Source organism: Haemorhous mexicanus, chromosome 1, assembly GCF_027477595.1.
Source record: "Haemorhous mexicanus isolate bHaeMex1 chromosome 1, bHaeMex1.pri, whole genome shotgun sequence".
NCBI classification, from domain to species: domain Eukaryota; kingdom Metazoa; phylum Chordata; class Aves; order Passeriformes; family Fringillidae; genus Haemorhous; species Haemorhous mexicanus.
In genome coordinates this window covers 56,219,590-56,507,947 of record NC_082341.1, presented here as the reverse complement: position 1 = coordinate 56,507,947, position 288,358 = coordinate 56,219,590, and the positions used below count along the sequence as shown (strand labels likewise).

The window sequence follows — 288,358 nt, the reverse complement described above, 5'->3', positions numbered from 1 at the left end:
TAACAGACATAGAAAATATACTTGAAAAGATTAAAAGAATTAAATAAATAGCTTTCTATAGAAATATTTTTTTTAAACCTTGTGGAATGTGGTGGAAAACTGAGGTGCAATCTGTTTATCATCATCAACTGAGTGCAGTTCAAAGGGCTTAAGTGCATTCTGAGGGATTTTTTTGAATTGGAAATTTGCAGGTCATCTTCCTCTCAGTGCTGCAGTCCCCTATGCTTTCCCCTTGCCAGCTGTCAAAGGAGTGACTCTCTTCTCCAAATCTCTGAGTGTGTTTGATTTTGGTCGCTGCTCTAATTTCTCAGCTGTTAGTTGAAGGCCATTTTGAGGTTTGGAGTACCTTCTCTGCCTCCCTTGTTGAGCCCACAAAAGTCCCTGATAAAACTGGGGGATTTGCCAAAGCATATGGGCTCTGAGGGAGTCTCAAAAAACCGTGGTTGCCCTTGCAGAAAGAGCAAGCTTGGAATCTCTGACCGGACAGAGATGCCTGGGAAGCAGAGTCATTTTGCTGGGGGGGGGAAAAAGAGCATACCAAGAATCTCTTTTTGCATGCATAGGATTTGCAGTTTGTCTTGCTCAGGTCAGTGGCTCCATCTCTGCAGTGTCCAAATGGTTCAGCCTCAACAATCCCTGGCACTACACCCTGCTGTTGTTGCACCCTCCCCTCATTTCTCTTAGCCCCTGCATTTGCTCATATCCCTGCAAGAATGTTGAACGTTTATTCGACCAGATGAAATTGAGAAAAACAAAAAGAAGGGTGCAGTGATGCTGCTCCGCAGTAGAACTTCTAATTTGTTAGGCATCCAAAGTCAGATAACTGTCTAAGAGTGCATTTGGGTTTAGGAGCTTTTTAAGCTAAATGGTGAAAGCAGATGGATTCGTGGAATTAGCCACCATCCTCTTTGCATTCAGTCAGGAGACTAAGACCCTGAATGAAGTTCAGGAGATGAACAATTGTCCCTGTCTGAGGATCATAATCCTTAATTAATTATCAGTAGTTAGTCTGTGTGAAGTTATGGCTGTCCCATCCAAAGATAGCTCTGCTGTGTCCCCCCTTGGAATGCATGTGATGGATTGTTCTAGTTTCTGCTTTCGGAGCTCTCGAAATGTGAAATTGTTATTATACCTCTCTGCCTGCTATATCATCTAGCCATGTCCTTGCCCAAGCAGCACAAGAACGTTCACATGGGGCTTTGTGTGTGCATCTCATGTGTCGTCTCCACACTTTTACTCAGGTACAAAAGACTCATGGTTACCCTTATAACTATTAGGAAGCAGGGGCCTTCTACTGATTGTCACTGTATTAGTGTGGAAGACTATTCTAAGCACTATTTGTGTATTGTGTCATAAAAAAAAAAAAAAAACCCAGCCACCCAAATATCATAGTAATAAGTGTTGCACCATTTCTTGCATAAAACCTGAGTTTGAGGCTCGTGGGCTGGCATTCACTTTGGACCATTCATAACTTAAATGCGTTAAGATATTTTCTGACTTAAAAACAAAATAAAGTGCATCTGCTCACACTTTCATAATATCTATCCAAATCATACTGAAATAATGTGTAAACTTTGTGTGCAGCCCATGGAGAGGGAGTGACATCATTTGAAATTAAGCCCAGATTTGGTCAGGACCTGGCCCCAGTTTACTAGGTTGGTTCAAGAACTCCAGAGACCTGGTTCAAATTGCAGCTGATGGACACTGCATACTATTATTCACATGTAAATTGTCACACAGAGAGGCATTTTTGCTCCTCCCTCCTTTCTTCTGGCTCTGTGTCACCATTTTTAGACCTCCTTTGCATGCTATTGGTGAAGACAAGAAAAATATTGTGCAGAAAACTGAAAGAGAAAATTTAATGGTGGAGTGTTATCTTAAGAACTGAGTAGGAAACTCAGGTGGTAAACTGGGAGAAACAAGATATGACATGTATGACACATGCCTCTGGAAATAAATGTCAGGAAGATACATGTTCTTCTTCTGGCTCTGCCAGCTCAGACCTTTTGTTTGGAAGTTATGTTGGTCTAAACTGTTCCCTTCTGTCATAGCTGATTCCAGCTGGTTCTTCCCACATTATCCTTCCTAACCTTACATGCACACATTTGTTTTTCAACACCAGCTGCGGCTCAGAGGGGCTGGAATAAACTCCTTTAAATCTTTTGCAGTATGGTTCATTGATGTAGTTCCTGATCCCAGCCCGTGCGTGCTTGAGTTTAGAAGTGTGACATTATGGAGCACGACCAGGAACTCCCTTAGCTGGCACCAAATCCTTGTGACAAGGGCTGTGGACTTCTCTGAATTGCCACCTGCCCATGAGCAGATTGTTTTATGTCCTGTCACTACCATGCTTCTCTCTAAAGCCAGAAGACCTCACTCATGATCATCCCTCTCTCAGAGATATTTGGGGCATTAAAAAGCTAATACTGCAAAAGGCCAAGGTTTCTCAAACTGATACTAGGGTGATAAAATTGAACTGAGAACCTAAAGATTTCAAAATAATACTCTGAATATTGGAAGTGTGGCATGTTTATCTATGGTTGTATCAAAATAGATTTATGCTCACTTACAAAACCCTCAATATGATTGAAAAACACACTGCATTTCCTGGTCATTTGAGCTTTCAGAGATGGCCTTTACTGCCATTATTTTCCCCCATTTCGTAATTTTTTAAAGTAAAACTTTAAAAAACTAAAAATAAAAAACTAAATACTTTTTAAAAAAGTATCCCACACAAGTTTTTAAACAAATAAATATAAGTCTTCTTAAAATGGGTCAGCATAATGTCTTTAAAATTTCAGAGAAATCTAAAGATTTTAGCGTGTCATGCAAAAGAGTGGAATTATTGTTAACATTTTTCATCCAACTCTGAAAAGCAGGCTTTGTTATCTGCTGTCTGCTGATGCTCAAAATATCCACCTTCAGAAGTGAACTTTCCCCTTTCCAATGAGAAGAGTGATCAGAATGTCCCCAGCACTCTCCTTGTTCCCATGCTCCTGCCTCTTACTGCATCCAAACCAAATAAGATGTTAATGAGGATTAAATCCAAGTCAAGTTAAAAACTCAGTGGTTTCTTCTTCAGTGTGGTAGGATTAATTTGCAAGACCATTGTCTCTTGTTCATTTTGTTACACTGTTTATGAGCTGACAGAGCTGTGCTTGTACTTTTGAGCAAAGACCAAGAATGGAAAACATAATCCTCAAGGTGCCTTAGAAATTTTCGATAGAAAGCCATTCCTGTTTTCCATACACACCTTGCTGTAAGAGTCAGGAAGTATTTGCTTTTGACAATGAAATAAAGATATTTTTCTTTCATATAATGGAAGAGTTAATTTGTTTTTTACTTAGGAAAAAAATCTATCTGACTTACCAGTCATCAGAACAAGACTTTTACAGTTGCAAGTGGAGGGGTATAGGTTGTTCACATCTTGCACTTCTGTCTGCCGCCTTTATCTTGATGAAAGACACTTTTCAGACAAAAAATATCACCCAAAGTTTGGTTTTCTGATATGTAAAGTAGGGAAAGAGTCCAGTGATGTCTTGTTGAGAGGAGTGGGCATGAATATAAATAGTGGATTTGCCATAAGTGTCTAATTTGTGTTTGTTAGTGTTATCGCATTTGCAGCATTTCTGTAATAAATATAAGCCTATCCTAAAGAACAGCAATTTTATCAAATGTAAAAATGGCAACCAAGCAACCACTTCTAAGCAGTTCTGGGGTCATCTTAATGCAGGGCAATAATTTGCACATTTGGAATGCAAAAACTGGAGCCTGAGAGAAAAGGAAGTGTTTGTAAAACGTCACGTTTTTGAAATGAGAGAGCACTTGCTAAGTGTTGCCTCTCTGAAATGCCTGTCCTTAGTCTTCACTCCACAATTCCTGGAGAAATAGGCAGAGCAGAGGAGCAGGAGATTAGCTACGGTGACCAGCAGAGGAGGAGCAGCTACATAGGGTGGGCTGGGGTCCCACAATGTGACATCACAACCCAAGTTACTGGGAATTTCACTGGTTAAGACAAAACAAAACAAAACAAAAACAAAAACAATAAAAAAAGAGAGAGAAAGAGAGAAAAGAGAGAGGGAGAAAATACCATACATGGACAGTCCATTGTGCTAATAAAGTTACTATAATATTTTTGTAACTAATATTTTATGGATTTTATCAAAAACCCCCTAATCTTTGTCATCTCCATGGTTCTAAGAATAATTTGGTGATTTAACTCCTTAGAAAGATGTTTCTTTCTCATCTGCTCATTTTCTCAGACTTACTTCATGAGAGAGGCTTGTCAAAATATTCCAAGAAGTGAAGCGATACCGGGAAAAGGACTGAGTTTTTTGAATGTAGTGATGTATTTCTCTGAAAATCCTTGAAGCAGATGAAATGATAGACAGAGATGTTTCACTGTAGCTTCAGCAAGAACCTTCAGAACTTGTCATTTCAGAGCAGCTGGAGCCTTGGCACAAGCTCCCATGTTATTTTTTTTCCTTTAACTCTTCAATGGAAAGAAATTTTTTCTCCCCCAAATTATTTCATTTTTAGCACTATAATGAAAATAAGCAAATTTACTGCACTCTTGGAAAAATATAAAGCCTTATGCAAACCTCTATTCATATTCATAAAACTAAACTAATTTGCTTCAACTAAGGAAGTAACCTTTAATCTGTTCTTCAACTACTAAATGAAGAATTATTGCCTATGTTTCAGATCAATTTAAGTGTGAAAGTAGCATGAATCTTTCCTCCCTCTCTCTCTTTTCTTTTTTTTTTTTTCCCTAATGCAACCGGTAGTCTCTATTCTCCAAGCCTTAAATTCACTTGTCTCCACAGAAGTTAACTTTCCATCTGAGAGGCATGGTCTGTATTCTGTTCCTGAATATTTTCCATGTCTTTTGGTCATCTCTTCTAAGTAAAAATAACATGAAATAGTTTTGTCATGCAACCTGCCTGAGCATAGATTAGTTTCAGGGGTTTCTTGCACAGATCATGTACTTCACTTTAATGCCAAAGGAAGGTCTGATCTTTGTTTCAGTATTTCACTTTTCTTACCTGCATGTTCCCTACTGCTGGCTGAGGATTCAGAAGAAAATTACAATTTGAAGGCGACAAGAATCCTGCCTGAAACAATCAGGACTGGGCTGCTGTTCCCCTAAGCCTGCATTATTTTGTGGGATAGAGTTTAGGCAACATACATTAATACAGCTGATGCACTGCAATTAAAGAGAAAAGGCATAAGACCATGCTCACCATTGCTCATTATTAATGATCATGTCTGTGTCAGTGGTTTTTTGCACCTCTGCCTATTAGCTTTTGAAGTTGAACATGCTTAATGGGCTTATTTGAGGGAGGAAAGATGATAATAAGATATTGGAGAAAGCAGATCCATGAAAAAATAATGATGATGGAAAACACAGTGAGTAGAAGGAAAGTAATTCATAAGAGAAAACTTTTTGTGCACCATTTTTTTTCCATTTCAAGGACAAAATGGACCATTGCAGTAAATCTGTCTGATTTTCTTCATAACATTAGCCACAAAACTTTCCCAAATTAAGCTTTGATCAAAACCATGTGTGGAGGAGAGGACAAAAAGGAGCCCTCCCATGAAAAATCATCTGTTCTTTCTAGGTGACATGTGCATGTGGTCCATCCTGTTGCTTGAATTTGATGCAATTCAGAGCCCTGGCAAGGCTGTTGCCACTCAGTCAGGATGGTGGCCACATGCTGAGGCAGTGAGACAGGAGCTGGTAAGGCAAGGGATAGTTTTGCGTTATTTAACTATCTGTTGGTTTTCATGTGTCTTTTAGCTTGAGCTTCCACTGTCTGTACTTTTATACCAGGACACTGGGCCAGACAGATCTTTCCTCAGAGGTAGTCTGAAAGATCTTATGTTCCAGGATTTAGAGGAATTCTTCCACATACATTTCAGAACATTTTCATTATTTTCCCATCAAGAAAGAGGTGAATTTTGCAAGTTTTATAAAGATAAGTTGACAGTTTTCTGGTTTTTCTTCCATGTTTTCATTTTCTTTCAGTGAATTAATCTGTACAATATCCTCTACTAAAAAAAACATGGTACTGAGACTCAGTGACTTTATTCTAAGTAACTGTATGAAACCTGCTGGTTCCAAAAGCTTGATAAATACTCATTCAAAGTAGATTTTACAAAGTTAGGAGCATACTGGCAACTTACTTTCAAAGATGAGGCTTTTCAGCACTCATGGATCATCTTCCTGAGTCTTTCTTTGTGCTTCCTTTGGTGTCCTGAAGGAGTAAAATTGAGAAGACAGGTTTCATTCCTGGGAAAGCACTGTGAACTGTTGAACTTACAGGGTATTTTAAGATAGCAATGTGCAAATAAATTTTAAGTGAGAAGGAAAATATGGGCTATCAGAGAAGTATACATTTTTTGTTTCAGGATTAAACTGTATCTTTGCTTAGACCCCAGCAACTCTGTTGAGCCCTTTTATTTAATCTATCTGAAAAAATCCAAAGGAATGCCATAAAAACTTAGCAGTAAGTCATTCCAATATAATAAGCCATTCTGAATTTAAGGAGAATTTGGCCAACCAGTTGAAGGCCTCCTGCGGGCACTCAGCATCCTGTCTAGTTCTGCGTCACCCATTTGAGTTTGAACAGTATTTCCCCTACCCTTGTTGCAGTTCTCTAAAAGTTCATTAAGCGCTTCCCTGGGAAGTGCACAAAAATTGTAGTCATGAACTTGAAGTATCCCTTAGTGGAGAGAAAATCCCCAGGGCAGTTGCAGACTCTGCAGCGACACTGACGGCGCACGTAGGACGAGAAGGCGCAGTGTGGAGGTGTGCACGGTGCCAGCAGATCATGCAAATTCAATGTTCAGTCCCTCTCATTTCACTTGTGTCAGTGATTTCCTCAGCCAGGCTTCAGTGGTTTTAAAAGTGCAAACCTGCTGCTTTCTTCATCACTGGCGGGGCCTCTGGGACCTGCACTCAGCATGCTCCAGGAGAGTCAGCAGCTGCTTAAATCAGGGAAGGCATGTGGCTGATTGAATCACCTGTCACATTGATTTATGGACCTCCAAGGTCATCTCTTTGTGGCTTGTAAGTGATTTTCTTTGGATGAAAAATATAAAAGCAGAAATTGTAGATGACCTCTTTATTAAGGGAAATGTAAAAAGGATGAATAAAGACAGATTTAACTTTTTTACATATAATTCCAGAGGAGGGGATAAAAACCTTTCTCTCATAATGACATCCCTAGCCTAAAAAAAAAAAAAAAAAAAAAAAAAAATATATATATATATATATATATATATATATAGGGAAAAAGAATGTCTTGGTCCCATGGACAACATCTTTACAAGTTACTGATCTATCTAGTGGTTTTTATTTGGTGGCTAAGTACATTGCCACTCCTCTTCAAACTGAACTTAGATACTTGCTCTGCAAGTTCCTGCCAGAGGCTAAAAAAAACCTGCTTACAATGCACTGTAGGTGTCTGAGCTTCTTGTTCTAGTTTAGCTGTTGCTGTTCACCCAGCTAGCATCCAGCTCTTTATTTCATGCTCATTTTCAGGGCATAACTTGTGGAGTAAAATGCTGCACAAGAAAAAGAAAGAGGAATGTGTTCTGTAAGAATACAGCAGGCATACCTGAAGTACTACTGCAAGAGTTCTCTTGCATTTTAATGAGGAATTATTTCTTTTTCTGGAAGAACTTATCTTTTTAAGATTTTAATTGAGAAAAAATAAAATATGAAAAGCAAAATAAAGTATTTTTTTAATTTACCATCATTACACTAAAATGAGTATGTCTGAAGAGTCAGAGAAGGTTGGTTGGTTTTTTTTTTTTTTCCTGGCATGCTAGAAGTCATGTGAAAGAGCAAAACTTAGCCTATTTGTTTTATTCTTTATAAAGACTTTTCCTCGTGCCTTTCATTCCTGTCACCTATCACTCCTGAGTAGGAATGTTGTTGATCACACAGATAACACTGAGAGCAAAGTTCCACGGAGACTCCCAAGCACAGAGTTTCACCCTTGGTCTCCAGGTATCACATGTGTCAGATATCGCTTCTATTTTCAAGAAATCAAGGAGCTCTTAAAGAGTGAAACTCCTGGTCACTGACTAATGTGGAAATCAGGGAAATGCCAAGGTTCTTACCCATCAGAAATTCTCAGAATAACCAGGCATTCCCCATAGGAGACTCAGAGCTAAAATAAGTTAAAGCTCAAACTATGCAGAAAATATTTGATAAATTCTAAGTGTAGTTTGCAGCACTACATAAATAAAGGCCATTTACTACATAAATAAAGTAATTTTTTTCTGATTTTTTTTACCTTGTTAATGAATCCAAGTATTTTCTTGGCACACACCAGGAAATTTTGTTCCACAGACCTGTGCAATTTCTGCCTTAGCAGCTGAGCTTAAGTTCAGTTCTGGCAAAGCCACTCAGGGGATCCACAGGGAAGAACTGCAGAATTACGGAATTTATAGAACTGCTTACAGCTCTGCAACTAAACTTTGACAGCTTAAATTAAAAGTAAAGGATGGGTTAATTGTATGGGTACACATCATTAATATAGATTTATTTCTTTATCATTTTGCAGATAAGACAAAGCTGATGATAAAAAAAGAAGTGTATCCCTTCAAAAGAGGTGATTGGGAAGCCTTAGCGATTGCTCTGGCTGGCAGCCCCTGGGAACACAAAGTCAGGCAAAGGGGATGAACTTATTTGAAATGCATAATAATTTGTACTTTTAGAGACAACTCAAATCAATATTTCCCTTTTTTATTTTCCAGAAATGTTCATCATAGCTTTTGCATTATTCTATGCCCTTTTGAAATTCTAGATTCCAGACAGAACAAGAAGCAGAAGTGCAGTAATGCTGTGAAAGAAATTATTATTCCAGCAATTCTGGCTTCTCAGGAAGGAAATAAGTAGTATTATATTTTCCGTATAAAAGAATAAACATATGCTTCCAGTTGCAGTGACCTTTCAGATTAAGCAAACAAGACAAGACCAAAAGCACTGTCTTTGTGAGAGAGTGGATGGTGTTGACCCAATTGCTTTTGTCTGAAACACTGGTAAATAATTTATGCTTGTGCAAAGTGGATGTACAGCATTACCAGATTGCAGGGGCACATTCACTTTCACTGCACAGGAGTTCAAAGGTCAGTATAAGGCACCAAACTGAGGAGGGGGAGGGAAAGTGAAAGGAGCAGAGAAAAAAGGACAGACATTTTTAATGGCAGTCAGTGTACCAAATAGTAGCTGTCTACTGGACTTCTGTGCACACAGGGATTCAGTAAAAACAACTTTGAGTCCCTTCCTACACTCCCTGTAGCAGTGATAATTTCATACCAGGCAATTGCCTTGGAAATTTCACAGCCCATTTGCCACCAACCCAAGAGAGTTTGAATAGACCCAGACATCCAAGCACTTATCTCAAGCAAGGTTGCACTTCAGACTTGCATTTTCAAGACTTGTTTCCTTTTATCATTTTCCATGCCATGTGCTGCAAGTGACTTCTAATAGGGAGAGAAGGCTCTCTCTCCTTACCTGCCCCTGGGAGGAGCCCTCAAGGTCCTGCTGCAGTGAGAGGGCCACCAGCTGGAGCTGCCAGCAGGAGCATGTGCCTCCCAAGAGGAGCCTTGCTCAGAGGCACACGCTGGTCCATTGTGGGCAGGTCCAGACCCACACATGCCAGGGATGTCTTGTTCATTGGCAACTGCTCTGCTAGACCTGATTCCTGGGATCCCAAAGCTGGAGAGACTATGATATCTTATCACAAGTGGAAATATCACGATTCAAGAAGATGAAATGTCAAAGGGATGAGACTATTACTTGTTATTCAGTAGATTGTCAGTTTTTGCCTGTTCTTTTCCAAAATGAGCTTGTCTTTAGAGGGGGAGAATCAGAAAAATTTTTCCTCTTTTCTTGAGCAAAAAATGTTTTCCTCAAAGTTTGCATCATTTCTTGAACAAAATCCAAACACCAAATGACTACAGTTTGCTTTTGTTAATAATAATAATAATAGTAATCATAGTAATAATAGTAATAGTAGTAGTAGTAATAGTAATAATAATAATAATAATAATAATAATAATAATAATAATGTCAAACATCATCTATTTATATTGAAATACATTTTCTGGCTGTTACAATTATTTTTGGCTTTTCTCCCAGAGGAGTTTTGCTTTAATGATGGTAGCCAATGGCTGTACAGCTGTCTGTGGTAACATCTGTAGAGTTGCAGGTCTCTTCATGGATTGACAGACATTTTACATTGATAAGAAGTTACTATTTTCTTCACCTTGCAGATGAAATGTAGACAGTATGAGAAGGGTCATTTTTTGTTGGTTTGTTTGGTGCTTTTTTCTTGGGATTGCTCAAGGAGTTGGTGCAGGGCTGAGATTGATGGTGATGCAAACCATGCCCAGGAGCTCAGCTCCTCCCAAATGTGTCTGTTGTTTTTCAGCCGTGGGTGAAATCAGAGATTTGCTGCCTCTCTGAGTAAAATACTGCAGAGACATCCTTCTGCAGCAGCCTGTGATAGGGAGAGAAAGGCATTTGCTTAAGACATTTAAGCTATCAGCCCAGAAATCTTGCTTACTGGTTACTACTTAGTAGTTCATGTGAGCCTGTAACAGATATAATCTGCCTGTGGTATTTGCCATTTTGAAGCATGGCTTTTAACCAGTGACCTTAGTGGAGAGCAGAACTCCATTCCTCTGTGTTGTGGAGTTTGAAGAGAGAGGGTGGCTCTGGTTTTTGTCCTGGGAAAGCAGGAATGCCTGCAGCAGCCCCAAGCGTCCAAAGCCCCTATGGATGACAAGTATTATGTAAATCAAAGGTGGTGAAGACGTGACAAGATAGGAAGTAATAAACTCTGGAAATAAGCTGGTCCACTTGAATACAAAGTTTGTGTTATGTTTACTGTAGGATTTATGCTGCAGTGTAAAAGACCAGGGCAAAAAATTCCTTGACAAGCAGCTCTCCAGAGAAGTGGTTTCAGTCTGTGTTTGCCAGAGCCCTCACAGACCATGAGGTGCTTCTGAGGACATGAATGACAGGTAAACAAGAAATCAAGTTGTTGTCAATAAAGCAAAATTTCACTCATCATAGGGCTAAAAAAAAATGTTAAGAGGCTGAGAATCAATTTAGTTGAAAATTGTTAACCCAGGGAATGCTGTGCTAATATAAGTGTGTAGGAGAATACCAGGTGGTGGGGAAGGTTGAGCTTTTTCAGGACTAGACCACGGCATTTTTTTCTCATTTAAAGTAAAAGTAAGGAGCCAGTAGCTCATAAAACCCAACTACAGAATCTTGCTCCTGGAATTGCTGAGCTGGAGATGAAACAGGTTGGTATGAAATGGAAAGGTTGCTGTTGTACCAGGATTTGGGACACCCAGATTTTGTTTCTAGCACCATGTAATGTCAGACAAGTCAACTTTGCTTTGATTTCTTCCCTATAAACCAGAAACATTATAAGGTGATACTGCAGAGCAGGGTCACCTCAAAGCACACTTCTTACATCCTCCAGCTCAGGAAACCAGTCAAGCATTTATCCCATGGACAGTGGGAGGAATTCATAGCTCTCTCTTATATATTCCTTGTTAGAATATTAACAGTGACTGACAACTCTTCATGATCCATGTTGTTACTCTAGAAGCTGACGTGGTTGCTGAGGCTAAGATAGTGAACCAAATCAGCTGTAGTAAATTAATGTTTTGTCAAAGCCACATCTGACACAGTGTTTACAACTTCACTTCCCATTACACGACCACTTTCCTGCTGCATTGTGGAGAGACAATGGCAGCCTTAAGAATGAGTACTTCCATAGTGGAGCTTTAATTTCTATTTCTGTAGTCACATAACTGTCACCGACATGTTCTATGAAAAATCCTTTCCTTAGGATTTTTTCCTCCTGAGAAGCTGAGAGGCCCCAGGAACAAAATGCAAACAATTCTTATCTGCTGCTGTGGAATGCAACAGGTGAATCTGTGATTGGTCTCATCTGGTTGTTTCTAATTAATAGCAATCACAGTCCATGTGTCCAGACTGTCTCGGTGGGAGACAAACCTTTGTTATTCATTCCTTTTCTATTCTTAGCTAAGCCTTCTGATGAAATCCTTTCTTCTATTCTTTTTGTATAGTTTTAATATATTATCTATCATAAAATAATAAACCAAGCCTTCTGAACATGGAGTCAACTTTCTCGTCACTTCCCTCATCCTAAGACCCCTGCGATCAATGCATCACATAACTTTGCTGGATTTGAAACAAAATAAAGCCCTGCTATGATGTTAGGTGTACTTGCTCCTGATCAGAAGGGGAATACTCATTCATGTCTGAGAAGAAGAATCTGAAGAAAACTCATTTAGCTCATGTAGTAATGTGCATTTGAACTACCATATATGGATTTCTTTTTAATTATTATTCCTTCTCTTTAATTATTTTTATTACATTTCTTTGTTTTTTCATGCAGTTCTGCCATTAAATGCTCAGACATCAAGCCATGGAATTTATACCACAGTGTATGCCAGCCACAATTCCTGGTGGAGCAGTAGACAGCTCATGAGTGAGTTTTCTACAGTAGCTGCAGAAACCATAGGTCTTTTCCCATGAAATGCAACTATTTGGAGTACCTAATTAGGGATGGGATAGGCAGACAGGAAGGCACTGTTCTGACCTCGCCAGTCAGATTAACTGAGCCAGAACCAATTTCTTAATAAATCATTAAATTTTTTTATGGTAAGAGAGAAGGAAAGCTGAGCTGCAAGTATCCCTGAATTGCTTGTTTTCTTCCAGGATGTCTTTGCAGTCGCAAGGAAGTCCATGTGAAATATGAGATTGTTGCTTTCTATGGATAAAAAAATAATCATCTGGATTTCAACAGATGTTTTATGCATGGGAAATAAAATACATATATGCAAGGGTTAAATAAGTCATTATTACCATGTAGACTGTAAGGAACTTATGTAGGAAGGAGAGTCAGGTATTGCTCAATGTAGTGCCAGAAAAATTTAGTGAATTGTGGAGTCAATTACAAATTCTTTGATGGCACTGGCAGCTGAAAAGTCTGACCTGAGAGATACAACGCAGCCTTTAAGCTGCAGCCAAAGATCTAATTAATAACAAATCTCATTGCTGCAACCACAATCTACCCTCCTGGACCATGCAGCCCTCTAGGAACTAACCTGGTATCATAAGAAGTCAATATGTGGTTTCTTCCACACTAATACGCATTTGTCTCAGTCACAGAGCCAACCACCAGACCAGCTAGGAACCTATGATTCTCCTAAGCACAGGGGGTAAAGCAGAAATCTTCTTGAGGCCCCTTCCTAACTGACTTTTCCATGATTTCCTCTGTGGATGTGGCTTCTGAAGTGAGAAGTAATTGCCCTGAATTCACCTTTAGAAGTCATGCACAGGACCGGAACTCGGAACCAGATATTGCGACGCATATCTTCAGCATGTGCCCATGCTTGCCAAAGATGGTGCTTTGGTCATCTGCAGGCTTGACTGCACATTTCTATCCCTGAAGTAGGAAGCTCATATCCTAATGTGGCACGTACTGTACATTTCCCCTAATTTAGGAAAAACAGAGGGTCACTTTGAGGAGATAGTAGACAGGAGTTGCTTTTTTTATGTCAGCGACTGACATAAAATGCTTCTACCATTATAGTTTCACCTACTGAAATTGACTTCTGTGATCTGGGATGAGGCATTTCTTGTAGTGTATTGACATTATATAGTTTTGATCCTGAAAAACTGACAATAATGGTGTAGAAAGCCTACTATTAATAAATCCAACTGCCTGCACTTAATAACCAAGTTCCAGAATAATTTGGCCAGCTTCAGAATGATGCCATGTTGAAAGGGGTCTCATCACTCCTAGTCTGATTTTAATACCATCACTTAATAGAGCTGCCCAGTTCAACCCTGGGTTTCCCATGGCAGTGTCAGATGTCTCATTCCATAAAGCCATTTATTCAGGGCACAGTAACACACAAACAACCCCAGCTGGTGCCTCTGAGGAGGATCCCAAGCAAAGGAACCTTGGGCTTTTCTCCCCTCATTATCTACCCACTTACAAGTCTCACTCTTCCTCCGGGGTCTCTCAATGTCCATTCAGTGGCTGCCACTGCTCTCTGTGCCCTTTGTTATTAGAAGGGCTGGCAGCTCACGGCCTCTTGTGTTTCTGGGCTCCCACCCCGAGCTCGGTCTGCATCTCACACTGCAGCTGGCAAACTGGGCTGCCTGCACCAGGTGTGTTCCTCAGCACCTGCTGTGCTGCAGGGCTCTAGACTTGGGCAGAGAGAGTGGGACTGGAGTAAAATCCAAATGTTACAGCATAAGATATTGCTCCTGGCAGCTTTTTTCCAGGCTGGATATCCTGGCAAGGGCTTCAGCCACTGATGTGTCAGACACATAACAACATGCCTTGCCCAAGGTAACCAAGAGCTGTTCAGTGACTGACTGAGAGGATGCTGCTGCTGCTTCAAGAGCATGGTTTCTGTTGCCACAGGGATTTCTATGTAGTGACCTGTGGGATTCACATTCTCTCAACCTGAGAGAAGCAGTGAGAGAAGCAAAGAATGATCAAAAGAATTCTCATCTTACTCGCTGTGCCTGTGTTTGTGCCAAAGTAGAATGCAATGTGGAGATTGTTTACCCAAAGTGATGGTGGGGTTTTGTTTCCTTGGCCTGTCAGGGCCAAGCGAGTGTGCAGACTGTCGGTCAGCAGACAGTCATGAGATTCTGTTTAGCTGAGCTGAGTGCTTGTGCAGCTTCAGTTTAGATGTAGTGTAATATAGTATAGAATAATACAGTATAATAAAGCAATTATTTAGCCTTCTGATATCAATGGAGCCCTCCTTGTCATTTATCTTGCACATCAGGTGCCCTGATTTCCAATAGTGACCCATCCCCTTGCAGGGATAAAAGCCTTGTGGTGTGCTCAGCACTCTGGGATCCTAACTCCTACTAGGCCCTCACAAGCTCTGGTGAATATTAATAATTAAAGACGCTTTTATGATACTTTTCCCCACACATTCATCATCCCCCTCCTTCTCTAGCTGCTGTAGGCAGAATCTCAGCCTCTCCACATCTAGTTTCCATATGACAGGACTCTGAAAGTTCAGAAGGCTTCTTCTAGTGAGAGTCAGGATGAGACTGGGCTAAATGTGCTGTTCTGTGCAGTCAGAGGTTTGTAGGGAGAGTTTTCCAAAGGAAGTGTCTGTTTTTAAGGGTCTGGAATACATTTCAGTTTCGAAACAGTAATTCCAGACTTACTGGTCATGTTGCAGTGCTGTCCGGGGCCTGCTGAAGTCTTTTCGTAACCAACTGATCTACTCTGAGAGGCTGGAATTTAACCCTGGAGACCTTTGTGATGATTTCTCCAACTGTGTTCCTGGGAGAGAGGAGTGACTGTGATATGGAGAGCCTATTACAATTCCTTTGGCAGCAAACGGAAAAGGATGGGTTTGGTTTCTACAGACCTCTGGCAAAGTACTGCCCTGGGCTATTGCCCAGAAAACTGGCTATTTTTGAATTATAAGTCATACTTTTGGAGCAGAGATTCATGATTACATAATGAGACCCTGGCTGTTTCTCTCTCACTGCCTCCCTTATCCCACGCACATGGCAATGTTGGTGTCAAGTCCAACGGTTCCATTGAGGAGGAAACAAGCTTGGGCTGCATGGAGGGAGCCCTCACCTAAGGAATGCCTGTTAACTCTGTGGTGTAAAGCTGCTCCTCTCTGCTCACTGCACCCTTGGTCAGGTGCTTCAGACCATCAGTCCCCATTGCTGTCATTGCCAGACACTTTTATTCACTGCCTGCACCCCTAAGTGGTTTCCTAGTTGCCTCTATTGTGAAGTGGGTGCCCCACAGATGATCTTTGGTCCATCTGGAAGACCAGAGTCTTACTACTTGTTCCTTGTTCAGGGGTTTCTGCGCCTCCAGGCTATAAACCTTGAAACCTTGCAGCAGCAGGAGTCCAGCATTTTCAGGAACAGCTGGCTTTTTCACACATTATTTTGCCAACTACAATTTGCTCAGTTTTATAGTGTGGTTCCAAGACCATTCAGACTCCACTGGTTTCTCCTCATACTCTCCCTCTGCCAGTGGTCCCACCCTTCTTGGTTGCCACTGCCCTGCAGGTTTCAGGAGCAGGATATCCTTGCTCACTCAACCTACTGCTATTTTTCAGGTGGCCTTCACCCAGATATTCCCTTTTTATTTCTTGGCTGCTGTTCCCTCCCCCGCACTTCATCTCTGTGTACTGGAGATTCTTCTGCATGCAGAGGAGCTCCTACAGGCTGGGTCCAAACTGTGTCAGTGAACACACTGAGGCAATTTTCCCATGTAATAAATGCACCTCACGTGATGCTTAAATCAGATTAGAATCATGCCCAAGGTGTGTTTTTAATAAACAGGAGAAGAAAATGCTGTCCCCTCCTACCACCTTACCCTCTGGTTATAAAGTATTTCTTTTAAGTTTGTCTTTCAAGACAGCTTTAAAATGGTCTTTTGGCCTGTTGATTCCCTTTCATCAAGGTGCAAGAAAACCACTCTGGTCCTTTCAATCCTGGTAAGCCCAGCTGTGCATATGCAGTAGTAAATAAGGAAATTTTGGTTGTTTTGGGCTTTTTTAAATTCAATCTGACTTTGACATCCTTCAGTTAAATTCAGCCATAATTCAAAGCAAGGTAGATTCTTGTTTAATTTCTTGGTTTAACTCTGCTGTGGGGATAATACACAATTTTCTATTAGTATTAACTGCTGGATGTCCCTGGAAGTGTAAAACAGGTGTCTAGTAGAGTAAATATGGCAAAAAGGGTCTAAAAGACCTCCAGCTGAGAACTTTTATCAGATATCTATCTGTTTTGCCTTATTTTCTTTCTTACGTGTTAATACTCATCTGATGTAAACTGCCTTAGTTCTATCTGGCTCGTGGCAAGGAGTAAAGGAAATATTCTCCTATATTTCTTACCTATGCAGAGGAGGAATTTCAAAGCCTCAGCCACGCTGGGCACCCCTGTGTGTCAGGTCCACCTGCAGGACTTGGAGGGGAAGGCAGAGAGTGGACCCCAGGGAGAGCTGGCGGAGGGGCAGCGGGAGCACCGGGTCACAGCCCCATACCCTCTGCCTCCCGGCCAAAAGCACCTCCCTCCCCATCTTCTGGGACATGAACACAGGCTTTATTCTGATCCCTCAGTCAGCACTGTGAAACAGCAGCCCAGCCTCACAGGGAATATGATGTGCAGTACCTAGGCAATTCTTTCTTGCTATATTCCCTATATTTTGCTATATTCCCTATATTTTGCTATATTCCCTATATTTTGCTTTCTTCTATATTGCCCTATATTCCCTATACTTCTAACTTCAAGGTGCAGCTGACAAAGCAGAGGATGACTTTACTGAGAGGAGGAACTTGCTGCAGGAGCAAAGCCCATGCTTGCTACAGCCTCAGCTTAAACCTGTTTGGTTTTGTGTGCCAGCCCAAGAAGGGCTGCTTTGGAAGGTGATGCTGGTGGCCCTAGACCAGAGGAAGATGAGACACTGCAGGAAGCACCACCATGCCATGAGGATATGGACTGCAGGCAGCAGGTGCTTCACCTTGCTGGCCTAGCCCTGACAGGCAAGGTAGGGCTGGGACTCTGACCTCTCTCCAGGGGAATTTTGTTGGTGCCAACAAATCCAGGCACCTGGGACGTGCATGTCAGGCCCCTAAGGACAGCCCAGCTGATTCCTGTAAAGAGCAGGAAGAGGGGGAGGTTTGGTGAGCCATCCCATCTCCTTTCTTTATCCACTCTCAGCACTTGTCTTGCAAAAGGTGCCACAGCGTTGTTGAGTATTTTATTTCTATATTATTATTTGTGTGTATCTCAAAATAAAGTGTGGGATTTGTGGAGTCTGATGCTCAGGGAAGGAGGATTTGGAAAAAAATATGAGCTTAAAAGAGACTTCCAATAGTGAAGTGCTGAGGATGACTGGGGTCACCCTGTGAAGATGCCCCATGGTGACATTGACCCCTCTGTGTACACACATCACCACACCTCTGGACAGTAGAGAGCTTCCACACCTCCTTTCCCTCCCTTTCCCGGGCTATTCTCTCACTCCCATGGCCCAGCCCTTGCTGCCAGAGGAGACCCTCTTTAGCCCCACGCTCCCAGCATTCTCGTGGGCTGTCCAGGCAGGCTGTCCTCTGCTAAGCTGGGGGAAGAAGGGAGCACCTTTGGAGCCCCTTTCATGTTGCCATGAAATAAAGGTGGGATACATGCAGTAGTGGGTTTAGGTGGGATACATGCAGTAGTGTAAGGCAGGCAAGGCAAACACTGAATGAGCTCAGGGGAAAGCCCACGCATGATGGGAAGGCAGAAGGAAAGGGAGGAGGGGTGAGTTTGGGACAGATGCTCAAGCTAAGAATTTCTTGGCTATTTTTATGTTTAATTCCTATACTTAAAAATGACTCAATTGTTCTTCCTCATATGATATAATGGGCCCCATGAGAAATTTCCTGGGTTAAAAAACCTTGTGCTTGCATAACATCACTTCTTCAATATGTGTTTCTCCCCAGTGAGCATCTGGGGGAGCAGAAAGGTTAAATGCCATAACTGCCAAAGGACTTGCCTTGATCCAGGAGCCCAAAGAAAACAAACTTTCTTGTGTAAAGTCCCACTGGAGCACTGTTCAATATGTCAGAGAAAAGCAGAGGCTGGGTCTGGTTTTACAGTGCTAGAAGCAGGGGTTGGCTCCTGTGGGGAGCAGGGCGTGCTTTGACACATGCCACACACTCTCATGCTGCAGGAGGAGGGCCTGATCCTTGGAAGTCTTTGAGGATTTCATGCACTGTGGGACTAGGTTGGGCTGTATGTGGCACAGTATCCTATGCCATGATCCTGGGTGCCACGAGAAGCCTTGTCTTGAGCTCCCTGTCTATATAAATGTATTTTCCCAAATATATTTTTCCGCTGAAACACCATCAATGAGAGCCTACCTGTCTGCACAGGGCAGTGACAACGATCTGTTTCTTTTGTCTGTGAACGGAAACAAAGCCTTTCCCTGTAGTAAATGAAATGGGAATTACAAAGTAACTGCAGGCCTAAGCAGGAATGTTTTGTTCAAGAGAAAAAAAAAAAAAAAAAAGGAAAAGAAAAAGCACTAAAAGGGAGAGTCAGGGCTGGCAAAATTGCAGTGTGGGAAGAACGGGAGAGAGAATTCAAAGAGCTTTTGGTTCATTAGCAGGCAAACATGCTGTGACAGCTCATTGTGAAACAAATTCTTTTCTCCATATGAAAATGCAGGTGTTTATTTAAAACAAAGGCTGAAATTACTTTCTGTGGCTGACTGCCTGGGTGTATGTGGTGTCCTCAGTAATCAGTGCTTTTACCTGTTCATTCAAGAGCAGGTAAATCTATTGCCATAAAAATAAATAAATAAATAGATGTTTGTGCAGTGTGTGGCATGATAGGGACTCTGGGCTTCTAGGAACTCCTGCAGCATAAATTATAACAGGAGGATGTATATCTTGCTGTGAGCAAGCCTGGTTGGTTTTAAATTGAGATTTTTTTTATGGGTGGGCCATAATTTTTTATACATCTAATTTTGAGAACATTCCATTCCCCAGCTTAAAGTGTGCATCTTTTCATTGCTTTTCACTGCAAAGAGTTGATGCATTTCCAGTATTCATTTACTCACAAAATGATGTGCATGATTTCTAGGAGTGGTGTTACTGAAATTCCATTATGAAGATACCCAGCTGCTGCTTCATAACCTGGAACCATGGAACATGCAACCCAGGCTCTAGTTATTGTATAAAAAACACGAAGATCAATTTCTGCAGCATTGCAGAAACTGAATGGAATGCTCAAGGCAGGATAAACATCAAGATTTGTTTTATGTGCCTGCACCTACAAATAGTACAGGTTGGTTGGTTTACAGCTCAAAACCAAAATTAATTGTAATCTGGGTTTTTTTGAAACTGGAAGTGTTTCTAGGGATCGTCTTGGTTTTATAGCACCAACCAAGAGAAGAGAAAATATTTAGATGGAGAATTCAGTTTTATTTTTTGGAGGGCACCAACATATTTTGCTCTGTTTTTTTTTTTCCATTTCTATTGATCTTGCAGGGATTTCTTTTAATTCACGTATTACTATTTTGTAATGGTTTACCTGTCAAATCTCTTTGAAGTTGCTAACCTTTGCTATAAAAATTAATTATGGAGTGTTCTTTTTGCAAAATATTTTCATCTTATTGCTCCATTTCAAAATGGAAAAGAGTCAAAATATCAGTATTTACTGGGAAGTAGAATTTTTCACTTTCTGACCTCTTATGTCCCAGGCCCATTATACAAAGCCCTTTGAAATATTTTGAAGTTCAGCTCAGGTTACTGGGGATTTATGCATGTATTTAATTACTTTGTTGCAGAGACATAAATAGAAATGAATAGCTTCACAGTGTGCCAAAAATGCTACTGTGGCCCCTTCTTGAGCCCATATATTATTATTGTAAGTATAATTTACAGAATTATTGCAAGTGTCCATTAATTATTTTCTTGGCATGGAGAGCAGCCCCATAAAGATTGGCACTTTCTCAAATGTTATTCAGTGCCATATACATATACATACATACATACATGGGCAGGTATTTTCAAATGTATAAATATGTACATATCTGTGAATGCATTTAACTGGTGAAGTTATTTTGAAGTTATTTTCTTGAATAGGCTTCCAATTGTTATAAGAAAACATGTTCATAAGTGTCTCTTTACTGCAGACTTAGGATCCACTGAATGAATATATTTACATACAGATGAAAATCGATAGTATGACCTTAACTACAGGATGCATACTCATAAATTGGTGGGTTTAATCCTTAGAACAATCTCTAACATAGGTTCAATAAAAATTCAAATGATGTTTCAGCATTAAAAAGAGTTGAGACCTGCCATGTGGAAAAGTGTGATGCCTGAAAAGCTACGATTCTACTTAATTGATTAGATTTCCCATTGCAAATATTGTAATAAAAATAATGTCTCAAAATCTAAAATATATAATTATGATAGTCACCAGAAGTATTTTAAAAATTGCATGCTGGAAATGAGGCAAAGTTTCAGTTTCGATTTATGAGAAGTTAATCTGTGAACAGGAAAAGTAAATGTTATGACCTAATTAACTTCACATAAATAAACGTAGCCCGTTTTGCGGAGGTCATTCAGCAAGAAAATGCATTTGTTATTACTTTGGTAGGAAAGGAGAATGTCCTGTTTACAAACATGTCTACTGAATTAGACATTTTCACACTGTTTGAGTTTGCTGCATTAATACTTAAGGATCCAAACTTAAAGCTGGCAATGGGATTTTCCTATGTTTTTGTTTGTTTTTTTTTAATGGACAGACTGTAGGGGATAACACACAAAACACTCCTCTGAGAAAAACATTAAGGGCACAGGGAGAAATTTATATGATTGCTACAACCAAAATTTTCAGTTCTACTGAGTCCTGACAGACTTCCATGGACCATAGACTGGCAGAAAGTCTCCTGATAAAATGCCTTCTGAACTTGTGCAGGGACATAGGTAAATAACCAAAACAAGGCAATACCTTAAATACATCTCTGTGTTACAGCTGCAGCTGCACTAGGTCACCATGTGGAGTTGTGTAAAACACTGAAAGTCATTTTAAGCCTTTGTTGCTTCAGTTTGGAGCCATGAAATAGAAATAATGACTATATCAAATGAACACCTCTATTGGTTTAATGGGGGCATAATTTACAGAATCTTTATTGTCCTGCTCTACATAATTAAAAAAAAAAAAAAAGAAAAATTGACGCTCTTCTTTTGGCTATCCCTGCTGAACCAGTGAGTAAAATCATGCCCAGTCTCCAGGAAAGTACTCACATATGTTCATTGAGGATAATGGGGCTTCTCTAAAGTTCAAAGTTATGGTAAAGATATACATGTACTTTCAAGTGTATTACTGTCTTCAGGCCATAGTAATAAAGGAAATAGAATGTCTTGATTACCACAACAAAATTAATTAAAATCTTGTGCATGAATCTGGGGGGGGTCAAGTGAGGTGGCCTAAATTTCCCCACCAATCCCTCAGCCTAATGTTTCTGGCTATTGCCTGACTGTTGGCCTTGAGGAGCAAATATCAAGATTATTGCTGGCCAGCTCCTGCAGGCATATTACCCAAGATGGGCCAAGCTACTTGTGCTAGAGTTTAGAAAGGTCGCCCCATTTTTTTCCTTCTTCACACTCTCTTTTGAATACTTCCAGGTTTTTTCTTTGTTATTTAGAATTTTCTTTTAAGGAAGACACAAGATTTTGGATTGAACCAGGAGGATTTGGTATCTCTTTCTTACATTGCTCATTTATGCTTTACAGCACTGAAATGTGAGATCTTAAGTGCTGACTACAGTAAATATGTCTAAGCTTCTGTGGTGACAGAAGAAAGTTACTTCTACATAGCACTAATGAGCCCAAAAAATGAACTTTATGCTCACTTTCTGCTTTCCTTGACTGATTTGATCAGGCAGAGTCCCCTCTGACTTGCATGAGAACCAGCTGATAGTTCATCCTGGTGTGCTGACAAAACTGCTTCCAGTTCTGGAGAAAATCAAGACATTTAATACTGAGTGCCACACACCACGCAGGGGCTTGCCAGATAATTTCTAATTTTAATTCAACTTGTCTAGATTCTGATGAGAATCCAACTTTTATTTAATTTTCTGCAATCAAGCTGGAAGCTCTGCTGGCTTCAAGAACATTACTCTCTCAGGGTGGTTGCAAGCAGCTTCCAGACATCCCCCTTTCCTAAGGCAGAGCAGTTGGATGAGTGAGCCTTGGAGCCAGGAGCACTCAGGTGTTAGGAGCACTCCAGTGCTAGCAGCTCTGGCAGCAGGATGGGGACGTGGCTGCAGACCAGGTGCACGTGGGAGGTGCTGTGAGGCCAAGGCATTCCAGGACCTGAAGACCACTGGCCTCAAGCAAACTCTCCCTAGACCCATGTACGACCCAAAGTCTTGGATTTGGTAAAAATTCAGTGAAAAGTGTTTGATTAGAAGCTGTGTTTTATTCAAGGGAACTTTTGTTTCCTTGTAAGCCATCCAACTTGCGCCACCAAAAAAAGTCTATTTATGTTTTGATTTATTACAAATTCTTGGAACACACATCAAAAGTCTTCATGGATGGAGCTACCATTTACTTTGAGGAGAATCTCTGTTGTATAACTGATTATATAACGAAATGTAATTACTGTTCCCAAAGTATACACAACAAAATCTCAGCATTTTTTGCCTATCAGTAGATCTTGGTTATTAGCGTTTATATATTAACTTTTATCCTTGCCAAGCACATTGTGACCAGGGCAGATGTTTTCAGACCTACCCCTATTTGAGGAATATATAATAGCATAATTCCAAGTCTGTGCTCCCATCAGCCAATATGGGAATTTTTTTTTCTTCTCTGATGTTTCTCTGCATGAGTCCAAACATATATGGGGTCTTTAATGCCTTTTCAGCTGGAAGGAACTATAAGAAACAGTATGCAGTAGCAGTAATGTCAAGACTGGAAAACATTTCAGTCTTTCTTCCCACCACATCACTTCTCTTCCCCATTATATGGAAAAGTTAGATGTGTGATACAGAATCTTTATGGTTCTGCTTTGAAAAATGTATTAGTAATGATAGCTCCATCTTTGTCAACAAGATTTACTCTCTGGCCTATTCAGTTCATGCTTGGACTGCTCTGATAATAAATATCCATTTCTCTCTTGTCTGTTCAGAAAGGGACTAGAGGTCTGGGCCACAAAAGGTGACCCTCTGGGTGATTGTGCATCACTTGGGGAAGGAACAATGTTCCAGAGCAGAATCATGTCATTCTCCCAAGCTTCTGCTTGGACTGACAGGCCCAGGTCTACCCAGTGCTTTTTCTCCTGTGTGCCAAGTATTTGCAGATACTGCCACTTTCAAACTGTAAATTCTGTCACAGGAGAGGCAGCTCATCATACTGGGGTAAGAACTGGGCTCCTGGACCACAGAAAGTGACTTGGCTTATATTTTTAAGGAATAATTTACAATTCAGCTTCCTAATTTGGTCTGAGCCTGCACTCTTGAAGGCCAGCTTTGGAAATGCAGGAGGTGTCTACCTGCATATTATTTCAATGGCCTAAAAGAAATATCTGACTAAATGTGTGGTGAGAGCTCAGCTTCTTTAAATGGCACCCTTTGAATTGGTCTGTGCAAACTTAGCCCAAAGTTTGTTTGAAGGTAACTGGTATGTCATGCAAGGCAAGTATGCTGGAATGCAATAATGCAGGCTGGAGCTGGGCAGGCATGTTCATATTTGGAAGGCTGCAAAAACCAGACAGAGAGCAGACACACTCAGATTTTATTATAAAGCTGATGAGCAAGGAGTGAACAATACCACATTGCTCACACAGCCACTCAGGGTTAATACTCAGTGATATTCATCACCCACTACTGTCACTCAGCAGGAAGATGCTGTCTTCAATAGAGGCAATGCCCCAAAGTCAATCTGAACTTCCCATAGCTCCCAGGTGTTTTATCAGCTTCCCCCAGTCCTCCCATTCTTCAATACAGCACACCACTAGATTTTCACTTTCACATCCTATGTACAAGTGAAAAGCAATGTCTAAGATAAATATACAGTCCATCTAAAGCATAACAACATAAGGTTGAAGAGCAACAATGTATTTTTCTAGCAATGCAGGTGTTAAAGGTCCAAGCCTAATCCAGGCCTCATGCAGAAGTGTAGGTGTTCAGACCACCCAAATCTAGCCACCCAATTTGGCTGGTTATGCTAGCCAGCTGGGCTCTCCAGGTTCCCCCTGGAGTCAATGGAAAAACAGGGGGAGAGAGACTCACTTCCAGGAGCAATTCAGTAAGCCAGTGTCAGGCTTCTGTTCTGAATTGCCTCTGGGAGAGCTTCTCTATTAAGGAAATTCAGGGAGGCAAGCCAGGTAACTAAACCAGCTAGGCTGGGTGCCTAAATTCAGTGCTTTAGCAATCCTTCTTGTGCTGTAGAAAACAGTGTCACATACGTTTACATCTGTAGACTGTATCCCATGAAGCTCTGAAAAAAGTCTCTTTACCCTGCTTGGCTCTAGATTTTGTGTATGCGCTCCCCTTTTTTGCAGAATCCTTTGTCCCTCTCTCTTTGGACCCTGAGTGACCCACAGGCCATCTGCTCAGGGGCTTGGAGATATCATTCTCACACAGATTAAGTGCTGTCTAGTAGTAAAGGAAATTAGTTTTTATTCTGTTCTTTGTCTTTATGTCTTCCTGCAGAATGATACTGATGTACTCCATAATAAAAATATTTATAGCTGTAATTGTCTGGCATCATGGGGCAGTTTGGAAACCTCCCCATCAGACAGGCATCTGCTGGAAAGACAGTGAGTTGGTAGAACTGACATGCACTGTTGAAACAGGTCAATTTTTTCGGTGTTTTAAAGGAAACCAGCCACAGCAAGTAGTTTCCTGGCTCATCAGCAGGTCAGCCAGCAGGCAGACAGGTCCTGAAAGACTTTGTCTGTTTTGTCGGAACCACCAGGATGCCAGCTTATCATTGTGACACTGAACATAGCAGCTCCTCAGGACTTATCACAAAGTGAAAAATGTTATTCTGGTCAGTTCTGAGCTACCTAAAGCTGGATGGTTTTGGTTTCTTCCTTTTCTCCCTTGTCCTTCTTCCCTACTACAAGGAAAACCAGTTCATCTGAGGATCTGTTGTTATGGCTTGTTTTGTTTTCCCTTCTCCTTGTTCTAGTGCCTCAGTTATTTCCGATCTGCATGTTTATTGTTTGGAAGCAAACATGCTTTCCTGCTCTTTCACCTGACACTTCCCTTCAGAAGGTGTATCTTTCTCGCACTTTGAGAATGTGATTTCAGCTCCAGCCTTGCCAACAGATGAGCTGCAGGCAGCTGCTGCTAATTCCACTGCTTCCAGTTTTGCAGTATGTACTCAGACACAGCAAGGAAGGAACAAATCAAGCATATCTTTTAGATGTATTTTCATACTCCAAAACTAAGCTTATCAGGCTGAATCAGGTAAGCAAAAAGGACATGACATAGACAGGGTGGTAGAGCAGCTGAAGTAGTTGGCTCTGGAACCAGAGAACCAAGGCACTGCAGGCACATCCCATTGGAAAGTGTCACTATTTCATCCAGTCTGGGGAATCAGAGCCAGCCTGGTCTGATAACGACATCCCTCTCCTGTCTGCTGCTTGCTGTGAAGTTGGTGTGCCTTGACCTCAGTAATATAATGCACTCATAGGGCTCAAGCAGGTTTTTGTCCTGGGCCAGTGTGACTCTGTTGACAACCAAGGCAAGCCATTATGTTTTGAGTTACAGCTTCCCATGTAGCCTTGAAAAAGGAAAGCTGTCCAGAATGCCTGTATTTTTCTTGAAATCTCTACAAAATGCATCACTTGGACTTTAAGAGCTCTCCAGAGATGAGAGCAGAAGAAGTGGTGCCATGCTGAGGGCCAAAATATACAAAAGCCCTTATTAGATATCATTTCAGTGGAACATAATCAGTTTTGCTTATCTGAAGGAAGGCAAACTATTTGCCTACCCTTCTGCCAGGGAGCCCGTCTCTCTGGCTGTTGTAAATTACAAGAAACAGCTTTATTAGGAGGATCCCAAGTTGGTTTTTTGGGGGGGGCAGGGAGGGTCACATGGTAATCACCCTGGCCCTCTTTGCCTCTCATCCTGGGTTTGCTCATCTCATAATGAAACAATGTAAACATGTGCAGGAAAAGTGTTGACAGCTGTGTATCTGTTATGCCTAGCTCAACCCATAATGGCCTTATTATCTGTGAACCATTATTTTTTGATTGTTTTCTCTCAACCAGGAATTCAAGGCAAGAAAATCCATTTTAATCTGAATGAAAAGACAGGCTACCCCAATTTAGTGGAGATCTCATCAGTTCAGCCAGGCAGGCAGTGTTAGAAAATTATACAGGGCAGGTGCCCATAATAGATCAGCTTAGGCTTCTCTGCCTTCAATGCATTTATAATGACGATGATGATGTGTATGTGCAGAGCACTTTTCAACCAGAAGTCTCCCACACTTTGCAAACCATATAAAACACATAATGTTACACATGTGCAACATTGAAATTCTCACATGTTTTAATAGCAACTTTGTTCTAGAAGCCTCAGAAACACCAGCGGATTGTTGTTTAAACAGGAGACCTTTCAAAAAAATTCCTCTCTGATGCAAGACAAAAATCATTGCAATCACATGCTTTCAGAGTTGTGAACCAAGTGTATTCCAGCCTCCACCCCAGAAAGCACTTCAGCACACACTAAACTTGGCAGACATGTACCACCCAGCTGAGTGCAATGCATTAGCTGAAGATAAGCATGTGCTTAAAGGCTCTCCCGACTGTCCCAAAGACACTGGGAAGCTGTTTCTTAAAGATTCAAACAATCAGTGAAGAGGGAGAGGAGGCCCGGATTGTGCTCATTGGGTCTCAAATTTAAACCTATTGGCTGCTGCTGTAATTAAAGAAAAATACAACAAATCTTGGCAAGCTAACCCAAGCTTGCTGTGCTGGCTGGAAATACACTCTCATCCTGAAAAGAAATATCCTGGATGCATTAAGGCTTTTGTGTGTCACCCTGCTTGTGTAATGTGAAATGGAGAGCATGCACAGAGGCAGGGCTGGCAGCAGGTAGCTTGGTTTGAAATTTCCTGCTGTTACCCTGCCTTTTCCCCATCATTTCTTTTTTGGCACAATCTGATACATTCCAGACCTGTATTGATGTTGAGCCCTGAAGGTAAATAGTCTCAGGTAGGAATGAATCAGCAGAAGGAAATTTTAGCAGCTCCATCATCCTCCACAGCTTTGCATATACTGCAAACAGGAATGGTCAGGTCTCCTAAAGAAGCAGTATTATCCCACCAGGCTCCTTGGGAGAGGGTGCTGCTTGTCCTCCTAGCACGGGCAGGAACACCTCTGCTCAGTGAAAATACAGCCTAATTTACCACAGATGTGGTAAGAAAGGAGATGTGCTCAGCCTTCTTCAGATGTCTGCACCCCATACCCATGGTGTGACTGCAGCTCATGCAGCACCCAGGGGTGCTCTGAGGTGTCTGAGGCAGCTGCAGTGGTGGAAGGCTGGTGCTGAAGGCACCTGCCTTCTCCCACTGCCAGCACCTATGTGCTTGCTGCCTCCACTGATGAACAAACCCAATTAGCTCAGGCATGCAGCACCACAGGCTCTGAAGGTCTGTGTTGAGTGGTGCAGTTGCTGAGGAGGTGCCAATGAAGTGAATTTAGTGCCTGGTTATTTGAGCAGTTACGTGTTTGCTCACTTCATGTAAACAGGAATAAGAGGATTTTAAGCCCATTTTTTGAAGGACAAACTAGCCAGCCCCCAGATCTTTCCACCTCTTGAAGTAGGAGTAAGAAATACGTCACTGAACTGAAGCTGCAAGAAGTTTTCAGTAAGCAGCATGCAGTCCTAGCCTGGGGCTTGGCTGGAACTTTGGCCTCATGCCTCCACTCCCACCACAGCTGTTGTGATCCTGGAGGATGCTCCTTGGCAAGGTGCTTCCATTGTTTGACACTCCTCATGCACAGGAAGACTAACTCAGCCAACTTAGCCCAGCTACTTTTAACGAGACATTCCCCTCTTTACTGTCCTGTATTCCCACGTGAAACCCAGCGTGGGGCCAGCCTCTCCCTTTGTCTAGTCTTCAGGTATGCCTCCCTCTGAAAAAGCACTTTGGTCACGTTGTTTTACATTTTTGAGCATAGGAATGGATGTAACTTCACAGCTGCACATTTTTCATAGGTTTGGACTTATGGCAAGTAGTTTTATTTGGACAGAAATACAAAAGTAATTGGAATTTGGCTGAAGATAGACACAGTCTAAAGCGACTTGGATTTTCTTATAGCACAAAGCTACCCAAGATAAATAGACCTTAAAAAAGTCCTCAAGGAACGCAGATATTTTCTCTCTCAAGGCTTCTTCAACAGTGAACTTCTAATTAAACAACAAAGGTGCACTGATCAGCTTGTGTCACCCACTAGACACAGCTGATAACTCAGACGCACCCAAACACCAAAACACACACAGATGCAGGAGGCTAAATTTGGAATAGACTGAGTGCAGTTTTCTAGAGTGCTTCACCAGTGCACGTCAAATAAACACTGTTGCCAGGATATGAGTCAAGCATCATTTTTAGCAGGCAAGCTGGACTGATCAAATGTCTGAAAAAAATCAAACTTGCACAGAACTATTTTATGGAACCACATAGGATTAAAACATTAAAGGAAATAACTGGCAAACAGTTGAATCATGAGCAGCATTTCCAACAAAAGCTGGCAATTTTCACAGCTGAACACATGGTGATATTAAAGGCATTGGTTTTGCAGGAATGTTTGTAGAAAAGTAAAAAGGAGGGGAAAATGGAAAAAAGCACCAGAGAGCCTGTACATGAATCTAGAACATAATGTCCAATTTTTCACGTACATGTGCAAAGTGTTAAATGATGTGTGAGAGCCCCTTAGGTGTTCATGATAGGCACGCACTCTCAGAAGCATGAGGCACCCAAATACCATTTAAAAACAGAGCTTGTGGCAGGACTGAGTGGCCTCCACCTTGCAGGTATGATGGCCAAGGAGGATGGGCATGTACCTTTACACTGGGAACTGGCCTTGCTTCCACCCCTTTTGGGATGGGGATCTGGTCTTCCTTCTACTCCTGCTTCACGTTTTTCAGAAACAAGAAATGGGGTAATAAAAGAGAGCTGTAATTCTCACTTAAAGTGTTTAACATTAACCCCCACAAACCAATAAATGTACATACAGAAGAACTCATAGTAGCCTGGAACTCGAGCCTTGAGGTCATCATCTATGCATTGGAAAAGTGAACCCTGAAGTTACCGACCAGCTGCAGAAATGCATGGATAAAAGTGCATATATGCTGATATATAGGAAATGTACACTGATTGGTCACAGAACTACTACTGAATTTGGTTTCGTATTAATTCTAACCTAACAAGATTACTTAAATTAAAAAAAAAAAAAGTATAAAAAACCCTAAGGATGCACGTCAGTACATTTCTCCAGGACATAGTTTAAATTTGTTGATCTACTTTTTTATTCCTGTTGCTGATCCCAGACAAACTCACAGTATTAAACTAATGTATTTTTTAAGTTCTGTTTGAAAGAATGTTCTGTAAAATGCTGGCTTTTCTTGGGGTTTATACCAGCACAAAACTTTATGACACCACGCTGATTTCATGAGTATCATTGTATTAAATTATGAGCATCACATCCTCACAGCCAGCAAAATATCCCAGAATATCTGAGAACTTGTTCTGGAGAGAATTCTTCAGAACTTAATGACTTGTACAGATATTCAAAATCTTTCATCATTATTTTTCCACTTCTCTTTCAAAAGCATTCACAGTTCTCTGGAAGAAGTATGTAGCAGGGTGGGAAAAAGATACAGTCAATCAAACCATGATGTACTCGACCCTTGTCTTCAGCTCAGGGAATTTTAATCCTGCTTGTTATATTATCTACAACTAGATCAACATCTGCAAGTGCCACATTGGTTCTGGAGAAGTAGATTTACTTGAGAAGTCAGGTGAGGCTTCAAACACTGTTGTACACATTGCAAAGGCATGGGGTAACCCTGCTGGTGCAGAATTTCCTCCTTGTGATTCCTGCACAGCACATAGCACTTGTTAAGAGGGCTTCAGAGCCTACAGATCCCTTCTAGTATTTGCAGCAGCCTGATGGCCTGTTGAACTGCTATGCCATCCAGAGAACTTGTGGTATGTTCATGGCATCCCTTCCCTGAGAGTTAGCACGCTTTGCTCTCAGAACACAGGAAGACTTCATAGTAATCTGTGGGCTTTATATTTAATATTAAACGTGGACGGTATCTTTTGAGTTATTTAAATCTTTTATTCATCACTTTGCAGTACATGCAAATTGCATTCTCTCTTGACTCCTGCTTTCTGGGGCAATACAAGAAAGTTTCCACAGAAGCTATGCAGCCCTGAGCCACCTGCCAGATTCCCATGTATTATAACATTTTCAGCCAGCTGCTGTGGTAGCTGTTCATGCCAAGGGCAAGAATTCCCCTGCTCCAGTTTTAGCTTTCACACAGTCCAGAGCCTGCTTTCACCCAGTGCCCAGCTGTGAGTGTGCAGCCTGAGTCAGTGAGAGCCAAAATGAGAGGTCAAACTTCACAGAGCCCCTAACCAGCTGGTGGAGCCCAGGTATTGTGTCCTGGCCCCAGAGTCAACGCAATGTCTCCTCCTCTTCCCCTCTCTCGTGCACTATCCCAGTCCTTTCCTGGGGGCATTCTAGGAGGAATAGCATATGTATAGACCCAGTGATCCCAGAGGAGACATTTGGCAGCAAATACTGAAGTGGCTGATTGCTGAGAGCTGGTGGTGTATCTCTGGCTGGGCCACTCTTAACCCCAGTTCTGCCAGGGACATGCTGCTGAACAACATGAGTCAGAATTTTTTACTATTTTAAGAGCTAATAGTGTTGCGGTTTATTTTGTTTTATTTTGGTGGAGGATTTTTGTTTGTTTGGGGTTTTGAATTATTTTTTATTATTTCTTTAATTTACCATTGGATACCAAATAGGCTTTTCTTAATGTTCCCTTCTGGTGCTTGGCGTTTTTGAATAGTGCAATTTTCCGGTGGACACCTCACTTCTTCAACAAAGTATTCAAAGTTATTTGGGAGTGCTCAGAAAAGAGGAGCCTCCTTCCAAGAGTCCATTTGTGTTGGGTGCCCAGTTCAAAACATATGCTGAGTATAGGGTTTTGATTCTTCAGAAATTCCTGACATTCTCCTCTGAAAGTCAGATGTCTCAGATGGGACATCCAAGATCATTAGCTGCTTTTCTGGAAAAAAAAATAATCTACAGTGGTCCAGGAATATATTTAATCATACTCTTGTCCTCAATGCAGGCAAAATACCATCACTGCCTAAGGAGCTTGTTTCTGCAGGCTGCTGATGCTAAAGAAGATCACAATCTGTGACTCTGTAGGCAATGTCAGAAAGCATTGTGAACGTGAACACAGAGGTTTCCTTCCCAAAGCCACTTTGTATCTGAGCAAAGTCATCTTTTGTGCTGAGCTAACAAAGTTTGGTGATTATTTTCATCTGGCTTCTGATCTCAGAAAAGGTACAATAGTCCAGAAAAAGGGAAATCCAAGTGGAATAGGTGGATGAACTGCTCTTTGGCAGGAAAAAACACTCGGGTGAAAATATGCTGTGAAGAAACTCTGAAATTCTGACCAGGAGGTTAGAAACCTTAACTCTTACTGGAGGAGTGGTGGGAAAAAAGGATATGCTCAGCCATGAAAAAGGCACAAATGGAGAAGAGGACTTCTGGGAATAAATTGTGTACTGCCACTTGTAGCTGGAGAGGCTCTGGTGTTGTAGAGCTGGACTCTCAGCAACACAGCTGGGACATATTGTATTCTGGAGAGTTTTACATACAATTTCTTTAGTATCTCTGAATTTTGCAGGGTGGAATGTCTGAATGTGTCGGATTCCTGTACATGAAGTTGGAAAGAAAATATAGCAAACCTTATAGTTACTGAAAGAAAAATTATTTCTGATTGCTGAATTAGAAGATTCATAGTAATAATGCTTCAGTCTTGGATACCATATGTGGAGATATTCACAGCTAGCCCCTGAAGAATTATAGATTTGATAATGAATTACAATCACATTCCTCAGACAGCCTTAACTTTTAAGTAGAGTCCCTTGCTGCTCTTCAATTGAAGAGAGCAGATAGCGAGATATCACCTACAATTTCACTTGCTTTCTAGGAGCTGTAGAACAAGGACAGGACTAGTTAGTACTCAGCAGCACCTGGCCAGTCTTACCTACCCCACAGAGTCAGGGGGAGTCACTGGGTAAAGTTGATCCAAGGGCAGGTCCAGATGTTCATTTATCTGTTGATTTTTTTCAAGGCCTGAATGGCCAAATGTTGGACAACTGCTGCCTGTTGAGGGCCTTCTCGGGTGGCAGAGATTGGGGTTTTGGCATAACAGGACAATTTTGTTATGACTGTGGTGAGCAACAGATTTGACAAGTGTGTGTAGTCACAGCAAAACTACACAAAAGGAAGAGATGCCTCTGAAGTAGAAGGGTTAAAGGCCCATGCCTTTTTAAAGTGGTTGGTGAAATGGGTAATTTCCCACTTGCTCTTTTGTATTGTTTTGGTGCTGATTGACTCAGAAGTTGACCTGGTGCTCTACTGCTTCGAAGAAATGTGGGGGAAATGGCTGTAACAGCTGACAGGTTTCACATAGTGTGCATGTTTCACAAACTCTAATTCTTGTTTTTCAGGCCTTTTCATTTCAGTAGATCTCCCTCAATCTCCCTCCAGATTGAGGTCTGTGCCGTTTCTGCAGTAGCTCTGGAGACATCCTTTCTGTGAAAGCAGAGCAGAGCTAAGGAAGGTTGAGCACATGGACTGTAAACACAAAATGGTGTCTTTTTCTTTCTTGGGGGTATGTTAATCCAAACAACCCATTAAAGACCTGAGCCAGTTCTCACATATTTAATTGGGTGTCTGATTTGGGGTTTGTTTGGGGTTTTTTGCTGTGCGAGTCTGAACAACTGGTCCTGCTCATTCTCACCTAATTTCCTGTTCATGCTGGTCCTGACTTTTTCCTAAGAATCATGTCTCCCTTCTGAGGTAAGTGGTATTTTGAAGGGAATTCTTCAGAAGGAAAAGGAGGAAAACAGTATGATCATTTATCTTGATATGCAAAAAGAAGCTCCAGTTCCTCTCTTGAGAAATTCTGCATGTTTGATTACTTTTTCCATGTAGTATTTCCTTGTGTCCTTCCCTTCATATCTCCCCCAACCCAGATATGTTTTATCAAATGAATGCCAAAGTATTGTGTTCTTCTTGTACAGCCAAAAAAGCAGTGCATGTGCTAATGATTGTATGCCACAAGAGCGAAACGTGAATAAAACAAAATAGAATATTATTTCTATTACATAGGAGCAAAAAACAGAATACCTTTGAAAAATATATTTTTCCATCAATTTCCGCATACTTTAAATCAAACCAAAAAGATTTGTCTCTGCTGATGTCATGGCTCATAGTCATAACAAACTCATGGCAAACTGGACTGGATTCTTTGGGGAAAGAATGTGTTTAGTCACAGAGTAACTGGAAGGTAAGACACCTGCTTTCATCCTGCCAACCTCCAAACACAGAGTGCTTGTGTAAAGCACAAAGCTTTGCAGATTAGTGCACTAATCTGCAAAGCTTCATTTTAAGATCTCAGATCCTGTGGTAGCCTTACTCACCTTGAGTAGGATTTTACTCCATCAAGAGTCTTGCTAGTTTTGACAGAGCTCTTGGGGTAAGGAACTAAAGGACACAAAGCTAAAATACAGATTCTTGACCTGTGTTTTGAATGTGCATGAAAGCACAAAATGAACCTCATGGAACAAATCATTAGCACAGGATGGTTTAAATTAGAGCAGGCTTCTGGAGGTTATCTAGTCCAAAAAACAAAAAAGTCTAGGCAGCATTTTCTTGTATAGTTTTAACTCTGGCTTTGTTCTAATTACTCAGTTCTGGGAAAAATTCAGGTACCCCATTATTTGGATATACCATACTAAAAGAAGGTGCCTCAAACCAATTAATTAGAACTTATTGCCACCTGTGTTTGATTATAATCTGAGGCTGGGAACACAAGAAAAGAAAAGCAGTTTCTATCTTGATGAACTACATCAAAATATGTGGACTGACTGCAACTCTCCTTCACCAGAAAGTAAGTTGAGAGCTTGAGGCCTCTAAGAAATTTCAGGTAAAATGATAGCATCGTAATTGCAAAAATTAGTAATTCTGGTATTTAGTCTTATATGTGATGACAAGTAATGCAGAAAGTCCATCTCATTTGGAAACAGACAGACCTTTCTGCGGGTCTTCTTTAACTTTCAGTGAGGATGAGAGATGCCTTCTGTTACACTCCTCAGCAGGTACGATTAGAAGGCTGTTCCTGGTTACAGTGGTGCAAACCAGGGCTGGCAGTAGAGTTGTGCACCTGAAAGGTGTTTGACCAGTATTTCTTCTCAGACCTTCTTGAAAACACCAAACTCTTAAAATGACAAGTGCAGCCCCACATCTCCAACTTCTGTTGGAGTACTGATTTTTCTTTCCTTGCCCACTGCCAGGATTTATTCCTCTGCAGCACTAACATTCCTGGGCAGGAAAGTTCATGTCTGCCCAGCCTGTGGTTATTCTGATTTGTATATTAAGTACTAGAGGGACTAACTGGTTTGATGGATGAGAGCTGTCAAAGTTAGACCATATGGGCTTCTTGGTCTCTGCCCATGTCTGTGAATACAAGCAAAAATACGCTGGAATTTTTCTCCCTTTGGAGTTTCTTTCAGGGATTCCATTACAGACTGCTACTCTGCAGAACCTATAATAAGGGACAGCCAATTAAAATAAATCCTTGGGATTTTAAGCTGGAAGCTATAGTGTGCCTGTACAAAGAGCTGTAAGTGAACTAGGCTTTCTTCTCGGGCTCAGTGACATGACAGCAGCTGAGGACACAGCTCTTGCAGCCTTCCTCCCACCCCAGACTCCTTCTGACACTCCAGCCTTAGTTCACTCACTTGCAATATCGTTGATCAGACCTTATTTTTTTATCATAGATCTGTCTGTCTCACATGGACAGTGCAAGACGGTCAAAGAGTATGCAAAGAAGTTTATAAGTAGCTGTCCAACTTACAATGCTGATTAACTAATTTGCATCTCTTTAAGGCAGAATGAGCCTTCCTGAAGTACAGCATTGGGCAGTCCTGCCTCAAGAGCTCAGCAGAGCTGTGGTGATAGCAAGCATGGAGCCACAACCTCAAAGATGAGGGGACAGTCTCTCTGGGTAGCACAGACCTTCTGCAAGAATTTAACTACAATTTCATACAAAATAATCCATGTTTCGTGGGCTTTCCTGCACATCCCCAGCAGTGGCTGTGCACCAGCCATTAAAAAGGTACTGCCTTGGTGTAACAAACACCACTCCACCAGATTCTATTTATGTGAGAACAGGCATCATGCTGGGACAGAAGAATTAATTGAGCTCTTTACAATTCCCTTTGATTTGCACCAGAAATATCCAGTATAATATCTCCGACCTGATTAGATTTTAAAGCTAATCTCCTCAAGCATTTGGTCTCTGCACTGTCCTCCCAAAAAACAAATGAAAGCTCAATACTTTTTGGGACTTTGCTTGTATCAGCTGCTTTATTATAAAGTCGCTTAACTATTACTTGACCAAGATAGTGCTGCTTACTGTACCCGAAAGATGGTGTTTTCACATAAAGGGAATGTAATTTGTGGTAACTCCATCCATCACTTTGTCACTTACCCAAAATATACTATTAAATAGCTATTAAAGCTTTGGGTTTCTGGAAGACTGATTTTCCACAGATCATTTCATCAAAAGGCTCAAATAACTAATTTCTTGTAAGGAGGAAGAGCCAAAGCTTCTGGTGAGTATATATGCACGTACAGAAAAATGAACTGTATGGGACTCTCATGCTTTCACAGGCAGAATCTTTTCTTTTACAAAGGGTTAAACATATAATTAAGTTCATATGTGTTTGCATGGTCTTAGCTGTTCCATTAAATAAAAAAGAAAAAGAAAATCTCAAGGAAATATTTTTCACTCAGCTCTAATAAATTTAAATTTTTTACTTTTCATCTCTTAAAGGTTTGCAAGCAGATGAACAATCAGGTTTTTTTGTCACAAGAAACTATGTACAGATTTTAGTAAAATATTTCAGAAACCTGTATATCTGAGGAGAAAAAAACCTCAACAAGCAAAAAAGCTATCTTCATTTAGAATTCACAGAAATTAATGAATTATCCATTAAGCATTCTTTACCGTTTTTCAAATTCATGTATTTAGGAGGACACCATTAGAGTTTCTTGCATAAGTGATAGAAAGATCTAAAATGCATTACTATCCATGTCACCAAGCAGAAATTCCTTCAGTACTTTTGCTACTTTATAAATGTACTTTACTGGTTAGAGTCCAAAGGAAACAAGTGGACCTTGTGATATTTGCTTTTCTAAAAGAAAGAAGAGAGTATTTCCTCTGTGCTTACATGTACATACCCCTGTCATGGATCTGTTCCCTTTCTCAGTGTTTGCTTACAGAGGACATGCTCTGTGCATGTAAACACACATGCAGGCAGCAGTGCACAAGAGGGGGAAGCAAACACAGGAGAAGGATGTTTCTGAGGTGCCAACTGTTTGAGCTACAGACTTTTGGGAACCTGGCAACCCAATGCAGCACCTGACTGACCTGTTTTTGCAATGCAAGCTCTGCCCCAGTGCTTGAATGTGAGATTAACATCTACTTTGCATAGATATCTTGATTATGATCACAAAAACAATGCAACATATTTATATGTGTGAGTATGTGCATAATAATGCAATTCAGAACACATACACTGCAATATTTGAGCACAGCTACTGCCACGTGACTGGGAGTGGATATACCTCTCACAGGAATGCACCAGGCATCACAACATATGTTTTCCAAGTGCTGCACTCAGCGACAAATAAATTAGGAAGGAACTGGTCATGGTCCTACTCTGGTGATCATTAAAGAAATGGTTCTCCCCATTTAGAACAGGAAGATTGACAATGTCTCCTACGATTTGAAGGTGTTGCACTTGACGTAGAGCATGAGGAATAAAGAAAAGAAGGAAAAATTGGGAAGTAATTCCTTTAAATTATTTTTAGAAAACATGAGGCTGAATTGCCAACTTTGATGTCTTTTCATAGGAGAGGAATCTCTGAAGGTGCAGGAAGTACACCTGCCCACTGAGAGGAGAGAGAGTCAGAACTGATGGAGGGTTGTACCACCTCCCTGCAACTTTGCATGTCTTCTATCCAAAGGGAAACTCTGGTACCTGTGCAAGGGCAAGGCCGCAGGTGCAGATGTGGGGAGACATCCACACTCTCAGTCAGTAGATCATTCAATGCCCTCCTGACTGCAAGCTGTCATTTTTTGTGTTCAGAGTGAATGAACTAATGTGAGCACTGCATTGTGCTCCTCCAGAGCATGTAGTCCATCTGAGGGCATTTCTTTCATGCCCTGATAAATAGCACGGGGATGTGATAAAATAGTTAAGGTTACCATCTGGGATAGTTTGGGAGCACAGTGCAGAGTGAAAGGGATCAAAGTAAGCGCATCCAAAAACATACCAGCTTGTGGGGAACACCCCTACCCCAAACTTTGGGGACAGCGGATTGCAGTAAAACAAAACAGAGCCACACTAAGGATCTACTGCTTGGTTTGCTCCTGGCACTTCTTATACTTGTTTCTTAGGAAATGTATCCATAGCTTTTACTTCAGGCCTTGTCTAAGCCTCTCTGTCATATACATTTCACAAGTGAGGGTAATATCACTGCCTGCACCTCAGGCTGGAGATAACCTCCTGCCAGGCAGATGTAAAAGCATTTGAGACACAGCATTGTCTGTTCTTTTTCTGACCCTCCATGAGTATGTGCTATGCTTGTGTGCAGGGTCTCCTTGCTCAGGCTACTCCTGGGTCTGGTGTTCTCATTTTTAGAACACTTTTGAGACAAGTTAAAGACTTGTTTTGAGAGCTTCCTCTTTACACATGGGAGAACAGCCTCCCTTAAAGCATCTCATGGTTGGCCAAAGCCGGGGTTGAACATCTCTCCTACACTCTCTTCAGATCTTACCACAAGTCAGGCAAATTTTAAAATAACGTCAAGATTACTTAAACACCTATTTTATAAGAGTCTTGACTTATTCAGCTTTGTACACTTACTAAGACCTGTCAATTCCAAATTCTTACCCTGCAAGGCATTCAAAGGCCAGTACTACTTAATCCTGAATGTTTCCAGGGATGGGATATCTACAGCCTCTCAGTCAACCTGTACAAGTATTTCACCAAACTCATCACAAGTTGGTTTTCCTTATATCTAGTCTGAATCTACGCAGTCTTTCAGTCTACAGACATGACATCTTGTCTTATCACAACAGGCCCTATTACTAAAGATCTGTCCCATCTTTCTTCTAAGCCTCCTTTACGTATTGAAAGGCCACAGTAAGGTCTTCATGGGGCCCTCACTTCACCAGGCTCCACAGCCCCAACTCTCTCAGCCTGGCTTTTTAGGAGAGGTGTTCCAGCCTTCTGATCATTTTTGTGGCCTCCTCTGGACTCATTCGAACAGGTCCATGTCTTTCCCATGCTGATGACCCTGGATGCAGCACTCCAGGTGGGGTCTCAAGAGAACAGAGCAGAAAGGAGGAATCATCTCCTTTGATCTGCTGGCCATGCTCCTGTTGCTGCAGGCCAGGACAAGGTTGGTTTTCTGGGCTACAAATGCACATTGTCAGTTGTTTACTTCCAAACTGGAGAGCTGTCAGCTGCACTGCTGATCCTGGCAAGTGAGGTGCCATTTATCCATTGTCTTCTCTCACTCTTTTCCCTCGAGTCACAAATCCTCTCTTTTCCCTAAAAGCTCCATATACCTTCCCTCCCTGATGTTCCAGCAGCCACTAGCAGCCAGCCTGAAGTCCTGATAGCCAGGATAGCTTTGGATATCAGGATAACAAGGATAGCCTTGTTGTAATCTCTTTGACTCAGGTGTGGTGCAGAGGTCCCCTGGCACAGGTGTCCCATTAAAGACACCTCCAGTCTGCCTAACCATCTGCTCCCTTTAAGGCCAGCCAGTTTCCCTGCTGCAATATTGTTTAGCTGCAGGATGTTCTGACTCCCTCCCTAATGTGTCTGATAACTGGCACAAGCCATCTGACACCCCAAACTACCAAGATCACTTGCTGCTAATCTGCCTCAGAAAAGCCTGAATTTGACTCCACTTACCCTAGCCCTACGCTGTACTCTAGCAAACCTGCTCTGGGGGATTTGATATTTTTTTCTTCATTAAAGTTCAAGGAAAAGAAAGAGGAAAGGTTGTTTTCTGAAAAGGCTGACAGTCAGTCTCACGGGCATAGTCCAAAAGTACTTTGTACACCAGCAGTTCTATTACTTACACATTTAATGAATGCACAAAGGTTACATGGTTTCAGATTTCCCAACCATAACCCTTTCTGGGAACAAAAAGTCAAATTTTAGTGTTTGGCAGGCCACTAAACCCCCACAGAAGTCAATGTATTTGGAAATGGGACCAGCATTTGACCTACCTCCTATGATTGCTTTTTATAAAGAAAATGACTTCTCAGGTATTATTTTCATGTGAATTTCTGTATTTAACTACACATCTGAAAAGCAGAAGAATACAAAAGTAACTTCAGGGGGAAAATACTCCTTCCATGTTTCTGCAAATCTGAAGAAACACTGGACATGTGCCCAGCAATAACTTCAGACTCTTTAAGCAAATTGGGTCCTTACAATGTTACTCAAGCTTCCCTAATGAATGATGATTTGCTTACGTATTACTTGGCAGTGAGCTAACAAAGCCTCATTAAACAAAATGCATATTAATATTGTCCTAAGTAATGGTTTTTACAGTGCACTGTCATTACACTGAATTAGCTCTGCAGAGAAAACTTGAGGAAATACATGTTCAACAAAGCAGAATATAATGTGTGCATCTTTGTGCAACACATGTATGGCAGACACCTGAAGGGAGAGTCTGCTGCTTCATTAACATGCCCTCACATAAGAATAGGAAAGTTCTTGAATCTCTAAGGCTCCTATATTGCCACTTATTTTCCATCAGCTGTAAATATCTGTGTAGATACTAGAGCTGTGAGTGTGTGTGTGTGTGTGTGTGTGTGTGTGTGTGTGTGTATGTGAGAGAGAGAGAGAGAGAAAGACAATAAAAGGGGGGGAAAGCGTCAATTTCCAAAGACCCCCAGCTTTAGAAGGGACAAATAACTGGTAGTGAGGTTTTGAGTGACTTTTGAGATCTATCATGTACCACCCTTCAGGACACGTATTTCCAGTTATTTCTGATCACCCTGTTTGGTAGCGTTCATGTTTTTTCATGCTTTGCCTTAAGGGAAAAGATTATTCAAATATTAGGTCATCTTGTACAACTGCTTTTCTTTCTCAAGAGTCCTCTTTTTCCAGAAAGGTACTCCAACTGAAATTGTAGCAGAGATTCCTAAAGGATGAGATACTGTTGATAAGACTACAGCCAAAGCCAGCATGACCTGACACTGTCACACCATGAAAAGAATGTAAGGTGAATTTCTTCTGCAGTTTTTCTACATGGCATATTTTTAGAGATTTCCTAACAGATAAAAGGGGAAAGTTTTTTTCTCTGCCTTTTCAGTGTTTAAATTCACACAAATATTTTTTTCACCATTAGCTATAGTGGCAACAAAGCTCCAACACAGAGGATAATTCTGGGGGGAAAAAAATTAAGTCCATTTAAATGTATGGTTTTGTCAAAGTTCTAGGTTAGAAAACCCCTTCATCATCGAGTGAACGTGACATTGCCAAAAGGTTAATTCCTGCTCTGGCTTTTAACCTCACAGCGACACCACTTCACCCTATGATAGCTTTAATGTTCCAACACTAAGAAGAATTTTGCGGTGATGCTTCAGGGTGTGGGAGATATTCAGTGGGTGTCATTCCTCACTCTGTGTTGATGTGGTATCAAAGTACAATATGTAAACTCATTTCCATGAAAATTTTCTTGCCCTTCTATTGACTTTGGAGATCGGATAACCACAACTACTGGGTATGTTGTGTTTGAGCACCCATGGTTTAGAAGGCAGTACTTCAATCAAATCTGGTTTATTTCTTTGCTGGTTACTCCAACCTGGTTGCACTATTTGTCATGGAATTAGCTGGTTCTGTGTGTTTTTCAGTTCCTGGGATTATTATCTATCTCCCTGGGGTGGGCATGAGCTCTGGACAGATCCTGACACTGAAATATCCATGCATTCTTCCCTCAGTTCTCCCATGCCTCACATCTCCACACTGCTTTCTACTGCAAAAAATGTGAGTTTGCAGGCTGGCTCATCTTCAAGCTGAAGAGCTGATCAATTAGCAGGCACTCTTTGCAATAAACATGCTTTGCTGACCTAGAAATCAAAAAGCATTTCATTTATCAGCCACAGATTTGCTTTTGTCCTGCAGGTGGTTCCCAGTGCTGGGTGGTGATCCATCACCTGTGAATCACTCTTTCCCAGCTGGTGCCACTGTCTGTGGCTCCACCCGTTGTGTTGGTAGTGGCTTTTCCTGGGTGCCGGTGCACACTGTGTTTACTCCCTCACTTCCTGTTAGTCTTGGATAAGAGATTTTGTGGAAGCTTCTTCTGAGGGCCTGGATGGACAGACAGACAAAAACAGAGAAGACACTGCATGAACAGCTAAAGTTGTTTTCCTGATACCTGACTACGGGGTAAAATTTTAAGTTCTTCTCAGTGCCCTTAGGGCACTATTAGACCTTAATAGCCCAGATCAGACTCACCTGGGCCTCTCCCACACCCTCTGCCAGTGGACCCAGAAGATCAATTCAGGCACAGCTCTGAGCCTATGGTTCTTGTCTGACCTATACTGTGGGTACGCTTGCATCCAGCGGTGTCTCTGTTCACCTGGTTGGACCTCTAGCTCTGCCTCCTGCTCCTTGGGACTGGACTCTGAAATGTCCTCTGGACCTGATCCTTTTGCTTGCCCTGTGAGGGATTGTTACTTAACCATATTATTCCTGTGAGGCGGCACCCTAGATGGTGCTAGCACTTCTTGCAGTGGGATCATGCTTGGACTCTGGCTTATCCTCTGTTGTGAAGCAACTTTTCTCTTGCTGATCTTTGATATGGTCAGAGGCTTTGGCAGAAACACTCATTTGAAATTTGGATAAGGCATTATTTTGTGTGCTGTTTGGTTATCTAATTTTTATGCCTTTTGTTCAGATAAACCACAAGTTATGCTTATCATAAAGCAATATTTAGTCTCCACTCATCCCCTGTACAATAGGTGCAAGCCTCTGGAAGTCAGAGCAGACACTGATGAAGATGATGGCTCACCAAGGTTGGAGGTGTTGCCAAGGTTAACTGAACAGCTGCCACTGGGCTTGTTCAGCTTAGAGAAGGCTGAGTGGTGGCCTCGGTGGAGCCCATGACTTTCTCAAGGGGATAATGGGAAAGGAGGTGCTGATCTTCTCTGGTGACCAGCAAGAGGACTGGAAGGAGGCTGCATCAGGAGAAGTTCAGATCGGACATTGGGAAAAGCTTCTTCATTGAGAAGATGGTTAGGTGCTGGAGCAGAGTCCCCAGGGAAGTGGTTGTGGCACCAAGCCTGACAGAGTTCAAATAGTGTCTAAAGGATTCTGTCATATGTTTTAGTGTTAGGTAGTCCTATGAGGAGCAGGGAATTGGGCTGAATGATCCCTATGGGTCCCTTCCTATTTGAGATATCTTATGATCTACAAAGCCCAAAACACTCCCTCCTGGCTTTATGAAGGCATTGCTATTTTAGGAACAAGGTATTCCCTGGAGGAAAATTAACAATATGGAAGGCTACATTTGCTGATCCAATCTAATCATGCTTTTAGAAAGACACAGCAATTTGCAGCCAGTTGGTTATGAGGAAGTAATGCTGCTTGATGAGTTGGCAGGACTTGCATGCTCTTTCCCCAGCTTTGTCTGGCTGCTGATGGATCAGCTGTGCTGCTAACAGACAACGTGGCCTCTGACTATGGGTGGAGCAGCCCAACAGCCCAAAAGAAGGTGTGCTGCTGCAAGCTGATTAGAGAATTGGAGAAATGTTTCACTGACTTATACACAGGGTCTCTGTAGCCTTCATAGTCAGTTCCCTGGACTGCAGAAAGAGCTGAGCCCCCCAGGTAAGCTACTTGGAGATCTAGGTTATTAATAGCTATCATCAGCTAAGGCAGACTGGGTCAAGGAGCTCTCCTGTCTCCTCCTCCACCTCTGAATTCACAACCACAGCTTGGAACGTGCTGCAATTGTCAGTCATGGCATTGATAGCAAATTACTGAGCACCTTAAATAAAGAGGAAAGAAAACAGCATGTACCACCAGAGGTTAATCTGGAAAACATGATGGCCCTTGTGCTTACAGAAGGGCTCCACGTCTTCAGGGGTACAGGGTACTTCTCTTGAATGTTCAGTAGACACTTTGGTGATGCAAAAATTGAGTTAGAGGTCCCCTGAATGAAGAACATGGCAGTGGCCATGCCTCAAGAGGAAACCTAAACCTTAACCCATACCTAGGTGGTACCCAAGTCATCCGAGAGCGGTGGAGGTGGTGGAGTCTGGTTTCCTACAGTTTTGTCTTGTAGTGTGTTATCTGCTATCTCATTATATGGAAAATCCCACTGTTTTCCCAGGACTAGAGGTCAGGACATTTCACTCTTTGGGGCCCATCTAGGCCAACCATGCTGTGGCCTTCTCAGTGAGGGAGTTGATGGAGGGTTTTTTCTCACTATCTGCCGGCCTACTTTCCTCGCTGGAGGAACTGAAGATATCTGAAGCTGCCATGTGTTAGTTACATTGGACTGGCAGGCCAGCAGGATCGAAGGTTGCTGGGACGAGACTGAGTCAAGTTATGCAGAAGTGCAGTAGGATTATATGAAAAATGGTATTTTCCTCAAATAGCAAGGGAGTCACTAAAGTTTGGACACCTGGTCGTTCAATGACATCTGAACGTGAACACATGGAGAGAAAATTATAAGCAGAACAACAAGAGATGAAAGAAAATCACCTCAAAATATGCACGGGTCACTAGGATCTTTTTGATGTGTGAGTGTGCTTGTAATACAGTATACATACAGCTGTACTGAGCAGTGGGCATAATTCAAGGTATATTTCTTTTAAAAAAGTAGAATTGTTTTTATTCTCCTTACAGAAATACATCACAACATATTCAAGGCTGATGGTGGAATTCCATTTTTAAACCTACCTGGTGGAGTACTGTCTCAACTGTAGAAGACAAAAAGTTGCTCTGCAGTGGTTTTTTTTCAAAAGAAAAGAAATCCATTCAAAACAACCATCAAGCTTTTTTTTGTTTGGTTTATCCCAAAGAGCCCTTTGCAGATGATTATAAGCTACATTTGTCTCTGCTCCTTGTTTTACATGGAACAAGGTGCTGTGGCTATTCCTCTGATCTCTACAAGGTCATAATGGTCACAACACTGTTACAGAATTCCCCACTGCTACAGGGATGCTGTGTGGATGGTAGATTGGGGTAAGATGCTGCTCCCCAAGCTCAAGTTTTGCTTCGTGGTAAGGCTATTTTTGGATTACTTACTCCATAGGGAATTCCACCCCAGCGTTCAGTATGCTTCAGTGAGGTAGGAATTAGGTGTCAGGTGAAATCCTGTCTGATGTAACTGTAAATCACTGAAGTTAGGTTGTAGATGGCAAGAATCAGCTACTTAAATTAATAGTGACAGGTACAGTACTTGGTAGGTAAAAAAATTACTCGTAGCAGCAAATTCGGCGGTGTTTAGTTCTGAATTGTATCTATGGAGCTATTTCTTTCCTTTTAAGTGTAAGTATTGAAAGACTAAGTACTTGTGCACAGTTCAGTTCAGGGTAGACACTTCTGAAAACAGCTATAAATATATTTACCTCTCCAAATTTGAGTAAGCCTCTGGCAAGTGCAAAATATTGTCAAGTCTGTTTTGCATTCTCTCAATGTTCTGATGTCTGGCTTCTACTTTATGCTACCACAGAGCTGGCAAGGCAGAGACAAAGCATTTTTCCCAGCTCCCAACCATATCATAAACTCCACAGGCTTATAAAGTAGTGTTTATTCTGGTGGCATTCCCTAATGTTGCAAGTATAAAGATGCCTAACAGAGAAAAGAAATACTTCTGGTACAAATAACTGCTAATAGAAAAAGTTTTACTCTACTGTGGTAGAAAATGGCCAAGGGCTAAATGGCCACACATTGCAATTTTTCTTGCAGAAAAGCTGCTTTGAACTGTGCATGGCAATCTGACTCCACGCTTGGGTCTGCTTGAAATGAGCAATGATCCAGTGATATTCCCCAGGGAACTTTTCTAGGCATGGCCAGCTCTCCAAACCTGGCCTTCAGAGAGTGCCAGAGAAAGAAATAGCATGGAGGCATCTACGAAACGCTCCTGGTAGCTGTCCTACAACTTAATTTAATCTGTGCTGGATGTGAAAAAGCCTCTGTGTGGAAGGTGACAGAGAGTCCCTAGGTCCCAGGGATGAGGTACCATAGTACTTTTCCCTCCTCCCCTTCTTCCCTGTGTCGGCTCAGATACATTTTTATCTGGTATTGCAAGCCACAAATGTTCAAAACTCTGTCACTCAGGAATAGCATGATTGGTTTGAGTAATCAGGTCATCCTAATAAATATGATTTTGCTTCTTTGCCTTCTGTTGTTGCATCTACTTTTTAGATCACCAACTTTTATGGGGTTTTTTGTACTTCTTTCTCATTTATTTATTTGCCAGTCATTTCAATACCAATTCTTAAAGTTTTCATGCAGCACCAATGAGCATGACATTTTCCTTAAAATATGTAGATTGAAATTCTCTGTTAAACTGAGGCAGCAGATTTAAGAAAGATACAAAATACCACAGGTTCATCCTAGAATGACTGTTGTCCAAATTATTATTTATAAACATGTAGTAAGTAAAATATGACCAGTCCAGTCATTAGCTACAGCTCAACAGCATGTGTCAGAGTCAGACAGGTTTCACACAAGGATGCCAGACAGCAGGATAGAAAACAAATCATTCCCTTATCAGGTGATGCCCTCAGAGAAGAGCTTCATGACCCTAGAATACTGAACACCCCTGAAAAACTTCAAGGTTGCAGGAAAAGTAAAGAAATAATGCTCTAGAGATCAAAAGCCCTTAAAGAAAATTTGGCATAGCCAACCGAAAAAAAGATTGATTAGGAGCTGGATTCTGTCTTCATATGCTATAGATTGTCCTAAGTCAAGACATAATTTGTACCCTCTGAGAGTCACTCATCTCAGCTGAACTGTAGTTTTGGATTGAATGCGGACGTTTTAGTGGTTTGTACCACTTGAATGAATATTTTTGAATAGCTGTGCAATTGACAGGTGCTTCTGCAGGGCTCAAATCCTGTCATGGAGAAGAAAAACTCTCTTGGATCTCACAGGCTGTGGTTCAGCCTCCAAAACACCTCAGCATCTCATTTGCCTGCTGTCCTTTCTCAAGCTGAATTTCCCGAAGAAGCCATGACAGGCAAGTATCTCTGTCCCAGAACTATACAGCTCAGAGCAAGACCACCAATGCTCAGCAAATGTGCCTACCTCACCACAACCCTTTCAGCAAGAAGCCAGGTAAGGACTAAATTTCCTAGATGAGGTGGGCAGGGCTATGGGCAAGTCCTGTGCAAGAGTCATAGGCATTCTTTATTCCTAAGTCATATGCCTTGGGTTCTTGGAAGCAAATTATTGGTCTGTGCTGGTATGTAATCACCTTTTAATCAAGTGACTGAGACTTCTGCTTTGTTGCTTAAAAATTCAGGCCTGGTAATGAACTGTAATGATTCACTTTTCAGGTAAAAGTCTCAAGTAGCATCCTTAAAAGCTCCCAAAAGTCTTCTGAGGTAAGCAATAATGTCCGGCTCTACAGATGGGTACATCTTGCTCTGGGAAGGCAAGAGGACAATTCCATGTAGACAACTAGACCCTCACGGCACCCATAAATTTTGGCAAACATGGGCTACAATAATTTGCCCACAGTGGGAATGTGGGGTGGCTGGTGTTCAGTTGCCCAAGTGTTTTGCCTGCTAGCCATATTCTTTAGCCACTGGGTCTTTGCCTGGAGAGTCTAAATGGTGGGGTCAAGGTGTGCTGCAGGCTACTGCAAGTTTGAGAGACGTGGGCTCTGACTCAAGGCAGCCTGGCTTTTGTTTGTTTTCTTCCTCAGATGGCTTATTCCCTGGTCTCCAGCTATTACATCCAGGCAGTGAACAGAATAAAATTAAGAACTCCTAAAAACAGTCACATTGGACCGAAAAAAACACCAGCTTTAATCCTTTTTTTCTGTGTTGTTTCATTTTCCAGCATCTATAAAAACCAAAACATTGAAATGCAGCAGATGTTGATCAAGCATTTCTACAGACTTGAAGCTATGCTTCCATAACCATCTGTTGCTTCTGGAGTGAAAATCTGGGGGATGGTTAAGCTTTCTTGAGTGTTCCATAAAGGCAGCAAGCCCCGTGGGAACTGTTTTAAGGGCAAGTCCTCTGTCAAGATGTTTAGCGGGAAAGCCTTTGAACACTGAGGGTCGCTGCAGTCATCCCATCTCTTGAAGTTTTTGTTCTTAGCACTGGGTCTGATGTCATTTGGGAATGTTTGCTTTTGTTTTTGGCAAGCATGTTTGCTAAGTCCATTTTACTTAACTTCCTCCAAGATAGTGTTTGTGCACTGTCTCCTTATGCTCTTTGTACCATGGTCACCATCTGATTTCTTCTAAGAGTGCATCAAGCAACTCAATGGTTATCACATTTGTACACAGGAATATTTGAGGGGAGTTTTACTTCTAGAGACACAAGTGCTAATCTATTCATTAAATGCATTTACAAAAAAAAAAAAAAAAAACCAAATAACAAAACAAACAAACAAACAAAAAAAAAACACAACCCAACCCCAAAAACCAAAAGAACAGGAAATTATTTTGTGCCAAGGCAAGTATAAGAACTGTTGGTGAATTTCATTACTTTTTTCCCTTAAAATCATGACAATTTATATTCCTATATAGAAAAAGCCAGTAATATCTACAGAGCATGTTTAATATGTCTAAAGCTCTTAGAGGATTCTCTTTTCCTTATCTTTTTCTGCATTCAATGTGCTCTGTGCTCTTCAGGCACTGTTTTTTTTTTATGTACAGGCTGAATCATCCATTCAGGGAATACAAGTCATGTTCCCCTGCTGAGTCATGTTGGCCAAATACAGAGTATCAAGCAGCAAAAAATGAAGAGCAGCCTTTGCCTCAAAGAGCTTTTGGAAGTGGAATGTGTCTTAACTATTACAAACATTTGTTGTGCAATTCTGACAGATCTATAAAATTCATTACTATCCTGAGAGTAGGAAAGGGAGTATTTCGAAGAATGGATGAACTAAAGAAACCTAATTTCTTATTAATCTGCTTCATTAAAGAAATATATAGAAATCCTGAATTAATCTAATACATTATTTAAATCTATTTATTTTTCTTTTCTATGGTTTGAAGAGGATGAGAACTTCATTGGAAACTTCTTTCACTACAGAACATTTACCTCTCTTTGAGGGGACTCTCTAGTATCCAACAAGACTGTTTCATCTCAGAAGCCAGGTTAAAAGAATCTTTTATTTTTGGGAACTAGCAGTCACCAAACTAGAAGCAGTGCCTGAAGGGTTAGTAGTAGCAGAGAAGGAGGTGCTGCTGCGGCAGAAACGTAGGAAGATCCCATAATGTCTAATGTGTTGAAAGACAAAGCACTAGAGCAAGTCAAGGGTGATAAAGTTATTTGCCTGCATGTGAAACACTGTAAGTCTCCTATAAGTACACCTTGGATTGCATTGCCTGATAAAGCACTTTTATGCAGGGTCAAATGCAACCTGGGATCTTGCAGAGCATCCTGTTTGAATACACACAATGAGACATTAGACTCCTTAGTTTGGTTATGGAACAGCCAAAAGCATGCTGAGGTGCTTGAGTTCAGGCATCAATCATAGTTGGCGTGCTTTTGGTTTTGGTTTGATTGTACAGAACTGCTATAAAAGGCTCCTGAATAACTTCTGAACTTGAGCCCTGCTTATGAGCTAGGATGGGTCCAAAGTCTCACATACTCTTTTGGTTCACTAACAGTGCTGTTCACATGTGACTGAACTTGTATCTGGGCAAGATCTTAGATTAAGGGGAGCAGTGTGTGGTAAGCCTCTTCCTCCTGGGATGGAGTAAACTTCAGCTCATGATTCTAACCAGAGCACTGTGGATGCAGTAATTTGACTGGTGCTGTTCAGCATGTGCTAAGGGGCTTGGCAAGGACAGCTTGAAACACCCTGCTCCAGACTGGACAGGAACCCTGCACGAAGTTTGGAAGAAAGGCTCCATTTGGAGGAAAGGCACCTTTGTTTCGAGGAGAGTTTGGAGGAAAGGCTCCATTCATAGAGAGCAGGAGCATCACTAGAGCTTTTTCTTTTAAGGAACAACCGTTCTCATCCACTTTACGAGTTTGTAGGTGGTCTAGCAAACAATAGATGAAACAAGACTCAGTTGTGAACCACACACGAGCTGCTGTAGGACTTGAAGCTGACAGACAGTGAAGGAGTTATTGCTTGGTTTAACCTCTCAGCAGAGTGAGGTGCAGAGCTGTGTACTGAAAATAAGATATACCTGTGAAATTTGTTTCTGGTTGTTATGAACAAAAAAAGTTACCTGTTTTTTTTAAGAGAAGGAGCTGCAGAGTTTTGAGTTGAGCTGGGAATTGATCGCTGGCCAAGAGTTCTTTGTTAGTGAAATGTTGAAATCACCGGTTGTGTATCCATAAGTATCGCCGTTTAACTCTCTATTGTGGAGAATTTTTGTTTTTCAGCCCCACCCTAGCCGGCTGCCAGGAGGATGACAACCCCTCCTCGGACGGTGGGGAGAGGGGGATATTTGCATCTCAGGAAACATGCAAATTTATGTCAAAACCCAGACTGCATTGAGACGGGACCTTCACCAAATCCTGGAAAATACCCCAAAAGAGACGAGCCAAAGCAGAATTGAGAGGTCAGGGTGGTGTCTGGACAGCAGGACTGAGGTCCGGCCGGCAGAGATGCTTGAGAACCTTGATCACTCCTCGCCCCAACTAAACGATGCCATTGGGACACAGGACCCCCTGGACTGACAACCCTTGCTGTGACTGTGGATATACCCTCACTGCCTTTGTGAGTACAGGACTCTGGGCTCTGTCTCCTAGAGGATGGAGCTGCAAACCCTTCTTATCTGAGTTGCTGCTGAGAGCAGTGGCAGATCTCCGCGGGTTTGCCAAAACCCTGATTTTGAGCTGATTATTGATCTTTTTGATAAGGGCCTTAAAAGGAGGAATATTTCCTGCCCCTTTCATTGGTAAAATATATGAATAACCTGTTATCCTGTGGGAGGGCTCTGGAAGTTGAAAGATTACAATGCGTGGGCCCATCTAGAATGAGCTATTTCTGATTGCTTCAAAATTGCGCTTATAGTTGGGGAACTAGAAATTCTCCACCACTGATTTTCCTTTTCTTTTCTTGCTCCTCCCAAGGCTTTTCCTTTCCACACTTCCAAACACAGCAGTTGTAAACTATGCGGGAGAGGCCGGGCCCTTCGCCAGTGTGGGAAGTGTTGAATGAGAGACACTTCTGAGACTTCACCACCAGCTGCACCACATTTAAGCTAGCAAGGCTCCTGATAATATGGGTTTTAAATCAAATAGCAGCTTTGACAAATAAGTAAATAAACCCCCCAACTCTCTACAAAGTGGGAACTGTTCTGCCCTTTCCTTACTCGTGAGTATAGGCTCTGCCCTCTGAGGCTAGAGAGGAGCTAGCAGAGCTGCATGCCCAGCAGCATCCCAGCAGCTGCCAGCTACCCCAAATGGCTCAGCATGTCTGGGAACATCCAGGCTAGCCAGCCTCATGCAAAAAGGCTCTCTGGCTGCCTGCGCAGACCTGCACAGCTATTTGAGTGTGTGCTCTGCAGAATGCCAGCAGTACCACCCAGACTCCAGTCATTAGCCTAAGGTCATCAGTACATTTCTCTGCATGGGAGTGTCTGCATTTTATGTATCACTATGGCTTGTCTGGGTGTGTGTCTATTTGTTTGTGTGCTTGCTCTGAAATGATCCAACCTATCTTACATGTATATTTAAAAACATTTTTTAAAAAGAGGGTAGATACCATTATCTAAAGGGAAGCGAAGTGCAGGGTCGGAGGTTATGCCCTTTGCTGAAGGATGCAGAGCAGACACATGCACTGGGTCACCAGGTTTCTGACACAAAGCCTGCAGACTCTACTAAGCCATGTTACTTTTTTTGCCTCCTCCGTGTAGGAAGCGTTCTGAATTGTAGATTATCTAACAGGCATTCATTCTACTGTGCTTCAGTAAGCCCTGTGACAAAGGAGAGGAAATTCTATTTCTTCACCTAAAGAGCCTTTACTACTTCTGGTGTTACCGACAGCAAGATTTAAGCTCAGCAACAATTTACATGGACTTAAGCCTGAAGAACAACCAACTGCTAACGAGAGCACTCAGGGCATCCTTCAGCAAATGTCTGCCAGAGTGACCAGCCAAGTCCAGCTGCATTCATTTCCAGTGACCAAAGCAGGTGGTCAGGGACCCAATTATGACCTCGAACACTAAATCAGAGTCCTGCAGATTACCTGATCCAACAATTAGTCCGGCCCTTTGCTTTGCTGTGGGTTTGTCCACAATTATCACTCTTTCTTGAAATTATTAGTTTGTTTATTGTGGCAGAGTTTACTGAACAGCAGACTGTTTGGCAGCTTTCAGGTTTGGATATATTTTTGCTTCACAACATTTTTTTCCCCAGAATTTTTCCCTAAAACAAAAATGTAGAAAGAATCACTTCTGGAAGTGACACATTTTGTGCATAAGATGTTTTATTTATCCACATTTTTCAAAGAAGTCTAGAAATAAAATTTTTCCTTAACCAATAAATTGAATCATTTCAACTTCAAAATGTCTGAACAGACAGGAATTTTTAAAAAAAATGTTAAACCAAATGCAATTTCTGGAATCAGCATACATCAGTATGGCCTATTCTGTGATTCTCACAGAAACTAGAATTTACATAACAAATGTGCCCACCTTCAAAGTAGACTATAAACTCAGAGAACCAATTGAATAAATCACTTTGCAAGAGACAAATACTTTCCTTTGGTCTTTTTTTAGACTGCAACCCCCTAGGGCAGGGATAGTCTTTATTTTACACCATGTATCAGGCCAGCCCACTGCTGAAATTTAAGTAATAGCTTCCACCAGACCTGATTCACATCATAAAAATCAACTTGTGCCCTCCTGTTGACACCTCTGTATAGGACTGGAACTGAGCAGATAATCCACACTGGATGTTGTTTGATTTCAAGTGGAGTTAGTGAGATAATATGGTGTAGACTGCTGAATTTTCTCATTAGAATAACACGTTTGTGGTTTTTTTTATTCATTTCTCCTCTTAACCACATTCTCACATCTCATTGTAGATTGTGGATTACAAGCCATATATGAAACTAAAGCAGTCAAAGCAACCATCTGTATTTTTGTGATTCATGAGATAATTTTAACATTTACCCTTGTCGTTGCTGTGTACTCATTGAACACCATTCTATCACAGCAAAAATAATTAAAAGAGGTTTTTTCCCTCTTTTTATTTATTTATGTCATGAGGACAAGCTTGAAACAAACTCCATTCCTTCTCCTTCCTTTTCTGCCTTCCCTGCAAAGTCAGTTAAATACATGATTCACGAGGCTATAATTTGATGAATTTGATTTCTTATAGTGGTACTAGCAGACAGGCAGAGCGGAAAATGTGCTTTCTGTATTACCATATGCTCTGCTTTTCCACAGCAAAGCAAAAGATCAAATGCTATTGTCTTTCCTTCTCTGTCATTGTAAATTATTCTGAGGAATCTGCTGCTTGAGATTAGGGAAGGTCAAGCCACAAATGCTCGTGGTCCTGAGTGTCCTCATCTTTTGTGAGACTTCTCTAGAATCCGTGGAAGCCATACATATGCCTATGGAGACTGATCTCTTTTCTTAGTGCTGTCCAAAATTGCAATGCCTCTGCATATGGATGGACTTATGGACAGGTTTGATAAATTCTTCGAGGACCACATTCCTTAGATAACATGTCAGCATCTTGTTCCTGCAATTTGTTGGAACATAAGATCAAGAGCTTGTCCCTTGGCTCTGTAAATCAGCAGCTTGAATGTAGACCGAGGTGTTGAACATGCCTTCCTTATTTTGTTCTTTGTTACATAGTGTTTTCCTAATGTTATGCACCTATCTCGTACAAAGCAGAGATTTACATATGCAGTGTGTTCCACACTAAAGGCAGGATTCCAAAGCCTTTACTCATGGTAAAAAGGTCCCTCCTCCATGAGTAATGCCTTGGAGATCAGGGAAGCTCCTAGTGAAATTAAGCAGTTACTTAACACTGGTCAAGCTTTAGAGCCTTTCCTTATAGCATTAGGGACAAATATTAAGGTCTCTTTCCATCCTGTACCTCTGGGTTGATGTGATCCCACAGATCCTGGGGAGGTTTGTGTCATGTGGGAATAAAGTCAACAGCCAGAAACACATGGGCAGCAGCCTGGTATCAAAGCCAAATCAAGGGAACTCAACCCAAATTATCACCCAACCCTGTGGATATCTGAGAGATCTGTCAGTCCCTATACATCCAACATTTCACAAGTATTTTTAGTAGCTGGACAGACTATGTGTCCCATTCCATGAGCTCAGGGAGAGAGCAGCTCATGAGTTGACACTGGAAAAGCCTTCTCTGCTGTTTAAAAATAGCTCCAGTTGTGGTGGATAAAGGCTGCTCACTCCCCAAGGGAAGGAGAGGAGGTGTTCTGTATATGTAAATGCCTGAAAAGCTGGAGAACAGTGCCTAAGGACTTCCATTTCTGCTTGCTTAATTAAGGGGAAATAGGCTGTCCTGTGTCAAACAAAAATCAGTGTTTCCATGACACCTCTCTTTCTCCATCCCAAGCAATCCCAATTGCTGCTGTGGTATTTTACCTTTCCTGAGTCAACAGCTGTGTTTGTGCCCCATTTAACAACCCTCAATGAACCTGAGCACTTTTTTAAATTGCTCACATGCATCACCACATCCTATGGCAATGTCCTTCCCAGCAAAGCTGGGCACTGGGGGAAAAGTGCAGCTTTGGTAAAATAAGGTTCTTGTAGAGTGTGGGCCATGGGTCCTGAGGAGATGGCCAGTGACTTCTGCTCTTCTGGGCCAAGTGTCAGCAGAGCAAGTTTCTCAATACCCTGGCCCTGTCTCCAGCAAAACTGGTGCCTGTTAGCAATGCCATTACTATTTGGGTGGGAGGTAGTTATATCTGTTAGGCACAGATTTATAAGGACACTGCAGCATCTAATTTGTAAACTAAAGAAAATCTCTCTACTGTGTTTAGGATGAAGTCTAATCTGCCAGCTTTGAGCAGAGTGAATTGGTGAAACATTGGAAGAGAACTTGCAGAACTCGTTATACTTGTTCTGTGAATAACACAAGGCTTTCTATTTCCCATGCTCTTGTTCTGATGAATTTTACAGGCACTAAAGTAAACAAATGCCTTTCCTAGAGAAATGCTGCTATTTAAAATACTCTGGCTGGATTTTTGTTTTAAACTGGAAAGAAAGCAAATACATCATTCCACTCTGATTACCCAGAGCAGTGAATTTTTTTTGTTCTTTGGACCTGCCTAGAGGCACATATGCAACCCCTATGCAGCAAACCCTGCCTGGGTTCATTGACCTCTTTCACACTGGGCTCCAAGTAAGTCTGAGTGGGCTCCACATCACAGGCAAAAGGGAGAGTTAAACCAGTTCAAGCCATGGAGCTTCCTGCTCATGGCCTCTGTTCCCCCCACCTTGACCCATACATACCAGCAAGTGGCCTCCCCCAAGGTTTTATCCTTGTTTTAATCCCTTCTAGAAAATGAAAAGTCAGATTTTCATATTAATATAGAGGTTAACCAGCCTGTGGTAAGATCTCCTGGCTGGACTGACTTGATTCATACTGCTCTTGTCACAACACCAGTAATTAAGAGTGAACAGAGCAGCAATGCCAGTGTTGTATCCCATCAACCTGGATATCTTTCTATTTCAGGGAAGAACCTTCACTTAAGAAATGAGAGTGCAGCTGGTCCCTAAAAGAGAAAATACCCCTTTGCACATACCAAACCGAAATCATTGTGGAATGTCAAGATTTAAGAATATTTAGCATTCCTGAAGCTCTCCCTCAATGTAAAGCACCATGTGGTTATTAAGTTGTTATTCTTAAAAATTCTTTAGGTATTTGTGCTACTTGTTATCCCCATTTTACATAGGGAATGTTGGTCTTACAGAGACTTACAGCTTTTGAAGCTCTGGCTCCTATTTCAGCATCTAATTTTTCAGACGACACATAGAAATTGTGAGGTTTTGAGACTTTTTCATTGTAATTCTTATTTCCCCTTACTTCCTTCTCCATACTCAGACAAGACTTCTGTTCACTTATGGTCAGTCTTCTGGTTCTTGAGAAAGTGCAAAACAAACACAATTTCCTTGTTTTCCTTTCCTGAGGGAAGTCCTTGTGAGCTAGCAGCCGACTCTCCAAGGAGGCCCTCTGACTTCTGTGTGGGCTTGCTCAAGTAGACCTGGCTTCTGTAGCACTTTATGTTAGCTTCAGGGTGAGATGCAGAGATTAAAAAAAAGGTCAAGAGCAGATCTGTGAATGACAAACATCACAATCATGGAGCACATGTGCCTCCACCATGAGCCGTAACAACTCTGGTAACCTTGGACCACACTGATGTCCTGATACAGTCTCTTTAAACTTACCAAAAAAAGCCTGGAGAGAGCTGTTCAGACACACTGCAGTGTGCTCCAATTCAAATAAGGTCACAGAGTTGCACTCTCTCAACCTGTCATTATTCCTGAGGCGCTAGAAAGGACATCAAGGATGCATTTCAGCTGTTTCATGTCACACAACCACAGCTTCTTGCCAGCCCCCGATTTTTCAGTTTGGAAGAGAGATTCATGCAGTCATTCCATCTATTGATCCCCATTCCTGTTAACTAATTTTAACCAAATACCATGGAAGAGCAAGGACCTCCCAAGCCTTGTGAAATCAGGTGGTAGGTACAGAGGAGATGCTGAAGCTGTTGTATCACCATCAGCCCATGTGGCCAATCACCACGGATACACCTCCATACCAGCTGCCTCTAATCCAGCTGGTGTTGGAGGGCACAGGAATGTACTGCAGATGACAGGCAACAAAAGGAGAAAGGAAAATCATTTGTAGAAAAACAGTCTCCAATAGTTCCACCGCTGGGAGCTCCAGGAATTTGTTTCCTGCTCCGTGTAGGAGAAGCACTTCTGTATTCTGCAGCCATGTAGAAAACAGGTAAGATTTTAAATAGCTCACCTATTTGCAGACTTATTCATTTCCACAAGACCCTCATCTCAAATTAATAGATTGGGCAAGGCAGACAAAGAAAAAGCAGTCACACAAATAAGCCAGAAAAGCCAAAGTATTGGGTTGCATGAGCAAGTGCTGGCTGGATAAGCAAGAGCTAGGCAATGTAGCATAAATCCATGAAGGAAGAACATTATTGAGGTTTAAACTGATAAAACCTTTAGGAAGCTTGAGTCATTGGTGATAAATTTCTATCTTCAGAGGAAATAAGGCTTAAGGAAAAGGAGCTGGTTTAAAATATATTTAAAGTATCAAATTGCATGTATTTATGCCAAAGTCACTTTCCCACTCCCACAGACTGGGAATAGAAATTGTGGTCCACACTCGCCTCTTTGAAAACTGCAGCATCAGTTGTTTTACAGTCAAATAAGCAGTGAGGTCAGGAAGGAAGCAGGTCTGGAAAAGTTAATGCCTTGCACTGGGTCTCATTTTTTAAAGTGAATTGGGTCTTTAGTTCTGCAGAAATGGCTGGGAAAGGAAGTAATGCATGAAATCAAATGACGAGGAGCTTGTAAGTTTGGGGAGCTGCATATGAAGACGGGATGATGGAGAATGTGAAGTAGCCTATCCAATCTAAACTGTTTCAGAAAAAAAATTGGCAGGAGGCAGGTCTCTTTATCCTCATATATCCCTGGGCTCTTTTATGGTATGCTTTCTATTACACCAGGATATTGTGTTCTTGCCAGCAGTGCAGGATATCTCACACTGGTAGCTGGGGGTCTGAGGGAGGTGGGAGTGTGCACACGGAATTGATTATAGGTTCACATCCTCTCTCTGTCAAGTCACGTGAGGATTTTAAGGACTGACTCTGAGTTTGGAGAAGAGGAAGCTACAGAGACAGCCATATCTTAATTACCTCTGGAAGGTTTACTGAAATGCCCAAAGAATTGCTCATCTGTCTGAACAGAAAGGGAGTACTGCCATCAAAGCCGTTGGGAGCTCAAGAAGTAAATACTGGAGAGCTGAGATCAAATAGATATCCTGAGGTGTGTTGGGGACCATGCTATAAATAGGAAGGAAGAAAAAGCTCAGAGCATTCAGGGGGCCCCTCACAACCCCTTTTTGTTGCCATGTATAGACAGCACCTAAAATGGGATGTCAGCTCTTGATTATCTGGTTTGTGGACTAATTAACTTCGTCCTCAGTTGCAGCACCTTATTTCTGTGGATGCAGTGGCTAGCCCTTGCTCCCACCGTGCCTGCCTGCTGATGTGTGCCACTGTAATGGCCCCCTGAAGAGCTGCCTGGCTGCTTTTAGCCTGTTCTTTTCATTACAAGTCCTATGTATGCTGTTTACCTTGCAGTACCACCGAGTAATGGGAAGTGCTTGGCATTCTCAAGCCATTGCCATTTTCATATCAAGCGGTTTCCTAGGTAACCCATAAAAGACTGGGTCTGTTTATGTTCTGGGTTTGGGGTCAGCCCAGTTTGGAAACCTCAAAGACTGAAGTTCTAGGTCTTGTCTTGCCGTCTCAAGATTAAAATTCTTACTTCTGTAGGAACAAAAATATTTTATTGCTTCTCTTTTTTTTTCTGGAAACTGCAGATTTTGGGCAAGCATTTGTAAAAGCATTTTGGTATGGATCAGGAGTGTGCTTCTGAGGCTGACCCTCATCATGGCATGGGCTTTGGGTGCAAAACCTGTTTCTTCCAAAAAGAGCTAAGCTGAAAGATGTGCTCCAGGGGCATATGTAGCATACCCCAATGAGTAGTAGATATTCAGTCTACAGGATCACAAGGAGCAGTCTGAACTGAAATGCCCAGAAATACATGCAGTGATGATGACAGGACATATGTTGAAGCTGTTTTACTTCACAAATCCAATCCTCCAACACCAAGTCATTTACCCAAATCTCAGTGGTAACTTGCTGTGTTGGTCAACCTGCCCTAAGGCCTTCCTCAGGGGCATTTACATTGGCTCCTCCTCATTAGAAAAGAAAGATGCCATTGCTGGAAATTCAAGCACTTTGTGACATCTCTGACTTCTGGAAGATGCTCTTCTGCTTAGTCACATTTGTTGACAGTCTCCAACATGCTGCAGAAAACTTTCACCTGAGAAAGATTTTGAAAGTTAAAGTATGATAAAAAGATCAGCTGGTTACCTGTCCATGTCCTATGGAATTTGTTTCAGTACAGTTGCAATATCTCTGGGATTTAGGTTACATTCATCAGATTGAATTGACCAGACTTTGCCATATGTCTTTATTATTTAGCTATGCAGTGCTGAATAAAATATGATAGACTTTTTCATAAAGCATGATGATTTGTTTTGCTTTAAATAAAAATTATTATCTACTCTGTGGTTAAAACCCTTGGGGGACAAAAATCTCAAAGCATATGACAGAAAAATGCTTTACCCTTTTTCTTCAGTGACAGCTTTGCTATTGGGCTTAGTTTTCCTGTGGAAAATATGCAAGGTAATTATTTCAGTGGCATAATTCTGGGATCACAAAGTAGGAAGAAGCAAGGAAGTGTCTATAAACATTAGGGTTCTGACTAACAGGGCTGGGAGAAAAGAACTGACCATCATCTCTGCTTTTTTTGGCTAAAAAGAAAAATTTACCTACTCAGATACTTTAGTTATTGAATCTGTGTGCACTGGGATGAGTAAGGAACAGAACTGCTGACTGTAAAATGTTGGGAAATAGCTATGACCGTGTTCATGTTGGTCAATTGTGCAGGGAGTGTTCCCTGCACATTGTGCTAGATCATCTGCATTATTCATTTATACAAACAGTCCCAGGCTAGAATGGCCAGTACTCTTCCACATACAGTTCAGGAGGCAGCAGAGGGCAAGGAGTGCTCCTCAGAGGATGCAACCACATCAGTCTGTAGGTTGAGTGACTTAAACATTTTGATGGATACAATCTACTCTGTGACAACTCATTTCATACTGGAGAATGGCCCTGTACAGTTATTTTTCTAGTCAGCCTCTGTCTATCTTTGTTTTGAGTAGCATATAGAAATTCATGTAGGAAACAGCTAAGGTTAGAGACTTCTCCATAGTGCAAAACAAGGAGTGGATATAAAGGAAACCTGACTTATTTTACATTTACTAGCCTATATAAGGACTGGTTGCTGTAGTTTTTCAGAAGAATCAGTGTTGCAATGCCTTATCATTCCTATCTTTGTCCGCTTTGGATGCAAAACCGGCAGGAGATGGCTGAATCTGAAGAAACCCCCTTAGCCACACCCTTGATGCAACTCACATTCTTTGTGTCTTTACTCAGGGCTGCCAGCTTGCCTCACTCTCTCTGTGCCATAGATGCCTCGGCCCTACAAACACCTAAGGAGACAGTATTTTGAGCCACCACTTGCAGTATTTGCATGTGGTATTGAGCTTGGTGTGGGGGAAGGGAAGGGAAGGGAAGGGAAGGGAAGGGAAGGGAAGGGAAGGGAAGGGAAGGGAAGGGAAGGGAAGGGAAGGGAAGGGAAGGGAAGGGAAGGGAAGGGAAGGGAAGGGAAGGGAAGGGAAGGGAAGGGAAGGGAAGGGAAGGGAAGGGAAGGGAAGGGAAGGGAAGGGAAGGGAAGGGAAGGGAAGGGAAGGGAAGGGAAGGGAAGGGAAGGGAAGGGAAGGGAAGGGAAGGGAAGGGAAGGGAAGGGAAGGGAAGGGAAGGGAAGGGAAGGGAAGGGAAGGGAAGGGAAGGGAAGGGAAGGGAAGGGAAGGGAAGGGAAGGGAAGGGAAGGGAAGGGAAGGGAAGGGAAGGGAAGGGAAGGGAAGGGAAGGGAAGGGAAGGGAAGGGAAGGGAAGGGAAGGGAAGGGAAGGGAAGGGAAGGGAAGGGAAGGGAAGGGAAGGGAAGGTGCAGAGGAAGGGAAAGGGAAGGTGCAGAGGAAGGGAAAGGGAAGGCGCAGGATAAACACAACCAACCAAAGCCAACCACCCCACCAGAGCTCGGCTTCTTGGCAATTTTATTCTTCCCGAGTCAAAGTTCATGCCACGGGCTTATGCCTTGTTGTCCCCATCTCTTTGTCACTGTGGATATACATGGGCTGTGACAGGCTATGCAGTGGGTCAGGAATTAGGTGAGCAAGGGCATAAAGTGCCGAACAGAGAGTGAGAGTAATGCAATTAGCAGTATTAGTGTTCATAATCAGACACCTGGCATTACTACTCACCCATCCTGAATAACTACACAGTGTGCTCTGATAGTGTCACCAGGCACCAGCAAGGTTGGGGGTTGACCTGCTGGAAAGGAGCTCTGTGGAGAAGGCCCTGGGGTTCCTGGTGAACAGCAAGCTGCCCATGAACCATGTCCATGAGAGGAGACCTTATGAATGCATGTACATATCTGAAGGGAGGGCGTCAAGAGGATGGATCCAGGCTTTTCTCTGTGGTGCCCGGCAATATGGCGAGAGGCAATGGGCAGAAACTGATGCACAGTTTCATCTGTGTATGAGGAAGAACTTTACTGTGCAGATGACCAAGCAGATTGCCCACAACACATTGCTCAGAGAGGTTGTAGAGTCTCCCTCACTGGAAATATTCAAGAACAATCTGGATGCAATACTGTGCCATTTGCTCTAGAATGACCCTGCTTGAACAGAGAGGCTGGATCAAGTGACCCACTGTGGTACCTGTACCTTGCAATCTGACCCATTCTGTGATCCTCTGTTGGCTTTGCTTCCACTGACATCATGCTCAAACTGTATTTGCTGCAATCATACAGATTTGTATGATTTCTGGTTGAATGAAATAATATATGTACCACACTAATATCCAGGTATAAGTCACCTCAACAAAGTCCAGAAATAAGGTAGGAGCTTGTTTTTATGTAGGAAACATGTGCTGTTTAGTAATAAAGATTTTATATATAATATACCTCATTCCATCATGTTATCAGTCCTTATGGCCTTACCCTGACAGACTGCAAAACTTACTGAGGTAAGAAATGCCTAGTTCTGGTACTTGTTAAAGTTTGTGAAAAACTACAGTTGTCTCTATGTGAAGTTACTAACAATAAAATGCAGGAAATGCATTCCTTTGAAATTATCTCCTAGATGGCAATGGAGGTGCCACATTCCTCAGGAGTTCAGCAGAGATTTTGCTAGAGGGGAAAGAACAACTATACAGTGAGTAAATCAGAATACTTTTGTCAATACAGTGTGGTTATTCCTACGAAACCCTGATAACCTTGTTCAGTTTATCTTATCAATTGCTGTGTTTATCTTCAATACTGAAAGAATTTGCCATACCTTTTTTTCTCTTGCAATTACTTTAGATGTTAATCAAAATGCACAAAACAATTTTTTTTCCCTGCTTCATACTGGACAAAACTTGGGAGTCTTTTCAAAGAGAAGCGATAATTCAGAAAATAGATGGCTCACACTTTCTCTCATGCAATGGGCAAAATTAATTTTTGGGTGCTAAAAACAACTACAGCCACACAGGTCTTATTTTAAACTGATTTTTTTTTGTTGCCTACTTTCATTAATGTACAAGCTAGTGCTGTGAATCCCTAACAGAGTTTAAATAATTTTAAAAGTCTGTTCCTGATTTAAGAGAATTTTGCTGAAAAATGCCACAGTGAACTTGGTGACTGAGATGATAGATAAATGTAATGTGGGTATAAAAAATAATTAAAAACACATAGGAGCCCTCCTGAAATAACACCTTGCTCATGTGTTGAAATATTGACTGTACAATTTATTATAATTAGGCTTAATTTCAACACTTATATGTTTGTTGGTGTTGTCCTTTTTAAGTGCTGTTATATAAACAAAAAAACAAACAAACTGCTGGATTCTGTATCTGGGATGGGGCAGCCTGGGATGTATGGACAGGTTGGTGAATGAGATGCTGGAAGCAAGGCCATGGAAAGGCACCTGAGGGTCCTGGTTGATGGCAAGTGGAATGTGAGTCAGCAGTGCCCTGGCAGCCAGGAGCAGGCACAGCATCACCAGCTGGGCAAGGGAGGGCATTGTCCTGCTCTGCTCTGCTCTGCTCTGCTCTGCTCTGCTCTGCTCTGCTCTGGGGAGGCCTCACCTCGAGGGCTGGGAGCAGTTTTGGCTGCCATAGTGTAAGAAAGATACAAAGCTATTAGAGAGCATCCAAAGGAGAGCAATAAAGATGGTAAAAGGCCATGAGGGAAAGTTGTATGAGGAGCAGCTGAGGTCACTTGGTCTGTCCAACCTTGAGGAGACTGAGGGGAGATCTCATCGCAGCTAAAATCTCCTCATGAACAGAAGAGCAGGGGCAGAGACTGATATCTTCTCAGTGGTGACCAGTGGTGACCAGTGACAGGACCTGAGGGACTGGCTTGGAGTTGTGTCAGGGAAGGTTTGGGTTAGATACTGGGAAAAGGTTCTTTCCCCACAACCACAGGATGATTGGGCACTAGGACAGGCTCCCCAGGGAAGTGGTCACAGCCTCAAGCCTGACACAGTACAAGAAGTGTTTGGGCAATGCTCTCAGGCACATGATGTGACCCTTGGGGTGTCCTGTGCAAGGCCAGGCGTTAGACTCGATGATCCTGATGTGTTCCATCCAACTCAGCATATTCTGTGATTCCGTGAAGAGTGTTAAGCAAAGAGAGAAAGATCATCTGTGTAAAAATCCATCAATTTTCATCAGGGACACTCTCTAGAAATAGCATGATCCAAGGTTTAAATAGAGCTCTTGAGTGATAACCCTAGCTCTACCACTGACTCTCCGCCCAAGGCAAATTATTTTACATCTATAAAATGGAAATGATTGCTACTAACCTGCTTTACAGGAGATTTGCAAAGATAAATTACTTAATGTGTGTGCAATATTTTCAACATGCAAAGTGCCATAAAGCCCTATGAATTTTTATCTCAGCCCTTGCTTTAAAACCTGAGTGAGCAGTCATAGAAAACAAACTACAATGCAAAATATAATGCTGACAATCTCAAACACCATGCAAAATCTGAGCAAACCGGATTGTAAAACTCCACTAATTCATATCTATTAAATTTCTTGTCTTCCAGTAAAAAGCCTGCCCTTTAAAACCACTTTCATAACTCACAGAGAAGAACTGCATCACCATTGAGGAATGGTTACTGATAAATTTTTTTGAGGGCCAAATGCTGACCCTTCATGGATAATAAAAACCAACACTTCTTTTTTCTGTTTTTTCATGTAAGGAAAGGATCCAGCAGCAGGGATTTTTTTACTCTTGAGAGGATTTTGAAACTCTATTTTGTTTGGAGAGAATGTGGAAGAGATAGGAGAATTAATCCTGCTTTTCCACTGATAGGGAAATCAGTTATTTACCCTCTTACAGCTACTTCTCTCCATGTGTGGCAAAATAACCAGCTCAGTGGTGGTGAGTCAAAACCAGAAGTATGTTCATGTGGAAGAACTACCAGATTACATGATCTTCACTTTATAGGTCAGCATGTTTATGCTATATATATATATATATATATATATATATATATATACACTATAAAGCAAGCAAATCAAAAGAAAGCTGAAGACAAATGTTGCACTTAGTATTTTCGTTATGAACTACCAATTTAAAAATTGATGATCAAAAGGTTGGCCTTTGTTCCATGACCTTTGATCTGTGCACTCATGCAGCCAGCAATTAGTAATAAAATTTTGCAACATGAATATTGCCTGCCCCTGGTAAAATTGATGTTTGCTTCAAAGGAGTTATACCAAAGCAGCACTGGGTATGTGACCAGCTGTTTCAGGGAAATGTCATGTTTGAATTCAAACCATTTCAGAAATTGCTCAGTTGGGTAAAAAAGGCCTGAAATTCCTGCCTGTGGTAAGCTTCTCAAACTTCAGTCTTAGAGTTCCTTTACGTGTCTCATGACCTTGGCAAGCAGAGCACAATGCCACAAAAGTAACACATTTCTGCTCACCAAGGTGGGAGGACAGAATTTACAGCAGCCTGCTGTGCAGCCCCTTCAGCAGTACTGCACTGCCAGCAGCAGATGAGATCTCCTCTAGTGGGTAGCTGCAGTGTGGGGAAACATTTAAAGGGAAATCTGCCTAGTCCTCTCCTTGCTCACCATGCCAGCAATGGGGGAGGTGTTTTGTTTACTTGAATTTATGTGCGTTTATGTCAGGGCAGTACATGACTGGGGGGGGGGGGGGGGGGAAGCAAGTATGAAATATTCCTGCTCAGTATATCAAGTAGAATCACGAAAATTCTGCAAAGCAAGTATTTGTTCTTCAGCATGTTAGGACAAGATTTGGACCAGCTTCTCCATGCAAAAATGTTTTCTTTTTTTTCTATGTTTAGTTTGGTTTTCATTTGTCACTCTTGAAAAAGAAATCCTTTCTTTTTCAAGATTTTAAAAACCTTATAACCTTCTATATTGGTAGCTTGATACCCAGTGTGTGTCTAGGGGCACATTTTTATTTATTATTTACCTACAGAACTGATTAGAAGTTCATTTCTTGGTTGTCTTAATTGCATTTCCTTTATCATCATGCAAGCTGTAATCATTAGTGTGTGCTGAGGATGCTTTGCAACTCTTCTCTCCCTAGAAGTTGATCTCTTTTTGAAAGGTCTCTCTCACTTTTAAAGATACTCCTATTTGTCTAAATAAATGAAAATAAACCATATACACATAATCTTTATGAAGTTGCACTATGTGACAACCTTTGAAGCAAATTTGTACTAATATTGTATTGTAAGCTCAGGTTCTGCCCTCAGTTACAGCCATGAAACCAATCACATGAATAGAGTTCCTCGGATGTTGTTAATGTCTGAGTTTACTTCAAAGTACACCTTCCACATTATTTACAAAATACAATTGAACCAGAATGGCAGCTACAGCATGTGAAAGCTGTCTTGTAATGCAACTCATCTTAATAAATGATTAAAGGCATGCGGCCAGGCATCGGGCTTTGTGCTAGGATGTGTGAATGGGATAGTAGTTTTCTTTGCCTGGTTAGGACAGCGGCTAGTTAAACTACCAGAAGAAACAGATTTTACAGAGGAATTTGACTGGTAGGAGAAGGGTGATGGATCTCTCAGAGAAACATGCATAACAGAGAAAAGTCAAGGTACACTCAGCGGCTATTTTGCAATCTATTGTGCTTCAGTACCCTGTGACAGGCACTAACATTTAGCACGGAATTTCCCAAATCTCATGTCATTATTTGCTTTAGTTCTGGAGTTCCCACTTAATCACAGCAGTTTTAAGTCTTCATATCCTATTGACTGTGTAACCTAAGCCCTCAGAAGAGCTATATGAAGAAATTACCATCAGCGTTTAGCAGGTTTGAGTGTTGAATCATGATTTACTCGGAGAAACCCCAGCCCAACAGACAAGTGGCACGCCTGTGTCCTATTTACATACCTGAGAGACAAGACAGTGCTTTCTCCCACTTTCCAGAGAAACAGCCTGTTAAAAAACCAGAGGAATATTTTAATGAATCCTGAATAGCTTGGGTTTCCCTCTCGGCGGAAAGCAGCACCATACAGGCTCTCTTTTGCTTAATGTCTGTGGATTTACTTGGAGCACCTTGTGTTATTTTGTATTTATTAAGTAACTCGCTACGCGGAGCAAGGAGCACTTTCTCAGCGCTGGCGGCAGGGGAATCGAAGCGGTACGGGCAGACATGGACCCTGTTATCCGTGTGCTAGATACGCATTCTAACTGCGCTGTTTCATTCCACACACACACTTGGCCTCACAAGTATTGGGAGTAAAATGACCAGGAGAGCAGGACTATTCGCAGAGGCCGAGTGGGCTCCGCTGATTTCGGGGGGGCGGAAAGGAGGCTGGAGCCCCGGAGATGCGCCCCTAGGGCGTGGCTCGAACCTCCGGAGCGGCTTCGCTGCTCCCCGGTGAAACACCTCAGCTCTCCCTCGCCCGAACTCCTTTCCGTGGAGCTGCGACGGGACAGCTCTCCCTGAGGAACGGGCCGGGACAGCGCTTCTGCGGCAACCCCCCGGGACACCCGCGCTGTTGTGACCCTCTGCTCCCCACCTTTCCTGGCCGGGAGCACACAGGAGGGCAGGAGCTGTGCTAGGGCCACGCCGCTTCTCTGCGAGCGGTGCCGCAAATGCACGCTCATGCCTTTGGCAGCTGCCGGGCACAAACTGCCAGGAAGTAGAAAATCCACACATACACACCCTCCCGAGTAAGGAGGAACGACTAAACTCTCGTCCCCTCACCCACCTCCTCTCATCCTATATTCCTGGACAGGTGGGGGGCCCGCCCCTTCTCCACCTCGGCGGGGACGGCACTGCCGGTTTCTCCTCCCCTCTGCTCCTTGCTCCCTCCCAATCCTCCTCCTCCTTGGCGTCCCCAGAGGGAGCCCCTGCGCTCGGCGACCGAGTGGAGAGCTCAGCCGGGCGCACCCCGTCCCACAGCCGGCTCCAGCCGCTCCGCAACCCCTGTGCATCCGCCGCCGCCTGCAGCAGGAGGAGCAGAGGCGGGAGGAGGAGGAGGAGGAAGAGGAGGAGGAAGGCAGCAGCCCGCCCGCAGCGGGGCACGCACGTGTGCGCGCAGACCTCGACGGCCGCCCTCCAGCATGCTGCTCGGAGCCGCGCAGGGCAGAGCGCCGGAGAGGAGCTGATCGCTGCCGCGGGAGAAGAGCTGAGGGAGCAGGAGCGGCTCCGCGGAACCATCCGTGCGCCCGTCCCGTCCGACCCCCCAGGCACTCCGCCGAAGGAGCGGCGGTCCCGCGGCATGGGCGGCCGCAGCCCCGTCGCTGCCGCCGGGCCCCGCGGCGCCGCTGTCCTGGTGCTGCTGCTGGGGCGCCTCGCTCTCTGCCTCGCCGTGGAGGGAAAGAAAGGTAGGGGACCGGGGGGCGAGCGTGCGGGGGTCCCGCCGCCCTTTGCCGGCTGCGTACCGGGAGACCAGGGAGCCGGAGCTGCGGGCGGCTGCGTGCCGCGGCCTCCCGTGGGGAGAGGCGGAGGGAAAGTCCCAACTACTTATTTCCCTAAGAAAAAAAAAAAACAAACAAAAAAACAAAAAACAAATCAAAACAAAAAACCCACCCTCAAAACAGAGAGAGGCGAGAAATGGGGAGAAAACCAAACCTGTAGCAGCGATCACGCAGCCCTGACTTCCTGATTCTTGGCTTATTTTCTTTTGTGGGGGTGGAGGAAATAAAAGGGAATAAGCCTTGGCACATCTCATCGGTTGTGCTTCTCTTCTTTAGTGTTTCTTTTTTCTTCTTCCCCCCTTCCCACGTTTCCCAGTCCCTCCCCGGAGAGCACTCCCCGGCTCAGCCCAGCACACCCGCTCTCGGCTCCCCTGTACCGGGACGGCGGGGAAAAGCCGCGGGGTTCCCGAGTAAGCGCCGCTCCGGTCACCCGCTGTCGCTCTGACCCGGACACCTCCGCTTCTCCTGTTCAGAAATAGTCGTAGTCGTAATAATAAACAGAAGCATACACCTGGGGAGGGGGTGACTGAAAAAAAGGGGAACTTCGTGTGAGTTCTGGTTCCCCAGCTATCAGAAAGAAGAGCGATTTACCCCTGCCCGACCCGGCGCGAAGGAGCCGCCGTCCCGTCCCGTCCTGTCCCGAGCCTGCCGGCGCTGCCCGCCCGTCCCGGCGGTGCGTGGGAACAGCACGGCGGGGCTGGCTCTGGTGCCGGGCCGTGGGGCTGCCGCGGGTGCTTGGGCTTTCCTTCGTTATTGGAGAAGCTGTCTCAGAGGGCGAGAAGACGTTTCTGGCCGGTCAGACCCGTCACATTTTCTATGTGTGTGGTGTTCTCTTTTGTGAGTTTGGAAAGCAGGCCCCGGCTGCTGTTCCAGCCGGAGAGCAGTCCTCTTAATCTTGGAAATCTGCCAGCCAGAGGAAAAAATGCAGATTTGGGTGGTTTGGTTTTTCTTCTTTTTCCTTTCATTCTTTTTAAAGAAAAAGCGGGAGAAGAGAACTATTACTTTCTAGAAGGGCTGATTGCATGGCTTAGAGCAACTGAGTTAGAGTCTTTCGTGACTGTGGACTGTAAAGCCGCCCTGAAAGTGAGGAACACCCCATCCAAAAGAACTAGTTGCACAACCTTTAAAAAGCGGAAAGATTCTCTTGTTCCAGAAATCAAGTTCATACCTGTTGTTGATGTAACATGGGCAGTTTTTCTTTCCTGGTTTTCTTTTTATTTATTTTTTTTTCCTCACCCTTTGAAGGTGATGAGAAGTAAAGTTCCTCCCATCTGCTCTGCCTGTCTTTTGGGATGCAGTCTCAGGTGCACATGCCCTGTATAATATGTTAAGAGTGAGGATAAATACCCCATTTATAATGCTTAATTCTATGTCTCATAAGCTTAGGAGGTTGCCGGTTTTTTGAGGATTACTAAACAATCAATGGCTACGTGATAAATCCAATAGAGGTTATTCTCAGGATGTTGTGTCAGCAAGTAACTGTTCCTCTGGTAAGAGCTGGAGGCTCAGTGGCAGAGGTGGAGGCAGAAGGATTTCTTCAGAAAACATTAATCAATTGATTGGACTTCATTAGTTTCTCCCCACACTTGAAGATAAGCAAGAAAATTACTCAGAGGCACAAAATGAAGCAACATCTGAGAATTGTACGTTATTGATTTGAAGCAAAAGGTCCAGCAGGTAGTAGAGGATCAGTGTATGTTCAGGACTGCCTCCTTGGTCAAATGATGAGACCTAGCATCGGAATTCAGAGAAATGCTGAAAGGAAACTTGCTGTCATAAATATATGCAACACTTCTGCAAGTTCAAGTCACATGTGAAATGGCACTTCTTAAAACTTCAACCTGATTTGTTCTGTTACCAAATGGAGTGGTCTCAAAAAAAGAAAAGGTGCCCGGGCAGCTGTTAGAAGAACATCAGAATCAGCCTATAAAATCCGATCAACAAAATGTCTGAATGGAAATTTAAATACAATTGTGTCTTCTCCCAAAATTCTTTAATTAATTTTCTTGAAGGTGGATGAGAGAAAACTGGTTTTGTTGTAACACTGTAATCATTAAGATTCAAACAAAAGCCTAATTGAACATATTCCAGAGCCAAACAACATTGCTCAAAATTAAGTACTCTCATCACAGGATCAATACTCACCTCTGTGTACCTGCTCTGATGTTGACCCACATTAAGCACAGTGGAACTAATCCAGATTTCCACGAATCTACCCAGGAGGCCTGCTTGGTGGTACCTGAGATAAATACCTGTGATAGCTGGCATGCCACTTATGCTGGATGCATTTGACCTGTGTCCTTTTTGTGTGACAGTGCTCGGTGACAGTGCTACGGTTCAGCAAATTGCTTTTTGTTGCTATATATTGGTTTTATATCTTTAGTTTTGATCTGTAGCTGCAGCCGTTGTGGGATGGGAGTGTGCTGCTGCTCCGTGTCGGGAGTGTGCATGCAGGCATGCCAGGCGCCTCGGGAGCTGCCAGAGTGGACGGCGGTACCTTTCTGTACCTACACTCTTACACAAAGGATTGAGTTCTTTAAGGGTATCCAAGTGTTCATGTCCATGGGAAGTAAAAGACTTTAGTCTATTATCCTGTGCACTGTTTATGTATGGGCTGTGTGTGTACTTTTTTTGAGTATTGTCGTGTATTTTCTGCACTGTGTATTATTCCATGCTTACTTGTGACAGATGCTACAAGTAGGTGAGTCTTTGTGGATTGTGCAGAGCTTGATCCAGTTACGTGCAAGCATCCAGTGCTTTTTTAGATGCACTCCAGTGTAACCTGGCTGCAGATCTGTGGAGCAGAGATCTGTCAGGAGCCTGTGAGTTGTGCCTGCTATGGGGGCCTCCCAGGAGCAGGGGGCTGCCCACACATCCACAGGGTGGCTGAGGAGTCAGCAGTGTTCTCTGCCTACCTGGTACCAGGTGAAGGATGTCTCATACTCCTGTTAAAGTCCTGGGAGAGCTGGTACACTGTTCTCTCTTTCCAGTGTTTGTGTTACCACCGACACAAGTGGAATTTTCTGTGTGGACAGGAGCTGGTAGTATGTTTGTGTAGGTATTTATTATGTGAGGTCTTATCTATGCAACCGTTTATTATTTTCTATTTCCTTGGTAAATGACTAACATTTTTTGGGTTTGCAAACTAAAATAAATCTGTGCAGTCTTGATGGTAAATACAGTTAGAGAAATGGAAACTTAGATACTGATACGGCCCAGTTTGGTGAGATAATAGAAATAAATAAATAGTGTTGAGTGTAGAGCTGCTTTTACTCCAGTGCCTCAGTGTGTGAATGCTTAAGAACAAAACCCCAAACCTATCATTAAGAGCAGTGAAGGGAAGGTAAAATGCTAGCAAGTCATGTCCTTAATTCAGGCAGTCTGCAAAATATAGTGACTCTGTGCAAAATTCTACAAGGGAGGTGGGCCTCTCAGCAAAGTCGGTGTGTATGGTGAGCAGACTAGGTGCTGAAGTGCTACTAAATATACAAATGTGTTATTTCTTGCATCAAGAGTATATGAAGAGATTTGCAGATAAATAGGAAATCAAGATCAATGCCCTGGAGACTTTACAATCAGAGTAGTCCGTTGTAATTTATTTGTTAATTTATAAAGAGAGACTTTTGGGGAGTGTCACATAATGCCATTATGGTCCTCAGGGCTGACTTTTGCCTTTAGGTATCCATGTATCACTGAAATCACTGGGATATGCTAGCTTTAGCAGCAAGATAGCTGACTAGCCAAACCAGTTCTTTCAGAAAGTGTCCTTATCTTCCTTGAGCACAAACTGCCTTTGCTTAATAGCTCTTCAGAAACAAGCCTAGTGGAAGGTTTACTTCATTTTTGGGAGGATGACAGTGCCGTCATGGAATGGTTTTGCATAGAAACTGTTGATGTTGCTACAAACTCTTGCTCTAGTCCAGGTTTCAGTAGTATGTGTGCATCAGAGGGTACAGTCACACCATGTATGTGAGTGGATTATCCCAGAAAGAACTGACACTCAAAATTGCTGCCAGCATGTTATGTTATAAGCACCAGCATTAACGGGTATGAGAACTTGTGCTAAATCTCATGTTAGACTTGGATCTGTATTGCAAGAGGATTTGTGTAACACAAATTTGACTTGTAGAACTTTTATTTGAGGGAGTCAGAACAGGCTGTACTCACAAAAACATCTTCTGGCTCTTCTATATTAGGAACGCTTCCTGGGGTGACCTGGCTGACAAACCTTTATAAATCTAGACTAGTCAGATTCTGTAAAAAGATAACTTGCTAGATAGAATAATTGCCATTTTAAAATTGTGTGAATTGCATTAGGCATCTTCCAATCGTGTTTATAATTTCTCAGACCCCTGTTCTGTTGTACTGCTCTCCTTGAACATTTACTTACTAGTGGAAAATGAACTTCTGTCGGTCTGGGCTCATCTGGCACAAGAATCACATGCAACTTGGCTGGGAATTGCTAGCTTTATCAGAAAGAGAAAGTTTTTAGGAAATGCAGCAGAGCTGTTATTTGGAAGGATTGTTCTCACTGCGTTTGCTCTGTGGCAGCTGTGGGAGGTGTGTAGCCTGCGATGAACACTCCAGCAGCAGTGTCTGTGGTGACAGGGATAGTTGCCTGTCTCACACTTGCCTCGAGGTTAGCTTGAGCAACACATCTTGCTCTAAGTGCAGAACTTGCCTCTCTGGGTCCTGAGCAGTGCTTCACCCAGCACCTGTGCTAGGGACCATGGCCAGGAGCTGTGTGATGTGGAGCTCTATGGCAGAGGAACAGGGATAATAGTGAGGGGCCCTCACCGCTGGGATGCACCCTTCAAACAAAGCTTCTGCAGTGCCACACACCTCTGGTGATGAGGATGGTACAAGAGCTGTGTTGGATGTGACCCATCAGAAGTCCTCTGTTCCTGAGAACCACTGCTGTTCAAACCTCTTGGCTTCAGAGAGCTCGTGAAATCCATAAGTACATGGAGGGCCTGCCCTATGGGTTTGTCAGCATTGTGTTGGTAGAAAGTGTTCAAGTGTTCAGGTGAATTATGTTTTTCCAGGCATTAATGGGACACAGTGTGGAAATCCGCTGCATAGTGTTTGGTGTGGACTTTGACAGTCCTTGCTCAACTTCATACAGTACACACTGATCCTCTAAGGTACATATGGATTTGACCTTCCCTTCTTCCAGGAACTTCCAGGAACACTATTAGTAGGTACAGTATGAGACCTAGTGGTGTTTCAGTGCATTCTGATTATGTTACTTCTTGACTTCCAACTATGGCAAATGGAATTGTAATGCTTCCATTTTGTGGCTGAATTCTGCTGACGTAACAGTATTGAGTAAGAGTGTATTTTTTTTTTAATTTCAGAAATAGTTACAGAACATTTGGCATTAGTATGTGCAGAAGAAGTCATTCTTAAAGGAAATGCGGAAAAAAAACCCCATTTTGGTCCAACAGAGAAGTTGGACCAAAATAAATGTCTATTTCTGCTGAAGCCAGGTGGTTATTTATTAGGAACTGTGACATGACTTTGTAGTTTGTCTTATGGGGAGGAATGTGTAGGTGTGGGTATTGTGCTCTCCATGCTTAATGTTATTGAGGGTTGCTCAAAGGAAGAAACATGAGAAACCTACCTGTGCGATTGTGTGTTTGAACAGGAGATCTTTCTGATGACCAGAGTGGAAAGATGCGGCCATGTGGGTTGGCCATGGAGCTAACAAGTACAAGTGCAAGTGCTACCACGCCACACCGCACCGCAGCGCACCACACCACACCATACCACACCACACCTTTTAAAAATTGTTTTTTAACGAACAGAGGGCATAGTTAGGAGAGAGACACATTGGATTTATGTATCTCATAGGGATGTGTGAGCTTTCATTTGGAAGCTTCAATGCAAGGTGTGTTTTGCCTGTTGACAGATCCGTGCAAGGCAGATCAGGGATTCTCCTTCTGCCAGCCTTCCTTCGCCTGCCCAGCACATCTGCGTACATGAAAGTCAGCATCTACGTGTTCACATGCATGTTCTACTAGCAGAGTGCATTGAATCATGGGTGGCTTTTGTTTGTTTCAGTGGTTGAAGAGGAAAAAAAAACCCTAGAAAAAAGAATAATTTCCAGTCATACTGAAACAAGTATGTCAGGGGTGGTTTTAGTGAAGTGAAGAGAAAAAAAAAAACAGCAACAAAACACCAAGAAAAAAGCCCTGTTTTAATATAATCTGGAAGATCAGTTTGACTTGAGATGATTTCTTTTCAAGTTAGGTAAGAAGCAAAATGAAATGTTTGAAATGAAAATTTGTAGGTTTATTTTGAAAATACCAGAATACCACTTGATTTTCTTATACCTCCCTCCCACTTAGTTTTTTGGCCAAGGCATGTTGGCTGAGCTTGGCTCAAAAAATTTAGGCTTTGGGAGTGGGGTAAACTGTCATTTGTGTACAAATTAATAGTTCTGCTCTGATCTCTGTGAGCACTGAGATAAATGAAGTCCAAAATGCTTGTGATCACTTTTTTATATTTGCATAAATTGAAATGGTGAACTTGTAAAAATGGTGAAACAGGGATAAAGAAATAGGTTTAAATTAAAAGAAGCTTGGTATCCATTGCCTCCCTGGCCTTCACATGTTTGGCACCTTCACCATACATAGTTGAGCTCCAGTGGAGGAGCCCGAGCCTTGCAGGCTCCTTGCTGGAGGCGGGCTGGGGCTCTGGGCAGGCAGGGTGACACTACTGAGCAGTAGCAATGCCCCAAGGGCCAGCAACACTTCTGTGTGGGTTAAATGCCTTCTTGTCTAGCAGTTACCTCTCTCTGGTTGCTTTACCTTGCAAAGGTGCTGGGTGAGAGGTGGGTAGGAGTATCCTCCAGCTCCTTGGAAAAGTTGGGGATTTTCCAACCCCATCCATCCCAAGGTGAAAAACTGTAAGTTAGCATTCAGGGCCAGCAAAGGCAGTTGTGCCAGAGCCACTCTGCCAGGGTGGATGGCTCCTTCCTGGGTGCAGAGACCAGTGAGGTTAGATGAGTTGGCAGGGACCATGCCGGACAGGATGTTTTCTGGGTAAGAGGTGGAAGGAAGGAGAAGAGGATATAAACCAGCTGTCCTGATGACAGGATAGTAGTATTTTAGCTCTGGCTTTTATAAGCAGAAAATTATCACTTTGTGGGAATGGTGTTTGTATGTTTGGTAATCAGGACATGGTGGCATAATCCCTGCCTTCCCATCACCAGATTCTGCAGTAAATACAAAGATAACCAGGACAGCCTTGGAAATCAGCCAGTCTTGGCACTGGGGCACTGTGAGCTCGAACAGCACTTTCCCTAGATAGGGAAAAGTATTGTTTTACCTATCATGATTCAAGGGCTAGAAGCCACAGAGGCTTTGAATGCTTGCCTGAGGCAATACATCTGGCCACTGATGAAGTTGCCTGCTAGTATTTTGGCCTCTCACCCCATGCCCAAGCTGATGATAAACACTGCCTGGAGTTGAAGGTAACCAACATCCTACTTGGGGCTTATTCACAAGCTTTGAAAAAATGTCTCGTGCACAGCATCATTTCTTCCCTTTCCTGAAGGCCCTTTTGTGTGCCCTTCCCTGGGGACAAGTCCCCTGATGGAGGCTGGCTGGAGCCTGGGATGAGGTGACCTGAGGTGGCATGCGTCTGGCTTGGCTCTTGGTGGCTGAGGCATGCTCACTCCCTGCCTGTGGTAGGGCTCGGCATGCCTGGCCCCTTGCTCCACTGCCCTGGGGAAGCCCCAGCACCTCCTGAAATAACAGCAGTGTGAGACAGTAGCTGCAAATCAAGGCTGGGGGTAAGCAGAAGTATTGTTTCCTAAATTATGCTTTTTATGTAGCTGCAGCACAAGTATGATAGCAGTTTTCACATTTGCAAGGCGTAGCTTAAAAAAAAAAAAACTAAAATCAACCAACCAAAAAAAATTAAAACCAACCAACCAAAAAGAAATAAAAATTGTAGCTTCTTCTGTCTGGGGATATGTATTCACGGATATGTATTCACTCCCTCTCCCCCATTAGGCTCTGAGACATATGTGCAATTCTGAAAGTTAAGTTTGAATCACATCTGAGGCAGTGGATGTTTCTTCTTGAGAGCCGTATCCTTCAGTTCTGCAAAGTGAAGTTACAGCTGCATATGCCGTTCCCTATTACTAAGCAATTTTTTCATCTTGAAAATACCAGTTTTCCCATTGCATTACTTAATTCATGGCATTGGAATTATTATTTTTTAAATTAAATTGACAGTGCTTTTGTAGAACAGTGATGTTTTCTGAAGTTCACTCAGGATGTAAAACTAAAGGAGGCAGGGCTCAAGGAAGAAGCTTGTTTTAGCAGTTGGGTCAGTTATTTCAACAATGCCTTTAGCAAAGAAGTAAGAGGCTGTTTGCACAAATCAGTAACTAGTTCCCATGATTCAGATTGAATCACGTAGCTCAAGTCATTTGAATAAATAAATGACTTCTAGTAAGTGAGACAACCTCTGCAATTAGGATGGCATGCTGCATATTTCATGTTATTTATTATGTGGTTTTCAATAGATATGATTAAGCTGGTTTACACTTGGAATGCTAGGTAGCATTTCAACACAAGCCACTTAACCAGAGCTCACACTAAATGAGGTGCACATATGTTTTGCACAGGTGGCATTGTGCTGTATCTTCTGCTCTTATATTTTCTTGTGAATTTTCTGCAAACAGATTCTTAACAGGAAGAAGAAGTCACCTGGCCAAGGTCACCTCCATTTGCTGTAATTGTAGCAGGCAATTCTCAAGCAGGTGCTTCCCATATCTTGACAGTTGCTGCAGTCTTAGCTTTCCTCCATGTCTTACTTGGCCATCAGCTCCCATGGATGTGCATAAACAGAGGTGCAGAAGACTGCTTTTCTCAGATATGTTCATGGATTACATGCTGTCCCTGGTGTTTCCAAGGGGATGTGCTTCATGGGTCACCTGCAACTTCTGCTCTTGGATTTGGACTTTGGATGAGAGCATTGCAATTCAATGTAGAAGACAAAGAAGAAAAGGTCTGCCTGTCCTTTTTTTCCTGATGTTGTTATTTTGTAGTTTGTTTTCTTTTTAAGTAGCTATGTTATGGAACTGAAAAATCCCAGGTGGTTTTGGTGTTGTGAAAATAGTATTTAAAAAAATGTATGGTCACTTTACTACTCTGTCATACCTGTTGGTGCCATGTACAAAACAATATTAATTTAAGAAAATATGCCCTGGACTATCAAAGGCAATATGATATGGAGCCTTGGGATATGGTAAGATTTGGGGCCTACTGGCCAAGTGATCTGCTCTGTTCAGGATAAAATTTTGCTACTGTGTTTCTTTCCTACTTTTTCAGTTAATATAGCATGAAAGGTACAATAAACACAAGATTTATACAAGATTAATAAAAGAGATTTCAAAATAATGAAGATAACTGATCTTCAGTGCCAGATAAAAATACCATTTTACATATGTGATCATTGTTTCTTCTGAGAGTGGAAGTTAAATGAAGGCATTGGTGGGGAATTTCACACAAACTTTAGAAGCTGGGAGAAAAATAAAACCTTCCTCGTTTCCTTTAATCATTGGGAAGGGACAGCTGTGATGTGAGCAGATATGACTAATGTTTGACAAAATTGTTTCTCATGTGTTAAATCTGAAGGTTCACAGATCATCTACTGGGCACATGAAGACAAGGAAATCTTCCCCCACAAAAATGTAGGGGAGGAATCCTCAAGTCTGAGTGACTGGTGAGCATGATGTTTTGGAAACTGCTGAATAGCAAGGGCCTTTAAAAATGAAAATCTAAGTTTCAGGAGTGCAGTGGCTTTTCTCCTCCATTTTTATTGCAACCTATTTCTCATAAATAGAATTTTGACATTGTCACTTCTTGAACAGGATTCAATTTACTTTGCTGCTCTTCAGACTAGTTCAGCACCAAGTACATGCCTTTTTTTTTCTTTCCCATTAAAAACAAACAGAAAACCCCAAGTGAAAAACCGATTAAACCAGAACAAAACAAGCCCATTTTTTGGAAGCAGAAGTGTTAGTTGGCAAAACCCTGACTCTGGAAGCTGATTTGTCACAGCTAGACCATAATTGAAGCTGTTAGGTTTCTGCATGAACATGGGTTTGCACCACAGAGCAGCGGGTAGGACGTGGGGCCCTTGGCATTTGAGGAGAGTTGGGAAATGGTGGAAGTGTGACTTCAACTTCTCTCCCTTAGTCTGGTTCTGAAAACACTCCTAAAAACCAAACTGTCAGAAAACCAGTCACATCTCCCCTCCCGCAGGTACTGATCCAGGTCTTTCCTAATGGAAATGGTAATGTGGCAATGTGAACAGAAGATGAATTAGGCTCAGCAGGAGAGTTTTTTCCACCTCAGGTTCCATATTTGGATTGTGACTGGCATCAGAATGCTGAGACTGTCCTTGGTGAGACACAATGGCCAGCAGCGCACTGATTGCTTGTACAGATGGACCATTTGGTGTTTGGCTTTCTAATGAAAAAAGCCCCGTGTGGCTGGTCCTGGTGTACCCAAACATGGTGGGGACATGACTCATGTAGCAGGGGAACGTCAACATGAGAACTGAGCTGGTGTCTGTGTAGCAGACTGAGCGAGATGCTGGCAAGGTGGCATCAGCTCCACACTTGCCCTTATTGCCATATGTGTAACATCTGGGTAGATACTGATGTCTTTATCACTACCCCAAAATTAATGGCAGAAGTTCAGTCTTCGAGAGTAGGAGCAGGGACAAGTATTTCACAGCAGATCCGAAAGGGAAAGCGTGTAAGACAGATTTATGTTGTGTGTTCAGCTTCCACCTGCCTGTAAGGATAAGCAGTTGAGTTGCAGCATTTTTAATTTGGTGTAAAAGTGATTTGTAGTTCCTAATTTGACCTCTTGCAGTGAGGAAGTCTGAAGTAAGAGGTGAAGTTGAAACTCGAGCATCTTCAGTTATCTGGTAGGATCTCATTATTTCTTAAAACATCTGTTTTAGGATACATGCCCAGTTAATGGATCGGTTTGATATTTGTCTTTTTGTTTTGAATTTGAAAGGATGACCACTGAAATGCTCTCTTATTTCCATATGGTCTTTGAAAAGTAATTAAGTGTTGAACAATGGTATTGTCAGTCTGTTTCCTACCTAATAAGCACTTCAAGGTGCTCTTGTTAATGATTTTATTATTTCAAATCTGCTCTTGTTCTCTCTTTCCCTCCTTAATGAGGAAGATCCCCTAGGCAGCATCAGTTTATCACAGTTGTCCATGGTAGATGAACTAATCCAGCACCAAGGAAGTTTGTGTTCAAGAGTGTGTAAGATGCTCCCATCAGTATGTGTGGATAATTCTTGCTGACACATGAAAGACTTAGCATGTGCAAAAAAGGAAGAACAGACCCTTTTTCTAAATGAGGGTCATCTTGATTTGAGGAGCAGCAGTCTGGTTTGCATCAATGAGCACATGCTATTCAGTGAATTAAGAGTAAAAATAGCTAATTAACACCTTCTCTATTTCTTTTCTGTCTGGTCATTAGTTACTACCAGCCAAATTAATTCCTGTCAGCATAGGGCATGGAAGGGTGTCAATGACAAACTCGGGTCAAGAACTGAATCCTTTGATTTTCTGGGAAGAAATATTACCTTTTTTATTGTATTGCCTGTATCATGTAATTCATAACAGCTATGGTAACATCTGTGTTTTGTATTTCAGCTTGTGAAGAGAAAATCTGAATTGATTGTTGGAATTGTAAAGAAGGGCTATTTTATCCTGTTGAGTGTGGGACCTATTGGATCGTATCTGTGGCCTAAAATACAGTTTCAAAGACTCAGATAATTTCAGAAATAGCAAACATATGACTTCTAAGTAAACAGACTGATTATAATAGAGAAGATTAGAAAATGGATTGTTATGGGCCAGCTCTGTACCTCTGCGAGAGACGATATCGTACTGGTGATCGCACTGTGGGGCTTAACGGCCCATAAACTCTGATAAAAGCTTTTGTGAAATCGTCAACAATAATTCCATCCATTGTTAGATTGTCAGTAAATGTCTCAGGGTCCTGGAATAAATTGCTACCATCAATTGTGTTTGTGTAATTTCATAAAATAAGGCTTTTGCTCTGAAGATGTAATAACCCTAATAATAAATAATAGAAAATACTGTCAACTAAAAATGAATGACTCCGATCCACTGTTGCTGTAGCTGCCTAGAAGTCCCTTACCTGGCTTGGGCTGAGGTGGGTTTACATTTGAGGTTCCTGTGTGTAGAGGACAGGCATTTTTCATTACCTCTGCCAGTTGCTCACTAGGTCAGCAGAAATAAGCAATGTCACTGCAGGGTTTGTATGAAAATTAAAAAATAGTTTAAGTTTACTATATTTCTCTGTTGTTAGCTTTCACTGTGGATTTTTTGGCATTACAATTATTAGAATGTGAACATTTAAAAAGGCTTAATTACTTTCATAAACAATAATACTATATTTAAAAAAGGAGCGCTTAAATTTTGTCTACAATTTGCAAGCCGTATCAATGTATGGTCTCTTTCAAACTGTTTTCGCAGCTACTGCCTTCCTATCTCCTTTTTATTCCCCTCATCCCTTCCACATGGTTGGTTAGATAAATTATTGGCCATAGTGTGATGCAAAATGGGCTTTAATCCAAAGTGGGAAGAGAAGGAAGTTCTTTTGCAAGAAAATAAATAGCACACGGTATTTAACAGTGCATTAAGCAACATCACCTTTAATACTGCACTGATAATGCAGTGAGGACAGCAGGAAAATATGTCATTAGTTTAGTCAAGCAGTGAATTGCTCCAGCTCTGATATTTTGTTGGTGATATTCAACATATCTAGTGCGTAAGCATTGCTAATACAAAGCTTAATGAAGAGTCGAGCATGGACTCTGCAGCACGGGATAGAAAGAAGGAGCTGGTTTACCTGCTTGTAGGTGGAGTTTAATTTTTATACTCTGGGAAGGAGGAGAACAGAAACGTGCTGAATAGACAGAAGGTCTCTCCTCCTAGAGTTACTGCTTGCCCATATTTATTTGCTTTATTTCATTTAGGGGGTGATAGTAGAGGTAGGAAAGGATCTTGGGGGAATACATTCTCCAGTTTCCATCTATACAACTTCAGGAGTGCTTTTCCCCAGAAAAATATAATACTTAAGTTAATGATCTTGAATGGCCCTTTGATAAACTTGCTGGCTCTATCTCCACCTTCCTGGTGCACTTGACAGGGAGTGGTAAAGTGCATTTCAAGGAGGGGCTCAAAATGATTTGTCTCCCCAGCTTCAGAACATGCAACTTTGAAAAAAAGCATTGTAGCTAGATACATGGAAGCTTATGGAAAAGGTAAAATTATGGAGAGCTGGAGGAGAGAGAAGAAAATCTGGAACTCTTGCTTCTTGGTTACACTTGCTTCTTGCTTTCACAGTAACGCTGCAGCAGGGACATGCATTTTCTCTTCAGGCTCAATCCAGCAAACCGTAGGCATTTTATCTCTTTGAAGTCTGTGGATACTTTGCCTACCACTGCAGGTTCAAGGTTTTTTTATTACTTTATTTGCCTAAGAAAATTCTTCTCATCTAGTTTAAAGGGAAAAACTGATATGGAATACCACACTTTGCTATATGAACTCTATGCCAAAAAGTAATTCTCCCAAAACAGAAGGTAAGATGATAATCCCATCCCAAGATTTTATGATATCAGTGTTATAACTTGCAATGAGTCTTTTGCCTGGATAAGGCAAGTAAGTCTAGTAAGTAGATATTCTGGTAATTGTCTTTTTCTTTTCTTTCCTGAAAAGACTGTTTCTAGATATATATTTGGATGTGATTAATATGATGGGTGAATTCTTTAGGCTGTGTAAAGCGCTGTGGCTTCAGGCATTGATTTCTGCCAGCCAAAGCGGTGGTCCCATGGATTAGCAAAAATGAGATATCTCTAAATTTGCTGGAATGAACTTTATCGAGTTGAGTGGCATTTCACTCACACACTGGATGTGCTGAAGCAAAAATTTTTACATGGGAGCTCTTGCAAAGAAGTGTGTGTATATAGCATACACCTCTCTCTCTTCCTGAGAACTATTTACTACAGGCCTCAGATGATATGTTAATATATAATTCTTAGTATATAGAGGCCTCTGGCACTCTTGCTATATCATTTAAGAAGAAATGGTGTTACCACAGCAACTGCTATGCCACCCGGTACTGAAGCAGCTCCCATCTATGTAGCACTTATAGAAGTACATTAGACAGATTTTTAAAGTGCATGTAGCTAAAGTGAGAGTAGGAACTTAACACTTGGTGAGTGCTACAGTGGAAGGAGATCATGAATTTGTTCAGAAGTTGAGAAAAGTTCTTAAGGGAAATAAATCGCAATAGATCTAATTCAGCAAGCTCTTTGACAGATGCATCATTTCAAGTCTGTGTGCAATCCCTTTGAAATCAGCTGAGGTCTGTGTAGGGCTAGAGATTGTACAGGTTCGAGAGTCTTGTTTTACAGGTGACAAAAATTGCATTGTGAAAGGGAGTGATGGTTTTGAGAGGTTCCAGTGGTGACACTTTCATAGGGTGTGACTGGTGAGGGCAGATACCTGGCATTTCTCTACAATGAGCCACTGAAAATGATTGAAAGGGAAGTCATGAGTAACTGGAAGTATCAGAAGTTTAGATTTATGGGCTGTTTTGAATTTTGTACAAGGTTCCATATGACGTTTGTGTATCACCTGTATTTGATATAACAAGGAATATGTGTTGAGGGGTGTGTATATAAATATGTTTTGTTGCCTATTAAACATCAGAGCAGTACATTGTAAAAGTTTCTGTACTATAAAATGTAATTGTTTTAGGGGAGGCAAAAGACCTAGGAAAGACTAGGAAAGGTTTTAAGCTACTCTGAATCTAGTAGTGTAAACCTGTGTGAGTTTTCCTTTTAAGACACTGAGGTGAAGAAGACCCTGATATAGCTAGATGTTCAGGGCTGAACCCAAGCCCTGGTGAAGCTATAGGTTGTCATTAAAATGGCTCTGAAAATTCACAAGTTTTGCATGAAAGCTATGCTGGGTTGTAAGGCAGCTTTCCCTTCCTAGCCTTGATCAGGCAGGCACAAACATTGGCAGATCAGTTTTGGATGATTTCTGAACCTCTACGTTTTATACCTTCACTGTAGTATAACCCACAGCACTTAGGCTGATATTCTGTCTCTGTAATCCCCATTTAGATCTTTCTCATGAATTTTCTCTCTTGGTAACTATATTTACTGTCACTCTTACTTTAGGATGGTAGAGCAGGTTTATTCTTGATTACCATCCTACAGCCTCAGTATGTTTTGTTTGGACAAATGCCAAAAGCACTTGGAAGTTCACAGAGTTAAAGGCAGCAATAGGGACTGTATCCTGGGACTGGAAACAGCACCTTTGTGGTGCTGCCCAACCAATAAGAGAAAGTGATTGAGAGGGTCACTAAGAAGTTTCTTCAGAAACTCAATTTAGTTCTGGTACAAATATGACAGGGGAGTCCAGTGCATAAAAGATATTTCATGCATGTCCCCAGTACTGTATTAAATGAATAGGTGTGTAGTGAAAGTGTTCAGACACACAACATGTATGATAATTTGCCTGAGATTACAAAAAGAAGTCTGTTTGTGGTCAAAAGCAGAATTTTTAATGATATATTTTGTTATTTGTATGTAGTACTTTAAATGTACTACATCAGAAATTGAATGCAGGCAGTGGTTTATCTCAGAAATATACATCCACCTTCAAAAATCCAGCCTGTCTGCCTGATATCTAATTAATCACTCACTTCTGATGATAAACTCAATGTTATGTTGGGAATGCTTTCCAGCACTAGCAGGTTTTTAACAAGCTGCTTGAGATGCATATTAAAAATGCTTTTGGAGACATAGAGGCAGAAAAGCTTAGAAGTCTGATGAGTGTTTATCTGAAAGGAGCTCCCAGGGGCAGAGGAACTGGGTTCACCCTTCGTAGTAGTTTACCCAGGTAGGAAATTTATTTGTTCGTCTGCTCACAGAGATGTTTTGGGGATAGTCTGTTTGAATTTTAAAATTAAAGGCAGTGGCATTATTTCAGTACATGAAGTTGAGGGCCAGGCCTAAAGGATGTGGTGGTGTAGGTAGGGCTGATACCTGAAAATGATGTTTTGTCCATAGCTCACAGCCTGTGCACAAAGTGAAAGTGAGTGGCTGATGTCAGGGAGAGGAAGCTTCCCAGGGTTTAGAAAGTTATTTCATGGACTTCATATTTCATTGCACAAGATGTATTATAATGCTTAGCACTCCCAGTTTAAAATGCAAGTGTGCTCCCTTGCTGTGTTTCCTGATTGTATACAGCATGATATGCTAAAGAGAGAGAGCTTGCTTTAGCTATGGACTAAGTTAAACACCAAAGGCTTCTGAAAGCCAGGCAAGTTTTTTAGCATATTTCCATTTATAGGAAGGAATGGCAAACATTTACCCGTGCTGCAGGCAGCTGCATGGGCAGCTGTTACCTAAAGCTGACAGTACTTTAACATGCCCAGGTATGAAAAGGGGACAGTGTAGGTGTCTGCAGCACTGTAATATGAAAACATAAGGTCACATTCTACCCTTAGGTAAATCTTCTGCAGCCCTGCTGAAATGCTGAAGTACTTTGCTCAGGTCTGAAAGCAGACCTGGGTAATACAGTCAGGAAAAGCAATGTTCAAAAGCAGGGATGCAAGTCTTTCAGGTTTGCTCCCAGTCTGGGCTGTCAGGTGTAAAGGACTTGTTGGAAAAAAAAAAAAGTTTGTCCTTTATGATTCATTGTAGATAAGTCCTATGCCATATTCTGCCAATTACTTTTTGTTGTTTTGGGTATTTATTTCAGCCCACTGTAACTGCAGTGAGGAATTTTGCATGGAAATCATACTCTGTTGCAGATAAAGCAGGGGATTTCAGTTTAATGTTTTAGAATAGGTGCCCTAGAAAGAAGAATGCTCCGAAGAAGTATGCCCAAGAAAAAGATACACCAAGGAGGAGCTAAAATTACCTGAATTCAAGTATCAAATCCTTTGCAACCTCTGGATTTTGGGGAGAGCTTTGGTTTTGATTTTGTTTGGGGGGGGGGGTTGACTTTACTGTATGGGGATCAGAGTAATGGATTTCCCGTGAGATAGTCAAAAGAGGATTATAAAATCAGGATCTGTGTATTATAATTGTCTGCAGTCTTGTATAGATTTGATATGGTCTAAGCCCCACCCCACCCCCAACCCCAAGTAACTGTGTGTTATCAAGAATTAAGTGCTGCAATACAAGGTGTGTGTACTAAAGAGGCTTCATTTTCTGAGATGTAAAACAGAGGGTGAGTGGAGCCAGAGCAGTGTCTAACTGCTGGGGTCTTCAAAAGTGTTTGTGTGTGCATGTTTGGAAGCTGCCACACAATCCACTGGTTTGGCAAAATGTTCCCGTTACTAATTGCCTCTGGAGTGTGTGGGCATCCTCGAGTGCCAAATGCTGCACTGGGACTGCTGCTGGGTGGGTGATGCCCCTGTGGGAGCTGCTGTCCAGGTGTGCCCAGGGGAAGCCTCTGCCTGCCCCATGGCTCCTGGCACTGCTCACAGCCTTGGCAGGCTGGCCCAGCTCCGTGCCTTTGCTCTTTGGCCCCGGCTTGGCATCGACAGGGCTTGGAGCCTCCTCGATAAGCTGGGAGGTTGTGTTTGGGTTAGGCATGATTCACCCTGTTAAAACTTCTAGGGCTGCCTAACAGCTTCCTTAAGGTCCCTTTAATTTTTTCTGTCTGTGACATTTGCTTGCAAAGTCTGTCAGGGTTTCTAAGTTGTGGACCAATAGAAAACAAAGTGGAGAATAAAAAAAAAGCAAACAACCAACACCAAAAACTTTTGAAGCTTTGAACTTTATATTGTCTACAAACTGTCATTGGCCATGGCTGCATATTTATTAGTTCACAGCTTTAGGATATTCTGCTTTCATTAATATTGAGAATTAATCTGCACTCTGTTTTTCTGCAGCATTAGCAGCAATCCTTTGGCTGAATACAAATGAGGTTTTTTTGCTGCAATCCAAATTCAGCTGCGGGTAAATACTTAAAGAGGATATTTATGAGGCACCTACATGGCATAGTGAATTCTGCTTTGGCTCTTTGCTTTTTGTTATTGTTTTTTGGCTGGGTTTTTTTAGTGACACTACTTTCTGCAACATGCCAGGATAACAGGTGGGATATTTACATCCCTATTCCTACTTTCTTTTTTAAGAGCATTTGATACTGTAGAGGCCTAAGGAAAGCATAACTTATTGCCATTGAAAGAGTTTGGTCCAAAATCACAGAACAATAGCTGCTTTGCAGATCTTACGTGATTTCTGAAGACACAAGGCCTTTATAAGGTAAAACTAGCCCTATAATATCTGGAAAGCCTGCAAAAGGTGCTGCATAACTTCTGCTCTTAACTACTGTATCACAAGAATACTTGCAGCAAACTGGCCAGACTGAGCTGTGAAAAAGAGGGTTGGACACTTCTTCTTGGCCAAAGAACCCAATGCCAATCTTGGACCTGTTGTGTTTGTTTCATTTTCTCCTGAGGTGGGATAGGTGTATTCCTTTGCCTGTTGCCCTCCCCGTAAGTTTTCAGTTGGCTGAGCATTCTCAGGGCTGATTTGTGCCTTTGAACAAAGCTTTGTACGAAGGAAAAGCATCTTACAGCTGGGAAGAGTGGAGAAGAGTACCATATGATGGCTGTCCATTCTATGATCTGATTCAAAAGGTGCTCCTTCCCCACAATTTCTATTTGTTTTTATTTGAATATTTTCTTTTAAATTATGTGCATTGGACAGGCAACGCAAAATACCCTTGATAACTTGCATGTTTGTTCTTCAAGCTTATTTTGTACCTTTGTCCTGGGCTCCATTTTATTGTCCATTTAAATCCATTAGAAAGAGAAACAAGTCTCCACAGATCCTGTTATGTACAACAGCTTCACATTTAAATTTGAAGTGTAATCATGCACAAACATTGACTTGACCAGTATTGCTACTGGCGCTCCTGTTAAGTGGCTAGTTTAAGGCTTAATGACCCCTTTGAAACCAAGTGCTAGCTTTCTGTCATGTATTGATGGTACTGTGTGAGGCCAGTAATTGAATTTTTTTATTTTCTTTTCAGTGATTTTTAGAAAGCGTTTCAGCTACTGGCCTGGTTTGTTCACTCCATTACCCTCACTGGTGAAGATGGAGCTGTTTGGACAGGGCACGTGGCATCCAAAACCAGCTGGTTCATGTAGCATCCTCACGATTTCTTCTCAAATTTGGTGGATGCTTGTTAATCTGCTTTTGTGATCATCATGGCAAGAAGTTGCCAGCTGGATGAGAAATTTATATGATGCAAGAGAAGATCCCTCAGGCCTGGGGCCCTAAATAGCAATGAAAATTTTCATTGGTGATCCCAGTCACTGGTGGGGGGGGGGTCGGGGTCTACTTGTGGTGAGGTCTGAAAAATAAAGCTGGGGAAGCCTTGACACTGAGTGTTGTCCCATGTTTCTCCATAGTGTGCTTAAGGATGGAGAGAGCAAAAATCACAAAGTACCTGGTCTCTGAGTATTTGTGATGAATGGAAAAGTACTTCACAGAGGTCCAAAATGCAACTGATTGAAAAAATAAATGGTTTGAGGTTTGGTAATGGAACAAATGGCTGGAAGCTTTGGGATGAAGTACGTGGAGATGCTCACTTTTTATGTCACTTAGCATTAGTTTAACACAGGACAGGGTTGATGTGCCATGCTTTTTACATGGGATTGGCACTTTAATGCTTTTAGCCTCCTTCTCCTACCAGAGAAAAGTCTGTATCGGCCACTGGCACTGACTGAAGCCTTGGGCTCTGGAGTGAACATCCCCAGCTAAACATCGAGGAACCTGAACAAAATCAAGTGAAGCTTTTGCACCTTGTTATTCATTTCATAGTAAGTTTCTTGTCCCATTATGAGTTGGAATAATTTAATTTGAAAAGGCAGCTGGTAAAACCAAGAACACACTGAACTTGGCATCAGTCCTCTTGTGCAAGTCTGGGACTCATAAAAGACTTGGAGCCGGGATGAAGCACCTTCGGCGAGAGCCCCTGGCTGCTACCCAGGACAGCTGCAGGGAGCTGCAGCCTCCTCTGCCAAACGAGGGTGTTGCAATAGCAGCCACTCCTCAGCACAGAGGGTCTTTCCCACTAGCAGCTTTCTTCCATGGAAAAATGTGTTCCCAAAAGAGAAGACTGAGCCTGGGACCAGCCTGGGGGGGTCAGATAAGATCTTTCAAAATGCCACCCTGCAGCCCAGAGATTGAACAAGCCTTTGGTTATGTCTGCTCTTTGGATGCTTCACAGTTGCAGCCCATGGTGTTCCCCAAAGTCCTGTGTGTGACCAGAAGCAAACGGGCACTTGGGGAGACAGCAAACCTCTCTTAGTTCATCCCTCATGCTGTTAAAGAAAATCCTGCTTCCAGTGCTTTCCACAGTGTTTCCACGAGATCTTTTTGCCTCTTGCCAAAGTGTTTGCATGCCTCTTCTTGTGGAGGGACACAGGGAAAGTTGGAGAAATCCTTGCGAAAGGCAGGGATTTTGGACTCTTGGCAGGCCTGTAAGCAAGGAGGTTTCTGACATTCCAGTTCTACCTTTGGAAAGTTTGTTGTCACATTTTGTAGAAGGAGCTCCACTTATGAGGGAATAACTTGCTGCCCTCAATTTATGGAAATACACAGTGGATTTTGGTGGTGGATTCTGTGAACCTATAGTTTCTTTAAAGTCTGAAATTAAAGCATAACTTTTATTTTTCTGCTTAAGCTGTGCAATTTGGATGTTTGCAGTATTCTAGAGAGGCAACAAAATTACTGTTGGCTTTCCCACAATAATTCTTTGACCTTCCCCACCATTTAGGCATTAGCAGATTCCCTGTGCTGTGTATGGGGGTGGAGAGAGGAGCTGTGGAGTTACATGCACATGCTGACACACACGCACACATTTGTTAGTAGCTCCAGCAAGCACTCGGCCTGTGATCTCAAGGCAGTGTTTGGGGGATTCTTTCCTCCTCTGCACAATACTGGATATAAAGCAGTTATGCTGCAGAATTATGCACAAATTAGGGCAAAACTGTTACTCCATGCAATTTGCATCATGTTCAGCGCTGTCCCAAGTTCCCTGGGGGAGACCCGTAACATTTGTTGGTGTGTGTTTGTGCAACCTCCCGCGCCCAGCCCAAGGGGCTCTTGTGGTCCTTGGCTCCTTCCTTCGAGCCCTCGGTGCTCCCGCGCTGATCCGTCATCTGGCGACGGATGCAGAAGTTGGAACTTCATCTGTGCATGATGCTGATCACAGAGATGTAGCGTGAAATGGAGCTTTCCCCGTGTTATGTTTCCATGAGTTTCAGACTTCAGCAGCTTGTGAGCTTTATGTAAGCTGATGGATGCAAAAGGAGTGCTGAGCGCTGTAGGCATAGGGCAGGCAGAGGAGCAGAGAGGATGGTTTCAGGGCTGCACACATCTGTTACCTTCGTGCCATGCTCACAACAGAGCAGCGGGGGCTTTTTGACACTTTGGATTTTTCTCAGTTCAGTTGCTCAATCCCAGATTTTGTTTTGTACATTACTGTAGTTTCACATTTCATTGGAAATTATTCACTCCCTGTGCCAAAAATAGGAAGTCTGGAGAAAATATAGAGTAGGTTCAGGAAAGATGAGCAAATACTTGTGTTGGAGGTGATTAGCTCTGTGAGTTACGCTCAGGTTCAGATGGAGCAGATGAACCTTTGTGCGCACATCGGAGCCAAGTGTGAAAATAACGGGAACGAGTTGTATCTGTGGTAGATCCCAAGCCTCTCCCTTTGAGAATAAACCAGACAAAAGGGCATCTGTATGCTTCTGATGGCTGAAAGATCTTACCAATTATAGAACATGTCTAAAACAGAGTAAGACTATACATTGTATTACAAGTGCAGAGAAGTATTGCTAGTTACTGAGTTTTCCTAGGCTTTCATTTCATCCGGGATGGAAACTATGAGGCTCTCCTTAGCCTGCACGTTCTGCAATAACATTTTATCAGCAGGCAAAGTCTCATTAAATACACCCCATCGGCTGTGCTTGCACTGCCAATTTTTTGAGTGGAAACATTGTATTAACTTGGCTGTTCCCTGCAGGATATTACTGTTGGAAAATTATAACAAAGTGAACAATCCCCAAATCAGCATTTTTCATTTGTAGCAGGCCATAATTTACAGTACAGTATGGATCCATGCCTGCCTGGAGAATTCCCTGTCTGCCGTGGCAAGGAAGAGCGTGCATTTCTGTATTTGCCCAAGAAAGCATTTGTCTTACATGCACACAGTGGTTTGGATGCACATGGCCTCTGTGTTTCTCTGTGTGTTACGTGTAATGACTCATTATCAGCTGTCTAAATCCAGGCTGCACATCCCTTTTAGGACCACAGTTTATCTCCTGCATGGCAATGACATGCACTTCCCAGGGCCAAAAGTAAAGGACAAGGTTTTGCCCCTCGCCTAGTCAGACCCCAGCCTGCTGTAACCACCTTGTCATGAAGACTTTACAAGAGAAACTAAAATTGCTTCAAATATTAGACAAAAATCCAGCACCAATGTTTTTAAAGAGGAGTTTTCGGCACTCAACAGAGATGACTAAACAACCCACCTCCTTGCACTCTGGAAGTTTATTGCTTGTAGCATCTATGATTGCTTACTTAACTGGATAAAGCCAATGCAGTGGTTTCATTTAAATTCTGGAAGCTTTAAGTAAGCAATGCCCTGAATATATTTAAAAAGAGCAGAAATTTTGCTATTACAGGAAAAGGAGAAGAGACCATTTTTCTTCCCCCTATAAAGTTTTCTTTGTCCAGAGTAAAGCAGTTCACTGCATGCCCATAGGTTCTGAGTAGCTGTTCTCTTTTGTTTGTGTAACAATTTGTATCAGCAAATGAAAACAGTTCAAGCTATTAACTCTGGCAGTTTCTTTTTGACAAATGCAAATACTAAATTGTAACATGCTGGAAAAGTCCTGAGTCCTGGGGGCAAACCAACCCCTAGTGTCCACAGAGGTGTGGTTGGTGCTGCTTTTCTGTGTGTATTTACTTACGTGTATCCATGGAAATATAGGTCTATTCTTATTTTTACACATCTGCTTTGTAGTAACCCTGATTCTTTAAAACATTACCAATGGGGTTTTTATCAGGCAGCTTTAGTCTAACTTAGTATCAGATATTTCCTGACAAGAGAAAGTATTCCAGCACCAGTACTTCAGAGACTGACAGCTTTAGATGCATAGTCTGTGGATATTGTTGTATGTTAAAAAATAAAATGAAATAAAAATTACTCAGAGAAGTCTAGTGTTTTTTCCATCCAAAACATTCTCCTTTTTTCCCCTTTCTTTCTGGAGCATTTTGCAGAGTCTAGGTGGGAAAGTATGCTTCCCTTATTACCATTAGACCTGAGAAGAAGGAGCAGATATGGTTTGTACTACTGGCTTTCATTCCCATCAACTCCAGTATGGCTTCTCCCTTTCTTACTCAGTCTAACCTGATTTAATATTCTGCTTCAAAAGAGGGCAATTAAACAAAAGGTCTGTGCTTTGTGCCAGCATCTTTGAAGCCAACCATGAGACTCCATTCCCAGAGGATGAAAGATAATTTCCAAGGAGGCCTAAAATTTCTAGAGCGTAAACAAAGTAAGTGGATGGTTTCACTAAATGGCTGCATTTATTAATAATTGCATTAACTGCCTCGTATGGGTCTGCACCTGTTGATTTTTGCATTATTATTCTGGTAGCCAGCTTAGTCTTTTCAACACCAGGGAGGTGTAGTGAGTGATGGCTGGTGTTCCTGCCTGGAGAACAGGATGAGAGTGAAGGTGCCAAATCTCTTTTTTCCACAATTTTTTTGTAAGAAAGAGGGCAGCAGCAGTAGTTAATTCTGCCCTGCACCCTTGTAGGTGATGAAATAAAATGGAATGATGTTTTGGGGAAACTGGGAAGTCACCTTATTTTCATTCCTGTCCTGTGATTGTTCTGTCAGAGTGAAAGGACCTCTTCCATGATTTTCTTTTTAATATTTTTTTAAACATTAAAGTACATTCACCAAGACTAAGTTCTCCTTTCCAAATTTGTTATTAAGAGTCAGCATACTTGAAGCCTTTGTGGGTGGGCTCATAAAAAACTTGATCTTTCTTCATGTTCTTTGCATAATGAAGAAGAAAAAGTAAAAACACCTCTGGGGGATCCTGGTAATTGAAACCTAATTCCCAGGTATTTAAGCATATTAATGTCTTTAAAGACAAGGCCAGAAAATTATGGGAACATCCAAGGACTTTGTACATATTTGTGTGAGGGAAAAAAAAATTCACAGCCTTTACTTTTTTTTTTCTTTAATCCAGTTGTATTATTTTTTCTTGAAAACATAAAGAGAACTGCTAAATTAAATAAGTAGGAGCAGCATATTAAATGTTGATTTGTAGCCCTTCCACTCACTGAGGAGAAAGCAGATGCTTCCTGTGTGGTTGCATCTCTGTTGAAATTCACGTAGAACTCCATGGAATTGAGAAAAAGAGATTTTTTCTGTACCTCCCAGGTGGAAGAGCAATGAATTGAAAGGCCCATGCCAGAGCTCACTCACTTAAGCTCATGGGCTGTTCACAATTACACTCTCCAACCTTGTTCCTGCCTCTTAAAGATATGTGGGATTAGTAACTGAAGATAAGGTTGGTAGCGACCCTAGTGCAACCTGTTAGCCTGATTTGATCCTGCTGTGCAAACAGAGAACTGAGGGAGGAGGAGGCACTCGTGTGAAGGTGGATCTTACTGCTTTTCAGCTGAAAGGTATCTTTACTTTTCACCTTTCAAAAGTGAAGTCGATTCGGTTAGGGACTGGGTTCAAAATCTAGGTCTTGGCTGTAATGAAATGTTAAAAAAAAAAAAAAAAATTAAAAAAATATAAATAAATAATGAGAGAGAGCAATTGTTTCCCTAAGGCCAATTTGAAAAGGTTGATTAATCAGCTTTCAAACTTGCAGTGATACAAACCACCCCCCTCCCCCCCCCATAGCAGTTCAATACCAGAAAATATTCTATAGGTAGTAGAACATTTAGAGCTGAATGGAGTTTGGGCAGGGGATGTTGAAGAGAGCCTGCTTTTATATAAATTTCTGGGGAGTGGCAGCATGGAGAAACTTCTTGGTCCTGTCATCTTATGGCTCCTGTTTGCAGCCTTCATTTGGTAGAAAAGTCATTTGCTAACCTCACTGATGCATGGAGCTGCGTTTGCTAGCAGTTTGGAAAGTGTGTAGGATTCCATGCATCCCATGAGTGTAGGATTTGAAGTGCTTTAGTTCTTCCAGGAGAGAGGCAGAAGGTTACAACTGGAGAGCTGCAGGACAGCTGCAAATGTATTAAGGCTGCTTGACCTTTATAGGTCTTCTCTCCCATTCTTGTAAAAGGGAAAATTTCTCTGATTTTGAAGTTGTTAATCATTCCTCGTGGTCCCATTGAGTTCTTGGGACTCTCCTGATCTGTGTGGAAGCTGGATGCTTGCCAGCTGCACAGGCTGGTGTGAGTCATTCCCACAGGGCTCTTGCTGAAGCATAGATATGTCAAGGCTGTCCTAACCTGTTATTGGGAAGTCTCCAAGTTTTTACAGATAGCGTGGTTGAATTCCATGCATTTGTCTTTGGGGAGAGATTTCTGGGTCCCTTCCCACATTTCAGATTGGTGCTTGCCTGTATACAGTCAAATATCCATGGCCAGCACTGCAGTCCATGGAATCCATTCCATGGAGGACACTCAGAGGTGCATTGCTTGGACCCTGGCTGGGGGAGGAAAGATGTGTGTTCTGCATGTGTTGTCTCATCCCTCATTATTTGGGAGAGCAAGGTGTTTTGGGGAGGAGGGTCTTTTTGGTGTTTGGATTTGAAAGTGCTGTCCCGTGGGCAGTTGGTGTGGAATAGGGGCTCTGTTAGACATATCTCATAGCAGCACTGCTTCTCTACCCAGGAGTTATCTTCAGGTTGTTCAGAATGTCTGCCCTGGGGTCACAGACTCCCTCTTAGGCTGCTTGTGAAGAAAACTGCTGTAACCTATATTTTTTGAATGGGAGAAATGAAGTCAGGACAGGGACTTTAAGTTGCCTGGGGTAGTTACTGGCTTTTCCTACTCTTCTCAGGAAAACCTGCATGTTGTGGTAGAAGCATCTGTCCTCCTGTGCTGAAGTGGCAGGTCTGATGGGTAACTTGCTACCTGGCAAGATTATTATGTGTAATTAGGACCTGGAGTGTTACTGAGAGGAATGCTGATTCCTCTTTTGTACAGGTAATTTATTATGGTTTGTATTTCAGCTGGGGTTCTTTTTGGGGTGTGTTGTTCATGCATGTCACCCTGTTTCTGTGATTTAGTCCCTTCTAGGTGATAGTGTGCTCTGTTTGCATTACCAAGCAAGCATGAACTTTCTGCAGATCAAACCCGTGGCATAGACATAGGGTGCTTTCTTGAATCCGTAGGCTTTGTAGTCTTAACTAAAAGCCAGAAAACAAAAAAGGTTTCATACTTTGTGGTAGAGGAACATTTTACTGGAGACATTTCAGCCCAGCTGGTCATTACTCATCCAAATTCAGTGGTTGCACTGAGCCCATGTGGGAGGGACATTGCAATCCATAGACAGGAAGTACAAATAAGGGATATTGCTTGGGAAAGAAATTTGGATTATTTTCACTGAGAAACTGTGTGTGTGTGCTGTGGCTCTGACACCAATGGAAAATGCAACTTTGATTGTTCGCTTCAGAATTTTTTAACAGTTTCTGTACTCAGTTTTAAATGTTTCTGCAACAGGTTCTGCTCCTGAAATCTCTGCTTCTTTTGCACATAGACACCTGACATGCATTCTACTTTACCTGCACATTTCTAAAACTTTGGGACGTTAAACTCATCTCAGAGTTGTTTAACAGTCATATTTTCTTAAAGCATTTAAAATAAATTAGCATATTTTCAAGTCTCTTAAGAGATGGAAGAAGAGATGGAAGTTTATGTAGGAAATTTTGAGGACAATTTTGAGCCGCCCCTTTTTATTTTGAATCCGTGATGTTCCCAGAAAATTACTGCAGGTAGAAATGATGGTTTAATTAAAGATAAAATGGAAAAACTTGTATATTATTAAAAAAAAAAAAAGAAAAAGAGAGTAAAAGCTATGATGAAAATGTGGAGCAGTTGCTTCTTCTACTCTTAAGGAAGAGCCTAGTCCAATTAGTGTAGATGGCTGGGGAGACTTTTCATCAGAGCTGTGCATGCCAGGCCATGTCTGAGCAGGAATATTTTCTCTCAGTTAATAAACATTTGCTCTTTGCCCGGGGTGCTAAACAACCCTGTTGTTCTGTTCCGCCATGTGGAACACCTCTGTGAGCTTTACAAAGGAGACAGAAAACCTTCAGCTTGGCTGAGTGGAGCTCCTTGTGTTTATACTGAAAGCTGGAACATGTTCCCCCTCCTCTGCCTTGAACTTCTTGATTTGTGTAACTTCACCCTGCCCTCTCTGCAGAGCTTCAAGTCGAGATGGTTTTCTGCAGCAGCAGCCCTCACCAGCAAGGTTTCAGCCCTGGGATCGGCTCTAGGAATGGCAGAGGTGGGACCCAGCTTTCCCTTTGGGTGATCTGGTGGCAGACGGACAGGGTGGTCAGAGTAAAGGGCAACATCCACAGCCTCCATGGAGAAGAGTCTCTCTCCAGAAGGAGCCCCTGGGCTGTCCTACCCCTGCATTTATATGTGGTTGCATCCTGCTAGCGCTGTCCTCGATGGCAGAGGTGTAAGCGAAGGGCTGAATGTAAACTGATGGGTCAGGGTGACTTCATGTGTGGCCAGATCCACTCTGAAAAGTCAAAGCAGATTAGGAAAGCGGAAAGCTGTCTGTTTAATGGTGAGCACATACTTCTGAAGAGCACTGTATGTGGGTGGTGGTGTAGTAGAAGAGCAGTGTTTCTGTGTATGAAGTTTTGCATTAAAGCAGCCCCACTCATTAAAACTTACATACAATTACATGTATTCTGTGGCACTTGGGAAGCTTCTCCTGTTACTTTGAATGTGGTCTTAAGACAGATGAGATCATATCATCAGATTTTTTTTTTTAGCAGCACAGTGTTTTCACAAGGTATTTTTGACTGGAAAGAAAAGAGAAGAATGCTCCAGGCCCATTACTAATGCACCAACTTCTCCCCCCCCCCCCCCCCCCCAATGTACTTACGCCTTGCATGCCTTTTACGTGCAGCAGGCACTTAAACATCTGTTTTGGACTTGAGTGGATTTGTTTTCAGAGGATACAAATTGGTTAGATCCTCACTTTTCATTCAGCAGAAAGGCTAGAAAAATCACTTAAACAAAAGAAAGGTGGCAAGAAAGGTGGCAAAGTTAATGAACTTTTTATATGGCACAGACATAACATGGAGAGCTATTCATATGCTTCTGAAAATTAGTGAATTATGTCCACGAAAAGTGAATTGAATTGTATCTTCTGCCCTGTCCTCTGAATAGCAGAGGTTTAGGGTTACTTTTTTGCAGTGATTCATTTTCAAAAGATCAGATAACACCAGATATCAGAGAATAGATAAAAACAGTTCTCTTGAGAGTTGAACTCCAATACTATTGTGACTACTAAGAGCTCCCTAGCTTTTGTTAGAATGAATAGCATCCTTTATCTAGGTATTCTTCATGCAAATGGTAATATTAATGACAACGTAGTCTAGTTAAGAAAGAGGGTCTGATTCCACTTCTGATTGTAGGACAGCAATTATTCGAGCGTTATTCAAGAAAATGTATGAATGAGGCAGTACAGCTTGGATTCTCATCACACTCATCACACAGAAGGCCTGATTTGGGTCCCTGGCAAAGCTATCAGGCCCCAAATCAGAATTTCAATCAATCCGTGTCCACTGCCGGATGTTTAATGCCTGGTTGGCTCTCTGCCTTTCTTTTGCTGAGTTTAACAAGGGCCATAAGGCTTTTAGTTCGGTATTGCCCTTCCCCACCTCATCAGCAGCAGTTATATTGTGATTCACAGCTTGGATAAGAAGTCCCAATACTTCCCAGAAGGCTTGGAGAGCTGCATTCCCAGCCCACAGCCAGTTCTTGACCTCTCCGCGAGACTCAGTTGCTCACGAATCGGGCAGGAGGCTTGGTGGGGTTTTCACTTGAGTTATTCACAGTGCACCTGGAAGCGTTTGGAAGGTTTTTCCTGGTTGTGCCCTAGGCTCTCTGGAGCCGTGTGGCTGCAGAAAGCTCTTTCAGCCATCGGATGTAAAACAATTTTGCAGTGGGAGGAAGATTCCTTCTCCCTCCCACCCTCAGCCATCCCTGAGGAAGTTCACTTTGGGAATTGTGTTACTGTGCTTGGCCAAGAGGAACTCACTTACTTAAAAAAAAAAAAATCCTGAAAATGAGCTTTACTGAAATTTTGTTAGTATCTGATACTTCTTTAATGTTTCTATTTAATTTAACCTTCATCAGACTTTCTTCTTCTGAAACAAGACAGTGATTTAAACTTTTGCCTTTGCTGGGTTCCTGGAGTTAAACATCCATGCCATCGGTTGAATGTTCAGCCATTAAGCAGAATTAAACAGCAGTTGTCACCACTCCCCCAGGTGAGTTGCCTGGGAGATACTCTTGTACTGAGGCAATAAAACTATTTCAGAGAAAGTGAAGGTAAATTGGAATGCACACGTATAATTAAATGTAGTTATTATGGAATCTGAAACAGGACAACACTTGAATTTGTAATTTTACCAGAGTGAGTTTTTTCAGTGTAATTTTTTTCAGTATTTCCCTAAATACACATGAATTTTATTTCTACAAATCAGTTTTGCAAAGAGGATGTTTTCTTGTTTGTTTGTTTAAAAGGAGATGAAATAGAGCACGTAGCTGGATGTTCTTAAGTGCAAATGTTTGAATTGAGCAAGCTCAGAAAGTGTTTGTTTGCAGTTAGACACATTCCTGAGCTAAAAATTCTGGCCTATGTTTCATAAATACCCCTTGGATCTCTCAGGATAAAAGATTCTAGGTAAATAGAAGTATTTCTGTAATTGCTCTGCAGCAAAGCAAAAGTCGTTATCTTCTAATCCTAAACAAGGGAATGTACTTAGAAAAGGCCCAAACAATCCCTTTTACATTTCTTTTCTTTGCTCTGTTATTATGACTAGAGGAAGAAAAACTGCAGAATATTTTTTTAAGGCAGTATTTGGAAACTGTATACATTTCCAGGCTTCTGAGTTTCTGAAACAGAACTATGTATTGTCAGAGGCTTTTGAGGCTGAAAGAGGCTCAGGTGACAGGCTCTGTAGTGGAAGAGCAAAAGATGTGAATTCTAACATTTCATTAACAGGTCTGTTCCCTTGATCTTCTTCCTTTGAAACTATCTGCTGTGCTGTGGGATCCAAATTCTGCTGAATACCTCTGTGGATAGGAATGTGAATAGCATCTCTTTGAGAGTTCCCAGGTTGTCCAAGGCAATAACAAATACCCGGTGCTCTTACAGTTAGCAAAGGGGCATTCTTCAAACATTTACACACTGCCTTTGCTTTAAGCATTCAAGGAATCTCACTGCAACTGAGCTGGAGCCTAAATGTTTGCAGGACTTTTAACCACTCCTAGCACAGCCCTGTGTCACTGATGAGCTTCTTCCTGCCAAAGGGGCTGAGACATGGTCCCATGCATTCCCTTTTCAAAGCATCCACCATTGCCTTTAGCTTTCCTGTGTTTGCTTTTTCGTAAATACCACACAAATACCAGGTACTGCAACAGTACTTTGTATCCTATGTCCCGTTTGACAGCTCTGTCAGGTTTTACTTAGAATTTTTAAAAACCCTTGAACTCCTTACCACAGTATTTACATGGGTTCAGAGAGCAAGCAGGGGGAATCTGTAGATGAAATATATATCAAGTACCCTTTAGTAGAGCTGCACCCCCTTGTTTCAGAATTTATTCTAGTGGCAGGTTGATGGAGTGATAAAAAAATATCATGAAAGGCATTTTCGGTACTTCCCCGCTGTCCTGGCTGCCTTCCTCTGCTGCTGATACTACTGGAGCAGGGACCAGGTGGAGTGAGTTACTGTTCCAATGGCCAGAAGGCTTTTACAGTCCTGAGACACGCTGAGCTTGATTTACTTGTATTCTGCACGGGTTAAAATAGGGATTGAAATGGTGTGGGCTTGGAAGGAGAAAAGAAACAGATGTATCCTTGGACATGAAGCCAGTACTGAAGAAAATTGGCCTGGTCTGTTCTTCTCATTGAGTGGTTGCCAACCCAGTTTTAGGATAGTAGTTTATTCAAACACAGGCAGTTTCCTTTTCTTAAGTGGTATAGTGGACATCGGATGAGTATACAGCAGGGTGATTTGAGGGCAGGAAATGGATGATCAAAGCAAAGATTTTGAGGAATGGTAGAACTTGATGTCAAATTTCAGAGAATTTCCTTTCACTCTCTGGCAACTTCCAAGAAAAGAACTTGGGCTAGTTGTCCATCCCAGACCACTGTCCAGGACAACAATCCTTAACGTTTTAAACAAGATTTTGGATTTTAAAAAGGAAGCTGAGTCCAAACATCTGAATTCTCCTATGAAGTTGTTCCACCACCAGTCTGCTATCTGTATGGTTTATAGGATTGTGCTTTTCTTATACTGCTAACCCGTGGAGCCTTTGAAACAATTTGTCCATTTTAAGATGTTTTACAGTAAACCAGGACACTGCTGAGTGGACTAGAGGCTATTAATCTGCAGTTCTTCAGCTGGTTGAATGTGATTCCTGCTTGTTGAATGTGATCCCTTCTGATTTGCTGGTGCTGGCTAGTGCAGTCTCGTGACCCCTGGATGCTTCTCATAGCTGCCATAAATGGTTTTGTAAAGCAGCTCCTTCAAGTTATTGATATTCCCAGGAACCAGTTTCAGTTTTCCTCTTGGCAGCCATATTCAGATGGGCAGAAGACACTGCTGTTGTTTCTGTGCTCTTTACCTTTTAGCGTTCACTGGTTGGAGCTCCAGGAAACCATTTTTAAGATGATCATGGTGCTTCTTTAAGCTAAAGCCTCTTGGATGAAAATCTCCACCATCCACTCACTTAATAAAATATCTCCAGGAGGACTCTTGTGCTGCTTGTTCACTTCTCATGTCGCTGCCCATTTTTGGATGATCATTAGTCACTCAGAGGAGTTGAGCAAATTGCCACTGTCTAATTTGCAGAATTCAGTAAATGCCTCAAAGAACCAGAAGTGCTGATACAGAGAGAATGTCGAGTTTGACATCTAGGAACTTATCTGGAAGGAGCCCCTGCATTCTGCCTGAACAGATTTGGCAAACCACAGATCCATTCAGTTAATGGTGATAATAGCTAAGGATGCAATTGCTGTGGATTTTAGCAGCACCAAAGCATCTGTGCTAAAGCTGTATTCACTGAAAACTGAGCTTTAGTCATAAAATTAGCTTCCCTTTCAATAAGATAGAAATGGAGCATGTCATGGAAATATTATCTGGTTATTTGCTAGCACTGTCCTGCCTGTAAATTCTTAAAGAGCAGTTAAAAGTGCAAAATACAGCTGTTTCTTAAGGCTTTTCTGGAGAGGATTTGAATAACTTCATCTCACACTGATTTGAAGAAAGCAAGTGAATGCATGGGTGTGACTTTTGGGAACAGGCCTCTGTAAATGGGCCATCTCCAGTATATTAATGACTATTTACTTTCAGGAAAAAAGACATCTGTGACATACTCTTTATCTCTGTAGCAACTTTTTTTTTCTTAGAGTGTTTGATAAAGATGTAACTAGTATGGCTCCAGAAGCCAGTGAAAAAGCCTAAAGTGAAACTTGAAGCTCTGTTTTGTTTTTCAGATTAATGTTACACAGTTTTTTATGTCTCTGCTTCATACCTGTTCCAAAAGCTTCTTTTTTTCCTTTAAGCAGTCAAAGCACACAAATAACTTGCATACTCTTCAGTCATGGCATTTATATGTTACTGATGAGATGTTTGTGTGGTGAACATGGTAGTAAAATCTGATCTGCTGGACAAGGTGTGCCATGTAGTGGTGTGTTTTGCCAGTTAAGGTATGTGCCTATGGGCACCCAAAAGCCAAAACAAGGAGTGCAGGGAGCATTCAGGCTCAGGTGTGTCTGGAGGCATAATGCCCCTTGATAAGGGGTGGGGGACAACCACATTCAGCCATCAATGACTGAAAAGGCTTTTTTGTAGAATGGCAGTAAAGAATGCTATTGATGACTTGTGCAATCCAAACACATGACATCGAGACAGCTGCAGGGGTTTTATTATTGTTCTGTGTCCTGATTCCAATCTCCAGTACATACCAGTTATGTTTGGTCACTGGAAGTGTTCCTGTATGTACATGAACTCCATGTGACAAAAATTACTCCTCTCAGAGGTCACAGATGATTCCTTTGCTTTGGCACAGGAGCCCTGCCTGACATACCTTCTGGTGTCCTTCAAAATGGCAAATGTCAGATAAAGACCCCTTGGAGAAGGGCTCACTGGTTTTGCCAGAGTTTGGGACTGTAGAATTTCCATGGTTTCCCATAGTCTCTTTGGAGATAAGTCCTTTTTTCTCTAGAATGCGTTCCCACAAACTGGCTAAAAAGGACAGTGGTCTGTGGTTATCAAGAGCTTTCAGGTCCTGCTGTGACTGATCAGTTAATTACAAGGACACCAACTCTTGAACTTGCTCTAGACATTTCAACACTGATGATATCTGCTAAGCTCATCAAGAACAAAATAATTAGTGTTAAGTGAATAAGGATTAATTTATTACTGCAGGAATATGTGTGAGGCATTGGTATCCTCTAGTTGCAAAGCTCTCCTTCCTCACAGACAGACATGAGGTTGGTTGGTTTTTCATAGTTGTATCCCTGAATCAGTAAATCCGTTTCATGGATCCACCTCAAAATTTATCAGAATGAGAAAATTTTTCACCTGAGTTGGAAATACTCTCCTGATGGTAACAAATGGAAAGGTGTGTACCCAAAGTCATGTCAGGTGAGGGTGGGCAGGTTTTGAAGCCGTTAAGTGTGACTTGATCAGATGTGCTGATGAGAACCTCTGTGTATCTGTAACAAAACACTGACCAGTGCAGTGTGGACTGTGTGGTTTTCTCACTGACTTAAGCAAAATGCAATACCCTTCCATTTTTCTAATAATTCCAGCAATGGACCTGGAAAAAGATGTCTATGAGGAAGCCTGTGAGGAAAGAAGGCAAGTTAGGGAACTTATCCTGAACCACAGTACTGTAAGGAACTAGTCACATTGACTTTCTTTTTTGATTTGTGCACTCTTTGTCCTTCAAGATCTCTGTTCCTTCCTCTCCTGGCCTCTGTAGGTGTCTTTCCCTATAATATGAGCTTTTTGCTCTTGGGACCATCAGCTAAAATATCATATATAAAGATATTTTTGTCTAGATTAAATGCACTATTAAACCTCCAGACGTCTTGCACTGAAAGTGTTTTCTGTAATTACTTGTCTTGAAGGCTCACTGAGGAATGAGGAATATAGGGAAACACTTGGAAATGCGATCAGATGGCAAAATATCTCTTTCTTATGATAGATCATCTTTTAAAGTATTGTCACATTAGCACATGTGCAGGTCTCTGCTAGATACAGTGGACAGTCTTTTAGCACTGTTTTAACAAGATACAAATCTCAGCTCAAATGCATTGATGTGTTTTCTCCTTGCCACCAAGATAAATACAAGCAATTTTTGTTCTAAAGCTACTGAGTGAACAGTGCTGTCTGACTGTAAATTGCTTTAAGGGGGAATCAATAAAGTGCATCCACTTCTAATAGCCCATTTGCCAATGTTTTTTTAAATCTATGTATAAAGTTTGGGCATGGGTGATCATTATTCATTTTAGTTCACAATATATTATATAAAACTAATGGTACAATTCAAGGGCACAGTGAGAAGGTCATGAGGTTTTAAAAGAAAATGGCAACTGAGCATGGCAAAGGAAAGTTTATTGTTCCACAGTGTTTTGTAATGAATCTTAATAAAGATTTGCTCTATATAACATAGCCTTTTTTTATTGAGTTGTTATGTAGTGGCTTTTACCACTTAGGATCCTTAGAGCACCTTCTTTTGTAAGTGAAGTCTAGAGGAAAATGAGTTATTTGTTCATGCTGCTTCCTCCTTGGCAACTGCAGATTTTTCCCACTCTTCCATTTCAGTGTACCATCTAATAACAGACGCATTTCCCTGGCAAATACAACATATCAAAAGCTTTCTCAGACTTGATTTTTCTATCTTTATTTTATAACTAGCTGCATCCAGCAATTACTCCCAGAAAATGCCCTGAGAGCATTATAATTTCATCTCTATAAATTCTGTGGTCATATACAAATCCCACTGGACCAAGCTACCATGATTTTTTGTTCTGTAGAATTCACCATTGACATTGATATGACAATTGAAAAGCAAGAATTTCTACTTAGAACTTGATTGCCTGTGTAGCAAAATGATTTGTTTCTAACTGCAGGGCCGAGAGAGAATGCTCTGGAGGCATTTTTCTGCAGGGTGGACAGTGCTTGGCTGTTCTCAATTTACACATGCTTGAATTTTTTGTGTTTCCAAAAATATAGTTTCCATCTATGTTCGCTAAAGTTTTTCTAATATCTGGGGGGTTTTGGAATCTACTGAAAAGGCATCTGATTTGTGGGGTTTTTTCTTATTCTGTTTTTCTAAGAGGTCTCTTTGTTTTCTCAGAAAAAAATCTGCAGTGGGATTTGAGCTTGTGTCCTGAAGCAGATGGATGCAGTAGGATAGGAGCAGCTTTCCCAAGGAGCTGGTGCCGAGTTGTTTTGAGCCCATCCCCACGTCTCACACTCAGACAAGAAGGGTCATAGATCTCTGGGGGGGGGTTGTGTTTGCACCTCAGCCTCTTGTAAAGTTAGGGTATATTCCACAGTGGTCAGCACGGATAAAGGGGTGGAGGCTTTATACCTTTCCTCCTTTCTGCTTGATCCTTGCCTTTGCTTGTGGCTGTGTTTGTGAGAACCATGCTTCTGAACAGATGGGATGGTCTTGACCAATTTCACCAGTGTGTTAGAAACGAGCAGATTTTTTCCTATGACATCTGTGTTGTGCATGTTTTGTATTTTATTCCTCCTTTTCTTTCAAATGTTTCTATTATGAACCTGGTGATGAAAGCTCCCTTTTTTTCAGCCCATTTTCAGAGCTGGGTACCTTTCATGGAGTATCCTAGGGTGACAAATCACTTGGAGCTTTATGATTGTAGCCCCAAATTAGAGGACCAAGGGAATGTGCAAGGCTGATTACTTTAGTCCCAATGTGTGTAGGAGAAATATGAATGACAACTTCTTTATTTTAAGGAAGAGGCTGTTATAAATATGTTGTTGAATAAGACTTTCGTCTAAAGCAAGGCCACAAACTTCAAAATCTGTATTACAAGTACTAAAATGCAAATAACACAGAACGAGTATTTTGTCCATAAAGAAAGTTTCATTCAGTATAGCTGTTAAGATGTGATATTGTCAGTCTTTAACTCTGAAAGCTTGCACCCAAAGCTGTCTGGTGTCAAAGTAGAGTTTGAGATGGGTTCCTGTGAAGAAGTGCTTGTCTTTTTTGGAAGAAGGAGTATGGCTACCTCAGTCAGGCAGGAGGGATTCAAGTGGGTTCAATAGCGCTCTTTAGAGAAGACCTGGTAGCATGTTGCAGAGTTGCTGAAAGATTGTTACATTTTTCATGTTCCATAATGTTTAATCTGAAGATATTTCAAAAGAATTATCTCGAGAGAGTTTTTGTAAAATGCAGTATTCTTGGTCTGTGACTTTCTGTCAATGTTGCCAGTGCTCCATGGTTACCATCGAAGTTCCTGTCATGCTTTGTAGTGGGAAAGTCCTCTTGCTGCTTGCAGCCATGCTAGGACTGGTTCTCACAATGTACATTCTTTCATCAGTGTTTAATCTTGGATTATATATATATATAAAATATATATTTTCTTCATTCTGCTGTCAGTTTACTCTTATCCTGCAGGTCTCTGCAAATGGTGATGGCTTGTCATGTGATAGTCCAATGGTCTTTTGAGTGGTTTCCCCCTTCTTTTCAGGTTTGGAACACTGGTTGAGATAATGCTGGATTGCCAAGTCCCATGGGAACGCTGTTATTAAACTGTGGCCCATATTCTCCCTTCGGAGGTTGAATAAAAAAACCAGATGGGATCAGTTTACACATTAAGGAAAAAAACTGAAGTAAATGAACAGGAAATAACCCCTGCCCTTATTTTGCCTTTTGCTCATTTCTGATTCTTTTCCCTTCATTGTTACTCCCCTGTGATGTCAAGTGTGCTTGGTATGGGGGTTTGGGTCTTTATTCCTCCCAGCCATGTCCTCTCTGTTAAAGTTCCTAACATTTGAGTCACTGTAGGTGAGGCTGCCTACATAGCCCATGCCACTTCCCCTGGCAGATGGGTGGACAGGGCATTTTGGACAGTCCTTGTGAAAGATGAGGTAGGGGATCTGCAGGAGGAAGGAGAGCTATTGTGCAAAACCTCCTGAGATTGACTTCAATTCTTATGCAGTTGCTGAAGCTGGGTTGTCAGCTGTCTCTGCAACACTGCTACCCCTGGGGACCTGAACCTCATGATCAGCACTGTCAGCTGGATTGCCAGAAAAGAAATTAAATAGGGGTTAAAAAAAAAAAAAGAACTGATACATAAACTATATAAAAGAGCAGGGAGAAATCATGAGTTGGAAAACTTTACTCTAGTTACTATCTTGATGGGTTTTTCTATAGCAATGCACTCTCCCTGTAATGGTTTGAACCTTTGGTCTATAGTTTGCTTCCTGCCAACATCTGCCAGCAGACATACTTGTGTTGGAAAACAGGGATTAACCAACCAGTGTAGGATTAGCTCCATATTTCTTTCAGCATTTTCTGTTTAAGTTTCACCTTGTAGTGCCTGAAAACATCTGAAATTCACAATAAAGCTCACTCAATAGCTTGAAGATTTTACTACTACGTTTAATTGGCGCTTAAATATTTTCAGATTATCTCTGATTTGCAAAGCCTAAAATTCCAAATGACAAAAGTAGTTTTTATGTTATCTCAAATGTCTTTGCAGTGATGGTTTGCAGGTGTGGATGGCCACCAGAATTCTTAAATATAGTGCCACCAAAGGAACTTTGTTTGGTAGTCTAAGGTAAAATGATGAAACTCTTTAGGCCTACGTGCCAGAAATACAATTAAAAAAAAGAAGTGGAATTTTATTATATTTTCTTGTAAATGGAGAGACATCTGGTGAAGTAAGAGCAGATCCTCTCATAAAATAGGTGTCCCCAAATATTTACATGCATGAGCACATGGGTGCATTTTCACTTTCCCATAAAGCCAGACCTTGACCAAAAACCTGGATCGAGCTCTGCAGTTTAGTCTCATCAGAGATTCAGCTACTTAAAACGATGGTTGTAGGAGGTGCAAAGCTTAGCTCTAGTTCTTGTCTGCTTGCTGCTTCATGCATTCTCCAGTCTGCACTTGCAATTTGAAGACCACTGGGTTTGGAGCTTGGAGGGGTTTCTCTCAAACCAGGTCTGCAAAGCCTACTCTGTTCTTTTGTGTATCTGCAACAATCTACTTTTTAAAAACATGTGCTTCCACTTCCTTGAGTCTAAATGTGCTCTTTTAAAGAACTCTCAAAGAAATGCCTGAGAATGTTTGAGAGAAAGGGAAAAAAAATCTGCTTGATGTTTGTGTTATGCCTGAGCTTTGGAACCCAGCAGTAGGCAGATTATTAAGAATGGCTTTATTAGTTAAATAGAGTTGTTAAGGAGTTTGAGTTGAAATGAAGATGTGGATTACCTTACTATACCAGCTGAAATTGGAGGTTCTCAAGTGCCTACAGGAGAGTTTCTCTTCCTTAGATATTTTTCATGCTGATTATTTCTTTTAGAGCTCTTTAGACCAGGAACCACACTGAAATAGAGGAGACAGAGGTCTGAAAACACTGAAAATGCATTAGGGACAGGGAAGGTGAAGGGCTCATGACACCTCCAAATGTCCTGTGAATAATACACACCCAGCTCCAGAACAGGGATGGTAGGTGGCATGTCCTGGCAATGACAGGGAGGACTTTTGTCAGGATGCCTTCCTTTAGCTGCATACAAGCCCTCAGCCTCAGGCTCTCTTCAGGGAGGGGCTTCCTGCTCTTCCTAAGCCTTTTGGCAGACTGGGGAAGTTGTTTCTTGTGGGAGGCTTTTGTGAGGCATGACTGGGAGGACAGGGGTGAGCTGCAGTATTAAACAGTGGCCAATTCTGATGGGCAGTTTGATCTATATTGTGTGGATGTCTCTCCCCAGCTTAGTATTTTTGGATTGTGTTGGCTTCACAAAGAGGTAAATCCCACTTCATTTTCCCTTGCCATCCAGTCTCAAAATTTTTATTTAAAAAAGAAAAAAAAAAAAAAAAAAGGTGAATGATGTAATTCATGGCTTGGTGCCTGAGCAGATACTGGCTGTTCTGCAGCTCTCATGAAGGTGGTCTGAAGGCACTGAGTCAAAAAAAAAAGTCACATCCCCTTCCCCAGGTAACCCAACAAATGCTGTCATGTGCCTCTGGCTGACCTGAACCTCTCACATCCTCCCATGGGACTCTTATCACGGGTGATGGGGGAGCCACAGCTTTCCAGTCCTGTTCAAACCAGAGAGGGAGGTGGGGGGGTTCAGCACGACCCACCGTGGCTCCAGCAGCAATGTCTTAAGGGACAGCATTACCAGGAGCTCATTTTCCCTTGTCAAACATCAGGCTATGGCATCTCTTCTTCTTTTATGTATCAAGGATAGGTATGCTGTGGCTCTGGAATGAAAAAGAAGCTGCTGGAAGGTTCTGCCTGGTTCCTGAGCTGCAAGGCAGTAAAATTTTGTGGCAAGTCAGTTCTTGAGTGAAGGCTAAATAGCAAGACCTGGGTGGGGTTCGCCTCTGCCTTTAGAAGTAATTCAAGTTTGTCTGTGAAGGACCAAAGCGATTTTTGGTTCTTTGATGTAAGAACCAACCAGTTCTTGACAGTCTTGAGTCTTTCTGTGGAAAATAAATTCAGCTCTGGCACTGTTAGAATAAATGAAGAAAATAACCTGAGTTAGAGTTTGTTTCAGAGGTTGTTACACCCTTTTTGTGAAATATATGGATCTGGTAAAATAAACATCACCAGCGCCAACAAGAAGGGGGGAAAAGAGGAGCTGTTTTCTGCTCCCTGCTGGTGTCGTTGCCTCCTGCCCTGATGAGGTTTCCTCCAGCCATCGCTCTCTGCTGCAAATGTTTCTGTGCTGCATTGTTGGAGGCTGTTGTTTTCCTCCAGCACCAGTGTCCCTGCCCATAGCTGTCATCTCAGGTCAGCCCTCTTCATTGCTTCACCCAGCATTTTATCTGCACTAACCTGGACTTCAAGGGTAGAAAACTGTCTCTGCAATAGGAATGATGAAGACAGACTTGGGATCTTCAACTGTAAATTGGAGAAGATGAAAAAGCAAGGCTTGCCTGAAGATGGATCATCAGAAATGAGCAAAATTAACAAGGTAAAGCAGAGCTCCTTATGCCCGTGTGATAGTCTGCTTCCCTCATATGGTACCTATAATTCTGGCTCAATAAATAAGCTATGGACACTGAACCTGCTGGGAATTATAACCTAGGTGGCATGCTCAGGCTAGGGAGGAAATGTAAGCCAAGAGTTTCAGTGTTTGGGTCCATCAGCCTCTGCTTGCAGAGCTCGGGCCAGGCGATGCAGGGGGAGGGAATAGGTGGATGCTCAGTTGCCTGGGCTGTTTGCTAAATTAGGGCATGTCTGTGGGTCTGCCACAGAGCAGTCAAAGTCTGAAACAGTGACTGTCCACCTGAAGACCTGTTTCCTTCTATTTTTTAGAGAACTGCCAAATAGAAAAGAAAATAAGTTAAAACCCGTGGATAGGTATTAACCTCAGCTCTCCCTTGATGACATATAATCCAACCTCAGTTCAGCCTCATGCTGTGAAAGGCAAAGATAAACAAAGAGGAAAATTAAAGAGACGAAGGGGAGAAAGAGTAGACCTGCAGTAATAATTTCTTTTCCCCAGTTCATGAGCTGAGAGGGCTGTAGGGGTAGGGGCAGGGTAGATATCCATCTTGCTCTTAGGCAAGAGCCACTTCTCCTTTTAAGGCCTCTTCTGTATGTCAGGTGCTTTAATGAACAGTGGGAGTTTTCTACTGGAAAAGACAAAAAAAGAGCTGAGGCCATTTGTACAGTTGAAAAGTAATATATTTTTCTGCTGTACTGAAGGGAAGTTCTGACCAAGCCTTCAGTGTTCTTTTAACTGATTATTTCCATATGGACTGATGTTTTATGCTCAAGTAATGTTAGTGCAGCTGAAACCTAAGCAGATCTTTATTCCTGTACTTGCTGCTGCAGAAAATGCACCTCTTTGCATGCCCATTGGTTACATTTTTCTCCAGCTTTATAGAGTTTTGGGGGGACTTTCTTTAAGTGCTTAGAGCAAGCTACTGAAACCACTCCTGTGCTGTTGGAGGGAGTGAGCCCAGTACCAAATAGGAGCCCTTCCAGCATCCCAGAAAAAATTCTCTGCATATTGTTGATTGTTTAAAGTTTCCCTTTTTTCTGTATTTAGGATACTAATGAAATTTAAACTAAACTAGAAAATTAATAGAAATATTTACAGTGCAGCTAAAATAATTTGTGGTGTTAGCACAAAAATAAACATTCCCAAGAAAGGATTGGAAAGCAGGATTATATCACAAAAAGAAATAGCACATTCTTTTTGTCCCATCTTCCAACCTGTCACTTTATGTTTGTCTCTTCCAAATGCCACGGACTCTTTGAATGTTTTTTTAGATTAAATAAAACATACAGCTCTATATCTTTTTAAATATTGGGTCAGGGAGCATAACTGGCTCAATCTGTAAAGCAGGAATGAAAAATATAAATATTTTAACAAGTCAGCAGCTGCTGCATTTTCACTTCTAACTGCATATACTACCCTTGAAGGTACTGGGAAGAGAGGGCTGGAGGAGGAGGAGGGCAGAGAGATGGTATGTAAAGGGAGGCTGAGAAAATGCATTAAAGTGACACATCTTGAGAGAATCTGTTTGAACAGTGGAGATTTACAAAGTTTTGTCCTACTCCATGGCAACTTGGGTACACAGATCAGACATGTCATAGGACTAACATGGGGCAGGTGAGCCTTGAGCCAAAAAATTCTAGAGGGAGCAGGCTGAGGGGGAGGACTTTGGAGACTGTGCTGCACATGAGCAGCAGGCCTGGCTGAGGAGGGAGGAGGATTTGGTGCCCATCATGGGCTGCCATTAGCTACAACTGGAGATTTTGCTTCTCTTTTCGAAGAGAGGATAGGTATTTATTTGGGTTTTTTAGACAAATCCTTTATTTACAAGTCCTCCAACACCTGTTAAAGGAAAAATACAGTTTTTTGTTTTGCTTTGCTTTAGGGAAGAGGCTTGTTCACCACTTCCCTCTGGTGTGCCATGTATGACCAGAACACTTTACTCCACGTTGACTCGCTGCATGTTTTCCAACATGCTCTAATATTTGTGTTTCAATTTGGGGGCATCTTTTAATTTTCTTTTGCTTATGTGCGTTGACTTGTTTGTGCTGTGATAGCATTGAATATCCCAACCACTGACATAGTCTCTATTATACAGAAAGCTAAAACTGAAGCATTGGTGTAAATTTGGTGCTTTGAGAGCTTTTCATGCAACTCCAGAAACCTTAGATAATTTCTAATGCATCCTGATTGAGAGGGTCTCCCTTGAATGGAAATTACAATGTGATACCATGCTGAGACCCTGCAGATTTCTCATGGCAGCTTAACACATTCTCAGCTCAGCATAATTCTTAAGTCTTGTACCACTCAATGTATGCCATTATCTTAGCTCAGTGGGTCTATCTGAATTGACAGATTAAAGACAAATTGTCTGTTTTGTTCCATTTCATTGTAGAGTATAGGAATTAAAAAAAAAAAGAGATGAGCTGACTTCTTAAAATAGTAGTCTTTGTGGAAGCCTAATGTCCCCTGCAGCTAGAGAATGTGCATGCACTGACATGGGAAAGCATGCTTCTCCATGAGAATAGTGAAAATATTCTATAGTGAATACTTCTCCATAATGAATTAGTGCAGCTGAAACAAGTATTTGTTGCATGAAATTCTGCCTGTGTAAGACTGGGTCTCCACTATCTGCAAGTGAGACAGTCAAGGGAAGCTCCTGTTACACTCATTCCTGGGGTGGGGTACCAGAGGTCCCAGGCATGACCAAGGTCCCCTTAGAAGAGGTGATGCTTTGGCTGATAATGAAGAACAGCCCTGAAGATCCTGTTCTAGGATAACCCATGGAAATGCTATGAGGAAAGTAGGGATGAGGCATGCTTTATTCCGGCATGGCTCATAGTTCCTACAGCAAGTGAAAGAGCTGTGTTCCACTTCAGAGTCAGCTTCCTAGGGTGAATGTTGGAACTTTATTCCCCTCTCCATTATTTTTTTTTTCTGGTCCATCCCACATTGTTCAGGTTAACTAGGTTTGACCCCAGTAGCTGGGTCTGCTGTGTTTTACTTCACTGTTTGGTGGCTGCCTGTAAAATATCTGAGCTCCAGTGGGCTGGGATGGAAGCACATCATAAACAGGAGCGTGGATTCTCTCTATACCATCCAGCAAGGAGGGGGGAGGGGATCAAAATGGGATAGGTATGGGACAGGAGGAGATGTCCTCCTCCTGTTACTTTAACTTCTGATGGTACTCCTGAAAAGCAGGGGCTTTTAACATTTTATTCTGCTTGTTTTCCTTGCTGTGTTTGTGTGCATCTCTTTCTTCACCAAAACATGTTTGAAAATGATAGCTGATCATGAAGTCATCTCAAAGCCTTTCATTAGATACTATCAATATCTGACCCTGGCTAAATTCCAAGGGGAAAGATACGTGAAATAGTACCACTGCTTTAAAATGTTACGTAATTAATTACAAACTCACTGTTTCTCCTTGGAGAAGACAGAGAAGGAGCAAGGTGGGCACCATGAGGACATCACAACTATTTCACAAACCTCTTCAGCCCTTCCATCTGGGCAGTGCTAGTAGCACTATAAGAGGAAATACTTATCCACTTAGGGATGCTCAGTTCAAGTGGAATTTGTCTTTATTCGTTTGTTTGGTTATGTGAGTGTCTTTTATTTTTTCTTGAAAGCATTGTTTGTTCAATCAAATTATGAGAAAGAGCAAAAGATGGTTCCATTATTCTCTGATAAAAGCAAGGGGTTTGGGTTGTGAGAGAAACGGCATTCTTGCAGCTCCAGAAACAAAGGCAGCTTTTAGGCAGTGAGCAGTAAGCAGGTGGTGCATGTTAAATAAAGAGATCAAGGAAGGGAGCCTGTGGTTAAAGAAGGATGGGGTGAGGCTGGGACATTTCTGCCAGGTTCTGAAAGTGGGCTATCATTGTTTAGTCTATGTTGTGTCCAAGAGGCTGGGTCATTCTTGTGTGACAGACCAGCTGCTCTACTCCCTCAAGTCACCAAGTTAGCAACGTGAGTCCAGAATATTAAGGCTTTGTAAGAACAGAGCTTACAAAAACTTACTTATTTACATAAGTTTTTGTACTCTTTCACACACTTAAAAGTTCTTTTGGGCAGTGGATCAAGCAGAGTGTTTGCTGCTGCTTTCCAAGCACGTTTGCTGTCCCATGAATGAGTGGCTTCATCTCTTTATACTTATCCTTCAATTCTGAGCAGTTAATTGCTAGCTGCCTAGACCTAAGAGGAGGCAAGAAAACATCAAAAATCAATACAGCTTCAAAAATAAGGCATTTCCCTTACCTACATGGTTCATTGGGAAAAACTTTGCTTTTTTTTCCCTAAGACCCTTCTCAGTAGTTTATCTATCCAAGACAGACCTTTATTTTTTGAATCTAAGATGGCATTTTGAGAGCTTTGGTTAGTTTTTCTGAGATTTATGGTATCTCGAGTAGTATAAATTTTAGGAACATTTCAAATTAATTGATTATTTGATTGCCTTTATTTTATACTTGTCCAAGGAGGAAACCCTACTTTGTCTGCTGCTTCCTGTTTTGGGGCATGAGTAGGTTGAGGAGACAGCACACACAAGCTCACCTCTATGAGAAAACTCTCTAAGCTGGTCCCAGCTGCTGGTTCCACCACTGCCCACTGAAATTGCAGCTAGGATGGGCTTATTCCTGGGGCTGAAAACTCCAGGGTGACTCAGGTTTGGGAGGAGAGTGAGAGGCATGGAGCTGATTGCCTCACTGGGGCAGCCAGCGTCGGTGTAGTGGGCAGAGATACCCAGCAGCCACTCCATGGCCTGGCATGGCTGGGTGGGAGCACTGGAGAGCGATGGAAGCAAATGTGCTCCATCAATACTTGTGTCTTTCATGGAGTCATAGAATGTTTGGGGTTAGAAGGGATCTCAGAGATAATCCAGTTCCAACTGCCCTGTCATGGGTAGGGACACCTTCTGCTTGCTTCAGGTCCCATCCAGCTTGGCCTTGAACTCTTCCAGGGATGGGGAATAGGAATTGTAGTTGTTGCTATAAGCAATTCATGAGACTGTGGATGTATAGCATTTAAATTATGCTCTGTGATCTCCACACCATATTGTTGTCTTGCATTACAGTGTGTTACCAGACTCCTTTCTTCTTGCTCTTCCTTTAGTGAATGCAGGAAACTTTCAAAGTTTTATTACTTGCAACAAAAGATGGCAAGCAAAGACATTTGCCTGTGTACTTAAGTCTGTTTTCTGGAGCATGTTTTTTGAGGGTAAACACTGCTGGTTAGTACTGGTCAAAGCCAAATTGAAGATCCTGTATGTACTTGCAAACAAGAACATATTTTATTCAATTTCCAGCAGCATTGACGTTTGACAATTGACATTTTCTTCAAAGCCCAGTATCCTGGAAACAAGTGATTAAATTACAAAATTATTTTTTTTAAAAAAACCCTCACAAACCCAAACAAGCCCACCCAAAATGCTGGGTTTAGTCTTCCTGCTTGTAGAGAATGTTATGAAATAAGACATCAGTGCTTCCTAGGGTTTAAAATATAAATAAATACAACTCCCTCCACATTTTTTATCATACATTTATTTTTATAAAACTCCTTTATGGAGACCTGTTTACTTTGAGACTTCTGAAAAAATCCAGGTGATTGTGGTAAATGATTCAAAAACATAGGGTTTTCTTCTGATTAGGCCTAATGTGTGTTAATAACACATGGATTAATAACTCCAAAATGTTTCTTAATCCATATAATAGCTGCAGGTTTCTTATTAATAGGTTTGAAACTTTCCCATTTGGAATTGGGTTTATTTAATTATTGTTGGATTAGGCACAGGATTGTGCACTGTGGAGCAGCCTTGGAGGCAAGATTTTTGTCATGCTTGGTGGTGGTATTGAGCAGGATGGTGAACCAAGCCCTGGCACAATCTCCAGAACTGGTTATCTCAACATTGCAGGGTGTGCAAGCCCCTCTGTAGAGTCACTTTTGTGTTATCCCCAGTTTCTCCCAGATTGTTTGTGGTTTGGTGTTCTGTTAGCTCTGAATATATGCTCTGATTCCCTGTAATGTTGGGAAGGAGGAGAGCACACTGAAACTGAGGTGGCTGGAAAGGGGGGTTGTTGCTGAGGAAATCTTTCCCCATATTATTTGGCCAACTCCAGCACCGCATAGATGAGAGCAGAGCTTGGCAGCTGTTCAGGGCTAATGTGCCAGACTGTATTTTCCTTTCCCAAATTAAGCATGCTGGTACAGTGTCTGTGAGAGGTAGTGGTTCCTGGCTCCTAGCTTTTGCCGAGTTTGGAAATCACCGAAAGCCAGGAGCTACTGTGTGCCAGTGAAAACTGCCTTCATACTGCAGCATGCCAGCTTGGTTTAGGGCATCCTGGAAATGATGGAGAGCCCTGTGTGAAGGCTCATTTTTAAGATCTTTTACTTTGCTCATGATCAGACGTTTCCTCCTCTCTTCCCAGTGAGCTTTAAAATAATTTCTATATTAGCTCACTTAATGGCAGTATACTTTTTCCTGCCCAGATTTTTGCCTCTGAAATGAGGGTGCAAGACATGATGTTATCTGTCTCTCAGCCCACCACACTGGCCAGTCAGTGAGTAGGAATCACAGCTTCCATCAGGTCTCTCAGCAGGCTGGCTTCCTTTCTGCAGGATGCTGAAGAGATGCTTTATTCCCAGCTGTTTCCAAATGCAAATCTTTGGTCTTTCCAATTCTCATGTGCTTATACTTTCTAGGGTTTTAAAAACTTGTTGTCCCCAAAAACCCCTTTTTTCAGCTGAGGTGCAAGTTTCAGAAGCATTTTCCAGGCTGCTGGGGCTTCATCTGGGTGTTTTCCCTTCCTGTCCCCATGGAGTGGCATTTGCAGGCTGTCAAAGAAGGTCCTTGCTGAACCTGACAAAGCAACTCTGCAAGGGCTGCAGCTGCTCCCAGGATTCCTGGGTGCTTACAGATAAACAGTGGTGTTGGTATCTTAATCCCAGTCATCTTCAGACCTTTAATTACTTTGACTCTGAGCTATGTCCCTTCACTTCTCCTGTCCCTGTTAAACATGTAGCAACCAGAAGTTGCTCGGCTCTCCAATACCAATGCTCTCCTGTTACAATACAGGGCACTTGCTTGGGTCTGTGCTGCCTTCAGTGCTCCGGCCAGCTGCAAATGCTCTGCCTGGCTGATGAAGCATGTTTCAGGCTATGCTGCCTTGCTGGTTGTATGGTGTAGCTAAAAACCTTTACTGAGTTTTGCCTTTGCTTTTTCTTTCAATTTGCCACTGCTGCAGTATTTGGGTATATCATTATCTGCAACTGGTTTCCTTTTATTCAAGGGAAATGGACTAGTGAAAAATGGTAAAGTGGGAAGTAAGTAATAGTGAGAGCACATGAATTCTCCCAGCATGGGAGTTCCCTGAGCAGTTTTTCAGGTTAACAAAGCAAAGCTGCTAAGTCCCATTGCTGTTTTTGTAAGGATTCATCCATCCGTTCCCATGTTCTGTCCTCAAGCCCTCCGAAGTTTAGTCCAAGCAGGAGCTACCTCTGATGTTCTGAGTTATCTTTTTTCCACGCAGACTTGGTCAGCCTCTTCCATAGCCATTTACAAATAAACACAGGAATCAAATTCTGCTCAATTTACAAGTAGGTCAACCTCATTGATTTCAGTGGGACCGCTGCAGACACAAGTCAGCGGAATATGTGCTCCATGTTTTGCTGAGTTGTTGGCAGAAGGTGGATTTGTATAAGCTCACCAGAGCAGAGATTGTCTTTACATGAGAAAAACAACACTTAGTACAGCAGTCCCTGATTCGGTTTTCTCAGAGGTGCTGCAATAACAAATACACTGGACCCGGTTACCAGCACTTAAAAGGATAACCTCATCCCTAGTTCCTCACCCAGATGTAAGAGGGGGATATATTTAGAATAAAGTCATTTCCCCCACTACCACCACATACAAACAAAGCTGTGCAGTTGTAGAAATACTTGAGACAACATGTGCAACTGATTCCCACTGGGTTTGGTAACTGAGGAGACACACGGTGGGAACAGCTTGGAAGAAAATCTTCAAAGACTACGTAAGGACAGTAGTGCCTTTGCAGTGAGAGCCCTACCGCAAGCTTTGGCTTTTATAAAACCATGTTGACACTTGTGATCTGAAGGAGAGATCTGAAGCAGGTTGAAAGGGAAAAAATATCAAAGACATCCCTTACTTTTCATTCCCCTGTGTGCCCAAGTTTCCCTACTATCCTCCTGTAGATTCATTCACCAAAAAATGAGCAGGCTGTGGAAATTCACAATGTAAAATTCACAGTACTTCAGTTTTGCCCCTCTGCTTAGGCTTGTGAAAGCCTCAAAGATGCCCTCTGTGAGCTTGATAGCTGCTGGTTTTGGGCCCCTAACAGTGATACGGACTCTGAACCAGCCCTTCCCTGAGGCTTTCTTCAAGGCAAGAGCAGCACAACTGTCTGAGATGCGGATGGGTGCTCTGCTTTTGCAAACCTGTTTTTGCAGGTATTTGCACCATTGCCTTTTAAACAGCTTGGGCAGTACCAGAACATTGGCACTTATTGGTAAGTACTTCTATGAGCAGAGGATAAACCGTAAAGGGGTGCCTGATTTCTTCCTATACATCCTCCCAAAACATAGGTTGAAAATAGTCATTGATTATTTCCCCCTATTTATATATCCCCTAGAAGGACTGTGCACAGAAAGCATGTAGATGACACCTGTTCTCCAAGTAGAATCTGTCTAGGTGGATTGCACACACCTCCCCCATCCCATTGGCACCCCTCCAAATGTGTCTTTTTCTGCTGTTCTCCTCAAGGTAAACACTCCTGGGTGTCACATGTAGTATCTCCATGTGAGATGTGCTGCAAAATGTACTTCAGCATTGGAGTCTGCTCCCCCCAGCAGAGTTCAGCTTCAAGCAGCAGTCCTGGGTTAAAGTCCCTGCAAATGAGCCCACTGTTGAAAGCAACTTACACCAGCTGAAAAGATCATTAAATGAGGCGCTTGGGGCTTTCAAATGCCTGTGTTCTCAGTATGCCACTGTGTAGCCTCTCTTCAAAAGGCTGTAAGAGTATTACATGCTAATCCCAATTACATTCAAAATATCCCTGGGTGTTTACCACTGTTACCCTCTCTTTTTCATTCTTAATTGCGTTGTAGCTGAATAACTCTGTATCCACATTGGATTATTCATGAACAGCATATTGAGTCGTACTCTTTATCATTTCACAACAGGGATCTGCTGTTACAGGACTGGTGTAGTCTGAAGCAAGAAACTAATGTCTGCATTTCAAGTCCTTAATCTTGTCATGAACCAAATAATAAGAGTTGTTTGGGTTGTTTTGGTTTTTTTTTTTTTCCTGTAGGTTTCTATGTGGTTTCCCAGTGAGATGTTCAGCTTGTAGGATAAAAACATGGTAAACAAGATCTGTGACCTATCAATATTGGGTTTGGAGATTATTTGTATGTCTGTGTATGTATGTTATATACTTATATACACTGATGCTTTGGGAGGAAAATAGTGAGAATATGTAAAACAACACCAACACTAGTATAGCAGTAGCACTAATATATAAGGGGGGCTGGGAGAAGAAACATGCTTATCTTGGTCTGTCTTGTTTAACACCTAGACCAACAGTTCATCCCTGTGTCACATCCCTGTTGGCTTTGGATCTCTGCAGAATCCAGCTGGCACTGCTCAGTGCAGCCTCTGTGCTAAGGCAGAGGAGTGTTCCTTGTTGGTGAAGGCAGGCATTCCCAAGGTAGCTAGCTGGAGTAGCTTCTGCTACATCCCTTCTTTGCAGTTTTTCTGGAGATAAACTGAATTTCAGTTTCTGCAGCTATTGTAATCTGACAGGTGCTGCATGTGGTTTTTTCTTTCTTTTTCTTCTGAAAAAAGCCCAGCTTGCTCATATGTTCTTTTTAAGTTTTAAGCAAATATTCTCAAGCCTGGTTTATCCTTTCCCCCCCACTCCCTATTCAATGAAGAGCAAATATGAATACTGCCAGTACTGAAAATAATTGTGCAGGTATTTTCATCAGGTGTCCATGCAGACTTGTCTCCTAGAGATTTTAATGAGTGGCACATGTTGGATAAAGAGAATAAGCATGTGTACAAGTGAGGGGCAGGGCTCTGACTAACAGAAAGAGCTGCTCTTGGGGTTAGTAATGTTAAAATGGGTCAGCTTTGATTTTCTTTTATGAAAGAAAAGCCTTTCTAAGAATAGTCTTTTCTGATAAACAGGATGGAAATTGGAAGTCCAAGAACCTTGCAAGTCATTGTGCATTTTTAGGGTTTTGGGAGGATTTTGGAGGAGGAGGATGGTTTTATTATTGACTTCCAAGTCCCCAGAGAGGTGGAGCCTTGGATGCAGCAAAGCCTGCAGAGCATACCTGCATTCTGACCTGGGCATCTTCCCATACCACCTTGGGATTTACTTGAGCCCGTGTGAGGTGGCTGCTGGTAGGTAATGCTCTCAAGACAGGATTTGCCCCTTGTCCCCTTTGTTTTGAGGGTCAGGGGAGATGTTCCTCCTGCCCTGCTCCAAAGTAAATGCAGTGCAGTTAAAACAACAGGGCCACGAGTGCGGGCTCGTGCTGTTGTGCGTAACCGCGCCGCTGGGAAGCCTGGGATGCTAAGCTCTTAGGGATATGGGTTGCTTAGGGAAGGATGGAGGGACCATGCGAGTCCAAGCTGCTTCAGCTGAAACTGAGGATTGGAAGAAAGATATTAAGCAGGTTTGCAAGTAAAGTACCCTGGCTGTGTGCACAGATATAAAATAAAAAGTTTGCGCCAGTGGTTTATTTGGATTCTGCTTACATTTTTTGTTGAATATTTAGCACTTCATCTAGATTTTTCTGGATTTTCCTCTCTTCATCACTCTCCATTAGCAAAGTCCCTTCCTGAAATGTTTCTTGTTGCTTTTCTTTTTAAAAGCACTTTGAATTGAAGGGAAGTTGTTTTCTCTTTTCCCTTTTGCCAACCATGGCTACGTTCCTCCTATCTGACTGGAGGAAACCTTTGCTTCCTACCCAAGCCGACCCTGGGTAACCCTGCTGCAGCTGCTCACATGAAAAGCCTGGGATTCTCAGTGCAGGCTGAAAGGCACATGCAGGAAAACTTTTTTTTTTCCCCGACTAACAAAAACCCACTGGGCAACTGGAAGACTTCCCATTGGTTTAATTATGGAGGTCTAATGAATTGCAAAAGTTGAAGAGGAGGAAGAGTTCTTTAAATGAATCTCAATTGATTTTTTTTTTTTTTTTTTTTAATTGAGGGGTTTCTGTAGCCTAAGCTGGCAGGAGAAGAGGGGATTCTCCCGTGAGAAATATAGAAAGGCCTGTCAGTAAATATAATAAGTATTACTCTGTTTAGCTTTAAGCAAAATGAAACAGAAGCAACCAGGGGAGAAGGCTTTATGTGGAACAGACCCTCAGTTAAAAAATCTCCATTACTTTATTTAAAAGATTTGTAAGTAAAGTGTATGAGAGGTTAATGTAGGCAGTGGAGTACAGGTACAGGCAGGGAATGAAATACCAATATAATTTATTGTATACATGTATGTAGGAAACTGTTTCCAAGACTGTTTTCCTCACCCACAAAGCTGGCTTAGGGAATTTTTGCTTTGCCCCCTCTTTCACAGTCACATACTGTAGTTTCCCACCTCCACCCTGTGCTTTTCCTACAGCTGTTTGTACTTAGGGCTGTACTGGAAATCGGGTCTCTGGTTCTTTGGTCAGAGTAGTTAATTTGTGTTTAAAACACAAATGAGATTAGGGTGGGGGATGTTGGGGTCTTTCAGGCGAGGCTAGAGGATACCCCAGTGCATTTTTGGTAACTGCTAGAGAAAACCAATATAGCACTAAAGCCAATGTGGAAATCCTGTCATGTCATGGGTAACTCTTGGGATATTAAATCCCATTAACCACCTCCCAAAATAAGCACAAACTGAAAGGCCCAGACCCCTCGCAGAATCCAACTAGGTGGTCAGATATGGGCTGGAAACAGGGGGAGGTTTTCCAATAGTAGCCAAGTGGTTTTGCTGCCCTGGGAGCTCAGTGTGATTATTTTCTCTCTGCTTCTTGCTCCTCTATGCTCCTGGTATATACAAACATTGACTTATAGGCTGTGCTGCCTCTTCCTCTCCACATGCAAAAAGCATCAAGCCAAGCATACCTGCAAAACAAGGTCGGTCAGATGAAATACAAATGTTTTTTATTTTGCACTTGTTATAGCTGCTGCCTATGGATGGAAGGATTTTCGTGTCCCAGTATCCTGTGACCTACTTAGAGAATTGGCATAGCTTATGGTTGCAGTTCATTAGAGAAAGGGATTCTAATATCTAGAGGAACATGGTGACTAATACAATGTATTTTGTATAATAGCAGTCATATATACATCAGTCTTGTCTGTACACTGGTGTTTCCATTAATGCCTTTAGTATGTCCTGCTCTCTCAACAGCACTTAGCATTTATCCAGTGTCTTCTGCTTTCTGAGATACAGGACCATTTATGCATTTATACACCCATTTAAAAACAAGAGCCAGGGCCTTTGATGTTAAGTGTACGATGCCTATGTAGAAAGCTTGTCTCTGAGTAAGTTTAGTCAAAAGAGCTGCAGTTCAAGTGGCCACTCTTAAAACATGTCATTTGCCCTTGATAATTTCATGATAACTGTGATATCTATAGCAGTTCCTGTAAAGAGCATTGAATATGGCTAGATGATATGACAGTAAAATTAATTAAGGGCAAACTACATAGTTTTCAGAAGGGCTGACTACTTTTATTGTGTTTCTGGCAGAGCTTGGCAGAAACCCTGCAAGGTTTGCTTGGCCATGCAGCCTGCCAGCTAATGCCTGCTCTCGCTGAAAGCAGGTTAGATCCAAATTTTCTTCTGTTTTTGCTTTGCTTCGTTGCTAGCAACAATTTCAGCAGTGTTGAAAGAGAAAGTGCTTAGAGAGGAGTTTCTTAGAACAAAGCCAAGTAATCCCTCTTGGGCTTTGACTGTCGTGAGTTTAGCCCTGGTGCCACTTGTCCACATTTCACCCTTGGTGGGATTGTTCTGGTGCAAATACTTGGAGTGTTATTTTTGGCAAGTTTGTTGCATTTTCATTTAAAATAAACCAAGCAAATGCCTCTGCTACACATCAGAATAGCCTTGTCTTTGATCTTGGTCAGAGTTGAGAAGTGCAAGGGGGAAGGAAACAGGGAATCGATGAGAATAGTGTTTTTCTTGCATGTATTATTTGATATTATTCATCTCTCTGGTATGAAGGAATGTTGCTTTAGGCTGCAGCACTTCCATTTTCCAGGCAGTACCTTGTGTATGCCAACACCTGTTTTTATTTCAGATAATTTCTGCTCCACTGTTCCCGCCTTCCTTTCCCCCCTTCAGAGGAGGCGAAGGTCGGGCAGAATCGCCCTTCCCCTTCACTCAGATTAAAATCTCCCAGCCTGTTAGTTCACTGGGACTCTTTCCAAATCCTTAAAAGGGTTATTGGCAGAGCCCTAGCTGGTGCAAATCAGCCCAGCACCGTTGCTTCTCAGTGGCCCTTTGCCAGGCTCCGTGAGCTGGAGGGCTGGCCGAGCAGCCCAAGTGATTCCTTGTAGCTCATTTCACCTTGCTCTTGTATCTGAAAAAGGGTTTAATTTGCAAAGGAAAGATGCATGGAAGAAGAGGGGATGGGACATAAGAATGAGTCTGTACAATGCTGTGTGTGACTCAGCTCCTTTTCTTCCAGAGAGGCATTGCCACAGCCAGAATTAAGTAAGGCAGCAGCAAGGAACAGCAACTGAACTACCAGGCTTTTGGCTGTTTGACCATATGTGGGGGATCAAGCATTTTGGAGCTGATTTGTTCTAGTCCTGTTAGATGCATTAAAAAGGAAAAAAAAGAAAAAGCTAACCAAAAAGCCCCTCTTCTTACCTCAAGTTTAGATACGCTGAGGGGAAGATTTTTACTCTTGTCCAAATTAGTTTGTGGTTACTTTCTGCCTGGGTGCCCCTGTGGCTTTGCTGTCCCTGTCCTGGGGTGGCAGAGGGGGTGAGCACTGGGTTTCCAGCCCTTATGGCTGGCTTGATCCATTACTTGGTAGCCCTCAGTCAGCAGGCTTCAGCCAGGCATCAGCCAGCCCAGCTGGCTCCGCTGCAAGGCAGGCTCACAGGGAGGAAGGGCAAAGACCAGCGGGGTTTAGTATAATAAACTATCCCAGAGAAGCCTTTCAGGGAATGGTGAGTGAGAGCCCATTGTGGCTGTCTTTCCCACAGGAAAAGAGAAGGGAGGATACTAACCACCTTCGAGGAATGTGTTTAACAGATTGCAGGAGCCCATGTTGCTGACAACTGCAATTGCAGTTCTGGAATCAATACAGTCCCAGAAGTTTGAAGTCGCTTGACAAATTGCTTGTGAATGAAAATCTCTCCTAGATAAAGTAATATATTTTCAAGCAAACACTAGGCTTAGGAAGAAAAATACCAGTGAACAAAATTCCCCACTGCTGCTTTGATAGCCTCATCCTGTTCCCAGCAAATTACAACCTGGCTGACGTTGTGAAAGCAATGAGTGAAAGTCTGGCTGTTCTCTGCTATCATCTTAACAGATCCAAGGGTTGTTTGGAGCCGAAGGTCCTGTGAGCCTCTGCAAGCATCCGGTGCCTGCTATATAGATGTCAAAAGCAGGCTGGAAGGTTCCAGATTGATATTACATTCTGCACTATTCATAAGCAAAAGTGAACCAAGCACAGGGGAGAGAGATATTTTAGTTACTCCAGCTTTGAGAGTTGGATCAATAGCCCATCCTTCTGGATTTTCTTTGAACTGGTCATTTTGCACCACAAAATAATTCTGTTCCCAATATTCTTTTGCCATTTACATTTATGGACCTCCTAGCATTATTCACTTCCAGGGTGTTTGGAGAAAACCTCAGTGTAACCAAGAGTCATAGTGTCATATTTTCACATATTTCATAGTGCTGTTTTCAACCAAGAGTCATATTTTCACTTTACCCCATCCCTACAAGCTGCCTTCAAGCAGCAGCAGAGCAGCTGAAGGAAGAACTCGTAACTGTCTCCTGTATTTAGAGAGCTCCCTCCTTCCCCTTTATGTATATATATAAATTAGCAATGGGTGGGGGGGGGGGGGAATCCACGGTGACACCAAATAAACTCCCTTAACTGACACGGAGTTTCCGTGCTGCTTAGCATAAACACGGTGAAAGGAGAGATTTGCTGGCCCTTAAGTTCAGCCACACTGCATGGCTGGGAAATCCCACAAGGTGCAGGGATTGTTTTGGCAGGAGAATCAAAGTTTATGAAGCTGTGAGCACCCTTGATGCCACAGGAAGAGCTCCAGCTGATGGAGGCTGAGTAAAACAAAACTCATTGGCCAAACAGTGCAGCTCCATACTTAAGTCAACATGACATAGGTTTCGGAGACCAGTAGTAATTCAAACATAGCAGGCTGGCTAAGAAGCTTAAATCTGGGCTTAAATTTTAGCCTCACCACATTTTACAGTTGAATAGGACTGGAATATCATTCTTTGAACCAAATATCAAAATCTTTAGTCAAAGAATAAATGCTATCATGAGGACTTTCCCATGAAAAGTAAAAGCTGAATGGGAATTGCTTTTTCTTATTCCAGGTGTTACACTGGCATAAGCTATGGGAAGACTTTATAGTCACATTGAATATATGGTTGGGGAGATATGAATCAAGTAGGGATGCATATTTTAAAATCATAACCTTTAGTCCTGAAGCACAAACTAGAATTCAGTGTGTGTTCGAGCACAAAAGCTTTAAATGGGAAAAATACTTATAATCTGATTTTCACATGAGGACAGCTTTTGACCTTTACATTGAGGGGAGGAATTTTTTGTTATGAGCTCCATTTCAAGGTTGCTGGCTGATATTCAAATGACATCCAGAACCCGTGCAGGTAGTTGCTGCCAGTGTGTTTAATCATAAATTTATGTAGCATCCCACCTGCATCACCAGAAACCCATCTGTAATAGAGCAGGCATTTTAAATATCCATTCTGATCTCTAGCAGTAAATGCTCAGCAGCTTATGTATCAGGCTGTATTGCAAACATGAGAAGTTACATTAGTAAAAAACCTATAGTGAGTTAATCCCAGATTTTTTCTTTTGTGGATTTGGAAAATTGTTTCTGCTTCTAAAAAGCCTCCAGAGCTTCTTACATGAAAGATTTAAGTGATAGCTACTTTATTTCTTCACCTAAAACTGCTTCCAGGGATGGTAGTGCCAGTTCATTTGTATAAGTCTTTATTCTGACTGGTTTGTCCAACACTGTCTTTCCACAGGTATTTTCAGACAATTTCTTGTCACATGTGATGGCCATGCAGTGCTGAACTAGCATTTGATGTAGGTTGTGCACCCTGCCAAAGAATCCTTAAAAAAATAAATCTTGAAAATTTTGTGTGTGGTTAGCTTTCTTCTAAGAGGAAGAAGTTTTGTTTAAATATTTTTATAAGTCAAAATGTAGAAGCTTGAAGACCTTAGAAGTGATTTTAAATGTCTGTGCTGGGACACAGGCTAAAATGACTCCAGAATCAGACCAGCTTGAAAGAAATGACAGGCAAAGCAGCCATTGGGAGCTATAATGGAGGAGAAAGTTACGCTGTACATTTAATTTGACAAAATCTTTCCTGGTGTTACCCACTAAAAGCATCCTCATTCTCCACTTGCCCTTACCTTGGGCTGATAAATGCCACCCCCTCACTTGTACTTGCCATGCTGTGCAACATTGGAGAATTTAAAAATAGCCTGGCAATTAAAATGTTTTAGGTTGGGTTGGTTTTTTTTTGCTTCTTTTGGAGCCAGACCTGTTAGTCCGGTTCGCAGAATGCGGCTGCTGAAACAGTCATGCTGGCGCAATGGAGGGGGTGGCAGACAGACAGACAGATGGCGTGGCAGGGACAGGAAGGGATGGAGGACCAGAATGTACGGCTGGTGAAGAATCCACCTGAAGAGCCACAAGCAGCATATTCTCATTTTCTGCCTCTGCTCCTTCTCCTCCTTGGATCTCTTTATGAGGACCCCTTATGTCACCATGCCTTCTGGGCTGCACATCCAAGCATTTGTCTCTTTCTAGGCTTGATGCAGGCTGATATTAGGTAGGGGGTGATCCCTTTTCAAATGCTCCCCAAGCCACTTACCTACAGAGTGTCTGAGGAGAGCTATTTACATGAACCACCATACCTATTTTCATACAAATTAGCCACCAGCCTGGAACTTGTGATGAATCTCAAACAGACTTCTCTTTGTCCTGTTGGATGGGTTTGAAAAGAAAATTTATGGGTTTTGAAGTTAGTGCAGTGAATTAGCAGCTGCTTGTCCAGTTTCTGCTGCATAATATTGTTGTGTTGCAACAGGTTTGTCCTGGAGTCGAGAGGCGCTGGTATGCAACTAGGCTTCCACAATACTTCCACAAATCCTTCCCGGGCACTTTTTCATCTGGAAGTGCGTGTATGGTGATGAGGGAAAAACCTCTCTCCCCTCCCCTTCCTGAGCCCCCTCCTTCTGTAGCTTGAATGTGCCCAAGGCATGTGGAATTAGCCCTGAATTTCTGGTATGCAAGCAGAAAGTTCTGAACAAAACACAACCCTACTGTAGGTAGCCTCTGCTCACTTTGTTGCTTGTGTTGATGGAGTGTGGGAAAACAGATGGACTGAGCTTTACCAAATGCAATTTGAAAAGCATGCAAGCATGTAGGAACGAGTGGCATAGGCAGCTATTAATACTTTAAACACTGGAGATGTAGTTAAATAAGACAACTTTTCTTTTTAAACAAATGCCAAGGAGTTTTTTTTTCATAATACCACTAATTGTTAGAACACACTTGAAAGGTGTTTAACTCGCTCCAGCCACTTCATAATGGCACCTTTCCTACTACAAAAACCGGAGGGAATGAGGCAGACTTGCCCACACAAGCTCTTCTTAATTTACTAGTCTGTAGTTTGTTTTTTTGCTTCATGATCTCACCAGTCTTTCACATGGCTCACAGTCTGTGTGCTCTGTTGCAGTCATGCACTGACAGGGGTTTGCACGGTTCTCTAGCAATTTGTTAACTTTCTGTAGCTGAGCCTGTTTAACAAGATGAAATGAGATTTCTGCCCCAGAGTCCCCTCCCTGTGCTGCAGCAGGTCTCACAGGAGGTTGATGAGGTTTTTAGGTCAGCTGGTTATTTCACAAATGCTCAGCTGCAGAGGAGAAGAGCTATGTCTCTGCAGCAAAGCTGGTCATCGCTGTAATAAAGTAGTAATAACACTTCCTAGCTATGATCAATGAGTGCTTTGCAAATTTTAGCAAGTCCAGTTTTGATTCAACTCTTCTGTGCCTGGCTCTGCAAAGTTAGAGGGAAGGTGAATTACTTACCCAGCACTGTGCAGGAGGTGCATGATGGGGCCCAGTCTAGTGCACAGAGGTAGTGTTTCCTGATCTAGATCATTAACTGCAGCACTTTAGCTACTTTTTTTTCCTAGAGTTGCTTAGAAAGAGGTGTTTCTTAGCTGTGAGAACAGTGAGAGCTGTAAGAGCATTGGCACAGGATGAAAGTGGTGTTTGATGAGATTAAAATTCTGGGCCTGAAAAAAAACAATGCTTTGAATTGGGCTAGAGATAGGCACAGGCTTGGAAAAAGAAGCAGAAAGGACAAGGGTCCTCAAATGGCTGGAGGTAACCATGCTCTGGCAAGCTGAATGAAAAATAGAATCCTGCTTTTTATATTGTGCAACATACTTCCATTGCAGAATTGGAAATGCTGGATGAAGCTATGGCTTTTCCATGTTTTAGACTTCAAGTGTGTTGTTTAATATTCTGGTTGACACCAAGTGGCTTCAGTGGGAAAGCATTTACAGTGGGGAAATAAACAAACCCCATAATCTTTAACTACCATGAAAACCAGAGTCTTCATGGGCTACGGGTGATTAAACAGTGGAAGAGCAAGAGATCTAATGTGTGATGAATAGCACATCAGGCCTTCAAGACAGTGGGCATTCAAAGTGCCACATTGCCATTGGACTGAACAAGCAGTTGGTAGATGTATAAACCATGTCTTTGCCCAGGCTGTTGGTTTCATGATGTTATGAAAAACTCTGATGTTCAATATGGTTTGTAAAAGATATCTTCTGTTTTGGAAAGAACAGACAGAGGAGTTTTGTACCATGAAAGCTCCCCAAAATGTTTGAGGGTGTTGGGAGCCCACTGTGCCCCAGAGCTGCCTTCTTGTGGAGAAGAGACAGGCTGAGGTTTCCCATGGTACTGACAGTAATGCAAACTATGAGGGGTTTTTGACATGGGCAGACATCAAAAGAAAGGCAGTCCTGCAAATTGTTCCTACCTTGCTATTTCATCAGGCATCCTTATCTTTTGTCCTCAATAATCTGGAAAATGTGGTTTATTCAGCTTTCCAAGGTATGAACTGTTTCCCAGGGGATTCTGGGCACCTATGCCTCTCATTGAAACTTTCAGATATATTAGTGTACTTTGTTTGATAACTGACTGCACCTGCTTTTCTTATTGCTTTGTTGGGGTTTTCTTTGTTTGAATTTTTAAAATATTGTTTCCTAGAGGTAGATGTGCAAGGCACAATTGTTAAAGCTTTTCTTAGCAGCTATCTCAGCTTGATGCTAAGAAGCGGAAACATTTCAGACTTGAGTTCCCAATTTATAGCCATTATTCTGCACTCACAGGAAACCTTAGTGCAGAGTGAATGAAAGGACTACCGTGACCTTCTGCATGTCTTCCCCTTCTGGTTTCATATTCAGAAAATCATTTCACATTTTACATTTCTGTCCTGTTTCTTAGATTTCCATTTGCATCATTCTGGTAATAGTATCACTTGGTAAAAAAACTGGGATTGGGATTCAGCTTCATTTAATAGAATTATCCAGATAAAGCAATGACGATCCCTGTGAAATTGGATACCTTGCCACTGCTTCTGGGGACTGAGGACAAGGAAAGGAAATGTGCTGATCTGATAGCTTTATACAAGAAACTAGAGTGAAACTGAAGTTCTTTCTTTCATTCATTCATTTTTGGTCAATTTCCCTAGTTACCCAGACTAATAGGGCTCAATGGAGTACATTCTTTTCATTTAAATGAGAGTAGAGGTAAATGCATTCAACCAGAAAAATTTTATTGTTAGCCAGTTATACAACCTGGTATTGTACTTTTCTCCCTTTCAAAGTTACTTCACCTTAACAGTATATTGTCAAGAGTACTTCATCTTCGTGCGCTTAGAAGAAATTTCATTCATAGGAATGCAGAGCTGCACAAAACCTTACTGGTGAGCTGCTCTCTTAAGACTGGAGTGAGTGTCCCTTGCTTGGGATTGTGTAATAAAAATGGAACATGGGAAGTCTCTGTTTCCTTTTATTTGTCTTGCATTGAAATTCTTGCATCAAGGACCTAAGAGTTTTGCTACAAATAATGTCTGGTTTTGAGGCCATTTTCCCCAAATTTGCTTATGCCTTCTCCTTGTGATGATGCTTTCAATCAAAAACCCCTGCTTCATGGTGGGAATGCTCCTTCCAGGCTTGAATAAATGGACTGTATGACCAAGGCAACCCTTTCTGATAATCACTTACCATGTGATAACAGACACCAGCCCTTGCACTGCACTCAGCCATGGCAAGTGATTTCACCTTTATGGACAGTTTTCAACAGGTGCTTCTTCAGAGAAGACAGGAACTTGATAATGGCACAGGAAAAAGTAAAAGTTAGCACTTACACAGATTTGATATTTAATTGCAATTTTTCAGCGAAGACAGTGACAACTGATTTTTAGTGTGTTTACGGTCTGGACCCATAATTTTTAGGGCAGTTTCTTTCTCAGAGCAGCCCTGAAGAGTTCTGAGTCTCCCTGAAGGGTTCAATAGCAGCACAGGCTATTGCTTTTTGGTATGCTGCTGGAGTCCCTCGGTGAGGCCTTGCCAGTGTCAGGCACACACAGGAGCTGATAGAACAATCTTGTTTCTGAGAGGACTTTACCTGCCAGCTCTTTAGGGGGAAGCCTCATCACAGGAGAAAGACTGAAGCCAATGTGCTGTATTGGCTTGAGGCTATCCATCCTCACAGGGATGGGTCTCACAGCTCCTGTGAACCCCATGAATGTGTTTGCAGGGTCTGGTTCCACCTGTACCACTGAGGTGGAACAGGAGGAGCCATGTAACAACTATTCTAACAGTTTAACACCACCAACTGCTTCATCATCAATATTTACAAGGTCTTTCCAAGCCACAGCCCTCACTGAGGCTTGATTCAAACCTACAGGATGCAGTGACAGGGCTGCTTAACATCAACGTAGTGCTTCCTTTTTTTCCTCACCTATTTCATGTGCAATGGCTTTGTTTTCTCTGGAGAGGCTTATTTTCTCCAGCAGAACGCCCCATCGAGGTCAGTCATCAGGGCTTGGAGCAGTGTGTCAGACCTTGAGTCATATCCTATACCATCCTTTTCTCTTGTCCGGTTGCTCATTTTAAGAGTTTTTGGAATGGCTTTCTCTTTGTTAAGGCTTCAAAGATGTCTCTCTTTTCATACGTGATCCCTGTTGTTTGTTTCATGCCAGCCTTTCTGGGAACAAAAAAATTAAGCAGCCACTAACCAGAAAAAGAATTGTTTATGAGTACAAGGGCTCCTGAATTGACTCTTCAATGTTCCTAGGGTGCTGAAACTAGAGGAAAAAAGCTTAGACTTTTAAGTCACTTGGAACATCACTTTTTCCAGTCCCGCAAAATGACTTTTCTACCCATCAACAGTTTGGATGAGCTCACAGCTGGTAAATGCTTTACGCTGGCGGCTTACGAAAATACAAATGCAGAATTTGCCTTCATTCAGATTTACTTCTTTTTTTTTCCCCCTCTCAGTATTTCCATTTTCCAGGGGCAGTTATTCTGAGGAACAATTTGGGCGAATATCCACAAGGAGTTAGGAAAAATTATATCGCAATTATTTGCACCAGAAATCAATTTAAGCTTTTTTTTGCCTCTTATTTGCTGCCAGTTCAATTTTACACTCCAGAAAACTCTCCTTCCCCTCCTCACCTCTCTTTGTCCTTCCCAGTACTTTTGTGTGGTATCCTGGGTCTGGAGCTTCTTTCTGGTTTTTAAATATATTCCCTGCTTGGATGAAAAGCAACATATTAAGGCCACTAGACCAAAAACGGGGTATTTAACGGTTTGGCCTTTTTTTGTTTCAACTTTTTTTTTTCCCCACAGTTCTGAGCACACAGAGGTTGGAGGTGTCTGTCCAGTCAGGCAGTCCCATTATCTCCAGTTGCAGACCAGTACTTTTCAGCTGGACATTCCCATTCAGTGGCTGTTCCCAGTCATCCCAGTGGCCAACCTGGTGCTGCTGAAAATAGGAGCAGGTGTGAGGAGTCCTGCACAGATCCACCCTTCCTCCACCGCAGAGATAGTTGCCCATGGGGACTTTAGATTGAATATTGCAAAAAGAAAGGCTTTAAAGTGGTTAAGTGGGAAAGGAAAGGGAAATGCCTGTGAAGAAAGTACAGAGCAGTAGGGAGCTGAGGAAGAAGTGAAAACTGCTATATAGGTGGAGTGGTTTAGACAAGAGCAGGAGCGCAACAAAGAATGTGTAAAGAAGTGGAAAATTCAGGTGTTGTCTGAGGGCACTAGCAAAGCATGCTGAAAAAAGGCTGCTGTTTGGTACAGAGGTCGGTGAGTGTGTTAGGGGAGCTGTGTGTCACTGCCTGGCAGGCAGTGCACTGAGATGATCTTGCTTGCCACATTTTATGGCAACATTTCTGTGGGTGCAGCAAGATAAGCAGCCAGAGCAGGAGCTCACAGCAGATAGGGAGACTGCTTGATGGACCAGGAGGAGGTGGGGAGGAATGGAGAAGTTGGTAACAGTTTTGGAGAGGAAGATCAGCTGTAACTCTGGGTCACACCATTTTCCAAATGCGGTGTTGAGCAACCTATTTCTCACTGCTTTCACCTTCAAAGAGATCAGTGAAAATAAAACAGCACACGTTACTGGTTTTGTGGCAGTCTGGAGCATCTGGTTTGAGTCTGAGGAATTGTAATTATATGTGACTAGTGTAGGTGCTTCCCTAATGAGTCTAACAGCTTTAGCACACCAACAGTATCCTACATGCAAGCAAGACAGTTAACAACAGGGAATATCCTTGATTGAAGTGACTTAAGAGAGAAAAAACTTTTCCAAGTTGTGAAGGAGAGAGATGTCCCTGCAGAGGTGCTGTTGGGGAGCTGCAGCTGCCGGAGTGCTGCTGGCAGAGCTGTGAGATGCCTCGCTTGCAGCCCCAGTGGGTGCAGCCTGTTTGTTGCATTAGACATGTGGGGCTTGCACCCTGCAATAGAAACATAAATAGGTTTTTTTTTTTTTGCATGGAAAGAGGGTCTTCATGGCTTTGCCTAAGTATACAGCATGGTTTTTAGGAAGGACAAGGGAAAAAGAAGAAACAAATTCAAATTAAAACTAATGAAAAGAGAGAGAAAGAAGGAAGGAAGGAAACAACCAGAGATTTTAGTTGATATACTGAGCACTCATCCTTGTGTTTTGTTTCCTTCAGACAGGAACAAGAACTGTCTCTGTGTTTTTTCTAGGCCATTCAGGAAGTGTTACAGAGCAATAATAGCCCAGTTATCTAATAGTCAAAGTTTATTTAGGCTTTCACTGCTTCCCCTGCCCACTTGAGCCCTCCCCCTCACCCCCCCAACTCCTCCTCCTCCCCCCCCATGCAGTTTGCCGGGCTGCTCTAGCCTGAGCTCAGTTTGACAGCCAAGTGGGGGAGGGAAGCTGCTGCCCGCATGTCATTTCCATTACACTCACGCATATTTTCATCTGGAAACTTTTTTTTTCCCCTAGTCAACAATAACAACGGGGGAGGGAAAAACCTATGGCAGTAAAACATCCTGTTTGTCTTCTGGTCAGTGCTTTAGGGACTCACCTTCATGAGACCCCAGAAGCATTACATGCCTGCTTTAATCTAGCAGCACTGCTCAGTTGGTACAACACTGATTGAAAAAGAAGTCTTCACTGTTAGGGCTGCCCAGAAGTTATAGATACTAAATGCTTATTGTACTTCTGTATATTTCATGAGCAAGAGGATCAGATAAGAGCATTCCTTTATTAATCATCGCAAAAGCCCTTATCTTTTCCTTCCTTTCCTCTGCTTTGAAGCATGCTGGAAATATTGTGATAAATTTAGATCAGGCAGTGGATGGTAAACCCCAAAGGGTGTTTTAGTTGGTGTGTTTGCTTAGAAGTTGTCATTCAAATGTTTCTCATGTTCAGAAGGAGTAGTACATTGGGAAAATAGCTGGTGTGAACTGTGCCATACAGTAATGTATGCAGTGACACTGCAGCGAGAGGAAAAAAGCAAACAATCAGTTATTTTGCCACTTCTTTTCTGACTCTGCTTACTGAACTGAGAGGAGATGCATGGATCTGAGATACCAAGGACCAGGTCAGAAGTAATTCCAAGCTGATTAGCTGCAGCCCTTCCTTTTTCCAAGGATATTGTGTGCAGTATTATATAGAACACTAAGACCCTCAGGTGGTTGAGGCATGGTGCTAACAGTGCCAAAGTCGGGGTTCAACTCCTGGATGGGCCAGGCCATTCGCTTAGGAGTTGGACTTGATGATCCTTGTGGGCCCCTTCCAACTCAGAATACTCTATGAGTCTCTAAGCTTAAGGAGTGGGACTTACAATCTGACATCCCTAATCTGATTTTGATCTTTTTATGATCATCATCTTTTCAAAATCATAACACAAGGAGAATTTGGGCTTTGGCCAGCAGATGCTGCTCAGCTGCCAGTGGACAGCTCTCAGACCAAGGTTATTTCCTTGTTTTCAGGCAGTGAGCTTCTAAAACACATGTATGGTAAATCACATCAAATGCAGAAAAATTCAGTACAATTTCTAGGTGAATTGTGAGGTCTTTTTAACTTAGAAAATAAAATCTGAGGGTGTTATTTTATTAAGGTAATGTGACATTATAGAGCAAATTATAGTACAGTGGGACACCTATGAGCATGTGACATTTATAGAAAAGTCAAGTAAGTGCCTTATAGCGTGAGTTACCCCTGTTATTACCACATCATTTGGCTCTTGAAAGAAATGTTCCCTTATGTGACATATGTGAAAGAAAAGATCCAGTCCACTCCTTTATGTAAATGTGAGTCTTTGCAGAGCTGCAGTTTCAACTCCCCTTCTGAAGTGCTGAAGTTTATTGCTGTATTTGGCTTATCCTCCTGTGAAAGGACTATTTAGCAAGTAAAATATTCTTTTCTTTCTCCTTTTGCAGAGCCACTGAACTGTTTGGAAGTTTAAATTGCACTTCTGAGCTCTCACAAAAAAAAAAAAAAAAAAAAAAAAGCCTGGGATTGTAGCATTTGTTTTGCAGTGCTTCTAATGCAAGCAGTAATCACCCTGTGACATTACTCAAGCCAAAGAGCTGGTTGTGTACTAAAAAATCCAATATGCACAATATCCTTTTTATGTTTGTTTGTCCACAGTTTATGTTGAATATTGTTGGGGTCAAACTAATCAGCTGCAAAGTTTCACCAAGGGTTTTTCTCCTGGTTTTCTGTGTCCTGACACCAAGGTGGGACTGCTGTGTTCAAACATGCAGGCTGGTAGAGATCCCATGGTGGACATGCTCCCAGCCAGGTGCAAGGCTGCTGAAGGCTATCCTAGTGATGGCCAGCTGTGCTGCCAGCTACCAGCTTGTGCCCTTACACACGTACTGGCTTCCACTGATGTGTGCTAGGTTTAGCTTCATTCTAGTGGGCTGGCTGGCCTGGTGTGTGTGTACTGGTGTGTGTGCTGTTCCCTTTGCCCTGGGTTGGGAGCATGAATCATATCCACTCTAAAGGTAAATATGTGAATTTGGTGCAGACTGTGTTGATCATGCATATTCTATGCTCCAAGCACACAGCTTCCTAGGGATCTCAAGGCCCTTTGTGAACTTGTGCATCACAGAAGTGGCATTTTATGTAACTGCCTCACCTGCACTCTTAATTTCAGGTGGGACCTGCAGCTCACATTCCTGACCCCCAAGCCACCACCACCAACTGCTCTCAGTTCTTGGTCCAGCCATTCCCCATGGGGTTTGCACTGCTCTTGCTCCCAGGGCTGCAGCCAGGAGCCCCCAGTTCCTGTTCCGTTCCAGCAGCAAACTGGGGGCTTGAGAGCTGGATATCATAGTCCATTCAAGGGAAAATGGAAGAGCTTCTCCTCTCCTTAATCTACTATTTAGCATATATCAATGGGTTGTTATTTATATTATAGGGTCTTATTTATTTATAGAAAAGCTGATTCAGAAGTTTGCCAGTTTAGCCTAATTATCCCCTTCTGTGAGTGCACTTGCAGTAGGTCTTTAATGTGCTAATGGGAGAGCATGAAAGCTATTACCAATAACATGCTGGGAATTCTAAAGATCTGGGGATTATGAAGAACAGTGATTGGGGGGATGTGAATCCTTAGCATCTCTTTGGGATAACCTGTGGCTGGTTGGCATTCAGATATAAAGTAGGAAATGCAGCCAACAGGTTGAGCCAGGAGAAAAACTGTTGTGCATGACACAAATCACAGGATCTCGTTTTTGTCAGGAATTGATAATTGTAGAATAGGAAGGGAAAGACTGTAAGTCATTCGTGTTAGGGCAAATGGGCCGGAGAAAATAATTATGTGATCTTTGAACCCCAGATTTACCTTCATATTTTACCACAAGTTTGTGTTCTTCAAAATTGTGTGCAGGGTGAGCAGCTGGACATTTTGGCCTGTAAAGCCTTTGCAATTGCATCAGTGCACACATGCACCAGCACTTGGTGTACACGTCCTCCTGTGTCAGCCACCCAAGTCTGCAAAACTCTGCTAGACAAATAGCATTTATTTCTTGTGATTTGTTTGTTTAAGCTTAGAACACCCAAATAAAGCTATGGACTGCTGCTGTGGTTCAGCAGGAATTAGATTCATATTTCTTTAAAATGTTTTGAGGGGACTTTATGGGAGACAGACAGACCAAGGGTGAGTGTGTGTTGCAGGTGAGTGTGGAGCGTGCTTATGGCCAGGAAGAAGCTTGTGCTGCATCATGTGGGGATCTTCTGAGCTGTGGGCATGAAGGAGCAGAAGGGCTGGGCAGCATCACTCCCAGGGTGGCCTGCCTGTCCCTCACTGCATTGCTGTGCCCAAAACCCAAGTGAGTTGCTGAGAGGAGACTTGATCCATCTTAAGATAGTTTTAATAGTCCTAAAAAAATATGTGTAAGCCGTTTGTTAATTAAACTCTTAGTCTAAGTGCTTTGGAGACTAGGATGAATGTGAGGGCATGCAAAAAAAAAAAAAAAAGCCTACTTGGATTTGCTGGATGTGAAAAACACGGTCCTTGAACCTCTTCTTTCTCCCTTATAGCTCCAAAACCATCTGAAGCACAGTAATAGAACTACTACAGTCACAGTTGCCAGTATGTTACTCTTAGAGCTGGTCTTGGCTTTTCTTAAGTGCCTCCAGTTGCTATGGTGTATACTCTTGAGTTCACAAGTCTTGCCTTAGGACTCCTAATAGGTGCCTTCTATGTGTACCCGAGGAGAATAAGGTGAGAGGCATATTTTAGTAATCAAATGCAAGCCCTGTCATTTATTATGTTTCTCAAGTTAATGAGAGAACATGCTGTCCACCATGCTCCCACATGCTGTCCACAGTGCTCTGCAGAAATGCAGCACACTGAACAGCTTTCCACACTGCAAGAGAAAAACATAATTCCTGAGGCTGAGTCCCAGGAGATAATGTCTGGTGATAACATTCATTCGCTGGAACTTCTCTTTCAGTGCAGATGGCAGCTGCCATTGATGGAAAAAATATATTGGTACGGTGTCAAAGTACACACCCACTTAGGACATAACTCATCCCATGTATTACACAAGAATATTGTTAAGTTTCAGATGTCTCCTGGAAATGGCAGGCTTTTGACTTCTGGGAAGGTTTGGATTAATTTTTTCTAAACCAGATGCAATGACGAAATTTTATAAAATTCACATGTTCTTTTCGTTGTGGTCAGGTTATGTTAATGACAGCCATCTCCCAAGCATGAATTCTCAGCTCATTGTTTAGAGAACATAATTAAATTTTTGAAATTAATTAAGGTTTCCAATTTAAGTAGCACTGAGATGCATGCAAGAAGTTCCATTGCCGGGTAAAAACCCTGTGGCACAGCCAGTTCAGTGCTGTATGCTGTATTGAATTGCTAAAGAAAGACATCCAGTACAATATTGACAAGGTGTGTTAGATAAAACATGGGCTGCTGTGCTTTGAGTGCTTTTCCTTTGCATTTGTTTCATAGCCAATATAGTTATAAGAACATTGAAAAATTATTTATTTTGTTTATCTGCTCAGAGCATTTACAAATCCCCTAAAACTAAAATTGTCATGGATATGCTATGTGGATTTAACTCACCAGATAGAAAATCTAGATTATCTATTGTTTGCCTAATACAAATAAAGCCACTTCATTTACGGGGTGGCTTGGATGACATTCACCAGCAGAGAACCCTTTCTAATGAACTGGTTGTTATTCCACTTGCCAGACAAGTGTTTTATTTTCATTTCATGGTCGTTGGAATCTCTTCTTACAGCAGTTGCATCTAAGCCACAGTCCAAGAATCCAAGACTTGTGAAATACAGAGCAGAAAACAGTCCTGGGCTGAAACAAAATGATGGGAATTTAGTTGTTGAGTCTAATCTTGTCCTTGGTTTAGGTCAACAGGAGATAAACCTACAAAGTAAGGGCACAAATGGACACTTAAAAGTTTCTTAGGTGATAAACACTCTTTACTTTCTTTGATTTCAAAGGGAGCTCTAAGGCCAGAGCTTACAAACATTATAATCTGTGCTTCATTTCATTTACTTACTTATGGGCAGGGGACTATTTCAGCTTCCAAGTCAAGTGAACAAGAGCTTTCACAGCTGGAAATTGCTAAAATAGTTCCTGAGAATTTGTTCAGCCAAATTATCATTTCTTTCTGTAGCCTGCATCTCTTTCTCATCCATCAGCCAATTACAAGTTTCACCAAATTATTTGGATGTCAAGGAATTTTTCTTTACTTCTTTAACAAAAGGACGGGCTAACATTTTTAAATAAGACCTTAGATCAGGTATTGTTATTAGCTCTGAGTCTACTTTGACTGTATGTGTAAACAGCCAGCATAACACAAAGTGCAACACTTTTGATTATGCAATTGTCTGAAGAGTAGTATTTTATAATACCATTGGTGCTCTTTGATTCACTCTATTGTCATTATTTGCCATACGTGCATTTCTTTTTTTAAAGTGCTATCACGTGCCTCATTACAATTACATTGCACACTGTAATGTACTTTGCCATGTACCTCACAAAAATACCTCTTTATAAAAGTCCTACTGCACGTGCAACACAGCAGAGACCGTCACTAGAATGCTCCATTTCAGATGATTTTACTGACCTAATGTGTTACTGTTATTCAGCACATTCTTCCCTTAGCTTTGCTGGTACCAAGTACAAGAGAAGTGACTAAGTGCATTATGTTACCCCCTCTCACAAAATAAATCCCCTGCCAACCAAAAGTTTCTGAAGAGAAGGATGGACAGACAGACCAGCAAAATGCACTGCACATTCCAGTCATGGGGATATTCTTCTAATGCTCCTGCAAAACAAGGCTTTCATCTTAGTGGGGTTTCCCCTTCACGGTTATTAATGAGATTAACATGTTTTCTCTTTCTTTAATTAAAATTCCACCTACTTACTTGGGGATCTGGTACTGAAATGCTGCTCAAGTGAATGGATGGGCTCCTGCCTAATGCCCCAGGGTCTGATGGAGCCCATCAGCAGAGGCAGCAGAAGGGGAGCATCCGATGGCACACGTACATCTCAGCATGAAAAGCACATTCGAGGGTAAGCCGGGGAGAATGTGTCTCTTCTCCTCCCCCGAGCACCGGCCTAAAGTATCAAACTGTCAAGAACAACACTGGGCCCTTCCAGCCCCTGAAGGAGTCAGCAGGGAATAATGCCTTCTGTCTCCCTCCAGCTGGGCCATGCAGCTGGAGTGATTTTGAAGCCAGTTGAGTTTCTTTTGTTTTGAGTTAGTTTATCTGTAAGAGGGCTGGAATTCTAGAAAAGTGAAATGCATCTCATTAAGTGTGAGATTAAAACTGGCTTTGAAAACTTTAAAAGAAGCTCTTGGTGTCTGATCTTTATTAAAAACAGTTTGTTCAAGCCCATGTTTTATTAAAAACAATTAAATTAGTGTGTTCAGTATCTTGGAATTAAATAAATACTTTTCATTTGAGGAGCTAAATTCATTTGCCTCCAGAATTTCCAGTTCCATGTTCATACAGAAAGAAAAGCATCAGGGAAAGAGCACCTTCCCTTTCTAGAATGGTACCCTTTTAGGTAAGGCTCACAAATGCTCAGCTGTAGCAGGGAACTAACGCAAAGTGTTAGTCTGACAGCCGTCCAAACTGAGTGTTTAGGTTTTTCTTTTCATAAAAATAAAAAGATTTTTCCTTGTTACAGCCTTGAACAGGTATTTCTGCTACTATACTTATTTCTTATACAAATTTCTTAGGGGAAATTGTTGTTAGTGTGTTAGTGTGTAAACCAGCAGCAGAACATCAATACATACATCATAGGCTCCTTCAGGCAAAAAGTGTCCCTTATCATCCAGAATAACATAGACCATTTAACCATGGTCAGTTACTCCTCAAAGTGTTACTTCCTGGGCTTTATCTTTCCCTTCTCAGTGTAACTTTTGGGCACTAAGTACTTTGAGAGTGGTAGAATTAAAGGAGCTTCTTCTCTGTTGAAGTTTCCTCTGTCTCCTGGGTATGGTGCCTCATCACAGTAACCCCAGTTGCCCTCCTTGTTCGTATGTCATGATCTCCTTTTCCATCACTTCTTGCCCACGCTTCCATGACCTCACAGCTAGGTAGGAGTTGCTGTGTTTAGCTTGCCCAGTGGTGGAGGAATAGAAGACCCAGCTTTATGCTGGTGCCCAGGGAGAGAGAGGTCAAAGTTTTAACTGAAACAGTACCAAGGTCAATGGAAATTTTTTCTCTTGTGGCTCCCTAGAGCCTTTGTTTGCTAATTAAGAGGTCGGGGGAGAATTGAAAGATTGTCATGAGAACCTGTGCTTTTTTAAGAGCCCGTATCTTTTATATGTTTTGCTATTACAGTAACAGAAGAAGTTATACATGAGGTCACATGCAGCCAGGTCTGCATTCGTGTTTGATCTGTGTGAGTGACTTTGAGTGGAGACTGATTTCTCTATTGTTTTCACTACTTTTTTACTTCTTATGGGTGAGATAAAAGCAAGTAAAGAAAAGCATCACATTGCCCAGTGCCCTGTGGTTTTGAGTGTCTTATTGGCCAAGTGCTCAGATGAATATGCTGAGGGCTTCTGCTTTCAGGTGCTCTTTTGCATGCCTCAGACTATGACTGGTATTTCTGCTGATGTTTTGATTCTGTTGGAAAATAGAAAGAAAGATACCTCAGATTGGGTGCCAAAAATGAAATCACTCGAATAAGAATTTATGCCATAGAGGAGAAAGAGAAGCAGAAAACTTGGAGCTAAAGATGTAGGAAATTGCTCCAGGCTTAATTGTCATTGATTTTTTTCAAACCCATGCAAATCAGAGTATGTGTGTTTATCTGTTTCTGGAAAGAAAACTTAGCTACAGATGAAAAAGTGGTCTCTTGGTTTTGTTTTTCTTCTGGATGATTTCTTTACAAGCCAACAAATCAACAAAAACTTCAGCTACTCAGGTTTTTATATTAATATCAGGTCTTCTTTTTTTAAGATTATTCTCTAAATGCCAACATCTGATAAACTGGAAATCTGAAACACCAGGAAAATCCCAGGGCAAATAACCAGCTCTTTTTCATATTTATCTAGCAACTCTGATATTTTTTTTTTAGCCTTTTGGGCCCTCTGGTGGGTTTGTATTTGTAGAGGACAGTGCAAAGAACAAGTCAATATTTATTCTAGTTAACTGATAAATAACTGGGTGACTCAGAGAACCTTAGTAAGAATACCCTTGTCATGGTCATTACTGACGTCTCTGGGTTTATTGCTTACTAGGTTTCTGCAGGAATCTATAATAAAACCCCTAAACATAGCAAGAGCTCTGAATCTAGGAGTTAGGTGCATACTGCATGTGGAGAGAGTTAGCAATTCCAGAAACACAGGGAAGGTATCAGAGGCTTGCAGTTAAGCTTCAACCCTAGCACTTGCATTCAGAAAGGATTCATTGTTTATGAAGTGCTCTGCTTTTCAAGGACTGGGCACATAATTATCATCCTAGCTTTTAAATTCTTCACCTGAAAGGCTCCCCCTCTCTTTTGTATGGGTTATTCTCTGTCATGCTGTCATGCAAGAAAAGGTGGTGTATTTAGTATTTTTACTTCGTATGCAAACCCGTTGTAAAAGGAAGTTTGAAAAATATTAGTGGAGCTTTTCTGTTTAAGTAGCTGAGACTCTTTCAACCGAGCTTTAACAGCTCCCTTGCTGCCACCACAATCTCTTCCAGCCCCTTCCCGTTATCACCAAGAGGCCAGTACAGTACGATCTGCTAAAGAACTTGTTGCTATCTGAAAAGTCACATGCCCTGAAGCTGCTTTGATTTCAACCAGCTGAGCTTCTAGACCTTTGTAGACCATTAGAAAGGCAAACAGGGCTCTAAAAAAGCAGAAAAATTGTTTATAGTGGAAGCTTTTCAGCTGTGTATTGCAACAATATAATACAGCGTTAGAAGCTGGAATGTCCTTGGTCGAATAGATCCATGGTTGGAATAAGGCTGCTAACAACTTTGGTGTGTAAGTTAAAGATGTGTGCCAGATGGTGTATGTTTAGTGTTTTCCTTCTCCAACAATATTTATGGTCCATACATTGGAAAAATAAATCTGTGGCTTTTTAGTACAGACCACTCTGGTTAATATTTCTATTTGTGGTATATTACTCAGTTTCTAAATAGCTCTGCATTTGGAAGAAGGAAATGTAATCCTGTTATTAAAAAATGGTTCTGGACCACCCCAATTGATAAGCACGTATTTGTAAATATGTCATTGAAATGCTCCTGTGATATTTTGAAAGTTTTTCTGTATCTGCAGTAGAGAATAAAATCATGATACCCAGAATGCTATCTCATTTTCTCATGAGAGTCAACAAGCATTCTTGTGGCCACACCTTTTCTCTGCCCTCTTTATTACCTTCTTGAAAAGTGTAAACCTTAGGTTCTGGCATGGGTTATGTGGGGAGATATTTTGTTTTTTAATAAAAATTTACAGGGCTACTAGATGCTGTTAACAGAGTTCATATTTCACCTCGCCTCAAAGACGAGGGCCATCCAGATGGCATGGAATGATTTGAGTTGGAAGAGACCTTAAAGATCATCTAGTTCCAACTCCCCTGTCATGGAAAGGGACTCCAACCTAGGTAAGGTTGCTCAGGGCCCCATCCAACCTGGTCTTGAACTCTTCCACCTCTCAGATCCAGTCTAGTATCAGTTTCCATCCTCCTTGTGCATGGTTTTGGAGACATCCCTGTGATCTCAGGCACCAGGTTCTCTCTGTTCCTGTTGTGTTTCAGCGCTACCCTACAAAATTGTGAATGTCCTCAGAGCTGGCACAGAGGCATGGCTACCTCCTTCCACTGAAATATTTGGGATTTTAAATCTGCCAGCCAAAACATGTCTACATTCAAAGTAACTTGCATTTAAATAAAATTAATCCAGAGTTTCTTCACCAGATATGGCTCCTATCTGGAGAGGGTGTATAGTCAGGGGAATAAGTTGTACAGGCTTTTGCCCACATGCAGGTTAGTCAAGGGGAATCATTGCTCTAGGGTTAAAATCAGTAGCTTCCCAAAAGAGACGGATGCAGAAAGGCTGTCTGGGGAGTTGGGGATAACTGTTTTCAGGAGGGAAGCCTGTGGTATAGAGAGAAAATGCCCTTGGGAAAGAGAGAAATGGAAATAGTTTGCACTGTTGGTTTGGTCTCTTTGTGCTGGAATTCTGAAAGAAAACGTAATGATTTAAAAGGTTTGGCCTCAAACTTCTAGGCAGTGGGGCTGTTAGAAAAGCAAAGCATATGTATTTCCTAACGTATGCCATCAATTCTCATCTGTGGTCCTTCCGAGGAAACATGCCACAGAGGGGAAGACTGCGGCCACATGTTTCCCATTTCTCATCACGCAAATGTCCTCATTTCTCCTTCCAGCTCTAAGCCTTAGGAACAACACTGAAATTTTATCCAAATACGTTACTGCCGAGTGCAGAAACATTCCTGGAAAAGCACTCACTGCCTATAAAATGTCACCTGACTTAATTAGTCTGGTGAGACATTTCCCTAAAGGTTAATGAATACAACCACTCTCCAAGAGGAGTTTTGTAGTGGATTCAAAACCCCAGAGAAATGGAGAGAAAGAAGAGGGGTCAGCTGGCTCCTGAGAGGTGGCAAGAAGACAAAGTATCACCAACAGCCTTTCTCAACGAGCCCTCCACTGCTGCCATTGCACTATCCAACATGTTGGAGCTATGGCTAAACCAAGCTTTTACAGTGCATTGGGCACTTTCTCTTTTACAGCACAGCAGGTGCTTTCTTTCACTTTCACACTTCAAAACCTTCAGATAAGGCTTCTAGAATGCCTTCTACAAGACTGGCTTGTAGCTTATCCAATGGACAGAGTAGGAGTTGAGTTAGATTTTAGGGTAGGTCGTGAGTGTGTTCTTTCCCTTAAATGATCCTCTTCCCTCTGGGTGGTGAGGGGAAGCTATGCTGGAGTCCTTTTCTCAGCCTCTTTGTTATTCATTCCCAATCAATATGCATCCTACAAAGTTTCCATAATTTTCCTATACAAATATTTGGCTAATTACATTATCTCATTTTTTTGTGGTCAGAGCCCTATCTGTCTTTTCTCATAGAGGTAGAATAACAGCGAGAAAAATTAATTCCTCCCCATCTGGAAGGTGATCAGTGGAGACTGAGCCGTCAGAGGTGATGTTTCTTTGGTTTACTGGCTATATATATATTTATTTCCTGGACTCCAGCAGTCTCTGTAGTCATTATGTATTATATTTCTAGGCATCTCTCTCCTTCCCTCTTGAGGGAACTGCTCATAATGTTTCTTTTTGCCACATATTTTTTGGACTTGTATTACAAGGAAGAAGGAAAAAACCTGCAGTGTAGGAGTTTTTCCGGACAAAAGCGGTAACACGCACATCTGGCTTATTCTGGTACTGTTTAGAAGGAGGAAATCAGGGGGTGTGGGGTTACGTTTTGTTTGTGTTGCCTTTTTCTTTGGCCTCTCCTACCACACACAGGCTCATTCCCTGCCACTTGAATTGGCCAGATGCCTTTGGATTGTCCTTGTGTTGTTGATGCAGTGGGTGTTCAGCAGCTGCATTACTGGCTGCTGCAACAGGGAAAAGCCTGGAACCTTTCTTGTCCCAGAACTGTTATGGAGGGAAATCTTAGGACATGGTCTCCCCTTGTTCCAACATGGTACCAAGGTGCAAAATTATCAAGGTATTAGTATTTGCCTAATTTCTGCTAGTTTGGCAGGAAATACAATGAGACTGGGGCTTCTGCCTGAGATAGTGTATACCCAGTGGAGTCACTGCCAGAATCAACCATTCGAAGTGCACTTAAAAAGCCCAAAGGAGCACTGGGGAGGGTGTCCAGGTATCCATGAACTGAAGAGACTTCTTCCTCTATCCACTTGCCTGACCTGAGGCACTAACATGGACATGATCTTCAGAGGGACATCCTGTCTGCTGCAAAGATTTGCAGATGTCTTGGTGGCTCCCAAGGCCACAGAATGTGGTCTGTGGCTTTTCTGTTGAAAAGAAAATTTTACAAAACATCTGAAGTTGACTGGGGCCATGCTGGTGACCCATGATGTAGGCTGAGGCATGTGGCACTGCCTTCCAGTCGTGAAGCCCGATTTTCCCTTGGGAACAGGATTTTCTCTTCTATCCCTCCATAGCAATGGGTATTTTGTTAGTGTTTGTTGTGTAATACCACTGGCTTGTTATTAAAGGTCAGGCTTTATGAAAAGCCACTGTACACGCGTTAGGTTTAATGGCATGACGTTAAAATAAGGAGGGCTGGTCAAGAGGCTTCCATACTGACATCTACACTGACTTAAGTGTCAAGTCTCATTTTTTCCAGTAATGTTACCAGTCCACAAGATACTGCTCCTTTTGCCTCAAGCACTGCAGACACTTCAGCCCTTTCTTTAAGCAACAGGCACATTATCGCTGCTGTTATTGACACCTAGTGCATGAAAAGAGCACTTTCCTAACTCTCCCACCTGGTTAAGGACTGTGTGTACTGACCTTTTCCTCCATTTTTTGGGAAGCATCAGACACCTCATATCTTACAGTGCTGGTGGTGATTGGCTTGAAGAGCCCTGTGACACAGCTGTGAGCTGCGGTACGATTAAGGGGAAGTTCTCCCAAGCTGGAGATCCCAAGCAGCAAAGAAACCTTCTTGTCCAATAAATCATGGAGATGGATCTAGTCATAAAATTTTTCTTTTATATCTCCTTTAGTTTTAAATTGAATTTTGATAACTTCAAGGGTTTTGTGTAGATGTACATTTCCTTTTGTGGATCATGGCATCACGGTCGTGAGACTGTGCAATCTCAGCTGGGTTTTGCACACAGGAACTATATCTGGTTGTACAGATGTTCTCAGCATACTGTTATATCAGAGATATCTTGTATGAACATTTGTTATAATTTGTCTGTCTGGGTGTTAGGGTTTTGGGTGGTTTTTTTTGCTTCCCAGCAAGATAAAAGAAGAGCTGATTTGATGCATGAAAGGAATGTTGGTCCCAAACCAATTGTTTGTTATTTTCTCCAGACCAGTATGAGGGAGAAAATTAATTGGGTTAGCAGCAGCTGACTGATCTGCAGTCTGTTTTTCTTCAGCATTCTCAGTCTCTGAACTTTGATCCAGTTCTTTGCATTGAAAAAAGAGGATAATACCTGTGTTGCAAAATTAAGCTTTTTGGCTCTTCTGGTGAAGAGGCAAAGAAGAGCAGGACATTTTTGTTTATAGTTAACATTTTGTTACTCGAATGCTTATTAGTACTACTGAGTGAAGTATGAAGTATCTTGGAAGAGTGTAATGGGTTTGCTACAGTGATCAACATATTTAAGTAGAAAATTAGGGGGGAAAATCAGCTGTGTGTGCAGATTTCCTCTATATTTTTTTAAATTGCTGTTTTAAGCTTACTTTCTGTTTGTAATTTGGTTTTCAGTGCATATGTGTAAGTAAGTGAGTTTTGTGCTAAACCATTGTGAAGAAGGTAACTTAGGAACACAATATGAAGCTGAAACTCATGGCAGAGGTGCATACTAGCTGTCCTTCTTACAACCATCTACTTTGTAAGTGGAATTATTGGACTCTATGAATGCATTTCCCCAGATTAATACTATTTGAAGCTCTGGAGAGATACTTAGCTTTTGTTATATGGTTAAATTTGTTGCTCAGCAAATATTAAGTGCCTGATTCTGCTTTCCTGAAGTCATGGGATCTTGGCTGCATGTAAGATTAGGTGCAGCTATGAAGCAGTTGTGTGTATATTTAAATATGTTTCTGATGAGGCTCTTGGAAGTTAATTCTGCCCTTGTTATTTGGTGTGAGGGAACTGGTTGGGCTCAGCATCGTAATTCAAACATCCAGTAAAGGAGACAAAATGACATGCCACTATCTCTAGAGTCCTACCCTTACAGGAGCTCACATTTACTGTTTTCTTTTGCAGGGTGTTATGTCATAACAAACTTAAACGAGTATGTAGCATATACTAGTCTGCAAATAACACTACCAGGGCCAAAAATAACTTTATTCTTTGATAGGAGAATAACTAATTGTATTTATTTGTAATAGTTGCTATTAGAATTGTAGTTCTCACATATGCAGAGTGGCCTTTGTAACGTAGGAGGCCTTTTCCTGATGAGAAATCTACAATTCAAACTTTGAGAAAGAACAGAAACAACCTTTGAAGATTATTTTGTGCACGAACATTTTCAAAATATTTTAATAATAACTCCTTTTCACTCTATTTTGTAATTTTATTGTTTTTGAAGAAATAAGGTGATCATGATTTTTTGGCAAAGAGGTTTTCTGAGGGAAACTGCCTACAACTGAAATATAAGCACGTCTTCAACCCCCAGATAGTCTGTCTGGGATGTAAAAGAAGTGTATGTCTGAACAGATTGCTATTTAGGATAATTGCATTGATAACAGCAGTCTTATTGATTTAGGATTTTAATAGAATCTTCAAGTGTCTATATTATAGTACAAATATATAAAATATTAGAGATTGTTAAATATCTAATAGTAAAAATGTGCAGCAGCTGGAAGCATGCTCTAGGTTCTTTTTAAATTCTGTGATCCCAAACTACTAAGTCTAGTTGGAGACCACAAGGAGGAACATTTTTTCCCCATACTACAGCATTTTACTTTTTTGCTATCCCTAATCCTATGCACTTTTTCTTGTCTCTTTTAGTTATATTAAATCCATCTGGGTTTCATAGGAAGGGTATTAACATAAAAGACTTACCCAGTCTAGGAAACCAAACACATTAGAAAGCCTGGTCTATGCATTACAACTTTCAGAGCCTTCCAAAAAGTTATTTGATAGTGAGTGGTGACAAAAAAGATAGAAAGAAGTTTTGTTGTTCTGTAATTTCCATTAAGTTTAGGCAGGAAAGATTTCAGCTGAATTTTTAATATACAAGATGAGGAAAAAAAAGTGAAGGTCCTCTGGGTGTACTGCAGAATGAATTGAAAGGCAAGAGAGTGGTAGAGGCAACTTCTCTTTTTGCTTGCAAATGAAAGGTCATGTTTACCAACTTGGAAGTGTTTTGGAAAACTAAATGATTGTCTGTTCAATTCTAGGTTCATTTTGTAAGCTTCTTGATAGGCTATGCCTACAAGCATTTTTTGGGTAACAACAGGATGGGACATTCTTTTAAAAAAAACATTTTTAATGGTGCCAGAAATGTACTTTTTTTCTTGTGTAGTAATGTGAGTGATGGCAGAGTGTGTGTTACTGGTTTTGAAGGTAATCATTGAACCCTACTAGAAATACTGTGTCTGGGAGCACACATTTCAGCAAAGTTGCTCCTCGGCCCAAAATCTGGAATTCCAAGCAGATCTTGCAGGAAGTTATGGTTTGATCATCTCAGCTGATCACCAGGCAGATGTAGCCAGGTGGCTTCTGTGCCCCTTTCCAGAAGCAGAGATCTACAGAGCCCTGGTTCAGACAGGTCAAACCCACAGAATATGGGAAAGATTGTTCAGCTGGCAATTCTCTTCCTGGTCTAGCAGACACTGCAGCGTGTTGCCTTTCAGGCTTTGGTTTGAGCCTGCCTAGCAGAGCAGATTCTTTGAAGAGACTTGAGTGTCATAGCTGGTGAAGGGATTTGAGCAATTCAGCTTGTTCCTCATTTTCTAATTTTATGATGGTCTTCTTTTATATACTAAACCAGGCCTTATCCTTTCTGATTGAGCAATTCAACAGATTTTAACAGGTAGCTGTGTGGATGGTAGCTCCAGCAGCTGTATTTTAAAGAAATTTGAGATCCTGTAGCCTGGGTTCTTTTGATGCAGACCATGTTTGTATTATTGCTTAGGTACCTTGTTGTAGGGGTTCTGGTTTTAATTTGTGGTATTCTGAGGACACCAGGATGAAAAGAAGTATAAACACATGTGAAAATGGGATTCCCTGGGGATCCTTGAGTGAACCTGTTAGAAAACAGGATTAAAAATATCTTTTCTTGACCAATGATTTAGAAGAAGACATAGAGCCTACAGTGCAAAGCCTCCATGTTTTTCTGGTACCCAACCACAGTCAATTCATTTCATTGTGATTTTAATTTCTTTAGCAGTAGCCAGTATTCAGCTCTGTGTTTTTCTAGGCAGAGAATAAAATCAGGTGCTTGACTTCAGTATTGAAACCTAATTCCTGTATACTCATTCATCATGTGAAGGATAATTTGAGCTCGGCCATGAACATTTTACATCTGTACTGGCTTTTACAAAGATAGACAACACAATTACCCACAGTCAATTTTTCTTATTAAGACAGAAGAGAGGGCAAGTTCATTTCTCACTGGTGTAATTCTGAGGTTTTCTTTCAACAATGAAAGGAGCCGGGGGAAAGCACAGGATTTTTTACCTCAGGAAAAGAAGTTTATATCACCTTAGCAGGAAATTGAACTTTGATTCATGATAGTAAGAGGAAGAAAATCATGCAGATATTTACTTCTTGGGACATGGTACAGGGCTGTGTTGGTTATTTTCCTGTTGCCTAATTAAATGCAATCTTTTAGTAACGCACTGAAGGCTGATTTCTCTCTAATGAGGTGAATGAAACACTGTAAGATGACCTCTCAGTTATCTCTAAGTCCAGCTTGTTGCCACTGGAAATTAGCCCTGCAAATCCTAATTAAGTTCCTGTTGGGCTGATCCTGCTCTGTTAGCTCTTCTGAGCAAGCCACAGCCAAAACCTTGCTCCCCTTAACCCATGCTCAGAGGTGGGATGTGAGCAGGCTTTGTCAGGAGAACAAAATCATCTTCATAGCCTGGTTCTCTTCTCTGTCTGTTTGCCCCTTGAGAAGACAGTATTGTTGAATGTGCTGCCCAGCAGTGTGCATGAACCTTGGCTAGGAGTTAGGAAAAAACCCAAGAAACTACAATCAATCATATCCAGCATCTTAATTAGGCAAGGACACTTGCTGTAGGAGAGAGGGGACAGGCACAGTAGCCTGCATTTAAAGATTAGCCTTGCATTTAAAGATTTCTCTTTTAAGACGTGACTGTTAAAACTGATTTATGCCTCTCTGCCTGAAAAGTGCAGATTAGCCGGAAGAAATAAAAAGGTGAGAAGCCAACCTGTTCCACCAGCAATAAAAAAGTCCATCAGTCAATCTGGTGGATGAATCTCTTCTCTGCTGTAACTGTCTTCCATGTGGGAAGGTTTGGGGTTTTTTTCGGAAACATCTGGTTCTCTCAAGGCAAGAGAGGATCTCGTTGTTTACATAGAGCAGTTCATACTGCGAACCCTGAGACACTTTAAAGTAGTAGCACTCTCTTTTGGTATGTTGTTCATGGAAAGCCTTGCTTTCTGGCATGAAATAAAAAGGTGAAAACTGTAAGAAGCAGCTAATTATTGAAGGAATATTAATAGAGGAATGACAGCTTGGACCCCCCCTTCCCTCTCCTGCTAGGTTCGATTGCTAAACTAAAAAAATGGAGTTGAATATCTTTATTTGAAGTGTAGTATCATTGCTAGTGAGTCACCAACTCCTATGGAGTTAAAACAGTACAAATCCTGTTATTTCAGGTGGTTGTGTAAACTGCTTCATTTCTGTGTAATTCTGCCACTCCTGGTAAACACAGGGCAGTGAGCAGAATGGGAATAACCCCCCCTTCTTTCTACTCAAGCCTTCCCCAGTGAAATTCTGCTTTTTATTTGAGAAGACCTAATATGAGTGAGTTTGTTAGTAAAAAGGCATAAAATTAAGTCACCTTTTTTCACCATTATTCCCACCATGCAGTTCTGTGAGGCCCTGAAGCAAGTCACTGGCAGGCAGGATGAACAGCTTAGGAGCTAATAAAAATATTTAAAGGCTATGTAAATATACAGAGCTGTAACTAGATACTGACTTTCTGTTCTCTCCACAAAACACTGAAAATGAGGCATCTGCTTGTAACAGAGGGAAAAAAAAAAAAAAAGGAGAGGTAGAGAGATCTTTCTATTCCCTTCCCTGCAAAACCTTCACAGAAGAATTAAAATGCTCTCCCTAAGTCACTATCACAGTTTTGAGTGCCACCAAATTCCTGTCCCATGTCCCTGTGGGCAGCTGTGTTGGATTTAAGCTGAAAGGCCAGGCTCTGTCAGGTCAGTCAGGGGCAATCCCTTCTGCAGAGTGGCACACAGGTGTGCCCTTCACAGTTAATGGGGCATGAATAATTTGCATTTTTAAAGGTATTTTCATTAATACCACACGTGTCATTGCAGATGTATCAATGTGCTAGTACTGACAATGAGCTCTGATAATTTGCTAAAAAGGATATAAAATAAAGGATGCAAAAATTTTATAACTTTTTTAAGACCAGTTGTATCTCTCCTGTTCCCCCTCTCAAATTCCAAGAACAGACTTCTCAGATCTTGGCTTCAATAATTTTTCATCCATAAAATAGAGTTCGATAGCAGAAAGTATGAGGAGGCTGACAGGGTTGTGCTAATGCTAAGAAGGGAAAAAAGATATCAGTTTTGCCACTGCTCATGCAAAGTCCCTTTTGTGTGCAGAGGCAGGCTCAGCTGTGTATCTTTGAGGGGAAGAATAGGATGTGATCTCTGATAGCTTTAAAAAAGAAGGTGGGGTAGTATGAACACGTTGTCTATTGGTTAATAGTTGTTCTCTTCTTTACAAATAAAGCAAGAAGGGACAGGTACAAGAGAAATAATTGGGAGCTCTTGATTTTTCCCAAATGAGTCAGTCTTCCTGGGGGTATTAACTTTGTCATTTATGCAGATGATAAGAAAAGGAGTGGATATTTAAATAAATACTCTCAAATTCACATGGGGATTTACCATTCTTTGAAACTGGCTTCACACTGCCCTTGTTCATGTTCCCGACTGCAGTTTGGCTAATGTTGCCTAATTATTTAAGGCAGTCCTGGAATTGAGCCATAAAACATGGATTTGGATAAGCATTTCCTTGCATGTTTTAGGCTGTGGCCAGAGACCCTGCCACCAGGAGCACTTGGGCATCCATAGGGAAAACCCCTCCGGTGTTCTTGCTGGTGCTGCAGGCACAAACATGATGTGAAATTCTGGGCTGAATTGCTGGTAGTTTCAACAGGCTATTTTCCCATGGCTGCAGATCAGGGACATGTATTTGCTTCAGGGCACAGGTAACTGCATTTATTGTTCCTGTTACTTGCTATGTGCTGTGGACTCTGTTCTCCCTCATGTCTTAATCTCTGCAAGTCAGAAGATACTGTTAAGTGAAGGCAGAATTTGGTACAGTAATCCTAAGCATGTGGCCTGTGGTAGTCCCCTTGTGCTCTCAGTCAGAGGGAGTATTAAGGGAATTATTTTATACAGACCATTTCAAATTTTATTGTTGCTCTGGAAATTAAGAAGGGAACTGTATCATAGGCCACAGGAAAATTCATATTCTACTCTGTGTAATATCAGATATATGTGTGTACATTGGAGTCTCTTTGCTAATTAGCAGCCGTGAGGATCATCCCCTCATGCTATAATTTACTTTCTTTCTCAGGAAATTTCATCAGAGCTGGTGATTTTGTGCAAGAACTCTGTTAGATTTCTTTGTCATCATTCTCTTCTTGCCCTGCTTGGTGCCTCCACATCCTAGCAGATATCACCCTAGAGGGTGGTAGAGATGGAGGTGGCGGAGATGTTGGTGTCCCCAGGGGCACCTAAATGGCTCTAGCATGTATTTCAGAGAGGCCTGAAGAAGCAATAACTTGCACTGGCTTTAGACTTCTCAGTCTCTGGCATCAAGTGGACCAAAGTGACCTTTGTTTCTTCATAGTAAAGCATTGTGTCATGCCAGATACTGTGAGTAATTCCCATTTGGCCTCGCATCGTTTGCCTATGAGTTGTACATGAACAATACCAGCAGCAATAAAATTTTGGGTGACACCTGATATGTAACTCCCTTGTCCCTTGCTGGGCATAATTCTGTTCCTAAATGAGATGTGACATGTTTATCGAGGAATCGAGGATGGGTTTGTCTTGTCAAATTCTGAGTGCCTTGCTGGGTAGCAGGGCAGAGGAGGAGTGTACCTGTGGGTGGGAGAGCTGACACCATCCTGTGTCTCAGGGATTTGGTTGCCTTGTTTTTCTCTCATCCACTAAAATGTGAAAAGCAGACTCGAGTGGGTGACAGATCCAGTGAAGAGTCCGTGCCCCAGGTGAGTGCCCGGATGTTTCTCCTGCATGTCAAGTTTTGCTGGCTGATGTTTGGATTTTTCTGTTCACAGCCCAGAAGCTGACTTGGTGGCTGTGCAAACCCTTTCTGAGTTAGTGGTGACTGCACCTACTCCATCTGTTTGTTGCCCTCTCCCACTTGCTCTTCCCAAATCCTATGCATGTTAACTCAGGGTGTGAATTTAATTTTTTATTATTATTTCTGATTTAACTCAGCTGGGGGGCATGTTGTATTGCAGCAGAATGCTGACTTCTCTGCTCAGCTGTGGCTTGGGATGGCAGGGCTCTTGCAGCCCACAGTAACCTTGGCTTCAGCCAGCTGTCATGCTCGGGCAAGTTTTGTCTTGCTCCGTGATGCTTACCTGGCCTTTTGTCATGGACCAGCCCTGCCTCTCAGGAGCGTGACTACACCATGAACCACCAACCAGATATTGGGCAGGATGGTTCTCAGCACCCTGTGGTGGCTGAGAAACCTCTCAATGAGGCTCTTTGGGGCTGGAAATAGAAGTCCAGTTGTGCAGTGAGCTGAGTTTGCTTGGCTTGCTGCAAAGAGTCTTCAGTGGCCCCAGATAAATATGAGTTATTATAAGAAAGCCAAGGGTGTAACCAAGGACAAGGCTTACCTGTTTTAGTAATTGGAAGAGTACTTTCTTTTTTTAACAATACCCACTCAGTATGACTGGTGTATTCTTCAGAAAGCAATGATTCCCCCCTTCCTGGGAAATACCCTTACTGATGCCCAGCCAGCACCAGGAGCTGAGCTGGGAACAGCCCCAGCAGTGCTGCCAGAGGCAAGGACAGTGTCAGCTCTCCCCTATGCAATTCACTTGTGTCTGTGTTGGGAGGCCGAGGTGCTACTTCTTACCTCCTTGCCATCACAGATGACCCCAGTAATTCTTTTCCCTTTAGCTGCCATTAACAGAACCATCAACCCCTAACAGCAAAACATATCCTTAAAATGTGGCTGTCTTGATTTGTGCATATTTTTCCTGGTGTTGTTTGTGGTGGGGTTTATTTGTTTTTCATCTGACTCAGATAGTGTTTTAAATTTTTTTGTGTATGTTCATGACAGGGTCTTTACTCATGGCTCCTGGAAATTGGCACTTCACTAAGGCCTGGTACTTTAATATCAGATATTGGCAGAGATTTTTTATTAGTGGTCACAGAGAAGATTAAACACCTCCTGAATGTAGATAAATACATGTAGACATTTTAATAAAGTGATAGGACACAAGGCTCCATATATTAACAAACAATAGCTGCTGTTGGTTATCTCATTTACTCTGGGTAAATGAACTCTGAGTGCGTCATAACCCTGATTTTCAGCTTGCAAATGGTTTTGGATGATGCGGATAAGAAGGCAGAAGGATTTTGCTTTTGGGATTTTCTGGGTGGTGATGTCAGGCAGTGGGAAAGGAAGCAGTGTTGGCTCTGGGATGGGCACAAGGGTGTGGGAGCAATGTCCCCTGGCCTGTGCCAGCCCACCCAAGCTACAGCTCCCAGGTGCACTCCTCACTGCACAGTAAGCTCATGCCTTCTTCACTCCTGGACTTTGCTTTCCTAAAACAAGACCTTTCTCCTTTTTGCCTTTTTCTCTTAACTATTTTGAGGGAAGCTGAGGGAGTACAGCCTTCTGGTTCGCTGCGTTCTGGCTGCTTGTTTGGAAGAAGGCAGATTGCAGAGGTTAGATCTTTAAAGAAAAAGTTGAATCTCCATGGAAAGCACCAAGTAAAAAAATAAAACCACAAGGAGTTGAGGATGAGGATACATACAGAGAAAACCTTGATTAGCAACAGGCAGTGACTGATCACAAGGAATGCAGCCCTCCTATTGATGATGGGAATATTTGTATTTCCAGGCTTTTGGCTCTTGAATACTATGTCCTCATTTAGACAGAGAGTGGTGGTGATGGTGCACACCCCAAAAAAATTACCCAATATATGCAAGATAATAATTTCTTCCTCTTGCTTTTGAGATGCTGATTCTCATTTGACCTCCAGAACAGTGTGTTAAGACAGAATTTATCCTTTTTGGTGCATTTGTTTCCCTGCATGATTCTGCCCAACTGCAAGTGGCACTCAAGTAAGTACATGATAAACTGTGGGATAGGTTACATTATAGGCAGCTTTATATAATTTTTTAACTCACTTGAGCGTTTCTTTTGAGGAGAAAAACAAAACTTAAAAAGCACTTTCAGATGATGTGGTTCTTCTAAACAGCACTGGGTGCTGTAAATCTGTGTGTGTGTTTGTTTGGGAGCATGGAGGGAGAGGCACCAGGACAAGATGTTTGTGCTGGGACAGGTCTCTGGCCACACATTTCTCCCTCCTCTGACCCCCTTGTGTACTGTGACTACATGACCTGATAATTACATAAGCAGCCCTGTGTGATAGCCTCCCTTTCTCCCAGCACTTAAACCAAGGCCCTCAGAGTTCTGCAAAAATGAGCAGTATTTCATTTCAATGGTGAAGACAGATGCTCTCACTTTCATCCAGGAGAGGATGTAGTCCCAGATGCCTTCTGTGGGGATAAGAGTGGTCACACAGGCTGTGTACTGCAGGAAGATAGGACTGCCAAAGAAGTTGTTTTGACTGCAGTAGAGAAAATAAAATGTGAAAACCATTAAGGAAACATGAGAGAGAATTCAAAAGTGTGGCCCTCTTAGAGGATAATTTCATACTGGAAGGACCATTTAATCAAAACTCCAGATCAAGCAATTATCAAAGTTCATAAAGTTTTCTCCTTTCTGCCCTAACTTCCCTGCTGCAAGCTATGTGCTCATTCAGCTTTCAGTTCAAGGGGGTTTTAGTGAGTGCTCCTTGGCATCAAGAATAACATACTAAGTCTAGTTTTTCCTCTCATTCATAACTTTAAAAACTGTGATGAATTTGGATTTAATTAACTAGATTGTCTTTAAACTGTTCTTTCTTGGTGCTGCCCATGAGAGTGATATAGATCTGGAATAATTTTGCCCCAGTCAGTGTCATTACTTCTGTTTTGATTTAGATGTAACTGAGAGCAAAATCTGATCTTCCCTGAGAAAGCCATCATCTACTAGTTTAAAAGGAAGACTTGAAAGCTCAGTGAGTTATGGAGAATATTCTTAAAGCTCTGCTGTATAAATCTCACAGATTTGTTTTATTAAGAGGAAAGACAGAGCTAATTCAGTTAAAAAAAAAGACTTTTTATTTTGCATTTTTTTTTCAGTTCATTGAATTTTATATGCATTTTCAGAAAGTATACCAAAAGAAGCTTGAATTCTGTCAGATCTAGGGTGTGAGGTTCATTTTATACAGGTATATGAGCTTTCATCCTTCCTCAGGGGAGAGAACGCCTTCAAATGCACATTTTTTCACATTCCCCTTCTGGTGCAGCTTGATCCCTCAGATAAATCACTACTCACTGTTTATGTTATCACCGTGGAAAAGTTTGTGAAGTCACAGATTTGGCAGCACGGTTTCACAAACATCCTTGAATAGGAGAACACCGTCTGGGAAAAGTGAAATGTTTTATTACAATTTGAGCTCTCAGATTTAGATGTCTGCAGTATCTGCTGAAAAACCTCCTCCCCCAGCCAAGAAAGATGGGGGTTAGACTGATCTGCCAACATTTACGTTATCATCTGATGGTCTCTTTTGCATTTATTTTATTTCAGCCATAGCCTGGGCTAATTTTGGCACCATTAATACAAAATTTGGGTTTTCCTGCTTTAGTTTCTAGTGATTTTTTTAAGTTTGGGAGACAAGACTTAACCACGTGTGAGAGTGGTGTCTCAAATCAGTAAGACTGTGTGGCAGCTATAAACCCTGTGGGTATGTCCCACAGGGACACAGTGGAGGGGACAGAAGCCATCATCCCAGATACCAGAGCAAGAGGAGATGCTAGTGAGCAGTTAGCAAAGGATGCAGGAGTAGTTGGTAGGATGCAATATCCCATTGCTCTCCTGAAATATTTTGTTGCTTGCTGCTCAGAAACAGACAGTAGGAAAGAAAAACCCCAAAATTTGTCAGTAGCATTGCAGTGAATTTTAAAATGTTTTTGTCAGCAAGCTTACAAAACAGCTTTTTTTTCTCCCTCCAATCTGGAACTAGTTCCCAAACCACTCTGTAAATAATACCTTTTAAAAAGTCCATAATAAACAGAAAGTTACAGTTCTGGTCTTCTACTTATCTCCCCCTAATTTTCAATCAGCAATAACGAACAAACTAGTGCATGTGGAAATAAAACTTTATTGCTCCCCATGACCTCTCTGACCTTGCCTGAGACAACATTTGCATTTGGCTTACTAAATAAGTTTTGCTTTTCTGGTAAATATTTGTTCTGTTTGGAAAAAAAGTCCATCGGGTTAATTGTGGTTAATAGTTAGCCAAAAAGTAACAGGTAAGTAAACAGAGCTTAACAAACAAGGTGTACAGGAAGTAGCAGAGTGTTTTCTGAGGCATCACAGACAGATAATTTATCAGGTACAGCTCATAGAGCTTCAGCAACACAGATATTACTGTCTGAGTTTGGTTTTTTTCAATTATATTTCCCTTAAAAATTAACTTAGATTTAAAAGACCAGCCTTCCTTGTTTCTCTGCAAAGGGCATGAATGCTAGAAACTTACATTAATTAAGAAGAAAATGAATCAGAGGTTAGCTCCTGGTTATATCAGGTTGACTTTTGCTACCATGAAAGCATTATATGGTGCTGAAGACAGACAGGATGTTTACATGTACATGTAAAAGGTACTGGCCAGGAGAGATCTGCAGGAAAGTAATTCTTAATGGAATTTCACAATCTTAAGTCTTCACTGAGAGAAATGTATCATCTCCACTTTTCCAATCACTCTCCAGTCACAGCAGACCCATGTCAAGCTCCTGTTATGTATGGTTTAAAAAGAGTGATAAATACTTTATTTTAAAAGTAAGCAATCATGATTCTACATGTCTGTGCAATAAAATGAGGCCCCCATATTTTCAAGAAGAGAGGAAAGCCACCTGACTAAAGAACCTTTAGAGCCTTTATTCTGCCTTTGAGATCATGCTCAGCTTCAGAAAGTGCTTTGAAGGAAAGGAAAATGAAGGTAAATAAAGTAAGAGGAAAATAGTCTAAAGCTTTAGTTGTGTTAGCAAAGATCAGTTCTACCAGGTTGTCTTTCTTGGTGAGATGGTTCAGTTCTTGCTTTTGTTTCATTTTGTGGAGATAATTACTAGCCTGAACTTCAGTAACCCAAGTAATGAAATGAAGTTGCTGCATAACTTGAAGGAGGTGAAGTTTAGTAGCAGAGTTTAAACTTGGATAAAGAGCTGATTAAAGGGGACACAACAGATTGTATCAGAAAAGCTCTGGAGACAAGTATTTACTGGGCATCCTTAAGAATTGTTCTTGGGATGTGTCTAGTTAAATATTTTCATTAAAGGTCTTTGCATAGGTGTTTCTCACAGTGATGTTTCACAATGGAGAGCTGAAGAGGAAGGTTTGGGTAGCATTTGAGTAGAATTAGAGAATGCTAAGAAGTGGAATAAAAGTTAAAATTGTGCAGAATGCGAAAGTACATACTTACTCTGTTTTAATCTGGAAGAATGGGGGAGTGTACATCCAGAAAATAAGGATACACTGTGCAGAATGTCCCAGTAGTGATAAAGAATTAATATCATTTACAATCCACTGCCAAGTCCTTGGCAGGAACACTGTACATAGTTCTGGTCCCCAGTTTAATGGAATATGGGTATTAACTGGATGGATATAACAAAAGGAAAATCAGGGAAATATGCTGGTTTATGAGACAGGGCTAAGAGAGTTGAATGAATCAAAATAAACTGTAACATGCTATATGCATTGGAAAAGACAGTATCAGACTGGGAAGAAGCTACCTTAATGGAAAGAACAATGCTAGCACAATTTATAGAAATAATCTGAATGGTAAAGCCTGAGTTTAGGCTGAACATTTAGAAGCAAATTTCATAAATATAAGAGGGATGAAGGTTTGGAGCAACCTTCAAGAGGCACAAAGGGCCCCACTGCCTCCCTGGGGCTCCATGTGTTTCCAGAGGCCTGTGGCATGGCACACATTGAATTAAACATAAGCACTGAAGACAGAACCTGTAGATACATGACATGACCCTATAGGTTCTAATGGATAAGAAATCTGCTTATAGCTATTGCTGGTGTCATTCATTCCTATTACTCTCCTAGTTTTGTGTAAATTAATAAGTCACAGGCAAGTTAGGTCTTGTTACAACCCAGATGTTTGTAGAGAAATTTGATTTATGCTGTGTCTCTATTGAAATCTTAGGCTGTCTGCAAATAAAGGGACATTGTATCCTGTGCAGTGAGCATGAATAGTTCTGTTGGTTTGCTTATCTGTGCCTGTGGACTGCAGAGGGTCTAGCAACAGCTCACACCAGTGAGTCCTTCGAAAGCAGCTGTGTCTGGTGCTTCCCCTTCCTGGGCATGAGTGACTCAGCAGCACCCAGCTGTTAGGAATGGTGTGACATGGGTTTCTGCCCTTTCAGAGGCAGGGTTGGAGCCCATCTGGCAGGCAGCAGGTAGGGTTTGTGCGTGTGTGCAGCACAGCTGGGCTCGGTGCTTGTTTGTGTGGTGGCGTTCCGGTGCTGCTCTCTCCCCACGCTGGCAGTGCTCTACATGTAATGCAATTATTGCAGTCCCCTTCCAGGAGGGGAAATACCTCAGGAGATGTCCATGGCCTCCTAAAGTACCCATTCATGAAAGCACTTGGTGCTAAGGTAAGGTGGTCAGAGGAAGTGTCCATTCTTAAAATCCCAGATGAGTGAATCACTGAGAAATACCTCAGAGTTTTCAGGAATATTTGTAAGATTGCAAAATCCAAACACTTCCTGCAAGGAAGAAGAAGGCACTCAGAAAGCATATGTAATATGTCAAAGCCATAACTTTTGACCTCTTAGCCCTCTTGAGCAAGAGATTCCCAGGCTATTAAATTGTCTTTATTGCTCTGTCATATATTTGTAGCACGTGTTCAGTAGTAAATATCTTATCTCATTAGAGACCTAAAGAAAAAACTGTGCTTTCCTAAAAAAAAAAAAAAATCCCAACAAATATCAACCACTAAAAAAACAAACAAAACCAACAAAAAAACCCCAAACAACCAAACAAAAACCTTTTCTATTTTCTTAATCAAGACAGGGGCATGACCCTAGATGAAAAACCTCTGGTGGAAGAATTCAAGACTTTGTTTTGAGTCATGGTATTGTGCCACAGAGGATAAAGTACATTTTTAAGTCACTGATAAATACGCTGACTACCTTTATTTAGGGACACACTGTTACATGATAGTGCTGAGAAATAATTAATGCGCTAACTTGGGCAGTTGTCATTGCAGAACATAATGCCTCACATCCCCACGTAACTCCCACCCTGTTTTCTCCAGCCAACTGGTGAACAAGGAAAAAAATTTTTCACATCATAGCAAGGAAATAGTTACAGTATCTGGGTTATGTGATGATAAACTCCTGTGGAAATTGAAACAGGATTGTTTTTCACTCACAATCAACTCTGTGTTACTATCATGCTTATCTATAAAATGTACTGAGTCTTTGTTTTCTGAAGCACTCAAGAACACTTCCTAGCTCACTGTGTCTTCTAGCACTGGGATATTCATTGCACAATTAGTGGGGTATTTATTCCTCTGAACAAAAAGCTTATTTGCTCTGCTTTAAGTAAAGCTGATGACATATATTCCTTGAAAATAATGAGGAAGAAATGACAGTGCCTGCATAGGGATATTCCAGTAAGCATTTGCATGATTGGAAGTGTTTTCTTGTTAAGGGGTTTGTGCATAAGCACACGAGACTTTATGGGAGACAGTGGTTAGCACTGTTCATGCTCAGGGAGAGATGGGAAATTTGTGTGCAATACTCCTGCCACCACTCTCCCACAGTTCAGTCTCACCTTTAAGTACTTCAGGTAGACTTATGGTGGCAACACGAGGCCATGTAATATATATATATATATATATATATATATATATATATATATATGTTATAAATGAGTGTGTGTGAATATACAGTGATAGGGGATGCAGGGGGTCAGGCAGTGATAGGAGGTGCTTTAAAGGAGTTCACAGTTTATGCATACCAGTGGTTTCCAGCATTGCTCAATATGCAAGCACCTCCAGTAGTTCTAAGGGAGATGGGGTACAGATCTCTCTAGCAAGTGTAAGCCTGCTTTTCATTATTTAACTTTCATGGGCATGAAAATAGTCCAAGGTCTCCCAGGGTTGTGTTAAGCACAAATTGAAAATCTCTAGTTGAGGAAGCACATAAAATGATGCCTTAGAATGAATGAGATAATCCACTTTTGCAGTAGTAAACACAGAGCTCTAATAGCATCTCTTTATTAAAAGCAGGCAAAAAATAAGTTTCCAGTGCCCTGTCTTAGAGATGTGCACATTTTGTCATTGCTTCTGAAATCCTGTTGCTTCTCTATAAGTTTTCACATAATGAGCACAGTGAAATGCTTTCCAACAAGAGACAGCCTTCCAGTTCTGTGGTATAGGGTTTGATTACTTATGGTCAAGTTTGAATCTAAAAAATTGCTTGAAACCAAAAAGAATGGGATAAGGCTTTAAGGCAGAATTTTCAAAAGCAGCAGTATCACCATCAGGGCTTCAGCAGCTTCATCGTTACGTGGTCACTGATCTAGGCCAATGCAGATTTTCCACTTGATGAGTTTTGTATTCCGGAAGCGTAAAACTTATTTTCCCTTCCTGATGGAAAGCCAAATTTTAAATAAATGCACTTAAATGGAAAAAGTAGGACAGGCAGTTTTGCATGCTTGAAGACATATGTTATTAGGAGCAGGTAAGAATACATTTGGCATTTATGAGCATCCCCCCATTTTTGGGTTGGATTAATTCCTCACAGAAGTGCAGCTTTAATCTGGAGGTTTCAGAAGGCCAATATTTTACTGTGTCCCAGCATCTGGCAGAGCACATCAGTCACATCCTGCAGTTGCAAGGGCTGTGGGACTCCTCCTTGGAACAATGGGCAGAGGGAAAAGCGACACCCTAAACCACCACATTTGAGTTACTCTGAGACCTACATTTTCTTTCCTAAGTTGTGTTAGTAGCGCATTATCTGGAATAGATGCACACTGCCAGAGCTTTTTCCCACAAGTATAAACTGCATTGCCATTTATTGGGAGAGTTTAGTAAAGCATAGCAGAAACTTTCCATAGACAGTTTTGAGACTTTTAATGGAAACTTATTTTGGCAAAGCTCTGAAAGAACTCAGTAATTTCATTTATGAGGTCCAAGAGCTAAAAAACACAACCCCCTTCTATTGGGCGCTGTCTCGTAAAAGCAAACCTGGTGACAGCAGAGACATCCTGTAGCTGTATAACACAGCCAGATCAGAAGCTTGATTTCCCCAAGGGGTTGCTTAACTCCTGTACCAGAACCTTCGGGGAGCTTGTAAGCAGAATGCAGCTGTAATGCATCTACCAGCAGCTGTTTTCTGTCCCTTCTAAGCCCATCTTTCTCTTTCTTTTTTTTTTTTTTTACTTTTACCATTATTTTTAATGTCGTTTTGCATTCTGCTTAAAAATGATGACACTGCTCCAAGGTACTGCAGCCCAGTGCAATAAATGAAGTCAATGCCCTCATGCAACCCTGATATCAACACAGTGATGTTGCATTTGGGGCAAAATAGGGGCTCTTGTTCCTTCAGAATGTTCCTTCATGGAGGCGTAGTAGGTCTTTAAAACTTTACTTCTTAGTGGCAAAACTTCCATCTTTGTTTGAGTAGTGCTGATCCCTCCTTAAGTGAGGATTTTCAACAGCCAGTGCTGATGGCCACCTCCCTCTGGCATGCTGTATGATTTACATGCCAGACTCCTATTCCTACTTTGGAAAATCTGTCTAAATCTTTTGAAGTTTTTTAATGCAGACCTTTAGTTCTAGTATTGAGAACAGGATTGTTTTGCTTTATTTTTCCAAGACTGGCCATACAATCCAATGTAGTACTACACAGTCTTGCATTCAACACCACAAAGTTCATTTCCTAGCCCATGGAAGAAATAATTCTATTTGTTCATTATGAGTATTTGTTTCCACATTTTGGGAGGTGAGGATGAAGGCAACACAGAGCTGCTAAAACACGAAGCTGCTAACACACAAAGCTGCTCTGTTCTCTGGGGCTGGTAGCATTTCATCACTTGCAGTGAGGCTCACAAGAGCTGCTGCAGCTCCTCCATGAAGTGATAGATAGATAGTGATTGAAGACTGGCAAATGCATCAAAGGCAGCCAAACAGACCTATGGCTTAAAAAACCTGGTAGGTGTCATTTTTCCCAGATAAGCTGGCTCTGGTTTTAGTAAGGCTTATCAGAAGATATTTCACAAGGCAGGAAGCAGTTTTGCAGTGGAGTGGGAGAGTTGACTGTGTGATGTGTCCGTTTGCTCAGAAGGTGACCATTTTGCAATTTTGGAAACTTTCTGGGATACAATGGCCAAGGCCAGATCTTTCTGAAGTTAATGTCATTTTCTGGAAAACAAAGTGCAATTGGTTTTTCTGGGGGTTTTTTTTCTGCTGACATAAATGCCTGCCTCACATAATTTTTTCCCCTCATAGTTTTAGTACTCCATGAAAGTCCTTGGAGATTCAAGCATGCAAATTCTTGGAGTGATGGATCTCAAATCTTAACATTGCTTGGCTCTAATATCTTCTGAGGTTGCTACTCTCCAGCCCTTCCTTTTGCTGAATTTCCACCAAAGATAAGGCCTGGAGAAAAATGTGGCATCTCCAAGCAATGTACCAGAAATATATTAGAATGTGATTTAAATTGTCTTGCTGTTCAAGAAACTTCTTCCCACAAAAAGCTGAAGTCAAGGAAGTGGGTTTCTTGGGCAGGTACCTAAGAAGGTATTTTGGAAGGTGTAAGGCATCCTAGCTGCACTGGAGCAACAAACACGTAGATGGTGTCTGTGCTTGGCAGATGAGCAGGGCCAGTCCTCCTGCAGCACTGCTGAGATGCCCCACAGCAGTGCTGCTGGTGCTGGAGCTTGCGCTGGGATATTCCCAGCTCTGTTCCCCTTTGTTTTCTTCCAGGAAACAAAAAAAGCCAGAGACTTTCCAAACTGTAATATAGTAAAAAGTAAAAGCTGATTATTTCTAGTCAGAGTGGGAAAAAAAACCAACCCAAACACAATGGATGACAAAAATTCCTCCATTCATCAAAACTCTTGAGTGCAATCTTTTGCAGAAGAAACATTGCAGGAACAGAGGAGCAGATGGGAACAGGAGCAAGTGAGATCAGTTCTATAGTCAGTTGTCTCTGGCTTTCATGTCTCTTCATGCATTTTGCTGCACTAGTAAAAAGTTTCTGGCATTTCTTCCCCATTCAAGACACTTTTGGCAAAGATAAGCACAGTCCAACCGTCTGCTACTGATAAAATTTTCACGTTCTGTGCTGGAGCTTAGGTTGTAGCTGATTTACCAGCTTTTTGTATATAAGGGGACGTTTATTCCCCATGTTCCCTGAACTGATGGGGCAGTTTCTTTCTGGAAAATATTTCTGCGAGGGGAGGAATGTGTTAAACCAGGTTTGTGTCATTTATGTAAGGGGGGATTTTCTTTTAATCCTTTTCTGCATGTCATCTTCTCGATTTTCATATTTGCATGTAGGGGAGGTGACGTGTTTGATAAAGCTGTGCGTTACTTTTCCTGCCTTGTTGCTTGGAAAAGGTCCTTGAGAAAACCCATCCCTCAAACATTTGGGACAAAGGAGTTGCAGAACCAAATTTAGCAGCTGCAGTCATCTTTATTATGATTTGAAACTGTTCACAATTAAACAGCCACTAATTCTGAGTATATGTGAAACAATTTGACCTAAAAAGACACACATGTCAATGCAAGGCAGTGTTTTGATAAATGTAAGGCTTTGTTCTTTTCAAAGAAAAAAGCTTCACTTACCCATTTTCAATATTTGTTTTATTAGTATTTTCAAAGACAAATTTTTTTTTTAAAAATCCCCAAACAAACAAACCTCAGAAGTTTTTTCTCTGTGACCTGCATGAATGGACATTATGATCATAGAAGTCTAAGAGCGTTGGCAGGGCTTTATCCAGTATTATATTATATGTCTGGAGTTCAGATTGCAGATGTTCTGGGCTCTGTACTAAGCAATGGAGCTTTTGCTTTGTTGAAAAGGGTGAAAGGACATGAGGAAGGAACCATGCAAATCATGAGATGGAGAGGGAACTTCTTTGGAGTTTGAACAGCATGAAACGTACTGTAATCATGCATTTCAAATACCTTTTATAGTGTTCAGACCTGTTTACAGGTCTTCACAGAACTGAACTCTGGCATTAAATGTGACTGAGATTCCCTATTGCTAAATAAGACCAGCTCTAAAAGCAGTCCGCTTGCTCTAACTTGCAGCATTTATAGTAACAACGACTGAATTCAATGTTTTTTCTTCCCAGACTTTTGAAGATAAATTGTTCTTCAACTTCAAAACTTACCCAGGTGCTGTTAAAACATTTTGTGGCTTTTTAGCTGGGCTTTCAAAATGTAATTGTAGTTCTCCTCCTTCCAGAATAAAGGGTGGTAGAAAGTCTATTTACCTCTTTTATTAAATTTCACACAGTTAAATTAAGTGAAATAAGTGCTTGATTCAGATCCCATTCATTTCAATAGCAGTCTTTCCACTGAGTTTTAGTCGAGGTTTAAATGAAGATCAGAAGATGATCCTCATTTGCATCTAATATGCTCTTCTGCTATGCCTTTTAAACTTAAATATTACCAGAGGCTCTTCAAACCCAGCAGCGTGTATTAACTTGCTTGCTTGTCAACATGCACAAATATCCAAATTTCGTCTGGAAGCCCTAGAGTAATTGTTAGCATTTATTCCCATGAATGCACAGTTGTTGAAAACAAACTTTTAAAGCTTTTTATCAGCTTGCATTTGTGCTTTGTAGTCAGTTGACAGGGCATTTGCTTCGGTAGTAACTTAACAGTACCTTTTATTGTTTGAAGCCGTAAATACTGTTTATCTTAGTCCTGTCTGCAGTTTTTGTCTTGTTTTAGTCTTGCTAGAGAAGGTGACCTCATTCTTAAGGGACAAGATGTCCCGTAGGGAACTTTGAGGCATAGATCTTCCTGTAGCTCTCCAGCTTGACTCCACAGGAGGCTGGCACTTACTGTAGAGCAGCTTGGGAGGGAGTGTTGGGACTGATGCAGCTGCCCAGGCCCAGAGGCTTGGTGCAGCATTCACCATGGATGCTGGCAGCACCTCCCGTGTCTTCAGTGGGCAGAACCACACACAGAAGTGGGTGGGGTGATCATGGAGGTGGGCAAGTGTAGTTCAAGGCAGCAGATGAAGTTTGTGTGGTTGCTGTTGTGCTTCAGCAGTACTCCACATATGTTGCATCTCTAGAGATGTCCGTCTGCTTGTCTGGGAGAGCTACATATATATATATATATATACACACATATATGTATGTATATGTGTATATATATATATGTTTGTGTGTGTGTATGTGTAATCATGTATTTATTGGTGAAAAAAATAAACATGTGTTGTATTGGTAATAGCAAGCTTTTAGTGTTCTACTTGGAATCAGCTGCAAGTGGTTTTTCTTGTCCTTTTTGAGCCAGTATGTGAATGCTCACATAGAATTTACACCTCAGGGGATTCAGAAATACGTGCATGAGAACCACAGCTTACTTCAACATAAGACTTGATTTAATATAAATAAAGAAAAACATATGACTTTTTTCATTGGAAGGCACAAATTGAAATATACAATTGCAGTGTCTCTAGAAATCCCACATGCTAAAATGTTCACAGCACAGTTTAATGCCTTTAACTCTCATTTCTCAAGTTAACTTATTTTGAAACAATTTTAAACAATTCAGTGCTGATGTAACTAGCAACTGATCCCATATTTTCACGGCCGCACATCTTCAGTTTCTTTTTATTGTGCTATAAAATCCTGCTGCTTCATAGATGTTGCCAGAACAAACAACAATGAAGAATGTAGGGTTTTTTTAGACTGTGGAACACAGGCTTATTTATCCATTGTCATCTACTTGTTTTCCCAAATATCCTGGTGTAGATCTTAAGGTGCCACAGCCCTGCCAGACATGTGTCCCCAGATTGAAGGCTTGGCGAGCTATGCCCATTGGTGGAGGTCTTTTGGCTGCTTGCTGTTGTGCTCTTTGCAGACTGTTGACACCACTTGCAGCAACACAGCGATACAAACTTCACCAGGGATGCCAGGAGAACCATTTCATTTCTGTGAGCCATTTCCCAAGGCCTGAACTTCACATGAATGGAGCTGTGTGACACTACTTGCGCTCCAGAGTTCTGCCCAGTGGATGCACACAGTTTTTGAGATGAACATAGTAGATGTGCTGGTATATGAAGCTGGAGGATGGGAAGACTGCAGCCATGGACTTCTAGCCAGAGCCTGTGCTGCCTGATAGACAGACCAATGCTTGGAGGAAACAAGCCACTCTAGTGCACAGACCTGCTGGGACTGACACCAGAGTCTATTGCCCCTTGCATGGTCTTGTTTGGGTACTCACAGTGCAGTGTAAGACAAACTCGCTCTGGTCAGTACGTGGATTTCACACAGCATGAAGATCACTCTTCTAAAACACAGGCATGGGCAATGCTTTCTCTTGGGGGACCCAAAATAAGTGGGATGGCAGAACAACTATCCAGTATAACCAATATACCACCAACTCTGCCTTTCCCCCACTCCTTAATTTCCTCCTCAGTGGTTCCCAAAGTGTTGTTCCTTTCCATAGCATTCAGTGGTGTTTCCCAGTGCTGTACACCTCTGGAATGTCTACGCTGCAGTTGGCATTTTGTCTTGAGGAGTCCCATTTTGCACACTATAGCATCCAGCTTCAGTTACTCTGTTGTATGTAGGGAACAGTGAGTCTAAAAATGGCCAGCTAGGGCATGAACTCATCACTTTGCCCATCCTGATACTGATATATTTGTAGAGCCAAGCTGATCACCCTGCTCTGTTGGGCTCCCATGGGAAAACTTCTTGGGAGCACCTCAGAGTCCATGCTGACTTCACATAGCACAGTCAGTATGGCTTGAATTTCTCTAAATATGGTTAAAAAGTGGGGAAAGGTGCCTCTGTGGTATTCTGCACAAAATTTGTTAAGTGTAGTGTCTAATATTTAGAAACTATTCATTTATAAACTACTCATTATTTAAGTTCACTGGTTATTGCACTTGTAATAGACCTGGCCTTTTAACCTTGAGCAATAGCTCAAAAGAAAAAGCCCCATGCAAGCTCTTAGTTACCTTTGTGGCAGCCTCTCCAGAGGGTGTGAGTGGGAAGACCAACCCAACAGCAGCACCCCAGCTGCTGGGCAGGGTGTCTTGGGGAGCTTGACTTTCCAGCCATCATTCTCAATAAATAGCCTGCAAAAGTCAAGGCAAAATCCTAGTGCACTAGTCACTGGCCATGTGTCAGGGACATGGGCTGAAATGTAGCTTGGAGAAGGGCTGAAGCCTGAGGGGAGCATCCTGGTAGCACTGGGAGTGGGAGTAGTGCAGAGGCCAGCACCCTCGGGGCATGCTGGGGCTCCACCAGGGATTAATGCCAGTGCCTGCCTCCCTTCCTTCAGCATTTTGCCACTGATGGGCCCAGTGGATCTTGGTTTCTCCCTCTGGTCACCTCATATTATTCCCAAGTCTTTCTCAGGGCAACTGCATCCCAGGACCCCATCTTCTGCCTATTATGTGTTCTGCAGTCTTTGATGGAATACCTTGCCTTTGGCTATAGTTCATGTTATGTTGTTCAGGGAGCTTATTTTCCTAAATTATGCAAACCAGCATGTGCAGGTCATCTGTCCCTCTTTGTTATTTAGAACTTCAGCAATGCTTGTGTCATCTGCAGGAATCTTCAGCAGTGATTTGAAGTCTTCTTAGAGATCAGTGACAAAACCACAGGAAGAAAACTGAGCTAAACTCATATTATCTTTCAGTACCTCAGTGGAAATACCCTTTCTCAAAATTCCCATCCATTATTCACCTTTGGAAATCAACTTTTCCCCAAACTGTAGAAAATTGCAAGGTGACAATTCCTGTTTCTTTGAAATTTTGCTTGTATTTACAGAAAATATCTGTATCAACAATAGTTTTATTCTAAGACATTCAGAAGATAAAGCTTAAATCTGGGTTAGTCCATCCTGTCCATTTACTTGCTCCAAATTTATAACGGTATCAGCAAGAGAAGAATTTAATCCCCCATCTAATTCACATTGAAGCCAGTGGAAAGACTGATTTCAGCACATCCTGGTCTGGCCTTAATCTCTGGAGGATTAATAAGCATACATGCAGAATTAAATAATGGCAACGAAGAAGAAAAATAGAAATATTAGTAAATGATATTGGGGAGGGAAAAAAAGCACCCTGGGGAATTAATAAGGTTGAATCCCTTGTTGTCAGAAATACTGTGACTTTGGTGAGGTCTTCATCCAGAAGCAAGTTGATTTGTATGTGATTATTTGTTCTTTCATGCAAATGCACTCACCAGCAAACAGACCATCTGTCATGATGCCTCCATCCTTGGCAATTTAGGATGTGACTTTCGACACTGAAGGGCAGGTCTCCACTCCTAATTGGAGTCATGAAGGGAAACCTAAAATTACATTTATCTGGAAAAGTTGTTTTTGTCAAGTAAATAGAAATAAGAAACCATCTGGGAAAGCTTTCCCTCAAGGCATATTCTTTTTCTCCACTAGGGTGTTAGTTTTGGTAATCTTTGCAATTACAGTTTCCATCTAAGTATTTTTAAGAGCTCTGTCATTGTTTTGGTCCCAATGTGTCTAAAAGTTGGAATTAATCTGCATTACTCTAAACCACACTGTTTGAGCAAGAGCTTGCTAAAGCCACATGAAATTGTTTTTCACAGTGTTTTAAATTAAAGCATTTGGATATGTGCAAAATCATAATCTTCTGCAGAAGAATTTCCAGTGCCCGAATGTTGCTGTCATTAAGCTGAAACTGAACTTTTTAGGCATTGTATGGGTTTGCAAACACTGTTTTCAAGGAAAAGCATGTGCCAGCTTGTGAGCACTGTTTGTACTCCTCACCTGTTTCCTAGCCTTCCTTTCCATAACTTCCCATGGCACATTGCAGCAGATTTGGTTTTCCTTTTGTGTCACGTGAACTTTCCTCCCTCTTGAAATTCCTGCTCAGTGAAACATACTCAGTAAACATACTCAACCCAGCAATACTGGGTAATTTCTCCATCCCTTCTCTGTAGGGCTGAGGAACTTGTGACTATAAGAAATACTTCTATTTGAGTGATTGATTACATAAAATGTAATGTCACTTTCTTATTTCAACCTCTGATATTTCATTCCGTGTTTTCTTTAGGGAAAGCATTGGTTCTTTCTCTTTCTAATAGGTTAATCATGGTGACAAATGTCCTGTCTGTTCTAGTACTTTGTTGTAAGCTTAAATATAATTATTTTGATGATTTGACAGCTAGTAAGCTGCACTTTGCTGGTTTCCACTGCAGGTTGTGTGGATCCATTTGATAGCTGTAAGGGTATGCTTTGAAGGTGGTTAAAAAACACCTGATATAGAGGACCTGCCCTTAGAGCTGATGTGCATATTCATGCTTAAACAGCAAGCATCTTCATTTAATTTCAGAGGGCCTCTTAGATGAAGATCCTCATAAAGGGGAAACAGTTTTTCCCCAAGGAAAGATCATGGAGATGTAGGGAATGGCCAGGATCCCCTCCATGTTGTGCAGGAGTTACCCAGGGGATACAATGGGCAAAGGTTGGGATGGTGTGATTGCTCATACAGACCCAAATTGAGCAATATTTCCAATACAGTTATTCCAGTTCACTTGGAAGGTTTTTTTCCCTGCACTCTGATTAAGGTGTGTGGGGTGTGGCCAGCACTGATGGTAGCACACCCAGTAGTAGTGTTATCTCCCCAGACATTCCGTGGCAGCTTTCTATCCCAGCCAAGCACCCAGCAAGGTGCTGCTCTTCCATTAAGTACCTAAAACCAATCAAAAGTGAAAGTTCTGCTAATGAGTGAGGAGAGAGGAACATTTATAAATACACTGTCAGATTAAACAAATATCCATTATCTACAAGTTTTGTGTTATTGTCAGTAATGGCTGTACAAAAGTACATTAATTTATCATACTCGGGCATGTATAGTTACAAATGACATATGAAGCATGGAAATGGACTTGCATATCTCTGAAATTGCCTTTGTGAGTTACTATTTTGATGTGTCTATCAGAGCTGAAGGGAGACTAACACAGGCTAAGCATGGATAGAAACAGAGGGTAATTTGGGGATTGGTGATAATTTGGTTTCAAAGCATTCTCTGGGGTTTTTATCAAGTCTGGGGCAAATATGCGTGACAGACTTGGGACTTTGGTAAGCAGAGATTTTCTGGGGAAAAGATGAAAACAGATTTTACTTCTATCAGTGCAATTGCTGCAGGGCCCATTTTGTTTAATCTGGGCTTGTATGGATTTGGGAAAATATTGTCACTTAGCATTACAGCTGTATGGATGCCCTCTGTCTCCCTACCATCCCTTGAGGAAAATGCCATTTAGGAAATGCTTTGGTTTCATGCTACTACTTCAGGTTGCACAAGAAAAAAGTGGCCAAGGAGCACGGGGTTGCATCTCCAAGAAATGCTCCTGTAAGTCCAAGTTTGAGGCAGAGAGGGGGAGGAACAAGCATGTCTGGGACACACAGAAGGTTTTAGCAGCCAGGACAGCCAACCCTGCACTTTTCATAAGCACTAAATTCAATGAGTTTGCATTTGTCAGTATAGTGTGCCTCTTTCCTGAGCCCTTTGATTGCTGCTGCCTTATACAGCACCTGACACATGAGTCGTTTCAGCAATATCTAAATTTTTGTTGGGCTGTCTGTTGAGGTAATGCTGCCACTGATTCAAGATCAACATCACTTTAGCATTTAGGAATTGCAGCATATGGGCTAAAATCTATATCACATAGAATTTAAATGCTTCAGGGTGATAATCCCATGATGCTGCCTTGCAGAATTCTGGGTTGCCCCCATGTCATAGGAGTGGTGGCTGGGGCACTAAGGGCCCAGCAGATCACCCTGGCTGGAATAGGAGAGCCCTGCACTCCCAGCATGCAGCCCTGCTCTCAGCACTGCCGCAGACAGCAGCCTCTTGGGACGTGCCCTCTGTGTCAAAACTTTCCAGACCGGTTGTGTTTTTATTATATTAACATCACTGATAAAAGCAAAGCTTTCGTCTTTCAGGGATCAGCCCATGGCCTGAAGTTCAGTTCTGGATCTTGGCTTTTCTGCTGGTCAGGGATGTTCTTACCCTGAATGTTTTACTCTCCCTTTTAGCTAAAATGTGTAAGTGTCCACGCAGAACATATATTATACAGTACATGTTACCATAGCCTCCAGCAGTACCACACAAGTATCCATGCCCCCCACTGACTCCTAAACTGGATAGTGCTGGCTTTGCTACACATTGAACCAAAATTATGTAATGAATGTATTGCGTGTGGCGTCAGAATCTGTCCTTTAGAGGACAAGTAGGTTGAGTTCAATAGAGGTTAAATCATAATAAATTCCATCCACTCAAGCATGCACATCCCACTTAAAACTCTGTGGAGTAGGGCGAGCATCTCATTGTCTGTGCTTTAGCCTCTGGCCAGAGTGGCATTCACACTGTGATATTGTATACAGATAATTATAGCATGTATCTTTTTAGAACAGTTTCCATAAGCAAAGAAATTGCAGGAATGGTGTTATTCATCAGATATAAGCAGGCCATTTTATTTTCTTTTCAAATGTTCTAGTTGAAAAATTATTCTGCACTGTTGCCTGAGCTCAGTAATACTGCTGCAGGGATTTACCTTATTTTGTTTGATTTGGGTTTTATTTGCTCAGCATGTACTGCTTATGACCCAGGTTCTCACTTGGTAAATACTGGTGTGATGAAGTTCACTTTGTGGATGTACTTAGATTCCTTATATCTCTCAGCGCAAACAAAAGTTTGTGCATGAGGGAGAAAGCTCCACTGAGGTATTCTGGCTGATACTCTGACAGCCACACACTGTTGATTTCTTAGCAGAAGCAGCCAGCCCTCTTTATTCTGGTCACCAGATCATAACTAACATCTCATCTCAGCTACTCTTTACTGGATGGAGGATGTGATGAGGGGGACCAGTGCTTTGGCATGATTTTGGTAAAGAACCACCAAAGTGCTCTCTGCCTACAGTACAGGGGAAGAAAGCAGGTCCTGGGAGACCAAGCAGAAGCCTTTTCAGAGCTTGTTATGTCTGGGTTTCCCTCTGCAGCTTCACAAGCAGGGAAGTTCCTTCTCTTGCCTATTTGATTCTGCCTCCTTGCTCTGTCCTCTGAGCTGTTTCCAATGCATAGAGCACCATGGTGAACCACAGCAACAAGATTTCCTGAGCTAAAAATACCCTCTGTCTAATTATTTATTTATTGTCCTATATTGTTTGTAGCTTGAATCTACTCTTTGACATGGTTCCCTGAGAGGTCCCATGGGAGAGGGAGAAGTGCAAGAGTAACCATGCCCTCTGACTGCTGCCTCGGTCTTGAAGCAGTGAAAAAGTCAGTCTTTGTCAAGATAGCTGGCCCAAGTTCAGAGCTCCAACACTTGTCTGATCCCAAGAGAAGCACATTCAAATGAGTGCAGTTTGTCTTGGGGGTTGTTTCAGCAAGCTGGGCTGTTTAATTGTATGATCTGACCAGTGCCAAGCAACATAGAGTCAGTCAAGGCACAGGATGGCCAGGAGGATGCCACCAGGGAAGCTCCTCCTTCCAGCCATCCTTTGGTTCAGATGTAGCATAAACACTGCAGCTTTTGCACTGGGCCTGTCTTGAGTATTGGGGCAGATCTTTGCTGCTAACCTCAGAGATGCAACAAATGCATCAGGTACATTTGGGGACCCTGAAGACCACTGCAGGATGACTTACATCTTTTTTATTTCTGTGAGCAGGCTAAACTGCACCTGCTCCTGCACTTGTTGGAGTGCTTTCCAAAAGCATACTGTTCTAAAGATCAGATATGAGATGCCTAAACTGAGCATCCACGCTGAGGTTTTGAACAGTCTGAGAATCTGTAATTACTGTTTTTTCCTTGGTTGTAGAATAACATTGCTTAAAATTCAAGATGCCCCCTGGGATGACTCCTTGACCTTTCCAGTCAGTTCAAAGACTCTTCATCCCTGTCCCCAAGAGCAACACATTTTCCAGAGCAGACTAGCCATATGACATTACTTCTAACTTTCAAAATGTGACCACTCCATGGAATAAAAAATACCCGTGACTGATAATTTGTGGTCCTTGTACTTGAAGCAGACATCAAAAACAGATTTGAAGTATGAACACAGTACAACGGTTAAGTTTGAAGCTGGAACAGAAACTAAAACAGAAAATCCCACACAGAATTTCTAAAGCAAGTGTTAAGAAATTCAGAAATTCAAAATACATAAAAAGGGTCAAGCAGCTCAGATGCGGTACTCACAGCCCATCACAGTGTTCCCATTTACCAGCAGTTGCTGCTCTGATTCCAATAATGTTTCTCTAGATGTGTAATGAGAAATAACTGAGGAATGTGAGTGAACAGCCTTGCTTTAAACATGGTCCAGAGTATTTAATCTGTTATCACTGTAACTCCTAATGCTGATGATTGTACTGAGAAGTACCACATGTTCAGTGAATAGTTTTGATGATTGGTAAATATGTTTTTATCACTGTCATTACACTGTTTCTCCTACTAATAAAGCATCAGTTGTTCGGTAAATCTTCAACAGGTATTGTCTTTTGTTGCTAGAACTGAAACATATTTCCAGCTTTCTCAGGAGTCTTTGTTATTTGCTTTGCAGCGCACCAGTTTGTGATTGGTGTTTCTGTGAATTATGGCTCTACAAAAGTATCATTTCATGTATTCATTTCTCCAAGTTAAAACAATGTAATTCTTTCAATATGGAAAGCTCTGCAGTCAGGCTGGGGTTGCATTATGCAAACGATGAGATAACAGATTCCTTTTGCTCCCACTGAAGAGCAAAGTGGAGCTGAAGGAGCCCCTGGAAGGGGTTGTGAAGTTTTTTAACACATTTTCTTCCATATAATTCTCCTTTGCTCTGTATTAGCATAACTGAGAGATGTGTTCATTTGACCCCTGTAGGGATAGCACAGGGAATGACTGTATGTATGAGTACAGAATTTTTCAGGGTTGTGTCTGGTGTTTTTCTTCAGAGCAAGTTTGCATTTTACTCATTCATTGCAATCAAATACAATCTTGATCACTTTTTTCAGTTCCTCTAGATTTAATAAAGCAGAGTAATATAATTTCAGGAGGGGATTATTTTTTCCATCATGCTGTTATAAATATTTGGAATCTCAGTGGTGCTCTGTGACACCTCTTCCTTCACCACCAGGCAGAAGTGGATTTGACTGCCAAAGATGAATATGCCAGAAAATCTCCTAAATCTGTCACACTCCCAAAATGTTAGAGTGGCAAGAGATGTGTAAGCCCTGGAGGTTCAGTTAGAACTTAAAATCTGAATTTGTAGCTTAAGGGGTCCTTCAGGAAGCCCCTCTTCCTCCCTCTGAGCTTACAAGGAGACCCAATGCCCCTGAAAGTAATGTAAAATAGGTCCTCAGGAAAATCACCTTTGGTGATACCTGGCAGCATGCCAGTTTCAGTAGTGTTCAGTGGAACTGTATCAGTATCCTCTCTTCAGGAACTGAGTTATGTCTGTGCTGCAGAAAACTTAGTGCTACCTGTGTACAAAGGCCTCTTATTGGAACTTTTCTATATCAGAAAGTGATGGAGGGTTATTCCAACTCTAAATTCTGGTACATCTCTGTCCTACACTGCATACTCCCTGCATATTGCCAGTGGAGTCATGACAGATAATGTTCTTATTTCTTATGAAGCTGATGCTTAACTTACTGTAGTGCTTTTAAAGGAAAGTGAGCAACAAGTCTTTGCCCTGTAGTTAATTCTTCCTTTCCTTCATGGAGCTTTCTCCTTTTATCCACAGTTTGTCAAGGGACAAATAACAAGCTGACCCAACTGGGACATGTGGAAGACCATTTCACCAGCCTGCAGAGGATGTACAACAATTGTGAGGTGGTACTCAGCAACCTGGAGATTACATATGTGGAGCACAATCGTGACCTCTCTTTCCTGAAGGTTAGTGTTCATGGCCAGTGCGCCTTCTCTGCTACAACAAATCCTATTCCAGTTTTTAAGTGCAAAGGATCAGCTGCTGGTAAAATTCTGTGGTGATCCAAAAAGCATAGCTAGTTAAGGTGAGAGGAATCGCATCCTCCAGTCTAGGCATACCTGTAGGCTGCAGGATGCACTCAACCCTACTAAAGAAATCAGGTGCTTTGAGAAATAGCTTTTCAAGCACTGTTCAGGGTGCCATGCAGATGGGTTTCTTCTCATTTATAATTAGAATTACATCCATACCTATTATCTCACTTCTCAGAAAGCAAAAGGCTTTGTGGTGCTGTTGGGCAAAGCAAAGCACAAAGCGAGTGGCAGATTGTGAAGTGTGGAGGCCTTTTCCCTGCCCTCCAAACTGCAGTCCCTTCCCCTGCCACAGCAGTGAGTGCCTCTCCAGCCTCAAGTGCTCACACCCTCAGCAGGCAGGCAAGTCCTGTGCAATAACTTCCCACATAGATTCTTGAAGTGATCTTCAAGATAATCCCCTGTGACTGGCACATGGGCTACTCCCATCTCAGCATTTGTTTTGTGCACAGGTTCACGGGCAAATTAAGGCAAGCTGAGGAGGGAGTGAACAGAGGCTTTATGTTAAAACCCAGCCATGGCATGGGGACCTCCAGGTTCTCCACACACAAGTAACAAGCAATATCAAAAAATCTGTGGTTTGAACATATGGGTTACAAATATGATGGTATTGCCATTCTTCTTTCCCAAGCACGACCTGATCAGGGAGCTCAGGGTTCCAAGGAATGTAACGAGTCTCTTGAAAATTTACTGGTAATCTTCATAGAAAAGGAAAATATCCTTAGTAGCTGGAAGGTTTTTCACTTGCAGTGATTTTTGTAGGGGATAGAAAAGCATGCATTTCACAATGCAAGACAGGAATAAACCCACATGCAGGAGCAGTACCTCACTTGTCTTTTCATCCTGTAAAGATATATATTGTTTAAAAAGGAGAAGGTTGCCTAGTCTTCCCCTCTAATGAGCACAGGAAGGGCCACAGAAGAGACCATGTAAAAGCCTGAATCAGGTGTCATCTGTGTGCTGCCAGTTGCTGAAAGCTAGGCAAGTGTTTATGGGAAGCATCACACTTAGCCATTTCATACATGCTTGCCCTTTTCTCCTGCATCCCCTAGTCTGCCCCACTTACCCTTACTTGGGGACAGAACAGGGGTATGCTGGACCTTTGGAATGACCCCCTGGTAGCTCCTGAAGGGGTGAGTTTATAAATGCTTAACCACCAAGGTTTTGCAGGTAGTCCCTTTTTCTTCTTGGATTTTTTTTTTTAAATGAGATTAGGTGGTCTCTGATCCCTTAAAATTGAAAGCTGGTGGATTGGAGGAGTGGGAGGAGGAAAGCCGTTATCGAAGCGTACTTCAATAGTACGCTTGATTAAGCACCTTGTTTCTTCTGTTGCTCTCTCAGTCGATACAGGAGGTTGCAGGCTACGTTCTCATCGCCCTTAACATGGTGGATGTCATTCCCCTGGAAAACCTCCAGATCATCCGAGGCAATGTGCTGTATGACAACTCCTACGCCCTGGCTGTTTTATCCAACTACCACATGAATAAAACCCAGGGACTCCGACAGCTGCCAATGAAGCGCCTTTCAGGTGAGACATGGGCAAGAAGGGGAGGCACCTCTAAAGCCAACTTCAGCTGTCACTTATTGGTGTCAAGACCTGTTGGAGATTGCCTCTCAAAATCCATTTTAAAAGCAGGGATCTGAATGTAGTTTACTAATTGCTTTCCTGCTAGCCAGTCTTCTACAAAGAGAAGGAAAACTCATGAAGATTCATCTTTGTTCCTGAAACTGGCAAAGAAGCATCCATTTGTTATTTTGTTCATACGTATCAATATTTTCTGGTAATATGTGTGTCTCCCATGGTCTCTGGGAGGGGACACCGGCAGTGTCTACTCTGCTGACCACTGTGGGCCCTAGAGGTGGCACCAGGCAGAAGACTACATATAGTGGCATCTTGGCGGCATCTGAGAAAAGCTGACTCTGCAGAACCTGTCGGTCTGATCCAGGTGTTAGTTACACCATCAGGAGTGCTGATGCCCTGCAGATTGTTCCTTTCTGTCAGTATCATGTGACTGAGGTGGAGAAAGATGTAACTTATTTCTCTTTCTTTAAATCAGAGACATTTTGGGGATATCTCTGGGGCAAATTAGGGATTTACTTCACTTAGCAATTTTTCTTTTTCAACAGAAATTCTCAATGGAGGTGTTAAAATCAGCAACAACCCCAAACTGTGCAACATGGATACTGTTCTTTGGAATGACATCATTGACACAAGCAAGAAACCTCCCACAGTGCTTGAATTTGCAAGCAACCTGTCTTCTTGTGAGTATTAACTTATGAAAAATGCTGTGTCCCTCTCCATTTCAGAGAGTAAAATGAACATCCCATCTTTCATGCAGTGAGTTCCTGGTCCAACAATTTCTACCAAAGGCCACCCAACTCTGTTCCAAGAGAAGTGCTTTCATTTCTGCACCATTGGCCTAAGACATAATTTTTCATGATGTAGAAGTCCTTAACTCGTAGCTCAGCAAAGTTCTTGGGAATGTTCCTCTTGATTTAAGAGGAATGTTCCTCTTGATTTTACCCTGCATATATACTCAGCTCAGAAAGACAGCTCAGAAAACGTGCATTCATTTGCTTTCCAACGATCTTCTGTTTACATTGTAAGGCTCTGGTCTGGAAAAACCATATGGGGAGCTTCATAGAGTTCATGGGGTTACTTGAAGCCTTTTTAGAGCTAAGGCCCAAGTAATGCCATAAAATTCTCCTGTTTGGGGCTGCACAGATTACCCTGGCAAAAGTATTAATAAACAGGTAGATAAATCTGACACTTCAGATCAACAGGGAGGTGAGGGGATATTTAAAAGTTTGTACAGCATATGCTAAGAGCAGGCTCAAGCTAATCCTTCAGCCTTATGAGTCCCCCGTAAAATCCCCTGTCATTTCACAGAAAGGAGGATTTATTTTCATTTCTGAGCATTTCATTTCTGGCACTATAAATTGGCAGGAAAACATATTTTCTTTATCTTCTTCCAGTTGCATAATTGCCTGAGAGTTAATAGCCAGCTTCTGTGTTGACTTATTTTTCTATGGAGCCCTGGCGTAATCAAGGAGTTGCAAACTATACATGTCAGCACAGGAGTTTGGCTCTGAACACCACAGAAATGTTAACCTTTAACTTTTCAACTTAAAAAAAATAAAGTTCTTTGGTCCCACACCAAATCAATCAGCTCCTGGACAAGTATTGGCATTTGTTCAGCTATTTGATGGCTGACAGGGGGAAGGAGAATCACATGCTGTTAGTGGGAAGAAACACTCGGGTAGGAAATGTCTTTTAAATGTAGTGAATTCCACATTAATCTGTTAAGACAGCTTTTTATGGCTTTAATAATGATGCCATACTCTAAAATAAGTTGTTTCTCTGAGACTTTGCTTGTCATTAAGAGAAAGGAGAAAGAACAGAGCAAGGAGGGAAGAATGGGAAAGAACCCAGCACTGAACACTCGAGGTCAGGCAAGTTATCTGTCCATCCTGCCCACCTCTCCATTAATCATCCATCTGCGGCAGAGTCCTGCACAAGGAGTATTTTTGGCAGAGGATGGGAGGAGGGCACAAAGCAGACAAGTCAAATTACTTTGTGGTCAGAGTAGCTGGCAGTTGCCTGTGAATCCAGTTGGATTTGTTTTCTTTTTAGAACTGCCTTGTTCAGAAACACTGATTTACATGTGGCCTGTAGTGAGCAGCTGGCACATGCCTGACTTCAAGCCAGTGGTGACTTGCCATTGCATGAAAACCCCAGCAGAAAGGCCAGCTGGGCAGTAGCTGAGATTCCTGTTCCTGGGAAAAATATTCCTCTTTCGTAAGCTAGACTGCCTGGGTATTGTGCTTGCTTGCTCAAAGGTGTGGAGGTGGAGAACTGCACGTAGGAAAGAAGAGGTGAACAAAGGATAACGAATTCAGCTCTCAAATTTTTTGAGCACTGTTATGTAGGTGCTTCCTACCCTGGTTTATCAGGAAGGAAATCTCAAGTCATTGTTTTCTGTTGTTCATGGTACCTTCTTATTTTCTTAGTTTACAGAATATTATACTCTCTCTTGTGTCTTAGGTCCCAAATGCCATCAGAACTGCACAGAAGATCACTGCTGGGGTCCTGGTGAACAAAACTGCCAGACATGTAAGCCTGTAGAAATAGTTTGTGTGCTCTAACATGCATACTACATTTCTGTCTACTGAAAAAATAACCGTAATTGTGCAAGTAGAATGCTTCCTTGATACTGAGAGAGCAGCAGAAACATCCATTTACAAGTGCCTGAGATTTTGCAACAGTTTATTTTTCCTAAAGTAAAGGTTGAGGAGGAACACCATGACACTTTGTTTCACTGCTTTTTTTTTTTTTCCTCCAAAAAGCGGGGAAATACACTGGGTTTTATTTTGTGAAAAGTTCAGTGGAAAAATGGCTGATCTAGACATAATGCAAATGGAAGCAACTTCCCACATTCACTTTCCATTGCAAATAGTCACCTGAACCTAAGCTTTTTGTCTGCAAATATTAAGCCACATTTGTATGACTTAGAGCTTGAGGAAAGAGGACCATATACCTTTCCTGTCTTCACTTAGTGCAAGCTTCAGTTTTTGTTAGCTGGCTCTGCAGTTTGGCTCTCGGGGTGGACAGTGGCTGTGCATACAAAGCCCTTCCTGGGTTGGTTCCTGCAGCTGAGACTACACAGCTGTCCCAGGACCTTGCGAAACCTCAGGTCTCAGCCCTGCAAGCTCCCAGCATTTACAAACCCTCGCTGGAATCAGGAGGTTGACGAGTGCATGAAACAAAATCTTTTGCAGGCTCTTGGTCGCCTCTCCAGGCATTTGAGAATCTGGCCAACTGAAAATGTATCCCACATTGCCATATGTGGGAAAGTTTTGGGGATATGTCTTTTCTTCTGGAAATGAAAGTGGGATACTCTATATGAAGTAAAAATGTTTGATGTAATATATGTCTCCAGCAGGAAACTCTAGTCAATAGTTATCAAAGTGATGAGGTGCTTTATTCCCCTGCTAATGCTTATGAAAAAAATTGTATCAAAATGCTGTTCATGTAGAGCAATGTGCCTTTTATTCCCCTGTTTCTAGTTGAATGGAGGAGTTGCTATCAGAGAAACTAATGGAAATAATCTGTTTCCTTGGAAATATACTACCTTGCTTACAGGTCTACAAGAAAAATAAAATAACACAGTTTGGATACAGAGCTGTATAATGGAAAAAGAATATATGATTTTGAAAAATCGCTATTATATACCCTGTAGCTGGCTATTTTGTGAAATAATTTTCTGTTAATTAACAACCATGGTTTTCAGACTTATAGGAATTTCTGATAATATTGTAACTCATTTGTGCCAATTGTGAGGTTGATAAGAGCACAGTGCACAGCTGAAATGCTCAGGATGCTGTATGAAGCAGAGTAGCCATCAGGTTCTTCTGGCACCTTATGCCAGGCTTTGTGGATCAGTAATTGGTTTTTTTTTTTTTTGTTTTTTTTTTTTTTTTAAGAGAGCAAAGAATCCCATTTTGGGTCTCTGGTACAAAAACATGCTAGCCATTCATTTGTGGGATTTTTAAAAATTGTTCTGATGATCCTTTTCTCTGCTTTGATATTCAAATGAGGAAGTTTTCCCAATTCTCAACAAAATGTTTCAGGCAGTTTTTGCTTTTCTGCAAAAAGCTGGACCAGGGCCAGTTCTTTCCTTTGGGTTGCTGCACTGGTGCAAACCCTGAGGGAGTTGGGTAATGAAGATAAAATTTGGCCAAGGATTTGAACATTAAAGAAAAATAATTCAATGTGTGTATGAAATCTGCTTGCTGAGTGAGTCTCCCCTATCTCTGCAAATTTTGGAATATTTTAGTGCACTAAAGGGATGTTTTACAGCACCACACCTACAATGTACAGTTTCCAGTTATAGTACAGAGTCACGGCAATTCTGTCACATTGTTTTTCCCGAAGTTAGCACCATAATAGTAAATTTTCTCAATGAAATGGAGACAGATGTCTCCATGTCTCTGTTGCCCAGCTATAAGATGCAATGACTGTCACAGAGTTTTACTTGATCTAGACATTGGCGCAACAGGGTTGTTCTTTCTAAGCAGAACATACTTCTTGGCTGGGATCAGAGTTCTTAGCACCTCATAAGAGCCAAGATAATTACAGGCTGAACATGACCCCTTCTTACCACCACCCACACTCGCTCTCACCCCTCCCAAACTTTGGCCTTAAATGAGGACAGAACGTCCCATGAGGAAAATCTAGCACAGAACCTGCACCAGATCTTTTCTCCATATTTCTTGATCTCATTACAGGAAGTACAGCTGATGTTTTTAATTTTTTCTTGTATCTTCCAGTAACAAAAGTCATCTGTGCTCAGCAGTGCTCTGGTCGGTGCCGGGGAAAGGTGCCCAGCGACTGCTGCCACAACCAGTGTGCCGCGGGGTGCACCGGGCCCCGGGAGAGCGACTGCCTGGTAATGATGTGCACCACTACCACAATGGCTTCAGTCCCTGACACGGCCAGCAGGGCTTTCAGCTGCATGTCCTCTAGCCTTCTTCAGCCCCAGAAGGCCTCCTGAGAGATACTGACCTGGAGGGTGCTCCAGGGCTTCCCTGCATGGGTGGTTGTTGGGAGGGAAGATGACATGAACTTCACAGCACCCTGAGCTGGTCTTTACTGACTCGGCCCATGGACCTTCCTAGTGTGTTCCAAACTGCCCAGTGAGCTCAGCATTGGTGCAGAGCATCCAAGTGTTTGCTGTGGGCAGCTTCCCCAAATGAACAGGACCACAGCTGCCCCCACAGTGAGCAGTTCCCCAGGCACAGCTTTGCCTTGTGCTCCTTAGCAGTAGTCAGTAGTAATCTTGATTTACTAAAGCAAGAACTTGTAAGAGAAGTAAAGAAGTGATGGATCTTCATTTCTTTGCATTTCACCGAACTTCACATGTGAAATCCGGGTTTCCCTTTCTGCTTCTGACTTGCCACAAAAGCACTGTATTTGGGGAGCTCTGGGACAATGAAGAGAGAGGAAACAAATGGAGCTTCTTTAGGGAATAAAGGTCCCATTGCTTTTCCACAAGAGTTTCATGGCTTTGGTGCATGCTGTGGTTTTAACTCTTCCCCCTGTTTGCACTACACTTAATTGAGAATTAAGTGACATCTCAAAAATCACCATAGAAATTGTTCGATCTGGATTTTATTGTTGTTACCTCTATTCCTGGTTTCCTTATGATCCCCTTACTGGCTCACAGGGAAGAGAGTTACTCTCTCTCATCTGGAAAGCCAGGGAAGAAGAAAGGGAAAAAGAGAGTCATTATTAATTTAATGCAGATTTAGATTGGAAGAACCAACTTGCCCTTCATAAATGCCTGCTAAATTGTTCATTACCTGCAGCCAAATATAATGGCTTGAGTTTAATATTTAGCCAGAAAATTCAGTAATTGGCAGGAAAGGACTTGATTTGATTTAGGTTATTAAAAACTGGCCAAGAAAAGTACAGTTTGTCTTGATCTGGTTGCTGCTTGTAAGGGAAAATTTTTCTGTCTAAGGCATGCAGATTTGCTCCTGTTCCCACGTGAATCCCAGCAGCTCTCCACTAGAGTGCCAAGGTTTCTTGTTCAGAAAAATAAAAGCTCATGGTTTCTTTTCAAAAAAAATACTGAACTTCATTGCCCAGCCTGAAGCAACCTTTCAACTTCAAAGCCTGAAGCCTTCATCCCTGTAGCTGCTAGGGCTTTCCATTAGAGAGAACTAAGCAGGAAGCAGAGGAGGCCATCAGACTGTTTTGAAGACCTGATGTAAAATCAGTGTCACTTTTTAAGGAAAAGGCAGTTTAATGGGTGCTGTTGTTCCATGACAGGCATGCCGCAAGTTTCGGGATGATGCTACGTGCAAGGATACATGTCCCCCATTGGTCCTGTATAACCCCACCACTTACCAGATGGATGTGAACCCTGAAGGAAAATACAGCTTCGGAGCCACTTGTGTGAAGGAATGTCCACGTAAGTTCATTTCAGCTTGCAGCCCCAGAGGAGGTGGGGCATTGGAGAAAAGGGGGAAGGGTCCTACGTCATCCCTCTGTGTTGTGGTCAGGTGAAAAAGCACTTGTTCTCTTCAGTTGCTGTGGGAACTGAGAACAGGTGACAAACTGAGCCTTTTGAAACAGACTGCATCCATCACCTTGCCTGGTTTTAAATCTTTGCATTTTGACTTCTGAACATTTTTCTCTTGGTGAAGAGAAAGGCGTCTTCTACAAACCATTAAACAATGCCTGTATGGGATCAATGCTATGGATTACCAAAGCATTATCAGCTTTTAACTGGTTCTTAATTAGGACTGTTAAAAAGTAATTGATTTTAACATTCCGTCTCAAGGCCTGTGATCATTGTTTTCTCTACAGATGCTTGCTTTTCCTTTCTTGCCATTCCATTTCTGGTTTTTTTAAATCCACCACGATTTTAATGTTGTTTCATCCTTCTGTGACCATTCCCCTCCTTGCAAAATGGTGATAGCACTGTAGGTTCATCTACCTTCAAATGATGTTTGTGATGTTCATAGTTAATGCCTGTACTTTCCTGAGTGTGCCAAAAGCTCAAGCCCTTTTTTTCTTACAAGTCTTGAAGTGCTTATCTGGCCCTCAAAGCATCCCTCTTGTATTTCAGTCACCTTTGTATCCTTTTTTTTTCCAGACAACTACGTGGTGACAGACCACGGCTCCTGCGTTCGCTCGTGCAACGCTGATACTTACGAAGTGGAAGAAAATGGTGTTCGGAAGTGTAAAAAGTGTGATGGGCTATGCAGCAAAGGTAAAAAAAGCATGGAATAAACCAGTAAGGCTTTGGGATGACAGAGAACTTGCTAGGAAAAGTGCAGGGAGTTCTGATCTTAGTTAAGTTCAAATTCAATATAAATCAGATCCAGTAATAGTCTGGAGATCTGACAAGAGTTTTGATTAGGGAGCATGACTGTGGAGCATGCTCTCCAGGTGGGATATACCACAAGTACAGTAGATAAAACTGTGTGTTGTGTGCATGTATGTCTTGCACATCGGCCTTCTCCTCCATTTGTCCTTCCCTGTGTCTCATCAAGGGAATGGAAATGGGACGAAGAGAGAAGGGGATGTGCACAGAGATGCTCAGACCAGAGCTGCACAGCTGGGCAAGCAGGAAGCAGTTATCCTGTGGCACTTTCTGAAAAGCAAAAATAGGCAAAAGATCTATGAAACTCATCTTAGAGTGGTTGGTTTGACCATACAGGAATTCTTTCTGAACTTGTGGCACCTCCACATTTCTACCCTGCCATGTGACCGGGCTTCACTTTTGTCCCCCCTAACTTTTGTATCTCTCCTTTAACAGTGTGCAATGGCATCGGAATAGGTGAACTTAAAGGGATCCTCTCCATAAATGCTACAAATATTGACTCCTTCAAAAACTGTACCAAGATCAATGGGGATGTCAGCATTCTCCCAGTTGCATTTCTAGGGTGAGTTACGTGCTGGCCATCAAGCACTGAAAGAAAAAAGCTGGGGGAAATCCAGGCTAAGATGTTCTTTTCCCAATTTCTCATTCTGTTTGTTTCAGTGATGCCTTCACAAAGACGCTACCTTTGGATCCCAAGAAACTGGATGTCTTCAAAACAGTCAAAGAAATATCAGGTTAGCAGTGTATTTAAGCTGAGGTGTTTTTTGACTGAAACTGCCAAATACACAAATGGGAAGGAGGGAAATTTTTTAAGCACATGAAGAAAAGTGCATGCAAAGTGTTTCTTGTCTCTGAGCTAACAAAGGTCACTCTTAACCAAGGTGGTCAGCAGCACATTGCCAGCATTACGCCCACATAACCCATACTGGTCTTCCATCCAAGGTGTGTGGTTTGGCCAGAACATCCCTTCTGCTGAACTGTCAGCCCTAGAGAAGAGTAAGAGCAGTGGAGATCCCCAGCCACCCAAGAAGCATGTGGTGATGCAGAGGCGTGCCACTCCAGCTAAAAAAAGCCAAGTGTGTTTCTATTTGTGGAAAACCTTTCAGCAGCTCCTTAGGGAAGCTCAGTGGCTTGCGTCATCCTTATGGAGACTCCCTCTCCAGCCTGATGAGCTCTTCCTTGGGGTCAGTGTGTCTCCATGAGCACAAAGCAGCCAGCGGAGCACTCAGCCACCGTCTTGCACCAAGTATCAATTAAAAGTAATTGTGTTCAACCCATTATGCAATGAATGTGACGTTGGGGCTGGGTCTACAGGCGTGACTCCAGTTCTCCTTTTCTTCCTGTCTCACCTGTGTGGTTCCCTTCAGGATAGCAATGACTTAACTGCAGAGCTTCATACAGCAACCTGCAATTTTCCAAATTCTCCCCTTCCTCACAAATGCCTCAGCTGAGTGGGGAATTCTGTTTGCCTCAGAAAATGCACTACAAGTAGCTATTCTGCTCTGTTCCTGCTTTTCAGTTTTCCTCTTCCTTGAGGTTGGCTGAAAAATGGGGTGGGGTGCTGCCTTTCTCCCACAGATCCAGAGTCTGCAGCCTCTCAGCCAGGGTATCTACTGGCAAGAGCCATCATTGCTGGTGACTCAATGTGGCCGGATGTGCGGCTCACCGACACACTCTGTTGCACTCCTAAGCCCTCATGGTGGGCTAAGAAGTAAACTGTTTATTAAACAGGGTTTAAAAATATCTCCTTGCTCCCTAAAATGTCATGTTAGACTTTGAGATCCTTCAGATAAGTATAGGGAAAGTACAAGCGCCTTCTCCTGGTGCAGGATTTGCTAGGAGAAGGTTCTGCTGCCAGTACTAACGGTGAGTTTATTTCCATTATGGTTATTTTTTAATCTTCTTTTCCTCTTGCAGGATTTCTGTTAATTCAAGCCTGGCCTGAGAATGCTACTGATCTCTATGCTTTTGAAAATCTGGAGATTATACGAGGCAGAACAAAGCAACAGTAAGTAAATAACGCGCCACAGCCGCTCTAAGAGAAACCCTGTTTTGAGCTGCTCTTGTCTGAGTACACCAAGCTTGCAAGCACTGTGAGGCTCAAGTGTCCTAAAACTGATGCAAAATGGGGCAAACCCTGCAAGGAGTAGAGCACCATCTCTGTAGCATAGATAAAGTGCTCTGGGAGTAAAGACCCTCAGCTCTGTGCCATGTATGAAGGGCTGACCTGAGCCTACTTTCAGGACCAGGGTTTCCCCACCATCCTGGAAGCACAAGCAGGACAGAAACTGCTCTTTACAGTCTGGGGTAAGTTATAATGTGATCAGGAGCACTATGGGATTTGAGGTAGCTGAGCAGTCGTGGATGGAGGCTGTCAAGCAGTGCAGATACCAGCAATGCTTCCAAGCGCCCTCCTAGGCTTGCCCCAGGTGGAAGAGTGACTTGGTGGACAACACAAAATAAAAGCTGCTGTACCTATAGCCATTGTTCCACATCATTTACTTGTCAGAACACGTGTGTCCTGAGAGTTTCAGCTTAAAAAGCCCTTGCAAAAGCAGATGTGAGTATTGTGGTTGTTACGTAATAGGCACGGCATGTACGTGGCATTAAGTTTAGAAGGCTGAGCAGAACCTTGCTTGAAGAAAAGGCAGTTCACAGCAGGACGCATTTGACAACTAAAAGAAAAAGATGCTGACTAAATCCTGCTTACTAATTACCTTTCTTCCATGTTTTTCCTATTTGTCCCTCTCCATTTTAGTGGCCAGTATTCCCTTGCCGTTGTTAACTTGAAAATACAGTCCCTAGGGCTGCGCTCCCTCAAGGAAATAAGTGATGGAGATGTTGCCATTATGAGGAACAAGAATCTCTGCTACGCTGACACCATGGACTGGCACAGCCTGTTTGCAACTGAGAGCCAGAAAACGAAGATTTTACAGAATAGGGATAAAAATGAGTGTGGTAAGTGAGTGCTGCATTCCTGCTCACCATCAAAGCTCATGCTGAAATTCCAGAGTAAGTTTGCATTTTCATGATTCAAGCAAGGCTTTTTTCTTCATGTTTCTCTGGCTACAAAATTCATCACTGATGCTGCTTTAATAAAAGTGGTGAGGGAAGAGTGGGATATTTTTTTTTTCCCCACCAAAATGTGGACTTTGAGGTGTCCAGCGTATCGGGAGCTTCTTCACTACTATGAGCATAGTGAAGCCAAGTCACATGAAGGACACAAAAGCTAACTCCTAAACCTGGCCTTTTTTAACAAGGCTAAAGCTGTTGTTCAACCATACTGCTATTGACTGCAGTGGTCCCTGGGCCAAAATCTATTTCTTTTTGCAGAATATGAATTTGCTGTATTTTAGAAATTTGTCATAGAAACACAGAATGGTTTGGGTGAGAAGGGACCTTTAGAGGTCATGCAGGCCAACCCCTGTGCTGTGGGCAGTGATGTCTCTCACTAGACCAGGTTGCTCAGGGCCCCATCCAGTCTGACCCTGAATTTTGAGGGATTAGGCACCCACCAATTCCGTATGCAACTCGCGTCTCACCACATTGCAACTATGTCTTCATTGTATCCAAAAATCTGTCTACTCTTTTCATTTAAAATTATTTTCCCTTGTCCTGTCACTATAGACCTTGTTAAAAAGTTGTTGTAAGTGCCCTTCAAGTACAAAAAAGCCCCAATAATGTTTCTCCAGGGCTGTCTCATCCCCAGGGTCGACATCCCCAGCTCCCTCAGCCTGACTAAACTTTATTATACATCCGTTAAGCTGTCACAGAGGAGATCATTCTTATTTTGAATGGCCAGAAATCACTCAATTTCAGGCTTTGGGATTTAGAGAAGCATGATTACTCCTCTTCCACTCTACCAGAACCATTCATATCTGTTTTGGAATGAGAATGGAGAGTTTGACCTTTCTCTTGCCTTGACATTCATGACTTTTCTTGTCTCTCTTTCTCTCTCAGCTGCTGCCAAGCATGTTTGTGACCCCCTATGCTCAGATGTAGGCTGCTGGGGCCCAGGGCCCTTCCACTGCTTCTCCTGCAGGTTTTTTGATCGTCAGAAGGAATGTGTGAAACAGTGCAACATCCTGCAAGGGTAAGGTGTCTCGGGATTGCTTTAGGTTTTGGTGATGGCGTGGGGGTTTTGGTTTTTAAAATGTGTTGTAGCTAGAAAGAAAGCAAGAAGCTGGGTCTCTGGTTGCATGGGATTGCCCTAGCTTGCAGAGATGTGTGGACGCAGTACCTGGCTAGGGTACCTCTCCTTCCCCATGCAGTATTGCTTAGGAGTTTGCTCCTGACATGATGACTGCTAGGAAAACACCCTCTTAAGCCCACAAGGAGACTATCTGGAGGCCCAAGGATGCCTTGGGCTTCCTTCCCATAAGAAAGAAAGGAGTTTAAAGCTCAATCTGTAGCTGTCATGTCAAGTACACTGTGTGAAAGCCAGAGCCATTTAGATTCTCTGGGAGCTCAGACATCCCCAGAGCCAGGGCTTCACTGCTTGGTAAACTTCCTTCCTCTTGTATTTGCTCGGATGAGCAGCTCACCCTTGCAGTTTGCAAAATTGCAGTCAAGGGAGATTGAACTTTCATCTGAAAAAGACTGAGAGCAGCAATTTCAGACAAAATTATTGCCTCAGCCTCACTCCGGACATGGAAAAAATATTGCTGCCTTGTGTGTCAATTCAACAGGTTGGTGGAAAAGGCATGTCTAGCAGCAAAATTACAAAGTCTGACTTTAAAAGCTCCTGAGTATTAAACAAGTACTTGTCATGGTGCTAATGCCTCTGATGTTTGTATTTCTCTAGTGGTTTGCAGTTTAGCAGCTGTCTTTTTTTTAAAGTGAATTCCCTCTAGCAGCTATTATAACCTGAAGGGCAGATCAGGGCGTTATTTTGTGTCAAATGATGGGTAGATTTAGTTTAATTAATAACACCATTACTTGAAGTGGAACAGCTTTATTGCTATTAAAACCATCTGTTCCCAACTTTCATATTTTAATGATTCATTGTGTGTTGTAGAGAGGACATGAATTTAATTATCAGTGCCTTGCTGTTTAACTTTCCTAATTATTGTTTGTAGCCTTGGAATCACTTGAACTGTTTTTGCTGATCTCTTTGCATCACTACCATTTAAAAGCCTCTAGAAATGGTTGTGAGTATTCTGTGGCATTAGCTTAAAAGGGAAGGTAAACTAATTTGTAGTGTGCAATCTGGAGTGCCATGTGTTTCACTGTCAACCAAATTTCCATACTTTTACATCCTCCTGGTTGCACTGAGCAAGTGCTACTGGTGCAGCCAATAGGGTCCTTCCTCCTGTCTCAGTACCATCATCATCTCAGTCTAATGTGGAAAAGTCTGGAAAAGAGAGAAGACCACAATTTATCACTTGCTCTTATTTCTAAAGTTTAATTGCTCTTCTTTTTTGTTGTTGTTTTCCAGGGAGCCGAGAGAGTTTGAAAAGGACTCCAAGTGCCTTCCCTGCCACCCTGAGTGCCTGGTGCAAAACTCCACCATGTATAATGCAACCTGCACTGGACCTGTAAGAGCAGATTCATCTTAGCAAACCTGAGCCCCAGATCACATATTAATCTATAATTCCCATTTTCAGATGATCCTGAGGTCTCATTTTAACCCTATTTGAGGTGAAGCAGAGAATGGGGGTGGTTAGAAGTCAAGATTTTGGGACAAGGGGGCAGGATGGGAAACCTCAAGGTGTTTTATTTTCTGACAGTAATCCACAGTCACAGACATTGTAGAGTCTTTAATATTTTTAAAAATATTAAATTTTGGTTTTTTTATTAAAAAAAAAAACCTAACCAAAACAAAACAAAAAAAAACTTTGGCAAATATGGCCAAAATTTGAGTAACATGTAACCACTCAACTTCCAAGTTGGTGTGAACACATTAGTTCAAACTCAGATCTTAACTGCAAAAGTCCAGTTCTCCTGCTTCCATCACAGGCCCACCTCTGTGTTATTTAGTCCAGCTCTTTAAACACCTCTTGCCACCACCAGCAGCCTCTGAGTGTTTGACCCTTGCTCACTATTGTGGCTTAGGAATGGTACTCCCCAATTTAGTACTCCCACCAAGACTTTCCAAATGACAAGCCACTCACTCCCTCCCTCCCCCTCTTCCTCTGTGGCAGGCTGGAGAGGAGAATTGAGGGCATAAGAGGGGAAAATCATGGGTTGAGATAAGAACAATTTACTGGAAACAGCAATGAGATAAGAGAGGGAGCAGTAACAGCAACATTAGTAACAGTGTACAAGAAAGGTGAAGGATTCTCAGGTAATTGCTCAGAACCAGCATTACCCCACTGTTCCCTCTATCATGCTTGCTCAACCAGAAGGAGTCCCTTCTCCCCAGAAGAAACTCCTTCCCCCTGCCCCTGGGGGAAGGAGGTATACATGAGGGGGTATAGAATAACCCCCATGTCCCAGCCATGCCCCTCCTGGCTACTGCAAAAATTAAACCTGTCCTTTCAAGAGCAAGGACACCCATCATCAGTTTGAAGAGTCACTGCTCAGTAATGTGAAGCATTTCCATCCTCCCTCCTAGCACCACGGCCTCAAGGATGTTATTTACATTATAAACTCCTTCAGGCAGTGACCCCCTGTTCCATTTTTGCCTAGCACCTAGTAATCAGTCTATTATAGTGGCCCTTAGACATTACAGTGATTAAAACAATCTTCCTATAGTGTGTCTTACTTTTGTCACACTGCAACCAGCACTATGGATCTGGTCTGGTTTTTCTCCACAGTAGAATTTGGCCCAAAATTGCTGGTTCCCCTGCTTTAAAATATTTAGGTCATTCATGGTGCTGTTACATGCAATGCCTTTAAATACAGGCTAAGTTCTTGTATTTAAAGGCATTGCAATGCCTTTAAATACAAGCTAAGTTCTTTTCGAAGTGGAAAGAAAAATGCATGGACTCCTTGGGTTGCCTTCATCATCCTATCCTTCTTCCTAACAGAGGAAAGAACCTGTGCTGAGAAACTAGAAAAATAATGATTTTATTCCTTTTTTTCAGGGAGGTATCAGGAGGTCTATATCCACTATTTTAAATTATGTGACAGTAGATTACACCAGGTAGCAACCAAGCTGTCTGCTTTTCAGCTAACCCCTTATAAAGGTGTCATTACATTCTTCCCTATTTAAAATGCAAAATGCAAGTTTTCCAACGAGACAGAAGGCAGAGGTGAAAAAGAAGCAACATTAGAATGCAAGAAAATATTAGCTTTAAGCAACAGGAACTATCTTTTGTATGGTCCATCCTGCAAGACCAATTGCTTGCAAGAATATCAGGTAGCAAGGTAATAAAACCAGACAATGCTGAAAACTTCCAGCAGTAAAAGGCATTTAGATTTATCATCTGAGTTTCCTCCTGAATAAGCTGATGTAAAGGCATTATAAACAAGTTGTTTCTCTCTCCAGGGCCCTGACAATTGCATGAAGTGTGCCCATTTTATAGATGGCCCCCACTGTGTGAAATCCTGCCCAGCAGGGGTTCTGGGTGAGAATGACACCCTCGTCTGGAAATATGCTGATGGGAATAATGTTTGCCAGCTCTGCCATCCAAACTGCACCCGGGGGTGAGTAAAACCTGGGACTGAATGGGGACAGGGAAGAAAAGAAATAGAGAGAGAAACAGCTTGTCTCCAGCTCATTCTCCTCCTGACAGTCCCATGTCAAACCACTGAGAAGAACTAGCAGGGAGCAAGAGAGGTCAGGAGATCATGGTTAATGTAAGCAGAGTGTGGCAAACTTTTTAAGTAGGAAAAGGTTAGTGATACTTTGTCTTTATGCAGAAGGAAAGAAAAAAAATAGTTTAAGGGATTTGAAACAGACTTGTTTGATAACTTGAAATAATTTTACAGGACTCATCCACCAGTGATGCACCCTTTTTTTCCACCTGGCTTTTTGCTGTGTCCTCTGGTTTTGAGAGGAACATCAGTGACATCTGGTGGATGCTGGGTTCCCAGGGCCCATTTTTCTGTGCACCTTTCAGCTTTCAGGAGGGAAATCCCAATGGGATAACACAGTGATTTTCTTTTTTTCCTTCTTTCCATGCACTAGCACTTGGTCTGAGTTTAAAGCCTTGTATGTGTGGCTTTTTTTACAGGAATCACAGGAAATCCAATCTATATGAGCCATTTTTTCCTCATTTGGGAACAGCCTAAACTGCAACCTGTAACAATGTGTTTAACCTACATAATAAGTAATAATGATCTCCTCTCTTGATTTCCAACCTACAGAAGACATGGGATGCATAGGGAAAGGTTTTAGGGTTTGGGAGCTGATTATTGGACTGTGATGCTTTCAGAACAAAAAGCCAGCCCATGTTTGGTATATTTTCCTTCACAGGCCTCTGCTTTTTACCCTGCAAATTTGTCTGATCCAAAATCCTTCTATAATATGCCCATAATAATTGTTGCAAGAGAGGAATTGTGACATATTCAGACCAACCATCACATTGTGTACTAACTAATCCAAGTGCCAGTTCCCCACCTTCATGGGGAAAAGGAGATGAAGGGTGGAATCAGCAATTAACAGCCCTTTCCAGTGCTCATAGTGCAATTCAGTGCAATGGATTTCAGACAGTAGTTATACCAGCCTTCTGGATTTGCACGGTTTACAGCGATGGCCCTTGCTTTTTCTATAGTCACACACACGGCTTATCGGGGCTTCCCACTGCAAGCCCAGGAAGAAAGTTCCTCAGTTGAAAAGGGATCATAATAAGGTTGCTCTTTATTAATTACTTCAGTAGTCCCTACTGATACGAACTGGCCACAGTGGTCTGATAGCCTCTTTCTAACTGGCCACGTGGAAATGCAGCTGATTAGTGGAATAGTGCAGTGATAACCACACCTGAACAAGGCTTTCTTTTCACTGTGCAGCCTCAGTAGTGAGGTCCAACTATAGTCTCGAATGCAGATTTGGAGAACATAATTTGCCAGACAGGGATGTAAAACAAGTCACACAGTGGCTCTTAGCGGACAAGCAAGTTCCCCAAGCAGAATTGATCAGAGAAGTCAATTCCTGCCTCGCTTTTGCAGTGGATGGAGGAACCACAAGAGTCAGGCAGGAGATGAGGTTACAGTAAGGAGACTTTTTTAAAATGAGGGTTACCCAACATGTGCCTCAGTGTATTTGGCCCTGTGTTATTAAGGCAGAACATAAAAAGTAGTATCAATTTCATTTTTCACGTGAAAGAGCTGGGCTGAGTTTGCATCAGTTACATTGTGAACATGCTCAATAGCCCAATTCAAATTGATGCCCAAATGTGGCAGATGAAATAGGCTGTATCCTTGAAGGGCTCAAGAGAGCTAGAAGGAGGTAGTGTTGCAATATTTGCTATACAGATGAGACATCTGTGGCCATGGATGAGTAGGGAGCTAGTGTCAGGGTTATAATATGGGAACATGCAGTCAGGGACAGCATTGTCTCTCTGAAGGCAATCCATCAGCAATGCCCTTTCTCTTCACGCCTTTCCCTCATTTTGCTGTGGGAATGGATCTGTTCAGCAGTGGGTGGAAAACATCTGTCTCACAAAGCTTTTGCATCCTTAGAAACCACAGTCTCAGCAATTCCTGCATGACAAGAAACAACAACTTCATTTCTGTCCCTGTCCAATTTCACGGCTAGAGCCCACAACATCTTATCAGCATGATTAAGTGTGCTGACTTCAGTAGTCATGCAAGCAAGGGTTCCCAGGATCTCTCGCGGTTTTCCTTATTTGAAGAAGCTTCAAGTAAAAGACTTCTCTTCCCAGCTGAGTTTTGTCGGGAATTCCATTTTTTCGATTTAGGTATGCGTACTGGTTGTACATTGCTTCTTTTGCAATGCCATGAGGAATTCCTTTGAGTCTCATTTTCTTTGCTGAGTCCATTTTTCATCCTTCATTAGGAAACAGAATGAAGGATGCTTTCTCCTGCTTAGCTCAAAAGACCCCTTCTCTCCCAATTCTGTATTCTCTTGGGGATTTTGTATGCAAGCTTCCTTTTGCCCTACCTCTAGTGCAGCTGAGAATTATATGCTACGATAAAGAAAGCAACATCTCAAAAGCCCTGGAATTACCCCATATGTTCATCAGTTAAAGACACTCACCTTCTTAATTAATCTGGTCAGTGTTGAAGGATTTGATTTTCCCTTGCCAGTCTCACAGAGTACAGGAGATAAACTCAGACACAGCCACTGGAGTGGATAAGCAAGGAGGAGAAGAAGCCACCACTGTAGCCAGTACCACTGGCTGGCAGATCCCGGCTCCATCCACAGTTGTTATCAACACTCTGTGCCTCACCAGTCTTCATTTTAAATGCTAGGGGATTTTTGGGGAAAATGAGAAAGTGGCCAGGGGATCTGAGAGGGAAGGCTGCAGAAGCACAGCACAAATTCTATGCCTTTGTCACTCTTGGAGGGTTACTTAGAAAGAAAGGACAAAGTAAAATTTTTGTAAATTTTAAAAATATTTAAAAATGGTTTTCCATTTCTTTTATGGTTGTGAAGTAACTTAGGCTGTTATAGTGTGAGTCCCCTCTGAAAGACCATCAATCATAACAACTTGACAGTATTGCATCAAATTAGAAACTATAGGTCAAGGGGAAAGTTGTTAAAATCTTGATGGATTTAGGAAATAAACAGCTATGTCTGCTCCGGCACAAGTAATATTTACATAGATGGGTAAAATGTGTCATTCAGGATGAAATAGTTTTCAGGAGCTGTACACAGAACTAATTTTCCAGTAAGTAGAGAAATATATCAAAGGCTACAACTGCTGTTATATTAATCTCATATATCCATAAGATCTTGAGTTACTTCATAACATAAGGTCACATTTGTCATTTTGGTTTCTGTAAGCCGAAGAAAAATTACTCAGGAATGGAAAACATGATTATTTAGATTCCATAAAATCTGGGTTACTTATGTAGGGTGTCATCATAAAATTCCACATTAAGAAAGATGGTTATATATAGTCCTGGAGGGATAATCCTTATGGGCTTTGTTTCTTCTCTGACTTGAAATTAATCAGAAAACCAAGTGGGATTTGAAAAGCAGAAATTGACCTCTCTATTTCTTCTCAAACACCTTTTTACTTTATCCTACGAGACTTGATATTGATGGATTTTTGTGGGAAAAGGAAGGGAACGGATAAAAATCTACAGTTCTCCTGATGTGTAAGAGATGCGTAAGAGAAGAACTGATCAGTCATTTCTCAGACTCTAGCTACAATCCTCTCAGCCAGTTTTGTTTTCTGTTAGGAAGCACATAGAGAACATGCCATCTTAAAGTAGCATGGCAAACCAGAATTTTGAGGAAGAGATACTTTGAGGGACAGTAGTCATATTCTGAAATTAGGTGAGGTCTTCTATTTTCACATTCTTATCAAGAGCAGCTGTACATGTTTTGTTGTGTTAGAAATTCATGTCCAGGAGGTAGACCATGACTGGATGAGGTCTGGAGTCCTAGATAAGTTTTCTATTGAGCACCTGAAGAGAGAAGCCCAAGGCAAGATCTGGCCCCTGTGATGATAAGCAAGCTGGTGGCTCTGCTCTGCAGGTGCAGCCTCTCTGTGCTTAGTTACACAACTGAGCAAACAAAGCAAGCTGTATGCTGGTAGGAAAGCTATCAAGGCTGAGGACCCGGAATCCGGGAATTGGTATGCAGAGCACTTCCAGCATGTCCAGGACACCAGGATGCACATTCTTGCATGGGAGCCCAGTGAACTTACAAGACCTTCCAGATGCTGGGTCTTGGAGCGCTGTGTTGGCCCAGAAACAAGACAAATACACAAGGGAAGATCTGAGTAATGAAAACAAACAAACAAACAAACTAAAACCCAATAAATTGAGTAGTTGCTTCACCTCTTCCTTCCCCAGTCGCAGTCCAAGTTACGAGAGAACAGCTGCAACTCTACCTGGCATTTTGAAATTTTTTTTGGTTCCTTCTGTCAGTGAGAGGGATTCCAGAGCAGTTTTCCTGGCATGGGCTCACTCCTTACCCCCTACTTGACCTCCTCTGGAATTGTTTTGGGATGATCCATTTTCTTTAAGTCAGCGTAGGGAGCGGATACCACAAACTGGACTTTAGTCCTTTCCTGTGCTCTGTTTTCTAGAGGTGATGTCACCCTCTCAGTAATGCTCTCCTTCCTCAGCAGACACCACGAAGACCACAATTCCCATGAAGAGCATACATCTTATAGCCCAGCAGCACTTGGGGAATGCACTGCGCCTCTCACACTCATTAGACCATCAAGTGAACACAGTCACTGTGTTTTCATCTGTGGGGTTTTTTTTGCACTGCCCTGCCAAAATTTTGAGCATTTTAAACTCAAATGGAGCGTGAATGACTTGCTATTAGAGTTCCTGGCTCCCTGGATAACGATTTGTACCTGTTTACATTACCAGTAGCATAAGATTTTGGATTCTAAAGGAAAAATACCATGGATACGTGCCAACAAACTGTAGCCCGAGAGAGTGCTGTCAAGTCCCATTTTTTGATGGAAGTCTGTGTATCTGCTACCCAAGTTTTCCATTGAAATAGAAAGTCTGGAAATTGAAATCTTTACCTTGTCAGGAAACAAGGATTATGCAGGGGGGTCTGCAATGACATGTTTCCACAAGTATTTCTGTCCGTGTAGGAGAACGAGGCTACTTCTGCCCTCCTCCACAGTCAGCCCTGGGCTCTGCACAGAGATAGGGAATCCATGAATTTTGCGTATCTATGTCCTCCCCCATTTCTACCACATGCTAAAAATTGTTTTAAAACATTCTTTAAACTAAGTATGCAGCATAGCTATTTCTCTAGATAAAAAATTCTGGGGCAAGGTTGTTGACTGATATTTAATGAAGTGTATGACTATTATAAATTCCTATGTTAACACTTGGACTGCTCTGAAACATAAACTTTCAAATCAGTAGCACTCTTCTTAGTTGGAATTACAGAAGTATGTAGGCCAGAGCTACTATGTTTGTAACATTCATTTGTTTTTACAGGTGCAAAGGGCCAGGTCTTGAAGGCTGTCCAAATGGGTGAGTATTTCATCTGCTACAATTAATGGCAGAGCTGGAAGGAATGTGTGTGTGTGTGTGTTTACATTTCCACACTGGACACTGCAAGGCTGGGACTGAAGTCTTCAGCTGTTTACAGGGAAGTGACAGATTAGAGCAGGCTCAGAGCTATAAAAATGGTTTAAAGAACTGAGAAATATTGGCACAAGACTTCAAAATCTTGTTCTACCTACAATTTTTGTCAAGGTGAGACCAGGGATCTGTTACTGAAGAATAAAAGGAGGGGATGGAAAAAGAAAGGATTGAGGGCAGAGAGAGATATGTTTAGGACTGATATAGTTACCTGTGCTACAGGAGACACAGAGATGCAGAGGGTCTTTTCCAGCCCTGTGTTCTGTACATCTCCAAATACTGTGTGACCAGATGGATTCTTATTTGTCACACTCAGACTAGATCTTATATCACACTGTTTGGCTTCATGATGTGCTCAAGGTCATGCAACAAGCAAACAGTCTTCTCTGACTGGGAGAGAGGGATTTTGTTTCTGGCCACAAAGTCATGCTATGGCAAGATAAATTCAGCCTAGAAGTACTGTTAAAAACTGACTGCATTTAATAGCAATCCCTGGGGCAACTTAGAAAAATGCTGGGAAGACTCTCTAAGTGCAGACCAAAAAACAACCTTGGAAAACAGGTTTTCCTTTTCAACTTAAATTTGCAATTACCGAAGCTCTAGTAAAGAGGCAGCAATCTGTGTGTGCAGTGGGAATGGTACACAATGCCTATTTTCAGACATTTGTACTTGTAAGGAAGACCAATGATCTGACGTTCACTGTGACCCTTACAGCATGCCCCCTTCTCCCCACCATAATGGGGGGATATCAGCTGCATTGCTGGTATCACAACTGTGGATGCCTTTCTGAGAGGCCTTCTCTCCACATGCTTCATGTCTCTGATCGCACGTGGGCTGCCCACAGCTGGCACACATAGGCATCACAGATCTGATGTTCATGTGCTTGGTGGGTTTGTTAGAGGGAGGAGAAATCCCCTCACTTAAGCTATGAGGATCAGTTCCAATTGTGAGTTTGAAGGAAGAATGAAGACTTGTAGTTTTAAGCCCAGATGGAAATTAAGTTCCACTTTGAACAGATTACTGGATGAGGAACTTAAAAATACAGGTGCCCAAGAAATCTGAAGTGTCAAATAGGCTTATGTGCGCATCCAGAGTCTGTGTTTGATCAAACATAAGGCTTCCTGCAACCTCTCTAGGGCTTCTTTAAAGTCTAACACCTAAGAATCTTTTTCTCTTTCTGCGTGCCCTGCTGCGTTGCAGCTCCAAGATCCCCTCTATCGCAGCGGGCGTTGTGGGAGGGCTCCTGTGCCTGGTGGTGGTGGGCTTGGGCATCGGCCTCTACCTGCGGAGACGCCACATCGTCCGGAAGCGCACCCTGCGCCGCCTGCTGCAGGAGAGGGAGGTGAGCACTGCCAGCACCCTGCTCCACCTGGCCCAGTGGGTGTCCTCCTCCTTGTGCCAGAGGATTGAAGCACCCTGCATCTGCGTCCTGCATCCTGGTAGCTCAGCAATCCCTTGGGATGGGGAACGCGGCGGTTGCCACGCTGCTCAGGAAAGGAGCAGCATGCACCTAACGCCTTCTCAATCTCAAATCTGATCCCTCTGCATATAACTTGCAAACTATTTAAGGGATTTGGGTGTCTCAATCCCAAGGAAAGTCATTGAGATTACCTACTCAGAAAAAACTACACCCTCATGTTGAGGTGCAATGTGTTTGCTGATCCATACTACCTTCCCGTGTAGACCTTCAGCCTCAAATCGTGTGTCCCTCCAGACAAGCCTTGGGGCTCCTGTGGCGGTTTAGGGTGCTTGTGAAAATATTTCCCCCTTGATCAGATGCGTGCCTGATCCTGTGGAAAAAAAGGAGAGGAGGGAAAGGAATTGAGGAAGTGTTTGTGTCTTCTCTTTGGTTTGTTTTTAGCATAGAAAGCCCACAAACCCATCAAAGTGAATGGTTCACCCTGTTGGGCATGAACAAGGTTTCTGCACTGCTCTTTGTTTTTGTGTGCATTACAGCATCACCCTCCAGATGCCTCATATACAGCAAAATTCCTAATCCTGGGTGGAAGCTGCTCTTTTGTGGTTAGCCCCCTTCTCTTTCTAGCCTGGTTCTAGTAAATTAGCCAATTGTTTTTAACATTCTGCTAAAATCACAATTGCAGCGTCGTTCTGTCCTTGCCAGCTTTGCAGAGTCAGCTGCTAATATCCTTTAAAAAAAAGGAAGAAAAAGATAAGCTGGCTTGTTTTTCATTGCACTGTGAAACTATATTTTACATACTGCTGTATTCTGCAGTTGTGATAGTAGAGTTCAATTTCTGCTCAGCTCGTATTGTACCCTCTGGACTCCTCAAAATGAGGATATTTCATCACAGCTGAGAGGGTGCTGGTCCTCTAAAATCAGATTGAATCTAGCTAAATATGGTTTCATTTGAAGAAAAAGCAAAAGGAAAAACACAGAGGAAAAAGCTGACTTATGCATCATAAAAGCATTAAATATCTTTGGAGGGCATTACTGCTGTTTGCAATAAGGCTAAGATAAAATTTTGGAAAAATCAATAAGCAATTCAACATCCTTTTTTTTGAGGAAAGAACCACTGTCAGAGTTTCAATTGCTGCTTGTACGCTGCATGATCTGAGGGACCTACTGGTACCATGGGAATTTTATCCAGTTAAACAAGAGCAGACATGAAAGGTTGCAGGTGATTCTTGCCCATTATTTTAAACATTTTAATAATTTATTCACAAGTTCAAAACAAAAATAATCTCCTTTAGCATCTGAGGTAATTACATGATTTTTCATGCTGTGTGTTTGAAGGCTTTGAAGTCATAGCCTCCATTTGAGAAGAGGTATTCCTTCATTCTCCTTCAAAATGGCAGCTGCCACTCCATGCTTGATTTTTGGGGCTGGTATTTATTCCTGCAAGTCAGAGCAGAATTATCCTCCCAAAAACTTCACACGGAATCAAATGCTCATTATTTTAAAGGAAGGATTTATTTGCTTCCCCAAAGTGGTCAACCTTCCAGACTATGTAACCTAACACCATCTTCTCTCTGCACCAGCTTGTTGAACCACTGACACCCAGTGGGGAGGCACCAAACCAGGCTCATCTGAGAATTCTAAAGGAAACAGAATTTAAAAAGGTCAAAGTTTTAGGCTCTGGAGCTTTTGGCACTGTTTATAAGGTAAGATCATTGTTTTTCTGTTCCCCTTTTCATCCTGCTCCCTCCTGCAGAAGCTGCCCAAACAAAGCAAGAACTGGGAGCTTCAATCATTGTGTAGATATTTTTTTAAACTAGATTTTATAGCGTGTATCTATCTATTGAAGGGTAGAGAGGTTACTCAATCATCATTAGTTTTGTTAGAAACTGGTTAACAGAAGGTTTAAATAAAACCTTGCCAAAGTCACACTGCTGATCCTGGAGAACAAAGATCATGACTTAAAAACTACCACAGTCAGATACACCCCACTGTAAATATTAAGAAGAAAAAGAAATGCATTGTGGTTAGCTCAGTGCAAAACCATTTTTCTGTGTCATCTGGGATCTTCTTTTTATAATGTTCAATCATTCTTCTATTAGAACTGATTCAGATGTGTGAAAGTGTCTGCACACCTTCAGTTGTGTAGGTTCACAAGTTAATTTTTCTCTTGGTGTTTGTTTATCCTCTGTGCTTCTTCATTAAGTTCCTCCTTTTATTCAGGATATGTGTTTCAGGCTTTTCCATTAACTATCAATTCCTATATTTCTTTGTAAAGCCCTGTATTCTGAATCAGGCTTCCAGCTATGATTAGGAACTTCAGGGGCACAAAAAGATGTAAAGCACCTGCACTGCTGGGGGTTTCAGGAGCATGTCCTCCCAGTGCCACACTGCTGACCTGCCACTTGAATGGCCTCCTGACACTTTAGATGTAGAGCACTGCACCAGTGGGGCATAGACTTCCCTACCACTGCATGTTTAGGACTGGATTGTTTTGTACAGCATAGGTGCCATCTGGTTTTAATGAGAAAATGCTAATTATTTTCATCCCATGATTTATAAATTGGAAGTGGCACAGTTTTGCACATGCAGTTGCTGTGAAGCTCTAATTAGTTACATTTCCATCCACAAATGATGCTCTTTATGCATCTCTTGGGCTATTTACACAGGCATAGTAGTGAACATGTTTTTTTCAAGAGAGTATGGTAGAGGTGACTGAAAAAGAAGTACCACCCCATTAACAGGAATTTGGTAATACCCACAAGACACATTTTTTGCATATTTTTGTTGTCTGCCATGTCTTTCCATTGCTCAGAATATCTAAGTCTACTCAGAAGATATAAAATATATATGTAACTGCGAGAATTAACCTGTTAGGTATGAGAGTGAATAACTTTGTGTACTTCTTTTTGATAGGGACTTTGGATCCCAGAAGGAGAGAAGGTTAAAATTCCTGTTGCTATTAAAGAGTTGAGAGAGGCTACATCACCAAAAGCCAACAAGGAAATACTTGATGTGAGTTTTCATGTTTGTTTTCTCAAGTTGCCAGTGGTCTGTGGATTTTCTTCTCTAACAACTAGAGGGGTTTCAGGAATTTGTGTGGGAAGAAATATTTTGCATCCTAAGCTCAATTGTCCATCTAGAAGTTCTGTACTTTGCAGCCCAGTCTGTGAAGTGCTTTTGTGTCTCTCATGAGCCCAATCCCAATACAGATTTTATACTCGTGGGGTAGCACCTAAGGAGTAGTTAGGACCATAAATTTACAACTAATTCTTTTTTTTTTTATTCTGATATTTCAGGCCTTAAGCTGTGGCCTTCATTGTCATTATGGTGGTACAACTAAGCCAAATAACAACAGACCTAATGATTTATGCATCCTGCAGATTGTCATAAACTAGTTGCTTGATTAAATAGAATTAAGTTAACTATAAATCCAAAATAAAACTTTTAAATGTCAGCTTCTGATTTCTCTTCCATAGAATGCAAGAAATTATCTCACCTTCTGACAGAAGCTTGGGATTTGTATTTTATTGTTTGGATATAGCTCATAGCTTCAGAAAACAGGAGAAAATGCTATGGGACACTGATTTAGGAGTTCATAAATGTTTGAGTTTACAATGAGTGAGCCAGAGTCCTAAATACAAAGTTTCCTGAACCTGAAGTTTATGAAAACCTTAACTAGATCCAAAGCCATGGAACATGCAGCACCAAGGATATATAAATTTGTGTACAAGGAAAGGAGACTGCTGAGTGAGGAGAGGAGCACTCAGAAGTTCAGTGTAACTTCAGATTTCCCATGCTGCGGTTCAGTCTTAAGCAACAAGAAGAGTTTGTTTGTCTGTATGTTTTTCTGTCCTGTCCCTGGTATGTCCCAAATGGACCTGTTTGTCTGGAATTGATGGTGCTGTTAATCAAGCACACAAGTCCTTCAGCCATGAGGAAAATTGTGGATTTTATTTTTTTTATTTTGGTAGGGACTGAATTTAGAAGGGTTTTTTTTGTTTTTACTGCAGTTTTGGCCAGCAAATGACACCTCAGGTAGAAAGGTTCATCTCAGATGGCTGAGTCTGGTGAAGATCTTAACAAAAAGCCCATCCTTGTAGTGAGAAGTCTCAGGATAAATGTCTGTGAACAAACCACCACTGTGCTACTGACGATAATAAAGCTCACTGGATTTTTCAAGTCACCCTGAATAAACATTACTCTGCTTCTGCAGATTGTGTGTTATGCACCATGTGATTTGATAGGCATATTGCAGCAGTGCAGAATAATTGGTGGTCCATCTCCAAATCCATACAGGAAGCAATATCCATTCTGGTTTTAGTTTAGTTTAGTTAGACTCCAGACAAGTCTCAGCCCTTCCCTAGGTCCCTACCTATGTGGCCCTCATTCCTGCCCCTCACATGCCTGTGCTCTCTCCCTTCACTGGCATTCCCTGCATTGAGAAGCTGGTAGAGATGTTGCTCAGCTGCCTGCTCAGAGCTCTGCCCCACAGTTTGCTCTTCACATTGATGAGGAACATAAAACAGTGTTCACAAAAGATGCTTTGGACTTAACTGCATTAAATTCCTGAAGGCATGTATACTGGAGGAAGGGTTAGTCAACAAGCCTACTGTACTTCATCCTTCCTTCAGCAGATCAAGATCACTGGACAGGGTAGTAGATGCAGGGACTGTGTGCTCTTGAGTGGTATCAAAGTGCATTCTCTTCTAAAAGAAATTTCTGTGGCAAATCCCCACATTTTCTTTTCCTTTGAATTAGGATGTTTACCAAAAAGCTTTTGCTTTTCCAATCCTGTTAATTTTTAGATAATTTGGTTGGTGGAACTCTAGTATTTCAGAACTAAATTTTTGGAAAAAATACAAAGCTAGTGAAAGAAGCCAGAGGGATGACTCCAAAAGCACTTCTCAAAACAGATTTTTGCTACACAACCAATTTTCCAAGGTCACTGGAACCTCAAAGATAATAATGTCTAATTAAAGATGATTTGTCTTACACGATCACACTAGGTATAGAACAAGCACAGCAGCTTTAGCTCTTGTAATCCAGGCAAGCTCTGGCCGACTTTATTAGGGTAGGGTTAATTGAGAAGGTTGTTGTTAAATACCAAGCATACTTGGAGCAGGTCAGAGCGCACCCGAAGAGATTTCCAAGATAAACAGTTGAAACAAAGACCCACTTTAATGTCTTGGGCTACTTAGAGGGACCCACAACCACACAATAGCTCTGTTCTGCTTTCTGCAAGGAGGAGGCCTGTTTTCCTCTGCAGTATCAAATGCAAGAGGCCGTCAACACTTGGATGCTCTCCGAGGCTGTGGCCCAAACGCCCACCCTGCTCCCGCAGTGTCCTGGTGCTCAGCCCCCAGGTCAGCCCCACGGGGGCTGTGCAGCAGATGGGCAGTGAGAACAGCTCCAGCTCTGCAGTCTTCCCCCCACCCTGCCCTGCCAAAATGAATACAATATGGATCTGAATCCCAGCAGGAAGCAAAGAATCCTTCATCATTGCAATGGCTCAGTTTGGAAGCATAGGGAAATGAAGTTGTTTTGGTCTCTCCTTATGTCTGAGTATTGGATAACAAATTTGCAAGAATCTCTAACAAATGATGCCACAAATATATACAAGCTGAATAGCAGATTGTGTTCCTGCTTTATCTTTCCTTGAGCACAATCAGTGCTATCCATGGCAGAGGGCTGTTTTTCAGTGGTTTGCCCACATCATGCAGTAGGTTGACAAGCTCTTACTAATTCTGGTGGAGATCCTATTTAACCTGTCTGCCCGGAGCCTATTTCCATTCTGAGGGCTCCAAAACAAGGATACCAAATGCAGAAGTAGTACCTCAAAAGAGGCTGCATTACATCATGTTTTGCTTAGGCTGGCCCATTAAGCAACAACACAGAGGCCAGAAAGTATTGCTTAAGAATTGGGGTTGCTTATTTCTTGAACGTCATTGCCTTAATAATAGTTCTCACCAGCTATGGAGCTATGTGACATCTGTTTGCTAGATGATGAGTAAAGTGCTATGGTATTTATTTTCATAAGCTCTTAGAAAGAGCAGATTTTCTCTTTCCCTTGCACTATTCATGTCTTCACTATGATTTTAGGCTTTGGGGGACTGCTAGCCTGAATTGCCAAGGGGTGATTAGCAGGTGTTCCTCCAGATGCTGAATCAAGATGCTGACCTGCTCACTGAATGGAAAAATTCCCATTCATTTCCCCTTGTGTTACTTTTCAATCAAATCACTTTTAAAATATCTAAAAATGACATACTGTAAATCAGACACAAAGTTAGTTAAAGAAACCAAACAACTGCAGCTCTAATTTTTTCCCCCTGGAATCCATTCTTTGAGCTGGCATTCAACAGTGGATTTGAGTATAAATACAGATCTCAAATTTCAATCTATAAGTAGTTTTTGCATACAAAAACCATGAGATCAGGAATTTTTACCCATGATCATATTAAATAATGTATTTGAACCAGTCTCTGAAGGGGTCGTTCCCTTCCCACAGAAGAATAAAAGAAGAGGAGGTATCTTGGGTGTTGTATATAGGATTTAGGATTTAGATTTAGGATGTTGTATACACCCTAAAGCTACACGGGGTGTATCCATATCTGAAAAAAGAGTTTTTCACATATTTATGAAACTAAACCAAAATTCCATTTGACCAAAGGGTCTGTAATGCTTGGGCTCCCACATTCCAAGTACCTTTCTAGTATAATTTACATTGCTATATCAGTCTAAACCAGCTTTTTCAATTGAGGGCAGTATTTTCACCATTGTTACTTAAAGAAAAGCATTCAAGCTTCTAAAGCAGTGAAGTGATTTTTAATCTATTTGGTTTGACATGGAATGAAGAACAGCACGGTCAAGAAGAACATGGTCTCTTAAAGAATGAGACTGTCAGTCACGTTCTAGATGACAGCTTTGACTCTCTGGGTTATATACCAGCCTTGTCAGGGGAGCAGAATTCTCAAAAATACTGATTTCCAGTCAGTTTCCTTAAAAGGTCTGTGGAGAAAAAAGCCATATGGCACATGTTCATAAAATGTGTTGCCCTTTCAATTAGGTGCTCAAAATTATGAAATCCCGTCAGCTTCCAGTTGGTGTTAAATTTGTTAATTCCTGCTTGGTCTGTAGGTTTGAATCTCCCAGGATCTGATGTCCAATGTTTGCTTGGTGTACAGTAGTGAGAGACTGGCTCTTCTGTAGCATGTCAGTGATGATTTGGTGTTCAAAATCTGGACATTCCACTGAATGGAAAACAGTCAGTCCACAGAGAGGGAAATATGTGTATTTTGTATGTGATATGAGGCACAGAGTTTGCATATAGTGTTTTAGCAAGTTCTTGGATGACCAACTTATTTTAAACTGCCTCTAAATATTCATGTCATGCCAAAGGGAGTGCTTCACATTTCTTTTTTTGCCTTTCTTCTCAGGAAGCTTATGTGATGGCTAGTGTTGACAATCCTCATGTGTGTCGCTTGCTGGGAATCTGCCTCACTTCAACTGTTCAGCTCATCACCCAGCTGATGCCTTACGGCTGCCTCCTGGATTACATCCGGGAGCACAAGGACAACATCGGCTCTCAGTACCTCCTCAACTGGTGTGTGCAGATTGCAAAGGTGAGCAGAGCAGAACTCCAGATTAGCTAAAACTCAGAGATCTGACAGCACATAATTACCTGTCTCTGCAAATCTTTCTGTTTCACCACCTGGATCATAGGTATCTTATACATGGCAGTAAGCAGTTACTTTTTCTTGAACAATTTACTATTTTCTTGCTGTTGGGCAAACATTAACTATTCAAAATGCTTCTAGGCAGTTTAATATTATCACCTAGGCATTTATGTCCAAACCAAGCATCCGGTATCGAAAGGATAATGTGATGAAAATGTGATGCAGCACAGACAAGCAGGGAAGGCAATAGAAGAATTTGTCAATTTCCATAGCAAAATGCTGCTTCCATCAGTGGATTTCTTCAGGCTGTGTCACAGGACAGTGATGTTGAATACATCTTCTTGTGTGCTTTGGAGAGTTTCATGCTGAAATCTCTGAGGCCAGGGATCAGAACTGCTGACTACTGAATACCAGCTCCGTCCTTGATCAGGCTGGCTTTCACCAAAAGGCATTCGGGCACCCCAGAGCTATTCTGTAATTCACAGATGCTGAGCTGGGGTCTGCAATCTAACTGCAATGGCCATAAAAGGCTCATTATCACACCTGGTTCTGTTTGCCAAAGAGCAGCAAAGGACCTGCAATTCAGCCTCTAGCCCAATATGCTGTGTTTGGATGGTGGTTAGCTATTTACAAACATGGAAAAACAATGCAAAACCAGCAAAAAAATAACTGCCATTTGTTGGAGATTTGTCATATGAGATGGCAGTGTCCACACAGCATGGTTGCTTTAATGCTATTTATTTCAGGAATGCTGGTCTGCAGGAAAACCACACACTTAAAAACTTATCGGTCCCTTGAGGCCTTGTGTACATGCCAGGCTCGCCCAGCCGTGGTTTGCTTTCAGGAAACATGCTGAGGACCTCAGAAATGTATCCACCAAATGTCTATAGAGCACATTTTTCACAGTGTACTTTTTTTACATTTTGCTCCACAACAAGTGAAATCTAATTTATGTGTCCACCTGGGATGTGAGTTGCTTTTTTTTTTGTGACTCTTTTGCTTTCTTGTTTAATATCAATTACTGCTCTATCCTAGTTTCAGTCTCTTTGGAGGGTGAACTGGAGGCTAGATTTCCCTCCTCCTCCTCCTCCTTCTTCTCCTTGTTAATTTTTAAAGTGGCAAAATTCATCCCCAAGTGGGTCCTTAGGGCATTGCTTGCCCGAAAGGTTGCCATTCACAATTGTTTGCTTTCGTTTGATTTTTTTATGGCAGTTCAACATTTGCCCATAGCAACTTCTACCTTCGCCAGTGATGCCTGACCTTCAACATACTCTTTTGTGCTGCTCCACATTGAAGTTCTCCTCAAAGCACTCATAAATCTTATGCACAGCTTTTTCCCACCAATGTGTCTGGTGTTACTACTCTGATAAAGTTATGCCAGATTTTTGAACATTCTCTGACACTTTAAAAATTTACTTATGAGCGGAAAAAAGAATTGAAACAAATACAGGTCTGGTGACTAATCAGCAGGAGGCAAGTTCCCTGGGAAGCTTATTTTCATTACTGTTTTCACAGCTTTGAAATAAGTTTTCTTTGCATCTTTTACAAACATTATCTTTTCCTGAGGTATGGAGTCCTCTCTTCCAGGCAAGATGTTATGATAGCATAAACACTGCACGTGCAGAAACGCTGTGAAGGAACTCTTTGAACACAATGGTCTCATGCTTAGTGATGAAAAATGGATTAAACTCCAGACCTGCACACAATTAAAGATGTGCTGAACTTTCTAAGCCAGCAGTTCAACCTTTTCAGTGTATGGTTATGCACGTGCATGAGCCTTCAGCCATCAGCACCCTAAACAGCTTAGTGTGACACTGATATTCTGCCTTTCAGCAGCTCTGAGTCTTAGTAGCCTCTGCAGCAAGTCAGTTTTAGCAGGACGTTTTTTGTCTACTGGGGCTAGATTATGCAATTTTTTTTTTTTTTTTAAGATAGTCTGTTTTCTGTCAGCAGCTCAGAAGTTTTTGTTCCGAGAGCTCTGCTTGCTAAAGATCTATTTGTGTGATTCAGTGCACGCTCGTAGTGGCACTGTGCCAGTTTGTTTGGGTGGTTTGTTTTGGCAACATTAGCAGTGCATGGGTGAAGTTCTGCTGAGGGACTTGGAAGGAGGATTCGATGGTGGTCCAGCTTTAAAGTGGGCTTAGGAAGCGGGTGGAGGATGGAAAGCAATTATTCCCTCCAGTCTTCTGCCATCACATCAACACGATCATTTCGGTGCTAACTTTGTAGGTTAAAAGGATTTTTTTAATCAATTCTCTTCATAAAAATACAAACGCATAAGCTGCCCCGAGAAGAAATGCAAGGACTGGGAATAATAGTGGGTTTTGGAAAAGATATTGCAGGAAACTTGGAAATCATGAACTTTTTGATTTCATATACCAAGAGACTGGTGTTGAGGGAAAGGGGAGTAATCTCTGTGGTCAGAAACACAGCTGTTAAATTTATGCTTTAGAAGTCAAACCAGCACAATTAGTTATATTCTTCCTTCAGAGGCAGTCGTACCAAAAATGCACGTATGCTATGGCAAATCCAGCCTAATCATGGGAGGCAGTGAAACTAGAAGAACTTGCCTTTTTCAAAGAGAACTGGAAAATGGATGCAGCTCTGAGTTCAGACTTAGAATGATTTATTTTGTTTTCCCCCCATTTTACCTTTGCAGTGGACTGCCTCATTGTTAGCAGGAAGAAGGCACAGTACGCTGCCTGTAATAAAACACAATATGAACAATTTTGAGTAATTCTCTAAATACTCTCTGTAGGGTTTGTGTGTGTACATAATGGCAGGGGATAGTTAAACTCTGTACTGTGCTTTCCTGAACTCACTGGGTTTGCACAAGTGCAGCCGAAAGAAGACTTCGTCCCTTTATTTGTACGTTCCATCCTGATTTTGTATTTCTTGAACTAAGTGCCAAAGGAACCAGATCCCCTGCTACTATCTGCTCTACCCACTGCTGCGTCTTTTTCCTTCACTACTTCACCAGTGCCTGGACCTACAAGAAGGTTCCTGCAGGGTAATAGCAACAGTCAATAATGTTACAATAGTAACCCTCATCCTCACCCTGCAATAAACACCATGTAAATGGAGAGTGCAGGTGGGATAACTTACCCCGTGTTTATGGTGGTGTCTGTAGTTGCCACAAAGCAGCTGAGGTTTGGTGACTTGAGTGTACCAGTGAGACCTGACCAGCAGTGTGTTACTTTGCAGGGAATGAACTATCTGGAGGAGCGGCGCCTGGTGCACCGTGACCTTGCTGCCAGGAACGTCCTTGTTAAGACTCCTCAACACGTGAAAATCACGGACTTCGGGCTGGCAAAGCTGCTCGGTGCTGACGAGAAGGAATATCATGCTGAGGGAGGCAAGGTAAAGCACGCTGCACAGTGAACTACTGCACAATTGCTGGTGTTTGTGCTTGCACACAAGCCTCAAACAAAGAGGGGGGGGAAAGAGAGTTTGTTTTTCAAAGCTCTCAGCTGCCATCTCAGCGTGCTGCCTTTGAAGCCTGTGGAAGTCCTCTGAAATCAGCCAAAGCAGCATCAGGCCAGTGGGACTGCAGTGGGAGCAGAGGTAGCAGAGCAGCAAATGCTTTTGAAATTCCCACCCAGAATGTCTGGGAAAATTCATCAGTGTAGCCAACACCAATAAGACTGTGCAGCTTATAAAGAGAAAGGGAATGTTGTATATTTATGGCAGAAGAAAGACCTGTCAGACTTGGTTCAACATGCTTTTGTGTTGTACTGCGTGCTGATAGAGAGAATGTGTCCTGCTGAGAAATTAAAGAGAAGCTGCTTGCAAATATTGCAGAGGCCATAAATAGAAACCATATGAGTGTAGATCAGTCATGTAGTTTAAGACTGGATTTGTGTCCTGTTCTGATAGAAGGCTAAAAAGTAGTTATTTGGCTGTTTAAAATATTGTAAAACTGTTTAGTAAGAGACATTTCTGATACACCTAGTATTCCACGTTTCCAGGTTCTTCACAACATATGAAAATAATAAAGGGGAACTCAAAAGTTGCCTGTTCTACCATTCAGCTGGTTCTGTTGGCTATTTTTGGGTTTTTTTTCCCTTCTGCAACCAAACTATTGATTTGCACACCACCTGGTGGTAAATATCCCTGATAAATTTTGGGTCAGGATTAGGACCCAATCTTAAGGATTCGTTGTGAATTTTCCTAGGTTCCTATTAAATGGATGGCATTGGAGTCAATTTTACACCGGATTTACACTCATCAAAGTGATGTCTGGAGTTATGGTGAGTTTAAAAGTAGTTACAGTTATTGCAGATGGGTTGGAAAATTTCATTATTTGCTGGTGACTCTATACTGGCCTTTTTACTTTGCATTGTGAGAAGAGCAAGAGATCAAATATATAAACACAGTGCCCAAATCACCTGTTCAACAAATTAAAATCCCCGTGAAACTGCATGTGAGTGAGGTGTAAGATGTTTCACAGAATATGCTTTGGGTAATAAGCCCTCCCCTGAAAGGGGCCGCAGGTAGGAGACTCTGGTCTATTTTCTGAAGTTCTGTTAAAGTTTTTCTTCAGCAGCTTCAGAGGAAATATAATGGAGCTGGCAATGGAGATAACTAGGAGGACTTAAAATCACTGGCCACACTATCAGTTGGTGTCAACCAGTGTAACACTGCTGAGGCCTAAAATGCTTATGCTGTCCTCGTACTGAGGACAATGCTAAAAGGGAAGCAGTGTGATAACCTCCTTAGAGAATTTATTTTGTATTTGGTATAGTTCATAAAGCCAGCTTGAAAGAAAGGAGCAGAAAGGAAACTTTTCAGAGCAACCTATTGCAAAATTTCCTCCCCCATGGGCTCTTATATTCCTGGAAAATATTTAATGCAGATGGTCAGATCCTATGTCCTTTTTGAAACAGTACAGCCTTTGGTCCTCTTAATCCATTTATGGATCTTGGCATCCAAAATCTTGTTTTGTATCCTAAGCTACTGGACAATCACAACAGCTACATCACAGGAGTCCCTGGTATGTCAGCAAATGACGCTTAGGCAGCTGGTTTACACATCTTTCAAAAACTGCTTTTGCTCGTCTCCAGAGAGATTGTTTTTAAACAAAAAGAGAACTTCCATTTTTAAAACCACTTACTGTGTTGGAGTTGGGACACAGTAACCTGCATTTCCTTTCTGTGGGGCCAGGAAGTTTGTAGATTAAAAAAAAAAAAAAAAAAAAAAAAGAAGGAAGAAAGCAAAACCTTAAATGGAAGCAGGATTATTTCAAAGCATTATATTAATCTCTTTATAAAATCATGGCAGAAAATGGTTTCTCAGGCTGGGGTTCTGGCAAAACAGTGCTTCCAGGGGACCTGTCTCTTCTCACCACCCTTCTACACCCAGGCTGAGCAGTCCACCTCCTGGCAGTTTCTCTCATGATCTTCTCTTCCCACTCTGCAGGTGTGACAGTTTGGGAGCTGATGACATTTGGTTCCAAGCCGTATGAAGGGATCCCTGCCAGTGAGATCTCCTCTGTGCTGGAGAAGGGCGAGCGTTTGCCGCAGCCGCCCATCTGTACCATCGACGTGTACATGATCATGGTCAAATGTGAGTTCACACCTGGGCTTGTGGCTGCTCACAATCTGAGTTGAATAAGTAACTCAGTTGCATTTTATGCTGCCTTCCTCTTAATGGCACAGAAACAGGGTTGTGTGAAAAGAGTGGTAACACCAGAGTGTGTTCCCACACCTTGAGCTTTACCTAGGAGCACGGGAGCACAGGCTTCATGAGTCACTCATTCAACCAACTAATGTTTTTTTCACTATTCACACTACTGACTGATATGTCAATTATTTTAAACCAATATGGTCAGGCACTATAAATTAGCATGACACCAACCACTTTGCCTGATACTCTGGTTTTGTATGTCTGGGAAATAAAATCAGCACTGCTTTCTCCTCCAAGCTCCCCCTTGATTCAGTAATGTGCTTCTCGCTGCAAGCACACAGGTGTATTTTTACTAAAGGACTGTCAGGAGAGCAGGCACAATCATAATGTTAGATACACATGAGGATTCAGCCTTCCTTTTCAAATTTCTTCCTCATTTTTGGCTGGTCCCTTTTTGGCATGCAGCTGTTGCAGTATAGTAGCTCAAGAGCAGAGGGTTTCTGATCACTTTTTGGCTGTTTTAGGGCACGTCAAAGGGTTTCTGAACCTCAAACCCTCTTTCCATCTATATCATCTACTAAATGTCAGATTACTGCCTGGCTTCCTGCACATCGCTAGGCCGTGACTGCCACATCCCTGCTCACTGCTGTGAGGATGTGATAAGCAGCCCACTAGGTGGCATTTAAGACCTTCTCACTGGAGCAACATGTACCTGTTCCTGAAATAGGAGCCATGCTACCATGAACATTCCATAGTGCAGCAGTTTTGGGGAATCCTAGAGAGCACACACATATTCCTGTGGTGGGACAAGCATCACACAAGGTGAGCCTGATCCTGTGCTCAGAGGGCAACAGGAACTGCATCCAGAAGTGTGCACCTAGCCTGGGAGGTGCCCAGACCCCAAAGCAATGTCTTAGAAACTCCTCCTCAGAGGAGATTCTGAACCCTACTGACACCTCAGCTCCTATCTTTCCTTAGGGTCAGTCCAGATGTAGAAAGGAGGCATTTTGCCAGGCATCTAATCTGGTGCCTGTTGCTTGCAAAACACAGCCAATGGAGTGTCCCGATCCTTTCCATGCCATTACACTGAATTTAAATGCAAGAGCGTGACGATCTGGGGGCTGAGCCTTCCTCCTGGCACAGGGCTCAGTTGCATATGTTTTGCTGCTCTGGTCACCTCATGTTTGCAGGCTACAGTGCAGGCCCTATTGAAGCTGTGCCATTTTATCTAAAGGAATTCAGGATTCCCAGTCACCTCTTTTATAATCAGAAAATATAATGTGAAATGTTCAAAGTTATTGTAAAATAATTACTAATTTTTAAATTTAAAATCTAGCATTTAAATATAGGCAACTTAGAGATAAAGTCAGAAACAGTAGATTCTACTCCTGCAAGAACAGCTACTCAGTTTTGGCTAATAGCAAGATGCATTTTTTTTTTTTTAATTAGTGGGGAATGATATTTCTAGCATGGTAAAAAGTCACTGGAAATTATGAGATTTTGTCTAATGTGGATGTCTTTGTCTAATGCAGATTTCAAAAAGCATATTACCACTTCATCTTCCCATTAATATAGATAGGCTTTCTTCTGAGTTCCTCTAGACATACTAAGCTTGACCTTTATTATTTTTATTTTAAACGCAAGAGTTTCTAGATCAGCTCATCTGTTAGTTGATTACAGAAAATGTGGGTTTCCTAACTAATATCACATGTAAAACCTCCAGTATCTATATTTGAAATCTCTTCTAGCATTGATCCAAACTAAGCTGTAAGGACTTACTTTTGTTGAAGTCAGTTTACTAATTAAATACAGCTTAGTTGCAGTAATCTTTCAATATGTCTCCAGTGAGGATGTTTTGTATTTTAGAAGACATCTGGTACAGAGGGAGGCTTCTGCTGTAGGCTTCCCAGGACTTCATGAAGCAGTCCAGTGACTGTCAGACAGTCAAATCCTGGTACCTCTGCAGGCACCCACTGGTGTCAGTTTGCTTCCTCTCCTTCAAGAGCTCTTTTCAAAGCAAACTAATTGGGATTATCCCTCAGGTGGGACATACCTGCCTAGGTGGAGATAGACTCAGCCTGAAACTTTTCCATTGTGGTGTTTTATTTCCGTCTTCCCAAAACTGCCAAGATCTGCATTTTAAACGCAGAAATGCACACCCGCGGCTGGTGAATCAACTTTTTATGGTGGTCCCTTAGGGGTAGCTCCTTTCTTTGCTACACACATGGCGCTGCTTTTTTGCTGTTATATTTATTGTAAACTCTGTGTTTGATCACCAAGACAATTTTGTTTGTGCATTGCTTTTCCTGCAGGCTGGATGATTGATGCAGACAGCCGTCCCAAGTTTCGTGAGCTGATAGCTGAATTCTCAAAAATGGCCCGTGACCCTCCACGCTATCTTGTTATACAGGTACTAGACACAGTGGTGGGAAGACCTCTGATGGGCATTTCATCTGAGGCCCAAAGTAACTAGTAATGCATATGAGAACATATGATACGGATAACTGAAGGCCAGATTTATTGTTGCTTTCCAGGTTTTAACTCATTCAGCTAGAGCCACAAACAAAATGTCAAGATTGGTCACTATTTTCTTAGTACTGGTCTCAGTCTAGGACCAGAAACAGTCAATGAGAGGAAAACAGAGTTTGATCCTCTTCAAGATGCACATGGACTGAGATTGCAGGCCTAGGTTCCCCTAAACTCTAGGTAAATTTGGTTAAACACAGGTATCTCTTAATGGGCCATTTACTTAAACATTGGACTTGCCTTGTGGGTCCCTTCCAACTCAGAATATTCTGTGAGTCTGTGAATCAAGATTTTGCATCTTGTGCCTCTTGTAAAATTACGTTGTCTCAGAGAGAAGGGGAATATGAGGGCTTGAAAGGAGTCTGCAAGTCTCGTCTCATGCTGACTTTTTCAACAGGGAGATGATAGGATGCACCTGCCCAGCCCCACGGACTCCAAGTTTTATCGCACCCTGATGGAGGAGGAGGACATGGAGGATATAGTGGATGCAGATGAGTACCTCGTGCCACACCAGGGCTTTTTCAACAGCCCTTCAACGTCTCGCACTCCTCTCTTGAGTTCATTGGTATGAAAATTTTCCACTGTGGAAATATGGCATGAAATTCTATGAGTGAACTGCTTCTCATAATGTCTGTCTTTTCTTTCTCTGTCTTTTAAGAGTGCTACCAGCAACAACTCTGCTACAACCTGCATTGACAGGAACGGGGTAAGTAGAATGACCTTTAATAATGGAGTAAATCCTCCTATGCGGATCAGCTTCTACAAATCAGTCCCTTTAATATTGTTTTTCTCCACTTTCATCCTAGCAGGGACACCCTGTGCGGGAAGACAGCTTTGTCCAGAGGTATAGCTCTGACCCAACAGGCGCTTTCTTGGAGGACAGCTTAGATGACAGCTTCCTACCAGCCCCAGGTGAGTACTTTTCCTGTTTTTCCATCCCGTGGACACTCATTCACAAGCCCTTTGCTTGCAAATATAATCATTTTCCTTCCTTTTCGGTAGAAATGAAGCAATTCAAATGCTTTCTACCCTTTTGGCTCAGTAAATGGGAGTGGAAAATTGTTCACATACCATTTTCCTAGCCTCTATCTGCCTGCTTCTAACTATTTCTCATTTCAGTTCCCTCGTGAGCCAGATTCCTTATGTTAGCCATGTGTGCCATCTAGGCAGGGAGTTTGCATGCGTGGTTATATGTTTAAAGCTTTCTACTTGAGAAAATAGCCTCTAAGAATTTGTTTTCATTTTTTTTACCATTTCAACACTATAAAGAGCTTTATGGCTGTTTCATTGCTTTCAGAACTTAATCCACAGAAGGCAGTTCATGCTTTCACATGGACTTACAGTGTAGGCGGTCAGAGAGAGTGCCAGTGAGCACTGAGGGAGATGGGGCTGGATAATGCAGTGATGATGCTTTGTGTCCTTAAAAAATCCCAACCAACCATTCCAAGAATATGCCATAGCTAAAAAGGGTGAAAGGCCCTGCGAGGAATAGCACTGATGTGAAATGTGGAGTCACTGTTACTGCCAGTCCTGTATTTTCTAGGCATTTTCCTCATCTCTAAACATTTGTTCCAGGGAAACAGCTTCTGGCAGCTAACCTCCTAAACTGCCATTTCAGAACACTATCTGGGACACAGCCACCCACGCGCCACTAAAATCAGCAGTAGCTATCTCACTGTCTCATGGTCCAAGCCATCTTTCTGCTGGTTGGCAAACAAAATTCTTGAAGGTGAACCTCAGGGCAGCATGTTTGGTGCCCCAGAGTGGCAGTCCCTGCCTTTGGCCCTTTTCCACTCTGGGAAATTCAGAGACGTGCCATGTGCAAAGACCAAGAGGCAGCTGGGTTGAAACTAAATGTCAAGTGACACAAATGTCTGCATTAATTTTATATCTTCCTTTTCATTCCTTCTCATTTTGATTTTCTTTTTATTCTAGAGTATGTAAACCAATTGGTGCCCAAGAAAGCATCTGCCTCAGCAGTCCAGAATCCAATCTACAACAACTTCTCTCTCACAGCAAACTCAAATGTTCCCACAGACTCCAGCTACCAGAATTCACACAGCACAGCTGTGGACAACCCAGAGTATCTCAACACCAACCAGTCTCCCCTGACCAAGACAGTCTTTGAGAGCTCTCCCTACTGGATACAGGCGGGCAACCACCAAATAAACCTGGACAATCCTGACTACCAGCAGGACTTCTTACCGAAGGAAACCAAATCTAATGGTCTCTTGAAAGTTCCTGCAGCAGAAAACCCAGAGTACTTGAGGGTAGCGGCACCAAAAAGTGAATACATTGAAGCCTCAGCATGACCATTGAGAGTTTCTTCTTGCAGCAGGGCAAGCTGGATAAGTGAACTGTTGACTGCTGCAAGAGTGGACTCTGGCTCAGAGCAAATGGCCACTACAATGCATCAAAAAGCACCTCTGCTTTTCAGCATGGGGCTTTGAAAGTGCAAAGCCTGTCTGATGGTAGTTTGGGTCTTTCCTTGCCCATTTCCATGTAATAACCGAGGACCATAGCCTGCGCTCAGATGCATGTTGGGATGGAGCAGGATCTTCCTGGACTGAAGAAATATGAATGCATTCCTTTCATTTTCAAATGGTAGCATGGTAAAAAGCCACTCTGGGATGAACTCGAGAACTGTACACATTGTACAGTCAAATTCCTTTCTACATTCTGTATTTTTATAAATGTTTCTAACAGAAGTTTTGGATCTTTTACAAGATCAGATGCTTGTACTGCTAAGTGTTGCTCAGATCACCAGCAGGGAAAAGAATTATGTTCCAAATCTCCTGGAACTGAAACTGTTATTCCAAACCACCAGATTTTCTACAAATTGGCTCCATATACTGCCTGTTGGCCCAAAGGTGAGAAGTGCATCTGAGGGACGTGTGGGTGATTCTGCCCAGGGCAGTATGGAGTGGATTGGTCTGGGGAGAACTAGCACAAGGAGCAAAATGGCACAATGCATTCATCACCTGCTGACCACTACTGCTACAAACTGACAAGAGGAACACGCCTCCAAGTCACCTATACATGATTATAAAGTGCTCACTGGTCTGTTTTCTGATGGTCAAACCCAAGACTTTTTTGTGTTCTGATCCCTTTTGCAGCTGTCAAGTTGTCAAAATGCCTTTCTTCTTCAACAAAACTGTTAAAGGTGTTGCCATAACTGAAAAGTGAAGTGTCAGATAATGTTTAACAGACTTCAGTTAAATGTCAAGGAAATGCAAATAGTGGCAAATTGGAGCACTCACAAGACAGACTGGAAGAACTATACTCAATTAAACTTGACTAAGGCAAGAAACACAGGTAGTTCTGGCCGAGCAGCTTTATTTCCCATTTTAAAGGGACTCAAAGCAGAAATAATTTTCCCTTATACATTTGGCAAAGAAAAGGGGTACTATCTAAGTAGTATATTTCACTCACTTCAAGGCAAAATACTACCAATGGTTGTCCCACGATGGGGCGGAGGCTAGGGCTGGTTACATGTCCCTTTGGGGTTGCTATTCTGGCAATGCAGGAGGAGCTGTGAGAATGAATTAAGGAAAGAAAGAATAATCTAGAGTGATGGAAAATATTAGCTCTCTCTTCTGAAGCACAGGGTTACTTACTGCTCCTTTGAAATATGTAGCATCATCTTCTGGTTCTTAGTGTGGTATAGGCGGGCAAGGCAAGGCTAAGATTTTGGCTTGACAGTATAAATCAGTCACAGCAGCAAAAGCAGCTACTCTTTCCAGTGACCCATAAAATTATTCCATCACTAACATTTCTTATGAAAGTAGGAGGAATAAAGTGCCTAAAGTGTGAATTTAGTCAGTCCTTTAGATGCATCCCACCAGCAGCTTGGCAGTGCTATTTCAATCACACGACTAGATCAGAAAGCAAATTCTCATTTGGGGACAAAGGCCCTTAACTAGTTGAATGTTGGCAACTTGCTTGAGGGTAGCATAAGCAGCTGACTTGGAGAGGATCTGTAGTCTATATTAAGTAGCAAGAAACAGTCAAATTTATGCTGCTGCTGTGTTTAGAATACATCATTATGTGTTTCAGTTTAGGTATTGCATCTGAAGTCCAGCATCAAGCAGCAAATCCTTAGAGCACTGTTTTTACAGATTTACTGAGGAAAGGAGACCTTCAGTCATGTGAAATGAGCCCTTTTTTAAGTAACATGCATTAGCAGTTTGTGTATGTACAGCTCATGAGTCCCACTACAGTACAGGGTGAAGTGGCGTGTTGGGTCAGAATCCAGAGATTGTTCTGTTTGGTAGATGTGTCTCACCATGACCAAGTCCCAGACACAGCACTGTGGAAGATGCAATGTTTTACTTGGATTCTCAGTGGCTTTTATTTAAAACAGTAACCAAAATTCAGTTCCCACGTCCAATTAGCAGCAGATTTCTCCTTGCATTCCTGGGAGCAGATTTGTTGTGTTGCTCTCACACATGTGCAGCATGTGCACACAGGCAGTGCTGCTTTTCCCCACCCACTGCCCTGGCAGAAATGTACATAAAACTAAAAAAAGATCTTAACAGAATTCACAGATAATTTTTCAATTTGCTGATGATGTTATGTCTCCAAGCAGAACACTAGAAAATCACATAGTGCATATTCTCCCACAGAATCTTTCAAACACTACTGCACAAAGGAATTTACTGATTTTAATCTGTTTAGCTGTTAGCTAAAACAAGAAAGCCACTGAGAAATAGCATTATGTATCACCAGCATTATGTAGCATGAATAGAGGTTAATGCTTACCCTTTTAAAACAATTCAGGAGCAATTCATTGCTAGAAACAAGGAGGTTCATCTAAAAATTAAGCAATCTAAGTTTGAAAAAACATCTCTCTTTGAATGTGATGTTTTTGATGAAAAAGTAGGAAAGAGGATGTAGGACCACAAACTCTTGATACGAATGTAGATTCCAGATTGGTGGGATCAACTCTATATTGTGCAGTATTTCTGGTAAATGGCATCTTGTAAGCCATGATTTGTAAGTTGGCAGCTCAGTAATGATTCAAAAGCCAGCAAAAAATAAAAACTAGGTAGTGCCTGCAGGGGCAGATACAGTGTCACTGGGAGCAGATGGGTCTGTGCAGCGAATGTCTGGGGCTAGAAGCACAGGTGCTATGCAGGGTGATGCTCACCAGTAACAGATAATAGCACTATACCAAATCATTTCCACCAGGATTAAAAAAACCAAACAAAACAAAAGACAAGGGAGCAACAGAAATGCCCTGGTTTTCCCATTGCAGCTCACTGAACATCAAACAGCAAGGAGACCCCAGCAGATTGTGTGTGCTCATACAGGAGACCATGGTTAAGCAGCATTAATCAACATCCAGAAATAACTTGAAAGGTCAGCTGTAGGTGTGGGTAGAAAAGGCTGATTTTAAAGACACAGCTAAATAGGGAAATGTAGCATTCCAAAGCCTCTTCTGAAAGCTAACAGTCTCACCACTTGAGAAAGATAAAATTTCCCTTTTTACTGTATTTCTCATGGAAGACCAAATAAAACACAAGTTAGTCCTTAGCATCTATCATAAAGCTGTAGTTATTACAGAACTCCTTTTGCAATAATAATTTAGAACTTTCCATAACTTCTAAGTGTATGAAAATGTAAGTTAAGAGTCTTCATCTTACTTTGATCTTTTCCAGTGACTGTCTGCAATGTCAGTGCACTTGATTTCATTATGGGCCTTGGGTTGTTTTCTTCTGCTGCAAAGGGAGTTGATCTGGGAAATTTTCTTCATGTTGCAATTGATTTTGTTGAGTAAATTCATCCAGAGGCCAGGGGCTTGCTGCTGTTCCCAGCTGACAGTCAACACTGAAGTAAGCTTTTTTAGAGAGAGCAGTTGGAAACAGATGGTGGTTTCTGGAATGCCTCAGGGTGATGCCCCATCCCACCAACCTCACCACGACTGAAAGCCTGCCCTGGCAGTAGGAAATGTGGTCCTGCAGTTTGTTTGAAGGGAAGGGACTTGTATAGGGAGAGGAAGGGCTGCAGCTGACCAGTCCATACCTGAGACAGCTACTGAGTTTAAACAGGGACATCACTGAGACCACTGACTGTTCCTGCAGGTACAGGTGCTCCTGTCCCTGAGCCCAGCTTGATATGAAGGGGGTTGCAGAGATTGCTTGTGTGAAAACCAATGTACGTGGCATTTGTGCTATGGGGGGTATCTCTTCTCTTCCCCGGGGGATGTAGTTAGGGTTACAGCAATGTCACAGGACACCAAACAGCTTGAAGAAATCCTCTCACAAGGTGCCTGGGGTGTTCTTGGTCTGTCTGCGGGTGCTCCAGGGTGTCAAGAAGAAATTTTGCATTTCCAGACAAGCACTCGTTTTTCACATTCAGGGTTCCACATTTTCTGTTAGTATGACCACTGCCTGTCAAATGAGCAGTTATAGTACTCTGGCCATTGTTGCCCCCAAAGTTTCTCCATGAGAAAACACATGAATTAGGACAAAGTATGAAAATGTACCTCTGTCCTCCTTCTTGATGGAAGCTGTATACTCATGTAAAGTCAAACTCTGTGTAGAACACTTAGCAAGACTGCTTTGTAATGTTTTATCACCACTGGTTCAAATTTTTATATCGGGATCCCATTTTGTAGCTTTCTTCTTATAAGTGTTCCCTCTTTGTTCTGACATACAACTTTCAAGAAGCCTTTTTAAATAATAAAAAAAAAAATAGAAAAAAAAAGTTTATACAAAAGAAAAACTTGACACCTCCAAGTAGCTTGTCAAATGGGCTGCACTAGAACCAAAGATGTAACGTCTTGTTTTCTTGCTTTAAAGGAATAAGGTATTGATCACCACTTCCACAGCCTCTTTTCATAGAGAAGAGCTGCAGAGCTGCACCCTTCATTGGGGCAGGGTCAGACCTCCACTGAGCAAAGAGAGCTTGGCAGGAGGGTGAGGCCTGTCCATAGAAAACCAAACTGAATATCAGGACCATGTATCGCTTCAGGGCCAAACCTACAACCTCTACTTTGTATTGCAATTACTGAAATATCTAAACAGAGACACAGCCAAGAAAAAAGAAGCAAATAAACGATATTTTGGCTCAGTATCAGGAAAAAATACGATGATGTGAAGATGAGGCATGACAAAATAACTTCTTTGTGTGAGGAAGTGTGTAGGCAGGCAGTGAGGCTTTAAAACAGTAACACTTTTGGTTATGTATTACTTTAATTATGCAGGGGAGTTGAAATCACAGAGCTTCCATGATATGCTTTGCTTTCTGCCATGTCTCCTGCCTATATTTGATGTCTGTTCTAGGCAGATCACCACCTCTATCACCATGGCCATGTGGACTGAGAATTGCGGGTTGGTGCAAGCCCCTCTTTTTATGCAGGCAGAGAAAAGTGCAGCCCTAGCTGGCTGTCCCACAGTTAGTGGCCAAGCTAAGCCCTCAACAGCATCCAAAAATGGGTTTCCCAAGGGAAAAAAATTGGCAACTGAAGACCTACCTGGCAACAGACACAGCACTTGTTGCACTGATGAAGTCAGCATTCAGAATGCTGAACACCTTCAGCCAAGATTTGGGGCTGGTGCTTCATCAACTTTGCTGTCATCTTCTAATATGGTGCAGATGGGGCTGTCTGTACGTGCAGCAGCACAGGTCCTGTGGTCTCTTTCAATGTCTCACTTTAAAGTAATGGATTTTTCTGATTAATAAGGTGAAAAGCAGAAATCAAAAGGAAAAAAAATGGAAATCAAAAGGAAAAAAAACGGAAATCAAAAATGCCTCTAACAACTGGACTGGTAGAAAGTGTTGTTCCTACGCAGCCAATACAGTACATCATTTCCAGTTAGGCTGGAATTTATCCAGACTCTTCTCCTTGCCTCCCATAAGCTAGCTGGAGAGTGTGCATTTGCAACCACCATCAATGTTATCCTCATATTTTATTAAAGGGAATAATCAAAGTAGTTGTCTACAATGGTAGGAGGCTTGGCTCACATACCTACGTTCCCTTTTTAATCCTACATTCCTAATAGTATTCTCCTTGAAATTAATGGGATGTTTCAATTGATTACACTGAAAGTATAAAACAAGGCTAATGTTGAGTGATTTTTGAAAATCTCTCACAATAATCAGAGATCCTATGGATCCATTGCCCATTTTAGGCTGCTTTGTATTGATGCAATCAACCGAATATAAGGTGTGATGACTTGGTTTTAATAAACTGTCAAGCAATATATCCACAGATACAGATGGTACCCTCAGAGCATTGTAAAGTTACTCAACGATGAAAGCACTATTTGTAAAATAAGAAACTTTTGACTTTTATATGGTTTAATGGTTTATACTGTTGATCAAAGATTGTTTGTATATGAGCGATGAAAAAATGAGGTGTATATTATTCTTTTTAATTGTTTTTAATTTTTGGAGGACTTTTATTGTAATATACTGTTGTATTTGGGGGGAACAAAAAGCAGTGGCTAGCTTGTAGCTTGTAGCCAGAGGAGAACTCACAGTAAGGGTTCTTTATTGATGGACTTAGATTTTTTTTTTTTTTCTGGTAAAATTTGTCACCTTGGGGATTTATCCAGAGCTTTGTGAAGCTAGTAACAGCACTCTTTCCTCTCTTCAAGACTCTTTGGCTCTCTGCATGCACACTGCTGGAGTTTCATAATATGAGCAATAATACAGGCAACCTTTGTGACCAGTAGAAGTGCAATATGAAAGCCCAGGTGCTGCTTATCAGGGCCTAAAAAAGGTGCTCTTTTATGTGCCGGGTTCCCAGTTAACTTCCATGACAAGAGCAGACTCAAAGAGCAGCCCTCAAAGGCTGATCCATGTGGCTCATGAAGCCATAGTGTTGGCCATTTCCAAAGTGCATAGCTAAGGCAAAATAAGTCTCAACCAGAGTCACACTGATGACTTGAATTGTTGTACTATACTAGGCAGGAAGAGAAATTGTGTTAGCAAGGGCAGCCAAATGAAGACCCAGTGTACCCTGAGTATTGGTGTGTAATATCCAACTGGTGGAACATGTGGCTGACAAAGATTGAAGGAACTGCAGGGTATTCAACATAACAGAGCAAAATACACTGCATTGGCAAGACAGTAAAGAAGAGAGGAGCTGGATTTGTCAGTATGCATTCAGCCTGGATAGGTCCCTGGTATCACAATTAGTAAATGAAATAATTTTTGTCTTTATAGATTAATTTTGTACACAGAAAAAAAAAGCCACAATAGCACCTTTCTCATTTTCATCTTTCCATCCAGACCCTTCCAGTACATAGGCTGCATGTTTTACCAGCTCACCCTATTTTATGCAGAAATTATGTAGTCTTAATCTTCATATTACTGGTTCTCAGAAATGTCTAATGCGTATTAATGCATGATATTTTTATTTTAATAAAAGTAATTAAATAAATATTTGCTCTTTTGGCACATGATTTTCTTCCCCCTAGCTTTGAAATCAGCTGGCTCGATAAGATTCTAGATAAGTTAGTATTGCTCTGAAGAATAATTAGCATCAAGAAGGAAATTGAAACATACATTGTACATCTATGCCCCTCCTCTGAAGACCAGAAAGCAGCTTGTAGATTTTAAAGTCCTTATCAGACGGGAAACTGCTGTTGTCTGTATCTGACAGAGGCAGAGCAATGCCTCTGCATTTACCCCAGAGGGGTTAGGATCCTGACTTGCTAAATCCCACTTTCAAAGCACCAAAAGAGAGAAACTTAAAATGAAGAATGGTATAAGTATAGAAAAGCGTGGGTGTTTGGGAAGGATGAGCATTCAGAAATTCCACTGAGTTCAGTGCAGTCAACTTCAAATAAACAGAAAAGTGACAGAGGGTGCAAGAATAGAAGACAGCCAAAGAAACACAGCTGCAGTTTAACCTCCCTATCTGCCTGCACAGGATACGGCAGATTAAGATAAGATATAGAAAATTGCTATTAAAAGATAGGAGAGGAATACAAGTCTCTTTCATAGGCTGCATCATTATTAGCAGCAGCTCTAAGCAAGCCTTGCCCTTTGGCACTCCTGACCTTGACCCAGGAAAACAACAAAGCTAGCCTTTGGGGAATGAATGCCCAATCATTACATCAGACCATATCAGAAATGTACAAGGGAGCCAGAAAAAGATAATGTGCCCTGAGGAGGCTCACAGCCACAGCTGGACCACCTACCATGGCATCTGGGACAAACCCACATACCTCCTACAGCACTGAACATGGAAGGGCTTCACCGTCACCGAGACACATTGCAGCAGTAACTCAGCACAAATGGCCTTGTTCCTTCTTGTCCTAGGGCTGCTGACTGGGGCAATACTTCTGCAGCAGCATTTGATAAGGGGTGTTCATACCAGGCATTGGTCTGGCAAGAAAGAGGGGCCTTGCAATTGCCAAAGGCAGGGTGTGGGAACAGCAGTGAAGGTGACTCAGCTTCCTCAAAGTGGCATTATGTTTGCTGTCCAAGATGGGCTCGGTTCTTTTGTCAGCACCCTCCAGCATCAGACCCATGGCAGACCCCCAGGAGGGGTGCCACTGGCATGGCAGGCACAAAGGGACCTGTCCTGCTCAGGGTGCTCAGTGGAGTGGCTGATCTTGCTCCCCACATGGTCTGCTTGGAGCCCATCTGTAAATATAAATGAAGTAAGGCCCCAGTCCCACAATGTGAATTATTGCTGTTTATTTGAGAGAGGACCTGGAAATTTGAGAGAGGAGCTGGAATTGCAGATCAGGTGGTGCTTTAAATTGTTTGTTGGGAATTGAAACCTCTCTAATAAGCACCATCTGTGTGAAATTCAACACCAGAGCTCTTGCTGCAGAAATCCTTTTACTTGAAAACCTGTTTTCTTTCTAAAGAGAGCAGAAGGAATGTGTGTGTATTAACCTCAGAGACTACTTTCTCCAGTGAGTTACAGCCCTGAAAGTGAAATAGCACAGTAAGTGTTGTCCATCTTTATCCTGTACTGTATGTATGTATTGTGTGTTTGCACCTTTTTTTCCTTTTCTCTTTTGAAAGCACACAGACTTATGGATTGCTCTAGAATTCACTGGACACTGTCCCTCTCAGACAGGAGCAGTGATGATACAGGAGATGGATATCCTTGTCTCACAGACAACTTTTATTTAGCAGCGTTTGTCCTGGCACCAATTTAGCAAGACAAAGTACAGCTAGTAAGGGTCACAGCTGGTTGTATAGATTCCCATCTAGCTCTTGGAGCCTTTTAAGCTATCAAAAGCTGAGCATCTCTGTGTGAATTTGCTGGTTGTGGGTAAGAAATAGAGCAATGTGTAACCTCTACTGCTGCCCATGGAAGCTAGGTAGGTCATATCCTATGGGGCACTCGTAGAGCACATCTGCAGCTATTTGAGATTTCCAAAAGGAAGCCAAGCTTGCAAAGCCTCTATGGGACTATTCCTATTACCCCTGCTTCAAAGAGCAGCAGACGGAAAGCTAATGGTGTCCTCTCTTGGAAGGAAGAAACTCTGTCCAGCGCACACAAGTTTAAAATAGTTCTCCCAGCAAACCAAGCTGAAAAGCTTGAGTAGGCAATTTATTTTCCAGTCCATTTGGAGTACAGGTTCATGGTACATTTCATCCAACCCACGTAAGGGATGCTGCTAGAAAGGGTTGTGCACTGATCCAATGGAAAATTAATCCTTCTCTTTGGCAGCTTAGTTTTAGCAGACTTGCAAGACAGCTGTGTGCACCACAGAGCTGACTTCTGACGTGGCAATGGACATGCAAAGGACGTGCCCATACCCCTTGGTGACAAGTGTACAATTGACAGCATCATAACAAGTGTGACATCCTCCTGCCCTCAACATCTCTTGTGCATGTTACTGTAAATCATTTTATTTCCCCAATTCTCAGTTACTGGCTTTCTCCATGTCTTGCAAGAAAAGCAATATTGTGCAGATGAGGCTGTGAAGAATCTTAAAGTAATGTAAATAAGCTGTGTCAGATCAAAGAGATCTAGGCTCATGTTTGGTTTGTGATCATTATACTGCTGGTAGGGAAAATTCTTCATCCAGCCTTTTTGTATCTTATGGGAATGCTCCAGCACAAGCTTAACACAATGCAGAATGGTATTTTTAGAAAAGCCATGGTTTTGCCTAATGCAAACACTGCCTCCATATACTTTTAAAAATTAGCGTATTGGCCCCTGGGGCTTGCTAAAGCAAGATTATTTCTACTACTTTTTTTGTTGGTTTAGTATCCAGTGGGGATCTGCCTAAAAAATCTGGCCACTTTCTGTTTTGCTGCCATGAATAACGATGCTGGAACGGAATTGTAAAAAGTGAGACTTTCAATTATTCTTGGGTTTTGAGCGCTAAGCTAACAAACCTAGCTTCCATCAGACATGAGTTGTACCAATGGTAGAAAGCAGCAAAATGTCTGTGTGCCAAAACCTGGGAACATTAGGAGCAGAGAGCAATGGGCATGCCCCTGAGATGTGTGTCTATAAGCAATATGTAACAATTCAAGAGCACACACACAGCTGCGCTTCTTCCAAAAGTCAGGCTGCTGTGTCATATCAATGCCTGATGAGGAAGACTTTGTATACCTACAGGGCCTTCCCCCACCACAGGGGAGGCAGCAGCAAGGGACACCTTCATAGTTACTTGATGGTCAGGCTGCATCCAACGGGCGCTTTAAACCAACACAAAAAGACAGGCAGGCACCAGGTAATTCCTGGGAGAATAAGTGATCTATATGTAATTAAACAAAATGTGATTAGGCAATAGTTATTAGAGGTAACACTGACTATAAATTTATCTTTGTAAGCAGCCTTGTCAGCATGCAAATTGCATTGGCTTTCTAATTCTTCCCTTCAATAGAAACTGGTGCAGATCAATAGGTCACTTCTCCCAGAGGGACAATGCTCACTGGAAAGCTTAAAATAATTATTTAGCCAGAGATGAGCCCATTGAAATATTGGTGGCTGGGCCAGCTCTATCAGAGGATTTCCACCGGGCTGGTTTACAAGGGGGAAACCAGAGGAAGGAGACGAGAGGGTGCAGGTGGGACATTCAGACTCTCCAAAGAAATCCTGAAGAGACCTTGAAGGGAGGTGACCTTGTCTGCTTCACAGTATGTGACTCATTTTTAGTCTTACAAGGACCCTGGGAGGTAGGAAAGTTTGTTACACTTGGTAATAAAAATGCCTTTTTTTTTTTTTAACTTTAAAAAGAGTGAGAGAAAGAAACACAACCTAGCCTGGTGTGGGATGGCCTAAGAGGAGGGAGCAAATAGGTGTTGGCAGGACTGCAAAGGGCTGTCAGGATAGAAGAAGTGCAAATGTTTTAAGGATGGGAAGAAAATGTGGTGGAGGGTAGAACTAAGAAGAGGTGTGTCAGAGACTGGTTGACTGATTTGGGAAAACAGGTATTTTCTTTAAAAAAAATTTGCACCAGAATTTGGTTGTGGTTGAGTGACCAAAGGCACGTGCTCACAAAGAACATTTTATTTCCTAAATCATTAACCTAAACCCTTTACACATGTGGGTTTTTTGTTCTGCAACAAAGGTTTGAGCCCTCTGGAGATGTTTTGGACAGAATTGGATAGATTTTCTTCTTGGATGTTCTTTTGGACTTGCATTACTTAGTGGAGGACAGTGTAGCAAGGGACATATGGGGCAGCGCTGCAGAAAGAAAACTGACTGTAGGTCCTGCCTGGAAGAAGAAGAAGTGTGGGCTGTATCAGGAGACAGTTTGGAGGCAGTACCTACAGAAGTCAGTTTTTGAGCCCAAGCTTATGACTTTATCCAAGGTGGTGGCAGCCTTTCATACAGTTTCTTTATCAAAGGGTCAGTGCAATTACACAAGTATTAGCTCTGTAGCTGAACCACATACAGGCTTGCAGGCTGTTTTGTGCACTGCATGTTTCTTAGCAAGGTTTTGTAGGTACTTAGGACAGTGAGATCCCTTTGAAATCAGACCCCTGGATTTTGTGTGGGGAAAAAAGATCCCAAGTGTGCCTTCTGAAAAGAGATGCTGGGTGTGTAGTCTTCTGGTCTCACATTTCCATGCAAAAAGGTTTGCACAGCAGGCAGAACAAGCCACAGGCACGTATATATCCCCTTGCAGGGTGCAATTTCCTATTTTGCAAGCCTATCACCTGCTTACATAGAGAAGCTATTACCTCGAGGAGTCTTTAATGGGCTCAGAGTTTATATTTTGTCCTCAATGCTTGGTTACTGTGTATTGAAGTTATCATTCAAAATGTTTGTTCAGAAAACTTTCTTGGATGAAAGACTGCAATTCTATTAAACTCTATTTCAAACTCAGTTAATGGTCATGACTCAAAATTATGCTTTCTCACACCAAGAAACAACAAAAAGAGGCTATCAGGAAATTAATAAATAGGTTCATCATAAACTGAATTATCCCAAGACCATGGATGACTTCTCTTCTATGTGCTTTCATTGACCACCTACTTTTTAGCCACTGGGAAAGATATTTTGCAATATGGACCTTTGGTCTGATGGCTTTTAGTAATACTAAAATGGAAATGATGGAAATCTGGGGGAAACCCTGGCTGCAGCTACTCTTGAAACATTTTTGGTAGGTCACTCCTGTTCACCAAGCAGAAGAGTTATTTCCTGGTGCTGGGGCTGCTTCAGCTTCAGCTCTCCGGTGAGTATAACACAGAAGGGTCTGATTGGAACCCTGCTGGTTTAGAGCCACTGAGCCAGCAGGGCTTTTTATCAGTTTACAAATTTATGGCTTGTCTTCTGTTATATTGACCATGATTTTTGCCTTGAAATATCTAATGGGTACACTCTTTATATTGAAAACATAAATACAGAGAAACTGCTTACCCATATGTGCTGGGAAATTAGTGCTCAATAAACTAATAGCGATAATTTATAATATAATTTCAAGGAAAAGAAGGAAAACTATTTATGTAGTATAGATGCCTTCCCTCCAACATCCTATTGCTCTACAATAAATATTTTAATACAGATTGAGCTAAAGAGGATTCTTAGCTCTTTGCTAAGAAAATGCCTTTTTTTTTCAGTTTATAAAATGAAATTATACATTTACTTTTTTTTTTCATTTTATAAAATTCTCAGTCTGGACGTTTCTCTGATCCAGTACAAACTGGTTTGGTCTGGCAGTGGGTTTTTGTCATAGTTCTCTGGTTGATTTTTCTTACAGGGAAGGTGCATTTCATCCTATGCAGAAGCAATGCAGTCAAACAAAGCAACATGCAGTCAAGTAACAAGCAGTGGCTAAGATGAAGTTCAATGATTGCTGTTTGCCTCTTCTCAAGGTATCTTTATGTCTGAGCTATAAAAACATTCAAATATGTAAATGTCCCAAAACATATTTTCAGCACTATAAGCTGTTTCATAAACCCACTTGTATAGGTATAAAAATTTTCCAATACTTCAGTAGTCTGATTAATGAAAACTTAATAAATTTGACCCCTCAAAATTGCTGGTAGAATAACATTAGCTAATTTTACTGAAAATGAAAGTATACAAAGTGATGTGATGAAGCAGAATGCTGTTTGCCTTGCTGCAGACTCCAGCTCCTGAGGTAGCATAGGTAGTAGATAAAGAACAACCTAATGAGTTCAATGAAGAGAAGGGGAAGTTTTTTAATTGAAACAGCAGGAAGATCAGAGAATTAGACTCAAAGCCAGTTGTTGCTGCTGAGCTCTTATGTTTAAATGAATAAGATGCACTAGTGCAGACTGTTTAGTACTTGACTCCTTAAATATTGGTATTTTGTACTGCATTTCGTCCAAAGAAGATTTTGTCAAATTTGGCAGAGACAGACCTGCTGTCATTTTTTCAATCCTGCATGGGTAAGATAATTCTACTAAGCAGAATGGCAATGTGGTTTGCCTTTGTAGATGAGAAGAGCTGACCCCACAGATCCTGTTCAATAAGCACTGTTCATTTCCTGGGTTGCAAGGTTATATTTCTGTTGCTCATTGAAGTCAAGGAGTAACTCGGAGTTAGAGAGAAAGAGTTTCTTTCACTTGGCCCACTGTGGGGTTCCTAGTGGTGTGCAGGGACATCAGCCAGCATCCTCAGCGGTGCTGGTCCAGGGGGAGGAGGGCAGCATGGCAAAAGGCAGCAGCAGGTAAAGCAGATAAACTAGTAACTGAAAATCTGGCAGCAAAACTAATTCATGGCAAACCACTTCAGTGCAGCATGCAAAACAAAGAGGCTGACAAAAATCCCACCTTTATAATCATCAGCATGTTTAGCTAAAAAAAAAAAAAAAAAAAGAAAAAGAAAGAAAACAAGCTTTTCATCTTTTTCATCTTCAAAGTCCTTTACAAAGTTTCACTAATTAACCTTCTATGTCTCATTATTTCAGCTATCATGGGAAGGGCCTTAGGGGAAATGGTAGTAAAGCTTCTAAATATCCCTTTGAGATACCAGCTGAGCCACAGATTTTTTTTTTTTTTTTTGGCTCAATACTGAATGCAAAACACTTCTATAAATACTTCAAATAGCACTAAGTATGCTATTGAAATGCATATGTTTGTGCAAAACCTGTGTAAAAAGTAATGCATCATCTATGTCCCTGTTAAGTCTTTAAAGCATGACTAATGGCACATCACCCTCTCTGCTGGAGTGAACTTCTCTAGGCTGGTCTTGGAAGACTTGCATACAAGATTAGCTCTGAAAAGCAGTCCCACAGAAGCTCAGTGAAGTCGTTCCTGGGGATTATGCAGGAATGTAACCTTAGCATGAGCAAAGCCATGATGAGTGTAAACTGGCTTTTGGGACCATTTCTCTTGTTGGTACTCACTGGCAGGTCCTTCAGCCCTGCTGAGGTTACTACTCTGACTCTGTTTTCTTCTGGTCATCCTTACATCTTGGGAGGCACCTTGGGGGCTCCCTCGATGGCCCAAGCCAGAGAGTGCCCCAAGAAGGGCAGGGTTTGCTGCCACAGCAGGGTTTGCTGCCATGCCACCAATAAGAGCATCAATCATTTGTGCATGATATAAAAGCTGAGTTCAATTCGCTAGTTTATGATTTTTATGCAAAAGGTAAACTGTGTTTTAAACTGTATTTTTAATCTGTATTTTAACCTACACTGTTCTGTATATACTTCCTCTTAGATGAGATCAAAAATACTGTATGGCATAATGTTTATCCCTCAATGAAGGCTAAGAGAAATAGACTTCTAAGTAGCTGTCTCTCTTTTACAATGAGATTTTGAATAACCAGATCACGTTTGACCCAATTCTTCAATGCACACATACATTTAGACATTTAGACAGTCTCTTAGCGGTTGGATTACCATCTGACTCCCACTGTTTTCAAAATGTAGATCTGATTAATTTACGGAAACTTTGCTTTACTCTTTTCTGATAAACCTTCTTAGCTGTTTTAGAAAAGTGGTCATAAAGTTTAGCTTCCCATTCAACACTGAGTAATGTCTTCATAAAAGGTGTTTCTTCCTGCACTGAATAAATCTCTAGAAATCTATGACTTTCTCATAGACTTTATTGGTTGATACTATGGTGACTGCTTTAGAATCAACTTTGCTGAAGACCATATTGCATAGTTAATTTTAGATGCAAATTTTTAAAGGCTTTGCCACAATAGAGTACATGCCATTCTTATATTCTATGAATATTCCAGTTCTTCAGTTTTTGGATTTCTGCAGTGACCACCATGACAGAGTGACAAAATACTGATAAGCTGGCTTCACTGAAAATTAAACAAGACCAGCAAGACTTGCTGTTTACTGCTCCAGCTGCAACTTTCACCAGTTTCAGCAGTTTGTCAGTTAATGGGAATTATGTAGGCGAAAAACTAGATCTGTAAAGTTGCTAATGAGTAACTGGATATATCAGAAACTTTTCCTCAAGCATGACTTGCTGACAGGGTTAGAAGCAAAGCAGAGTTGTCCAAATGGGGTAAGACATTCTTAGTTTTGTGGTGCACAAATGGTTTCAAACACATACACTAAAGCACCAAATGGGCTACTACTAATGGGAATTTTCTCTTAAACTTTCCTGAGGGAAGAAGAGTACATCTGTTGATATAGGTGGAAGCTTTTAGGCAGGCCTCCATACAGGGATGTCAGTGTTTGTTATATTGACTTTCTGAAATGTTTTCATTGACGCTTTTATCTCAGCTCCACACAAGGCAACCTTCACATCTTTTGCTTCTTTGAGGCATATAGCTAACCTTTGCTTCCACACACAAAAGGTTTTCTCATCTTTCAGGGAAACTTTCAGCACCAGAAAGGTCAAAGAGGACTTGAGTTCACACTGCATGGTGGAAGGGCATCTCCTTGCCTTTTATAAACCCACACTATTCCTTCCTTATGCCAAGCTCTGTGGGACTATAGAAGCTTCTGGACTACCAGGATAGTTGTTTTCCACAGTGGACCTGTCTTGCCCAACTTAGAGGTTCAGTTTGGAAGTTAGCAGTGCTGATATATGCTGGTTGGATGTCTTGGGATATTTGAGTTCCTGCTCCAAATTAACTCTTAAAAACTCTCAGACCTCGAATGAGTTCATGCAAGTTTTGACCCACTGTTTCAACCCAGCAGTTCCCTTTTCAGACAGTTTGCTAGTATAGTGAAGTTTATGTATTTTTCCCTGTGCAACAAGGACCAAAGTACTGCAAAGTTCAGAGCCTCGTGTTCACTCTTTCCTTTAAGTGATGAAGCATTTTGCTGTCAGACATATGCTAGCACAAGATCTGTGTGTTTCCTATTGCATCATCAGCTTTTAGCATCTCACATTAGGTACATTATGATTTGTTCCCTGTTTTGCCCTGTCTTCCAGTATCTGAAGTGGTGGTTGAACACTTGCTGTCCTCTGAGCAGACACCTATTTATCCATCAGCTGCCCACACCAAAACACACACTGGGCAAAGCCACACATTTTAAAGACAGACCACTCTGGAAGCAAATGATTTCAGTAAAAAATCAAATCAGTGCTAATTCTGAAAAAAAATAAAGGTCAAATAGTAGGAGATGAGGCTAGATAAGCTTCTTAAGAGCTTATTTCTTTAATCTATCGAGGACACTTTATCTGGGTATTTACCAATAGCTAGAAACCGCACAGCATTTCCTTTTTGTTTTTTCTAAGCTCTCCATCTGTTTATATTTAAAACCAGAGATGGAAGGAAAGAGAAATATTCATAGATCTGGAACACCAGTGGAATTGGTAGGGGACTGGAAAGAATTTCGAAAGTGGTGGTACACTGCTACTTAGAACTCGTATTTGATGAAAGTTAAGTCATCTTCTGATGACTGCTTCAAGTATGTGACATAGATAGATGGATTCAGTTTAGTGACTGAAATAAAATTGTGACATCACCAACATGTTGAGTCTAATCATCATGAAGAGAGGATAAACTGCTTGTTTATCCTGAGAACTAGCCCTAGGAGACCTCAGTACCACAGAAGCTTAAAATGTCTGATTGTACTTGATCTGAAAGATTTCAACATCTTTAGCTACCAGAATATAACTTTCCTTGAGCATCAAGACCAGTAAATAATCAAGAAAACATACCCATTTTGCCTACATCTAGAGTGGGAATGGAAGCATCAGTCCACTCGCTCCTTTTTCCCATCCTGCAGCATCATTTATCTCAGCAATAACTGAAATGGTGCAAGGAAACACTCCTGGTGAGAAGAGCACATTCCTCTTCCCAATCCCACCTCACTAGGATTGGCATGCTAAATCTGTACCACTCATACCAGCAACGTCTCGTCCTCTTGTTCCACTTGACACCTCCCCTGCCCCATCACATCTCACACAGCTTAATATAACACTAAAAACCACCTTCTGCCTCCACCATCATAGTTCTTCAGCAAAATGTGCCTCTCTGAGAGCATCACCCAGGCTTTTCATCTTCTCCCACTCCACTCTCACCACCTACTTGTGTTAAAAGACCAAAGAACCCTTGGCCAAGGTCAAGGAGCTTTTCCTGATCAAAGCAGTAGTAGAAGTTGCGCTGTTGGTTTGCTTTTTCTTTTTTCTCTTTTTAATACTTCACATCTTCATTCTACCTGTTGTTTAGAACATAATATTTTTCACCTTAAGGGATCCGTTACCAACTTCCCACCTTCCCTTCACATCCTCAGACCACCTGCTTGACTCTTCAGTTTCTCATCCCTTCTTGGTCTCAGACCTCAGTCCTGTGCTCTTTTGCACTATGAAGAAGCCCTGACTAGAGCCATATGTACTCTGGGAGGTCAGATCTGAGAGAGCCACAAGAATCGGGCCCCCTGCTGAGGAGGAAGATCTCGTAACCAAAGCCTGTAGCTCCATCTTGTCAGTCAGTGAATACTATACACTGATGTTGCCTTCTCCCCTCAGAACTGCTTTGGTTGAAAAGCCATTTTTTGCTATGTTTTTTTCCATGTAAAGCTGATAGATTATCTTACTTAATGAAGCACTCTGCAGCCTGATGACTGTGATTTATTCTTCTTCCCAAGTGGTTTAATTCTACATCAGTTATCCTTGTCAAAAAGGAGCAATAATTGGAATGGAAGTCACAGAGGCTGCTTTAGATCAAATGAAGCAAGAATTCCCCGTGGTCTTGAGCCCACTACAGGTTTCCTCTTTTCTGACTGTATTCTTTTTCTCGGTGCCTGACAAAATTGCTTATTTTTGTTGAAATTCTCAGCAAAAATAACTCAGTGGTTTGGAACAGAAATGTTGTTTTCAGAGGTAAAGACAAGGATGGAAGGTATGTTGTGAGTAAAATAATCTCATGCTCTTAACTGTGCTGGAAAAAAAACCAGTTAGCCACTGAATGTTTCAGTTAGCCACATTGCTTTCAATGGCAAAATTTTAGGTATCACAGGAGAAACAGATTCTGAGTGAGCAGATCCTTCTGCTGTGCTAGCAGGCTGTGCCTGTCAGACACCGCTCACTGCACCAGACTGGATGCAACACTCATTGGGCTGTAAAGTCTGGCCAGACACTGTCAGAACATGAAGGGCTGCTAGGAAATCTCCATCCTTTGCAAGGCAAAGAGATCCTCACAGCATTTCCTCAAGGTGGGTGCTGATTGGGAGATAGCCCCTATGAACATCACTGTGCAAAACAAAAATAGGTTTTCCATCACACATTGCGGCTGAGAGACCTCTGAGCACAAGCTTCTGCCTCAAACCAAGTGAGGTATCACTGCCCATTACAGCATCTCAGGGCTGATGGGCTGAATCCAGGGTAAGTGAGATGATCTGGACTATCAGAAAACTGGTTTTGTTCAGGTTTTGTTGTTTCACAAAAGTAAAGCCCTAATAATGTTCATGCTCATACTTGAAAAATGAGATTATACAATTGCTGTATTCTATAGATGTCTAGTGTAGGAAGTACCAGTGTGGGTCAACATGCAACATCTGACAACCACCGAATGCTTTTTATTTTGATAATGCTGTGAGGAATTCAAGGTGCTTTATATAGTTTTTTACTATACTGCCAGATTGAACTTGGTCTTCAAATAAATATTTCAGAGAAGGAAAGAAGGATAAAAGGGAAATTTCCTCAGCTTTTCAAACTGTTCCTTGAACAATCATAGAATGGTTTGGGTTGGAGGGCATCTTAAAGACCATCTAGTTTCAAACCTTCTGCCATGGGCAGCGACAACTTTCACTTAGACCAGGTTCCTCAGAGCCCCATCCAGCCTGAGCTTGAACACTGGCAGGGATGGGACATCCATCTCTGAAGAAGCAACTACACTGTAGGACCCTCACTGCTTTGTGATCTAGTAAGTACATCAGTGCTGGCATGACCTGATTTTGTTGCAAAGCCCCATTTCATGTATTTGTAAGCCTCCAAAAAACCATTTCCAAATCCTCTCCTAACCTGCAGATCTATAGCTCCCCTCAACCTTGGTTCTTGTATGTGGGAGACTTAGTATCCCAGACTCTCACATCCTCCGTTCTGCCAAGTGCCAAAGAAAATACTAATAGCCCCTAGTGGTCCTTGGCTCCAGATACTCCAAGGACTCTGTGTTCTAATTCAAACACACTTTTTAAAAGCAAGGATTTGGTAGTATTCATTATAAGAAAGCATGGCTGAAAACTTCAAATATGACAGCAAATGGCAGTGCAGGGACATGAACACATGAAATTTAGGAAAAATGAGAATTACTACATGGGTGTGTTGGCACCTTGCAAAATCCACTACGTCGACCTATGTCGTCTGTCCAGCACATGTTGTCTTCCTAGTAATGTCACCAAAAAGGGCATTTTCCTTCCATGTGACAAAGGATGCCAGTGAAATTGCATGGATTTTGACCCAACTCTATTATAGAGGATATCAAAGTGATACATTTGCAACTTTGCAAGATGTGGATCCAAACTCAGACAATCTTCAGGTTAGAAAGATTAGCTTTAGCATCTTTAACCTCATCTTGAAGTTAGAAAATAGTCAGAACCAAAGAAGACTGAATTACAAATTGTGCTGTGATCAGAAAAAAATTTTGTTTTATTAGTTTGAACATGGCACTGCCATTCAATTTGTTAGAAAACATTAGGCATCAGAAAACATCAAAACATACACTTAAATACTGAGCATATGAAAAAGAAATAAAAAGCATTGGCAAACAGAACATACCTGACAATTCTATTAAAATATAAATCTTAAGTTTTGCTTCTCTTGTGCTTAATTCAAGTCCTGGCTTGAAAACAGATGTAGTGAATGTGTATTCCCTAGTACCTTATACAGCCAGTAAGTCAATTCAGTCTCGGCTTGAACATAAAATCTTTTCCCAGATGATATGTCTGTGATTCTTTTGTGTCCTGAGGCACCTGGCAAGAATCCTGACAAACAACGTTAAACTCAAAAGAGACTGAAAACACCCAAGGCAGTGGGTTTCTAAGCCTTGATCAACTGGAAGAGAGTGAAGTATTTATTTTTTAAGGGAGAGAAAAAAGAACAAAGAGAGGTTCTTTAAGCAATGCAAACTCAACTCAGATACCAAGAATAAAAAAACCCACAACACTGACAAACAGGAGGCAGCAGGCAGAAAATATCATGTCACTAATGTTAGTAGAGCCAAAATAGCACAGGAATGAATTTCCACTGAACACGAAGTAAAATCTAGACATGGTCTAGATTGTTACCAGCTTTAGCAATTAGTGAGCTCTTCACAGTCACCATCACTAGCTGTTTGGTATTGTTAATAATGGTTCCTTCAAAAGCAATGTGATATCTTTGATGGAAACGCAACTAAGGTCAATTTCTTCCGCTAGAAGGCAGATCTATTGAAGAATAAACTTTCTAGATAAATATGCCATATTTTACCTAACACTGCAAATTCTGAAATTGTCACAAGCATACTTTTTTTTTTTTTTTTAATCAATTTGTCTAATGAGAGGCCAGACCAGAGCTAAACAAGATGCTTTTCTTGTTACATCAACACCCTTCAGTTTCACCCTGGATAAGATGGAAGCATCATAAGGATCTCTGCATGCCCGTTTAACTCTTTCTTGATGTTGCTACCAGGTGTGGAGTAAATTGATATTGTCACAATACTGTGTGTAAAATGAACATCTTAACTATCATAAAGTTAATGCATCTTTTATGTATAAGAGGAGTCACATACATGCTTTTCAATTAAAGATACTTTGTTGGAATGCTGAAGCACTAATAAAATTCAAAATCCCTACTGGTATGGATGGAGGCAACCAAATTCGTAAGAAAGAGAAAAGCCAAGATGTCTTTTTGAAACACACTACAATTCAAAGTTAAGTTCTTTGCTAGCTGCAGATATTGCTGTGTGATGCTCTTTGGTTTGCATTGCTTATAAAGACAGATACTTGGCAGTCTATTTTAAACATGGAAATCTGATGCTAGAGATGATTTGGTGAACTTAGAGGCAGTGAAAGGAGAGGTGAAAGAAATTCTTACTACATCAAAATATATTAAAACTGAGTCTTCCCAATTATTTTTCACAATAGTTTCACTGTTGGTAAAATGAGGAAAGTAGCCATTTTTTAAAGGTGTTTCTTTTTTTTTCAGCCAATCTTATATATTTATTAAGAAATTACATTTATTAAGAATTACATTACATTTATTAGGAATCTTTTGAGCTGATTTCAAGACAAAAATACTGTTTTTTAAATCTTAGTCGTTTGAGCTACAAAAATGCTGTACATTTAGGAAATGCCAAACCAAATTTTAACCTGCTTTGCCTTTCATTGAGAGAACTGCTTAATTAAATCCCAGATAAAAGATTCTACATGTTATAAGCAAGTTTTAATCCCTGATGATGATTGAGCTGGGGTGGGGGGCAAATCATGTTCCCATACCCTGTTGAGTTTTTCAGTATTTGCAAATTATCAGTGTTCTCTTGTAAGAAGTCTTTCCTCCTTTCTCTGTAGCACTCCTGTTACAAAACATGCTCAATTTACTGTGAGACAAATAGAGATGCTTGCACTGTTTCAGCACATTCTTAGAGTAGATGTATCCTCAATAACTCCTGATATGAGGAAGATAAGCAGATCATGTTGTACAGAAAATGCGCTACTCGGTGTTAGCCAGATCTCCACCTATCTTCAGGAAAATCTGAGTTTAACTGACTGTAGCACAGGCAACTTCATTGTTTGGAGATGCAATAATGAGCATCACAGATACAGAAAACAAAAATCACATCATTACATATTAAATGTTCTCTGTTGAGGTTCTTGAAATTACAGACTAAAAGGCTTTATCTTAAATTTTAGTCTTACTCATTAATGGGGGAGGACTTGTTTGCAATACAGTAAGAAGCATATCCAAAGTTTAAAGTAAGCACTGTGCATAAATCCTCCCCTTTGTAGAGAAATAATATGTCCTATATATATGTTAAGGCTTTGTCTATTTTATTGTTGATGGTCAGGGAGATCATCTGAGGCATCATTAGCAGAAGAGCTAACTAACTATGTTCTTTAGCTAATTAAGATACCATGTCTTCTTTCTTGACAGGAGCAAAGTTTTGCTGTTATTTCCTCTAAGCAAAAAAACCCTTCTGTTTAACTCCTCATAGGTACAAGATAAATTATTGCCTTGAATAACTCTTCAAAGCCTCAGGCTTTATAAGGCAAAGATGCTGACCTTATGGCTGCTCCTCTCTCTTCTCAAAGATCAAGTGGACACATTTAAGACTTACAGGTCACTGTGCCTTAGGGTCTAGCTCTATTTCATCCCCAAGCATACAACACATGGGACTGTTGGGTCCCTGTAAACCAGACTAGACCTACATCAGACATTCTGCTTGCTTCAGCTACATGAAGAAATATCAAGATTTTTTCCTTTCTCCTAAGAGCAGAAGTCTACTTATGAACAAAGACTTAACAAATCCCATCTGCTAAGGCTTGTTACCTCCCTTCCCAAACTCTTCCCACTGTCTGTTGCTGCTCCCTCAAGGGCATGTCAACCTGTGTGTATTTCCCTGCCTTTGCTCAGAAGGCTAAGAAGGGCATTTGCAGTCACTGGTGTACAAGGATCATGATTCCAGATTAATGGTCAGGAGATTTATGTGGAATAAAGCTAGAACTCATTCAAATTCAATTCCCTTTGCTTCACATGATTCCTCAGAAGACATACTTCCCTCAGAACAGCTTCTTCCTTCCCTCCTACTCTTTTCTAAACAACATAACACAGCAGATGCCAGGCTTTCTGCTGAAGAGTGGAAACCTCATTGTAATGGATCTCTGGCTGCTAGGCATCAAGGTTCAGGGTGCAGTGGGTAAAGTATGCTGGTCACTCAGTAGGAAAGGGAAAACTTTCTGCCCCATTCCATGGGGCAGCTTCATTTGCATGCTATACCCACCTCTTTAGCTGAAGTAGTCCACCTGCTCTCCCCATGTGAAAGGAGGCATGTAGAACAGATTCAGCCCCGGGATTTATGTTAGATCCAGAGATCCCAAGATGCCTGTTCTTAGAGGAGTGCTGCCACCAAGCAAGGCTTCAAACAGATGCAAATATTGCAGTTGGGAAAAGTGTTTGGAGGAAGGAAGCCCAGACACTACTCTGAAAGGCTCCTGGCTGCCATGTCCCCAGGTAGGGTAAGAAGAGCTCTGTCCTTTTTGTAGCTCCATTGGCTCATCTCTGAGGATCAATTCTGACTGGGTGAGGTTGCAGTGTGTGGGAGATGAGGTCCCAGGAGGGATGCTGTGTTTGCAGAGACACTTGTCCTCTACACTGCACTTATGGCACCCTTAGGTTGTCTGGAAGAGGCTGTGCTGGTGACACCAGCCAAAGCTTTGCATCAACAGTTTGCTATCAGTGAAGCCTCCTTCCTCCAAGGCTGTCAGCAGTATTCAGAGCCACTGCATGGTGTACATGGATCCAGCAGCTGAGGAAGAAGGGTGCTACATTTCACAGTTCATAAGTAACTCCTGTACTGCGTTTCACATCTGGGGTCCCACCACTGGCATTCAAAACCCCAAAGCTGTTCTGATAATTGCATAAACTACAGCAGCTAGCAAGCAATGCCCTTTGCTGCTGCTGCATTAAAAGACCTCATTAACCAGCACTGGTATAGTCTTAACACACAGACACTTTATTTGGGAGAGATCTTACAGATGGAGCAACACTCAAGTGACAGCTTCCCAAGAGGGTTAGGGTCATAGCCCTCCAGTGACCACCCTCTAGACTATGATTGCAGAGCACAAGGGTGTAAATGAAAACTTTGGAAACCTATACAGTCTCTGCCCAGGTTACAGGCTCTTCAGGGAAGTGGTCACAGCACCAAACTTGACACAGTTCAAGAAGTGTGCAGACAACACTCTCAGGCACGTGTTGTGATTTTTGATATTGTCCTGTGCAGAGACAGAAGCTGGATTTAATGATCCTTGTGGTCCCTTCCAGGTCACGATAGTCTGTGATTCTACGACAAACAGAGAAGATTTTTGACTTAAACATATTTCTCAGCTATTGCTTCTGGTTTTAAGGTCTTCAGGATTTCCTACACCTTTCCTTGGCTTTCCATTTCTTGTGTGCTTGGTTTTTCACATTAAGATTGTACTCAGTGTTATGCTCCATTTTCTTTTCCACAATGATCCTAAGAATGGACTTTCAAAGTAGGTATAATTAGTCTGATTTCTGCCAACAAGGCTACCAGCTCAACCAGCCTGCTGAAATTATTGAGATTTCATTATACACACCAGATTAATTCTTTACAGGCTTCCCATATTTCCTTAATTACATCTTGTTCTCCACATATCATTATTTCTTAACTGGCCCAAAATTAAAGAGTTTAAAAAAAAAATTAAATCACATTCCTTTCTTATTTGTGGTTGTCTAACATCCATATAAAACAAAAGATGCCTTAAAATAGCCTTTTATATTTGAAGTATGAAACTGAAAATTTTCTGCAAAAATAATAAAGTCAAATCCTGCTGTGTTCCTGGCCTTAATTTAGTAGAATAATGGCAATGTAAGCCTGGTAAGGACATCTTGGGATCTAACAGCCCTTTTTCCTCTCTGAAGGATTGGGCTATTATACCTAGACCATATCTAATTATTTGTCCAGCCTGATTTTAAAATCCTTCCATAAACACTTTCATGTGTAGCATATTTAGGCACTACACCACAGATAAATTCCTAATACTGCACCATAAAATATCTGTGATGAAAATTCATTGAGTTCATCATGGTCTGTTTTGCAAGGATCTCTTTGAGAACATTACCATCTTTCTCTTTAACAGGTCTTGAATACAGGATTATTATTACACCCTATTTCTAGTCTTCTCTCTTTTATACCAAACAAAGCAATTTCCTTCAATCTTTTCTCAAAAGTCACGACTTTGGCTCTTGTTTTCTGTCCATGATTTCTCTGCCTCCTACCTTTTTCATTTCCCTCTTCTGGACTCCTCCCAGTTTGGCAACACTTGAGAAAGTGTAGTGTCCAAAACTGTTCCATGCCAGTGTCAGCATCCCAGGGTCAAGCAGGAAAGGAAAATTACCTTGCATATGTTACCAACAACAATTCTGTCAGTGCCTCACAGCATGAGATTTGCCTTGTTTTGTAACAGTATCCTATTATGGCACCATTAGACATCTCCATAAGAGCAACCATGGACCTTCATTCCCTAATTTATCATTTGTATTTTAATTTCCCTTTCCCAAGGCTAAATGTTTGTATTTAAATACTGAATTTTCTGTTGCTGATTTTTGGCCTTTTATGCTGTTTCTCAGTCTGGCTCTGAATTTTGCTCCTGTGTCTCAAAGAGTTTATAATCCCTCCTGGCTTCATGTTCTATAGACACTTGTGTGTTTCATGATTCATGTTGATGAAAATGCTGAGATGATTTCTACAGACCCCTGCATGTAATGCCTTCCCAGTTTAACCTCAAGCCATGAGAGTGTGTGCTCACTGTACTGTGACCCTGGGTAGGTATATGTTTCTCTTGTTTCCTTTAGAATATGTTAGATGGGACCACGCCAAAAGCCTCAGCAGAGTCAAGACATGTCTACAGCTTCTCCCTTATCCATGAGAACAGTTGTTCTATCAGAGAAGTAAACCATTACTTAGACATGATTTATTCTTGACAAATCTACTCTGACTGGTTTTACTAGCTCATTGATCTCTATGTACAGATCACATGTATCTTTCAGGATAACAGATAGACTTGTTCTCTCCCTGAATCCTGCTTTATGTCTTTTGAAGAATAGGTTCTGTGGGTTTTCTTCTAGCTCCTAGAGAACCTTCTCTTCTTTTGTTACCAATAGGTGTTACTGGTCCAGATATTGCTTCAGTTTGTTAGATATTCCAGGGCCAGTTTTATCAAGCTACTCTAACTTTAATATATGTAACACATTAATTATTTTCTAACCTCTTTCCCTACTCTGTGCTCTTGTAAACAACTTAAATGCTTTAGGCATTTGCTAACAATTTATGTCATGCCTGAAGCAAACATGTCATTAAATATCTTGGCTGTCTCATCATGGCCTATTATTTGTATTCCTTGCCTATTAAGGAATAGGCCAGAATTTTACTTTGCTTTTTTTTCTGCTCTTTTAGCGTTCATACAATCTTTTCACATTAATTTGTTATCCCATTCAACAGTAGTAAGTCATTGTGTTATTTATCCATCTGGGCTCAACCATGAACTTTGGGTCTATTTTGTTTCTACCCAGCTTCCGACAGATGTCTTTGCTCCTAATTTGTAAATGAATCCCTTTTAAACATGCAAGACTTTAAAGAGCTTCTGCTCCAGCTATTCCTTCTTATGCTGATTCCTTTCTCCTTTGCAGCACAATAATTTGCTGTTATGTATTAAATACAGCTTCTTTCAGTAATTGCTATCTCTCCTGCACTACTTTGTCCTCAAATTATCCCTCCAAAAGAATGGTCTCACAAATTTTACCAATATCTGCTTTACTGAAGCTCATTATCTCTATTTTGCTTCTCTCGTGCTGTCCTTTTCTTAAAATGGTCAATTATGATCAATAGTTTTACAATTATTTCCTCCCCCCTGGAATCTATAACTTTTACAGAAGTTGGTCCAGTGTGTTAAGGAGCCTCTGGGCCAGAAAAGTAGTTTATGGTAGTTTATGGTCAAAAAAATATATGTGAAAAGCATTACCTGCTTGAGCCTGGATGGAACAATACTTGTACTACTTGAGAAGGGCCAACATTACTCCAGAATCGTGCAAAGGTTATTTGCTTAATCCTGATGTGATATGGCAACTGAATTGCAACACATATATGGAGAAGAAATGTTAATTTATTTAACTACTTAAGGAAGTCCAAAGTAGTCAGTGCAGTTACCTCAGTAGAATTTAGATTTTCTGTGGTGATAGTAGTCACCTCTCTCATTGTTCAAGCCCACAAACACTCATATTTGGCAACTTATTATCTTCATAACTGCAGAGGGATACTCAGCCTTATGGTGAACTGCATGCATGGTGACAGTGATGGAGGGACTAAACAACAACCAAGTCATTCCTCTATTTTGTGACCCAAAATGCTCTTCAAAGCTAGAATATCTGAGGAAAAAAGGGGAGAACATCCCACATAAGTTCCTTAACTGCTCAGGTTAGGAAAAATCTAAATACAGCACTATAGTAGCCTCTTTTACGTCAGACTGATAGATTTTAAATGGTTTCCAGGAGGGCCCTACTTTCATATTTAGCTGTCTTCTCATTATTGTTAGACCTGGAAGCACAGTACTAGATGATGGAAATATTTGTACAGTTAAACATCAGGAGAGAACTGAGGAAATGAACACACATGTCAGGAAACTGTCTGAATGGGGAATTCACTTCAAACAAAAATCTCCCTTCAAGCCATAAAATGCAAGACTGCCTAGATACATTCTTTTCTAACTTTCTCTTATCTGTCAGACCAGTAATTTGGCTTGTCATTCCCTTGGCAGAATTTGAAGCAGGTTTAGGTGCCTAATCTCCATCCTCACATAAACACAACATGAGCAGAACTCTTAATGACAATTAGACTTTAAAGCCTGCTGTGGGAAATCTCACACTGAAGCTTAGTGAATATTAAAACCATTTCACTTGCCAATATCCCTCCCTCAGCAGGAATTTATGAAGAGAAAAACAACTTTGTTTGCATATTCACTGACTCCTAGAAGGTGTCACTGTTGAAGAAGAGAAGGTCTTTTGTGTCCCTTGAGACAACTGTACTTCTTGAGTCATAGAAATATGAGAATCTTGGTTTACTGGCTCACTACTTGCACATTAGAGCACTTTTTATCCAAGAAGTTTAGTGAAGTGTTTCCAAAATGCCTCACTGATAGGTTGCTCCAAAATCTTCCTCTTCTGATAGTTAATCACTCCTTTTTTTTGTTTGTTTTGTTTTTTAACTTGAATTTCATAATGGGCAACATATAATAATTTTTTCCATTGCAAGTATGTTCCTTAATCATTTCTCACTTCCGTAGCATAGATACAGCTGTATATAAATATCTCTCTCTTTTTTATGAACAGCATCTATATACCATTCCAGCCTTCATTCTGCTAAACAAGCCAAAATGTTCTCAGCTTTCCTCATTAAACAGACTCTCAATTCCCATTTTCTGCATCTGCTCCAATTTTAATGGATTTTTTTTTGACTACAACTGACCAGCTCCCCTGCAGGCAGATTGCTGTGACCTTGGACTCTGGTCAATACACTGTTACCCCTATTAAAGCTACCAACCCTTCATTCACAACTGCCCTCATTCACTGAGGTCTTATACTACAGCATTCTAACTATCCTCTTCAAAATTCACTGGGTTTTTTTCCTTATTTTCTGTACAGACATGGTTAATACAAACATCTGTTAAAAGTACTCCCAAATCCACTCCTTTATTACCTAACTATCAACCCTACTATCTTTCCTCTAGCCCCATTCCCTTTGACAATAGCACATTGTTGCCCCCTTTCTTCTGGATCCTCATCTACTGTAAGATAATTGTATTAACCTGCTACCTGGCTACATGGGAAATTACCAGTTATGTTACTGCAACTGTACAAAGAGTGACAGCTACCGAATTGCTTTTCTTGCCAAAGAACAGTAGGGAGTTTCTCCACTCTGAATGATATATTACAAACCCACATAATATTTTTTTCATTTATCTCCATCTTTCCTATTAATCTTTTCTTCAGTGTCTGTACTAAATCTTTGCATCCTGCCAAGGTCAGCTAATTGTTGGTAATGGATGGCTTCATGATTCCTCTGTTGATTAAACAGGTCCTATTTGTGCTGTTCCCCAACCACACAGTATTTGCTAATTTGCTCACTGTATGGATAAACAGTGCTAGGGGAATTACATTTTCTTTTGCCAACTTTTATAATCTCAGTTAAACTGAGTAATAAATAATCTAAATTTAATTTTCACTCAAACCTAGAATGTGGTAATTTGTTCTCCTTCACTTAGTCCCATTACCCTGCTTCACAGCCACATTGTGTAATCTCTCTTTCACTAAATACTGAGCAAAAATACTAATTTTGCTTTTCACTAGATTTAGATTGCCTTTAGTATCCTTAATGGGTTTTAACCTTATCCTTTGATAAAACAAAACCTCACACCTCTTTCTTTGCTCTTTGTTACTTACATAGCTAAATGGGTTTTACCATTGTTACAGCCTTGATACAGGTTGGTTGGTTTTTGTAAGATCCTGTTGGTTTCTTTTGTAAGATCCTAGTCACCTACATTTTTGGAAATTTGACCTTTTTCCTCATGCTTTCTGAAACAACATGTTTTTTTTTTAAAGACGCAAATCGGAGCTTGATGGTCAAGATGAATTTAAAAGATAAGATTATCCAGGCACAGGCTTTTGGCTAACACGGACCATTCCACTGACTAATGGAAAAAGTGAATCTGTTCCTCTTTCTGTCTCTCCTTCCTCCTAGCCTCAAAATGTAGAAATTATGGGAAGAGCAATGCTAATGGTTCTAATGTACACCTCACAGGGGCAGATGAAGCCCTGTACTGACTGGAAGGAGCTGGGATGGATGTGCTGCACAGCTTTGTACTCATGACTCCATCCTACAATGTGTGAGCAAGATTGCATTAGCCAATGGTAATAAGGGGCCATGACTCCCTTGGTCACCACTGCTCTTTGGTAAAAACACACCAGCTCCCCATGAAGGGATCTGCTATACCTAAAAGGGGGAGGGGTGCAGGAAGCAGGGGGAAAGGGAAGAATGTTGTTCAGACATGGAGCCCATTCCACACACCTTGTGCCGTGATCCACATGTACACATGATCCAACACTGTGCTGAGGGCAGCTGTACTTGTGCTAGTTTTGATTCCTTAGCAAGGCAACAGAGGCATGAATAACAGTGTAAACACTTCTCTACATGGTCTGAAACTGCAGCAGAGGACTTTCAAGTTTGACACAGGAAATAATTTGATCAAGGGAACAACAGCAGAGATGTCTGCCTGTGGAGGAAACCCTTCTTGTGGTGTTTTTCAAAACCTGGTCAAGCAAACACATCAGGAACAGCCCTGAGCTCTTACAGCTGAAAGATGGGTGAGAAATTTGTTTGTCCTCTAGGCTGGTGCTGTATTGTTGATTCTGAAGGCTGGTGACTACCTGCAGTGACAGGCAGTGGATGGCACATCCTGTGTTAGAGACTCTCTTGCCATTTCACTGCTATCATTATCAAGGCTGTACTATCTTGAGCACTACTCGCTGGATTTGTGCTTTCAGTGTCAGGGCAGAGATAAGCTATGTACCTCATTTACAGTCAGTAAGATCTTTCACTAGGTAGGAACAGTACAGTCCTTGATGGTTTTTTGTCTAGTTTTTCTTGCATTCCCTTGTTTCCCATTGTTTCTCTTCTTCCTTCTTGCACTGTTGTAGTTTGTTCTTATCCTGCAAAAGCTGTAAAGCTGCTTTGCCTGAAGGTGCTTGTTCCCCACTCTGTCCTGATTCAGCAAAAGCCACCGAAGATGGTACCCAAATCTATGGACTTGTGAATACACTCTGAAGATCACAAGCCTCCATAAACCAACCCTGAAGAAACAGGACTGAGATCACTCAGTGCATCACAGCAACATATCCATAATTTTTGGTGAATCCTAGGCCTGAGTCTTTCACCTATCCTAACCTCAAGGTAGTGACTAGGGCTGCTTTATAAGCCCCTGACATTGAGTCATTCAAAGAATATCAGAAGAAATAAGGTGTCCAGCTTGCAACAGCTTCCTTAGGCAAAAGGAATCCTCTTGTCCAATACTTGTTTGTTGCTCCTTTTTATTGATACTGGCCAGCCACAGCTATTCTAACATCTTTCACCTCTGTTCCTCATGCTTCAGGAGGATTACATTTGTTTTGTACTAACTCAGCTTTCCCCAGACTTACAAACCTTGTCAGGTTTGGAAATAAATCCTTTTAGAATTGAACATTAGACAAATGATTATATAGGCTACATTTTAACATCAGCGAGCTCTCTCCATTTTCATCATGGATGGTAAGGACCTCTAAGAACATTTATAGACATCTTTGCATGATTTCAGCATTAGCTGTATTGCTCAGGATGTGCAAATCAAAAACCACTGGCAATAAGGGGATAAGGAACATAAACGTTTGATTGTAACAAAATCCATTCTTCAAAAACAAGCTGAAGTGCAAGAACTGCTGTTCAGGCTTATTTATTAGCAGGCAGTCATCAGAACAGAAGTGCAGCAGACTTCATGACACTGTTTTTTCTGCTAAAAAACAAAAGACAAGAAAAGAAAACAAGAAGACAACTATATTAGAGAAACGTTTCTTTTGTGGTTGAATAGCAAAGTGATAGATTCTTCTCAGATTCACAGGAATCTCTGAGATCTTAAATTGCAAAATTATACAATAACAGAGATCAGTTATTTACAGCAGCCATAGAAATTTATTGCTACTGATAACAATATAATAACATCTCACAAAGACTAGTTGACTCTTACATTGCATTAGTGAACACGGGACTGAACTTGATCCAAAGCCTGCAAGTCCTTTGCAATTAAAATGCAAAACCTAATCCAGCAGATTTTATTTCATAATATCATGATTTTTTACAAGCGGTAACCGTCCATAGCTTATTAGACCTAAACAGCTTTAAATAATTTAGTAGCAGAATATATTCTTATACAATGGTGGAGGTAAAAAGAAACTAGGAAGTGCAGATAAAGGGAGGCGAGAGGGAATTAGGAAATCCTTTCTTATAGGCTACTATAAGTCTATGGCAGTGATCAAGGAATAAAAGGTTTGCTGTAGAGCACAAACGATACACCATAGACAGAGTGTGGCCTGGAGAGATGACCAGAGAAAAGCAAAAGCTTTTTATGAGAGTATGAAAGACTTATTTATGTTCAATAAAAGTATGACCCCTGATTTGCAGCAGGTATAAACTACTCCATCTCCACTGATCTGCTGTCCTACTTGACACTAGCTGAGAAATTGCCATACCTTGTTTTTCCACATACTGCTTTTAAATAAAGCAGTGCACATCCCTGTTCTCCATTATGTATCACCTCAGGGTCCATTCCTGAAGCTTCTGCTTCTCTCAGTTAATTTCAGCTGGATCTCTACAATCAGAAATAAAATGAGATTAATGCCAGCTGCTACAATGGTTTCCCAGAATTTAAAAAGCACTTCAGCATGGGTGCTGAAGTCATATACTCATCATCCTGTCTCTACGGAGCAAGGCATGGATGGAGCTGTTGCTTGCACATATGTGGAGCCCTTGTGCATGAAAATAAATGCGCCTTATCATACTGTAATAAGAATGATCACAGATGCTGAAAGAACCATTGAACATGCCACAGCTAGGGCTATGGAGATCCCTGATGGGTGCTCACACTCGTTCCACAAGCCACATACATTGCATCATGGTGTAGTTCCCACCGAGTGTAGTGGGAATGGCAGCTGTGTGCTAGTCCTCAGAAGGTTGACTCTGTAATATATGATGCTCTTTCCCACCTTATTAGTTAGGTTCATTTACAACTCATGCCGGGAATCAAGCAGCAAAATACATAGAAAAGGACAGCATCACTAATGATTTATGTATGGATTCTGGTTTTAGTCCTGACCAAAAATGTTACAGATATTTTATTTTACTATTTAAAAAATTAGCACTAGTGTCATGATGAGCAGAGTATCAGATGCTGCAGGATGTGAAGAGGATTGGAGAAAAGGAAAGGCCATAAGAGAAGGGTTTATGATTTCCTCTTGTGTAAAGAATGAATAGCCCATTGATCTGATAAGCAAAAACTTTCATCATTTACATGAAGAAACTGATTTCTAAGTAAGAATCAGGCTTTGTTTAGACATTAGTTGGATTTTACCCAATCACAGAAAGGAAAAGTACAGCTTTCCGCTAGACTGGCTTGCTGCAGGGCTGCATATTTGCCAATGCTACAGAAGGCAGGTTACAGAAGTGCTTAGCTGGGGTGGTGAAGTAAGGGTGAGGGCTCAGTGCTTTCAGTAGCATTTAGACATGTTCTGGATGAAAGTACAAATGTAATCATGATTTCAGTAGGAAAAGCCTCCTACTTCATACTGCTGGAGATGAGAGATGTGAATTTATTATTGCTTAAAACTTATGTTACAGGTGGACACCTCAGTCAGCCCAACTTTTTTTCCTCCTCCTTCATCCATGATTCCCATTTGGGCTGTGGGAGCTCTACATGCATCAAGGGTAAAAGAACAAAAGGAAAAACCACTCCCTGAAAAGAAGCCTGAAAGACTTTTGAACTCTATCCCATCCGCTAAGAACAAAAGAAGGCCTTGTATGCTTGAAATTAAACATACCACATTGGAACAAATGTGAAGAACAGTGAAAACTAAAAAAGTGCTCCAGAAAACAGTGTGTTAAACACAGCAGCGTGCACACAATCAAACAGTGCAATGATGCAAAAGGGAAGAGATGCCAACCCAGCAACCCACAAACCCACAGCTCCAGAAGAAGGGAAGGACCTGCTCTTGCAAGGTACCAGGGAGCACCTTCTCTCCTTACCTGTAGGCCTTGAGCAGGTACCAATTGGTATGATCCTGCTTTAATATTTCCATAATTTTGATTCAAGAAGAGTAGAAGGCATAAGAAAATAGAAACCACACACACTCATATTAAAGGCTTAAATTGCATCTTCATTATGGGAATGTCATTACTTGTGCTGATGCAGCCAGTCTCCACTAAAGGTACGAAACCATCCTAGATGAAAACATGTTACTCAAAATATTTACTCAGAGGCAAGAGATGTTTTAAAAAGGTTCTGAATTTACCTTTTCAGGCACTGCAATACAGCACAAAATACTTACCCATTAAAGAATACATGATGCATAAAGTGATTTTTTAATTATCAAAGAAGAGCATATTTTATAGATTACTCTAATTTTTCAGTGACTGGTTATATTCGCTTCCAGAGTAAATACAAGGTACTTTGTGTCAGAAAGGTTGCTTGGAATTTCTGCTTTGTCATCAGCTTAATTTACAAAAAGAAATAAAATGAAACAAGTATTAATTCAAATTCACATCCAGTGACAAGGTGACAGAAATGCCCCATTTATTCACATGTTGCTACAAGCAACTGTAAACTGAAGCCAGTGCCAGGACAGATGCAACCTATATTTAATCTTACGCACTGAATATGTATTTTGATAGCAATAAAATTACCCAATGCAGAAACCTAAAGATCAATAAGTCTGCGCAGTGCCCAGTTATTGAATTAATGCTTTATGGTGCGTCTGACCTACAATTACTGGTAAAAAGGAATGGCATAGTTGGGAGAAAATATTTCATGGGATAATGAGGTCTCCCATGCCTGTATTTTGACACAATGCTGTGTGCAGCGTTTGGCCGGATTGCAGGCTTTCCGCCGGCTCGCTTTACACAACGATGTTTCAGTACGCAGTATCAATTCCTGAAGGCTATGACTGTATCGACAGTACGTACCATTTATTTGTGAATAGAAAAGATTTATCCTTAATGATTGTACAGTGCCCTCTCATCTGGAGCTCTTCTCCTAACTTAAAGTGGAGGCGTCATAAGACAACGGGCTAAATTTATGGTGACACAGTGCCCTGGCATTCAGCCCCCCGCCTCCTCCCTGGGCTGGATCCGAGACACAAACGCGCGAGTCACACGGGATCCAGACGCTGCTCCTCCCCAGGTGGGATGCGATCCCACCCTCACGTCCAGCCGCCACCGCCGATCGCTGATGGCCTTTCCCACCCACCGCCGCCAGCCCCCTCCAGGGCTCTGAGGTTTTCTGATGTCTTTCGGGGGGGCGTGGGGCTGTTTTTCTAGTATGTTTTGGCTTGTTGGAGTGGGCTCCCCGTCGGCAGAACGGTGAGCACGGCCACACCAACATTACAGCCCGGGGGCGGGCCGAGGGAAGGAGACCACCCCCCTTCTCCCCGGCGAGCTGCCTCCTCTCGCCGGCTGAGGGGCGGTCGCCGCCGGCTGCGCCGTCCCCTCCGGGCGGTAGCCGACGACCGCGTCCCTCTCTCCCGCCGGGGCTGGCCGAGGAGCGGCGCGCCGGGCGCGGCGGCTGCCGGCGGATGAGCGCGGCCCGGCTGCGGATGAGCCGGGCGAAGGAGCTGGTGGCGTACTGCCTGCTCCTGGGGCTGTCCGTGCCCCTCCTGCTGCTGCTGCCGCTCCTCTGAGATGCGCCGGGCGGCGGCTCGCCCCCGCCGCGGGGGGACGGGCGGGAGGAGCCGGCGGCAGCCCCGCTCCGCCGCCCGGCGTGTGGCCGGCGGCAGCAGCAGCCCGAGGCACTGACGCCCCGGCGGGGGAGGATGAGGCGCCGGAACGAGCTTTGCAGCCGTGCCACCCAGCCTGCGCCGGCGGGCGGGCTGCCTTTTCCCGCGGGGGGGCCCGGCCGCGGCCCCGGCCGCGCTCTGCCCCTGTACAGGCTGTGATGCCGCCGCGCCCGCCGCTCCCCCGCCTCGGGTGACAGGCACGCCGAGCAGAGCCGCGGCCTCGCAGCTTTCCCTTTCGCCTTCCAAAGCTGGGCTTCGGTGGCTCGGGGTCAGGGCGGGGGCGCCTCCGCTCTGGAGCGGCCCCGATGGGCCCGCGGCCGCAGACCCTGTCACCGCAGCCGCCCTCCTGACCCAGCCCCCCGCCCGCGGGACGGCAGCTGTGGCCGGGGGCAGCTGAAGCCGGGGGCGGCCGCGGCGCTCGCGTTGCTGCAAAGCCGCTCTGCGGGGCGGAGTGTGTCCCCGCCGGCTCGCCGTGCGGGGAGGCGGGCCGGGGGCCGGCTGAGATGGGAGAGAGCATGTCCAAGAGGCTGAAGCTGCAGCTGGGAGGTGAAGCGGAGATGGAGGAGCGGGCTTTCGCCAACCCCTACCCCGACTACCAGCCCCAGGGAGCCGTGGCAGCCCCCAGCGCGGCGGACGCCCACCGGGACAGGGCGCTGCAGCCGCTGGCGGAGGAGGAGTCCCTCCCCTTCGGCGCCGATGGGAAGGTGAGTCCCGGGCGGCGGGCAGGCGCCGCGTCCCGGACCCCCGGGCCCGGCCTCACCCGTGGGTTGCTCGCTGCCGGTGGCAGCGGCGGCCCCGCAGCGCGGGCGGCAGCGGGTTCCGCCCCGGGGCGGCTCCGGCGGGGAGCGGGCCCGGCGGCGGGGGCTGTGGGGCTGCCCGCGGCCTGCGCGCCGGCCGAGCTCGGGGCGGCCGCCGCGGCCTCGGGGGCGCCCGAGGAGAGGGAGCGGCGGGGTGAACTGAGGGAAGGAGCCGGAGCTCAGCCTGGCAGCAGCGGCTCTTTATTCGGGCTGTTTGTTTTACTCCGGTACGGGAATGAACGCAGTGCCTCAGCTGGAACGCTGTTTAGCAGAACATATAGTTGCTCATATCACGGTGGTTTGGTGTCTCAGAAGAAGTTGTCAGCAGAAGTTGCCCGAGTTTCACCAGAGAAGATGCATAAGGGAATGGAAAAGATGAACGTCCATCCAGAAAAGGAGAGTTTGTTCTCGGGAAACAGCAGCGCACACTCGTTAGGTGAAGCTAGACTGTTGTCACGTGTTTATTTACTGACATGTGCACTTTTATAGGTTCAGGTGCACCATGATAGGCACCTGGCAAGTTGGTTCATGGTTGCAGAAGGTCTGCCTGGTAGGACTGGTCACACAAGGTTTGCGGTCTACCTGCTCTGTTTATCTCCTTGATGCCATGTGCTGCTGTTTGGTATACTATGAGTGTCTTAGGTTTTAAGTAGAGAAGCTACTCTGGCCCGGCCTGTTAACATGCAGGCTGGATTAATCTGCAGAAGGTATGCCAGAATGTGAGCTTCCTGTCATTTAGCCCCTCTGCAGCCTCATCCTTCAATACTTTGCAGCTTTGTCATCTTTTGCATAGAAAACACTGCATGGTGACACTGCTACAAGCACAAATGCATTGAGGGTGGGACGTTAGCTTCCTAACTCTCTTGATTGTATGCTGGCATGCATAAAGGAAAGCTGTTGATACCAGCTCTGTATTTTCCTGCTTGTGGCAATGTAGAATTACCTTGACTTCCTGACAGAGAGACAAGGATGGTGATGCCCAACAGTGGGAGGGCCATTTGCTCTGACCATTGTAAGTACCTGCAGGACACCATCGGCTCACCATCAGTCCAAGGCAATGAAAGGTTTCACCAAGTTGTTTATGACTGAGGTTTATGAAGTTGTATGTGGCTAAGCAGAGTGCACAAAAGAGAAGGCTTTGGGGTTTCGGTGTCTAACGGCTGCAGTTAATTGCAGCTGTCAAAAGCAAAGCATTTGAGAAGATTTAAAAAGCAAGAGTACGTTCAAAAGTGAAATCTGTTTTGTTTTGTATACAGCTCTCTGGCAGTATGCTGAGTGTTGGTAAAACTATTTTTTTTTTCCTTGTGGAAGAGAACTGTTATTTCTTTGTTCTGGCTTAGTCTATAAAAATCATCCAAGTATGATGAGTTGAATTATAAAGGCAGAGAGGAGATGGCAGAACCACTATAGCTATATATTGTTGTTAAATTGGTAAAAAACATACTGAGTCCCTTGTAGGCCAGTCATCTTGTGTACCTGCTTTAAATCCCACACTTCATGTCCATATTTTAAAAGAGAAAACACTCCTTCATTTACTGCTGATCTAGATGGACTAAAGCTTTCTCAAGTGAGATAACCAGAAGAATGGTGAGATATCAAAAGAAGATGAAAAAATGAACATCCTTGGAGATGAGCACTACATCCTTAGAAGATGAACATCTATACATTTTAGAGTATACTAGATCTATTGCAGAATAGTTCAACTCTAATTTACTTCAGATTTGATTCTTGAATGAATCCAAATTGAGAGACGTTGTTCTGTGGCAGAGCTGAAATGAGTTAGTTGAGTATTTCTAGCCCTGTGTTCACATTAGGAATGCCTGTTATCCTCTCCTGTGCATGAGAATGGTGTTTTACAGTGCACACGTGTTTTTTCCCAGCATCAATGGTGGATGACATTCCTTTTTAGAAAGTGGCAGTCAGCAGCTATTTGTGCAGATGTGTTCAGAAGATATGTTAGAGCACCTGAGTGGTCTTGTATTTGATAAAAGGTGGTGTCTGGGCTCTGTTCAGGAGGATGAAGTGCCTCTGGGAAAAACGTCTTCTGTACTGCCTTAAAACCATGTAACTACAGCAATTCTGTGCATTTCATAGGAGAAGGCAGAAGCAAGTGTACATTTTCTTTTGGTTTTGCATCTACAAAATCTCAGGAGTCATTTTATGTATTTCTGGGCTAGAATATAGCTGTGAGAATATTTATTTGTATTTCTATTCTTTGAAGTATTTGCATGCTGTCGCTCCTAGTACTATCTTTTTGTGACATTTCATGATGGGTACTTTTGAGGTGATTTTGTTGTTGTTGTGATTTTCAGTTTATGTTTTAGTGTTTTATTTTTGCATTTAATGACTCCCATTCCATCAGAGAAATGTCTTTGCTTGCCTAAAGCTCCAGTGAAAACAAAAGGACTTTACACAGGGTAGTAAGTCTGTTCTGTAAACTTCTGTAAACAAGCACACAGGTTTCCTAAAAATGAGAGCATCTTTCAGAAGGCCTCAGTGCAGTGCATAATGCCTTCCTCCCCATCTGCTGCTGAGTGAAGTGAGGAGTGCTGAGTGACTCACGTAATGACAGCCTGAGGTGTGCAGGGCTCTGCTGTTGTCATGGAAGGCAATGCATTATTAATCCATTTGATTTCTTAGTCTGTCATGATTGCCATCTAAAATTCACCTGCTTGATAAAAGGACAAGAAGCTCTTCCAGGCATTGTCTGAAAGGTGAGGCAACTGGGACAAAAATCTCCATATGGAAGCATGTGGGTAAAATATTGTTCAAAAATCGTGAAGGTATGGGAGTAGGAGAAGCAGAATTTGAGGTTGCTGATTTGCTTTCTTATAAGTAGTCACAGTAAACACTGCAGCTGTCTATGTGGGCTCTGCTCATGTAGTTGAAATTCACTGTTTTCATAACTAGATTTCTTCATCATTAAAGTATCATGAACTTAAATTGCTTCTGTAACTTGTCTGAGAAAGCCAAGGTAATAATTCCTCAGACAGCCTTAATTCTAGATTAATAAGAAACATAATTTTAAATGTAAACCTTGGTTTAATAAGTGATGTTTAATATTTCAATCAAATATATATCCTGTAACCTTTTTCCTTTTCATTTGGGCCCCAAAGAGATGCCTTAACCTAAAAATGTACCTGTAGATATTATCTCAAAGTGGTTGGTCCAAAAGTTTTCAAAAGGGAAATGTAGATTGTTGGGGGAGGCAGAGAAATTAATAGACTCATAACAAAGAACACTCCCTAGTTCTTGGTTCCCTAGTGTGCTAGAGAGTTTCAATGCTCTAAAGGATTTCCTGGGAAGGAAAAGGGTGAGGAGAGCTTGCTTCTGAGGGGTGATGATGGCTTGTTCAAGGATCTATTGCCTCCTGTCCTCAGAGCCACCACAGCCCTGTGGCTACATTTGTAGTATAGTCAGGTGTGATTGGGGATTCTCCTTCACACTGACTACAGGCCAGTGACATGGGAAAAAAAGGCAGCCTGATATTTTCTGCTCAGCCAGGGGAAGGTGGAAGCCTAGACAATGATTTGCACTTTGCGGTTGTGCAAAAAAGAAAAAGAATCATCCTTGTCATCAAGAAATTAACATGATCCCAGCCCTTACTTCAAGATTGTCTGAATTTGTTGTGGAATCACAAGACAGAGGCAAAATTAGATTCAAACTTCATGGATTGGTCTCGAGTGCCCAAACTTTTAACTTGTTTTTTAGGCAAATTCTTTCTTTGTATGTTTTTTCCTGACTTGCCATAGTGTTCTAAGAATATTAGAAAAAAGTGGTAAGTTCTGAGAAATGTATACTATGCCTTATTAGGCTTTGCAGGGGACTTCTTACAGGGAACCTGTTCAAAGATAATGGTGCTCATTGGCAAGTACCTATTAATGGTGATATAGAATATTTCCTTAGATTTATCATTTGGGTGATTTAGTAGTGTTTAGTTTCCTAATCTTTCTCAATATCCTGTTACTTCTGATAATGCCCTTATGTGGCTTTCAATCTTCCTTCTCCTGTCAAATATATTGTAAAATACATATATATATGTATATGGATTTTTGTCATAGCCTCACTTGTCTTCTCCCTTTGTTTTTTGGGGTTTTTTTGGTTGGTTGGTTGGTTTTTATTCGTTTGTTTTTTGATTTTTATTTTGTTTTTAAAAATTTTTTGAGGTTGTCTCACTGGGCATTTTAGTTATCTCACTGGGAGCAGCAATTTCTCTGTGTTCTGGGACTGACTCAGCAACAACTTATACTAGTGGGAATTATACAATTTATTGCACTGGAGGCAAAATTCAACCTCCAAAGCCACTACATAATTCTTCCTGCTTTTTTCCAGAGATGTGGGATGAGGTAGCTGCATTTCTTGAGCTTTTTACTTTTTTGACCATTTCCTGGCTCCTCAGCTCACTCATGTGCTATTTTCATAAGGGACTCTGAAACAAAAAAGGTTTGCAGTATTCTCTGTGATTCCTCAGAAGGAAAGTTTGTTTTGCTTTTTGAGAGTCTTGGTCAAAACTGAGCCTGAAAATCACTCTGTTGTACTTCATTGTCCCTCACTAACTCCTGGCAGTCATACACAGCCTGAAAGGAAGAACTACAGTTTCTTTCCTACAGCACAGGCAGCACTGAACACTTCTTAGGTCTTTTCTGATGCTTTTGTAGTGAAAGCCTGTGCTTTTAGTCAACCAGTTCTGAATGAAAATACTTCATGAAATCAAACCCCAAGTTCTGATTAAATTGTGTCACATCCATCCACTCTACATCAGTTTCTAGTTTTGTCTTGCAGACCTGCACGTTAATGAGTTGTTACTCCAGCTAGTTGTGTGGGCAAGTGCAATAACATGTACTTGCTTCCTGGTGAAAATAAATTTTATTTGGGTCTCACTGCACTTATCTGCTGTCAAGCTCAGTATGTGGAATATATCTGCTCTCTGCATTGAGGTAACTTAGACAGAATTGGTTGAAGTTTTAGCTTTTTTTGCAACTTGAGGACCACCTAAAAATGTCACAGCTGGGCTAGACACTTCTGTGTAGTGAATGACTTTAAATCATACTCAGAACCAACTTTTATTTTCTCAGCTTTCAAGAAGTCGCATGTTGGTGTTAGCCTACCTGGAGGACCAGTGATTTTCAGCATTGCTCTTTTGCTTTATCATTCTCCATTTCTCAAAACATAGGATATCTGTTAATTATGTTTATTTTGGTTACCAATAATCTGGAGGTCTTTGATGATTCTTTGTGATGATCTAGATCTTTAAGCTTTGGAATTTTGCTGTCTTATAACCAATCAATCATAAAACTTCTTTCACACACAAATGCATTAGAGATACAGTCTTCTTATTTCTCACATGCCTTAAGTCGTTCTTTCTATAACTTGAATGTTTGCCTTTTAATGATGCTTTTCACGCCCTTATATCCTCTGAGACAGGATGATGACTGTGTTTAAAGCCTATTCCTGAGGTGGCATTTGTAGCAGTGTAGAAATTTGCCTACAGCTATTGATTTCTCTGTCTCTTCCTCCTCTCCCCCTTCTTGTTTTACTTCCCCCCCCCCCCCCCCCATTGTCACATGTATGGCACTGAGTGACAGATCACTGGAAAACAATGCAAGGTGCTCTGCAGGCAGTAATATTTCAAAGCATTTATTAAGCATGTGGTTTTGCTGAATTTGCATTTGTTTCTTGAGGACCTGTCTGAGAAGTATCAGAGAACTGTGTTTGAGTGTTTCAGAGGCTGGATGATGAGCTTCAACAGTATCTGGTATTTTCAGAGAAGAAGGTGCTGCTCTTGGAGCTGTAAGAGTCTTTTGACTTAGATAAAAATAAAGTAGAACTTGTTGTTCTGTACAAAAAGACTGGTCACCTCCTAGCAGACCTTGCTAGATTCTGCATATGGGATTCTGCTGCCATCCCTTCTTGTCTGCTTTTGCAGGAACTTGTGGAGGTGAGTATGAGAGCTCATCCTGCTTCAATAGACCCATGCTCCAATGTCTGGATGTGAAACCTGGCTCCCTTACAGTCAGTGGCAAAGTTCCCAATGATTTCTGTACATCCAGGATTCCTCATTTCAGCAGAACTGTGAGTTTTCCCCTACAACATTCTTCCTCGCCAGTGTCTGTCATGTCCTTTCTGCCGTCTTCTATGCAAGTTTGGTTTCTGAATGAGTTCTTGCTGGAGTACCAACTTATGTTCTATTTTCTTCTCTTTGAAATACACTTTGGCAGAGACAGCACAGCACCATGTTATGTCTTCTGTTCTACACATCACCAACAACAAAATGAGGTGAAATAAATGTGTATTCTGCTTGTTTGGGAGGTAGCACTGTGTGTGTATGGGTCATCTCCTTTCTACTTCTGCAGAATCAGTTGCTTACTTTTGCACTCTGGTTTTGCATGTAGCATCTATCCACAAAACCATGATGGATTAAAATAGGGTTAGGAGCAAGATGGTTGTTTTGGGAGCTGGTGATAGCAAGAAAGATTGGTACATTGGCAACTTGAGAGGAAGCTGTGAGCTCAGGTCTCCATTGCCCTGCTGTGGCTCTGCACAAGTTCTTAGCATAGATGTCATGAGCAAGTAAATGCCAGAAGGTGTTTCTGAACAACACATGGGTATCTAAATGTCTTTGACAACTGCAAATGAGATTACTCATCCCATGTCTGTCAAACCAGAGTGTTACTTTTAATGACAAAAGGAGTGCCATGAGGCCTCAGGGTTACATTGTCAGACTTATATCAGCACTGTGGTATTTGGTCCAAATGCGCGTGCAAGACTTTAAAGTTACAGACTTCTCTTACCTACCAGAAATCATGATATACAGTACATACATAGCAGCTGCTTATTGCCTCATCTGCCCCTGGTTCTGGTTTGTTTTAACACCATGGCCATAAAGCTGAATATGGCTGCAATGGTCAGTAAGAACTGGTATGTTATTGTAATGTTGACTACAAGTGAAATGTTTAAGATTTTTAGGAGATTTTTATTTGCATCATTATAGAAATTGTATAAAAATATATATAATTATTTATATATAGATATATGTATACATTTTATTAAAAATATTTTGTAATAACAGAATCACAGAATATTCTGTGTTGGATTGGACCTATAACAACAATTGAGTCCAACTCTTAAGTGAATGGCCCATATGGGGTTCTAACCCATGACCTTGCTGTTATTAGCACTGTGCTCTAGTGTAGGTGTGTAGTTCTGGTGCTGCATTTACAGAAGTAGATGAGTTAAATTATCTTTAGAAACCCTGCAAATGAAAAGAAGCAGATAGGGGAGACATATATTGCTAACAGGACCGCATAATTTTGACATCTTGTGATTAGTGCCAAAGGTGAGTGATGTTACACAAGTACTTTCGTTCTTTACATTTTTGTTGGCTTTGGAAGACTTTGTATTGGGATGTAGCTTTGCCTGCTCTCTCACTGCAATGGAAAAAGTGACATGGTTCAAATAAATAACAAAACTATTAACTTCCAAACCAACATAGTTTGTTTTTTCTGCATTACTTTTGTGCTGATAATGAGCCTTTTTAGTTACCACAACCAATATGGCACAAGGCTCTATTTGGTATAATGAAGAATTAGCCCCTTTTTTTGTGTTTTGACAGTATAAAACTTGAGCAGTGTTTGGGATGATAATGGTTGTTCCCTCTGCAGCAGCAGAGGAATAATGCAGCAGTTGAGTTCCTGGAGAAAGCCTTTTCTGATTAAAGATACCCTTCTGCTCCTGCTATCACCCAGTCTGTTGTGAACCAGAAGTAAATGTGCCACCGAATATCAGAGATCAGGCTTCCTGGTTTTTGTTTGTCCCTACAGGAATAACAAGTCACCTGCAGCAAAGGCTGAATGCTAGCTGGAAGCATCCTCTTGAGATGAATGTGCTTCTGATGAAAATCAATCGGTGCTTCACACAAGTGTGCATGTTATGCTCAGTTGTAATGCTGCTCCAAGATTCCTTGAAGGAAGCTTTTAAATCTTTAAATCTAAAGGCACCTTTCAACATTCATCTCTTCATGTAATAATTTATTCTAGTGCATGTAAGCATCTGTTACAAGCTTATAAGGGAATCTTATAAAATGATCAGTGACAGTGCTTGCTTATGAAAGCTTTAGAGCAACCAGAAAAAAAGAGAGAAGTAGATAGCTGGGGAAGACTTTGTTGCCACTTATAACCTATTCACACTGACATAAATTGGGGAGTAGCTTTGTTTGAACTTACAGATAATTATAAAAATATTAATAAAAATATTCTTTTAGTCTGTGCTTTTCCAAGCACTGAACCAAGACAAGTAAGTTACAATTCAGACTCTAGAGAGAGAGATGAGCAACCTGAGCTACATTATTTGTATGGGACTGAGATTTCAATGCAGCACCCAGGCGTCCTGATGTCCTACTATTTCCCTCCTACCTCTAAGTAATTTAATCTGGTGTTGGATATAAAATATCCTGATTTGGTAATAGCAGGTGTATTGTCAGAACAAAAAGATAACCAGCATGCTTGTGATGTGCAGTAGGTAAATAAATGGGGAGTCTGAAGCCTTAGTTCACTCTTGTCAGATAAGCTGAGCTCTGTGCCTGGATGCATCCACGTGAATATCCTCATGCTGTTTCACCATATGCCTTAGCATCAGCATAGCTGTCTTCTGAAGGAGAGAAGCCCTGCCCTTGAGGAAGGTTTTTCCTTTGTGTTGAGACCTCACTGAGCTAGGTAAAAAAGGTGGGGTGGTGGTGATGTGGATGCATAGTACAGCTCCTTAAGAGAATGGTGCTTAACACCACTGAAGAGTAACAGGCTTCAGATACCTACTGTGTTTGGTTGCTAGAGATAGATTGGAAAAGGTTAAGGTGTCTCGAGCTTGTTTCTAGAATGATATATGTTCAGTGTGAGATGTTTCCTTCTCCCTTCCTATCCTACCGTGGATATCCTTAAATGGATTTGAACTATTCACCCTGAAGATTTCTGGTGTGTCAGAAGCCTTGTGCAATTCTTAAATATTTCTGAATCTGTTGGATGGATGTTTGAAATCACTGATTTTTTTTTTTTTTTTTTAAGTTTTTCTCTGAACAAGAGTACAAAAATATGGTTTGTTTTGAGTAATCGGTTGCATGGTGGCATCCAGGACCTGTAATTTATCCAAACTCCATACTTTTGGGATGTGCTGTAGTCAAGCAAGAACTTACTGTACTACTGTGCTAATTTCCATGTTCCATAGGCTTTAAGGAGTAATCAGTAACATATCTTCCCTAAAAGTGAGCATAATGAGAGAGAAATGTTGGAATGGGTAAAGTACCCTCTGTTATATATCATGTGTTTCATCTATATAAACATTTTTAGGTCAAAAGTAAAAGCAAAGACTTGTTTCTTTCCCTTTGTGCCTGAGCTGAAGATGTTGAGCTGCTTCTGCTCATCTTCTTTGGCTTGATTGTCTTGAGTATTCTGTACAAAAAGACTGGTCACCTGGTACATTTCTTTTCCTTGGGCTATTTCCTGCTCTGTAGTGCTACAAAGGGTGTGCAGTTCCTTGTGAGGAGAGCAAGCACCTATAACATGGGGCTTGTGCTCTTTGTCCATAACATGGTCTTGGTACCAGGACCCTGATTAGAATTACATGCTATCACAGTGTCCATTGCTGTTCTTTGTGTGACTTTAAAGAATGCACAGGTAATTTTTGTGTAATGTAGATACCTGTAACTTAACCCTAAAATGTAGTCAGAATGCCTTTACCTGAAACACACTTAAGATGAACCACCTTGATGCTGCTGATTGCTGTATGTGTTATTTATTTCCTAGTTATTTTTTGTTTGATTGGTTTTGGTTTGGTTTGGTTTTCTTTCCAAACAAGAAAGTGGAGCAGGCACTTTGCATTCTTTAATTAGTTTCTTTTCTGGCTTGTTCCTTTTCTCCTGCTTTCAGGTCAATGCTCGGTTCTCAAAACGGATCCAGGCAAAAATCAAGGACCTTCTGCAACAAATGGAGGAAGGGCTGAAGACAGCAGATCCACATGACTGCTCTGCCTATACTGGCTGGACTGGTGAGAAAGCTAGAATTTGAATGAAATGTATTTGTTAAATGATGTAATTGGATTTATGCACAGGACATTCTGATATTCTCATAGGAGTGGCAGAAATCCTCTTGTTACAGGCATTTTTGTGCATTGGTTTTTCTTTAAACTCTGGAGCCTTGGTCACTCCGGTCTGTAACTTGCATTGACTTCAGCGAACAAAGATACAGAATGATAATTGACTTTTGTGTATGGAGATCATTGTTTTGCAAAAGGAGTGGATTTTCTAAGGCTGCTCTTTTACCTTACCTCTTGTTTCTTTAAATTTGCTTTTTAAAAAGAGTTACTTTTCACCTTTTTCTGTTTGACAGTTTACGAATTAGCAGTTTTCTAATGGTAACAGCATTTCCTAATGATAACAGCATTTTCTAATCATTGAGAGTAGATGGGGGGAATATATTCTATGGCCAGAAGCTTGTAGCCTTCAAATCTGGAATTTGAGTAGTTTGGCTATTCTTGTTCTGTCTGTACAAAAATGGTAAAATGATTGTGTGAGGAGGGGGAGTGTAGAGGTATGGATGCAAGACTGAAGATCATGACAAAAATTAGGCATATTCAGGTGATGGTTATTGCTAGGGACCATTTTTCATTTAGCATTGCATCACTGATGCAGATGTAAATGAGCCCTTCTAATTGGTGTGATTTAACCTCACCCGGCGACTAAATATCACACAGCTGAGCACTCACACTCTGCCTCTCCTACATCACCTCTGCCATAATTGCATAGGGAAGGGATTTGAAAAAAAAAAGATAAAACCCATAGGCTGAGATGAGAACACTTTAATAATTGAAATAAAGTAAAATAATAAAAGTAATGGAACCAACAATAATAATTACAATTGTAATGAAAAGGGGAGAGGGATAAAGTGCAAGAGAAATGAGCGATGCAGAATGCCTTTGCTCATTGCCTGCTTAACAAAGTCCAGCCCATGCCTGAGCAGTGATCGGTGGCTTCCAGCCAACTCCTCCCAGTTTATGTACCCAGCATAATGTCCTGTGATAGGGGAATATCCCTTTGGCCAGTTCGTGTTAGTTGTCCTGGCCATGGTCCCTCTGAGCATCTTGTGCACCTGCTCCCTGGCAGAGCACGGGAAACTGAAAAGTCCGTGACTTAGGGTAAGCACAGCTCAGCAACAGCTAAACCATCAGTGTGCTATCAGTGTTATTCTCACACTAAATCCGAACCACAGCAGCTACAGAGAAAAAATTAACTATATCCCAGCTGAAACCAGGTTACTGGTCCTTTAGGCAGAGCCTACAGTTTTCATGTCTGATGTGGCCGCTGTTCTTCAAGTTGCCAGGATATGTCCATCTATGCCTGTTAAGTGTGACTTTGCTGGGTAGACTGGCATATTCTGTTCCTGCTCTTCTCACTCAAGCTTCAGGCATACTTAAACTTTAAGCACAACATGTTTGAAATGTGGCCTGAGGAGATCTATTCTTTTATCTCTATGTCGAGAGGGGGGAGTAGCTTGGAAAAGCTCTCCAGCCTTCATCCCTCCTTAGGCTTAAATCTGGCAATTAAAGGGTAAAATTTCTTAACACTTTTTTTGATGTTTTGGTACAGATGGTGCTGTGGGTGGATGGGTGGGGAACTTTCAGACAACTCAGGCTTAAAAGATAGACATGTTTCAGGGTCTGAAAGTGACTGGCTGCTGAGTGTGTGCAGATCTCCAGTGGTGGGCTTTCTGGTGCTGACAGGATGGAATGGCTCCTGGGGAGCTGTGTTCTGGCACAGTGACTGACAACCAAAATTATGGCTGATAAACCAGAGCATACTGAAAATGAGTCATAAGGTAAAAGTAACACAGCCATCATTAGCTGAAACAGGAATATAGATGAACAAGTGACGTTGTCTAATGAGTGTGGGATTTTTCCATCCTGTAGAAGGATTGCCATTTACATCTATTCTAAGCTGTTAACTTCTTTCAAGGCTCCTGTGGATATGGTTCTGAATAAAAGTATTTAAATCATCTGGTTTTTAAAATACTTAATGCAGATACTTTTTCCCCCAAACTTGCTCTTTGCTGCATTTTGCTAGTGTGCAAATCAGAAAGTAAAAGTCATGCTGTAAACGACTGCCCTGCTTTTTATGTACCAAGTCTAGACAAATCTTATTGGCAGTGCAGTCATAAGCATTGGCTTGCATTTTGTGTAACATCATTAAAATCTTGGAACACCTGCTGTTGGCATGTAGGAATCATGGGACACATGTAAGAGTCCATCTTACTTATACAAGTACTTTTTTACTTGACCTCTCGTACTTTTTGGCCAGACCTCTTGGAAGAGCCATTTTAAGGGTGTTGCACTGAGTAACACTAGGAAGGATGAGATGAACTGGACTTTGTTGCTACATTTCTAATCATACTTTGGTCAAGCCAAGATATTTATCCATTTGTTGCAGCATAAAAGGGTTCCACAAATCCCTGTAAACAGCCCACAAGTTCCCATGATGTTGAACTGGACTACCTAAACTCTGCAGCTTTCTTCTTAGATTCACCTAGAAAGGCTTGCTCAGAGCCTGCCCAGGGAACATGTGAGGATGTTCCAGCACTCTTGTGGTGCTGTTGTTCTGGTACTACTGAGGTAGCCTCTTAGGTGTGAGCTAAGTGGGCCTTGTGTGTACTTGGCTCTGGATGAGGCTCAGGAGAGTGCTCTCTCCATTCAGAAATGGGTTTGAGTTACAGTGTGGTCTGGAGATAAGTGATTTCCTTCTGCATGTGTATGTGTGCAGTTGGCCAACAGGCATCCAGTTAGATGGGTTTGTTTCACTTCCTTCAGCCTACATTGTTGTTACTTTTAAGGTTTTGGTTTGTTTGAATGGAAAACTATGTAATGAGTTCAACGGAGTGAAGCTTGATAGTACCTCCTGGCATTCTTAGAGCCCTGATTTGACTTCTGGCTTTTATAAACCTGCTTGACTTGTACAAGCTTGTAATCTTGTTTTGAAATACTTTTAGGGGGTATAAAGAACTCAGCAGCTTGAATCCAGAAACTCATCAAAAGGTCCTTTTACAAATCAAATGGGAAGACACTTCTTGCATATAATACATTAGAATTGTACAGGTAGTATACTCAGTCACACATGGGCTTGTTAACTCAAATTTTTGAATCTTCAGTGATCTCTGTGTAGTGGGTTGATGCTGGCTGAATTCAGGGCACCCACAAAGCCTCTCTCTCACTCCCCTCCACAGCTGGACAGGGAAGAGAAAAATATAATGAAGGCCTCATGGATTGAGGTAAGGACCAGGAGAGATCACTCACTGAATACCATCATGGGCAAAACAGGCTAGAATTAAAGATATTAATTGAATTTATTCCTAACAAAATCAGAGCAGGATGGTGAGAAGTAAAATAAGACCTTCAAAACACCTTCTTCCTACCTCACCCTTCTTCCCAGCTCTACATCCTCCACCAGCAGCACAGAGAGATAGGGAATGGTAGTTATGGTCAGTTCATCACCCATGGTTTTACCTGCTGTTCAGGGGGAAGAGTCATTCCCCTGCTCCCTCATGGGGTCTCTCCTACAAGAGACAGTTCTCCATGAACTTCTCCAGTGTGAGTCCATCTTACGAGCAGCAGCTCTGTGCAAACCTGCAGCATGGGTCACTCCTCCATGGGGTGCAGTCCTTCAAGCACGAGCTCCATGAGTCTTCTTCATGGGCTGCAGATGGATCTCTGCATGCCCGTGGTCCTCCATGGGCTGCAAGGTTACAGCTGCCTCACCATGATCTGCACCACAGCCTGCAGAGGAATCTCAGCTCCAGTGCCTGGAGCACCTCCTCTCCTCTCTTTCTTCGCTGACCGTGGTGTCAGCAGAGTTGTTCCTCTCACACGTTCTCACTCCAGTCTTCTCTGGCCACAATTACAGCTGCACAATAACTTTTTTTCCTTTTCTTCCTACATCTGCTATTACAGAGGTATTACAACTATTTCTAATTTGCCCAGCCTTGACCAGTGGCATGTCAGCCTTTGGAGCCACCAGGGATTGGCTCTGCCAGAATATGGAGGAAGCTTTCAGCAGTTTCTCACAGAAGCCTGTAGCCCTCCACTACCAAGGCTGAGTAACCCAATACAGTTTGCCAAGTGTTGAGGCCTGAGTCATGAGTTTTCTTCTTGTTTTTGGAGATTGAGACTCTACCGTTCGGCTACAGTCCAATAATTTTTATTTTTCCCACGATCCCGTTGAAATGTCATCCAAATAGTGACCCAGTGCCTTCACACTGTGTAAGCTACGACCCTTGACTGACATGTTTTTATTGCCAAAATACCTGTTCTCGTTAGAGTTACTGGTTCAGAGGCACCAAAGAGGGGAATATGATACACTTAGAAAGAAAAGTAAGTGAAACTCTCTCTTTTTCATCTGTTCATTTTAGGTATTGCCCTCTTATATCTGCAACTATACCGCGTCACGAAAAACCAGAGCCACTTGCAGCGATCTCTTGATTACGTGAAGAGAATCCTTCGCAATCTGAGTGGCAGAAGAGTTACTTTCCTCTGTGGTGATGCTGGGCCTTTGGCAGTGGGTGCAGTGGTCTACCACAAGCTGAAAAACAGCAGTGAATCTCAAGAATGTGTTGCCAAGTAAGTGGTTGATGGTGAGAAATGTCATGCTCTTTATTTGTAGAGAGCATTGGTTCAGTGACTTTGCAAGTGAAATTTTAGAGGACAGGGTTAAAGAATGGACACTTTCTCTCCTGATAAGTTTTCAATACAAGAATACAAAATAGGCTTTATCTTTATTAAAGCTGGCTTGCACTTGATATTTTCTCAGTTATCTTGAGTCCTCTATAGCTCTTAGGACAGGATGTCCTGGGCATATCTGCAGTGCACACATGTTTTGATTTTGTCACATTGAAGTGACATTTAACAAAAGCCACACTCTTGTCATCAGCAATATGTAGCGCTTGTGCAGTATGTGATGCTTTCTGTCAAGACTGGGTCTTAATTGTAGATTCATTACAAAACGTGTACTGCAGGATCTGGATGCAGGCAGACAGAAACACGGTGTATTGGATTGATGCATAACAAAAATTTAATATAACAGAAAGGAAGTATTTGCAGGAGCAGATTTGTAAAGGCAAAGAATTTAATTAGGTGAGAGCATATGAAGGGTGGCCTGAAAAAATTCCAGCTCTTTTTCAAAGTAATCTAAATGGAACAAATGTCTCAAGAAATCCCATTTATATGTAGCTTCATTAGAGAGCTGACTGTGCCTTTGCTGGTACAGAGTCGATTGCTATCCCAGCAAGGGCTGGAAGCCCTGGAACCCTGTGGGGTTTGCATTCAGCACCACAGTCCATCTGATAGCTGTCCAGCAGCACACCTCAGGCTGGCAGAATTTGCAGTGAGGCTTATGTCCTCATCTCCATTCTGGTTTATGTTTGGAAATGTAATTGGTCTCTTTCTATTCTAGAATCCTAGTGTGATTAACCTCTGCTGCTGTTCCTGAATGAATATTTCAGTTTTGAAGTGAATGTTAGGTTTGGGGTTTTTTTACTTTTACAACTGGCAGTAAGCTTGGGCATGTCATTTTGAATGCAGCTCAGAAAGCAGCGTTGCTTGCTGTAAGGCACAAAGCATGAGTATAGCAAAATGAGATTAGCAGTAAATTTTTAGTGTTGCCTCTCTTTGGAAAGTCATTTCTATGAGAAGTAGTGAAAAGGAATTTAGTTTGATTATTTTTTTATGTTATAACATTTTTGTTTACAAATATATACATGACACCAGCTGAGTAATACATTATAGATGTCAAAATGTAATCTGTGATTTCACTTTTAACTTTTTACCTTGTCCAGTTGTATGAGTTCTACAATAAAACTTAATAGTGAACAATTTAGAAGAAAATAATTTAATTCTAAACCCAAAGCATAGTTCTAAGAAAGGAGATATAAAACTGGGGTTTTTTAGTAGCTTTTTCCTAGTATTAAGCAGGGACAGCATAAACACATGATTGAGGTCAGTGGTTTTGCTATGGCCTGATATTAATGCTAACATTTCTCCTGAGAAATAATAGCTGGGGGAATCTGGGAATTGAATTTGGTCTTAATCCAGATTGTTGTTACCCCTGCCCCAATTTAAAATGTGATCATCAGCATGGTTTCATCTAAATATCAATTTAATCAAAAAAGATGGGAAAAGGGAGGGAGTGGCTGTAAAACAGATCTCTGATCCACCTCAGTGCTAATACAGACTGGTAGAGTATTAGCAGAGAGTCATTCTGGAAAAAATGAGAGTTACCATAGACAGCGCTTCTTGTTTCTTTTTTCACTGCTAAAGGCAAGCAAAACACTTGTGCATTGTAGCAGTGTCCTTTTCAAAACTGAGGTGCTAAATGCTTGAGACAATGTGTTTTCTTTGGAGAGGGAATGAGGAATGGTGGTGTTGGGGTTTTTTATGTGTTTGTTTTTTTCCCTCTTAAACATGTACAATTAAGTGTTCGTCACTTTGGTGAAATTCCCAGAGGCTCCAGGAGGTTTCTGTCTTTGCTGGAGTAGCTCTCTGGGCTTCTCCATCTCCTAACCTGCACCTGTTTCTGTCTGCACAGAATCCTGACAGCTGTGCTGATACTGACCCGGCTCTGGCTCAGTTTCCCATCTCCAAGATGGCAGGTGTGCAGAGCTCCTGCCTGTAAACCCAGCAGCCAGCTGGACTGGAAGTGATTGAAGGGGGATGGTGGGGCTTCGCCGTTTGTTCTGCTTCTGCTTGGATTGATGGCTTGTACAATGCAGCGTGGTCTCTACAGAAGATCCTCTCTTCTGCTTTCCTTGTCTGATTCAGGTTGTTGCAACTCCAGAGGACAGTCATCAGCACAGATTCTGAACTTCCAGATGAGCTGCTCTATGGCAGAGCAGGTTACCTGTATGCCTTGCTGTACCTGAACACTGAAATTGGTCCAGACACTGTCCCACAGTCTGTTATCAAAGAGGTAGGACACTTCTCTCTCCAGCATCACAGTATCACTGAGGTTGAACTGGGATTACTCTCATACATATTTCAAGCAATTTAAGAGAGGGATGCTGGCGAGAAGAGGGACCTAGAGCTGGAAACCCAATCTCATCTGTCCATCCTGTCTCTTCCCCCTTTCCCTGCTGCCCAGCTGGGGCTGGGACAGGCCAGTGTGGGTGGGTCTGTATCCAGCCAAGGAAATAAGTCAATATGCAGCTAGTTTTGACCACTTGAGACATTGTTACAAAAAAATCTTAAGACAGAAGCATGGAAGTATTTTAAGTTAAAAGAAAGGAAATTTAGCGTGGGGAACATGCATGACTGTTTTGCAGATACCAGAACCAGAGAAGCCAGGGCTGGAAAAAAGTAATTAGAAATATTGATAGATTAAATTTCTACTCTTAAAATATAATTAAGTTGATCATTACGGAAAATACCTTTTCTCCCTCAGCTCTCAAATCTGAATGAATAAATATTGTTGTCCTATCACTGTATTGTGGCTTATTGTTTGTTGTGGGTTTAGTCATGCAGAAGCAAAACCCTCTAAACTGAAGTAAGCAACTCAGGTCATTAGGGTGTGTTCTTTTCTTAGGTAATAGATGCTATTATTGAGTCGGGAAAAAACTTCTCGAAGGAGGAGCGGAAGACAGACCGCTGTCCTCTGCTGTACCAGTGGCACAGGAAGCAGTATGTTGGAGCAGCCCATGGAGTGGCTGGCATCTATTACATGCTCATGCAGGTAAGAGCAACCTCTCTTGTCTGGGGTGAAGTAGAAGTGACTTTTTGATCAGAGGGATCTTATCTTCAGCTTTCATGCATGTGCGGTGTTGTGCTGGATCAGGGTCTCACAATTTGGAGTTAGACTGCAGCACAGAACTGTCCTGAGGTGCTACCTAAGGGTTTGATAGCAGAAGAAAACTGTGACTAGGGTATGATCACATTAGAATGAATTAAGTCTTGAGCTGTGGTTCAGAGCACCAGCTTTTCAGGATCTGGTTTCTTGTCCTCAGCAAAGACAGTGAAGTGCTTTCTCTCATCTTCATACTTACTTTTTCTGGTGCCTGCCGTTGGAACAGCTAAAAATTCACTTACTATCCATCACTCTTCAGTTTTTTGCTATTTTTAAATTATTGCACTGGTGATGCCTCCTGTCCTCCATGCCCTTCCTCTTTTCTGTAGTGATATTTCCCCTCCCCCCCGCCATTGTCTTGGTGCTTTTGGAAGACTATCCTTAGTCACATATTAGTCTTCAGTATGCTTTTATTATTTAGATGTTTTTCTTCTTCCTTTGCTCCCCTGTTTCTCACACAAAAGTCTGATGTTCTTTAGTGTATTTATGACCCTTGTTTTCCTCTTTGTTTTCCAAAAGAGAGTCAGATTCCTCTCTTCTGTAAAGCTCCTCTTTCCCATACTTAAATCAATTCCCCCCTGCCCTGAGATTTGCAATAGGATTATGATAATTTCTGTTCTACAGTCTGGGAAAAGAGCCTTAAGATTCATTGTAGAAGATTGCCATAGAGCTGCAAAACTTTATTGCACCTCTTTCTGATTTTTGAAGGTGCCGCTGCCAGTCTGTACATTTCTGTAAATATCAATTTCCTTGCCAGTTCATGCAGAATGAGTTTTCTTCAGGCAAGTGGAAGGACTGTACATTCTCACAGTCTGCAGCTGTGTTCAAATGTTCACTGCAGAAGTGATTGAGCTGGTATTTGGTGCTGCCACTGCTCAGCCATTCCTTGCTTAGAAAAAATGCATTTCAGATTACCTTACAACATTTTCACCAGCAGTTCTGGTTAGACCAGCTGACTTTGCTATAGAAGTAGCTACTACTCTGCTACCTGGGGTGTGTCTTAACCTTACTATACCCATTTTCTGCAGTGACCATCCCATTGGGGCCTCAGGTTGCTCTGATTTTCCCTGCTCCTGTCTTTACCTACTGCTTTCTTCAACAAGGTTGTCCACACTCTTCTGCTTCCTTCAGCTTTCTGGCTTCTATTTTTCTTCCCCTGGTAGTGCTAGATTTTCAGAGAAACATCTAGTCTTCTAAAGAAGGCTCTTTAAAGGCTCCATCCTTCATTTACTATTTAAGGCTGATAGCAGAAATCATTGCACAGTGCTTTTTGGTTTGAGCAGAAGCTACTCTGTCTACATGTTAAAATCCTAGTTATTTTTCCTTTACATGTAATTGCTGCTTTTAAGAATTACCAGAAAGCCATTGTTTATGCAGCATTAGATTACCATATTTTCACTGTTAAATATGTTAAATATTGTGAGTCATGCAAAGTTGAGTCATCCACTGCAGAAGAAGATGGCATATCAGAGTCCCATCCTTTCCTCATCCCTCCCACGCCAAATGGGGTGAATTTTGCTGTATTTTCATCAAAGAATTCAAGAGATGGTTTGTTGAGTGGTTATTGGATAACAAAAAAAAAAAAAAAAAAGCATTTGAACATTGCACCTGAGGTGTGAAGGTTACTGAGGGTAATTCCTGTACAACACTTATGTCATAAAATCACAGAATATGCTAAGTTGGAAAGGACACATCAAGATCATCAAGTCCATCTCCTGGCCCTGCACAGAACACCCCAAGAATCATACCATGTACCCATAGTGTTGTCCAAACACTTCTTAAACTGGAGAAAACATGTATTGCTGGAGTTATTTACAGGGTACTGGAAGAATAAGAGCTTAGGCATGTTAAATAATTCATCCAGGAGGTAGAGGGGGAATTCTGAAGTGCTAGCTAGGAAGTCTCTACTCCAAGATCCTTTCACTAACCCTGAAGAAAAAGTGTCTGCACACCATTGCTCTTGGCCGGAAAGTCAGGACACACACACCTGTAGGTTACTCTTTAGCTGTTTGAAGTAAGTGCAGGGAACCTCAGCAGCTTGGGCAAAAAATTCACTTGTGCTCAAATCTTCTTGGAAGCACAAGGTAAGAAGGTTTGTAAAGAGCTCTGCTTTTCTTGGATTTACCCCCTAAAGATTTCTGAGCTGGCCCGGGCTTGCCTTGCATAGCTCAAGACTGAAGGCATTTATTGCTGGTGCCCATCCTCTGTGCTTTCTTCTGCAGGATTGCCTTGTGAAATCAAGAACCCCAAACCAGACATTCCTATGAAGCCTCCCTACCACACAGGCAGGGTTCTGAGTGAGGGCTGAGTAATTTTGGGGTGTTTTTCATTACAAGCTGCTGTGTATTCAGGTGTACTTCTGATGGGCAGCATGAACAGTCTGCTTGAGGGACCTGGTGGATAGAAGTCTGGCAGAGGTCTTCTGGCTGAGGGGAAATAGAGGCTTCTCATTTCTTCAGGTTACTCAAAATACAGCTATTGAATTTGGCTGTCAGACTTTGAATTGTAGAAGTGTGCTCACCTGTTGTATACAAATGTGCTGGAACTGGTGGGAAACAGTGAAATATTATGATATTGAATCAATAATAAAGACAAGTTATTTTAAAAAATAAGCTCAGTTATTAGGCTGTTATAGGCTCCAGTGCCTGTGGTTGTTCCCACAGCTTGCAGAAATTCCAGAAATCATATAGATTGTGTCAAAATAGAGAGCTCTCCTGTTAGAATGGTGGAAAATGGGCTGGTAGTGGAGGGAATGCTAACCAAGACCAACTGCAGACACCACAGTTACTTGGCTTCTAAACTTTTAGTTACAAGGAACATGCAGGATGATGGATGTATTCTCCATTTGACAAGGACGTAAATTAAACAAAAAAATTTGAAAGGAAATTCCTAAGAGCAACTGAATTATTTTGTAGTACAAAGATGTTTAGCTATTTGGTGAGGTAGCTATTTGCTTCGGAAATTGGAAATGTAGATTTATAGCCCCTAGCTTCAGGGAGCTTTGTTTACGATGGAAAACTTCAGCCTTCATAAATCTCTTGCCAAGTATGCTGCTATATACACTTTCCTTTATTTGTTGGGAAATAGTTATTTTTTAAACAAAACGTGTAACCCAGTATGTTGGAAGTGTGTATTGTGAGCACCATGTGTACAAAACTGTCTTTCTCCTGTAAGTGTTCTTCCTATTTTAAGTTACAAAGAGAGGTCTGGGAGTCGTCATACTTTCTTCTCAGTTCTTCCATAATCTTTCTGTGTCACCTCCATTAAGACAGGTAACAACTTGATGCCCCAATTTCTTTGTTTCTGCAATGACTGTAAAAATGCTCTTAGCAAGCGTGTAATAAGCAGGCATTAATTAAATCTGTAGGATGTGATTCACAGTATTTGGATCAAGGGCACTTATGCAGGATACTTGAAAACAGATTGTAGAATTAAGTGTTGATACACAGTTTCTTACTACTTCTGTTGATGCATTTAGTGATGTTTATTTTAATGTTTTCCTCAGCCAATTGCAAATGTGGACCAGGAGACCCTGACAGAGCTGGTGAAGCCAAGCATTGACTACGTGCGTCATAAAAAATTCCGATCTGGGAATTACCCATCGTCGCTGAGCAATGAGACTGACAGGCTGGTTCACTGGTGCCATGGTGCCCCTGGAGTCATCCACATGCTCATGCAAGCTTATAAGGTAAATCATTCTGTGTTCATAGATTTCACAGATTTACAGAATATTCTGGGTTGGAGGGGACCCACAGTGATCATCGAGTCCAGCCCTTAAGAGAGTGGCCCAAGCAGGGGTCAAAGCCACAGCCTTGGTGTAATTAGCACCAAGCTCTTAGATATTTGTGTATATATATACACCTATATATGTATATATACACCTCTGTCTTTACAGAGTGGCTTATATGCAGGCCTGTTTGTTTGCAAGACTTTATATAGTACCTTTCTAGATCTAGGCTTTTGAACAAGAACCCTAAGCAAGACACCTAAAAATCTTAGAATACTTACATTGGTATGTTTTAAAGAGAAAATAAGTGGGTAAAATTTCTTCTCAGGGCACTGGCAGTTACTAAGCTTTCTTGGAAAAGAGACATATATATAAAGAGTTTGGCATCAGAGTCCTGGGTGTGAGAACTTTGACCTAAATTCTTTGAATCTTCATCCTAATAGTTTTAACAATTATGTTGGTTTTCAAAAATATAGGTTCATGTGCCTTGCCAAAGAATGTCTTCCATAAATTACTCCTGTATTAAGATATAACTCTTGAGAACTTAATGTCAGAGCTAAGATCCCAGGCCTCTTCCTGGGCATAAATAAAACTGCTGAGCTACCACAAGCCTGCTGTTTGCCCTTCTCCATTCTTAACTAGGTTTGCTACCTGACTTTTTGTGTGCTTCTGATTTGTGTGACATTTGAAAGTATGCCATTTAATTAAATTTATGCAAATCGATTCTTGCTTTTGACAGCCCTCCTTGACAGATTCCCTGGTTGGCATCTGGGTGGGCTGATGAAAAGCAGGCTTGGTTTATGGTATAATTATTCATGCTGCTACCTGAAATGTGAACTTTACATTTCTTACAGCATTGCTGCATGTAACAGCAGTTGCAGTTGCTTTTTCTTTGGTCTGTGGTAGAGGATTGGCTTAACACTTTTCCACTCTCTCCTTCTTTGTCAATGTGATGCTTTCCCCAGCACAAAATGCTTTGCAAGAGGTGAGAGGGATAGGACCAAGTTCAGATTAGCAGTCACCTTTTTGGCCTCTTTCTGTGTTTAAAGTGATGAAAAATATGGTTTTCTATTATTCTTTATATTCTTCTTTTTGAAGCACTGAAAGAAAAAAGTTGGCATGTGTTTTGCTGGCTATGCTTTCATACAAGGCATGGGACTTGTGATAACAGACAGCAGTGTTTGTTCTGGAAATCAAGTCCTGTCGCCAGGCCTTAATTCAAAATGTTATAGCTAAGCAGCTGGCAAACCCTGTTCAGAGAGAGGCACTTCCTGAATCAAGCTTGTGAATTTAAGAATCTTGCATGTTAGTTGCTTCTGTTACCTTACTAAATAGTTTGGCAGGAGATACCATCTCTAAAGGACTAGGTCTGCAGTAGTGCATCAGGCTTGTTTTGTCGGGGTTATTTTGGTAGGGGTTTTTGTTGTTGTTGGTTTGGGGTTTTGTTTGTTTGTTGATCTGTAAAGTGACTTAGGCAAAGGTGAGCAACAAAGTGGCTTTATAAAGGTGGAATTCTGGTGTTAATCAGCTAAATTACTTGCTTTTGTTTGCTTCTTTTTGCATGAGCCCTCTATGTTTAAAATGCATATCAGTTGCAGTAAACTTTGCAAAACTGTTCCTTTGCTCAAAGTGACTACTGCTTCTGAGTATATACTATACAAATATACTAGTACAAGTACTCATAAAGAACATGTAGGGTTCCTGCTTGTATTTGTGACAGCATAAAGAGTCCTGTGCTCTGCAAGGAGATATCCTTGTGCATTTTTGACATGGAATTGAAGGCAGACAGTGAGCAACCAGGAAGAATTAGTCATGAAGACCAGACCAGCAATTTAGGACCAGATTTGATATCCATTATTCTAAGTTTCTTGGATGCAGCATCACATTTCTGTGTTTTCAAATTCTGGTTTGGGAATAGAAAATGAAGAAAAAAGGGCCACACAACATTCAAATAGATTGTAGGTTTTGAAACCAAAGGCCTTGAACTTGAGTTTTTTCTTTGGGGGTCCTGATTTTGAAAGCAAAAACCAGAAAAGTTTTTCTTTTACCCTACAGGAAAAGGAGAAACAACTTACTAAGAAAAGAAAGAGAAGTCTATGAAGAATAGATTATTAAAATTCAAAATAAATTTTATATGGAAAAACCCTACACAAACAGCAAAACATCTGTCAGAAGCAGCTTCCTTTTGTTTTTATTAATACTTCAATTGATGTGTGTTTATTCTCTGTTTTTATTCTACAGACTTTTAAAGAGGATAAATACCTGAAAGATGCTATGGATTGCAGTGATGTCATCTGGCAGAGAGGTTTATTGAGAAAAGGGTATGGGATCTGCCATGGAACTGCTGGCAATGGCTACTCCTTCTTGTCTCTCTATAACCTAACTCAGGACAGAAAGTACCTCTACCGAGCTTGCAAGGTGAGCTCTGCAGCACCCCAGCAAAATCACTGTTCCCTTTCATATCCCAGTGCCTGTACAAGGGTAAACTGGGGTGGGAGTGGGCTGATGTGCCCTGGGGCCGGCTGGGACATTGGGTGGGATAACAGGGCCCATCACTTGCTCCACTTCACTCACTTTGACTGGACACTTCAACTGTGTATGTGGGGCAAGCACTGTCTTAATAAGCATAATGAAACAAATTATTTGTAAGAGGGGAGGGACTGAATGTATTCAGAAGAAAATAAGAGCCTGAAAATTAGCCTGCCTGAACAGTAACAGACTGATGTTATGTGGTGCTAATTATTCCACTGAGAGTTTCACTGTCCTCCTCAGGTCCTCAAGCTGTTTGTATTTGTACTTTGTAATTATTTGTTTTCAGACTAGAGCCTGTTTGGGGCTTTTAGAGCTCTGAATTGCAGTTATTAAATTGCTCACTTAGAGTTTTTTTATTAATACAAATTGCAGAGAAAGACACACTCAGAATTTTTCCACTGGAATTGTTCAAGTTCTGCTCTCAGCTCCTGACTGTGCTAGCACTTACTGAAGGAGAAGGCTTTCTCTGTCTGTTTCCTTACCTTGTAAGACCTTGGTTTGGTTTGTTGAATATTTTTTGACATGAGGTTTCATATTGTGTACACAGCTTTTTTGCTGAAGCCTTTTACACAGTGTTGCAAATGAAATTTGATGAGTTGCTTCCTAGGTGCTTTTTAGTGAATATTGGCCATATGTAAAGTTACTGTATTCATCTCTGAAGTCAGCCTGTCCTCTCTCTGCAGAGCTTAAAAAATCTGCTGCTTGTCTCACATTTACCAAAGCATCATGCTCTGAGGACACCTGTAGAAATACCTGCATCCTAGAGATTGAAATAAAACTCTAGTACTTCCACAGCAAATGTGACTTTGTTACACATGGAGTCACCCACTGCTGGTGTGTGAGCCACAGCACCCTGCAGGCATTGCTGGCAGCATGGCTGTCAACTCTCCTTATCATCCTCCATGCTAGCACACCTTGTGCAGCTCTGGGCAGCATTAGCAGCTCCTGGTATTGCTGTATTTCTGGCCCAAGAGAGCCCTGGTGTTTGTCCACACCTATCTAGAGAAAGCTAACATATCTGTCTCAAAGCCAGAAAAAAGGCAGAGACTCTGTTACATACCTGAAATCCCTTTAAAGAAGGAGGTTGTGATGCAGTGGCCAAAGACTGTTTGCTGGAGCTGCCCACCATAGTCAGGCAATGGATTTGCAGCCACTCTGCCACTCAGCATAACCAGCATCCCCCTTGGGGATGCTAAGTGGGAGAGTGGGGACACAACAGGCAGAGTAACAGGGAAACAGGCAGAGGAATTTGCTTGTCTGGCATTCTTGAAATCCTTTCTTTCTGAGTCAGAGTGTGCAGGGAAGCAAACATGCAGTTATGTTGGTACCTAGAGGCATGTGACTGAGAGAATGAGATGGCTGCCCTCCCAGGGGTGCCTCTTCACACTGAAAACATCAAGCTCAGGGGAAGGAGTCTTGCCTGGAATACCTGGTTACCTCATGAAACCCATGAAACTGTTTCACAAATGAACCACAAGAACTTGAATAGAGTAGACCCCTGTTTTGTGCTTCACATTTTATCTTCACAACTTTTCTCTCAAATTGTCAGGAGCTGAGGCGCTCTGGCCTGTCTGTAAGAGGAGATAGGGGCTGTGGCATCCTGGGCTCCAGGCAACAGAGCATTGAGCCCTGTGCTGTGCAGCCTTGTGACTGCCACTGTTAGTGGCAAGCATGCCAGTCTGTGTGACAAATAATGTCAGATGTCTTCCTAAGATATTGTTTCTTCCCCCTCTTCTCCCCCCACCAGTTGTAGCTTACTGGATCACAGTTGTGCTGAAGCTATGCTCTTGCAAATAATGGTTGTGTTTCAGTAGCCTAGGGTGCATATTTAAAATTTCTGTTGCAGTTCCCAGGCTGGAAGTAATAATCCCAGGCTAGTGTGCAATCAGATGTGGATGCTGCAAGAATTGATTGTATCTTAGAAACATGCCATAAACATGTTTAGTCTTCACATGTAAGACAGGATTACATGGGAGAATTAAACCGTAGTTTGGAGGTCTATACCCAGAGGGTGCCCAAAAATATTTTATCGGTTCTTAATAACAGTGTGAATCACAGAGTTTGTGGTTTTTCCCTTGTGTTTCCTGAAGACACACACATATGTACATACCTCTGTCAAGAGAAGATCATCATCCTCCACTAAATATTTAAACAGAACAGAGTGAGGAGGTGAGTTAGAGAGGAGATACCACCCATTTCCTTCTAATGAATAGGCCGATGGCTCTGGAATCATGCTTAGACCTCATTCAGCCCCAGCTCTAGGGCAGGGGCACCCTCTAGTTTGTTATGTTTGCTAGCAGGTAGGCCAAATTGCAGGGGAAGCAGGGAGAGACCTCTCAGTTTGTTGACTTGCAGGAGTCTATGCATGAATTTCGAACAAGCAGTGGTTTGCATCCAAGCACAGAAATGCCAGGGCAACTTGTGCCTCCCTAACGCTCTGGGGAGCCATAAAGAAGTAGCTGATTGTTACTGAATTGATCCAGGTGTAGTTCATAAGCCATGTGTGTCTAATGTAGCTACTGCAGCAGTGCTGATCAAATGTGAGAAAGACATTGTTAACTCTTTTTAATGGTAATCCATCTCCTGCAACAAAACATTGATGACTGTAATTGTCTAACTGTTTTTATAATGATTTTTCATAAGGCTTGGGGAGAGCAAATAAATGAAACTAATTAATGACAGCTGAAGATTGAATGCTCTAAATTGGTGCACAGAAATGAAAGAAAACCAAAATGCAATTAACAGCTATAAGTCCTCAATTTGTGGATAAATTAAGCACCAAGAGAGATAAGAAATTGATACAATATTAGTAAAATTTTGACTGAGTTTATCTGTTCTTACAGCATTTTTCCTTGGCATGTAGCATGGTTGATTTACAAAAAGCAGATGTCTAGCCCACTATTACATTGTTATGAAACTGAAACTCACTCTATGCAAATACATATTTTAAAACCTGATTGCAGGCCTTATCATGGTTGAAGGAGGACAAATTGGTCTCAGTGATTTATGTGTTGTGTGTCTGCTTACACTGCTTCACATTTTGGACCTATTAACTGATGATATTCAGATACTCAAGCTTGTATTTACCAGTCTTGAATAAAAATATATTTTTTAATGTGTTCCCCAGTTTGCTGAATGGTGTTTGGAGTATGGTGCACATGGATGTCGTATTCCTGACCGACCTTATTCCCTCTTTGAAGGTAAAGTGATGGTGTTGCAAATGGTCTTGTACTACAGGAAAGAGGGGCATCCTTGCAAGTTTGGCACATGTGTAGGAGTTGGGAAGTCTTTGGTGGGTTCCTCCACTATTAAACCCCCCCATACCATCATCTCTGCCTAAAAGAAGGCAGGGGGTGGAAAAGGACAAAGAAAAATCATTCACCATCACAACTCTCACTCCTGCTTTCATTTCAGCAGCTCGAATGTAAAACCAGTGGCAGTGTTACTCCAGAATAAAATTCTACTGTGCTGATGCAGCTTGGTTTAAAGCAAACAGAAGTTCAGACAACAGTTTTGTCACAGGTGGTTTTTCAGAAGGACTGGGCAGAGGAGCAGCTGTGGGTGAGGGGTCTCCAACTGGCTGCTAGCTGTCAGAACTAGGCCTTCTCTGCTGCCATACTCAACCAAGGAAAAGGTAGTTTTAAAATGAACCCAAATCACTTGAACAGGAAAGCAGTGCAGAGTTCTTAGGGGCTTATCTGTAAGTTCCAAGATGTTACCAGATACTCTCCTAGAGCTTTGTATTTTTTTTTGTTTTTAAATATAGCTTATTTTCTATTCCTTGTATCATCCTCATGTTACAGAATCAGCAGCAAGGAATTACAGATCCAAGTGGGATTTAAGGTAGCACCGTGGCTGCTCCATGAACGATGAGCCTCGTGTGCCACCTGCCGCAGATACTTGAAATTACAGTAGCCGAGCGGGGATATTTGCAAATTAACAATCCAGGGCATGAATGAACCCAAGAGAGCAGGAGTTTATATGCAGCTCTTCTAAATACAGAGTTATTGTCTTAATGCTTAAAGGAGAAAAGCATAAGTATTCCTATTCCTGAGAGCACCCATGCATGCTCTTGTAGGGAGGGAAAAGAGCATGCATACAATCTGTTGTATAAAAGCTTTGAAATTTGTTGATGTGAAACAGTGCAAAGAGCAGGATGATTTGTGCTTGAATGCTGACATACAGCTTTTATTTTGGTTTTTAATTGTCTGGAATTTTAAAAGAAAAATATAGAAGTCTCATATTTGAGTCTTAAATTGGGGCTTTTTTTCTTTTTGTAGCCAAAATCATGCTTGCAGTTGTCCAATTCTGCCTGTACATGCATGCTATGAACAGAAGTTGCATGTGCATCTTATGGAATTGTCCTAAGTGTTTTGTTTCCATCAGATACTGTAATTCAGAAAGGTTCCTTTATATATATGCATAGCTGTTTATAAAATAGGATTTTAGCTTATCATAAAACTGAACTTGTATTTGTATGATTTCCTTGTTGGGCCTCTCCTGTCTGTCACCCTATGAATTCTGTTGGGTGATGCACTTTGGGGTCTGGATGGCCTCTTCATGGATAGTGAGGAAATGAATCTGTACTTCACAAGTGCAATAAAGTTTTGGCTTTTTCTTTTAACCAGTGAAAGGAGAAGCAAGAGCTGCTCAAACTATGAAGGACAGTCCAAGCTTAGATTAACTTTTTCTTAATTTGAAATAGCATTGAAGTTGTCCAGCTGAAGAGATGTTAGCAGAGACATCTTGGTTCTTGCCTTTGATATTTTCAAACAGAATTTGGTTTCCTGGGCAAAGTATAGATGAACTTGCCTTTCCATCGGGCCTAAGTTTACATCTTTAAAAAAAGATGCTAGTGAGGGAGGTGTTCAAATGGGTGCTGTTGTCTTTGCTGTCAGCTGTTTTAATGTGCACAATGATCTCCTCCTCGTTTTGTTTTAGGCATGGCTGGAGCTATTCACTTCCTGTCAGACATTTCAGTACCGGAGACTTCCCAGTTTCCAGCGTTTGAACTTAGACCTCAAAGGAGGGAAAACAAAGTGGAACAGGACAGCTAAAACCATCATTTTGAAAGGAAACTGATGCCAAAAGAGAGAAGACTGTTTCGTGCCTCTGATAGTGAAGTAACTTGACGCTGAACCGACAGATGGATAAAGCCCTTTTCTCACCCCTTCTGCCCCAAAGGACCATGAAGTCATTAGAGCATGAACAGGAGAAGCCACACTTAAGTTCTGTTAAAGTGACACTTTCAGGTGTAGGACCAGAGAAGTCAAGTTTTGAACTTTCTCTTTTCTGTTGTATTTGTCTTCTTCAGGTCTTTGCCATGCTCTGCACGTTTATTGGTGTTGTGTGTTGATCCAAGTCTTTTGTTGTTAGCCAGAAGCTGGTCTCTGTGTGAATCTCTGTCCTGTACCTTCGTGCATGACTCACAAGAGCAGTGTTGCTTTCTGCAGCGTGGTTACCTGCAGAGAGAGTTTGCTGCAGGACAGTGCCCAGCTTCACTGGTGTGCTGGCAGCTCTACAAAGAGATGAAAAACGTTTCTGTGTTCATTTTTTCCTGCCTTTTTCTCCACAGTCCTTACAAGCTAAGCTGGTGGAGATCAGCCTGTTTTGATGAAGAAGCGTGAGGCCATTACCGTTTTCAGAAAGTTAGCAGGTTGGAAGGGATCTGACTTGTCTTTTGCAGCTGTTGTGGCAGGCTTCTTTGAAAGTCTGGAAGAGAGGTTCCCTTTGGTACTTGCAGCTGTTTAGTGTGTTAGTGTTAGGTGCTTATAGCAGGGTGCAGATGTTTCCCCCACCACTGCAAAGCCCCATCCCATGCCATGAGCTTAAACTGCAGATGCGGTCACTCGGACTAACCTCCCTCTGCCACCAACAGCAGAGCCTGGACAGCATAACTGCTTCTCCTTTCCTAGACCTCGATTTGGAATAAACCTCTCCTGCAACATCTCATATACTGGTGAGCAAGGGAGGGTGCCAGGGCAAGCGTCCCATGCAGGTAGCTCAGGATGGTTGTTACTTTGAAACCAAAGGGGTGATTTGTTTGGGCCCTCCCATGTAGTAGTACAAGGGTGATAAATACCAGTCACTTTTGGAGGCTGCAGAAGATTATCTGCAATATGAAGCCATTGCTAGTGGCTGTAATTGAAGTATAATTCATCTTCAAATCCACACAGAAAAAGCTCTTTTCCCATAGTCTTAACTGCTGCTAGTGCTTTGCTTCCCCCTGTAGTGTGGTGGGGTTGTGAAATACTAGACCTGCCTCCGGATGCTCCTCAGTATCAGGCCATTGGTTTGGGAGAAGTGGGACATACTCTGAGTACTCTTAGAGCAGGCTTATGTGTCCAGGTAGTACCTGAAGTGTAGTGCACTCCCAGTCGCTCAGGCTCTGTGGTCCTCCTCCCCCAGATCTCCCTGTGCTCTGTCAGTCCAGGTGCTGATTTTAATTGGTATCTTCTGTTGGGTTCGAGTGTGACAGATGGCACAGTTTGACCTTTTGGGCACACATCAGGATATCTGTGACTTGTGGGCCATCTGCTGAGTGCCAGTGTTTGTGGTTGAGCTTGGAGATGCATTGTTGCTCCTGCATAAATCGGTCTTGATTTGTCACCTGGCAGGTGACTTCCTTGAGCACATTCCAGTGTCTGTTGCCAAATCCCTTGTGATGTTAATCACTTCCCCATTCAGTTCTGCCAGACAGCAGCAGCAGTGTAAGTGCACGAACAGCTAACACCACAGTGTAGTGGCTTCTCTCTTGGCTTGTTAGGGAGGATTAAAACATGGGAGCAGCAGAAGAGACTTCTCCACCCTTCTGGCAACGGCAGAAGGTGAGATGGGAGCAACAAACCCAGCTGCATCTCTACAACCAGAGATTGGGGAAAATGCTGAAAAGCAGTGGGAGTAGATAATGCTGCATGGCAAGCAGCTGGACTGAAGCAAACAGGAGCAGAGCAGAAAAGTGAGGAACAGAGGGAGTTATTAAAGTGAGGGATCAGTGAGGAACAGGAAGAGCTGATCATGGAGGCAGTGCACAGTGTACCAGCACAGGCATCTCGATGAGAGATTCCTCCATGCCAAGAATGCCAAGAGCTAATTCTGTTTCTTTCTTCAGCCTGTGGATCCCTGATCCTGCCCATAGAAAAGTCAGGAAGGAAACTTGCCCAGGAAGTCTCGGAGAAATACTAACAGAGGTGGATGGCAGCTCTGATCCTGTTTCACATCACTTTGTTCCTTACCCTCCACTGTGGGTGCAGAGCATGTTGGGTGTGTTAACAGGGAAAGGACTCACCACATTTACAGGAACTGCTTGCAAACACTGGCCACCCTGGCAAATCCCAAGCCTCTGTTGTATGGACTGTGTAACTAGGGGGTCAGCTGGCAGGTTTTTCATTCATGCATATTGGTCTTGGCTACTGTGCTTGGAGTGGCTCCTGTAGGAGGTGAGTTTGGCTGGCTGGAGCCTAAAGGGAATTAAAACCTGCTAGGTTTAAAAATGCACAGATATATACACACTAAGAACAGCTGAATGCTGAGCAGATCCCCACGATGCTGGAGTGTACCTGTCAAGCTGATGAGCAAGTCGGCTACCTGCTCTTCTGTACCATAGCCAGCCTTCTGCCATGGTGGGGCCTGGCACCATCTTTATCTGCAGAACCCTCTCAGAACTGAGTAAGACTGGAAATGTATCGAGCTGGGTAGTGTCTTGACAGTGCATCTGCCTCATCTTCCTGATGTGACTTTCCCCGTGGCTCCTCCTTTCTGTTTGCTACAGCATTGTGATATCTAGGTGGCCCCTTATGGAAAGATACGGTGTGAAGGTGAAAAAGTGCATTTCACCAAGGCATTGTCTTCAGAAATGACATCAAACTACAAATGTAGAAAATGTCTTAATATTCCCTGTTTTGCTTTGTCTGTGTGTAATAGTCCACCTGTTGCAAAAAGCAGTAGTGTTAAAAATGGAAACGCTCTTTGGGCAGAAAAGAGGAAAAAATGCTGATGTTTTGTTCTTTGGCTTTATTAGTAAAGATCAAGCTATGTGGTGGTAATTTGTGTGAGTCTGGTTTTTTCTTCATTGCGGTTCTCCTTCCTTCTGTCCAGCACTGTGGTGATAGCTGTCCCACTGATCTGACTGCTGAGCTGCTTCCCTGTCTCAGAGTCCTGCAGGTTGAAACACATGCCAGAAAGAGGGCAGATTGCTGGTTTTGTAACCTTCCCATTTTCTTAGCACTGCAGGTGCCTTTTCTGCTGCTGCTCCCAGATGATTTTTAGTGTACACTGCTTAGTGCAAAGCTCTGCTTTCCTTTGTGGCCACATAGATCCTGTTGGAGAGTTGGCAGCTAAAGCCAGACTCGGGATGTACTGGTTTTTAAAACACATGTATGAAATCTCTCTGTCCACCTGTGTAACAGCTGTTTCCCAGTTCTGAGGAAGTTTGAAATGTTCCTCTAGCTAGGCTTTAACAGAAGTAAACATCAAGTATGCTGCAGACAAAGGGTAGTATTTCTGTTTCACGCTGCCCTTTGTGCCACTCATGGCCATCTTGGCCAAGAGAAACTGCTGCTTTTTTTGCATGGAGAGGATCAGTTCTGGTGTGCAGACAATCTGTACAAATTCAGGTGCAGGTTATAACGGCGTTGGGGCTTTTCTAGCACAGCAGATCTCTGACATCTAAATAGCACATGAGAGATGCATGGAAAGAAGCACTTGTGCTGTGTGTCACCTCACAGCAAGGGTAGAGTCACCACTGTGCTGCCTGAGCCCTGCCCAGCAGGGTGTTTGATGCGGCAGCCTTTCCTAGTAAAACTGTTAACTTTTTTCCCATCTGTTTCCATTGGTTTCATGTTGATTCACAGTCAGGGCCAGTGTGATTTGTGCACAGGGACCTGACTTTAAACCACTGCTTGCTTCTCCTTGACATCTACAAGTGGATTGTGGTAAATCCAGCTTGTAGCTATTAGGTAAGATAGGGTTAGGCAGCAGGAGAGAAGCAGAGTGGGACAGGTAAAGAGACATCCATCCTTGTGACTCCTCTCACTGCATAAGACTAATATAACAGATTGGTGCAGGAAGGCAGGGCTGCTTAATTTGTCACTGCTCCCTCCGCCTCCTTTGCTGTCATGTTCACCTTGCAGCACATGACAGCTTGGAACTGTGGCTGCCAGTTGCACCTCTCATCTTCAATTGCCTTATTATCTAGCAGTTGCTTTGTAAAAGCTGTCTCATGCTGGATCTTGCCCTGTGTGGTGTCTCTGTAGTCATTTCCCTGCCAAATAGTACAAACTGTAAGGCAGCTCAGCTCTCAGCTCCTGGTGACAGGCCATCAGAGGGGAGGGTTCCCACAGCCACAGGGCCTACAAAGACATCCTGTTCCACCTACTCAATTAGCAATGTCAGATCAGAAAAAGAAGATAGTGAAGCCTATCTGAAAAAGTGTTATGCCTTCTTGGCTGACCTGTGTGCCAAAAAGTGACATTTTGGATAGATGTATATGAAGCTAATCTTTCTGAGGTTTTGGAGTTGGGTTTTTTAAAGCAGGGAAGAAAGAAAACCTCCTTTGCTTCTTCATATGGTCTGAATACCTTTTTGGAAAATACAGTTCCAGCTGTTTGTTGTTACAGCAAGTGTAAGCTGTCACAGAGGCTCCAAAGGAAAAGAAAAAGCCTAAAGAACACCCACAAACCATAAAAAGTTGTCACTATATTATCACTTCCCAAAGTGATAGAACACAGGCCCCACCAGAGCTACAGGCAAGGTGAACCAAGAGTGCCTGGTGGTGCCTCTTCTCATGAAGCAGCATGGTTGGAGATTTCAGCAGAAGGGCACTGACCTCCTTCTCATTCTTCCTGCTGCCAGGTCACAGGGGCAAAGGTGTCCTTCCCTGCCTGGTCCCTGCCTCCTCAGAGGTACACCAGACACATTTTGGGAATGCAGAACTGAAGGAAGGACTTGAGGGGTTACACTGTTCATGCTCCTGGCTCCCCACCCAGGTTCAGCGGCCCCACTAAAGCAGCTCCTTCTGGCCCAGCCCTGTCAAGGGTTAAGTTTAACCCCCCTGGATCAAACCTTACTGCAACAACCAGGAGACAGACACAGAGACAGGCACAAGACACAAAAATCACTTTCCTGAGGTAGACTGGAAGATCTCAAAGGCTGGCTGGGAGTCTGCTGCACACTGGTCCAGTGCCTCTGGGAAGGGGCAGGGGAGTG

General features: G+C 41.9%; 2 protein-coding genes and 1 long non-coding RNA gene across 8 annotated transcripts; 2 read left to right on the top strand and 1 right to left on the bottom strand.

Annotated features, from left to right (window-relative positions):
- Positions 1-56,130: 56,130 nt before the first annotated feature.
- On the bottom strand, positions 56,131-69,106 carry LOC132329240 (uncharacterized). 4 transcript variants are annotated; one of them, XR_009486997.1, is made up of 5 exons: positions 68,586-69,106; positions 67,283-68,459; positions 66,459-66,503; positions 60,385-60,461; positions 56,131-59,227 (listed from the first exon to the last, which is right to left on the bottom strand). It is a non-coding gene; the product is annotated as an uncharacterized LOC132329240 (long non-coding RNA). The 4 variants fall into 4 exon arrangements; XR_009487000.1 differs by having other exon boundaries at positions 67,283-68,897; positions 68,997-69,104; XR_009486999.1 differs by having other exon boundaries at positions 68,107-69,106.
- EGFR (epidermal growth factor receptor) lies at positions 67,767-224,527 on the top strand. 2 transcript variants are annotated; one of them, XM_059850076.1, is made up of 28 exons: positions 67,767-67,901; positions 175,587-175,738; positions 177,203-177,389; positions 177,989-178,123; positions 179,907-179,975; positions 182,192-182,310; positions 183,696-183,837; positions 184,525-184,641; positions 185,191-185,317; positions 185,416-185,489; positions 186,673-186,763; positions 187,514-187,713; positions 188,716-188,848; positions 190,193-190,292; positions 192,188-192,345; positions 197,746-197,781; positions 199,093-199,234; positions 200,893-201,015; positions 202,226-202,324; positions 206,746-206,931; positions 210,190-210,345; positions 211,160-211,235; positions 212,404-212,550; positions 214,923-215,020; positions 215,534-215,701; positions 215,795-215,842; positions 215,946-216,048; positions 217,072-224,527. In XM_059850076.1, exons 1-28 carry the CDS (start codon positions 67,796-67,798, stop codon positions 217,446-217,448), a joined length of 3,669 nt encoding a protein of 1,222 aa, XP_059706059.1. In that variant the 5' UTR covers positions 67,767-67,795; the 3' UTR covers positions 217,449-224,527. The 2 variants fall into 2 exon arrangements, with proteins under 2 accessions (XP_059706059.1, XP_059706050.1); XM_059850067.1 differs by having other exon boundaries at positions 215,943-216,048.
- A 28,748-nt stretch (positions 224,528-253,275) lies between these two features.
- On the top strand, positions 253,276-286,197 carry LANCL2 (LanC like glutathione S-transferase 2). Of its 2 annotated transcripts, none has more exons than XM_059850039.1 (9): positions 253,276-253,937; positions 263,948-264,065; positions 268,472-268,679; positions 270,876-271,023; positions 271,636-271,782; positions 275,399-275,581; positions 277,862-278,038; positions 281,280-281,352; positions 283,094-286,197. In XM_059850039.1, the coding sequence occupies exons 1-9, from the start codon at positions 253,737-253,739 to the stop codon at positions 283,207-283,209; spliced, it is 1,371 nt and encodes a 456-aa protein (XP_059706022.1). In that variant the 5' UTR covers positions 253,276-253,736; the 3' UTR covers positions 283,210-286,197. The 2 variants fall into 2 exon arrangements, with proteins under 2 accessions (XP_059706022.1, XP_059706029.1); XM_059850046.1 differs by lacking the exon at positions 253,276-253,937 and adding an exon at positions 259,986-260,102.
- The last annotated feature ends 2,161 nt before the right edge of the window (positions 286,198-288,358 follow it).

Coding starts and splice junctions, on each gene's coding strand:
- EGFR (XM_059850067.1), top strand. CDS start 67,796: ATGGGCGGCCGCAGCCCCGTCGCTGCCGCCGGGCCCCGCGGCGCCGCT. Junction 184,642..185,190: donor TGATGGGCTATGCAGCAAAG/GTAAAAAAAGCA, acceptor CTCCTTTAACAG/TGTGCAATGGCATCGGAATA. Junction 197,782..199,092: donor CTTGAAGGCTGTCCAAATGG/GTGAGTATTTCA, acceptor GCTGCGTTGCAG/CTCCAAGATCCCCTCTATCG.
- LANCL2 (XM_059850039.1), top strand. CDS start 253,737: ATGGGAGAGAGCATGTCCAAGAGGCTGAAGCTGCAGCTGGGAGGTGAA. Junction 278,039..281,279: donor ACCTCTACCGAGCTTGCAAG/GTGAGCTCTGCA, acceptor TGTGTTCCCCAG/TTTGCTGAATGGTGTTTGGA. Junction 281,353..283,093: donor ACCTTATTCCCTCTTTGAAG/GTAAAGTGATGG, acceptor GTTTTGTTTTAG/GCATGGCTGGAGCTATTCAC.